Source organism: Scyliorhinus torazame, chromosome 20 (assembly GCF_047496885.1).
Source record: "Scyliorhinus torazame isolate Kashiwa2021f chromosome 20, sScyTor2.1, whole genome shotgun sequence".
Lineage (NCBI taxonomy): Eukaryota > Metazoa > Chordata > Chondrichthyes > Carcharhiniformes > Scyliorhinidae > Scyliorhinus > Scyliorhinus torazame.
Genome location: NC_092726.1, coordinates 27949523 through 28183010, shown reverse-complemented (window position 1 = coordinate 28183010; position 233488 = coordinate 27949523). Strand labels below are relative to the sequence as shown.

The window sequence follows — 233488 nt, the reverse complement described above, 5'->3', positions numbered from 1 at the left end:
AGCTGGCGGGGCGGAAATCAGTCCGGCGCGGGCCTAGCCCCTCAAGGTGAGGGCTCGGCCACTCAAGATGCGGAGAATTCCGTACCTTTGGGGCGGCGCGATGCCGGACTGATTTGCGCCGTTTTTGGCGCCGGTCGGCGGACATCGCGCCGATTGCGGAGAATCCCGCCCCAAGATCAGCATTAAACATTTTCAGTCAGAGTTTAAAATCAGAGAGTCGCTCACACTCAGATTTACACAACTTCAATGGTGATAGTCACTTACCAGGAACACCAACAATAGCAAGGATTGGGTAGAATCTTTTCTCAGCAATATTAATTGGAAGAAATATGTTTAGTGTGAAGTGATGTGTCCCTTTGTGCTGATGGCACCGGTCTTAAACTCTGAGATGGGCACCCACAATAGACCACATCGAGGAAGCAGGACAGGGGTCACAGAGCCTATCGCTGACACATGCTCGGTGGCACTCGTTGAAGGGGACGGGTGCAGAGCAGACGGTAACATGTCGGGGGGCCAGCTGAGGGGTGGGGGGTGGGATTGTGGTGAAGTGCAACTCAGGGTCACCATGCACAGGAGGCCCCTGCTTGAAGAGCAGAGGCCTGCTGGTGAGGCTCGAGTGCCGGCATCCAACAGGCCGAGGAGGAGGGGTGAAGGAGGCGCCGCAATGAGGGCATGTGTCACCTGTTGGCACTCGTCCTTCGAGGAGCCGCTGGATCACATTTGCCAGCGCGTGTGCCCCACCTGTGTCGGGTAGTGGCACACATGGCACCGCGGGACGGTTGGTGGATGATAACTGTTCCCAGCGGACGTCAGGGTGACAGTTACTCTGAACGTTTGTGCCAAGTCTGGGATCTCGCAAACGTCCGCCCACTGGTGAATCCGTGCTGTGATGGATGCCCGGACAGTGGACTATATCACCGTCAGTCTGGACCGGGCACACCAGGATGCGCGGGGCAGCAGAATATGCCACCATTGCTGTCGCGACTCAGGTACAGGGGGTAATCAATGATGTTTCCCTCCAAACACCGGCTCATCAGGGGCCGCCTGATGCACTAAGCGTCAAGAACCACAAAGACATGTGAGACTTTAACCAAGGCTTTAATATACTACATAGGAAGCTTACCCGACACAGACGACCCCAGACAAAATGGGTCAGGTCTCAGCAGCTGGGTCTTATACCTAACTCCCGGGGGAGTGGCCAAGGCGGAGGTCTCCGTGGCCAGGTCAGGTTACATACAGGTGACCGAACCTCTACAGAGCTGCAGTACAATACACAGTACCATACACAGGATTACAGGGCCACGTTACACACAACTATTATATACTATGTACAATGGTAGGGAAGTACAGTGGTGTATTACCACACCGCCCTTCATCAATTGAAAGGGCTTCCACCCCCTGAATGCGCAGTTGTGTGCGACCACCAGATGCAAACCCAGGCTTACGTCCTGTCACACTCGTTGGTTCTCAGCACCTTCGAAGCGCTCCCCCGAGCGAGGGGTTGTCTCTCGGGCGACAAGGGTTGCCCGCTGAGGTCTTGGCTAAGTCCCCAGCCCTCCTGACTGGTCAACTGGCCCGTCACCTCCGGTGGTGGGGGAGGGGGGGATTAAATTCCGCCACAGAACTTTTGTTTTTCTCTCTCTACTGAGAGAAATGCCAGACCTGCTGCGTATTCCCAATACTTTCTTCTTTTGTTTTAGCCTCATTGTAGAGCTTCTTTTATTTTCTAATACATAGAACATAGAACATTACAGCGCAGTACAGGCCCTTCGGCCCTCGATGTTGCACCGACCTGTGAAACCACTCTCAAGCCCATCTACACTATTCCCTTCCCGTCCATATGTCTATCCAATGGCCATTTGAATGCCCTTAGTGTTGGCGAGTCCACTACTGTTGCAGGCAGGGCATTCCACACCCTTACTACTCTCTGAGTAAAGAACCTACATCTGGGGCGTCATTCTCCGACCCCCCGCCGGGTTGGAGAATCGCCGGGGCTGCCGTGAATCCCGCCCCCGCCGGTTGCCGAAGTCTCCGGCACCGGATATTCGGCGGGGGCGGGAATCGGGCCGCGCCGGTTGGCGGCCCCCCCCCCGCTCGATTCTCCGGCCCGGATGGGCCGAAGTCCCGCCGATAAATTGCCTGTCCCGCCGGCGTGGACTAAACCACCTTTTGAACGGCGGGACAAGGCGGCGTGGGCGGGCTCCGGGGTCCTGGGGGGGGGGGGGGGCGCGGGGCGATCTGGCCCCGGGGGGTGCCCCCACGGTGGCCTGGCCCGCGATCGGGGCCCACCGATCCGCGTGCGGGCCTGTGCCGAGGGGGCACTCTTTCCCTTCCGCCTCCGCCACGGTCTCCACCATGGCGGAGGCGGAAGAGACTCCCTCCACTGCGCATGCGTGGGAAACTGTCAGCGGCCGCTGACGCTCCCGCGCATGCGCCGCCCCGACATGTCATTTCCACGCCAGCTGGCGGGGCGGAAATCCCTCCGGCGCCAGCCTAGCCCCTCAATGTTGGGGCTCGGCCCCCAAAGATGCGGAGCATTCCGCACCTTTGGGGCGGCGCGATGCCCGTCTGATTGGCGCCGTTTTGGGCGCCAGTCAGCAGACATCGCGCCGTTTCCGGAGAATGTTGCCCCTGACATCTGTCTTATATTTTTCACCCCTCAATTTAAAGCTATGTCCCCTCGAGCTAGACATCACCATCCGAGGAAAAAGGCTCTCTCTGTCCACCCTATCCAATCCTCTGATCATCTTGTATGCCTCAATTAAGTCACCTCTTAACCTTCTTCTCTCTAACGAAAACAGCCTCAAGTCCCTCAGCCTTCCCTCATAAGATCCCCTTGGAATTACATGGGAATAGTGGGATTTCCAGTGACTAACCAATGCCTCGAATGCAAAGCTGTACTTTCTGCAAAGTTGACTACACAGAGCAATAAATGTCCTGCTACGCTCTCAAATGCACCAAACGTCTAAAATTGATTGGTACACAAAGGAAGCTGCAGTACTCAAAATGACCTCCTCCAAAGCAAGATTCACGTCAGGGATTTTGTTCTTCAGCTTATACCCCCAATTATATGGTGGCAGTAATCATTTGTGATTAAAATTGTGGACAAAGAGTCACTGGAATATAATAGCCCCTTCTTGGGCATTTAAATGCAGCTGGGTGACCTACCCAGGAACATTAAACTGGAAGTTTGCTTAGCGAGGATAACGCGGTTGCTGTATTTTAACTGAGGATTCAGACAATAGTCGTAGCTGCCCAATATATGTTGAGCATTAAATTGAAAGAAAGGCCATGGTATGAGACCTCAATACATCATTATCATGGCTTCACCTCAACTAGTGGGCAGCACGGTAGCACGGAGGTTAGCACAATTGCTTCACAGCTCCAGGGTCCCGGGTTCGATTCCCGGCTTGGGTCACTGTCTGTGCGGAGTCTGCACGTTGTCTGCGTGGGTTTCCTCCGGGTGCTCCGGTTTCCTCCCACAGTCCAAAAATGTGCAGGTTAGGTGGATTGGCCGTGATAAATTGCCCTTTAGTGGCCAAAATTGCCCTTAGAGTTGGGTCGGGTTACTGGGTTGTGGGGATAGGGTGGAGGTGTGGACCTTGGGTGGGGTGCTCTTTCCAAGAGCCGGTGCAGACTCGATGGGCCGAATGGCCTCCTTCTGCACTGTAAATCCTATGATTCAATAGTTGGCTTGTAAAACAGACCAAGGAGAAAGACCTCTAACTTACCTACAATTAGAGTGGGATATGTGTTCTGTAGGTTGGAGTAGGTTGAGGGGCTGGTTTAGCACAGGGCTAAATAGCTGGCTTTGAAAGCAGACCAAGACAGGCCAGCAGCACGGTTCAATTCCTGTACCGGCCTCCCCGAACAGGCTCCGGAATGTGGCGACGAGGGGCTTTTCACAGTAACTTCATTTGAAGCCTACTTGTGACAATAAGCCATTTTCATTTTCATTGCATTTCGTTCTTCCACCTCTCTCAGTTCCTGGGGAATTTCAGGAGATGCTGAAAATTGACATAGGATTACCAGATCCACATTGAATTTCAAATTTGGCGCAGTCTGCAGCACTTGAGATGTTTTGGTCGTAAGTGGGCATAAACAACATCGACTTACTGATGTTCTGAAGAAGGGCCATATGAGCTCGAATCGTTTGTCATACCTTTCCGGTATTTTTTCCTCAATATGTTGTCTTGGGTGGGAAAAGCAGCATCCAGCTGCACTGCCGGACTTAACCGCTGAATTTTTATACACTTCAGAAAAATAAAAGCTGGAGGTAGGCCCCACAATGTCGTAGGGTCGGGGTAGGCCCTGAATGAGCCCCATCCGCCAGTAACCTCAGCTTTCAAGAGATGAGGATTAACACCCCCTGACTGGCGCTGCTCCCTGGGCACTGTCCCCCCCCCCCCCACAGGGTAGTGCCAGGGGGGCTATTCCAGGGTTCTGTCTAGTCACGGCCCTCTCTGCCCCGGGGCCTGTACTTACCGGTGTGCCCCCGGCCGGGACCACTTGCCAGGTTCCCGTTTTACAAAAGCTGTTGTAAACCGGGGAGAGGGAATCCCTTTATGGGATTGGCAGGGGAGTGGGCAATTGGGTGAGGAGATTCTGCCAGCGTGACGGCCATTTTGGGACTTGGCTGGGCCTCCAACTGCCATTCCCGCTCGCCGAAAGTGGGGTCAGAAAATCCCAGCTGTTAACTCTGCTTCTCCCTTCACAGATGTCGCCGGGCCTGCTGAGGTTTCCCCGCATTTTGGGTGGGACTCTCTCAGCCCTGGGCCCGGCTGGAGAATCCCAGCGACCGGGCCACGCCGCCCCGAGGGCGGCACGCGATTCCCCACAGATGACGTTGTTGTTAATGGCGTGCCCAGTCAGGCTCCCTGAAAATTCTTGAACGGCCATTTTGTTTGGATTAATGGGCAGCTTTGAATGTCAGCGTAGTTGATGTACCACTTCGCTCAGGATTGAACCTCTTCGCAATCCTTGTGGCGATTCTCTTGCCAAGTGCCACACTTGTACGAACAGAATTCTGAAACTATGGCTGTTAGCTTTCATAGAATTCCTACACTGTTGAAGGAGGTCATTTGGCCAGTCAAGTCTGCAGCTACCCTCTGAAAGAGCATCCCACCTCGGCCTGCTACCCTCACAACCCCATGACCGTTTATTTTTATAAATTTAGAGTGCCCAATTCATTTTTTCCAATTAAGGGTCAATTTAGCGCGGCCAATCCACCTACCCTGCACATCTTTGGGTTGTGGGGGCGAAACCCATGCAGACACGGGGAGAATGTGCAAACTCCACACGGACAGTGACACGGGGCCGGGATCGAACCTGGGACGTTGGCGCCCTGTGGCAACAGGGCTAACCCACTGTGCCACCGTGCTACCAGGCCCATGGCCTTACCTAACCTGAACACCCTTGGACACTGAGGGACAATTTATCATGGGCAATCCGCTTAATCTGCATGTCTTTGGACTGCGGGAGGAAGCTGGAACACCCGGAGGAAATCTACGTAGACCCGGGGAGAACGTTGATGCACGATCAATTAGACTAGAAGACGAGGTTGTATCATAACTGAAGGCTTTAATAGACTAGGGGCAAAATTCTCCCCCAACGGCGCGATGTCCGCCGACTGGCGCCAAAAACGGCGCTAATCAGACGGGCATCGTGCCGGCCCAAAGGTGCGGAATGCTCCGCATCTCAATGTTGGGGCTAGGCCGACGCCGGAGGGATTTCCGCCCCGCCAGCTGGCGGAAATGGCGTTTGTTGCCCCGCCAGCTGGCGCGGAAATGCGGCGCATGCGCGGGAGAGTCAGCGGCCGCTGTCAGTTTCCCGCGCATGCGCAGTGGGGAGAGTCTCTTCCGCCTCCGCCATGGTGGAGGCCGTGGCGGAGGCGGAAGGGAAAGAGTGCCCCCACGGCAGAGGCCCGCCCGCGGATCGGTGGACCCCGATCGCGGGCCAGGCCACCGTGGGGGCACCCCCCAGGGTCAGATCGCCCCGCGCCCCCCCCCCCAGGACCCCGGAGCCCGCCCACGCCGCCTGGTCCTGCCGGTAAATACCAGGTTTGATTTACGCCGGCGGGACAGGCCAATCTGGACGGGACTTCGGCCCGTCCGGGCCGGAGAATCCTGCGGGGGGTTCCGCCAACCGGCGCGGCCCAATTCCCGCCTCCGCCCAATCTCCGGTACCGGAGACTTTGCCGGGGGCGGGATTCACGGCGGCCAACGGCCACTCTCCGACCCGGAGAGTTCCCCAGCAGCTTCGGTACAGAATGAGGGCTGCTGGGACGGCACCTGTTCTTATACCCCGCCTGTCAGGGCGGAGCCACATACCAACAGCCAATGGTAAGCTGCTAGGCTTACCCAATGGTCTACATCCTCTCGGGTACCGCAATGCCCGATACTACCACAAACGTGAATCACAATCACCCAAGGCTGGAATTGAACCTGGTGCTGTGAGGCCATGCAACCTATAGCCTTACTATGTAAGTGCAAAAGCTCAGAGATGGGAATCCAACATTGTCAGTATCAATACCATTTTCTGACCAGCAAATCCAGTTGGAGATGCTGACCTATCACACGTTGCTTGCAAGATAGCATGGACCCTTTAAAAGCATTTTCAAAGTACAACCCCTTTTCATTGTCTTTCACCCATACTGTTCGTGATCTGGTTACAATTTTACAGAACGCTTTGTGAAAGAAAACATGTTTACGTGGCAATGCGTCGTAAATTAAATCTCGTCCAAAAACTTTCAATCTTCAACCCAGGGGCACAGTCAAAGACCTCTCAAATGCAACTTGTCCATTAGAAATTGACTCTCGTGTGTGAACTGTACTTTGTCTGTTAATTCAACAGCAACTGGGTTGATCCTTTATTTCAATCCACAACTAGTGAAACTAAAGTACTTCAGAATCAGCATCCATAAATTGCAATCATACAGCATCTTTAATGTGGAAAAATGCTTCCCACAAGCGTCATTAGAAATAAAGGGTAGAATTGTACCCTAACGCAGGATTTATGGTGGGTGGGGGTGGAAGATATGTTGCGATGTGAAAAATAGGGACATTGGGAAATGAGGGTGGGTTCTTGCGTACCTAACCTTCATGGTGGGTTATCGGCTCGACCTTCCTGCAGAGTGCTCTGTTGCCCTGTATCTCTGGTTATAAATATGGCGGTCAATATGGTCGCCTTTCTTAATCCTAATTACGTTTGCTTTAGAGTCGCCAGGTATCTCTCGATACCGCCACAAGGTTCAAACCCGCATACCGATCTAAGAGCCAATACACCAGTTAGTTAATTCAAAGTCAATACTATTTATTTACACACAGTAATATCTACTCATGCACAACAGTACTACAGACTAAACTATCTCTAACGCTAAAGCCTATACTTAACTTCGGGCGCCCACTCAGTCAGAGGAACAATGGCCGTTGTTCGGATCTGAGGTTATTGGGTTCGAAGTGGTACAGGAGAACAGCAAAGGTCGTCCGTCTGGTAGCGAGCGTTGACCTTGGACTTGCTTGCTTCAGGTGTAGCTGGTGGACGGGTCTCTCCGTTTTGAGAGCCAAATCCAAGAGAGCGATTCTCTCTCGGGGCCTTCTTCTTATACCCAAAGGGGATTTCGCGCGCTTTTGGGCGGGCCTTGGACTTGGCCCCGATCAATTGGGCTGTATCTTGATCACTCGTATTGATCTTGACCAATAAAGGGGTGGGTGCCCTGATGGCTGGGCGTGTCCTAGGTGGCCATTGGCCTTGCTTTGTTTGTGCTTTCGGTTTGGGGAACTGGCGCCGTGAGGTCTGGAGCCAGATCGGTCACTTGAGTATCTCCCTTTGTTCCCGGAGATGGGCCATCCATATGTTAATTGACCTCTCGTTTCAGCTCCGTCTGGGAGCTGCGGTTCCAATACGCATACAGGCTCTGTGCCTGCTTGCTTTCCAAACATGGTCCACAGTTCCATGTCTTTGCGAGCGGCCATTTTGTATTCTGGAAGTGGCCATCCCAGATGGCTACAGCTCATTGGGGACCTACTTCGCACCTCATGCATGCTCAAAGCCACAACGGGGAGATGGTCCGGGCGAAACAAAGGGGTGTAGGGTGGGTGGAAGACACAAAGAAGCGGCGAATGGGGTGGCTGGTGTGAGGAGGAAAAGAGGAGGAGTGCATGGAGGGGAATGTGGAAAGTGAGTGGGAAGGGGCGATTGGGGCAGAGTGGTTTAGAGGGATGCGTCTGTTGTGTCAATGTTGAGGGTGCTGATGGTAGGAACTGATGGTTACTGCGAGGGGGAAGTGAGATGTCTTGTGTGATGTTTTTGGGAATAACACAAGCTGCCACTTGATGCAGTTTTGAGTAAAAGATGCTCCAGACTTTGAGCAGAGGGCAGCACTGTGGATGGCACAATTGCTTCACAGCTCCAGGGTCCCAGGTTCGATTCCTGCTTGGGTCACTGTCTGTGCGGAGTCTGCACGTTCTCCCCGTGTGTGCGTGGGTTTCCTCCGGGTGCTCCGGTTTCCTCCCACAGTCCAAAGATGTGCAGGTTAGGTGGATTGGCCACGATAAATTGCCCTTCATGTCCAAAAGGTTAGGTGGGGGTTATTGGGTTACGGGGATAGGGTGGAGGCGTGGGCTTAAGTAGGGTGCTCCTTCCAAGAGCCGGTGCAGACTCGATGGGCCGAATGGCCTCCTTCTGCACTGTAAATTCTATGATCTATGATAAGACCATATGACATCGGACCAGAATTAGCTAGTCTAACTTTCATGTGCAGATTTCTGAGTTAGCTGAGGCGCTGGATAAATCTCCTTCATAAGACCATAACATAGATTATCATAGAATTTACAGTGTAGAATTAGGCCATTCGGCCCATCGAGTCTGCTCCGCCATTCAATCATGGCTGATATTTTCTCTTCCCATTCTCCTGCCTTCTCCCTATAACCCCCGATCCCCTTATCAATCAAGAACCTATCTATCTCTGTCTTAAAGACACTCAGTGATTTGGCCTCCACAGCCTTCTGCGGCAAAGAGTTCCACGGATTCACCACCCTCTGGCTGAAGAAATTCCTCCTCATCTCTGTTTTAAAGGATCGTCCCTTCAGTCTGAGGCTGTGTCCTCTGGTTCTAGTTTTTCCTACGAGTGGAAACATCCTCTCCACGTCCACTCTATCCAGGCCCCGCAGTATCCTGTAAGTTTCAATAAGATCCCCCCTCATCCTTCTAAACTCCAACGAGTACAGACCCAGAGTCTTCAACCGTTCCTCATACGACAAGCTCTTCATTCCAGCGATCATTCTTGTGAACCTCCTCTGGACCCTTTCCAAGGCCAGCACATCCTTCCTTAGATACGGGGCCCAAAACTGCTCACCGTACTCCAAATGGGGTCTGCCCAGAGCCTTATACAGCCTCAGATGTACATCCATGGTCATTATCTTGGAGATTCGGGTAAGTGCTGTTCAGTCCTGGCCTTCGCAAATGGGGACCAGATGGAGCGGCACTTTTTGGGGGTCTCCCAGGACCTTGGAGGCCCCCAGGTGCATGCCCTCTGGGCAGGGTGGTACCCTGGCACTGCCGGTGCCACCTGGGCACCCAGGCAGTTCCACCTGAGTGCCAGGCTGACGCAGCCCAGGTGGCACTGCATGGGTGCTAGGTTGGCATTTTTTGTGCAGGTGCCCTGCACGGGTCAGGGCGGGGCCATGCCATGATTGACTGGGACATGATGTCGAAGCCCTCAGCCATGGTCATCACAGACGGAGCCGGCTTAGACACCACCACTCAAGACAGGGACGTCGTGCTCCAGTCTTTCCACTGCGGTCGCCACGCTAACAACAATAATAATCTTTATTGTCACAAGTAGGCTTACATTAACGTTGCAATGAAGTTACTGTGAAAATCCCCTCGTCGCCACATTCCGGCGCCTGTTCGGGTACACGGAGAATTCAGAATGTCCAATTCACCTAACAGCACGTCTTTCGGGACTTGTGGGAGGAAACGGGAGCACCCGGAGGAAACCCACGCAGACACGGGGAAAACGTGCAGACTCCTCACAGTGACCCATGCCGGGAATCGAACCTGGGACCCTGGCGCTGTGAAGCCACAGTGCTAACCACTGTGCTAGCAGTGTTGGCCTCAGTGCCAGGCACCATCCCCTGCGCCTGAGGATTTGGGATTCCTTCAAACAGCCTTGCAGTCGCTGACACCCCTCTGTCACAGTCGTGGGCTATCTGCATAACTCATGGAGAACCTTGACCAGAGAGGCTCAACATCTGGGAAGGACACAGATGTGTCCTCTGACTGAGGTTACGACGCTAGATGGGGCCGGCCTCATCAGATGGTGATCCTGCAAGACAATGGACAGTGCAGTCAGTGAAAAGGAAAGGTTAGTTTTGTGGGGCATCAACAACTCACTTGAGACAGGTCAGCTGGATGCAGGGTCAGTGGATCCTCACCTCTCTGGCACAGACCAGCCTCGCTGTCTCGCACTGTACTCTCCTCAGGCAATCCCGCCACCCTGAGAATCACACAGCGAGGGAGCCAGAAATGGCGTCATTCATATGAACCGTTTTTTGGATCTAAGTGCCGTTGAATACGATCTCGCCAATGCGGCCGCCAAGAAACGCCCTGCCAAACGCTCCCCAAAGCGGACTTTAGCGTTTGTCCGCTGAATCGCGCCCTTAAAAAAAGTAGTTTACTCATAACTTCCTGTGTTAAAAGTTTCTCTTAGGCAATAAAAGTGTCAAATATCCTTTAAAGTATCAATAACTAAAACTAGAAACTCTTAAAACCACTTAACATATGTAAACAAACATGTTGAAATTGGCAGCAGAGATTAGGGGCTGGATTACCCAGTCCCCCAGTTCTGTGCCTTTCACTGGCAGTGGGGTTGTCTCTTCCCATCTATTGACAATGGGACTTCCCATTCCATGCCGCCAGGAAACCACTACCAGCGGGAAAAGAGAATCCCAACGGACGGAGAATTCCGGCCTAGAAAATCTGAACTGTTTATCAAATAATGTTTTCTCTGGCGTCAACTGTTTCAGCAAGCATAATCAATGTCTCATCTCTCAACCAAACTTCATGTAGCACACTGGGCTGAATAGCTGGCTTGTAATGCAGAACAAGGCCAGCAGCGCGGGTTCAATTCCTGTACCGGCCTCCCCGAACAGGCGCCGGAATGTGGTGACTAAGAGCTTTTCACAGTAACTTCAATGAAGCCGACTTGTGACAATAAGTGATTATTATTATGTATACTTGTTACTTTTGCTAACTTCGAAGTGAAATTAGTTTCTTTTAACATACTCAGAAGTTACAAGTGATTTGCTATTTTTGTCACGATGGGGTTTATTGGTTCTGTACAAAAAACAAACAGAAGTACCACACAGGCACAGGCCCTTTGGCCCTCCAAGCCCGAGCCGACCATGCAGCCCGACTAAACTACAATCTTCTACACTTCCTGGGTCCGTATCCCTCTATTCCCATCCTATTCATGTATTTGTCAAGATGCCCCTTAAATGTCACTATCGTCCCTGCTTCCACCACCTCCTCCGGTAGCGAGTTCCAGGCACCCACTACCCTCTGTGTAAAACACTTGCCTCATACATCTACTCTAAACCTTGCCCCTCTCACCTTAAACCTATGCCCCCTAGTAATTGACCCCTCTACCCCGGGGAAAAGCCTCTGACTATCCACTCTGTCTATGCCCCTCATAATTTTGTAGACCTCTATCAGGTCTCCCCTCAACCTCCTTCGTTCCAGTGAGAACAAACCGAGTTTATTCAACCGCTCCTCATAACTAATCCCCTCCATACCAGGCAACATTCTGGTAAACCTCCTCTGCACCCTCTGCAAAGCCTCCAATCCTTTTGGTAGTGTGACGACCAGAATTGAACACTATACTCCAAGTGTGGCCTAACTAAGGTTCTATACAGCTGCAGCATAACTTGCCAATTTTATACTCAATGACCTGTCCGATGAAGGCAAGCATGCCGTATGCCTTCTTGACTACCTTCTCCACCGGTGTTGCCCCTTTCAGTGACCTGTGGATCTGTATACCTAGATCTCTCTGACTTTCAATACTCTTGAGGGTTCTACCATTCACTGTATATTCCCTACCTGCATTAGACCTTCCAAAACGCATTACCTCACATTTGTCCGGATTAAACTCCATCTGCCATCTCTCCGCCCAAGTCTCCAAACAATCTAAATCCTGCTGTATCCTCTGACAGTCCTCATCGCTATCCGCAATTCCACCAACCTTTGTGTCATCTGCAAACTTACGAATCAGACCAGTTACATTTTCCTCCAAATCATTTATATATACTACAAAGAGCAAAGGTCCCAGCACTGATCCCTGCGGAACACCATTGGTCACAGCCCTTCAATCAGAAAAGCATCCTTCCATTGCTACTCTCTGCCTTCTATGACCTAGCCAGTTCTGTATCCACCTTGCCAGCTCACCCCTGATCCAATGTGACTTCACCTTCTGTACCAGACTGCCATGAGGGACCTTGTCAAAGGCTTACTGAATGAAGTCCATGTAGACAACATCCATTACCCTACCCTCATCAATCATCTTCGTCACTTCCTCGAAGATCCCAATCAAGTTAGTGAGGCACGACCACCCCTTCACGAAACCGTGCTGCCTCTCGCTAATACGTCCACTTGCTTCCAAATGGGAGTAAATCCTGTCTCGAAGAATCTTCTCCAATAATTTCCCTACCACTGACGTAAGGCTTACTGGCCTTAATTTCCTGGATTAGCTCTGCTGCCCTTCTTAAACAAAGTAACAACAATGGCTATTCTCCAGTCCTCTGCGACTCACCTGTCGCCAATGAGGATACAAAGATTTCTGTCAAGACCGCAGCAATTTACTCCCTTGCCTCTCTCAGTATTCTGGGGTATATCCCATCAGGTCCTGGGGACTTGCCTACCTTAATATTTTTCAAAACGCCCAACACATCCTCCTTTTTGATCTCACTGTGACCCAGACTATCTACACACCCTTCCCCAGACTCATCACCCACCAAGTCCTTCTCTTTGGTGAATACTGATGCAAAGTACGCATTCAGTACCTCACTCATTTCCTCTGGCTGCACGCATAGGTGGATTGGCCATGCTAAATTGCCCTTCGTGTTCAAAATTGCCCTTCGTGTTGGGTGGGGTTACTGGGTTATGGGGATAGGGTGGAGGTGTGGGCTTGGGTAGGGTGTTCTTTCCAAGAGCCGGTGCAGACTCGATGGGCCGAATGGCCTCCTTCTGCACTGTAAATTCTATGACATAGTTTTCCTCCCCTTTCCTTGAGTGGGCCAATCCTTTCCCTGGCTACCCTCTTGCTCTTTATGTATGTATAAAAAGCCGTGGGATTTTCCTTAATCCTCTTTGCCAATTACTTTTCTTGACATCGCGGTGTTTCCGGAGAATTTCGCCCGAGGTGTTGGGCGTCTTGAAAAGTATTAAGGTAGATAAGTCCCCAGGGCCTGATGGGATCTACCCCAGAATACTGAAGGAGGCTGGAGAGGAAATTGCTGAGGCCTTGACAGAAATCTTTGGATCCTCACTGTCTTCAGGGGATGTCCCGGAGGACTGGACTTAGCCAATGTTTGTTCCTCTGTTTAAGAAGGGTAGCAAGGATAATCCCGGGAACTACAGGCCGGTGAGCCTTACGTCAGTGGTAGGGAAATTACTGGAGAGAATTCTTCGAGACAGGATCTACTCCCATTTGGAAGCAAATGGAAGTATTAGCGAGAGGCAGCACGGTTTTGTGAAGGGGAGGTCGTGTCTCACTCACTTGATAGAGTTTTTCGAAGAGGTCACATAGAACATAGAACATAGAACATAGAAAATACAGCACAGAACAGGCCCTTCGGCCCACGATGTTGTGCCGAACCTTTGTCCTAGATTAATCATAGATTATCATTGAATTTACAGTGCAGAAGGAGGCCATTCGGCCCTTTGAGTCTGCACCGGCTCTTGGAAAGAGCACCCTACCCAAACTCAACACCTCCACCCAACACCAAGGGCAATTTGGACATTAAGGGCAATTTATCATTGGCCAATTCACCTAACCCGCACATCTTTGGACTGTGGGAGGAAACCGGAGCACCCGGAGGAATCCCACGCAGACACGGGGAGGACGTGCAGACTCCGCACAGACAATGACCCAAGCCGGAATCGAACCTGGGACCATGGAGCTGTGAAGCAATTGCGCTATCCACAATGCTGCCGTGCTGCCCTTAAGAACAAATAAATCTACACTATATCATTTTACCGTCATACCGCCAATCACAAAGATGATTGATGCAGGTAGGGCAGTGGATGTTGTCTATATGGACTTCAATCAGGCCTTTGACAAGGTCCCTCATGGCAGACTGGTACAAAAGGTGAAGTCACACGGGAGGTTTTTTCCCAGGGTAGAGGGGTCAATTACTAGGGGGCATAGGTTTAAGGTGCGAGGGGAAAGGTTTAGAGGAGATGTACGAGGCAGGTATTTTACACAGAGGGTAGTGGGTGCCTGGAAGTGGGTGAACTTCTTTGTTCTTTGTTCTTTGTATTGAGCTGGATAGGAAACTAGTTGGCAGACAGTAAACAAAGAGTAGGAATTAACGAGTCGTTTTCACATTGGCAGGCAGTGACTAGTGAGGTATCGCAGGAATCGGTGCTGGGACCCCAGCTATTCACAATATACATTAATGATTTGGATGAGGGAACTAAATATAAGGGGCATCATTCTCCGACCCCCCCAGCGGGTCGGAGAATGGCCGTTGGCCGCCGTGAATCCTGCCCCCGCTGGTTGCCGAAGTCTCCGGTTGTGGCCGCTGACGCTCCCGCGCATGCGCCGCCCCGACATGTCATTTCCACGCCAGCTGGCGGGGCAACAAACGCCGTTTCCGCCAGCTGGCGGGGCGGAAATCCCCCCGGCGTCGGCCTAGGCCCTCAATGTTGGGGCTCGGCCCCCAAAGATGCGGAGCATTCCGCACTTTTGGGGCGGCATGATGCCCGTCTGATTGGCGCCGTTTTGGGTGCCAGTCGGCGGACATCGCGCCGTTTGGGGAGAATTTCGCCCCAGATCTCCAAATTTGCGGATGACACCAAGCTGGGTGGGAGGGTGAGCTGTGAGGAGGCTGCAGAGAATCTTCAGTGTGATTTAGACAAGTTGAGCGAGTGGGCAAATAAATGGCAAATGCAGTTTAATTTGGATAAATGCGAGTTATCCACTTTGGTGGCAAAAAAAGGAAGGCAGGCTATTATCTGAATGGCCATAATTTAGGAGGTAGGAATGTGCAACGAGACCTGGGTGTCCTCGTACACCAGTCACTGAAGGTAAGCATGCAGGTACAGCAGGCGAGAAAGAAGCAAACGGTTTGTTGGCCTTCATTACGAGAGGATTGGACCACAGGAGCAGAGATCTCTTACTGCAGTAATGCGAGGCCTTGGTGAGATTGATATTCCAATATTGCGTGCAGTTTTGGTCTCCTGATCTGAGGAAGGATGTTCTTGCTACAGCGGGAGTTCAGCAAAGACTAATTCCTCGCATGGCGAGATTGACGCATGAGGAGAGATTGAGTCACTGGAGTTTAGAAGAATGAGGGGGGAATCTCATAGAAAGCTATGAAATTCTAACAGGACTAGATGCATGTGATGAACGGTTAATGTATTACTGTACCCTCATCATCATGTAAGGTGATGTCCCCTTTAAGACCGGGCGTGGAACCCTGGGGAACTCCGCCTTCGGGTCCGCTCACCTGGGAGCCATATATAAGGGGCCCCCTTGTGGGCGGCACCCAGTAAGCACCCGTCTCGGCACCAGGCTAGGTCTTAGTTTATTAAAGCCTTCTTTACCGTTTACTCTCTGAGCATCGTTATTGAGGGTACAACGATGCAGGAAGGATGTTCCTGATGATGAGGGTGTCCAGAACCAGGGGGGAAATTCTCCGGAAACGGCGCGATGTCCGCCGACTGGCGCCCAAAACGGCGCAAATCAGACGGGCATCGCGCCGCCCCAAAGGTGCGGAATGCTCCGCATCTTTGGGGGCCGAGCCCCAACATTGAGGGGCTAGGTCGGCGCCGGACGAATTTCCGCCCCGCCAGCTGGCGGAAAAGGCCTTTGGTGCCCCGCCAGCTGGCGCGGAAATGACATCTCCGGGCGGCGCACGCGCGGGAGCGTCAGCGGCCGCTGACAGCTTCCCACGCATGCGCAGTGGAGGGAGTCGCTTCATGGCGTCTCTTCCACCATGGCGGAGGCGGAAGGGAAAGACTGCCCCCACGGCACAGGCCCGCCCGCGATCGGTGGGCCCCGATCGCGGGCCAGGCCACCGTGGGGGCACCCCCCGGGGCCAGATCGCCCCGCGCCCCCCCCCAGGACCCCGGAGCCCGCCCGCGCCGCCTTGTCCCGCCGGTAAGGTAGGCGATTTAATTTACGCCGGCGGGACAGGCATTTTAGCGGCGGGACTTCGGCCCACCCGGGCCGGAGAATCGAGCGGGGGGGCCCGCCAACCGGCGCGGCGCGATTCCCGCCCCTGCCGAATCTCCAGTGCCGGAGACATTGGCAACCGGCGGGGGCGGGATTCACGCCAGCCCCCGGCAATTCTCCGACCCGGCGGGGGGTCGGAGAATCTCGCCCCATGGGTCACAGACTGAGGATACGGGGTAGACCCCTTAGGACAGAGATGGGAAGACATTTCTTCACCCTGAGAATGGTCGGCCTGTGGAATTTGTTACACAGGAAGTAGCTCAAAACCTTGTGTGTCTTCAAGAAGCAGTTAGACATAGTACTTGGGGACAGCACGGTGGCGCAGTGGTTAGCACTGCTGCCTCACGGCGCCGAGGGCCCGGGTTCGATCCCGGCCCCGGGTCACTGTCCGTGTGGAGTTTGCACATTCTCCCCGTGTCTGGGTGGGTCTCACCCCCACAACCCAAAGATGTGCAGGGTAGGAGGATTGGCCGCGCTAAATTGCCCCTTCATTGGACAAAAAATGATTCGGGACTCGGAATTTTTAAAACAAGAAAAAAAAAGAAATTGCACTGGGGGCAAAGGGGATCAAAGGGTATGGGGGGGGGGGGGAGGCTGGATTAGGCTATTGTGTTGGATGATCAGCCATGATGATAAATAGTGGCGGAAGAGCTGAGTGCTCCTATTTTCTATATTTCTATCATCTTGCCCTTCCAGATGGCCATGGATATGGAAGGTGCTGCCGAAGGAGCCTTGGTGAGTTGCTGCAGTGCATCTTGTAGACGGTACACACGGCTGCCACTGGGCGTCGGTGGGGGAGGGAGTGAATGTTTGTGGAAGAATTGCTCATCAAGTGGGTTGCTTTGTCTTTGAGCTTGTTGAGTGGTTTTGGAATTCCACTCATCAATGCAAGTGGAGAGTAGTCCATCACACTCCTGACTTAGAACATACAGTGCAGAAGGAGGCCATTCGGCCCATCGAGTCTACACCGACCCACTTAAGCCCTCACTTCCACCCTATCCCCGTAACCCCTCCTAACCTTTTCGGACACTAAGGACAATTTAGCACGGCCAATCCACCTCACCTGCACGTCTCTGGACTGTGGGAGGAAACCGGAGCGCCCGGAGGAAACCCACGCACACACGGGGGAGAAAGTGCAGACTCCGCGCAGGGAGCGGCCCAGCGGGGAATCGAACCTGGGACCCTGGCGCTGTGAAACCGCAGTGCTAACCACTGTGCCGCCCCGTGCTACTTGTGCCTTTTAGGTGGTGGACAGGCCTTCTGGAGTCAGGACTATTGCCGGAATGTTGTCAGCTTTTGCAGGATCCAGTGGCTTGAGGCGTTTCTTGGTATCAGTGATTCGAATTGGCCAAAGACTGGCATCCGTGATGCTGAGGACCTCCGGAGGAGACCAAGGTCGATCATCCCCTCGGCAGTTCTGGTTGAAGATTATTGTGAATGCTTCAGACTTACGTCGCTTCAGGAATTGCGACAAAGCGGGATTCTCCCGAATCTCCCAATGACCCGACACCGGCCTAAAAAAATGGCGGGAACCACTCTGCCGTCGGGACAACCGGAAGTTGCGGAATCCTCCGCACTTCCCGGGGGGCTAGACTGGTGCCAGAGGGGTTGGCGGCCCGCCAACCGGCGCCGAAGGGCCGGCGCGAGTTAGCGCCTGCGCAGACCGGCCGCCGTATTCTTGCGCACGCGCAGGGGATTGTCGTCTCCGCGCCGGCCGTGGCGGAGCCCTACCGAGGCCGGCGCGGAAGGAAGGAGTGCCCCCACGGCACAGGCCCTCCCGCAGATAGGTGGGCCCCGATGGCGGGCCAGGCCGTCGTGGCCCCCTGGGGCTGGATCCCCCCCCCCCCGCCCCCCCCCCCCCCCACGAGGACCGCGCCAGCCCGCCTACCTGCCACGACCCGCCGTGTGGGACCATGTCCATTTCACGCCGGCGGGACTGGCCAGGAACCGACGGCCGCTCGTCCCCCCATCGGGGCCCGGGGAATTGCCGGGGCTGCCAACGCCCCCCGGCCGGCGCGGCGTGATTCCCCGGCCCCCGCCCGAAAATCGCGCCGGAGAATACGGCAGCCAGCGTCGGAGCGGAGGGGCGGGATTCACGCGGCCCCCCCCCCCGGCGATTCTCCGACCCGGCGGGGGGGGGGTCGGACAATCCCGCAGCACATGTATAGTGGGAGTCACACTGATGGAGCTAGATTTGATTGGCTGTCATCATATGGTATTCTCAGTAAAGACTAGTTTGGTGGACAGGGTTGAAGCTGAGTGGAAGTTGGGTGACTGGAGGCAGGGGAAGGATAGTCTAACCAAAATTGACATTGGTTAATGGCTCATAAAAATTAAGTTATTTCATACGAGTCGAGACTTTAGTATCTCTGAAGCTTACCTGAGATTTAGTGCTCTTCCCAATGTTGATTCCCTCGATCTAAGGCACCACTTAAAATAAGTGCCTTTGATGGAGGGACGAGCTCTCCACATATCTCCCTACTCACCCTCGATGGCAAGCTGGCTGTACACGCTGCGTAACAACAGGTCTCCTTGTTGCTGAGTTAACAGCAGTCGTGGCAGGATGGGGCCTTGAAACTCAAATACATATAAACAAGAGGTTAAGATATTGATCTGGCCCTGACGTTCAGAAGAATGGCCAAAACTATTGGATAGTAACACCGGAGCAATGGTTGTCACAGTGCAGTTCGAGGCTCAGCAGTGGTCAGAGCCAGGGACTGCCATGATGATTAACCCCACTGCAATCCTGTTGTGTGCTCAGTAAGGGTGTTACTTTGGGCGGGATTCTCCGATTGCCAACTCCGAAATCGCATACTCCGATTGAGCGGAGAATCCCTTTAAACGCCGGAATCGAGGTTTCCGGATGCTCCTCCCCCCACCTCCCCATCCAAAACGGTGTCATCGCTGAGTAGGCCGCACGCTGTTGGGACAGCCTCAGGGCGTCACCTGAAGGCCCTCCCCCCGATGCTCCGATCCCGATAGGCCCACTCCCCGACGGCGGGGATCACTTGTGGTCTGCGGTTTCGTCAACCCCGCGTGGAGGCTGCGGGCTGTGTCTAGCGCCGCCACAGTTGGGGGTGGGGCTATTCTGCTGGCCGGGAGGGGGGCTTCGGCGGGGGTTGGGGGGGGGACTGGTGCGGTGTTGCGAGGGGGGTTGCCGGGGCAGGCCGAATCTCCGCCCGGCTAGCGCCATGTTATATGGCGCGACCGCTATAGGTCTCCGCCCTGCGCTTGCGCTGTCACGGACCCAGCAATTCTCCGGCCGTTTCTGTCGGGGGCTTTACGTGGGGCGGCTGGTCGCCCCTCACCGGGCGGAGTATCGGTGCGGGGTCCCGCCAACTTTTTTGTCGGAAGACTAGACACTTCCTCTGGAAATTTGGCCAATTGGATAAGTAACTGGCTATCACATAGAAGGCAGAGAGAGGGTGGTGGTGGATGGAAAATTTTCAGACTGGAGACCAGTTACCAGCGGTGTACCACAGGGATCAGTGCTGGGTCCTCTGCTATTTGTGATTTTTATCAATGACTTGGAGGAGGGGGCTGAAGGGTGGGTCAGTAAATTTGCTGATGACACCAAGATTGGCGGAGTAGTGGATGAGGTGGACGGCTGTTGTAGGCTGCAAAGAGACATTGATAGGATGCAGAGCTGGGCCGAAAAATGGCAGATGGAGCTTAACCCTGATAAGTGCGAGGTGAATCATTTTGGTAGGAAATATTTGAATGCGGATTACTGGGTCAACGGCAGGGTTCTGAGGAATGTGGAGGATCAGAGACATCGTGGGGTTCATGTCCACAGATCTCTGAAGGTTGCCACTCAAGTGGATAGAGTCGTGAAGAAGGCTTATAGTGTGTTAGCGTTTATTAACAGGGGGCTTGAGTTAAGAGCCGTGGGGATATGCTGCAACTATACATGACCCTGGTGAGACCATATTTGGAGTATTGTGTGCAGTTCTGGTCACCTCATTATAGGAAGGATGTGGAAGCATTGGAAAGGGTGCAAAGGAGATTTACCAGGATGCTGCCTGGTTTGGAGGGTAGGTCTTATGAGGAAAGGCTGAGCGAGCTAGGGCTTTTCTCTTTGGAGCGGAGGAGGATGAGAGGCGACTTAATAGAGGTTTATAAGATAATGAGGGGGATAGATAGAGTGGACGTTCAGAGACTATTTCCTCGGGTGGATGTAGCTGTTACAAGGGGGCATAACTATAAGATTCAGGGTGGGAGATATCGGAGGGATGTCCGAGGTAGGTTCTTTACTCAGAGAGTGGTTAGGGTGTGGAATGGACTGCCTGCTGTGATAGTGGAGTCGGACACTTTAGGAACTTTCAAGTGGTTATTGGATAGGCACATGGAGCACACCAGAATGACAGGGAGTGGGATAGCTTGATCTTGGTTTCGGACAATGCTCGGCACAACATCGAGGGCCGAAGGGCCTGTTCTGTGCTGTACTCTTCTATGTTCTATGTTCTGTAGCCTGAAAATGGAAGAATCCAGCCCAATAAGCTCACCTCCAGCAGGAACACAACAAAATAAATTCTCAATTTTAATTTTTACAGTCAACAAATTTTATTTCCAATATTTAAAATCATGCTACACTGGAATTAAAATATTTTTTCTTTGTGATAGTTTCATAGTTTACATACATACATAGCAAAGGAATAGTCCTGGGCCTTTGTGTCTCAGTGTGGCCCTCCAAAATGAGTGAGCTGTCGTAAAACAAGACAAAGATAGTGGTCTTGCACATGGATTGCTGCAGGTCCTTCAAAGCTGTGAGCTGTCAGTCTTGGTAGCTGAAAGTTCCATTTCCTCATGAATCCAAAACCACTTCCCACAGTTTGTCATTCCATGTGGTAAATGTGCTTGATGCAATCAGCCCATTAAAATATCAAAGAATTAAAAAAGATTTATCTTATATATGTTACACATTGACAAACTAATTGTGATGCATTTATTGATTTATCTTTCGTTCATTCTGATACTTTGCTGCTTGTGAAAAGTCAGATTCGAGCAGAATGGGCAACTCCATACTGAGCAGAAAAATCAAAGGTTCCGCAGGACCAAGTTCGAATGCGAGCTGAATTTTCAGGACGAAATTTCGAAATGTGTTCTTTTCTCTTAATATCAGGGTCTCTAAACTATTCGCAAAATCTAGAAGAGTGGCGGAGATGGTGAGAAGTCGCCTCAGCCCAGTGAAGACTTTTCATGAAGAGTGTGTTGAAATGCCTGATTCTTCATCGCGGTTTCGTGTTAAGTGGCAGAGGTGAATTGATGCCTCTCCGATGCACTGTGTTCCTCGCTCAGTCTACACTGAAGATTGCCAGTCTGTCTCTCGAGAAAGTGGGTTTCTGTAAGATTCAGAAGTTCCATCCCTCGTCTGCGAAGCCATGCACGATAGCATTCAGCTATTGCTAATTGTGCTTCCGTCTTTAACTAGGGATGGATCCCCCTTCACATTATTATTTCAACTCATCACATTCATAATTAAAGTCACGTAATGAGCCTATTAGAGCCTTGTATACAAATATTGTTTGTGCCCATACTGAGCGTAATATGCAGAATCCATGTATAATTTACAATACTAATAGTGCATTTGCATTCTTTATTGTCCAAAAGCAATTTCTATCTAGCCATGGCCTATGGCTTTTTGTTCTTGAGAATTATCTGTAGGTCCAGATCGGGAAAGAGGAGACAATCCCCTGCTGAACTGATTGTAGAATCCTGTCTGGCATGTTACGGAAATATCCGGGGGTGAAATTATTGCCCGTCCGTCATATTTCATTCATAAATAGAGTTTTGCACATTTCTTTGTGCTCAAATCAATTAGGCTGACAGAACATGAAACCCCAGAGCATCGCTCGGCATAGTTCCCCGGTTGCTGTGGAAACTACAGGTGGTCATAGGCAGCTGCAGCAGCGGGAGGTGCGCTGGTCCTTGGTGTGGAACTATAATAATAAGGGGAGCCTGAAAGTTAACGGACAAGAAGAAAAGACGGTTGGAAGAACATAACAATGAAAAAAAAACCAAAGGTCTTATCATTCCAATCTTGCGCCAAAGCTGAAATTCCGTCAACTATTTTTTAAACCGTTAAACTGTAGCAAATGAGGTCCCTTAACCGGTGTGAAGAGCTGGAACTCACTAGGCTCTTTCTCTTATCATCACTGTAGCAAGGAAAAGGGGCGCGATTCTCTGACCCCCCCCCGGCCGGGTCGGAGAATCGCCGGGGGCTGGCGTGAATCCCGCCCCCGCCGGTTGCCGAATTCTCCACTTCCGGATATTCGGCGGGGGCGGGATTCGCGCCGCGATTCCCCGGCCCAGATGGGCCGAAGTCCCGCCGCCAAAATGCCTGTCCCGCCGGCGTAAATTAAACCGGCGGGACAAGGCAGCGCGGGCGGGCTCCGGGGTCCTGGGGGGGGTGCGCGGGGCGATCTGGCCCCGGGGGGTGCCCCCACGGTGGCCTGGCCCGCGATCGGGGCCCACCTGTGCCGAGGGGGCACTCTTTCCCTTCCGCCTTCGCCACGGTCTCCACCATGGCGGAGGCGGAAGAGACTCCCTCCACTGCGCATGCGCGGGAAACTGTCGGCGGCCGCTGACGCTCCCGCGCATGCGCCGCCCGGAGATGTCATTTCCGCGCCAGCTGGCGGGGCACCAAAGGCCTTTTCCGCCAGCTGGCGGGGCGGAAATTCGCCGGCGCCGACCTAGCCCCTTAAGGTTGGGGCTCGCCCCCCAAAGCTGCGGAGCATTCCGCACCTTTGGGGCAGCGCGATGCCCGTCTGATTTGCGCCGTTTTGGGCACCAGTCGGCGGACATCGCGCCGTTTCAGGAGAATTTCGCCCAAGCTTTGTAGCTATAAAGATGCTTTTTCTAACATACAACATAGAACACACAGTGCAGAAGGAGGCCATTCGGCCCATCGAGTCTGCACCGACCCACTTAATCCCTCACTTCCATCCTATCCCCCGCAACCCAATAACCCCTCCTAACCTTTCGGGTCACGAAGGGCAATTTAGCGCGGCCAATCCACCTAACCTGCACATCTTTGGACTGCGGGAGGAAACCGGAGCACCCGGAGGAAACCCACGCAGACGCGGGGAGAACGTGCAGACTCCGCGCAGACAGTGACGCAGCGGGGAATCGAACCTGGGACCCTGGTGCTGTGAAGCCACAGTGCTAACCACTGTGCTACCACGCTGCCCGTACTTTGGGGTACTTTTCCACAGCTTTCATTCATTCTCCGGTACCCAGTCAGATGGCAATTTTCACTCACCTCAATGGTGAATAATGCCAGACTATGCTATAAACGGCCACCTTATTGAGCCCAATTCAGTCTATGACTACGAACCACATGTATTTTCCAGTGGAACCAACCAAACAGCAACTTAAATTTGCACTTTTACCGTAATGGAACATCCTAAGGTGTTTCACAGCAGCTTTAGAAGATCAAATGTGACACTGAACCATGGGCGTCATTCTCCGACCCCCCGCCGGGTCGGAGAATGGCCGTTGGCCGCCGTGAATCCCGCCCCCGCCCCCGCCGAAGTCTCCGCTCCCGGAGATTGGGCGGGGGCGGGAATCGGGCCGCGCCGGTTGGCGGGACCCCCCGCTGGATTCTCCGGCCCGGATGGGCCGAAGTCCCGCCCAGGAATTGCCTGTCCCGCCGACGTAAATCAAAGCTGGTATTTACCGGCGGGGCCAGGCGTCGTGGGCGGGCTCCGGGGTCCTGGGGGTGGGCGCGGGGCGATCTGACCCCGGGGGGTGCCCCCACGGTGGCCTGGCCCGCGATCGGGGCCCACCGATCCGCGGGCGGGCCTGTGCCGTGGGGGCACTCTTTCCCTTCTGCCTCCGCCACGGCCTCCACCATGGCGGAGGCGGAAGAGACTCTCCCCACTGCGCATGCGCGGGAAACTGACAGCGGCCGCTGACGACCCCGCGCATGCGCCGCATTTCCGCGCCAGCTGGCGGGGCAACAAACGCCATTTCCGCCAGCTGGCGGGGCGGAAATTCCACCAGCGCCGGCCTAGCCCCTCAATGTTGGGGCTAGGCCGCCAAAGATGCGGAGCATTCCGCACCTTTGGGCCGGCGCGATGCCCGTCTGATTGGCGCCGGCTTTGGCGCCAGTCGGCGGGCATCCCGCCGTTGGGGGAGAATTTCGCCCCATATTAGGGAAATATTAGGTCAAAAGCTTGGTCAAGGCTTTAAGCTGTGTCTTTAAAGGAAGGGAGATAGAGAGTTATACGGCCTATACGGCAAGTGAAGACATGATCATCAATGGTAGAGTTACTGAAATTAGGGATGCTCAAGAAACCAGGGGCGGGATTCTCCGACCCCCCCCCCGCCGGGTCGGAGAATCGCCGGGGTCTGGCGTGGATTCCGCCCCCGCCGGTTGCCGAATTCTCCGGCACCGGATATTCGGCGGGGGCGGGAATCGCACCGCGCGGGTCGGCGAGCACCACCCCCCCCCCCCGCCCCCGCCCCGGGGCCCACCGATCCGTGGGCGGGCCTGTGCCATGGGGGCACTCTTCTCCCTCCGCCTCGGCCACAGTCTTCACCGCGGCCAATGCGGAAGAGACCCCCACGCCTGCGCATGCGCGGGGCTGACGTCAGCAGCCGCTGACGCTCCCGCGCATGCAAGGACTTCCGCCGCCCGCCGAGGTCCCTTCGGCCCCGGCTGGCGTAGCGCCAAGCGCGCCAACCACTCCGGCGCAGGGCTAGCCCCTCAAGGTGAGGGCTTGGCCCCTAAAGGTGCGGAGACCCCCCGCCAGCACTGGGGTGATAGGGAGTGGGACTTGGTGCAAGTTAAGACATGGGACAGCAGAGTTTTGAATGACCCCAATTTCACAGAGGTGGGAGCTCTCGATGGCGATGTGTACATGGAGGTCGCATGTTGGGTGGCTCCCACCAGAGTCCTTGTTTTTTTAATCCCTTCTCAGCCAGTTTTGGGGGATCTTTCATGTGAACTGTCTTCAATAAAGTCATGGGAATAGGAGGGTGTCGAAATCCCAACGGAAGAACGATAAGGAATGAGCGCTACTCTGCCTGCAGGCGTGAGTTCGGTGCGGAGTTCTGTGGCGGGCGAGGTGGCGGAAGAAGTTCGCTAGGTGGGGCCGCACCCATTACGATGGGCACACTGGCCATGGGGACGGCAGAGGAGTTTGAGCGGCAGTTTCCCAAGCATTTAGAACGGCACGGGAAGGAGGTGATGGGAATGCTCAAACAATTGGTGGAAGATATGTTGGGCCCCGATCAAGGAGGCTCTTGGTAAGATGTTGGAGGCGGTGTCGGAGCATGGCGAGGTGTTGGAAGGGAGTGGAGGAGGCATTGCCGTGGCACAGCGGCAAGCTCGCCTCGCTGGGAGAGGAGTTGCTGAAGGTGGAGGGCCTGGAGAACAGGTCACGGTGGCAGAATCATTGGATTGCGGGACTGCCTGAGAGGCTGGAGGAGCCGAGGCCGGCTTTTCGGGGACGTCCGTCAAATTGGTTGCGGAGGAGAACAGCTCCTCTTGAGCTGGATAGGGCTCATTGGGTCGCGCTGGGCCGAAGGCAGAGGCAAACGATCCACCAAGAGCTGTGAGTCTGTTGTCACAGCGATCAGGCGAAGGAGAAGGCCTTAGGCCGAACAGAATCGGGTGGGAAGGCAGTGGGCTACATACATCCCAGAACGTCACGGTGGAGCTGGTAAGAAGGCAGATGGCCTTCAACAGCGCTTTACAAGAGCGATGTGTTGCTGCAGGAGACCCATCTGAGGGTGGAGGACCAGGTAAGGCTTCAGAAAAGGTTGAATGAGTCAGGTGTTTGACTCGGGCCTTGACAGGAGGGCCCGTGGGGTGGTGGTACTGTTGGATAAGGTTTCAGATGGAGAAGGTGGTGGCAGATCGGGGGGGACAGATACATTATAGTAATGGAGGGTTGGCGGTGTTGGTTAGCGTGTATGCCCGAATTGGGATGATGTAGGATTTATGAAGAGGATGGTGGCGGCCTGGGCATGCATCACTTAAATTTGGGTGGAGATTTAAACATAGTGTTGCATCCGAAGGTGGATCGATCTAAGCCTCGCTCTTTGACCCCTTGGGGGGGGGGGGTAACGGGCGGTTCCTACATCCAGGGGGTAGCAGTGCATAATGTCTATGCCAGGACTGATTTCTTTATTATCACGGAATTTACAGTGCAGAAGGAGGCCATTCGGCCCATCGAGTCTGCACCGGCTCTTGGAAAGAGCACCCCACCCAAGGTCAACACCTCCACCCTATCCCCATAACCCAGTAACCCCACCCAACACTAAGGGCAATTTTGGACACTAAGGGCAATTTATCATGGCCAATCCACCTAACCTGCGCATCTTTGGACTGTGGGAGGAAACCGGAGCACCCGGAGGAAACCCACGCAGATACGGGGGAGGAGGTGCAGACTCCGCACAGACAGTGACCCAAGCCGGGAATCGAACCTGGGACCCTGGAGCTGTGAAGCAATTGCGCTATCCACAATGCTACCGTGCTGCCCCAATTGGGGAGTGTGAGGAGGTCATTGTTGTTGAGGGTGAGGGAAGCGGAATACTCGGCGATCATTATTTCAGATCACGCTCCGCACTCGGTGGATGTGGTCTTGGAGGAGGGGGCATACACAGAGTCCGGAGTGGAGGATGGATGAGCGACTGCTTGTCCATCCGGACTTTTGTGTGCAGATGACAAAGGTCATTGACGATTATGTGGGGTTCAACAGAAATGGGAAGGCCTCACCGTCAGTTGGATGGGAGGCGCTGGTGGAGGTGGTCAGGGGTGAGGAGGCTGGTGACTGCACCGGGAGCTGGTGAATCGGGCATTGGAGGAGTTTTACGAGGTTGTGTAGGTCGGAACCCCGGGGAATGAGTCGGAAATGAGGGAGTTTGTGAAGGGGCTGGAGTGTCCCACAGTGGAAGAGGAGGACGGGGCGGGGTTGGAGGAGGCAGGAGGGATTGAGGAGGTTCAGTCGGCGATGGGGAAAACGGGTAAAGCACCGGGGCCGGATGGGTTCCGGTGGAATGTTAATAATAATACTCCTTTTTATTGGCACAAGTCAGCTTACATTAACACTGCATTGAAGTTACTGTGAAAATCTCCTCGTCGCCACATTTCGGAGCCTGTTCGGGTACACAGAGGGAGAAATCCGAATTCTCAGCTGGTACGGGAATTGAACCCGCACTGCTGGCCTTGTTCTGCATCACAGAGCAGCTGTCTAGCCCACTGAGCTAAACCAGTCTTATAAAGAATTTCCGAACAGGCTGGCGCAGCTGTTGCTGGAGATGTTTGCGGATGCAGTCGCGTGGGGATAGGGGGCGCGTCCTGGGACGATGGGACAGACATCTATTTCGCTTTTGTTAAAAAAAGATAAGGATAAGGGGCAGGATTCTCCGACCGCCCCCTCCCTCTGCCGGGTCGGAGAATCGCCGGGGGGGGGGGCGGCGCGGATCCCGCCCCACCGCCACGACGCCGGCTGCCGTATTCTCCGGCGCCGTTTTTCGGGCGGGGGCGGGATTCCCGCCACCCTGGTCGGGGGCCATTGGCAGCGGCTCCCCCTGGCGTGAATCCCGCCCCCGCCGTGTCCCGAATTGTCCGCCACCGGAGAATCGCCGGGGGTGGGAATCGCGCCGCGCCGGTCGGCGGGCCCACCCCCGGCGATTCTCCGGTCCGCGATGGGCCGAAGTCCCGCCGCTGTCAACCCACGCAGCCGGCGTGGATTGAACCACCTTTTGAACGGCGGGACAAGGCGGCGCGGGCGGGCTCCGGGGTCCTGGGGGGGTCCTGGGGGGTGCCCCCACGGTGGCCTGGCCCGCGATCGGGGCCCACCGATCGGCGGGCGGGCCTGTGCCGTGGTGGCACTCTTTTTCTTCTGCCTTCGCCACGGTCTCCACTATAGCGGAGGCGGAAGAAACTCCCTCCACTGTGCATGCGCGGGGATGCCGTGAGCGGCCGCTGACGCTCCCACGCATGCGCCGCACGGCAAAGTCAGTTTTGCGCCAGCTGGCGGGGCACCAAAGGCCTTTCCCACCAGCTGGCGGGGCGGAAATCAGTCCGGCGCGGGCCTAGCCCCTCAAGGTTAGGGCTCGGCCGGTCAAGGGGCGGAGAATTCCGCACCTTTGGGGCGGCGCGATGCCCGTCTGATTGGCGCCGTTTTTGGCGCCGGTCGGCGGACATCGCGCCGATTGCGGAGAGTCCCGCCCCACATGTTTCTGGGTGAGGGAGATGAAGGACTTATTCCTGGAAGGGCGGTTTGTGAGCTTGATGGGGAAGTTTGGAATTCCACGGGAGGGAGGCCTCCTTTAGGTATATGCAGGTGTGGGACTTCGCAAGGATGGTTTCCCCGACCTTTCTGGCGACACCATGTTCGATGTTCGAAGGGGTGTTGTCGGTCATGGGGTTGGAAGGTTGGTGGGGGGGGGGGCGTCATCTTGCCGATGTCTGGGAGGATTCTGGAGGAGGTGACAGCGTCGTTGGAGTGGGGGGTTAAGGCCAAGTGGGAGGAGGAGCAGGAGGAGAGATTGTGGTTTGAGGGGTTGTGGAGGGTGAATGCCTCAACTTTGTGTGCGGGGCTGGGGTTTGTACAATTAAAGATGGCGCACAGGACGCACCAGACAAGGTCAAGGGTGAGCTGGTCGTTTGAGGGGATGGGGAACACTTGCAAGCGGTGTGGGAGAGGCTCAGCCAAGCACGTACATATATTCTGATCCTGTCTGAAGGTGGAGAAATGTTGCCGTTCTTTTTTCAGCACCATGTAGCCAACCTTGCATTTGGACTTGGAGCCCAGTCCACTGGGGGCGCTATGTGGGGTGTCTGAACTACTGGAGCTGCATATGGAGGTGGGGCGGATGTTCAAGCCTTAGCCTCGCTGATTGTTCGCAGGCTGGTCATTTTGGGGTTAAATGTTAAAAACCGAAGAGAAATATTTCACAAAAAAAGTTGACAGAGGTAGAATTTGGGAGACCGGCTTTGGAATAGTCGAGTCTTGAGGGAACAAAACCACGATTGGAGGTTTCCAGCATCAGATGAGGTAGAGACAGGGGTGAGGTTGAACGATGAGACAGAGGTGGAAATGGGTGGTCTTCTGCAAAGTGCAAGAATGTGGTTGGAAGTTCTTCTCGGTGTCAAATGTGACCTCAAAGTTGCCAACAAACTGGTTCAGTCCCTGACTGGCACCAGGAAAGGCATTGGGTTCGTCGCAAGAGAATGGAATTTGAAGCGGGGCCAAAATGGCTTGGCTTTTCGAGAAGGCCCACTTCTGGAATCTTCCGGTTCTGGCAACAGTCAGTGGACTTCTGCTGGCACACTGCTACCCCCGCTACCGGCCCTGCCACAGCGGGACTGGAGAATCCAAGACATTGGCTTCAATCTTCCTGATATATAATCAGAGGAACCTCCTTCTCATCTCCCTACCGACCAGGTAATGATCAGAAGTGGGAGCCCAGGCTGATTTCCCCCACTCTATCTTCAGGGCAATGAGGTCACTTAAAGTACCCATACTATCATCCAGCTGACACCGCCTCGCTCAGTGGGGGCGATTCTCCGAGCCTTGCGCCGGGCCGGAGAATTGCCGCAACCGCGCCCCGACGCGCGATTCTCCGAGGTGCGGAGAGCCGCCGCCATTTGCGCCGGCGAGTTTGGCGCGCCGCCGTCCGCGGGCCGCGGACAGAGTCCCGCCGGCGCCGTTCACCTCTGGTCGCTGCCGGCGGGAATTCTGCGGGAACGGTCGGGGTGGGGGGGGGGGTGCGGCCTGTGGTGGAGGGGGGGGGCGGCTCCTTCACCCGGCGGGCGGGGGGGCCTCCGATGGAGTCTGGCCCGCAATCGGGGCCCACCGATCGGCAGTCCGGCCTCTCCCACCGCTCCGGGCCTACTTCCTGGCACGGCCGGCCCCTGAACACCGACCCCATGGCGGTCGTTGGCGCGGCTCCCATTTGGCGTGAGGAGGATAGAGCGGCATTAACCACTCAAGCGCCGTGCTGGCCCCCTGTGGGGGCCAGTATCTGTCGGACCCGGGCCTAGTTCGCGTCATCGTGAAACGCAAACACTTGGGCCCAATATTGGAGAATCGCCCCCAATATATTTAACTAGTATAATTGGCTCTCAGTGCAATACTACACACATAAACCTCAACCTACTGGAACAAACAATCAACTTGAAAGGTTACCAGAAAAGTGATTGTTTCGAAAGCCATAAAAGGACTGGAATACAGAAAAGGCGACGCAAGAATCCGAAAAACAAGCGATAGTAATCAGACTGTTTGTTAAAAAAGAAATCAAAATTTAACAGGTAAGTTCCAGGCTTGCTTACTTATTAATCCAGAATTGGTAAACCGCCAGGCATCATTATAAGATGTGTAGTGGGAGTGAGTGTAAGGGCTTCCTGAATATTCACTTCCTGGAATCAGAATAAGAAATAAAGTTCTTTTAATCGCCACAAGAACTGAGCAAAAAAAAAAAGTGGTTCAGTTTATTGAGTGACTAATAGGATTGTCCACCCTGGGATGTTTTTCTTTGTCTCTTTCTGATGTTCAAGCTGGCCCTCTCACTTCATGGCTGAGGGAGCCATATTGTGTTACCATAGCAACGCGTCAACAATTCAGGTCAGCGGGAACGAGGGGAACATCTTCTGCCCTGTACGTGCATGTTTCATCTTGTCTCATTGCAAAAAAAACTTAACCGCATCAAAACAAAAAAATGAACAGGTCAGTAAAAGGCCTGTGCAATCATTAACTGCCTGCTGTGGAGCAGAAGCTCTGATTAATGAAAATTATTACCGGGAGTTGGAGAAAAATGCATTAATGATCAATTTTAAACTGAATTTCTTCAAAATTGTTTAATTGCCTAAAGTTGTGTGCAATCTCTAAATCATTCCTACCCATTTCAATAAAGATGCTCTTTTGATTTTGTGAGTGTTTTTACCTGGCCCCTTAAAGGGCCTCGTAGCGTTAGCCACCAAGTGGAAATTAGTCACCGAGATTAGACAATGAACTTTGGCAGATAGTCATCCATGCAGGACGCTTAACTAAGTGTGTTCCTGATTTGCACCTATCCAAAACCTCGCAAGTAATAATCAGGAACCGGAATTCTGACTCACTGGGGCAATTTATGTAGCCTAACAGTTCTCCTGCTGGGGAGTAACTCAGCACTAACTAAAAGTTGAGCATGGGGTCTCCTGACCAGTTTGGCTCAATTCCACACCTTCTAACAATGACTACGCTTCAATGGTCATTCAATACATGACGTAAATGTAAGCGTTTTACGATCCCTTGGAAATATTTGAAATGAAAATGAAATGAAAATGAAATGAAATGAAATATTTTGCCCATTCTTAAAGGTAAACATGTCTTTTGGACAATTAGAGGTCCACTACGGAAGGCCCCAGAAGTAGTTTAGTATCAGTGTTTAAAATCGAGGCAATGAGTTGTGTCAAATGCATTTTATTCATCCAGATGAAGAACCTCTTATTCCTTCAGAAAACTAACCAGTCTTGGGCCACCGAAGAAAGCTACTTTCTGAACCGCCTTTGATTCTATCCTTTGAGATTACCAGCGTGTCAACCTTTACAATTTTTGAGCCAACTATTTGCTGGGTGAGGTGCAAGATGCCATCTTATACTTCAGGCACTGCATGTGAGTATCACGCAGTATAAGCCAATGAGTGAGTGGACTGGCATTTATCTCGCACCTTCTAGAACCTTCACATGTTCTGAAGTGCCGTATGACCAATGAAGTACTTTGGAAAAGTTACTGTTGCAATGTAGAGAAACATGGCAGTCAATTTATGTTTCTCAAACAGCAATGTTAGAATGACCGGATAATCTATCTTTTGTGATGTTGATTGACGGATTAACACTGGCCAGGACACTAAGGAGAACTCTTTGAACAAAGCCCCTCTTTGCCCTGGGATTGTTTATGTCTAACAGAGAAGGCCAATTGAGCATTTTAATCTGAAAGACAGCAGTGCTGCATCTCAGTACCGGGTTACAAATTGAACCCGATGCCACTGTCATGGCTGACACCCAGTAAGCCAGTTCAGTTAGCTGCAGAGTAAGACTCCCTCGACGCTGCCCCCTCAAACACGCACAGGGCAGGTCCCACACTGGTTAGGTGCAGGGTAAAACTTCTACACGATTGCGCTAACAACGTCAAGGACAGGTACAGTCTTGGGCCAAAAATAGAGGAGAGCACCCATTGTGGATCTCATTAAAATGCTCCTGGTCAAGTATACGAGTTAATTGCAGACTACATAGAACATAGTGCAGAAGGAGACCCATCGAGTCTGCACTTAAGCCCTCACTTAAGACCATAACACATAAGAGCAGGAGTAGGTCATTTGGGCCACTGAGTCAGCTCTGCCATTCAATGAGATTATGACTGACCGATATCCCATGATTCCCTGAGCGATACAATGGGCGTGATGTCGGGCGCGTTTAGCCGGTTGTCTCTTGGCGGTTTCGCAGCAAGAAGCACACTGCTATTCAATGCACTTTGCCATTTTATCTTGGCCTCGGGTCCCTCCACACTTAGAATTGATTTGCGGCTGGCGAGCGATCTCACCAGCAGGAAAGGCTGTCCACAGATCAGGGCGCCATTTTGACTGGCTCTTCACTGGCTGAAGTCAGACCGAGCACAAAGGAGGCTGTTTGTATTTGTTGGAGGCCAATTAGCTCGGAACCAGGGCAGGGCTGCAGTAGTTCTTCAGGGCATAGATCATAGAAGATCATAGAATTTACAGTGCAGAAGGAGGCCATTCGGCCCATCGAGTCTGCACCGGCTCTTGGAAAGAGCACCCCACCCAAGCCCACACCTCCACCCTGTCCCCATAACCCAGCAACCCCACCCAACACTAAGGGCAATTTTGGTCACTAAGGGGCAATTTAGCACGGCCAATCCACCTAACCCGCACATCTTTGGACTGTGGGAGGAAACCGGAGCACCCAGAGGAAACCCACGCGGACACGGGGAGGACGTGCAGACTCCGCACTGACAGTGACCCAAGCCGGGAATCGAACCTGGGACCCTGGAGCTGTGAAGTAATTGTGCTAACCACTGTGCTACCGTGCTGCCCAAGGGCAGTTCCCTTGGACCAACTACCTCATCACTGGCCTTTCCTCCGTCATAAGGTCAAAAAATTTGGAATGTTCACTGGCGATGGCGTTCAACGCTGAGATTGCGCCCCCACATGTAGCCAGATCTGACAAACATTTAGAATTAGAAAACGTAGCAAGTAACATACAAGTGGCAGGCACTGACAATCTCCAACAAGAGACACTAATCACCTCTCATGACATTTATTTGCATTACCATCGTAGAATCTTCCACTATCAACGTCCAGGGGGGTTACCGTTGATCAGAGATTAACTGGATTACCCACATAAATACTCTGGCTACAAGAAAACGTTAGTGGTTGGGATTCTGTCGTGGGTAACTCACCTCCTATCTCCCCAAAATCTGATACCATCTACAAGGCTCATGTCAAGAGTGTGATGGAATACTCTGCATTTTCCGGACTGAGTGAGGCTCGAATACACTCAGGAAGCTTGGTGTCACCCAGGAGAAAGAGCCCGCTTTATTGGGCCTCACCTACCTGTGGTGAATGTATAATTACTGATAATTCACCAGTGCACTGTGTTATGTTATTAACCCTGTGGACTCTACCTATGGGCCATTGTGTGGCTTCACCCACAGGGGATATGTTGGGGCATGTACAGGCTCCTCCCATGGCTCCACCCCCTTTACAGGAAGTATAAGAGCTGCCGACCTGCGGGGCCGCCTTCAGTGTTGTACCGGGCGCAGGCAGGCTCAGTTCTAAGCTGATTAAAACCACGGTTTACTTCTCCACGTGTCTTCGAGTGGATTGATGGTCACATCACTCCCAACTTAACATTCACTCTTGCCACCCTTAACAAACCGTGACTGAAATGTGTACCATCTAGAACATAGAACGTACAGTGCAGAAGGAGGCCGTTCGGCCCATCGAGTCTGCACCGACCCACTTAAGCCCTCACTTCCACCCTATCCCTGTAACCCAATAACCCCTCCTCACTTTTGTTGGTCACTAAGGGCAATTTAGCACGGCCAATCCACCTAACCTGCACATCTTTGGACTGTGGGAGGAAACCGGAGCACCCGGAGGAAACCCACGCAGACACGGGGAGAACGTGCAGACACCTCCAAGCCACACACCATCCTGACTTGGAAATCCTTCAAGGTTACAGGGTCAAAATCCTGAAACTCTCTACCTAACAGCACTGCACTTGCACAATACATCTGCAGCAGTTCCAGATGTTGCCACCACCAGCTTTTTAAGGCTAATTGGGGATGGGCGATAAATGCTGGCCATGCCAGCAACACAAACATTCCATCAATAAACTTTTTAAAAGTCCACAAGTTCTCTGACGATTGACATCTTCATGGTCGCATTGTCCCGTGCCTGAAGTGGAACAGCCAAATGAAGAATATGCATCAGAGGGACTCGGAGAGTTGAAGAAGATCTTCCACAATCCAAGAAACATTAAAACAAAACATTTTTACTCGCAATGGCAATGGGGGTATTAGAGCTGGACGTGAATGAAGGGTGGTTGGCAAATAAATCGAGTAAAGGGTCCTTCACAGTTGATTACCACTGCCACAGTTTCTAGGGTGAACGTGGGACTGTCCATGGCTATGGACGGGAGGTATTGAAGTCACTGCGAAACTGGAAGAGAGAACGGAATTTAGACGTTGAGTCACCAAGGACAGGCCGTTGCTCAGTACAAAGAGTGAGGTGAGGAAATTAGGGAGACTTCAATGGGCTTTGAGGCTGGTCAACCTGGAGAACTAGAAAACTGAAAGGTGATTCAGATGGGAGTCAGAGTAAAAGGTGAGAGTGAAACCAGGGAGTGAGAGCCATGGCAGTCTGGTTGGAATATGCGGCGAAATATATGTCACCTGCTGGCAGGGAAAATAGACACCAGCAATGAAGTAGCTTTCAGATTATTTCTGGTTTCGTTTTAAAACACATACAGAACGCGGGTTTTGTGGTTAAACATTAGAAAGAATATGAGGATTCATTTGTGATGAATTTTGGCACATGGTAGAAGGAGGAGCCATATAGACTTAATAGCACCTTCTAAAGAGCGTGTAGAGGCAGAGAGAGACCGAGGGCAGCACGGTAGCACAGTGGTTAGCACAATTGCTTCACAGCTCCAGGGTCCCAGGTTCGATTCCCGGCTTGGGTCACTGTCTGTGCGGAGTCTGCGCGTCCTCTCCGTGTGTGTGCGTGGGTTTCCTCTGGGTGCTCCGGTTTCCTCCCACAGTCCAAAGGTGTGCAGGTTAGGTGGATTGGCCGTGAGAAATTGCCCTTAGTGTCCAAAATTGCCCTTAGTGTCGGGTGGGGTTACTGGGTTATGGGGATAGGGTGGAGGTGTTGACCTTGGGTAGGGTGCTCTTTCCAAGAGACGGTGCAGACTCGATGGGCCGAATGGCCTCCTTCTGCACTGTAAATTCTATGATAAATTCTATGAGGGGTTCATGTGCATGTGTTATTGAAAGTGACATTTTGAGAGAATGGTAAGCAAAGCATAAGGGATCTTGGACTTCATAAATAGAGGCATTGACTACAAAAGTGGGGCAGTTATGCTAAACCCTTACAAAGCTCTTGATAGGCCACAACTGGAATATTGCATTTATTTCTGGTCACCGCACTTTAAGAAGGATGTGAGGGGAGCTTGACTGAGTGTAGTGATTTACCAGAATGTTTCCTGGGATTAGAAATTCAGCTACAATGTTAAGTTGGAGAAGCTGGGGTTATTCTGCTTGGAGCAAAGGAGATCGAGGGGAGATTTGATAGAGGTGTACAAAGTTATAACAGAATTGGATAAGGTAGAAAGGAAGAAGCTATTCCAATTAGCTCATGCTACAAGGGCTCGAGGAACATAAACTTAAAGCTTTTTGCAAGAGATGCAGGGGGAATGTGAGGAAGAGCCTTTTTATGTATCGAGTCCTAATGACCAAGAATTTGTTGCATGCAAGGGTGGTGAATCAGAACTGACGATCAAATTCAAAAGGAAGTTGGGTGGACGATGAAAGGATATGAAGGACGGAATCTAACGGCCACGTCACATCCCACTTGGGACGTAAATCTCGTGGGAGACCGACCGGTGTCTCGTGAGACGTGACGGTCTAGATCCGGCATTGTCAAACTCGGTGGGTCGCGGGCGGGTGTCGGGATGGGTCGCGGAGCCGTCCGTGGCGGCGCTCCCGATCGCGCACGCAACAGCCGGCTGTCAATAACGGCGGCTGCAAGCGGCCTTCAAAATGGCCGCGAACATGTCAAATAAAATGCGTCCGCGCTGCGCATGCGCGCCGATAATCGGGCACGCAGGCGCAGAGCGGACGCTTTTATTTAAACAGTTGCAGCTTTTTGTTTTACAAGTTCGGAGGGGGGTTTATTCATTTTATTCCTTTATTATATTCATTTAATTTTTTTTTCATTTATTTTATTCATTTTTTTTTTACAAGTTCGGCGGGGGGCGGGGGGGGTTTTACAGGAACGAAAAGCAGAACTTTGGGCAGAAGGAGCCACCATACTTTCTGACACCGGAAGGCTTCACCTTCATCCAACAGGTTCCATTGGAGGAGCGTGTACGAGGGCCAAAGGGACCCAAAACCATTTCCTCCATTTTTGTCAGCAGCAAACAAGGTAAGAGAAAATGGTGGGCCGCGCAGGTCGGCCGGGGTGGGCCGCAAAGGTCGGCCGGCGTGGGCCGCAAAGGTCTGCAGGCGTGGGTCGCGAAGGTCGGCCGGGGTGGGTCGCGAAGGTTGGCCGGATGATAAAAATGGGTCCCCGGAAAAAACGTTTGAAGAACACTGGTCTAGATCCCACCCACAATGGGCGGGGCTTATATTTGCATACTTAATTGTGCATTTAGGCACAGTGGAATATGTACTCGCTGGGTCTAACCAACGCCCGCGATCAAATCCCCTTGTTGAGGCCCCAACCAGGCGTCGCTTAGCACTGGTCTTCACAGCTGGGGGCCAGGCGGAATGGGACTGGGAGCGGCAGGGAGGCGTCTGACATGTTGGCATACCACCTGAGCACCCTGGCAGTGTCACCTGGGTGCATCCTGGCACTGCCAGGGTGCATCCTGGGTGGCATTGCCACGGTGGCAGGGGTGGTGGCCAGGCTGGTAGTGCCATGGTCGCATTTTGTCTGTGCTGGGAATCGGGCCTTTATGAGGTGGGGTGCGGGAAGGCTCTCGAGGACCCCCCCCCCCCCAACAGGTAAGTTGGGTCGGGTCTGGCGGTGGCTTTGGCAGATTGAGAGATTGGGCCGCCAATTCTTTCTGCACAGGCGATAGGATACCTCAGTGCAGGAAATATACAGAGTCCCGTTCGATAGCGGGGTCGTTCCTGGCTGAACATGCCCGCAACGTGACTCTTTTCCGGTAGAATGCGCCAAAGTTACAGGGCTACGGTGGTTAAGTGGTGTAACGAGATTGACTATAATTCAAGGAAAGCCAGCATAGAATCGATGGGCTGAATGGCCTTCTTCCATGCCGTAAATGACTGCCTGTGTTTGTTATTTGGAACAACAGGGAATGTACTTGAAATGAAAAATTTCAATATATCCTGAAAGTTTTGTATCAACGCAAATTTTTCCTTTGTCAGTGCTGTAGAAAAATTTCTGTGCAATCATTTACCTGGATGCAGGATACAGGAATAGGCCACAATGTACTAACGTCAGGTGAATAATTGGATATAAGCCGAGACAGTGTGCTTACCGGATACCATTCCAGCAATGGCAGATGACGTGTAACTGCCCTGGCTATTTACAGGAATGTGAGGTGGGTACCCTGGCATTGTTGAGCTTACCATCTCACGCCCTAGAAAACATAATGTAAATTTCTACTTTATTTGTTCAATCAATCCAACTTCAATGAGTTACATGCTTACATGTATTTTCATTTCACCCTTTACCCACTAACTTTCAGCCCTGGAGTCTTACTGGATGTTGCTCCAGGAGTGCCAACTGCCCATCAGGACCTTCTGTGACTATATTTTGGTGAAATTAGATACAGGTTGAGCGACCCTTATCCGAAATGCTTGGGGCCCCGAGTGTGTGTCGGATTTCGGAACTTTTAAGGTTTTCGAAATATAATCTGCGGCGTGTTGGGGGCTGCTCATCTGCGGCGCGTTGGGACTTGCGCACCGCCCGGGAACCTTCCCAGAGCCTTGTGGGAACTCCCACTCTCACATCGGTGCTCGAAATAAAGTGCGCATTTTGGAATTTTTCGGAATTTCAAAGTTGCTCAACTGTTGGGACTTCTATTCAATGCCTACGCAGATTAATTTACAAAATGGTCATTGGATAGACATATGGATGATAAGGGAATAGTGTAGATGGGCTTTAGAGTGGTTTCACAGGTCGGCGCAACATCGAGGGCCGAAGGGCCTGTACTGCGCTGTAATGTTCTATGTTCTATATTCTAAGAGGGGTCACTGATTAACGATCAGGAGCCAAACCTTTAGCCGGGTTGTCCATTTCAAGCCCAGGACACTGAAGCCAATTGCAGGACATTTCAACTCCCACCATCGGTTGACCAGTAATCAAACCTGAGATCTCAAAAAGGGTATCGATAGGCCTGGAGCAGCCCCTGACACCACAAAGTCAGCATCTTCAGGGGGAAAAGAAAACTGACGTAACCATGCAAAACATTACCATAGGGAAGTCTAAAGTCTAACACAACAGGGGTTCTCAAACAATGTTCCCGTTAAAATTTGGCACAGCCAGATTTCAATGCCCGGTGATTTTAAATTTTTTTTGCACGTCCTCGCGAAAGCACAACTCAGTGGGAACAATGTTTTAGAAGCTCCACTGCAGGTTCTGAAAGTTTGAGTCGTTCTTTTTGTATAAAGAACATTTGTTATACAGTAAAACATATATTTATTATTCCTGTCCTTTTACTTACTTTATCGTCTTGGATTTCCTCGGAGTCGGGATGATTTGGGAGTCCTTTAAAATTGGCGACCGGGGACCCGATTCCAGGTTTCCCAAATCCATTTGGGTTTCCAATTTTCAGGAGTGGCTAGTTCCGAGTTGAAACCCTCACTCCAAAGCTGGCTAGCTCCACCGCGGGGTCCGTGCATGTCCTCTCCAATTAGCATGGAGTTAGGCCAGGGTTTTAAAGAATCTTATTCACTCAGGTCCCCTCAGAGGTGTTGTGTGATCCATAGTCGGCATAAGCTAACCTTTTAAAACGTAAATTCGAAAGATCCTCCATATGCCCCCCCCCCCCCCTCCGGGTCAAGGCATGCCAAACAAACCCATGGCTCCTCATGCCTGCTATCCAAAGGTATGTGCGTCCCCCTAAATAACCCCTATAGACCCTCATGATTCCGATACCAACCTATGTCCTACCACCGACCCCCATGACGGCAGAGTCAGGAATGCATGAGATTGTTAATACCCCTGAGCCTCAGAGGTAACATTGAGAGTTCTCGCTCTTTGGTATCGTTTGTCAGTGACACTACTTTTATTTGCATAAGGCGGAGAGGTTGATGATCGACACTTTTATTGCACTGTTGTAATGGGCAGCACGGTAGCACAGTGGGCAGCACGGTAGCACATTGGATAGCACTGTTGCTTTACAGTCCCAGGGTCCCAGGTTCGATTCCCGGCTTGGGTCACTGTCTGTGCGGAGTCTGCACGTTCTCCCTGTGTCTGCGTGGGTTTCCTCCGGGTGCTCCGGTTTCCTCCCACAATCCAAAGATGTGCAGGTTAGGTGGATTGGCCATGATCAATTGCTCTTAGTGTCCAAAATTGCCTTTAGTGTTACAAAGAACAAAGAACAAAGAAATGTACAGCACAGGAACAGGCCCTTTGGCCCTCCAAGCCCGTGCCGACCATGCTGCCTGACTAAACTAAAATCTTCTACACTTCCTGGGTCCGTATGCCTCTATTCCCATCCTATTCATGTATTTGTCAAGATGCCCCTTAAATGTCACTATCGTCCCTGCTTCCACCACCTCCTCCGGTAGCGAGTTCCAGGCACCCACTACCCTCTGTGTAAAAAACTTGCCTCGTACATCTACTCTAAACCTTGCCCCTCTCACCTTAAACCTATGCCCCCTAGTAATTGACCCCTCTACCCCGGGGAAAAGCCTCTGACTATCCACTCTGTCTATGCCCCTCATAATTTTGTAGACCTCTAACAGGTCACCCCTCAACCTCCTTCGTTCCAGTGAGAACAAACCGAGTTTATTCAACCGCTCCTCATAGCTAATGCCCTCCATAGCAGGCAACATTCTGGTATATCTCTTCTGCACCCTCTCTAAAGCCTCCACATCCTTCTGGTAGTGTGGCGACCAGAATTGAACACTATACTCCAAGTGTGGCCTAACTAAGGTTCGAGACAGCTGCAACATGACTTGCCAATTCTTCGACTCAATGCCCCGGCCAATGAAGGCAAGCATTCCGTATGCCTTCTTGACTACCTTCTCCACCTGTGTTGCCCCTTTCAGTGACCTGTGGACCTGTACTCCTAGATCTCTCTGACTTTCAATTAGGTGGGTGGGGTTACTGGGTTATGGGGATAGGGTGGAGGTGTGGGTTGGGTAGGGTGCTCTTTCCAAGAGCCGGTGCAGACTCGATGGGCTGAATGGCCTCCTTCTGCCCTGTCAATTCTATGAAAGGGGCTTTCTAACAAAGTAGAAAGTAATGATTGAATGACCCCTTTTTAAAGCAGCCTGATGCCCCGGTGCTGTCTCCGATAGTTTTCTTGGCTCTGCTTGCCCGACTCCAGCCCAAACCCACTTCCCAAAATTAAAATCCAGTTCTTCATCCTGAATTCTCCCTCCGTGTACCCGAACAGGCGCCAGAATGTGGCGACGAGGGGATTTTCTCACTGCGCCGAGCTCCCAGGTTCGATCCCGGCTCTGGGTCACTGTCCGTGTGGAGTTTGCACATTCTCCCCGTGTTTGCGTGGGTTTCGCCCCCACAACCCAAAAAAGACATGCAGGGTAGGTGGATTGGCCGCGCTAAATTGGCCCTTAATTGGAAAAATGAATTGGGTACCCTAAATTAAAAAAGAACAAAACAAAGTAGGGGTTGTTCACAGTAACATCATTGCAGTGTTAATGTAAGCCTACTTGTGACAATAATAAAGATTATTATTATTGCGGGCACTTTCTCCCAAGGCGGGCGAGCCAAGCAGGCAATTCTCCTAATTCTTTCTACCTGCATTAAGAATGAAAACCCAAGCTGTATTCTTGAGTACAGTACTGATGCACTATCAATTAGCACAAAGACGAGAGTAGTGGAATAATCAAGGCTTTATAGAGCTAAGGTGTTGTGCCTCCTGTAGCTGGAACTAGAATGGCTGCAGCACCGGTGAGCACGCACTATTATACACCGCCTACTGGGCGGAGCCAGCAGGCAGGGATTTAACCATGTACCTCTACAATACGGGCAGTGCCACAATACATATAATACTGCGAGTGGTGACTACCACAAGTGCTAATGAAGCACTGTTTTGAGTGCAGTTGGAAAGTAGAGGTAAGAAGTGAACCCCTGTCGAAAGGGTGCACGAGGTCTTAAAAGAAGGTTTCCTTAAGATGCACTGTTAGACACACTGATGTTAAAGAATTAAGAGATTTGTGTCTGCTGTGACTCAGTTTATAGCAGTCTAGTCTCTGAGTCAGAAGGTGAAAGTCCTACTTCAGGACATAAGCACAAAAATCAATACTGACACTGATGTCCTGAAGATGAGGGGCTGTATTTTCCAAAGTCCCAGCTCCGTGTTTCTCAGTGGCAGGCCATTCGCTGGCGGATAACACCACTTGCCAATGGGATATCCCATTGAAGCCACCCCTCGCAGCCGGGAAACCCATGGGTGGAGTTCCGCTTCCAGAAGGAACAGAGACTCCCAAAGGCTGGAAAATTCCGGCTGAGATATTAAACTGAAGACTGCATCGCACTACTTCAAAAGGGGTAAGGGTGTCGAGGTGGGCTGTTTAAAAGGTTCGCCTCAATGCTGCGAGACTTTGTCTCGGTTCAAATAACAATAGAAACAGAGAAAATAGGAGCAGGAGGAGGCCATTCGGCCCTTCGAGCCTGCTCCGCCATTCATTGTGATCATGGCTGATCATCCAACTCAATAGCCTAATCCTGCTTTCTCCCCATTGCCTTTGATCCCCTTCACCCCAAGTGCGATATCTCACCACTTTTTGAATGCATACAATGTTTTAGCATCAACTACTTCCTGTGGTACCAAATTCCACAGGCCGACCACTCTCAGGGTGAAGACATTTCTCCCCATCTCTGTCCGAAATGGTCTCCCCCGTATCCTCAGACTGTGACCCCTGGGGCGAGATTCTCCGACCCCCCCCCGCCGGGTCGGAGAATCGGCGGGGGCTGGCGTGAATCCCGCCCCCGCCGGTTGCCGAATTCTCCGGCACCGGAGATTCGGCGGGGGCGGGAATCGCGCCGCGCCGGTTGGCGCCCCCCCCCCCCCCCAGCGATTCTCCGGCCCGGATGGGCCGAAGTCCCGCTGCTAGAATGCCTGTCCCGCCGGCGTGGATTAAACCACCTCTCTTACCGGCTGGACAAGGCAGCGCGGGCGGGCTCCGGGGTCCTGGGGGGGGGGGGGGGCGCGGGGCGATCTGGCCCGCGATCGGGGCCCACCTGTGCCGTGGGGGGCATTCTTTTCCTTCCGCCTTCGCCACGGTCCCCACCATGGCGGAGGCGGAAGAGACCCCTTCGACAGCGCATGCGCGGGGATGCCGTGAGCGACCGCTAACGCTCCCGCGCGTGCGCCGCCCGGAGATGTCATTTCCGCGCCAGCTGGCGGGGCACCAAAGGCCTCTTCCGCCAGCTGGCGGGGCGGAAATCAGTCCGGCGCAGGCCTAGCCCCTCAAGGTTAGGGCTCGACCCCCCCAAGATGCGGAGGATTCCGCACCTTTGGGGCGGCGCGATGCCGGACTGATTAGCGCCGTTTTGGGCGCCGGTCGGCGGACATCGCGCCGATACTGGAGAATTTCGCCCCTGGTTCAGGACACACCCACCATCGGGAACATCCTTCCTGCATCTACCCTGTCCAGTCCTGTTAGAATTTGATAGGTTTCTATGAGATCCCCCCTCATTCCTCTGAACTCCATTGATTCAATCTCTCCAGATACATCAGTATCTCCATCCCAGGTATCATTCTGATAAACCTTCACTGCACTCCCTCGACAGCAAGAACATCCTTTCTCAGATAAGACTGTACACAGTATTCCAGCTGTGGCCTCACCAAGGTCCTGTTTAATTGCAGCAAGACATCCCAGCTCCTGGTACTCCTCTCGGTGCTTACCACCTGCTGAACCTGCATGTTTACCGTCAGTGACTGGTGTTCGAGGACCCAAAGGTCTCGTTGCACATTCTCCTCTCCTAATTTATGGCCACTCAGGTAATCGTCCGCCTTCTCGTTTTTGTGATGCAAATGGATAATGGGCAAAAGGAATAACCTCAATCCAACCACATTGGGTTTGATCTCGAATAACGACGAGTCCGAATACAGGAGGGAGATAGAGAACCTAGTGGAGTGGTGTAGCGACAACAATCTCTCCCTCAATGTCAGCAGAACTAAAGAGCTGGTCACTGACTTCAGGAAGCAAAATATCGTACACACCCCTGTCAGCATCAACGGGGCCGAGGTGGAGATGGTTAGCAGTTTCAAATTCCTCGGGGTGCACATCTCCAAAAATCTGTCCTGGTCCACCCACGTCGACGCTACCACCAAGAAAGCACAACAGCGCCTATACTTCCTCAGGAAACTAAGGAAATTCGGCATGTCCACATTGACTCTTAGCAACTTTTACAGATGCACCATAGAAAGCATCCTATCAGGCTGCATCACAGCCTGGTATGGCAACTGCTCGGCCCAGGACCGCAAGAAACTTCAGAGAGTCGTGAACACAGCCCAGTCCATCAAACGAACCTGCCTCCCATCCATTGACTCCATCTACACCCCCCGCTGCCTGGGGAAAGCGGGCAGTATAATCAAAGATCCCTCCCACCCGGCTTACTCACTCTTCCAACTTCTTCCATCGGGCAGGAGATACAGACGTCTGAGAACACGCACGAACATATTAAAAACAGCTTCTTCCCCGCTGTTACCAGACTCCTAAACGACCCTCTTATGGACTGAACTGATCTCTCTACACATCTTCTGTACTCAGTGGTATTACACTCATGTATGCTTCACTCAATGCCTGTGTATTTGCATTGTGTATTTATGTTTGCTCTGTGTCTTTTCTTTTCGTGTACGGAATTATCTGTACGTAGATAAATACTTTTTACTGAATCTTGGTACATGTGACATTAAACAAATCCAATTCAATTTCTCCACATTAAACTGCACCCGCCATTCATTTGCTCACTCACGCAACTTGTCCAAATCACAGGGCGGCAGGCTGGCACAGTGGTCCTCACGGCGCCGAGGACCCGGGTTCGATCCCAGCCCTGGGTCACTGTCCGTGCGGACTTTGCACATTCTCCCCCGTGTCTGCGTGGGTCTCACCTCCACAACCCAAAGATGTGCAGGCTAGGTGGATTGGCCAATTAGGTACTTGAATTTTTTTTCCAAATCACACTGCACCCTCCCACAATTTGGTGTCATCTGCAAATCTGGAGATACTGCATTTTGCTGCCTCATCTAAATAATCAATATATATTGTGAATAGCCAGGATCCCAGCACCGATCCTTGGATAGCCCACTCGTCACTGCCTCCCAGTTTGAAAAAGACACGGTAATTCCTATTCTTTTTTTTCATAGAATTCATAGAATTTACAGTGCAGAAGGAGGCCATTCGGCCCATCGAGTTTGCACCGGCTCTTGGAAAGGACACCCCACCCAAGGTCAACACCTCCACCCTATCCCCATGACCCAGCAACCCCACCCAACACTAAGGGCAATTTTGGACACTAAGGGCAATTTATCACGGCCGACCCACCTAACCTGCACATCTTTGGACTGTGGGAGGAAACCGGAGCACCCGGAGGAAACCCACGCAGACACGGGGAGGACGTGCAGACTCCGCACAGACAGTGACCCAAGCCGGGAATCGAACCCGGGACCCTGGAGCTGTGAAGTGATTGTGCTAACCACAATGCTACCGTGCTGCCCTTTGTTTTCTGCCTGCCAACCAGTTTTCTATCCAGCTCAATACTCTGCCCCTAATCCCATGCGCTAATTTTACACACTCATCTCTTATACGGGACTTTGTCAAAAGCCTTCTGGTAAACATTCGCTGCACTCCTCTGGAGCAAGAACATCCTTCCTCAGAGAAGGAGACCAAAACTGCACACAATAATAACAATATTAGGCGGGAACTATTATAACAATATTAGGCGGGAACTATTATAACAATATTAGGCGGGAACTATTATAACAATATTAGGCGGGAACTGAAGAGCATAGATTGGGGGCGGATGTTTGAGGGCAAATCAACATCTGACATGTGGGAGGCTTTCAAGTGTCAGTTGATAGGAATACAGGACAGGCATGTTCCTGTGAGGAAGAAAGACAAATACGGCAATTTTCGGGAACCTTGGATGACGAATGATATTGTAGGCCTCGTCAAAAAGAAAAAGGAGGCATTTGTCAGGGCTAAAAGGCTGGGAACAGACGAAGCCTGTGTGGCATATAAGGAAAGTAGGAAGGAACTTAAGCAGGGAGTCAGGAGGGCTAGAAGGGGTCATGAAAAGTCATTGGCAAATAGGGTTAAGGAAAATCCCAAGGCTTTTTACACTTACATAAAAAGCAAGAGGGTAGCCAGGGAAAGGGTTGGCCCACTGAAGGATAGGCAAGGGAATCTATGTGTGGAGCCAGAGGAAATGGGCGAGGTACTAAATGAATACTTTGCATCAGTATTCACCAAAGAGAAGGAATTGGTAGATGTTGAGTCTGGAGAAGGGGGTGTAGATAGCCTGGGTCACATTGTGATCCAAAAAGACGAGGTGTTGGGTGTCTTAAAAAATATTAAGGTAGATAAGTCCCCAGGGCCGGATGGGATCTACCCCAGAATACTGAAGGAGGCTGGAGAGGAAATTGCTGAGGCCTTGACAGAAATCTTTGGATCCTCGCTGTCTTCAGGGGATGTCCCGGAGGACTGGAGAATAGCCAATGTTGTTCCTCTGTTTAAGAAGGGTGGCAGGGATAATCCCGGGAACTACAGGCCGGTGAGCCTTACTTCAGTGGTAGGGAAATTACTGGAGAGAATTCTTCGAGACAGGATCTACTCCCATTTGGAAGCAAATGGACGTATTAGTGAGAGGCAGCACGGTTTTGTGAAGGGGAGGTCGTGTCTCACTAACTTGATAGAGTTTTTCGAGGAGGTCACTAAGATGATTGATGCAGGTAGGGCAGTAGATGTTGTCTATATGGACTTCAGTAAGGCCTTTGACAAGGTCCCTCATGGTAGACTAGTACAAAAGGTGAAGTCACACGGGATCAGGGGTGAACTGGCAAGGTGGATACAGAACTGGCTAGGCCATAGAAGGCTGAGGGTAGCAATGGAGGGATGCTTTTCTAATTGGAGGGCTGTGACCAGTGGTGTTCCACAGGGATCAGTGCTGGGACCTTTGCTCTTTGTAGTATATATAAATGATTTGGAGGAAAATGTAACTGGTCTGATTAGTAAGTTTGCAGACGACACAAAGGTTGGTGGAATTGCGGATAGCGATGAGGACTGTCTGAGGATACAGCAGGATTTAGATTGTCTGGAGACTTGGGCGGAGAGATGGCAGATGGAGTTTAACCTGGACAAATGTGAGGTAATGCATTTTGGAAGGGCTAATGCAGGTAGGGAATATACAGTGAATGGTAGAACCCTCAAGAGTATTGAAAGTCAAAGAGATCTAGGAGTACAGGTCCACAGATCACTGAAAGGGGCTACACAGGTGGAGAAGGTAGTCAAGAAGGCATACGGCATGCTTGCCTTCATTGGCCGGGGCATTGAGTATAAGAATTGGCAAGTCATGTTGCAGCTGTATAGAACCTTAGTTAGGCCACACTTGGAGTATAGTGTTCAATTCTGGTCGCCACACTACCAGAAGGATGTGGAGGCTTTAGAGAGGGTGCAGAAGAGATTTACCAGAATGTTGCCTGGTATGGAGGGCATAAGCTATGAGGAGCGATTGAATAAACTCGGTTTGTTCTCACTGGAACGAAGGAGGTTGAGGGGCGACCTGATAGAGGTATACAAAATTATGAGGGGCATAGACAGAGTGGATAGTCAGAGGCTTTTCCCCAGGGTAGAGGGGTCAATTACTAGGGGGCATAGGTTTAAGGTGAGAGGGGCAAAGTTTAGAGTAGATGTACGAGGCAAGTTTTTTACGCAGAGGGTAGTGGGTGCCTGGAACTCACTACCGGAGGAGGTAGTGGAGGCAGGGACGATAGGGACATTTAAGGGGCATCTTGACAAATATATGAATAGGATGGGAATAGAAGGATACGGACCCAGGAAGTGTAGAAGATTGTAGTTTAGTCGGGCAGTATGGTCGGCACGGGCTTGGAGGGCCGAAGGGCCTGTTCCTGTGCTGTACATTTCTTTGTTCTTTGTTCTTTGTAATACTCCAGGTGAGGCCTCACCAAGGCCCTGTACAATTGCAGCAACGATCCCTGCTTCTACACTCTTAACAATAAGAGTTAACGTGGCGCCGCGTACGGAGGCTGGAGCAGCGTGAACCTCTCCAGCGCTGTGCTGGCGCCCAGAATAGGTCGTGCCCGGGCCCTGTTCGCGCCGTCATGAAACTTGGCCGCCATATCGGGAATCGCCCCCAATACTTGAATAAAGATATGGTGGATACATTGATGATTTAAAACTAAATCACAGTCCCTCAATCCCACATATTCTCCAGCCTCATCCATGTCTCTCCAAGCCATCTAATCCCGAAGGCATCTCTTGCTATCCCCCCCTCCCCTTGCCAAGCTATGTCTACCAAGCAACCCCAAATGCCCCCATGCCAAGACAAGGCACTGCCATGCCCAGTTACCATACACTGTATGGAAGCAAATGTTCAACATTACTTGTTGGCGAGACCAGAAATATATTCGTCTGTTGAAACACCTAAGTCTCGGGGGAAACAGTTTGATTGACAGCTGTGGCTCTATGATCTATGCTGTCAATTTGACAATGTTTATTGACAGGAGGTAAAGAGGTTTCAAGTCTGCAGTTCAAGCTGTTGCTAATTTAAAGAATCTGGTGAATTATGGGGATAGACAGGGAAATTGAGTTAAGATCATAATTAGCTGTCGTACAACTTGAGTGTGATTGCCAATTTAGTGCTTAAATAGGGGCAGTTTTGGCCTCGAGTCCATGCATGGATTAATGTCATTTTGGTGTTAAATTGGTCCCTTTCTACCTTGATTTGAACCCAAAATTCAGGTGCAATGACGACTACTTTTTTGATAACAGTTAAATATACTTTAGAACTAGTCAGAGGCCCTGGGCAGGGTTAATTCCTCATCATGTGCCAGGCTCAGTCTAATTCAATTTAAGGTGGTCCACCGGGCAGCGAGAATGAGCAAGTTTTTTTGGGGTTGAAGACAGTTGTATGAGGTGCAAGGGCAGCCCTGCAAACCATGTCCACGTGTTTTAGGCATGCCTGGAGCTTAGAGGGTTCTGGCAAGGGTTCGCGAGGGCAATGTCCAAGGTGCTTAACACACGGGTGGTGCCGAGTCCAGAGATAGCGATCTTTGGGGTGTCAGAAGACCCGGGAGTTCAGGGGGCGAAAGAGGCCGACGTTTTGGCCTTTGCCTCCTTAGTAGCCCGGAGATGGATTCATGTGGGGGGACTCGAAGCCCCCGAGTGTAGAGATTTGGGTTAACGACATGGCTGGGCTTCTCAGCCTCGAGAAAATAAAGTTTGCCTAAAGAGGGTCTACGCTAGGGTTCTCTCGGAGGTGGCAGCCGCTCGTCAACGCGGGGAAAATTAAAATGTCAGCAGAGGCAGCAATCCGTAGGGGGTGTGGAGGGGGGAGTGAGTACTTCATTGGCATGGTGTGGGAAGACTGAGTCACGTGGGGTAATGTCTATTTATATGTTATTGTATATTCTCTTTCTGCACTAGTTTGTTTTGTTATTATTGTTACTACTGTTTTATTATGAAAATTCGGCAAAACCTTCATAAAAATATTTTTTAAAAAAAGATTCTTTAGAATTCATCCCGAGGTTGTAGTAGAATTTGTTACGAGCCTGAGCCTTTTATGAATGATGGTTTCATGGTCGTAAAGTTGAATAAAATCATAATGATAATCTTTATTAGTGTCACAAGTAGGCTTACATTAACGCTGCAATGAAGTGACTGTGAAAATCCCCTCGTCGCCACATTCCGGCGCCTGTTCGGGTACATATAAAGAACAAAGAAAATTACAGCACAGGAACAAGCCCTTCGGCCCTCCCAGCCTGCGCCGATCCAGATCCTTTATCTAAACCTGTTGCCTATTTTCCAAGGATCTACTTCCCTCTGTTCCCCGTCCGTTCATATATCTGTCTAGATGCATCTTAAATGAGGCTATCGTGCCCGCCTCTACCACCTCCGCTGGCAAAGCGTTCCAGGCACCCACCACCCTCTGCGTAAAAAACTTTCCACGCACATCTCCCTTAAACTTTCCCCCTCTCACCTTGAAATCGTGACCCCTTGTAATTGACACCCCCACACTTGAAAAAAATTTGTTGCTATCCCCCCTGTCCATACCTCTCATAATTTTGTAGACCTCAATGAGGTCCCCCCTCAACCTCCGTCTTTCCAACAAAAACAATCCTAATCTACTCAACCTTCCTTCATAGCTAGCCCCCTCCATACCAGGCAACATCTTGGTGAACCTCCTCTGCACCCTCTCTAAAGCATCCACATCCTTCTGGTATGTGGCGACCAGAACTGCACGCAGTATTCCAAATGTGGTCTAACCAAAGTCCTATACAGCTGAAACATGACCTGCCGACTCTTGTACTCATGGAGGGAGAATTCAGAATGCCCAAATTACCTAAAAAGCACGTCTGGCGGAAACCGGAACACCCGGAGGCAACCCACGCAGACACGGGAGGGAACGTGCAAACTCCACACGCATTGCCACCCAAGGTGAGACTCGATCCCGGGTCCCTGACGCCGTGAGGCAGCAGTGCTAACCACTGTGTCACCGTGCTGCTCTTGGCACCCAGAAAGTTGGTGCAGATTCAATGGGCCGAATGGCCTCCTTCTGCACTGTTGGGATTCTTTCTATGACTTGTATGATTACTTGAGATAGTACCTGTGATGACTGGTTACTGTACCCTTAACACCATGTAGGTGATGCCCCTTTAAGACCGGGTTTGGAACCTTGGGGGACTCCGCCTCCGGCTCCGCCCACCAGGGAGCCGTATATAAGGTGGTGCCCTGTAGGCGGCACTCAGTAAGCACACGTCTCGGTAACTGGCTAGTCCTCTGCTTATTAAAGCCTTCATTTACCATTCCACACTCTCATGTCGTTATTGAGTGTACGACAATACCTATAATGAGCGACTTGAAAGTAAAATTAAGAGCTATTCACTTGTAAGGTGAATAGCTATGAATAAACCTAAAGGAGGGTGGTGAACATCTGGAACGGGCTGCCAGAGGCAGTGGCAGAGGCGGGTACAATTTTGTTCTTTATAAAGCAGCTAGACAGTTACATGGGCAGGGCGGGTATAGAGGGAAATGGGCCAAATTTGGGCAAGTGGGGCTAGCTAAGTGATAGAAACTGGGCGGCATGAATAAGCCGGGCCGAAGGGCCAGTTCCATGCTGTAAACATCTCTGACACTCTGACTGTATAAGAGTACAGATTGGCCTCTGGTCTCCTTCTTCATCACCTAGCTATCAAGAATTTAACCTGGTCGCAAAGAATAGTTGCCTAAATTCTGGGAACCACCTCAAACAAAATGGGATAGCAGATTACAATCTGATTAGCTTTTGCAAAAGGGAGGCCAAGGTGCATGTAGATTGTCAGGGTATAATTACCCATCTATGTTCTCGGAGTCTGAACCTTATGGCTAGAGGAAGATAAGTGGACACATTCCGTGTTTCTACCAAGGGGAAAACTATGGCCTCCCCACCATCACTTCCTAACAGTAAAATCAGAAACAAAATAATTTCTAAGCTGGATGAGCATTAGTTGGATAGGGATGAGGTTTGGCTCCTCTTCTGTTTCTATGAGGCGCGGTCAAAGTGATTGGTTTTGAAACGTGGGCATTCCCGTACCAGCCTTCCCGAACAGACGCCGGAATGTGGCGACTAGGGGCTTTTCACAGTAGCTTCATTTGAAGCCCACTTGTGACAATAAGCGATTTTCATTTCCTTTCATTTTCAGTTCATTCCACGGCAGAATATATCATGGACTTGAACAGATTGTACGACGTGAAAAAATGAAATTTGGAGATTCCTGTTGGGTGCTTGAATTTGAATTGCTGGTTCGTGCTGAGGTGTCACGTATGGACAGGCAGGAGCCTGGGTTTCAGTTCTTGGGAAGAAACTTCTTTTTAGATCGGGGCTGGATTCTCCCTTTTTTGGGACTTAATCCCCACACCGTCGTGAAAACTGTGGTCTTTTAGATTCACCGTTTTGCTGGGGGCTAGCTGGCAGCCGTCGGCGTGCTCGCAGCCTGAGCTGCTGATATGGTCCCCAGCACTTCCGGGTCAGAGGCCGCGCAGGGCGGTGGCCCGGACGCCATGCCCCGTGGCGGACTCAGCCCGCGGACCTGGACCGCCAATGGGGCGTCCCCCATCGGTCGCTTGCACACATTGCCCCCAGCCCCGAATGAAGCCCCCGCTGCCCATCAATCGTCCCCCCCCCCCCCCCCCACCCACCCACTGTGGGACTGAATCCCCAGACACCACGCGAGCGTCCCGGACGGGGTGAGCACATGTGAGCCACGCCCTCGGGAATTCGGCAACGGAGCATCGCGGGTGGGCATCGGGCGACGGCCTGAGGCGGCGGATAGAACATAGAACATAGAACATAGAACGATACAGTGCAGTACAGGCCCTTCGGCCCACAATGTTGCACCGACATGGGAAGTCAAAAAACAAAAGCCATCTAACCTACACTATGCCATTATCATCCATATGCTTATCCAATAAACTTTTAAATGCCCTCAATGTTGGCGAGTTCACTACTGTAGCAGGTGGGGCATTCCACGGCCTCACTACTCTTTGCGTAAAGAACCTACCTCTGACCTCTGTCCTATATCTATTACCCCTCAGTTTAAAGCTATGTCCCCTCGTGCCAGCCATTTCCATCCGCGGGAGAAGGCTCTCACTGTCCACCCTATCCAACCCCCTGATCATTTTGTATGCCTCTATTAAGTCTCCTCTTAACCTTCTTCTCTCCAACGAAAACAACCTCAAGTCCATCAGCCTTTCCTCATAAGATTTTCCCTCCATACCAGGCAACATCCTGGTAAATCTCCTCTGCACCCGCTCCAAAGCTTCCACGTCCTTCCTATAATGCGGTGACCAGAACTGTACGCAATACTCCAAATGCGGCCGTACCAGAGTTTTGTACAGCTGCAACATGACCTCCTGACTCCGGAACTCAATCCCTCTATCAATAAAGGCCAATACTCCATAGGCCTTCTTCACAACCCTATCAACCTGGGTGGCAACTTTCAGGGATCTATGTACATGGACACCTAGATCCCTCTGCTCATCCACACTTCCAAGAACTTTACCATTAGCCAAATATTCCGCAATCCTGTTATTCCTTCCAAAGTGAATCACCTCACACTTCTCTACATTAAACTCCATTTGCCACCTCTCAGCCCAGCTCTGCAGCTTATCTATGTCCCTCTGTAACCTGCTACATCCTTCCACACTGTCGACAACACCACCGACTTTAGTGTCGTCTGCAAATTTACTCACCCACCCTTCTGCGCCCTCCTCTAGGTCATTGATAAATATGACAAACAGCAACGGCCCCAGAACAGATCCTTGTGGTACTCCACTTGTAACTGAACTCCATTCTGAACATTTCCCATCAACCACCACCCTCTGTCTTCTTTCAGCTAGCCAATTTCTGATCCACATCTCTAAATCACCCTCAATCCCCAGCCTCCGTATTTTCTGCAATAGCCTACCGTGGGGAACCTTATCAAACGCTTTGCTGAAATCCATATACACCACATCAACTGCTCTACCCTCGTCTACCTGTTCAGTCACCTTCTCAAAGAACTCAATAAGGTTTGTGAGGCATGACCTACCCTTCACAAAGCCATGCTGACTATCCCTAATCATATTATTCCTATCTAGATGATTATAAATCTTGTCTCTTATAATCCCCTCCAAGACTTTACCCACAACGGACGTGAGGCTCACCGGTCCATAGTTGCTGATAATGGGCGCGGCGTGCTCCAGCTTTTCAGGGGGCGGAGAGTTAAGAAAACAGCGGACTCCCGGATTTCGGCGCCAAAACGGATTCTTCGCCCCGTCGCCGAACGTGATTCCGGCGTCGGGGAGCGGAGAATCCAGCCCCTGGATGTCTGCGGCGTTGACAATTTCCTGGGACAGCAGTCAGTTCCTGCAGCCTTGTTGGCAAGAAAGACATTCCTCAGTGTCACAAAGGATGAACTTGACGCCTGAGGTCATCCGAGATTGTCCAGATACCGGACACAGGCAGCAGTACAATGGAAAACACGGGGACAGAAGGAATGCGGATCAAAGCACTTCGAGAAGATCTGGACACCATAACAGATGACAGGATAGGAGCAGCAATAGTAGGTGAATAGCCCCCGGAGTGCTCAGGGAACAGTTAACAGGTGCCTCAGGTGAGCCTCAAAATATCATGATGGGATGATCTGTTCAAGTAGAACAGCAGGGTCATTGACGTGACCCATTACCACTGAGAATTTGTGGGTTGAGATGTTGCTAATGATTGGTCTGACAAAATTGTATTAGCCACAAGAAGCTTGGGCGGGATTCTCCGACCCCCCTCCGGGTCGGAGAATCGCCGGGTGGCGGCGTGTATCCCGCCTCCCCCCCCCCGCCCCGCCGGCTGCCGAATCCGCACGGTGGCCTGGCCGGCGATCGGGGCCGACCGATCCGCGGGGCGGGCCGACGCAGGGGGGGCACTCTATTCCTCCGCGTCGGCTGCCGTGGACCTCCGCGATGGCCGACGCGGAGATGAATCCCCCCCCCCCTGGGCATTCGCCAGCACACGCTGGCGCTCCCGCGCGTGCGCCAACTCGCTGGCGGAGGCCCTTCGGCACCGGTTGGCGTGGCGCCAAGCCCCTTTCGCGCCGGCCTAGCCCCTGAAGGTGCGGGGGATTCCGCCCCCTCGGGGCGGCCTGACGTCGGAGTGGTTCACGCCACCCCTCGCCGCCGGAGTGGCCCGCTCCGCCAGTTCGCGGAGAATCCCGCCCTTTTAGTCTGGTGATAGAAACATAGAAAATGGCAGCAGAAGTATGTCATGGCCCTGCCATTTAATATGATCATGGTTGCTATCTATCTCAATACCATTCTCCTTCACTCTTCCCGTACTTGAGTCTCGAAATCCTTTTCCTTGCCAGAATTTTACACGTTTCAATTCGATCGTCTCTCATCCTTCGACATGCCCAGTCGACCCAATCTCTCCTCATATGACAATCCTACCATCCCAGGAATTAGTCCGGTGGGCCTGGCATGAGAATGTCGCTTTAAGAAATTCTTGGCTGCCCATATTACTGCAGTGAAGTCAGAGAGTGGGTGGAGCTGGGCTGTCTGTCAGCTTTTTACTTTTGTTTTTGAGCAGGCCGCAGGGTGTGTTTTAGTTTCATTTTCAGTGTTGGAGCTGAAGCCAGACAGAGCAGGTGTACTGCTGTTCTCTCTGCCATGAAAAGACTATCTCTTGATCATTTGGTGAATTCAGAATTATAAATGTTCTCAGTAGTGAATGTAAACCTAATGTGCTTCTGTTAAAAGGTGTTTTAAGTCTTATGGATGTTGTTTGGGTAGTTATTAAGGATTACTTAGTGTTGTATTATTTGGGGGTTGTATTTGAATTGATGGTTGCTAAGATGTTCACTGTATGTTTTAAAAAGGTTACCTTGAGTTCATAGAATAAACATTGTTTTGCTTTAAAAAATACTTTTCCATTTCTGCTGTCCCACACCTGTAGAGTGGGCCGTGTGCTCCCCATACCACAATCTAGTAAAAGTTGTGGGTCAGGTGACCTCCATGATACACTTTGGGGTTCTCTAAACCCTGGCCCTTTGTTGCACTCCCTCTGTGGCAAGTATATACTTTTTTCGGTCAGGACACCAAATCTGTACACAATACTTAGCAAGATTTCCAACTGCATTAAAACTCCTTGCTCCTACACTCAAGTCCTCTTGCAATGAAGGCCAACACCATTTGCCTTCTTAACAGCTTGTTGCAGCTGCATGCTGGCTTTCAGTAACTGGCGTACAAGGGAACCCGACCGAACATCATTTTAAAAATACTCTGCCATTCTGCTTTCCCTACCAAAGTGGGACTGCGCCTGCAATCATAGAATCGCTACAGTGCAAAAGGAGGCCTTTTGGCCTATTGACCCTCTGAAGGAACACCCTACCCACTCCCGCACCTTATCCCCGAAACCCCGCCAACCGGTGGACACTGCGGGGCAATTTACCGACACGCCTTTGGACTCTGGGAGGAAACCGGAGCGCCCGGAGGAAACCCACGCACACACGGGGGAGAACGTGCAGACTCCCGCACAGGCAGTGACCCAAGCCGGGAATCGGACCTGGGAACCTGGAGCTGCGAAGCGATTGTGCGAACCACCGTGCTACCGTGCTGCCCTCGACTCCTGCACTTTCCTGCTGCTGGTGTGAGGCTAACCTGTCCGTAATTCCCTGTTTTCTCCAGAAGACCTGGGGGCAGAGGTGGGCCATTCGGCCCGCCAGTCAATGGAGATCACTGCTGATCTGATAGAATCCTCAACTCCACTTTCCCGCCTTATCTCCGTTACCACTGATTCCCTTACTGATTAATAATCTGCATCTCTCTCGGCCTTGAACATTCTTAACAGCCCAGCCTCTGCAGCTCTCTGCGGTAAATAATTCCACTCCCCTCTGAGAGAAGAAATTCCTCCTCATCTCTGTCTCAAATGGACGACCCCTTACTCTGAGATTCTGCCCTCTGGTCCTAGACTCTCCCACATGAGGAAACAGCCTCTCAGCATCGACCCTGTCAATCCCTCCCAGAATCCTCTATGTCTCAATAAGGTCGCCTCTCAGTCTTCTAAACTCCATTGGGAACAGGCCCGGCCTACTCAACCTCGCCTCATAAAATCCCTCCCTACCCGGGAACAACCGAGTGAACCTTCTCCACACTGCCTCCAATGCCCGTCTATCTTTCCTTAGATAGGGAGGGGGCTAAAACTGTTCAGGGTATTCCAGGTGTGGTCTAACTAGCGCCTTGTATAATATTAGCACAACTTCCCTATTTTTAGACTCCATTCCCTTTGAAATAAAGGCCGACATTCCATTTGCCTTCCCAATGACCTGCTGAACTTGCATGCTAACCTTTTGTGACTTATGCCCGAGACCCCGAAATGCCCCCGTGCTGCAGCTTTCTGCAGTCTCTCTCCATCCAGCACGGTAGCACAAGTGGCTAGCACTGTGGCTTCACAGCGCCAGGGTCCCACGTTCGATTCCCCGCTGGGTCACTGTCTGTGTAGAGTCTGCACGTTCTCCCCGTGTCTGCGTGGGTTTCCTCCGGGTGCTCCAGTTCCCTCCCACAGTCCAAAGACGTGCAGGTTAGGTGGATAAATTGCCCTTAGTGACCAAAATGGTTAGGAGGGGTATTGGGTTACGGGGATAGGGTGGAAGTGAGGGCTTAAGTGGGTCGGTGCAGACTCGATGGGCCGAATGGCCTCCTTCTGCACTGTATGTTCTATTTGCACGGTAGCACAGTGGTTAGCACTGTTGCTTCACAAACCTGCAGGGTCACACGTTCGATTCGCGGCTTGGGTGATTGTGCGGAGTCTGCACGTTCTCCCCGTGTCTGCGTGGGTTTCCTCCGGGTGCTCCGGTTTCCTCCCACAAGTCCCGAAAGACGTGCTTGTTAGGTGAATTGGACATTCTGAATTCTCCCTCCGTGTACCCGAACAGGCGCCGGAATGTGGCGACTAGGGGCTTTTCACAGTAACTTCATTGCAATGTAAGCCTACTTGTGACAATAAAGATTATTATTATTAATAATAATCAGTTCCTTTTTACCAAAGTGCATAACTTCACCTTTTCAACCGTTGGCTGTCGATCTGCCAAGTTTTTGCCCACTTACCAAACCTGTTTATATTCCTCTTTGTGTCATCCTCACTACTTGCCTTCCCAACTATTTTTGTGTCACCTCCAAACTTGACAATAGTGCATTCACTTCTGTTGTCGAAGTCATTAATATATATTGTAAATAATTGTAGCCTGACCATGGAATCTTGTGGCACTCAACTTGTTGCTATCCTGAAAATGTCCTTCTTATTCCAATCTGTCTCCTAGCAGTTAGCCAATCCTCTGTCCATGCTCATATATTACCCCCAACACCATGAACTCATCTTATTTTTTAAAAATAAACTTAGAGCACCCAATTATTTTTTTCCAATTAAGGGGCAATTTAGCGCGGCCAATCCACCTAACCTGCACATCTTTGGGTTGTGGGGGCGAAACCCACGCAGACACGGGGAGAATGTGCGAACTCCACACGGACGGTGACCCAGGGCCGGGATTCGAACCCGGGTCCTCAGCGCCACAGTCCCAGTGCTATCCACTGCGCCACAAGCCGCCCAACTCTTATCTTATTAAGTAACCTTTCGTGCGGTCGCTTATCGAATGCGTTTTGAAAAGTCATAGTATATTATATCTACTGGGTCTCCATCATTTACCCTGCTCATTTCCACCTGGAAGAATTCTAATAAACTTGTCAGGCATGGTTTCCTCTTCAGAAGCTATGCTGGATCTGCCATAATATCTGCTGGATATTATGCATTTCTAAATGCTCTGCTATGACATGTTTTGTAATGGACTCGAACATTTTCCCAATGTCAAACGTTAAGCTAACTGGCCTATAGTTATTTAGTTTTGTCTCCCTTCTTTCTTGAATAGAATTGTTACCGTGGCAGTTTTCCAATCCTTTGGGACTTTTCCTGAATTTTAAGATTCTTGGAAGATTACTGTCAGTGCATCCACTATTGCTGTAGCTGCTTCCTGTAATATCCTGGGATGTACTAGTGGACTTATTGGCATTTAGTTCCATTAGCTTCCCTGGTACTTTTTCTCTGGTGATAGTTATTGTATTTATTTCCTCCCAGCTCACCTCCCCCCTTTCTAATTTAATATTTTTGAAATATTATGAGTGTCTTCCACCGTGAACATGACGCAAAGGATTTGTTTAACTCCTCTGCCACTTCCTGGCTCCCTGTTATTAGGGGCTGGTTTAGCACAGGGCTAAATCGCTGGCTTGGAAGGCAGGCCAGCAGCACGGTTCAATTCCCGTACCGGCCTCCCCGAACAGGCGCCAGAATGTGGCGACGAGGGGCTTTTCACAGTAACTTAATTTGAAGCCTACTTGTGACAATAAGCCATTTTCATTTCATTATTTCCGCAGTTTCATTCTATATAGTGGCCAATGTTCACTTTGGCCTTATTCTTCCTACTTGTACGTTTAAAGAAGCTCTTGCTGTCCGTTTTTAGATTATTGCGAATTTACCCTTACAATTTATCTTTTTGGTCATCTTCTTTTGGTTTTTAATTTTTCCCTGTCCTTCCTCTATCTTATGTCGCGCTACAGGCACGATTATCCGGCCTTGTTGCTCTCGCTCGAGCGCAACGGGGTCGTTGAATTGCGGGAAAGGCCGAAAACGAGAACAGCACCGGCGCCAAACAGTTTGTGATGCAACTGGCCTGTTCCCGTAGGCGAAATCGGGAGTCCGCTGTAGCGCGGCGCCAAACCGCCTATCACCACTTAAGCCCTTTTCCATACAATTAACGGGAGTGACCCCATATCCAACGGCCTCCCATCATTCAGCGGCCTCCCCAGCAAGTGGTCACGCTAGCGCCAATTAGTACTCCTTTTTAAAAATGTGAACCTGGCGGAAGGGCTTCTCCTGGGAGCCAAAGAGGTAAGTGGCCATCTTTGCTCACAGGAAAAGAGCCCGAGGACGCTCGGCTTGTCACCCCAGTGCTCTGAGGGGGGGGGGTGGGGGACCCTCTGCCGGGATGGGCCGCCATGGGAGAGTGAGGGGGGGAGGCGCTGGAGGGGGGATGCCAAACCCGAGATTTGTCTACTCGTTCCGGGGGGGGGGGGCGGGGGGCAACCCTTGTGTGCAATCGTCTGCCCCACGGACCACCCATAACCCCCACTGACTGCCGAGACTGGAGGCTATCGCTCATAGGGAACTGGCAATCATGTCTAAGTGAGCACTTCACATCGCACAAGTGGATCCCCGTGGGTGAGGGGGCTATGTATGTCCGAATGGTATGTTGCCTCCCGGATGCACGGGTCAGGGATGTCTCAGATCGGCTGCAGGACATACTGAAGGGGGAGGGTGAACAGCCAGTTGTCATGGTGCATTTATGCACCAACAATATAGGTAAAAAACAGGATGAGGTTCCACAATCAGAATTTAGGGAGTTAGGAGATAAGTTAAAAAGTAGGACCTCAAAGATAGTAATCTCAGGATTGCTACCAGTGCCACGAGACAGTCAGAGTAGAAATTCAAGAATAGTCAGAATGAATACGTGGCCTGAGAGATGATGCAGGAGGGGAGGGGTTCAGATTTTTGGGACATTGGAACCGGTTCTGGGGGCGGTGGGACCATTACAAATTGGATGGTCTACACCTGGGCAGGACTGGAACCAATGTCCGAGGGGGTGCTTTTGCTGACACTGTTGGGGAGGTTTTAAACTAATGTGGCAGGGGGATGGGAACCAGATTAGGAAGTTAGAGGTCAGTAAAGAGGCAGCAACTAAAGCCAGTAAGATACTAGATAATCAACTCAGTGTGACTAACGGGAAGGGTAGACAGGAAAGAGATGATGAACACAAAGGGACAGATGGTCTAAGGTGCATTTGTTTTAATGCGAGAAGCGTAGCAGGTAAGGCAGATTAATTTAGGGCTTGGATTAGTACCTGGGAATATGATTATCATAGAATTTACAGTGCAGAAGGAGGCCATTCGGCCCATCAAGTCTGCACCGGCTCTTGGAAAGAGCACCCTACCCAAGGTCAACACCTCCACCCTATCCCCATAACCCAGTAACCCCACCCAACACTAAGGGCAATTTTGGACACTGAGGGCAATTTAGCAAGGCCAATCTACCTAACCTGCACATCTTTGGACTGTGGGAGGAAACAGGAGCACCCGGAGGAAACCCACGCACACACGGGGAGGATGTGCAGACTCCGCACAGACAGTGACCCAAGCTGGAATCGAACCGGGGACCCTGGAGCTCTGAAGCAATTGTGCTATCCACAATGCTACCGTGCTGCCCCCAGGATGTTATTGGTATTACTGAGACTTGGTTGAGGGAAGGGCAAGACTGGGAACTAAATATCCCAGGGTATGGATGCTTCAGGAGGGATAGAGAGGGAGGTAAAAGGGGTGGAGGAGTTGGATTACTGGTCAGAGATGATATCACAGCTGTGATTAAGGAGGGCACGATGGAGGATTCGAGCACTGAGGCAATATGGGTAGAGCTAAGAAATAGGAAGGGTGCAGTAACATTATTGGGACTTTACTACAGGCCTCCCAAAAGCGAGCGTGAAGTAGAGGTACAAATATGTGGACAGATTATAGAAAAATGTACGAGCAATAGGGTGGTCGTGATGGGAGATTTTAACTTCCCCAACGTTGAATGGGACTCATGTAGTGTTGGAGGCATAGATGGAGCAGAATTTGTAAGGAGCATCCAGGAAAGTTTTTTAGAGCAGTATGTAAATAGTCCAACTCGCGAAGGGGCCATACTGGACCTGGTATTGGGGAATGATCCCGGCCAGGTGGCTGAAGTTTCAGTCGGTGATTACTTTGGGAATAGCGATCACAATTCCGTAAGTTTTAGAATACTCATGGACAAAGACGAGAGTGGCCCTAAAGGAAGAGTGCTAAATTGGGGAAAGGCCAAGTATAACAAAATTCGGCAGGAGCTTGGGAATGTAGATTGGGAGCAGCTGTTTAAGGGTAAATCCACATTTGAAATGTGGGAATCTTTTAAGGAAAGGTTGATTAGAGTGCAGGACAGACATGTCCCTGTGAAAATGAAGGCTAGAAATGGCAAGATTAGGGAACCATGGATGACGGGTGGAATTGTGAGACTAGCTAAGATGAAAAAGCAAACATACATAAGATCTTGGTGACTTAAAACTGATGAAGCTTTGGAGGAATATCCGACAAATCTCAAACGCGCAATTAAAGAGGGCTAAAAGGGGTCATGAAATATCTTTGACTAACAGGGTTAAGGAAAATCCCAAAGCCTTTTATTCGTATAAAAGGAGCAAGAGGGTAACTAGAGTAAGGATTGGCCCACTCAAAGACAAAAGAGGAAATTTATGCGTGGAGTCAGAGGAAATGGGTGAGATTCTTAATGAGTACTTTGCATCGGTATTCACCAAGGAGAGGGACATGATGGATGTTGAGGCTAAGGATGGATGTTTAAATACTCTAGGTCAAGTCGGCATAAGGAAGGGGGAAGTTTTGGGTATTCTAAAAGCATTAAGGTGGACAAGTCCCCAGGTCCGGATGGGATCTATCCCAGGTTACTGAGGGAAGCGGGGGACAAAATAGCTGGGGCCTTAACGGATATCTTTGCAGCATCCTTGAGCACGGGTGAGGTCCCGGAGGACTGGAGAATTGCTAATGTTGTTCCTTTGTTTAAGAAGGGTAGCAGGGATAACCCAGGGAATTATAGACCTGTGAGCTTGATGTCAGTGGTAGGCAAACTGTTGGGGAAGATACTGAGGGATAGGATCTATTCACATTTGGAAGAAAATAGACTTATCAGTGATAGGCAGCATGGTTTTGTGCAGGGAACGTCATGTCTTACAAACCTAATAGAATTCTTTGAGGAAGTGACAAAGTTAATTGATGAGGGAAGGGCTGTAGATGTCATATACATGGACTTCAGTAAGGCGTTTGATAAAGGTTCCCATGGCAGGTTGATGGAAAAGTGAAGTCGCATGGGGTTCAGGGTGTACTAGCTAGATGGATAACGAACTGGCTGGGCAACAGGAGACAGAGAGTCGGTGGAAGGGAGTGTCTCAAAATGGAGAAAGGTGACTAGTGGTGTTCCACAGGGATCCGTGCTCGGACCACTGTTGTTTGTGATATACATAAATGATCTGGACGAAGGTATAGGTGGTCTGATTAGCAAGTTTGCAGATAGCGAGGAGGACTGTCAGAGAATACAGCAGAATATAGATAGATTGGAGAGTTGGGCAGAGAAATGGCAGATGGAGTTCAATCCAGGCAAATGCGAGGTGATGCATTTTGGAAGATCTAATTCAAGAGCGGACTATACGGTCAATGGAAGAGTCCTGCGGTAAATTGATGTACAGAGAGATCTGGGAGTTCAGGTCCATTGTACCCTGAAGGTGGCAACGCAGGTCGATAGAGTGGTCAAGAAGGCATACAGCATGCTTGCCTTCATCGGACAGGGTATTGAGTACAAGAGTCGGCAGGTCATGTTACAGTTGTATGGGACTTTGGTTAAGCCACATTTGGAATACTGCGTGCAGTTCTGGTCGCCACATTACCAGACGGATGTGGATGCTTTAGAGAGGGTGCAGAGGAGGTTCACCAGGATGTTGCCTGGTATGGAGGGTGCTAGCTGTGAAGAAAGGTTGAGTAGATTAGGATTGTTTTCGTTGGAAAGACGGAGGTTGAGGGGGGACCTGATTGAGGTCTACAAAATTATGAGAGGTATGGACAGGGTGGATAGCAACAAGCTTTTTCCAAGAGTGGGGGTGTCAATTACAAGGGGTCATGATTTCAAGGTGAGAGGAGAAAGGTTTAAGGGAGATGTGCGTGGAAAGTTTTTTACGCAGAGGGTGGTGGGTGCCTGGAACGCTTTGCCAGCGGAGGTGGTAGAGGCGGGCACGATAGCATCATTTAAGATGCATCTGGACAGATATATGAACGGGCGGGGAACGGAGGGAAGTAGATCCTTGGAAAATAGGCGACAGGTTTAGATAAAGGATCTGGATCGGCGCAGGCTGGGAGGGCCGAAGGGCTTGTTCCTGTGCTGTAATTTTCTTCGTTCGTTGTTCTTATGCAGCATGTGGGAATTATTACCTGGCATCCCAATCAGACCTGGACACTGAACACTGTGCTTGGACACTGCGGGAGGCAACATCACACACGCAACAGCCAACATCTGAACACCCAAGAGGAGGCACATCTCCGAGTCCAGGTAATGTTATGTGCAGGTGTCTGGGGTGCAGGATCTGGGGCCTGGTGAGGAGGCTCGCTGTGGCTGGAAGCGCTTAGGCTTGGCGTTGTGGGCAAGGGGAGAGAAAGGGGGGAATGGAGGGTCCCGGGGTGGGAGCCACTGTTGTTTGTCAGTCTAACACCCACTCCCAATTCCTATAGATTTTGAACGGTATGGACAGTATTTTGGACCCCGCCGAACTAGCCCTAATGGTGCTGCTGGCCGGCCAGGTAGCCAGACGGCGGAGACGCCAGCAGCTGCAGCGTTGACAGATGCTCGAGGTGGCGGCCCACGTGCCGGACCCCGCCCCACGCCCTGAGGACAAGGCCGTCCATCAGGCCAGGGAGGGACGCAGAGTGGGAGGCACGCGGCCTGAAAGGTTATGCAGGCAAGGTCTAATGTAGAGAAGTGTGAGGTGATTCACTTTGGAAGGAATAACAGGATTGCGGAATATTCGGCTAATGGTAAAGTTCTTGGAAGTGTGGATGAGCAGAGGGATCTAGGTGTCCATGTACATAGATCCCTGAAAGTTGCCACCCAGGTTGAGAGGGTTGTGAAGAAGGCCTATGGAGTGTTGGCCTTTATTGGTAGAGGGATTGAGTTCCGGAGTCGGGAGGTCATGTTGCAGCTGTACAGAACTCTGGTACGGCCGCATTTGGAGTATTGCGTACAGTTCTGGTCACCGCATTATAGGAAGGACGTGGAGGCTTTGGAGCGGGTGCAGAGGAGATTTACCAGGATGTTGCCTGGTATGGAGGGAAAATCTTATGAGGAAAGGCTGATGGACTTGAGGTTGTTTTCGTTGGAGAGAAGAAGGTTAAGAGGAGACTTAATAGAGGCATACAAAATGATCAGGGGGTTAGATAGGGTGGACAGTGAGAGCCTTCTCCCGCGGATGGAAATGGCTGGCACGAGGGGACATAGCTTTAAACTGAGGGGTAAGAGATATAGGACAGAGGTCAGAGGTAGGTTCTTTACGCAAAGAGTAGTGAGGCCGTGGGATGCCCTACCTGCTACAGTAGTGAACTCGCCAACATTGAGGGCATTTAAAAGTTTATTGGATAAACATATGGATGATAATGGCATAGTGTAGGTTAGATGGCTTTTGTTTTGTGGGCCGAAGGGCCTGTACTGCGCTGTATCATTCTATGTTCTATATAAGGTCACCGCAGCCCTGAACGTTTAGGCCTTGGGGTCATTCCAGGGCTCGAGCGGGGGCCTGTGTGGCACCTCGTATGCCACCGCCCACAGGTCTGTTTACCGCCCACAGGTCTGTTTACCGCCCACTGGTCTGTTTGCCCGGGCGGTAAACGAGACAAACCTTGACATGGACCAAGCCGAACAAGATGCCCGAGCGGCAGGATTCTCCACCATCGTCAGGTGGCCCCAGGTCCAGGGGCCGATGGGTGGCACGCATGTCCCCTTGCGTTCACCAGGTCAGCTGGGAGTGCTCTACGCTAACAGGAAATGGGGTTCCACTCCCTGAACATACAATTCCTGCGTGAGGCTCATGCACGCTTCCTAGAGAGTGTGCACGGCAGCCTCATGCTGGGGCAGTCAGACATCCCCTGCCTCTTCGAGGACCACCCCAGGATGGACGGCTCGCTCTTGGCGGACAAGGGCACATTAGGAGCTGGCCAATGACGCCAGTCCCGAGATCGGACACCGAAGCAGCGACCCAATATCGCGAGGCCCCCGGGCTGTATTGAGCGGTGCATCGGACTTCTCCAATGCCTCGACTGTTCTGGTGGTGACCTGCATTCCCCCCCCCCCCCCACCCCTCCAGAGGGCCACCCGCCTTGAGGTGGTCTGCTGTGCCCTCCACAACCTTGCACAGCAGTGGGGCGACGTGCTGGGGGTTGGAGGCAAGGAACGTGTGCCCACCGAGGCGGTAGGACGAGAGCGGCAGGGGGGCCTGGAGGATGATCCCGTGGAGGAATTGGAGGAGCAAGCCGGAGGCTGCGGGGCAGGCAGCGGCGGCGAGGGCTCGGCAAGCCCGGAGGAGCAGCGAGGCCCCTCATCCTCGCCCACTTCACGTAGGCCGAGGCCCGTCATCGATACCGTACCCAGCCCCCGGCGCCACTTGCCACCCAGCCAGGTTGGCGTGACTGTGTTTACATCGTCAGTCGGTCACTGTCGAGGGCCGGGAATGGTGGTGAGAATCCGCAGAGAGCTGAGCGCCAGTTCCCCTACTCCGATGCCATTCAGAGTTCTGCCTGTCTGCCAGGAGCTCGCTCACACCCATCACCTGCTCACGGTGTGCCCGGGGAGATGCCTGGAGGGATGGGCCAAGGATTCGGAGCGCGGGCCGCATTGCCGAGGTGAGTGATAGCGACGGCATATTGCTTGTGGGCAAGGGCTTTTCAATGTGTCATAGGCGTCCAACAATTCGCCACTCTCCCAATGGTGCCACCCTACGCACCCTACCACCCCCCAGCCCCCTGCCCTCAGTGCTCCTTCCCTGCGCAACCACTTCGTCTGGGTGTGTCCCAGGATGCACTTCTGAGGTGCTTGACACTTCCCGAGGCCTTCGATGCCCCCTGCTGGAAGTGCTCTGGGGGCCCTGGGGGCTGGAAGGCCCCGGCGCACTTGACGGCATACGCACAGCCCTGCCCCCCTGCCACCTCAGGACGCAGCCTCATCAGAGGGGTGGAATTTGGGGAACTGGTTGCCACTGCCCCCACTCGGGGGCACCCAGCGCCCTCTCCTCCTGCCCGTTCCCCCCCCTCCCCCCCGTAGGGCCCTGGAGCGCACCTCGGGGCAAGGGGCAGTTGGCTCGAGCCCCCGCCTGTCCCTGCGTCCTCTGGTACTGCCAACCCTGGCAGTCTGCGCCATCGTGTCGATGCCCTCGCCGATGCCCCTCAGTGATTGTGCCCATGCTCTGCAGCGCCTCAGCAATACCCTTCTGAGAGTGGCATACGTCCCACGGAGCCTCATCAAGGTCAGCCTAGTGCCCCTACTCATCCCCCAGCGGATCGTACATTCGACCGAGACCCTCACCCTCACCGACTGGGCGACACCGTGGACATCGTGAGGAATGGTGCCAACGCCGTGCGTCAGAGGCCTTCCACCGCGGTCGCCACCCACGCATTGCCAGCACCATCTCCTGCGCACGTAGCCTCCGCGGTTCCTCCAATCGGCCTGCTGGGGTGTCACTGACATCTCCCTCCGAATGTCCCGCATCAGGCTGGGACCCAGCAGCCCTCCGACTCCTGCCTCGCCTGGGGGGGGGTCCCTGCCTCCTCCAGATGTGCGGCAACAACTGTCACCAGGTTGTGCCCCAGACGTCTGTCCGCTAACGTTTCCCACTGAGGTGCGCGTGTCTGCTCTGGTGGGGGGTCTGGATGAGAGCTGTGGCCCGCGATCACAGTCGGTATGACAACTCATGGAGACAGACCCTCCAGGCGGATCCCGGGGGGTCACCGCTGTGACCTGCGCCAACCTCCGCGTTGGGGGCAGCTCTGCCCTCGGCCACCCCAGGGCGCATTCCTCGGGGGGCGGTGAGGGTTTCTGTGTCCGGCACACTCCCGCCAGTCTCGGCCGCCTCCCAGCGATTGTGGAAGAGCTGACCTGGCGGAGACCCAAAGAGGGCATCGGTAGCCGCACGCGTGGTTCACGGGGGTGGGGGAGGGCAGGGTGGTGAAGGATGGGTTGGTGGGGGGGGGGTAAAGGGAGGATTGGGGGCCGCATGGAGGGTTGGGGGGGGTAAAGGATGCTCACGTGGGGGCGGAAAGGTCTTAGGGTCTTTGGGGTAGGGGGCGCTGTTGGTGCCAACGCACCCGTGTTGCCCGTTTTAGGTTGTTGGCCTTCTTTCGACATTGGTGGTCAGCCTTCCATTGTCACGCCCCCACAGCTCTTAGCCACCGCCACTTCATCCCAGGCGGCAGTGACTGCCCTGTGGCTCACCCTCCGGGTCACTCAGGACACCTCTCCTGTTCTCCACCGCGTTGGGGTGCATCCCCGAACCGTGGGCCGGGCCGCCTCGGCGCCATGGCTGCGAGCTGAGAGGGGTGGCTGTGTAACGCTTGCTCTAGTTAGTGGGGGCGCTGGCGCGCGCAGTCCCGGCGAATTGGCTGGCGAGCCTTCATTTGCGGCAAGAAGCCTTGTGGGCCCTCGTTAAGTGGACTCAGCAACGTTGACTCGCATTCCCAGCCTCGTCAGGCCGAACAGAAGGAAGCGCGCGGCAGTTCCCGCTTGCTACCACACTGAGAAAGCGTTCCGGAGAATCGTGCCTTTTTCCTGTAAGTTTAATACTCTCCTTCGCTTCCTTTGTTCACCATGATTGATGAATCCCCTTCCGAGAATCCTTCTTCCTCACTGGGATATATCTGTGTTTGTGAATCATGGACTATTTTCATAACATCTGCCAATGTTGGTCCTGTGGTCGTCGCCACTGTTTGTGTGGTACGTATATGAGAGGTAATACGGTAAGGCTCCTGTACTACAGGTACGGGGGTAGATCCCTGCCTGCTGGCTCCGCCCAGTAGGCGGAGTATAAATGTGTGTGCTCACCGAGCTGCAGCCATTTCGGTAGCAGCTACAGGAGGCAACACATCTCTGCTTAATAAAGCCTCGATTACTCTCTACTCTCATCTCGTCGTGATTGATAGAGCGTCACGTCTTCACTGCTAAACTCATTTCCGAGTCCACTCCAGCCAACTTTACCCACCGTTCTTTTGCAATTGCCCTTATTTAAGTGTAGCACAGTTGGTTCTGAGTCCGGTTTCACACACTCAAATTGAATGCTGAATTCTACCATGTTATGGTTACTGCTTACTAGGGGACCTTTTACTCTGAGATTATTTATCAAACGTGCCTCGTTACACACTACCCAATCCAAAATAGCCTGATCCCTGATTAGACCCACAACATATTGTTCTAGGAAATTGCCCTGGATGGACACTGTGAATTCTTCCTGATCTACCTCTGCCAATTTGTTTGTCCCAATCTAAAGCCACCCCCGATTAAAATAACGCTGGTGTTTCACTCCAGACTTTCCTGAAAAGAAATGAAGGGCCATTCACTTACCTTCAGGGGCTGGTAGGGACTCAGGGAGCTTCACACAGTCTTCGCTTCGGCTATGGGCCCCCGCACTTCCGTTGCCGAGTCCGCGTTGGACCGAAGAATCACGGGAGCAGCTCTGGGCCAGATTTGGGCGTAAACCTCAATTCTCCGCTCCCGCGCCAAACCCGATTTTGACGGGGGACTGCGGAGATTGTCTTTTTACATGCCTTTATCATCTCCTGATTTATTCCCTGACCGTCCTTATTTATATAGTTGGGTCATATCCCACACTCCAATCTTCCAGGACTGTTGCAGAGTGGACAGAATTTGGGACGGTGAATGTATAAGTCACGGATTCATTGAACTGTACAGAGTTAGATAATAGTTGCAAAGCGACACTCTGTGGAACAGATTGGCTAAAATATATTTCGATTCATAGAATTTACAGTGCAGAAGGAGGCCATTCGGCCCATCGAATCTGCACCGGCCCTTACAAAGAGCACCCTACTGAAGCCCTCATATGTACCCTATCCCCATAACCCCCACTTAATATTTTTGGGGACACTAAGGGCAATTTAGCACGGCCAATCCACCTCACCCGCACATCTTTGGACTGTGGGAGGAAACCGGAGCACCCGGAGGAAACCCACGCACACACGGGGAGGACGTGCAGACTCCGCACAGACAAGTGACCCAGCCGGGAATCGAACCTGGGACCCAGGAGCTGTGAAGCAACGGTGCTAACCACTATGCTACCGTGCTGCCCTTCACTTCGTACTGAGGATCAATGTAAGGTTCGAGGGTATGAAAGTTTAACTTATGTCGGCTAAGGGATGACAAGACATTGAGGTCACGAAAGTGAAATGTCTGCCCTGACGCAATCTCTATTGAAGATACGTTTGCTGTTATGTCGGCATAACTCAAACTGTATGTACGTGGAGCACGATGAAGCAATGAGTTTTGCAAAGTCAGTGAATCTGCAGTTTATCCAATTGTATCCTCATAGAATTAGAGAGAAAAAAAGTAAATTGTCTTCAAGCTGCACAGACAATTGGCTCACCCGTGAAAAAGATTTAAATCCTTAAAAGGTTGCAGGCGTGGTTCGAGCGTAATACGCACAGATCATCGAAGAGATCAGTACAGAATGAGAAAAGTATTGAAGGCCATTGACACATTGATTGCAGCCCATCGAATTTAATAAGGGAGTTTGCTATGAATCTTAAGGTATGGGACAAAAGGGCAGCATGGTGTCACAGTGGTTAACACTGCAGTCTCGCGGCACCGAGGTCCCAGGTTCGATCCCCGCTCTGGGTCACTGTCCGTGTGGAGTTTGCACATTCTCCCCGTGTCTGCGTGGGTTTCGCCCCCACAACCCAAAGATGTGCATGTTAGGTGGATTGGCTGCGCTAAATTGCCCCTTAATTGGGAAAACTGAATTGGGTACTCTAAAAAAATTTTTTTAAGTAATGGGACAAAGACAGAAATATTTTTATTTTATACTTAATAGGTATGGCAATCAGACTTAGGATTCTTCTACTCCAAGATCGTCACGGGTGGGGCGCGGACAATATAAAGGTCTGTTGACCTCGGGTGGGAACCTTCCGGGCGACGGCAGGCGTGCCAGATGGAGAACCCCGCCCTTAGTCTTTCCGCGAAAGTACATGGCAAGGACAAAAGCGTGATTGTAGATAAAGTCATGGAGTAATGGATATGAACCAGACTTGGAGCACCGGCTAACGTTCTGACTGATAACTCAGGGGTATTTGCGAATAACAAGTTGAGAACCAGATGTGAAGACTTGACCATTTTAACAGTGGACTCTGACAGACATCATTTGGTGATCAGTGAAATACTGCACAAAGGGGGCTGGTTTAGTACAGGGCTGAATCGCTGGCTTTGAAAGCAGACCAAGGCAGGCCAGCAGCACGGTTCAATTCCCGTACCAGCCTCCCCGAACAGGTGCCAGAATGTGGCGACTAGGGGCTTTTCACAGTAACTTCATTTGAAGCCTACGTGTGACAATAAGCCATTTTCGTTTCATTTCAAAATATTAGTAGATCAACCAAATTGTAAGTGGATAATTGCATTGGTAGGGGCGGTGAATGCAAATAATCTGATGGCTCGAGGGTTTGGTCTTGAGCAACTGGCCAATGGGAGGAATCCCAAATTGCCTTCTGTCGCAGTCTCCGAAGCATTGCTGGCTCCACAATTAATTGTCTTTTTTCTGCACGTTTGAATGCCTTACATGCAGGGAGGTATTTCATCAAGGCTAAAATCTCAGGAAATATTTGGCGAGCTGAAGGTAACATAATAAAAATAATCTTTATTGTCACAAGTGGGCTTACATTAACACTGCAATGAAGTTACTGTGAAAATCCCCTCGTCGCCACATTCCGGCGCCTGTTCGGGTCACAGAGGGAGTATTCAGAATGTCCAATTCACCCAACAAGCACGTCTTTCGGGACTTGTGGGAGGAAACCGGAGCACCCGGAGGAAACCCACGCAGACACGGGGGAGGACGTGCAGACTCCGCACAGACAGTGACCCAAGCCGGGAATCGAACCCGGGACCCTGGAGCTGTGAAGCAACAGTGCTATCCGCTTGTGCTGCCCCCAACCAGTCATCTGAAGTTGCAGAAGGCCATGTCCCAGTGAACCATTGTGCCATCCCTCTGTATGTTGGAATGAAGAGTAATGCAAACATACGTACAACGATAGACAAGTAAAGGTCTTCTGATCCAGCCAGCCTTTCCCACACAATTGTGACACATTTTCAAAGATCATGTGAAACTGTGTGAGATTGACTTTAATTCTGGGGATTTGGTGCATTAGAGAGAGGACAATAAGGAATGACAAGTTTCTAGTAAGGTAAATAGGTGTGATGTTCGGACAGTAGTTATCCAACAGTGTAATAAAACTATTATTCAGGAATAATAGTTCATGCATATTCCCGAATATATGAATGGGTGGGAACGGAAGGATACGGACTCCGTAAGTGCTCACGGTTTTAGTTGAGGCAGGTACCATGGTCGGCACGGGCTTGGAGGGCCGAAGGGCCTGTTCCTGTGCTGTAATGTTCTTTGTTCGTTGTTCATGAACCTTCTCAAACTTGCCCCCCGCCTGAGGTGTGGTGATCCTCAGGTTAAATCCCCACCTGTCAGCCCTCCCCCCTCAAAGTGGAAGGCAGCCTATTGTCATCTGGGAGTTTGGCGACTTTAAATCTATTAAGGTTCAATCGCACATTTAATCGGGATTAATTGCAAACTCAAAGGGCTGGATTCTCCGACCCCCCACCGGGTCGGAGGATCGCCAGGGGGCGGCGTGAATCCCGCCCCACCGACGGGGTCTGCTGAATTCTCCGGCGCCGGTTTTCGGGGGGGGGCCGGCAATTCTCTGGGCCCTGATGGGCCGAGCGGCCGCCCGTTTTCGGCTAGTCTCGTCGGCGTGGATTATGACAGGCGGGACCTGACTTAGAGGGCGGCTAGCGGACTCCTCGCGGAGGGGGGAGGGGCGCGGGGGGATCTGGCTCCGGGGGGGGGGGGGGGGGCCCACGGTGGCCTGGCCCGCGATCGGGGAAGTAGACTGTGCAAATAATTAATGTTAACAAGTAAAATGGAAGTCTTGGGGTGTGTAAAAATCTCGGCTAAATAGTTAATAGCTATTCTGCTAATAGCTCGTACAAATATCAGCACGTCAGGTCACAAGAACTAGGAGCTGGAGTAGGCCATCAGGCCCCTCGAGCCTGCTCCACCATTCAATGAGATCATGGCTGATCTTTTGTGGACTCAGCTCCACTTTCTGGCCCGAACACCATAACCCTTAATCCCTTTAATCTTCAAAAAACTATCTTTCTTTATCTTGAAAACATTTAATGAAGGAGCCTCTACTGCTTCACTGGGCAAGGAATTCCATAGATTCACAACCCTTTGGGTGAAGAAGTTCCTCCTAAACTCAGTCCTAAATCTACTTCCCCTTATTTTGAAGCTCTGCCCCCTAGTTCTGCTTTCACCCGCCAGTGGAAACAACCTGCCCGCATCTATCCTATCTATTCCCTTCATAATTTTATGTTTCTATAAGATCCCCCCTCATCCTTCTAAATTCCAACGAGTACAGTCCCAGTCTACTCAACCTCTCCTCATAATCTAACCCCCTCAGCTCTGGGCTTAACCCAGTGAATCTCCCCTGCACACCCTCCAGCGCCAGTACGTCCTTTCTCAAGTAAGGAGACCAAAACTGAACACAATACTCCAGGTGTGGCCTCACTAACACCTTATACAATTGCAGCATAATCTCCCTCGTCTTAAACTCCATTCCTGTAGCAATGAAGGGCACGTGTCTCTAGAACTCAGAGAGAGATGTCCATGGAAAGAATCTGGTGCTTATGTGTCTCGCCAATCGTTGTAAATAGTTAATACATTTTTCCGTGTCCCTGGATGGGGGGCTCTTTCGGAGGGTCGGTGCAGACTTGATGGGCCGAATGGCCTCCTGCTGTACTGTAGGGATTCTCTGATAAGGGTCCACAGAATTGAGCAACGCAACTACTGTGGGACATGTGGGAAATGCTACCGGCAAATTTAAATAATGGTTAGATGTCCAAGATGATCGTCAAGGCGAGAGGTCTATGGACTGGAAGAATGGGGTAAAAGAATGGAGAGTAAAAAAGCACAGTGCAAGTTCTAATAGTGGGCCTCTTCCATTATGTTATGGGCCAGGGTTTAGAGAACCCCAAAGTGTATCATAGAATTCCCCTGACGCACAACTTTTACTAGATTGTGGTATGGGGAGCACACGGCCCACTCTACAGGTGTGGGACAGCAGAAATGGAAAAGTATTTTTTAAAGCAAAACAATGTTTATTCTCTGAACTCAAGTTAACCTTTTTAAAACATATAGTGAACATCTTAGCAACCATCAATTCAAATACAACCCCCAAAGAATACAACACAAAGTAATCCTTTAAGCTTTCCTCTTTAACATCCATACGACTTAAAAACAAAACCTTTATCAGAAGCACAGCAGGTTAAAGTCACGACTGAAAACATTTATAATTCTGAATTCACCAAATGATCAAGAGATAGTCTTTTGATGGCAGAGAGAACAGCAGTACACCTGCTCTGTCTGGCTTCAGCTCCAACACTGAACATGAAACTAAAACACACCCTGCAGCCTGCTCAAAAACGAAAGTAAAAAGCTGACAGGCAGCCCAGCTCCACCCACTCTCTGACATCACTGCAGTAGTAAACACCCATTTCTTAAAGGTACTCTCACTACAGATATTTATATACACACCCATTTATAAACACCCATTTCTTAAAGGTACTCTCACTGCAGATATTTATATACACACCCATTTATAAACACCCATTTCTTAAAGGTACTCTCACTACAGCTATTTATATACACACCCATTTATAAACACCCATTTCTTAAAGGTACTCTCACTACAGCTATTTATATACACACCCATTTATAAGCACCCATTTCTTAAAGGTACTCTCACTACAGCTATTTATATACACATCCATTTATAAGCACCCATTTCTTAAAGGTACTCTCACTACAGCTATTTATATACACACCTATTTATAAGCACCCATTTCTTAAAGGTACTCTCACTACAGCTATTTATATACACACCCATTTATAAGCACCCATTTCTTAAAGGTACTCTCACTACAGCTATTTATATACACACCCATTTATAAACACCCATTTCTTAAAGGTACTCTCACTACAGCTATTTATATACACACCCATTTATAAGCACCCATTTATTAAAGGTACTCTCACTACAGCTATTTATATACACACCCATTTATAAGCACCCATTTCTTAAAGGTACTCTCACTACAGCTATTTATATACACACCTATTTATAAGCACCCATTTCTTAAAGGTACTCTCACATGACAATTAGAAAATGATTATTCACCAGTGAAAGAGCCACTGATCATGCATGAGAGAGATCTTTCAGTTGTTGCCTTAAACGACAGTGACGTTCATGTGGTTGGGAAGGCAATGTGCAATAACTGCGTGACGTGGGAACTGGTTGATCCCATTACGAGCTGCAGTTTAACACATCTACAGCAAGTGTTTGTTGCGCGAGGAATTTCGGCTCAAGAATTGATGAGCTGGAGTCTGAGCCTCCTGGCTGTTTTGTTTCACGAGGCCGTTACGCCGCCTAGATTGAGTATCTCAAATTTGGCCAGAGGTCAGGGGCAGCAGGGTGCGACTGCAAGTGAGGCAGGTGGAGGGATTCTGAATTCAGAAATGGGGGAGCCTCAGTTCTTGACCTTGTCCGACTGGTACGAGGTTCCTGCTTCCTGTGTGGACGAGGAAAGGTATTGTAGGCAGGCTGAGTTAGCTGGCCATTGCACCATGGTACAGGAGACTATTCAAGCAGAGGGGAGCAAGAAGACAAGTGTTAGTGGTAGGGGATTCAATAATTAGAGGCCCTGATAGCATCCTTTGCAGGCAGGGCCAGGCGGGGTGTGGTCCATGTTGGGACAAGCAACATAGGTAAGACTAGAAAAGAGGAACTGTTTGGGAAAAATCAGGATCTAGGAACAAGAACAGGTTCTTAAGGGTTGTACCCTCTGCATTATTACCCAAGCCACGTGCAAATTGGCATGGGGCTGAGAAAAACGACAACAATCTCTCCCTCAATGCCAGCAAAATTAAAGAGCTGGTCATTGACTTCAGGAAGCAAAGTACTGTACACACCCCTGTCAGCATCAACGGGGCCGAGGTGGAGATGGTTGACAGCTTCTAATTCCTGGAGGTGCACATCACCAACAATCTGTCCTGGGCCACCCACGTCGACGCTACCACCAAGAAAGCACAACAGCGCCTATACTTCCTCAGGAAACTCAGGAAATTCGGCATGTCCACATTAACTCTGACCAACTTTTACAGATGCACCACAGAAAGCATCCTATCTGGCTGCATCACAGCCTGGTATGGCTACTGCTCGGCCCAGGACCGCAAGAAACTTCAGAGAGTCGTGAAAGCCCAGTCCATCACACGAACCTGCCTCCCATCCATTGACTCCATCTACACCTCCCGCTGCCTGGGGGAAGCGGGCAGCATAATCAAAGATCCCTCCCACCCGGCTTACTCACTCTTCCAACTTCTTCCATCGGGCAGGAGATACAGACGTCTGAGAACACGAACGAACAGACTCAAAAACAACTTCTTCCCCGCTGTTACCAGCCTTCTAAACGACCCTCTTATGGACTGAACTGATCTCTCCACACATCTTCTCTACTGAGTATTACTGCACTCCGTATGAACAAAGAACAAAGAACAATACAGCACAAGAACAGGCCCTTCGGCCCTCCAAGCCTGTACCAATTATGATACCAACCTTGGCCAAAATCCTCATCGCTTCCGCGCGCCATATCCCTCTATACCCATCCCATCCATGTATTTGTCAAGGTGCCTCTCAATCCCGCCCTCTCAATTTTCTGGTTTTCCAGTGGTTAGCACTGTTGCCTCACGGCGTGGAGGACCCGGGTTCGAAACCGGCCCCGGGTCACTGTCCGTGTGGAGTTTGCACATTGTCCCCGTGTCTGCGTGGGTCTCACCCCCACAACCCAAAGATGGATAGGTGGATTGGCCACGCTAAATTGCCCCTTCATTGGAAAAAAAGAATTGGGCCTTTTAAATTTCTAAAAAAGCAGCAGTCCCCCACTAGTCATAGCCTGCCAAGCTGAGAATTAACCTTCTGTCCATTAACCTACTTTGAATCCGTACCAGTGCGTCCCCCAATTTTATGTTCCCTAATTCTATTTACAAACCTCCTGTGTGGAACCTTGGGCGAAATTCTCTGTAATCGGCGCGATGTCCGCCGACCTACGCCAAAAACGGCGCAAATCAGTCCGGTATCGCGCCGCCCCAAAGGTGCGGAATTCTCCGCACCTTGAGCGGCCGAGCCCTAACCTTGAGGGGCTAGGCCTGCGCCGGACTGATTTCCGCCCCGCCAGCTGGCGGGAAAGGCCTTTGGTGCCCCGCCAGCTGGCACGGAAATGACATTGCCGGGGGGGCGCAGCCGCTCACGGCATCCCCGCGCATGCGCAGTGGAGGGGGTCTCTTCCACCTCCGCCATGGTGGAGACCATGGCGAAGGCGGAAGGAAAAGAGTGCCCCCACGGCACAGGCCCGCCCGCGGATCGGTGGGCCCCGATCGCGGGCCAGGCCACCGTGGGGGCACCCCCCCGGGGCCAGAGCGCCCCACGCCCCCCCCCCCACAGGACCCCAGAGCCCGCCCGCGCCGCCTTGTCCCGCCGGTAAGAGAGGTAGTTTAATTTACGCCGGCGGGACAGGCATTTTAGCGGCGGGACTTCGGCCCATCTGGGCCGGAGAATCGCGCGGGGGGGCCCGCCAACCGGCGCGGCGCGATTCCCGCCCCCGCCGAATCTCCGGTGCCGGAGAATTCGGCAACCGGAGGGGTCGGGATTCACGCCAGCCCCCGCCGATTCTCTGACCCGACGGGGGGTCGGAGAATCCCGCCCCTTAACTGAAAATACAAATACACCTCATCCACTGGTTACCCCTTATTTATTCTGCTGGTTAAATTATCAAAAAACACAAGCTGGTTTGTCAAGCATAATTTTCCTTTTTATGAAGCCATGTTGGGCGGAATTTAATGGAAACATTTCTGTTCATTTGTGCCAGGTTTTTACGTGGAGTTTTCCATCGGCTTTGCGATCAAACAACACTTTTTTGGGTCCTGGGTGTTTCTCACCGGTTTAGCCCACACTTAGTGTACGATCCAATGGCCACGCTGCCTCTGAAAAGCAGTCCGCGTACGCGCAGCATGGCTGATAAAAGCTGGGAGACTATGCTCCCGGGGTGGACCCGCCTTGCGCGCTCCAACGTGAGCTGAGATCCCGCCCATTGTGGGTGCGGTCGCTTCCTCACAAATCTGCGGCCACGCTAGTCTCGCTCCAGCGTGCAGATTCCCAAGGTACCCGAATCTTTGGGATTCAGCCTCTTCGCATTTGAGACCTCGAGTGAGCGCTGATCAAGGCCTTTCAAACCCCCTTGAAGGGCAAACCCCCGGCCCAGGCGCAGAAAACGCCAACTTGGCACCTCCCCAATCTCTAAGTGAGCTCGTTGGTCCTCGACACTCACCACCCATTGGCAACGTCACCCCCTGCCCACCCTTCCCTCCCCCAACACATTGGGTAGCACAAGTGGATAGCACTGTTGCTTCACAGCGCCAGGGTCCCAGGTTCGATTCCCCGCTGGGTCACTGTCTGTGCGGAGTCTGCGCGTTCTCTCCCGTGTGTGCGTGGGTTTCCTCCGGGTGCTCCGGTTTCCTCCCACAGTCCAAAGACGTGCAGGTTAGGTGGTCTGGCCGTGATCAATTGCCCTTAGTGACCAAAAGGTTAGGATGGGTTATTGGGTTACAGGGATAGGGTGGAAGTGAGGGCTTAAGTGGGTCGGTGCAGACTCGATGGGCCGAATGGCCTCCTTCTGCACTGCATGTTCTAAAAAAAAGACATATGGTCACTACCCCGCACCCTCTCTACCCTCCACCCCTCAATGTGGATGCCCCACTATGGGGTTCTTGGAGGTTCTCCCTCCCTTTGAGGCCCACCCCATGCCCCCTTACAGCTCCCCACACCCTTCCTCCTATCTCCTTTCCTGGGACCCTTGGCAATGCCACCAGGCACCCGGACCGTGCTCCTGCCAGCTTGACAGTGCCACCCGGGCACCTTGGCACCGTTCGAGGGCGAGGGAGCCACTCTGCACGAACCCTGACCCCCCAATTTTGAGGCGCAAAACCGCGCCTGTTGTCTCGGCCCAACCCTCCCATTATTTTCCAAGTATGCACTTCCCACACCCCTCGTAATTAGATTGTAGAATTTCCCTGTTCCTGATTTAAGTCCGCCGTTTCCCATTTGCTCCCCTCCAATTTGTGGGATCAGCTCCCGAGTCTCGAGAATTTTGGGAGGTTGCCACCAATGCATCCACTATTTGCAATCGAATTTTAGAAGGAGTCGGAGACAGTCTGAATGGAAAGCCCTGAAGGTTGACATTGTGTGGTGTACAGTGGACCCCGCAATGTAAATATTCTCTGTCCTGTAGCAATTTACTACCTGCCACAGAGATGTCTTTAGCCATCGTTTAGCATGCTCTCATTTCCATATCTTTCCGTCCAGTTGCATCGCGGAGCTCTTTACAAAAAGTACTCACCCGTCAGCACTGAGTATGTCTGTGATCCAGTGATATTTCTGCCAATTGGAGCGCCCGAAGAGGCCAAGCTTGACTTCCCTTCATTGATTCCATTGTTTAAGGATGAAAGTGAATACAGAGGGGTCTGTAACATGAATAGTAATACAACAAGATTTAAGATACTTGCTGCCAAGGGAGACCATCAGCTTACAGCTGCATTTTACCTGTGCTATAAACTCAGATTACTACGTTCATGGTTTTGAACTTGCCTGCTCTCAATAACAGGTCTAACTGACGACTCATGGGGCCTCCTTGTTCGATGGCTCTGTGTTACCAATGAGCCAACTACTATCCTGGGAGCAGAAAACATTGGTAAAGCCACTGCCCGCATAGGTCACAGAACATACGGTGCAGAAGGAGGCCATTTGGCCCATCGAGTCTGCACCGACCCACTTAAGCCCTCACTTCCACCCCATCCCCGTAACCCCTCCTAACCTTTTTTTTGTGGACACTCAGGGCAATTTAGCGCGGCCAATCCACCTAACCTGCACGTCTTTGCACTGCGGGAGGAAGCCGGAGCACCCGGAGGAAACCCACGCAGACACGGGGGAGAACGTGCGGACTCCGCACGGGCAGTGACCCAGCGGGGAATCGAACCTGGGACCCAGGCGCTGTGAGGCCACAGTGCTGTCCACTTGTGCAACCATGTCGCCCAGGGTGCTATCGTGCCGGCCCTAATTGTCTAACCAAATAGTGTGTGTCTGCAGATTATTCCGGTATAACGGTGCTACCGTGCTGTCCATCTTCCATGGAAAGTCAAAAGAAATCTTACAGATAAGAACCCGAGACTCTCACACCACCGAAGGCGGCCATTTTCCCTGGTTGTTTGGGAGAACAATTTCGGCTCAAATCAAAGCTGTTTCTCCATTCTCTCTTTAATTCGCCTTTCGCGTATTCCTATGGAATCTGATCCTGCCGTGTTTTCAAACAGAAGGCCAAAACGCCACCTTTTTATAGAAATCAAGCTCATTGCAACCCCTTACCACACGAACCTCAATCCAACGCGATAATCAACAGAGTGGAGTTTTCTACCCCCACTCTCCTTGCTCAAGTGACAATAAGTGACACGTGAGTGCTTAAATTGTATCAAGCTTTCGGAAGCTGGGTCACCTGAGGTGGTCTTCACCTTAACTCACTTAGTCACTAACCCCTTTTTGAGCCAATACTTTCTGTACTGGGCGAGCAAGTCACATGAGTCCAGTCCTTGATCAAATGAGTCTCTTTGATTGGTGCTTCAGCAGATTATTGGAGTGTAGCACCGCCAAAATGACGCGAGGCAGGTTGAGGTAATGTCAATTGAAGGCTTTATTAAGCAGAACCTTATCCCCAGCAGCGTGGTTACAGAATGCAGCTGCTGAGGGAAATGGAGGGAAAAACTGGGTTCTTATACCGGCATTTCTGGGTGGAGTCCAGTAGGTGGCAGATCCTATCAGGACCTGGCATCCCTCCACCAATAGCCTGTCAACACGTGGTGTACCCCTAATACATACCACCACATGGAGGGAATGTTATTACCAGGGAGCTGGTTTGCAGGTCTGAGGACATATCTGCTACCAGATCTCTGATCATTTTTTAAATATAAATTTAGAGTACCCAATTCATTTTTTCCAACTAAGGGGCAATTTAGCGCGGCCAATCCACCGAGCCTGCACATCGTTGGGTTATGGAGGCGAGACCCACGCAGATGCGGGGAGAAGGTGCATACTCCACACGGACAGTGACCCAGAGCCGGGATCGAACCCGGGACCTCGGCGCCGTGAGGCAGCAGTGCTCATGATCTCGATCATTATAAGACAGGGAGGTGGCAATTATTCGCTCCCTGTTTCGTACTGGGCCCCATTGGCACCGTGCTCCACCGGCTGTCAAGGCCCGATTTATTTTAGGGGCACCATCTTAACGGACAGGCCGCGATCCACTCTGAGTCCGAGAAGCAGCTCTCCGCGGCGCGGCGTGGCCGATAAAAGCCGGGAGACTGCTCCCGGGATCCGCCGCGTGAGATCTAACGCGATCTCGTGAAACGTTGAGTTGTAAATCCCGCCCATTGTGGACGGGATAATTTTGGGGGGCAAATCTCCACATGGGAACGAGACAGTCGCACTCCAATGTGCCAATTCCTGAGGCTTTGGGATTAATCCCCATCGCCTCGGGGCGAGCTTTGGGCGAGCGCATTTCAGCACTGGTCCTTGCAAACGGGGCCCAGACAGAGTGGCACACGTGGAGGTCTCCCCGGGGATCGGAGGCCCCCAGCTGCATCCTGGCACTGCTGGTGGGGGGGTGGCGGGGAGAGGGTCAGGGATCACTTTGGGGGCCTCGGAGAATGGGGCGCCATTTCTCTCACGACACTGGGGAATTCTGGCGAGCCGTGCTCCCTACTGGACAAAATGGTGCAGTGTGCGTCCCGGACCACACTTTCTCCGCTGAGACCCTCGATATAACGCGAGTCACGTTGAATCGCCATGTTTATCGGCGTCGCGAGTGCTGGGAAACACAGGGCTAAACACTCTCGCTAATTGTTCCCATTGAGTTGAATCGAGCCCAATGTGTCTGGCAAAGATATCTTGTACCGATTGTTTTTTGTATGTCAGTTGTGGGTAACCATATGAAAGTGCAGGGCACTGGGGTGTTTCTTGAGCATATTGTAGCGCACAAAGACTCCGTGAGACGAATAGAGTGAAGTCGATGAGGCTTTATTAAGCGTGTCTGTTCCCCCGCAGCTCAATAGTAGAATGGCCTGCGGGGGAGGACTCCGGCTTCTTATACTCCGCCTTCAGGGCGGAGCTAGAGGCCAACGGCCAACCAGGACCCGGGATCTGTCAGCCAATGACATTAGGGCTTCCAGTCCCACATGACCCCTAATACATACTACCACACATATATACAGTGGTATCAAGGATTATTTGTAATATTTCACTCTATGAAACAATCTAAATCTAAATTGAAATTGGCTCTGGTTTCATCATTTACCAATAGGATTTTACCAGCAGTAAATTCAGTTATCTACTCACTATAATTCATTTTTTTTAATCTCGTCATGTCTGTAGACTTGGTCAATTCAAGGCAACATCTGGTGACAGGTCAACACCAAGTTATTAGGATCTTCATTGCAAAGAACAAAGAAAAGTACAGCCCAGGAACAGGCCCTTCGGCCCTCCAAGCCCGTGCCGACCATGCTGCCCGTCTAAACTAAAATCTTCTACACTTCCGGTGTCCGTATCCCTCCATTCCCATCCTATTCATGTATTTGTCAAGATGCCCCTTAAATGTCACTATCGTCCCTGCCCCCCCACCTCCTCCGGCAGCGAGTTCCAGGCACCCACTACCCTCTGTGTAAAATACCTGCCTCGTACATCTACTCTAAACCTTGCCCCTCGCACCTTAAACCTATGCCCCCTAGTAATTGACCCCTCTACCCTGGGGGAAAAGCCTCTGACTATCCACTCTGTCTATGCCCCTCATAGTTTTGTAGACCTCTATCAGGTCGCCCCTCAACCTCCGTCGTTCCAGTGAGAACAAACCGAGTTTATTCAACCGCTCCTCATAGCTAATGCCCTCCATACCAGGCAACATCCTGGTAAATCTCTTCTGCACCCTCTCTAAAGCCTCCACATCCTTCTGGTAGTGTGGCGACCAGAATTGAACACTATACTCCAAGTGTGGCCTAACTATTCTAGTTTTGCTGAATAATTCAAAGCAATGTTGCATGAGGGAAAATAGTGGGCAGCCATTTCATCAACCAGAGCAAAGTTTACAAATTTGTTTGGATGAATGCTTGTTTTCCAAAGCATGCAAGTGTCAAATGACTTGCGTCGTGGCCAGCCAATTCAGCTGAGTTCACACAGGACATACATCCTGGTGGAATAAACTTCAACACAATGGCATCTTTTGACTTTCAATGAGTAACCATTCCTTCAGTGACTGTGCCAGTGCTGCTGGCTGCTCTTCACTCACCTGCTCTCCTTTGGTGTGGTTGGCAGTTGCAAAGACCTCTGCGTAGTGCTGCCGTTCAAAGGCACAGTCCAGGGCGTCGAGTTGCTGTGCAAAGGCTTCAGTGCGGAGCTGCTTCCGAGGGCCTCCACTGCTGCCCTGGGACTCGGCGCTGATCACACAATTATCTTGCTCACCTGGAAAGGGAAACAATCTCTGATGTTTATCGACACCATTTGCGTTTGTGGTTGTTGCTTTTACGCCAACAGAACCGTAAAAAATGTGCTTTGAACTTCCTCTCAATGTGATTCACATGTTAATCCTGGAATCCAAATGTAAATATTCTGTGTCCACTTCATCATCTGTGCAGGCTGTGGTGTTATCAAAATGTCACATGCATTCTCTAACAGTGTTGTTCCTGGGCTTATTTACAGTCTCCTTTTCAATGCACCATATCACAAAATCTCAGACAAAATCCACTACACTTTAATGTTGTGCCAATATACTTCTTATTTACTGCTCTTATTTAATCGTTTCAAACTGCTCCCCGTAGCAGATCTGTAATCAACAGTACTTTTCCCCAGTTCTATGTTGCACACAATTATGTCCAAAAGGTTCGGTGGGGTTACTGGGTTGCGGCCTAGCATGGGAGCATGGACCTAGGTTGGGTGCGAGGATCGGTGCAGACCCGATCGGCTGAAAGGCCTACTTCTATTATTCTTTGAAAATGCTTCTTCCAGAAACAACTCTCGTTCAGAAGAGTATAATCTCTAACGACCTTATTGTTCATGAGAATTCAAGTATGCAGAATTCACTTCTCCTGCTGCTCTCAAATCCCATTTAGTCTATCTCATTCCGTTCACATACTTAAGAGTTATGGTCACCAAATTACGGTTGTTCTCTGATCCCAGTTGCTGGATTGATCACACCTGCCAGCTCTCTCCAAACGTAACCTGCCAGAGTCGGCAGGATTAGGCGGAAGGCACTTCACTTGCCAGCCAGCGGAAGTGTCAAGTGGAGCCATTTGATATTCACTTGGTCCACGGATCCAGGAGCTGGGTTGGCCTTCTGTCCGTGAAGGGAGGTGGGGAAATTTCCCAGCTTTCGTCCAAATCCTCAGTTAGCTTCGAAGCAAGGAGGCCGCCCCAAAGATGTGCTGAAGTGCTTGACGGCGAATGAATTCCTTTTGAATTTTAATCACTGTTGCAACGTAGAAAACATGACAGGCAAATTGCACAAGGGACACTCCACGAAAAAGAATGTACTCATGACCAGACAATCTAGCAGTGGTTAGCACTGCTGCCTCACAGTGCCAAGGACCCAGGTTCAATTCCCACTTAGAACATTACAGCGCAGTACAGGCCCTTCGGCCCTCGATGTTGCGCCGACCTGTGAAACCACTCTAAAGCCCATCTACACTATTCCCTTATCGTCCATATGTCTATCCAATGACCATTTGAATGTCCTTAGTGTTGGCGAGTCCACTACTGTTGCAGGCAGGGCATTCCACACCCTTACTACTCTCTGAGTAAAGAACCTACCTCTGACATCTGTCCTATATCTATCTCCCCTCAATTTAAAGCTATGTCCCCTCGTGCTAGACATCACCATCCGAGGAAAAAGGCTCTCACTGTCAACCCTATCCAATCCTCTGATCATCTTGTATGCCTCAATTAAGTCACCTCTTAACCTTCTTCTCTCTAACGAAAACAGCCTCAAGTCCCTCAGCCTTTCCTCATAAGATCTTCCCTCCATACCAGGCAACATTCTGGTAAATCTCCTCTGCACCCTTTCCAATGCTTCCACATCCTTCCTATAATGCGGCGACCAGAATTGCACGCAATACTCCAAATGCGGCCGCACCAGAGTCTTGTACAGCTGCAACATGACCTCGTGGCTCCGAAACTCAATCCCTCTACCAATAAAAGCTAAATGATGTGGAGATGCCGGCGTTGGACTGGGGTGAACACATGAGGAAGGAGCAGCGCTCCGAAAGCTAGTGACATCGAAACAAACCTGTTGGACTTTAACCTGGTGTTGTAAGACTTCGTACAATAAAAGCTAACACACCGTACGCCTTCTTAACAACCCTCTCAACCTGAGTGGCAACTTTCAGGGATCTATGTACATGGACACTGAGATCTCTCTGCTCATCCACACTGCCAAGAATCTTACCATTAGCCCAGTTCTCAATCTTCCTGTTATTCCTTCCAAAATGAATCACCTCACACTTTTCTGCATTAAACTCCATTTGCCACCTCTCAGCCCAGCGCTGCAGCTTATCTATGTCCCTCTGTAACTTGTAACATCCTTCCGCACTGTCCACAACTCCACCGATTTTAGTGTCATCTGCAAATTTACTCACCCATCCTTCTACGCCCTCCTCCAGGTCATTTATAAAAATGACAAACAGCAGTGGCCCCAAAACAGATCCTTGTGGTACACCACTAGTAACTGGACTCCAGTCTGAACATTTCCCATCAACCACCATCCTTTGTCTTCTTCCAGCTAGCCAATTTCTGATCCAAACTGCTAAATCACCCTGAATCCCATGCCTCCGTATTTTCTGCAGTAGCCTACCATGGGGAACCTTATCAAACGCTTTACTGAAATCCATATACACCACATCAACTGCTTTACCCTCATCCACCTGTTTGGTCACCTTCTCAAAGAACTCTACAAGGTTTGTGAGGCACGACCTACCCTTCACAAAACCGTGTTGACTATCTCTAATCAAATTATTCCTTTCCAGATGAGTGACTGTGTGACGTTTGGACATTCTCCTCGTGCCCGCGTGTGTTTCCTCCGGTTTTCTGCCACGTTCAAAGATGTTCAGGAGGAAATCCACGCAGACACGGGAAGAACATGCAAACTCCACACTGACAGTCACCCAAGGCCGGAATTGAACCCGGGCCCCTGGCACTGTGAGGCAGCAGTGTTGAACACTACGCTGTAGTGCTACAATGCCCGGTCACTGTATCGAGACTTCCCTCCTTTTTCGCCATCCCAACCTCAACAAAAAACATTTCATCTACCTCCTTGCTGTACCTACATGCTAACCTTTTGAGATTCACATACAAGCACACATAGATCCCTTTGTGCAGTAGCAATCTAGGGGCTGGTTTAGCACAGGGCTAAATAGCTGGCTTTTAAAGCAGACCAAGGCAGGTCAGCAGCACGGTTCAATTCCCGTACCGGCCCCCCCCCCAAACAGGCACCGGAATGTGGCGACGAGGGGCTTTTCACAGGAACTTCATTTGAAGCCTACTTGTGACAAGAAGCGATTTTCATTTCATTTCATCTGTGGTCACACCATTTAAATAATGTTTTTCTATTCTTCCTACCAAAGTGGCCAATGTCCCGTTTTCTCACATTATCCTTCAGTCTTCGCAGTTTTATACAAATAAGAATCTTTATTAGTGTCACAAGTAGGCTTACATTAACACTGCAATGAGGTTACTGTGATAATCCCCTCGTCGCCACATTCCGGCGCCTGTTCGGGGACACTGAGGGAGAATTCAGAATGTCCAATTCACCTAAGGGCACGTCTTTCGGGACTTGTGGGAGGAAACCGGAGCACCCGGAGGAAACAGACACGGGGAGAACGTGCAGACTCCGCACAGACAGTGACCCAAGCCGGCAATCGAACTTGGGACCCTGGCGCTGTGAAGCAACAGTGCTAACCACTGTGCTACCGTGCTTAGCGCAAAGTAACATGGCGTGTGGCGAATTGATAATAGATGCAGCGAAAGAGTCCAGTGGTGGAGAAGTAAAGTTGGGTTTTGTCAGTCTCCGTGTGGAACCTGACCCTTTGAGGGGAGGTGCCGCCACTTTGGAGATTACTATCCTTCCTCGTAGTGAGACCAAAAATGTAGTCATTCGAATAAAAATGGCTGCAGTTAAAATGGAAACTTCCTGGATGTCAGAATGCAGAATGTGATTTAAACCAGGTTGATAGATCTGTAAATTAGTCACGATGCAAGGGATTTGTTGTAGGCTGCAAAGTTAATCATTCATTATTAAGATGTTAGGTATTTGAAACTAAGACAATGCCATGAACATTCAAGGCACTACTAAATCTTTGAACTCGGCCGATTGGCAACAGTTTTTCTAAACTCTTGAATCTTGAATAAAAACTTTCCGGTGATTTTTAGTTCTGATTCTGCCAGTGAAACAGGGAATTGGCCTCAACAAGAAGAATAACTTGAATTTATTTAACACCTTTTAAATCATAAAACATCAAGGTGCTCCACGAGGGCATAATCAGACACAGTCATAGAGGCAAACATAGGGCAGCACGGTAGCACACTGGCTAGCACCGTTGCGTCACAGCTCCAGGGTCCCAGGTTCGATTCCCCGCTGGGTCACTGTCTGTGCGGAGTCTGTACATTCTCCCCGTGTCTGCGTGGGTTTCCTCCGGGTGCTCCGGTTTCCTCCCACAGTCCAAAGATGTGCAGGTTAGGTGGTTGGCCACGCTAAATTGCCCTTAGGTTAGGTGGGTTACAGGGACAGGGTGGTGATGTGGGTTTAAATAGGATGTGTGGTAAACCACTATTCGTGTATTATATGTATTGTGGTAAACTGTTACTGTACGACATGTATTGTGGTAAACCACTGCCTGATGGCTCCCCCTTCCCTCGGGCTCGGTATAAAGGTGGCTGACCTCTGGCCCTGCCCCACTTTGGGATCAGTGACCAGGAGGCTTTCTGTTTAGCTTATTAAAGCCACAGTTTTGTTCATTACTCATCTTGCGTTCATTGATGGCACATCAGGGTGCTCTTTGCAAGAGCCGATGGCCTCTTCTGCAGGCACGCCCGGTCGCTAATGGTGAGACCAAGAAAAGCAGGGATGCTCAAGAGGCCCGAATTGCATCCAGATTGGAGGTTTGTGGAAGTTTATCCAGGGTGACATGTTGACGCAGTGATTAGTGATTCTGCCTCGCAGCACCGAGGACCTGGGTTCGATCTCTGCCGTGGATCACTCTCTGTGTGGAGATTGCACCCTCTCCTCGAGCCTTACACCCACGACCGAAAGATGAGCCGGGTAGGTGGGTTGTCCCATAATGGATGAAAAAAAAAGAACGTTTATCTAGAAACTTGATGCTTATCTGACTTGGTGAGGAAATATTAACTGCTGGCGAACTGATTCAAATGTTATTGTTTTTAAGTTGTGTTGTTGCTTTGTCATTTGTGCTCTGCACAATATTATTATCAGTATATGCGCTGCGGTATCCAGAACTAAGTACAATTCTAATCACTGAACTACAGCAAAGCTTTCCCAGCAGTTTTTAAAAAAATGCACCCAAGCTAATATTTAAGATATGTACAGTAAAAATGTAGTCGCAGGAAAAATGGGGCCATTTAAAGATCAAAAATGATTAACGCGATTTAGCCGGAAAAGGTCTATGTCGAGTTATGGCCGCATTTAGCGGGGTGTTTCTTGGTGGCTACAGTGCCGCGAAACATCTCGCTATTTAACAGCACTGCGCCGTTTCTTTTGACCTCAAGGAATGTTCTCCTCAACTGATGCGCAAGCATCCTTCTCCCCATATTTGTACACTGCCCTCCGAGCACTCTGCAGCTGTCCACCAACTCCCACCGATACTCGTGTCATGAGAATGTCACTTTAAGAAATGGCAGTGTTGGAGCTGAAGCCAGCCAGAGAAGGTGTACTGTTGATCTCTCTGCCATGTAAAGACTATCTCTTGCTCATTTTGTGAATTCAGAGTGATAACTGTTCTCAGTAGTGAATGTAAACCTGATGTGCTTCTGATAAAAGGTTCTTTTTTTATGTCTTATGGATGTTAAAAGGAAAGTAAGGATTACTTAGTGTTGTATTCTTTGGGGGTTGTATTTGAATTGATGGTTGCTAAGATGTTCACTGTATGTTTTAAAAAGGTTAACTTGAGTTCATAGTTTGCTATGTTTTGCTTTAAAAAATACTTTTCCATTTCTGCTGTCCCACACCTGTAGAGTGGGCCGTGTGCTCCACATACCACAATCTAGTAAAAGTTGTGGGTCAGGTGAACTCCATGATACACTTTGGGGTTCTCTAAACCCTGGCCCATAACACTAGCACAAACCCCATTTGGAGCTTCTGCCTCCAATTCAGTAGTACCTCCTAATCGACCTGTCCAACCTCGGATCCAGCATCCGTTAAACCCAACCCGCGCTTCGCCAAGTCTGCACCCAAATCCTGGTAGATCCGAATCACATTCCCTTCTGAGATACATTTCTTTGCAGAATCTTCTCCGTGTCTAAATATATGTGCGGTCGTACCACCATCACCTTCGCTACTGACCCGCCTTTGGGCTCCTCCCCAGCGACCTGTGAGCTCGATTCACCTCGGGGCTCGGTTAAAGACCACTCCCTCACCAGCTCCCCAAGCACGTTAGCCACATACTTCGTGGCCTGCGTTCCCTCAATGCTTTCAGGCAATCCCACAATCTGGAGATTCTGCCTCCTCGACTGAAAGGGGCAACGCAGGTGGAGAAGGTAGTCAAGAAGGCATACGTCATGCTTGCCTTCATTGGCCGGGGCATTGAGTATAAGAATTGGCAAGTCATGTTGCAGCTGTATAGAACCTTAGTTCGGCCACACTTGGAGTATAGTGTCCAATTCTGGTCGCCACACTACCAGAAGGATGTGGAGGCTTTAGAGAGGGTGCAGAAGAGATTTACCAGGATGTTGCCTGGTATGGAGGACATTAACTATGAGGAGCGGTTGAATAAACTCGGTTTGTTCTCACTGGAACGAAGGAGGTTGAGGGGAGACCTGATAGAGGTCTACAAAATTATGAGGGGCATAGACAGAGTGGATAGTCAGAGACTTTTTCCCAGGGTAGAGGGGTCAATTACTAGAGGGCATAGGTTTAAGGTGCGAGGGGCAAGGTTTAGAGTAGATGTACGAGGCAAGTTTTTTACACAGAGGGTAGTGGGTGCCTGGAACTCGCTACCGGAGGAGGTGGTGGAAGCAGGGACGATAGTGACGTTTAAGGGGCATCTTGACCAATACATGACTAGGGTGGGAATAGAGGGATACGGACCCCGGAAGTGTAGAAGATTTTAGTTTAGACGCGCAGAACCCGCGAATAGTGGGCCTGCCTGAAGGAGGGGAAGGTGTGAGCGCCACGGGGTCCGTCTCGAGGATGCTGGCGGGACTGGTGGCGGAAGGGGTGCGAGATACGGCGCCCGAGGTGCTCCGAGCGCACAGGCCCCTGAGGCGGAAGCCGAGAGCTGGGGAGCCGCCGGGGGCGGTGATGGTGAGACTCCATAAAGTTGTGGAGAAAGAGAAAATTCCACCGAGGGCCAGGGAGAAACGTAGCTGCGACTGGGAGGGAAATAACGTCCGGATTTATCAGGACATCGGAGACGAGGTGGCAAAGCAGCGGGCATGCTTCAACAAGGCCAAGGCGGTGCTGTACCGGCGGCAGATCAGGCTTGGGGGGCTCTACCCGGCAAAATTATGGGTGACGTTCGGAGGCCGGGAGTATTATTTCGAGACCCCCAGAAGCGGCCATTAAGGGGCATAAACTGGGGGAGAACTGAACGGACAATGCTTGGGAACCGGGGTGCTGGCACTATGTAATGGTCGGGAGCATGTTTGAAGTGGGTGTGGGGATTAGGGTGTGCCTTTGGGCAGGGGCAGCCGCGCTCGCAGGTTATGCTGGTGGACGGAAGTGAGGTGGTGGGGGGAGATGGCCTTGGCCGGGGGGGGGGGGGGGGGGAGGGGGGAAAGGGGAATTGGGGGGGGGGGGAGAAGGGGAAGCGGAAAAGCGGGGGGGGGGGGGCGGTTTCTGCGTCGCGGCAGGAGGTCAGAGATGTCATGGTCAAGGGCGAAGAAAGGGGCCATCTTGGATGGGCTAGGTACAGAGGTGAATTAAAGGGGCAGGAGTTAAGTGGGGAAGATGACTGACGGTAGAGGGGATTGGAGGCGCAAGCCTCCGGTAAGGTTGGTATCGTGGAACGTCAAGGGACTGAATGGGCCGGTTAAAAGGTCGCGGGTGTTTGCACACCTCAGGCGGGGGTTGTATTTTTGCAGGAGGCACACCTCCGTGTGAAGGACCAGGTTAGGTTCAGGAAGGGGTGGGTCGGGCAGGTTTGAAATCGGGGTTCGATTTGAAATCGAGGGGTGTGGCGATTTTAATGAGCAAAAAAATGGGATTCGTGAGTGCGAAGAAGGTGAGGGATCCAGGTGGGAGATATGTGATTGTGAGTGGGGTATTGGAAGGGACACCGGTCATGTTGGTAAACGTGTATGTCCCAAATTGGGATGATGTGGGTTTTATGAGGGGGTTGCTGGCAGCAGTCCCGGATTTGGGCACGCACCAGTTGATCATGGGAGGAGATTTTAACTGTGTCCTGGAGCTGAGGGTGGATAGATCGAGGCCCAGGTCGATGGGTAGGGTACGAATGGCAAGGGAGCTGGGGAGGTTTATGGAGAGGATGGGTATCGTGTATCCATGGCGCTTTCAGAACTCAGGGGGAAGGGAGTATTCCTTCTTTTCACACGTCTATAAAGTGTATTCAAGGATTGATTACTTTGTAGTGAGTCAGGAGATTTTGGTTGGGGTGGAGGGGGACAGAGGGGCTGTTTAGCACAGGGCTAAATCGCTGGCTTTGGAAGCAGACCAAGGCAAGCACGGTTCGATTCCCGTAACAGCCTCCCCGAACAGGCGCCGGAATGTGGCGACTAGGGGCTTTACACAGTGACTTCATTTGAAGCTGACTTGTGACAATAAGCGATTTTCGTTTCATTTCATGCGGGGATAGTTATCTCGGACCATGCACCCCACTGGTTGGGTATTCGGTTCAGTACGGGACGAGAGCAGAGGCCGCGGTGGAGGTTTGACTCGGGGTTGTTGGCGGATGGAGGTTTTTGTGATGAGGTGCGGCTGGCGATTAGGGATTATGTGGAGTTCAATCAGAATGGGGAGGTGTCGGCGGGCATTTTTTGGGAAGCACTGAAGGCAGTGGTCCAGGGAGAAATGATCTCATTTACGGTTCGTGCGAATGAGGAAAGGAGGGCGGAACATGACCGTCTAGTGAGCGAGGTAGTGGAGGTGGACAGGGAACATTCGAGGGTGCCCACCGTGGAGGGATTGGCGAGGAGGAAAAAGTTGGTGGGGCAATTTGACAGGCTGACAACGGGGAGGGTGGTAGGGCAACTGCGTAGGGCAAGAGGGGCGCAATACGAGCATGGGGAGAAGGCGAGCCGCATGCTGGCACACCAGCTGCGGAGGCAGGCTGCGTCCAGGGAAATATTAAAGATCCGGACTGGGGCTGGGGATGTGGTGTCGGTGCCAGGGAGGATAAATGAGGCATTTCGAGAGTATTACCAGGGACTTTATGAGGCGGATGTGGGGGGAGAGGAGGGGGACATAGTGTGGTTTCTGGACGAGCTGGAATTTCCCCAGGTGGAGGAAGCAAAGAGGCAGGCGTTGGAGGAGCCCCTGGGGCTGAGGGAGGTGCTGGATAGTATCAGGGGTATGAAGTCGGGGAAGGCCCCTGGACCGGATGGGTACCCGGCAGAATTTTATAACGAATTTGCGGCGGACCTGGCACCACATCTGTTGGGGGCGTTTAATGAAGCGCTGGAGAAGGGGGGAGTTCCTGGAGACACGTTGTTGGCGGGGAGGATGGAGGATTGTGTCCCGGGGGTGGTTGCAGAAGATCAAACAGGCTTTGTGAAGGGCAGGCAGATCGCGAGTAATAAAAGACGGCTGTTGAATGTGGTGATGAATCCGTCGAGAGCTCTGGTACCGGAGGTGGTGGTGTCCATGGACGCGGAGAAAGTATTTGATCGGGTGGAGTGGCGGTACTTGTTCGAAGTTTTGGGAAGGTTTGGGTTTGGGCCGAGGTTTGAGGCATGGGTGCGGTTGCTGTATGTGGCACCAAGGGCGAGGGTGAGGATGAATGATATGAGCTCACAAAGCTTTGACTTACACAGGGGTACGAGGCAGGGGCGCCTGATGTCGCCGTTGCTGTTTGCGCTGGCCATAGAGCCATTGGCGATGGCTCTCAGGGGGTCGGCAGAGTGGCAGGGGATAATGAGGGGACAGAGGGAGCATCGGGTGTCGCTCTATGCCGATGACCTCTTGCTGTATGTTTCGGATCCGTTGGAGAGTATGGGAAGGATTATGGGCCTGTTGGGGAGGTTTGGAGGGTTCGCGGGATACAAGTTGAATGTAGGAAAAAGCGAGGTATTCCCGGTGGATGAGCTGGCACAGCGGGCTAATTTAGGGGGGATGCCATTTACGGTAGCGAGGGATAGGTTTAGGTATTTGAGGATTCAGGTAGCGAGGGAATGGACGGAGCTCCATAAGTGGAACTTAACGAAGCTGGTCGAGGAGGCAGGGGAGGATCTTCAGAGGTGGGATACACTGCACTTAACGTTGGCGGGGAGGGTCCAGGTGGTGAAAATGAATATTCTGCCGAGGTTCTTGTTTATCTTTCAGACTCTCCCGATATTTATACCAAAGGCCTTTTTTCGGCAAGTGGACACAATCATCTCTGACTTGGTGTGGGCGGGGAAGGTGCCGAGGGTGGGGAGGACCCTGCTACAGAGGCAGAGGCAGCAGAGGGGGGGTTGGCGTTGCCAAACGTGCTTCATTATTATTGGGCAGCGAATGTGGACAAGGTACGGTGGTGGTGGGAAGGAGAAGGGGTAGAGTGGGTTAGGATGGAGGAGGAATCTTGTAAATTGTCTAGTTTGAGGGCTATGGTGACGGCAGCATTGCCAATAGCCCCGAGTAGGTATTCAGGGAGCCCAGTGGTGCAGCCCACGGTGAAGGTATGGAATCAGCTGAAGAGGCATTTTAGGGTGGAAGGGATGTCGGTGCTGACGCCGCTGTGCGAGAATCATGGGTTTGAGCTGGGGGGGGATGGATAGTGTGTACAGGAGGTGGAGGGAAGTGGGGCTGGTCAAGGTGAGGGATTTGTATTTGGAGGAAGGGTTCGCCAGTCTGGAGGAGCTAAGGGAGAGGGTAGAGCTGCCGAGGGGGAGTGAGTTCAGGTATCTGCAGGTTAGGGACTTTGCACGAAAGGTCTGGAAGGGGTTCCCTAGATTGCCGGGATACACCCTGCTGGAGCGACTGCTGCTTCCGGATGTGGAAGGGGGGGGGAAGAATTGGGGATATATACAAGTGGCTGAGGGAGCAGGGAGGCAAGCGGGTGGTGAAGATCAAGGAGAAATGGGAAGCGGAGTTGGGAATGGAGATCAATTGGGGAGTATGGAGTGAGGCACTGCGAAGGGTAAACGGGACCTCCTCTTGTGCAGGGATGTGCCTGATACAGTTTAAGGTGGTGCACAGGGTGCATATGACCCGGGCGAGGATGAGTGGGTTCTTTCAGGGGGTAGCAGATGAGTGGGAGAGGTGTGGGCGGGGGCCAGCGAATCACGCGCACACGTTTTGGGGTTGCGAAAAATTGGGACGATTCTGGGCGGGAGTGCTCGCAGTCTTAGCCAGGGCAGTGGAGGAGGGAGTGGACCCGGACCCTTTGGTGGCGATATTTGGGGTCTCAGAGAAGCCGGAGCTCATGGAGAGGAGGAAGGCCGATGTTGTGGCCTTCGCCGCTCTGATTGCACGGCGGCGGATTTTGCTGGAGTGGCGGTCGGCATCGCCACCAGGGGTAGAGGTTGGTTGGGTGAGCTGTACCATGCCCTGCGGTTGGAGAAGATAAAGACCTCCTCCATCTTTTCTTCTACCGCAATCCTTGAAAGCTCCTAGTCTGACTGATGTGCCTCTACAGTTGTCCTCCTTGTTTGTCAGGGCTGAGACATGCCCACCCTGAGGAGAATTCTTCGCTCTATCTGTTCCTGTACTTCATACCAGCCAACACCATCGTGAATGGGGTCCTCGTGAAGGACCAAATAATTCCACTTCAAGCAGGAACCACCAAATGTGCGGCCATTCACTTCATGGCAGTGCTCCGAATGCTGGTGATTCGAAACAAACCTGTTGGACTTTAACCTGGTGTTGGAAGACTTCTTACTTTATAAAACCAGTTCGAATTTTAGCCTTCAGCTGGAGAATTGTATTCAATACTGGACACACACTCTTGAAGGAGACTGTCAAGGCCTTGGGGAGGGTGGAAAAAAGATTTGCGAGAACCTTGCGTGAATGAGGGACATCATTTGCTTGGAAGGGTTGGGGAAGCTGGGATTGTTCTTACAGAAGAGCAGGTGAAGGGGAGATTTGATAGAGGTGCTCAGAATCATGACAGGCTTTGAAAAAGTAACTAAGGGGAAATTATTTCCAGTGGCAGAAAAGTTAGTAACGTGATCTAGAACCCGCTGTGTGAAAGGATAGAACATACAGTGCAGAAGGAGGCCATTCGGCCCATTGAGTCTGCACCGGCTCTTGGAAAGAGCACCCCACCCACACCTCCACTCTATCCCCATAACCCAGTAACCTTACCCAACACGAAGGGCAATTTTGGACACTAAGGGCACTTTAGCACGGCCAATCCACCTACCCTGCACATCTTTGGACTGTGGGAGGAAACCGGAGCACCCGGAGGGAACCCACGCACACACGGGGAGAACGTGCAGACTCCGCACAGACAGTGACCCAAGCCGGGAATCGAACCTGGGACTCTGGAGCTGTGAAGCAATTGTGCTATCCACAATGCTACCGTGCTGCCCTAATGGCAATATGTCTGTTTCAATTATGTTTCTGGTCAATGTTAACTCCCAGGATGTTGATGATAGGGATTCAGCGATGATAATGTCAATGAATGTCAATGAGAGATGGTTAGATTCTGTCTTGTTGGAGATGACAATCGTCAGCCATTCGTGTGAAACAAATGTTTTTTGCCCATGTCTTGTGAGAGCACCTTTAAGAAATGGGTGTTTATAAATGTGGGTGTATATAAATATCTGTAGTGAGAGTACCTTTAAGAAATGGGTGTTTATGAATGAGTGTGTATATAAATATCTGTAGTGAGAGTACCTTTAAGAAATGGGTGTTTATAAATGGGTGTGTATATAAATATCTGTAGTGAGAGTACCTTTAAGAAATGGGTGTTTATAAATGGGTGTGTATTTAAATATCTGTAGTGAGAGTACCTTTAAGAAATGGGTGTTTATAAATGGGGGTGTATATAAATATCTGTAGTGAGAGTACCTTTAAGAAATGGGTGTTTATGAATGGGTGTGTATATAAATATCTGCAGTAAGAGTACCTTTAAGAAATGGGTGTTTATAAATGGGTGTGTATATAAATATCTGCAGTGAGAGTACCTTTAAGAAATGGGGGTTTATAAATGGGTGTGTATATAAATATCTGTAGTGAGAGTACTTTAAGAAATGGGTATTTATAAATGGGTGTGTATATAAATATCTGTGGCGGGATTCTCCGCAATCGGCGCGATGTCCGCCGACGGGCGCCAAAAATGGCGTGAATCAGAGCGGCATCGTGCCGCCCCAAAGGTGCGGAATCCTCCGCCCCTTGAGCGGCCGAGCCCTAACCTTGAGGGGCTAGGCCCGCGCCGGACTGATTTCCGCCCCGCCAGGTGGCGGGAAAGGCCTTTGGTGCCCCGCCAGCTGGCGCGGAAATGACATTGCCGGGCAGCGCATGCGCGGGAGCGTCAGCGGCCGCTCACGGCATCCCCGCGCAAGCGCAGTGGAGGGGGTCTCTTCCGCCTCCGCCATGGTGGAGACCGTGGCGAAGGCGGAAGGAAAAGAGTGCCCCCACGGCACTGGCCCGCCCGCGGATCGGTGGGCCCCGATTGCGGGCCAGGCCACCGTGGGAGCCCTAACCCTAACCCTAACCCCCCCAGGACCCCGGAGCCCGCCCGCGCCGCCTTGTCCCGCCGGTAAGAGAGGTAGTTTAATCCACGCCGGCGGGACAGGCATTCTAGCAGCGGGACTTCGGCCCATCCGGGCCGGAGAATCGCCGGGGGGGGGGGGGGGGGCCCGCCAACCGGCGCAGCGTGATTCCCGCCCCCGCCGAATATCCGGTGCCGGGGAATTCGGCAACCTACGGGAGCGGGATTCACGCCAGCCCCCGGCGATTCTCCGACCCGGTGGGGGGTCGGAGAATCGCGCCCCTGTAGTGAGAGTACCTTTAAGAAATGGGTGTTTATTACTGCAGTGATGTCAGAGAGTATGTGGAGTTGTGCAATCTGTCAGCTTTTTACTTTTGTTTTAGGCTGTTTGCTGCAGGGTGTGTTTGAGTTTCGTTTTCAGTGTTGGAGCTGAAGCCAGACAGAGCAGGTGTACTGTTGATCTCTCTGCCATCAAAAGACTATCTCTTGATCATTTGGTGAATTCAGAATTATAAATGTTCTCAGTAGTGGATGTAAACCTAATGTGCTTCTGGTAAAAGGTGTTTTAAGTCTTATGGATGTTAAAAGGAAAGCTTAGAGGATTACTTAGTCTTGTATTCTTTGGGGGTTGTATAGGAATTAATGGTTGCTAAGATGTTCCCTGTTTTAAAAAGGTTAACTTGAGTTTATAGAATAAACATTGTTTTGCTTTAAAAAATACTTTTCCATTTCTGCTGTCCCACACCTGGAGAGTGGGCCGTGTGCTCCCCATACCACAATCTAGTAAAAGTTGTGGGTCAGGTGAACTCCATGATACACTTTGGGGTTCTCTAAACCCTGGCCCATAACAACCATTTCATCTCAGCTTCAATGTAGTCCAGGTACTGCTGCATGCAGGCACTAAATACTTCATTAACCAACGAGTTGCGAATGTTATTGAATGAACACTCTGCAAACAACAGAGAACATCCCTACTTCTGACAGTATGGTGGAAGGAAGGTGACTGATGAAGCAACTGGTATAATCTCGCACGGTGTTCTCAACTCTCTGAGAGGAAAGGCTTGATCTAGTCCCACGCACCAGCCAATAACGTCACAAACTATACACATGAGTTGACTCAACACAGCAACATCTGGAAATGTAAGACATCACTCCAACTTTACGTCTGAGGCCGCAAAACAACAATTTACCATAGTCATTTTACATTGTCATCAAAACATACATACAAGAGCAGGCAATGAATTATTTCACTAGGTTAATAGGAAAGGCAAAAGCAAATTACAGCGGACACTGGAATCTGAAACCAAAACAGAAAATACTGGACAATTGCAGCTGATCTGATTGCATCTGTGAAGGGAACATACAGCTAATGTTTCGAGTCTGGATGGCTCTCTGTCAAACCCTGCTTTGGTGTCCTTCATATCACTGTTCCAATACACTGTGTCGCAAGTTTGGAGGGACTGCTACCCTCATTCCCCCACAACAGGCACCTGCCCTGCACTGTCAACTCGAGTTTTCTGGAAAGATACAACTTTGATTTGGGATGCGTTCCCACGACCAGCCCTTTCGACACCATTTCCAATACCTGCCCGTCACAAAATGTCGTGGGACAGCCTGGAGTGGGACCCCCCCCCTCGCCCCCCCCACCCCCACCAGGGCGCCCGGATGCATGCACACCGAGGTCCCGCCGGGTCAGAGCACACGTGGACGGCGCCGGCGGGACATCCGCTCGGCCCATCCCGGGCGGAGAATCGCGTAGCGCGCGGCCCCCGACCACGCCGACGGCGCCGCTTCTCCGCTCGCCGGACCAGCGTCGCGCGACTCGTGCCCGTCCCGCCAATTCTCTGGCCCGGCCTGGGCTGAGAGAATCCCGCCCGATATTTGACCTTGTAGGGATCTGCAGATAACAATCGTTGAAGTCTGCTTTTTGCGAATGAAGGATTACCCTTCTGTGACCCGAAAATGGTAGCCAAGGGCCTATGGTCTGTCAACAACGTGAAGTGATGGCCGCAGAGATATTGGTGAAATGTTCCCACTTCAAAATTAATACTCAGTGCCTCCTTCTTTAACTGGGCATAATTTGATTCAGCATTTGTCAAGGTACGTGACGCAAATCTACTGATCTTTCTTCCCCAAACAATGTGTGACACCACCGTCTCAACTCCATATGACGAGGCATCACAAGCAAGTTGCAATGAGAACTTTGGGTTAAAATGTATCAACATCTTTGACTTCTTCAGTGCTTCTTTAACCGACTGATCCACTTTTTCACATTCCTGTGTCCATTGTCATGCTTGTTTTGTGCACAACATTTTAGGTCACGGTTGTCGGATTCGAAACAGATTTCCAGAATAGTTAAATTAACCCTCGGAATGGAAATGATCTTAACAATGTTACATGCATTGATCGTGGGACCTCCATGATTGCGTAAGGCCTTGCTATCACTCACATGGTCTAATATTGTATTGACATTTGGACGAAGTCACAATTTATCTTTCCTGACAAGAAGATGTCTTAAGGCATTTCAGTGTGGCTTCTAGGTTACGCAGGTGTTCCTGTGCGTTGATACCAGTGATCAGTATGTCGTCAAGGTAACATTGTACCCCCTTCAGAACGCTTATGATCTGATCCATGGACCGTGCAAACAATGCAAGTGCTGACCGTTACAGCAGGTTAGGCCTTCATATGTTACAATGGCGTTGAGATTCAGCTGCAATATTAATTTGCAGGTAGGCCTGCGATACATCAATCTTGCTGAACTTCTGTCCTCCTGCTAGACCAGCGAACAAATCCTCAATCAACAATAGAGGGCATTGATCCGCGTCTAAAACCGGATTGATGGATGTTTTGGAAATCTCTGCAAATGTGTATCGTCCAATCCTGCTTCATTACAGGCACATTAGGGATTGCCCAGTCACTAGCGGTTCTAAGACTCCTGCAGCCACAAGTCTCATGAGTTCAGATTCTACCTTTGGAGTAGGGTACTGCCTTGAGACTCTTTGGTTGGCTGTTTTGTTTGATCTTCAGTGTCACCCGTACTTCTTTCATGGACTCCAATGAGTCCTCAAACACACTCCTGTATTTCTCGAAGATGCTCTGTCGATTTGTTTTAAATTCAGCTAATCTATTCACAGCACCTCAGTTCAACGTTATCTTTTCCAGCCAAAAGTGGCCAAAGAGAGCCACACGGAGGGATAACTCTGCAGTTTATATTCCAGTATTTCAGTCATTGTCATTTGTAATTCTGAGCCAGTGCTATTAACACGAAGGATTAGGTCAAACATGTCTTATAAACCTGCAATTAATCATCAGAATAATCCCCCTTGAATCATCGATAGTCGCCGTCGTTGAAAATGAAACCAGGCTCGGCCCTTTCCCATACAAAACTGTGCCATGTTTCTAATGACATCTGAATTACAGGCTGCACTTTAAGGGTTGCCCTTCGATGTTGTCCCATTCAGTATGTTGGGCCAGACCAACTGGCTCAGCCTGACCCTTGGTCCTTGTCGATGTTGAGTTTGCTGATCTTAGCCAAACTGGCAGCCTTCGTATGATGTTTGGACTCAACTACAGAAGGGAAAATCATCCAGGGTTCATGCACCCTAGCAAAGAGTCAACATAGTCAAGAAAGGGGGTTAATTGAGAATATTCATAAGTATGAACATATAAAGCAATAGATTGTACACCACAGTTGAAGGCTATTTGGCCATTGAATCTGGACTGGCGCTTTCAAAGAGCGTTCTAATTATTTCCACATCCCTGGCTCTTTCCCCATATCTCATCTACATTGTTCCCTTCAATTGTTTCTACCCAGCTCCCTTTTGGAAGCTGCCATTGAATCTGTACATCAATCGGACAGTGTATTACAAATCCTAACCACTTGTTGCATCTGCAATATTTTGTTTTTGAAATGCCTCAATCCATTTCCTCTGTTCCGTCTACGCGTCACGACATGAAGACACCAGACGTAAAAAGTTGCGCAGAATTTTTGTAAGAGCTTGAGACGTCGCACCTTCCTCTCGCCGTCTGCTCCTGGTCGGCCCACTATCCAGCTCTGCGATTTGAGACATGGTGGCCAGCGGGCTCACAACTATCTGGGGTTCGAATCCACACCTTGTACAGTAATCATTTACCAACTTCCATGACAGCACAACACTCCATTAGGGCAATCGCCATATTAACAGCACCAGTTTTGCGAGAGGTTTGAATAAATCCACAGGAAAACCAGAACAGCAGCAGTCCGTAACCTGACTGAGAAACCACAGTATAAGAGTGCATTATTGCTGCACTTCACTTGAGCTCCTTACCATCAGCCAGCTTCCTCTTCGTTTCGTTGCTCGATTGTACAATCCCAAGAAGACCATTAATGGAATAGGATGAGCCTAGGGAGTCGCTGGTTGGAGGAGATTCAGGCGGTGTAACCGTTGAGTTGGGAACTGAAAAGAAAGCCAAGAGTTAAAAGATTCAAATTTATTTTATTCACAGTTACCCAAGGCCCAGGCGTTATAAATTGGGAGCGCACAGCCCCTAAGCACCAACTAAGAAAGTATCAGAAGGTCCGCCAAAATGTTCGACTCACACTGCCCACCGTTGAGCAATCCCTATTATCACTGATTGGTCGTGATGGCCATTGCGCCATTATTTCTTGTAGCAGGATGGAACTGTGAAGCCCGCGGCTCATCAGAAGTTGGGAGAGTTTTCTGCCAACTGCAGTGTTGTTACTTTGCCAGCGAACAGAGCCTTAGCTCGGCGAGTTGGCATAGCAGCTGGAATGTTGTGTGAGCGGTCGGAAATATCACGCTGACTGAGATAGTTGACACAGTCACATGTGACAACGCGTACACAGCTGTGTCGGTTAAAGTGTTGACCCTGACCCCAAAGAACTGAGTGCAGCTGACACAGGAACCCGTCACAGAGCCTGGGGTATAAAACTAGAGGGAAAAAGAGCACAGTTACTTAATTTGCCTGTAAAGTACAACTTTTGGATTGTTTTGTGAGGGCCACGAAGAATCCAGCACGAGTTTCAAGGATACAAAGAAATAACATTTATTTACGATAACATATATATACAACAGCAGCAACTTCCCTTGCTGCTCACTCCTTCCTGCTGGTTCCTAAACTGGCCAGCTTTATTTATACTAGGAGTTTACTAATGGTTTCTCTGCCCCCCTCATTGGGGAAGCTCATACTCCCACAGGATTGTGGGATTGTCATTAGTCCCCAGCCAATGGTAAGCAGGCAGGTTATAACAGATTGTTTTTATTAAAACTGGATTTCTGGATTTCTAATTAATAACGGTTTGAAAGGAGACTAAATAAAAATACAAAGATTTACTTCAGTGACTAATAGAAGTTGTATTTATTGTGATGTGCTATAGCTTGTTGTCACATGATCTCACCTGACTGTCGGACACAAACTCCCCCCCCCCCCCCCCCCCCAGGCCTGCTTTCCTACGGAGCCGGCCCCTGAACGCCGACGCCATGTTGAGTCGGGGCCGGCGCGCGGAAGATGTCCCCCGCGCATGCGCAGGCTGGCGCCGCGAAGGGAGGCTGGAGCGGCGCGAACCGCTCCAGCGCTGTGCTGTGGCCCCCTGTGGGGGACAGAATCGGTCGTCCCCGGGCCCGGTTCGCGCCGTCGTGAAACGCGACGGCGTTCACGACGGCGCGAGCACTTGGGCTCCATTTGGGAGAATCGCCCCCCCCCCCCCCCCCAGTTGTTCATACCTTTCTCATGAAATGCACAGAAAATACCTCAGGATATTTTGCTGCGCCATCACAGAAATGTCGTTGTCAGCGTCATTGGTGTTTCTTCAAAGCATGTCCATTAAATGGTCTGGACTATTGCTTACAAGTCTGACTAAACGTGACCCGCATGCCTCGCCCCAAAATCATTTTAATGACAGCAGAGGTCGACCAGCCGCCCAACTTAATTCAATCATCCAAGTGTCGCTTCAAATAAGGAAAATAAAATGAAGAAATATATATATGTGTTTGATTGTATAAAGTAACTACTTCCTGTACCGGAAAGTGAAGTTGCGCTGATGGTACAAATTAGAAGCAGGAGTCGGCCATTTTGCTCCTTAAGCCTGCCCCGCCATGTAATGTCATGTCCGATCTGATTGCAACCTCAACGTTACATTCCCATAAACTTCACCCCCTTGCGTTTTAAGAATTTATCTACCTGTGCTAAATGGCTGACCCCCTCGGGCGAGATTCTCCGACCCCCCCCCGCCGGGTCGGAGAATGGCCGGGGGCTGGCGTGAATCCCGCCCCCGCCGGTTGCCGAATTCTCCGGCACCGGATATTCGGCGGGGGGGGGGCCCAGCGATTCTCCGGCCCGCGATGGCGGAGGCGGAAGAGACTCCCTCCACTGCGCATGCGCGGGGATGCCGTGAGCGGCCGCTGACGCTCCCAAGCATGCGCCGTCCGGCAAAGTCAGTTTCGCGCCAGCTGGCGGGGCAGCAAAGGCCTTTTCCGCCAGCTGGCGGGGCGGAAATCAGTCCGGCGCAGGCCTAGCCCCTCAAGGTGAGGGCTCGGCACCTCACGATGCGGAGAATTCCGCACCTTTGGGCCGGCGCGATGCCCGTCTGATTGGCGCCGTTTTTGACGCCGGTCGGTGGACATCGCGCCGATATCGGAGAATCCCGCCCCTTATTCTTAAACATTGACCCCCAGATTCTCCCACAAGAGGAAACATTCTCTTCACCTCCACCCTGTCAAGACCCTTCAGGATCTTGGCCGGGATTCTCCCATCCGGGGACTAAGGGCGGGATTCTCCCCTACCCGGCGGGGCGGGGGGTCCAGGCGGGACGGAGTGGCGTCGGGCCGCCCCGAAGGTGTGGAATCCTCCGCAGCTTCAGGGGCTAGGCCGGCCCCGGAGTGGTTTGCACGGGAAAGGGGCCTGGCGCCACGCCAACCGGCGCAAGTCAGCGCATGCATGGGAGTGCCAGGGTGTGCTGGCGTCATCCCCGCGCATGCGCAGAGGGCTTCGTATCCGCACCGGGAATGGCGGACCGCTACAGCCGCAGGGCGGAAGGATTGAGTGCCCCCACGGCACAGGCCCGCCCGCGGATCGGTGGGCCCCGATCGCGGGCCAGGCCACCGTGGGAGCACCTCCCGGGGCCAGATCCCCCCCCCCGCGCCTCCCCAAGGACCCCGGAGGCCGCCCGCGCCGCCAGGTCCCGCCAGTAAGGACCTACTCCAATTTACGCCGGCGGGACAGGCAAAGAACGGGCGCGACTTCGGCCCATCGCGGGCCGGAGAATTCGGTCAGCCCCGGGGGCCCATTGAGTCGAGCTGGTCCCCGCCATTCTCCGAGGCGGGCGGCGCGACTCACGCCGGGGCGATTTTTATGCGGGTGGGAGAATTTGGAGGACGGCGGGGACGGGATTCACGCCGACTCCCGACGATTCACCGACCCGGCGGGGGGTCGGAGAATCCGGCCCCAAGTCCCCACGCTGGCGGGAAAACTGGGGCCAACGACTCCGGCATCAACGGGCCCCCAAGGTGAGGAATTCTCACCTGTCTCGGGGGCTAGGTGGACGTCGAAGGGGTTGGCGCCACTCCAGCCGTGCCGAAGGGACAGCGTGAGTTCGCGCATGCGCAGAATGGCCATCATGATCTCGCGCATGCGCGGAACCGCCGGTGTATTGTGGTGCATGCGGGGGGGGGGTTCTGTTCTCCGCACCGGCCATGGTGGAGCCCGACAGGGGCCGGCGCACAAGGAAGAAATGCCCCCACGGAACAAGCCCGCCCGCAGATCAGTGGGCCTCGATTCATGTTAGAGCTCTGGGGTGAAATTCTCCCAAAACGGCGCGATGTCCGCCGACTGGCGCCCAAAACGGCGCCAATCAGACCACCCCGCCAGCTGGCGCGGAAATGACATCTCGGGGCGGCGCATGCGCGGGAGCGTCAGCGGCCGCCGACAGTTTCCCGCACATGCGCAGTGGGGAGAGTCTCTTCCGCCTCCGCCATGGTGGAGGCCGTGGCGGAGGCGGAAGGGAAAGAGTGCCCCCACGGCACAGGCCCGCCCGCGGATCGGTGGGCCCCGATCGCGGGCCAGGCCACCTTGGGGGCACCCCCCGGAGTCAGATCGCCCCGCGCCCCCCCCCCCAGGACCCCGGAGCCCGCCCACGCCGCCTTGTCCCGCCGTTCAAAAGGTGGTTGAATCCACGCCGGCGGGACAGGCAATTTATCGGCGGGACTTCGGCCCATCCGGGCCGGAGAATCGGCGGGGGGGGGGGGGCGCCAACCTGCGCGGCGCGATTCCCGCCCCCGCCGAATCTCCGGTGCCGGAGACTTCGGCAACCGGCAGGGGCGGGATTCACGCCAGCCCCCGGCGATTCTCCGACCCGCTGGGGGTCGGAGAATCCCGCCCCTGAAGTCTCTCAACATTTAAACATGGTACTTGTTTTTATTTTACCCGCCAAAATGGACAATTGAATTTTATATTTTCCTCACAATATACTCCATTTGCCAGACCTTTACCCACTCACTTAACCTATCAATATTCCATTGTAGCCTTCCTTTCCTATATATCTTTATGTCACCAGCAAATTTAGCAACCATATCATCCAAGTCATTTCCATAAATTGTAAACATTTGAGGGAGGCCCCAGCACTTGTTACATCGTGGCAACTATAAACCATAGAATTCCTCCAGTGCAGGAGGAGGGCATTCGGCCCATCGAGTCTGCACCGCCTCTTGGAAAGAGCACCCCACTTAAGCCCACACCTCCACCCTATTCCCCCTAACCCAGTAACCCCCCCCTTAACCTTTTTTTGGACACTAGGGGCGATTTAGCGTGACCAATCCACTAACCTGCACATCTTTGGACTGTGGGAGGAAACCGGAGCGCCCGGAGGAAACCCACGCAGACACGGGGAGGATGTGCAAACTCCACACAGACAGTGACCCAGCGGGGAATCGAACCTGGGGCACTGGCGCTGTGAAGCTACAATGTTAACCACTGTGCTACCCAAACTTCTATCCATGCCAACATGCTTTCAACATGTCGACACCATTATTTTTATTTTTTGCAATTACGTTTGATGTGGCACCTTATGAAATGCCTTCTGCAAATGTAAGTGCAGTCCTCCATTTTGGTTCCCATTTATTCACAGCATATGTTACTTCTCCAGCTCCAGTAACCCCCACATGCGTTCTGAGCCAGAGGGAGCATAAAATTATAGGGAAGGGATTCACTCTGGGGTCCCCCCATCCTCACCCAGGCATAATTTCACAGTAGTGCGGATCGGGCCTTTTAAGGGCTTTTTTCCAGCCCAGCCTCAATTTTAAGGCCCGTTGGTCTCAAGGGGGGGAACGCGGCGCGGTCTGAGGCCCCTTCCTTTGGCCGCCCTTCCCTCGGGGATCTGGGAGATCCGGTCCCACCCTTTGACGGCCAAATTGTCCCTCTGGACTCCAGGACATCTCCAACCCTCTTGTCCACTGGACCCCTGGTACTTACCTGTATTGCAGTCCTGGGACTCAGGCACAGTGCTCAGTGCTGCTGTGCCTCTTCCGGTCATGCAATGCTGTCCTAGAGCCAATCTGATTGGTGGCAGCTCTCCAAGGTGGGACTTCCCCCCCTGCTGCCAGTCACTGCTCAGTTGAGTGCGAGATGGCAGTGGGTCTGTCAGAGTTGGGGGGCGATACATTGTACCCCCTGTATGTTCAGGCCGCGATTTCCCTTTTAGAAATCTAAGTTGATATTGTCTGATTACCGTTAATTTTCCAAATGCACTGCGCTAAAACATCTTTAATATTTCTAATATTTTGTTAAGTTAACTTAACAACTTAACAAAGGCAGTAGTGGTGTCGTCGTTAAACTAGTGTTTCTCTCTCTTTTTGAATAAAGGAACTGCATTTTCCATTTTCCAAACAAAAGAATGGTCTTTATTGTCACAAGTGGGCTTACATTAACACTGCAATGAAGTCACTGTGAAAAGCCCCTCGTCGAACAGCACCCGTTCGGGTACACAGAGGGAGAATTCAGAAAGTCCAAATTAACCAACGCACGTCTTTCGGGACTTGCGGGAGGAAACCGGAGCACCCGGAGGGAACGCACGCAGACACGGGGAGAACGTGCAGACTCCGCACAGACAGTGACCCAAGCCGGGAATCGAACCCGGGACCCGGGAGCTGTGAAGCAACAGTGCTAACCACTTGAACGGTCCATAATTTCAGGAATTTTAATACTCAGGGCGGAATTCTCTGATCCTGAGGCTAAGCGCTGACGCGTTTTGCGACGGCGTCAACAGGCCCCCAGGAGCAGCGATTCTGAGCCCTACAGGAGGCCAGCACGGCACTGGAGCGAACCGCACAGCTCCAGCTGCCGAGACTGGAGTCAACTGAGCGCCGCGGGTCTGCGCTTGCGCGCTGCGGCCAGCGCGAACTCGCGCACGCGAACTGGCATCCTCCTCCGCGCCGGCCCCGACGCAACATGGCGTAGGGCTACAGGGGCTGGCGCAATGTGAAAGTGAGAGGCCACGATAGGCCACGATCGTGGGCCAGGTCACGTTGGAGGCCCCCCCCCCGCCCCCCGGGGGTCAGATCTCTCCCCCCCGCAACCAGGCTGCCCCCCGCAGGATGGACGGCGATCCCGCTGTGTAAGACCACATTTCTTGGCGGCCACTCGGCCCATCCCGGGCGGAGAATCGGCGGGGGGGGGAGGCCGCGTAGAGCGGCCCCCGACCCACGCCGCGCCGGGGCGCCAATCCCGCTGATTCTCCGGTCGCTGGAGAATCGGCAGACCAGCGTCGGGGCGGCGGCGCGCCCGGCCCGGCGATTCTTCGACCCCCGCCCCGGGGTCAGAGAATCCCGCCCACCTTCTCTCTCGCCGTCTCTTTTAAGGCGCGAGGATGAAGTCTACCACTTATCAAGCTACACCTCCAGCAGTGTCACATTCCTGGGGATTGTAATTTCCTTGCGTTCCTTCCTCCCTCCCGTTTCCTGGCTCACAGCTGTTTCTGGGACATTTCCCGCCTCCTCCTGAGTGAAGATCAGCGTAAAACATCTGTTCAAATCATCTGCCATCTCTTTTCCATTCTTAATTCCCCAAACTCACTTTCTATTGGACCATTGCGCACTTTATGGGTGCAATTATCTGGCCATGGAGCGCCAGAAAGACAGCTCGCCGTGGCCGATAGAAGCTGTGAGGGCCCGCTCCCCGGATCTACCCGGCTCGCCAAGCCTTGTAAGATCGAACGCAATCAGGAGAGCGGCATATGGCGCAGGGGTTAGCACTGGGTTTGCGGCGCCGAGGACCCGGGTTCGAATCCCGGCCCTGGGTCACTGTCCGTGTGGAGTTTGCACATTCTCCCCCGTGTCTGTGTGGGTCTCACCCCCACAACCCAAAGATGTGCAGGGTAGGTGGATTGGCCACGCTAAATTGCCCCTTAATTGGAAATTAAAAATTGGGTACTCTAAATTTATGGGCGGCACGTGGTTAGCACTGTTGCTTCACAGCTCCAGGGTCCCGGGTTCGATTCCCGGCTTGGGTCGCTGTCTGTGCGGAGTCTGCACGTCCTCCCCGTGTCTGCGTGGGTTTCCTCCGGGTGCTCCGGTTTCCTCCCACAGTCCAAAGATGTGCAGGTTAATGGATTGGTCACGCTAAATCGCCCCTAGTGTCCAAAAAAAGGTTGACGGGGGGGCTACTGGGTTACGGGGATAGGGTAGATACATGGGCTTCAGTAGGGTGCTTTTCGTAAGGGCCGGTGCAGACTCGATGGGCCGAATGGCCTCCTTCTGCACTGTAAATTCTATGATTCTATGATCTCGAGAGACCTTGCGATGTAAATGGTCGGGATTACGTTTTAGCAAATCTGAATTTGAAAGCAAGACAGCTGGTCTCACTTTCATGTGCACCCTGGCACTATGAGCCTGGCACCTTAGTACTGCCAGCCTCACACCCTGGCAGTGCCACCTGGGTGCCAGCCTAGCACTGCTAAGGTGCCTAGGTGACACTACCGGGGGGGGGGGGGGTGGGCACTTGGGAGGAGAGGTAGCCGGTGACTCAGGTGGCTTCGTGGCAGGGTTTCGGTGAGCATGGAGAGGCCGGCCATTTTGGCAGGCCCGGGAGCGTCTTGTTAGGTTGGGATGGCGGACCTTAATAGAGGGGTAGTAGGGGGTTCAGCAGTGCCCGGCGGGGTTGGCGAGGGTGTTAGAAAAATCCCAAATTACCTTACTTTGGGACTAATTAAATTGTTTCTCAATCCCACCCTCATCTTCCTTTGTCTGAAGAGCTTGCCGCTCATTCAGTAATTGCTCCTTTAAACTTGGATCAGAACATTTGGAATTTGCGGGGGCTGGATGGCCTAGTTAAATGATGCGGGGTGTTTGCCCATTTGAAAAGTTTAAAGGCAGATGTGATTTTCCTGCAGGAGACGCATCTCAGGGTGAAGCTCCAGACAAGGTTAAGGAAGGGATGGGTGGCCAGACGTTCCAACAAAGAACAAAGAACAATGCAGCACAGGAACAGGCCCTTCGGCCCTCCAAGCCTGTACCGGTCATGATACCAGCCTTGGCCCAAACCCTCAGCACTTCCTTGTGCCGTCTCCCTCTGTACCCGTCCTATCCATGTGTTTGTCAAGATGCCTTTTGAACGCCGTTAATGTATCTGCTCCCACAGTCTCCCCTGGCAACGCGTTCCAGGCACTCACCACCCTCTGCGTAAAAAACTCTCGCACATCTCCTCTAAACTTTGTCCCACGGACCTTAAACCTATGCCCCCTGGTGTCTGACCCCTCCACCCTGGGAAAGAGTGCCTGCCCATCCACTCTATCCATGCCCCTCATAATCTTGTAGACCTCTATCAGGTCACCCCTCAACCTCCGTCTTTCTAATGAAAACAGTCCGAGTCTATTCAGCCTCTCCACGTAGCTAACACCCTCCAGACCAGGCAACATCCTGGTAAACCTCCTCTGCACCCTCTCCAAAGCCTCCACATCCTTCTGGTGGTGTGGCGACCAGAATTGTGCGCAATATTCCAAGTGCGGCCTTACCAAGGTTCTACACAACTGCAGCATGACTTGCCAGTTTTTATACTCGCTGCCCCGTCCAATGAAGGTGAGCATTCCGTGTGCTTTCTTGACTACCTTGTCCACTTGTGTTGCCACCTTCAAAGATCTGTGGACCTGCACGCCCAGATCTCTCTGACTTTCTATATTCCTGAGAGTTTTACCATTTACGGTACATTTCCCTCTATGTTAGACCTACGAAAATGCATTACCTCACTGTCTGGATTAAACTGCATTTGCCATTTCTCTGCCCAAGTCTCCAACCTATCTATGTCCCGCTGTATCCTCTGACAATCCTCAGCACTATCTCCCACTCCACCAACCTTGGTGTCATCCACGAACTTACTAACCAGACCGGGTACATATTCCTCCAAATCGTTTATGTACACTACAAACAACAGAGGCCCCAGCACTGATCCCTGTGGGACACCACTAGCCACAACCTTCCATTCAGAAAAGCACCCTTCCACTGCGACCCTCTGCCTTCTGTGACCGAGCCAGTTCTGTATCCATCTTACCACCTCACCTCTGATCCTGTGTGACTTCACCTTTTGTAGCAGTCTGCCATGAGGCACCTTGTCAAAGGCCTTACTAAGTCCATATAAACAACATCCACTGCCCTCCCCTCATCAATCATCTTTGTCACCTCCTCAAAAAACTCGATCAAGTTAGCGAGGCACACTTCACAAAACCATGCTGCCTATCGCTAATGATTCTGTTTGTTTCCAAATTGGTATAAATCCTGTCTCTGAGAATCCGCAATAATTTACCTACCACCGGCCAAAGTTTCCAGGATTATCCCTGCTACCTTTTTTAAACAGCGGTACCGCATTATCTATTCTCCAGTCCTCTGGGATCTGTAGCCAAAGAGGATACAAAGATAGGGGTCGCTATTGTGTTCAGTAAGATGGCGGTATTTGTAGCGGTTAACGAGATGCTGGACTCGGGAGGCCAGTACGTGATGGTGAGCGGGATCTTGGCTGGGACATCGGTCATCTTCATTAATATTTATACGCCCAATTGGGATAATATGGAATTAAGGATATTATTAAACTAGAAAGAGTGCAGAAAAGATTTACTAGGATGTTGCCGGGACTTGATGGTTTGAGTTATAAGGAGAGGCTGGATAGACTGGGACTTTTTTCCCTGGAGCGTAGGAGGCTTAGGGGTGATCTTATAGAGGTCTATAAAATAATGAGGGGCATAGATAAGGTAGATAGTCAACATCTTTTCCCAAAGGTAGGGGAGTCTAAAACTAGAGGGCATAGGTTTAAGGTGAGAGGGGAGAGATTCAGAAGGGCCCAGAGGGGCAATTTCTTCACTCAGAGGGTAGTGAGTGTCTGGAATGGGCTGCCAGAGGTAGTAGTAGAGGCGGGTACAATTGTGTCTTTCAAAACGCATTTAGATGGTTACATGGGTAAGATGGGTATAGAGGGTTATGGGCCAAGTGCGGGCAACTGGGACTAGCGTAATGGTAAAAACTGGGCGGCATGGACTGGTTGGGCCGAAGGGCCTGTTTCCATGCTGTAAACTTCTATGATTCTATGATTCTATGTCAGTGAAGGCCCGAGTAATTTCCTCCCTTGCTTCCCTCAGTATTCTGGGGTAAATCCCAACCGGCCCAGGAGACTTATCTACATTAATATCTTTTAAAAGGCCCTGGGCGGGATTCTCCCATTCGGCGGGAGTCTGTCCACGCCGTCGGAAATGCCGCCGCGTTTCACGATGGTGTGAACGGACTGCTGGGAGTACCGATTCTGGCCACCACAGGGGACCAGCACAGCGCTGGAGCGGTACACGCCCTCCAGCCTCCCATCCCGGGGGAGCGAGAGGCCGGCCCGCCGATCGGTGGGCCCCGAACGAGGGCCAGGCCCCATCGGAGGCCCGCCCCGGGGTCGGAGCCCCCCCCCACCCCCCATAGGCCGCCACCCGTCCCTGCACGCAGAGTTCCCGCCGGCTGAGAGCAGGTGTGGGCGGGGCATGCGGGACTCCGCCTTTTTAGAGCCGCCGCTCGGCTCCTCCGGGCCGGAGAAACGCGCGCCGGCATCGGGTGGGGGGGGGGCGTGGCACGTTTGCAGGGTTTCCCCCCCCCAATACCTCCTTTTCGATGTTAACATGATCCGGACTGTCCACACACCCGACCCAAGAATCATCTCCCACAAAATCCCTTTCGTTGGTGAACACTGATGTAAATCATAGAATTGACAGTGCAGAAGGAGGCCATTCGGCCCATCGAGTCTGCACCGGCTCTTGGAAAGAGCACCCTACCCAAGGTCCACACCTCCACCCTATCCCCATAACCCAGTAACCTCACCCAACACTAAGGGCAATTTTGGACACTAAGGGCAATTTATCACGGCCAATCCACCCAACCTGCACATCTTTGGACTGTGGGAGGAAACCGGAGCACCCGGAGGAAACCCACGCACACACGGGGAGAAGGTGCAGACTCCGCACAGACAGTGACCCAGCGGGGAATCGAACCTGGGACCCTGGAGCTGTGAAGCAACTGTGCTATCCACAATGCTACCGTGCTGCCCTAAAGTACTTTGTACGTCTCCCATTCCCTCGGGCTCAACACACAGATTCCCCCCACTGTCCTTAACTGGTCCAATCCTTTCCCTAGCCACTCGGGGGTTGACTCTGAAGTTCAGAGGGGTCGCTATTGTGTTCAGTAAAATGGCGGTATTTGTAGCGGTTAACGAGATGCCGGACTCGGGAGGCCAGTACGTGATGGTGAGCGGGATCTTGGCGGGGACATCGGTCATCTTCATTAATATTTATACGCCCAATTGGGATAATATGGAATTCATTAAGAAGACCTTGGCGACCATTCCTGAGTTCGACTTGCACCAATTGATTTTCGGTTTCAATTGCATTTTAGATCCCAGGACGGATAGGTTGAGTCATTGGCAACGTCAGGAATGGTGAAAGACCTGGGGGTATTCATGGATCAGATGGTCTCACAGAACATACAGTGCAGAAGGAGGCCATTCGGCCCATCGAGTCTGCACCGACCCACTTAAGCCCCCACTTCCACCCTATCCCCGTAACCCAATAACCCCTCCTAACCTTTTTGGACACTAAGGGGCAATTTTGGACACTAAGGGCAATTTAACACGGCCAATCCACCTAACCTGCACATCTTTGGACTGTGGGAGGAAACCGGAGCACCCGGAGGAAACCCACGCAGGCACGGGGAGGACGTGCAGACTCCGCACAGACAGTGACCCAGCGGGGAATCAAACCTGGGACCCTGGAGCTGTGAAGCCACAGTGCTAGCCACTTGTACAAAGAACAAAGAACAAAGAAATGTACAGCACAGGAACAGGCCCTTCGGCCCTCCAAGCCCGTGCCGACCATACTGCCCGACTAAACTACAATCTTCTACACTTCCTGGGTCCGTATCCTTCTATTCCCATCCTATTCATATATTTGTCAAGATGCCCCTTAAATGTCCCTATCGTCCCTGCTTCCACTACCTCCTCCGGAAGCGAGTTCCAGGCACCCACTACCCTCTGCGTAAAAAACTTGCCTCGTACATCTACTCTAAACCTTGCCCCTCTCACCTTAAACCTATGCCCCCTAGTAATTGACCCCTCTACCCTGGGGAAAAGCCTCTGACTATCCACTCTGTCTATGCCCCTCATAATTTTGTATACCTCTATCAGGTCGCCCCTCAACCTCCGTCGTTCCAGTGAGAACAAACCGAGTTTATTCAATCGCTCCTCATAGCTTATGCCCTCCATACCAGGCAACATTCTGGTAAATCTCTTCTGCACCCTCTCTAAAGCCTCCACATCCTTCTGGTAGTGTGGCGACCAGAATTGAACACTATACTCCAAGTGTGGCCTAACTAAGGTTCTATACAGCTGCAACATGACTTGCCAATTCTTATACTCAATGCCCCGGCCAATGAAGGCAAGCATGCCGTATGCCTTCTTGACTACCTTCTCCACCTGTGTTGCCCCTTTCAATGACCTGTGGACCTGTACTCCTAGATCTCTTTGACTTTCAATACTCTTGAGGGTTCTACCATTCACTGTATATTCCCTACCTGCATTAGCCCTTCCAAAATGCATTACCTCACATTTGTCCGGATTAAACTCCACCTGCCATCTCTCCGCCCAAGTCTCCAGACAATCTAAATCCTGCTGTATCCTCAGACAGTCCTCATCGCTATCCGCAATTCCACCAACCTTTGTGTCGTCTGCAAACTTACTAATCAGACCAGTTACATTTTCCTCCAAATCATTTATATATACTACAAACAGCAAAGGTCCCAACACTGATCCCTGTGGAACACCACTGGTCACAGCCCTCCAATTAGAAAAGCATCCCTCCATTGCTACCCTCTGCCTTCTATGGCCTAGCCAGTTCTGTATCCACCTTGCCAGTTCACCCCTGATCCCGTGTGACTTCACCTTTTGTACTAGTCTACCATGAGGGACCTTGTCAAAGGCCTTACTGAAGTCCATATAGACAACATCTACTGCCCTACCTGCATCAATCATCTTAGTGACCTCCTCGAAAAACTCTATCAAGTTAGTGAGACACGACCTCCCCTTCACAAAACCGTGCTGCCTCTCACTAATACGTCCATTTGCTTCCAAATGGGAGTAGATCCTGTCTCGAAGAATTCTCTCCAGTAATTTCCCTACCACTGAAGTAAGGCTCACCGGGCTGTAGTTGTACTACTGTGCTGCTCCATGTACATTGGGATACTTCCGAATAGACTTCTTGGTGGTGGGAAAATCTGTACTCCCAGGGATTGTGACTGCATTGCGATTATAAAATCAGGCCCCGCTATGTGGATGTAATTGTGCGAAACAGGCTGAGCCCAGAGACCCCGTGGAGGTTCTCCTGGTGACAAGACGTTCTGAGACAAGGTGGCCTCGGTGATAAAGGAATATTCGAGCTGAACCAAAACCGGGAGGTCTCCCACTCCCTGGGCGGGATTCTGTGATCTTGAGGCAAAGAGTTGACGCCGTAGGGAACGCTGTCGCGTTTCTCGACGGCGTCAACGCGGCCTCAGGATCAGCGATTCTGGCCCCTACAGGGGGCCAGCACGGCGCTGGAGCGGTTCCCGCCGCTCCAGCTGCTGATCCCGGCGTCAACTGGGCGCCACGGGGTCCGCGCACGCGCAGTGGCTCCCTTCTCCGCGCCGTCCCCGATGCACCATGGCGCAGGGCTACAGGGGCCGGCGCGGAAGAAAGGAGGCCCCCAGCCAGATTCTCCGCTCTGCGGTCGAGGGGATTCTCCTGCCCGGCCCCGGGCTGAGGGAATCCCGCCCCATGTTTTGGGAAGCGTTGAAGGCAGTTGTTCGGGGGTTGGGAATATCTTAGAAGGCCCAGGGACAAGGGCGAGGAAGTGGAGAGACAGAGGCTGGCGGAGGCCTTCGGACAAGTGGCCCCGACTAGAGATTTGTTCGCGGAGCGGAAGAGGCAGCAGGCGGCGTTGGTTCTGATGTCGACAGGGAAGGCACTGAGCCAGCTTTGTCGCTCAAGGGAATGACAGAAGACCAGTCGGCTGCGAGCTCATCAGCTGAGCCGACAGGTGGCCACGCGGGAGATCGCGCGGGTGAAAGATGGCGGCGCGCTGGTCACGGCTACGGAAAAGATTAACAAGGTATTTGAGGACTTTGACAAGGCGGTGTATAGGTCGGAGTTCCGGGGGGAGGCCGTGGAGATGGGCTGCTTTCTAGATGGGTTGGAGTTCCCGGAGGTGGAGAGGGCGAAGGGATAGGAGGAGACTGATAAAATCGGGGAAGACACTGGTGCCAGGTGGCTTTCTGGTAGAATTTCATAAAGAATTCACGGCGGCGCTTGTCACCAATGATTCATCGGCACGAGGGGAGCGGCCGGCCACGCAGGCATCGATCTCTTTGTACCAAAAAAAGGATACGGGCCCAGTGGAGTGCGGCTTGTATTGGCCGCGTACCTTTTGAATGCTGATGTTAAGGTGTTGGCATGGCGACTGGGAGGATGCGTGCCGGGGGTGGTGTCTGAAGATTAGGTGGGTTTCGTCAGAGGGCGACAACTGCCTAGCAACAGCAGGCGGCTGTTGAACGTGGTGTTGAATAAATCTAGGGGCAAGATCATAGAATTTACAGTGCAGCAGGAGGCCATTCGGCCCATCGAGTCTGCACCGGATCTTGGAAAGAGCACCCTACCCAAGGTCAACACCTCCACCCTATCCCCATAACCCAGTAACCCCACCCAACACTAAGGCCAATTTTGGACACTAAGGGCAATTTATCACGGCCAATCCACCTAACCTGCACATCTTTGGACTGTGGGAGGAAACCGGAGCACCCGGAGGAAACCCACGCACACACGGGGAGGATGTGCAGACTCCGCACAGATAGTGACCCAATCTGGGAATCGAACCTGGGACCCTGGAGTGTGAAGCAATTGTGCTAACCACAATGCTACCGTGTTGCCAGAAGTCATCGTCTCAATGGACGCGGAGAAGGCTTTTGACGGGGTAGAAAGGAGGTACTCGTTTGGGCTCCTGGGGCAGTTCAGGCCCGTGTTCATCTCTTGAGTGAGATTGCTGTATGCAGCCCCCAAGGCGAGTAAGAATGAATGTGCTGAGCTCGGGATATTCCCAGCTGCATAGGGGCACGAGACAGGGACGCCCATAAGCCTGCTGTATTTTGCGCTGACTACTGAGTCTCAAACTATCGCATTGTGGGCATCAAAGGACTGGAAGGGTATTGAAAAGTGAGGTCGGGAGCACATTGGCCCTCTATGTGGATGACCTGTTGCTGTATATTTTAGACCCGCTGGCATGCATGGAGAAGATAATGGGCCTGTTCGTAGTTTGGTGCCTTTTAAGGGTACAAACTCAATGTGCGAAAGAGTAAGATAGTTCGCAGTGAACGCCCAGGTGGGAAGCGCCCAGGGGAAACTGGCCAAAGATTAGGTGCTTGGTGATTCCTGATTGAGCGACAATGCACAAATGGAACCTGGCCTGTTTGATAGAGAGCGCGAGAGGGGATCTAAAGAGGTGGGAAGCCCTTCCGTTGTCCTTGATGGGGAGACTGCAGGCCATAAAGCTGAACATTCTCCCCAGGTTTGTATTTGTGTTTTAGTCCCTCCTGGTATTCCTCCCCAAGACATCTTTTCGGAGGGTAAATAAGCTCATCTCGGCCTTCGTGTCGTCAGGCAAGATACCCTGGATTCAGAGAGGCTTCTTGCGAAGGGGACAGCATGCGGGGGGTGCTGGCGCTTCCAAATTTGTTATTATTGAGCGGCGCGGAAGAAGGTAGACACCGCCCCCCTCCTCCCCCCCCCCCCCCCCCCCCCCCCCCGGAGACTGATCCCCCCCCCCCCCCCGCCGGGTGAAACCATACGGGAACCACGCAGGCGGGACTCGGCGGGAACTCGGCTGGTCGACCGCGGAGAACCGCCGCGGGGGAGGGGGGGGGTCTCGATCAACAGACCCCGAGCGGCGCCGCGCCGACCGCGTGCACGCGACTGCCGCCGATTCCCCGCTCGCCGGAGAGTCGCGTCTCGGCGCCGGGCTCGACCGTGGCCCGTTCTCCGCCCCCTGCGTTGATCGCGATTCTGCCGCTGAGGCCCGTGAATCCTGCCCCCTGGACTTTCCGTCACTTGCTCCCTGGCCGTGTCCAGAAGAAGTAGTCGTTTTGACGGCGATGGATTTAAAAAGAAGTTAAATTATATTTAAAACAAAACAATGGTATAAGCTAAAGCTGGGTTTTTGGAAATGTTATTTTCTTTGAACGTCTGGTCCATTGGTAGTGAGGCCTGACCTACCCGAGATACAGTGGGATTCTGTCAAAGTGGAAAAAACTCACAAATCTGTCATTAAATAAACTCACTGCCATCAAACGGAATGTTAATAAATTCTTCTCTTTTGCTATTTAGTACAGGCTGTTTTTGTTAAGGAACTGTATGGCCTGACTAGAGGGATCAATTTGTAGTGTCTTGGTCACAGGTAATTCCAGCTCCAGGTCTTTCTGGCAGTCATTCAGTAATCATGATCCAAGACCCAAAAGAATCACTGCTAGCTCTCGAGCCTCCATGTTTGGTAGCCTCTGATATAAATCTTTGTCTTTCAATAAATTTACTCTGCCCCTGTCAGGCACAAATCTGTATCATCAAAAGTCGAAGCTGCTCTTATATTGGAGCCAGTTCACATCTACAAAATTGATTTCAGTCATACATCAGGAAAACAGGAACAAGGGCAGGGATTGTCCGACTCGGCGCCGGGACCCGGAAGGTGAGTGTGCGGGGGCCGTCCTGGAGAGGGGGGGGGATTGGACCCCGGGGGGGGGGGGGTCCCCACGGTGGCCTGGCCCGCTATCGGGGCCTATCGATCGGCGGGCGGGATGGATCACCTCACCCGCACATCTTTGGACTTTGGGAGGAAACGGGAGCACCCGGAGGAAACCCACGCAGACACGGGGGAGGACGGTGACCCAAGCCGGGAATCGAACCTGGGACCCTGGCTGCTGTGAAGCAACCGTGCTAACCACTGTGCTACCTTAAATGGTACCAGTCTCAACCTTAAATGCTGCAAGCTGAAGGGCTGTGGGCTGGATGCAGGAAGGTGGGATTGGAAAGGGCATCTGGAGTGTCCTTGGGCTGGCATGGAGAAGATGGGCCAAGTGGCCTGCTTGTGCTGTAACGGTTCAATGATTCTCTCCAAAAGATCGTAGGAGAGCTGGCCGAAGGACTATCCAAACGAGAGGTTTTGAGGAGGCTTTTAGTGACAGGGAGACCGGAGTATGGGAGAAGTATCCGGAAGCCAGTTGAAGGGATTGGAGCCTCGACTGCTGGAAGTTCTGCTACCGTTGAGCAAGTCACTGGGGCAGCACGTTGGCACAGTGGTTAGCATGGCTGCTTCACCGCTCCAGGATCCCAGGGTCGATGCTCCCTCCGTGCCTGCGTGGGTTTCCTCCGGGTGCTCCGGTTTGCTCCCACAGCCCGAAGATGTGCAGGCCAGGTTTGATTGGCCGTGGTAAAATTGGCCCTCGTTGTCCAAAAAAGGCGAGTTGGGGGTTACGGGGATCGGGTGGAGGTGTGGGCTTGGGTAGGGTGCCCTTTCCAAGGGCCGGTGCAGACTCGATGGGCCGAATGGCCTCCTTCTGCACTGTAAATTCTATGATTCGATGAAAATCAGGACCAGGAAATATCAGGATGCTGGTGGGATGCAGGACTTGGGTCAGTTACCCTTTAAGAGTAGGCGGAGTTAGTGCAGTCTTGTTTTGGAGTTTGGGACGAATTAGAATTTGCGTAGGTGAAACTCCGACGAGCATTTGTGAAACTACGTCTTGAGGCAAAAAAAACGTTTCATGAGAGTGAAGCGAAAAAGGTTTGTTTTGTGAAATTAGTTGTATGTGTTCTTGGTTGGGGGGGGTGACAGACCACGACACCAAGGTTCCTCATTTCGTTCGACCTGAGCGATTGGTTGAAGAGAATAATCGTCAGGAAAAATGGGATGGAGTTGGGGGCGGCGTCCTCAGGCTCTCGTTCATCCATGGTTCAATGTCAGCCTGACAACACAGAGATGGCTGTGTAGAACTGGATGTCCGCCGCAAACTCGTAAAAACTGACCTTGGATCTGTAAATAATATCTCCAAGGGCTGCATGTAAGCGAAGGGCCAAGATTAGAAACTTAGTTTCTCTGGAATAGGTTCCGGAAACATTGCCATGAGGTCATGTTGCAGCTGTACAAAACTCTGGTGCGGCCGCATTTGGAGTATTGCGTGCAATTCTGGTCGCCGCATTATAGGACGGATGTGGAAGCATTGGAAAGGGTGCAGAGGAGATTTACCAGGATATTGCCTGGTATGGAGGGAAGATCTTATGAGGGAAGGCTGAGGGACTTGAGGCTGTTTTTGTTAGAGAGAAGAGGGTTAAGAGGTGACTGAATTGAGGCATACAAAATGATCAGAGGATTGGACAGGGTGGACAGAGAGAGCCTTTTTCCTCGGATGGTGATGTCTAGCACGAGGGGACATAGCTTTAAATTGAGGGGAGATAGATATAGGACAGATGTCAGAGGTAGGTACTTTACTCAGAGAGTAGTAAGGGCGTGGAATGCCCTGCCTGCAACAGTAGTGGACTCGCCAACACTAAGGGCATTCAAATGGTCATTGGATAGACATATGGACGATAAGGGAATAGTGTAGATGGGCTTTAGAGTGGTTTCACAGGTCGGCGCAACATCGAGGGCCGAAGGGCCTGTACTGCGCTGTAATGTTCTATTCTATTAATCACCAGCAAAGCTTCTCTGGTTCTCTGATGATTTATTCTCGCAATGGAAACCCCACTGAATGCTTAGAGTTTTTTCTCTCACAACCGAGAAACAGCACTCCAATTCAGTCTGGGTTTCCGTAGAATCCTTGGGCGAAATTCTCCGACCCCCGCCAGGTCGGAGAATCGCCGGGGGCTGGCGTGAATCTCGCCCCCGCCGGTTGCCGAAGTCTCCGGCACCGGATATTCGGCGGGGACGGGAAGCGCGCCGCGCCGGTTGGCGGGCCCCCCCCCCCGGCGATTCTCCGGCCCGTATGGGCCGAAGTCCCGCCGCTAAAATGCCTGTCCCGCCGGCGTAAATTAAACCACCTACCTTACCGGCGGGACAAAGCAGCGCGGGCGGTCTCCGGGGTCCTGGGGGGGGAGCGCGGTGCGATGTGGCCCCGGGGGGTGCCCCCACGGTTGCCTGGCCCGCGATCGGGGCCCACCGATCCGCGGGCGGGCCTGTGCCGTGGGGCACTCTGTCCCTTCCGCCTCCGCCAAGGTCTCCACCATGGCGGAGGCGGAAGAGACTCCCTCCACTGCGCAGGCGTGGGAAACTGTCAGCGGCCGCTGACGCTCCCGCGCATGCGCCGCCCGGAGATGTCATTTCCGCGCCAGCTGGCGGGGCACCAAAGGCCTTTTCCGCCAGCTGGCGGGGCGGAAATTCCTCCGGCGCATTCCGCACCTTTGGGGCGGCGCAATGCCCGTCTGATTGGCGCCGTTTTGGGCGCCAGTCGGCGGACATCGCGCCATCTCCGGAGAATTCCGCCCCCTATAGTGCAGAAAGAGGCCATTCGGCCCACAGAGTCTGCAACGGCCCCTCCGAAAGAGCACTCGACATCAGCCCACTCCCCCGCCCAATGCCTGTATTCCCACAATCCCCCAACCTGCACATCTTTGGACACTAAGGGACAATTTGTCACGGCCAATCCACCCAACCTGCACATCTTCGTGCTCTGGGAGCAAATTGGAGGGCCCGGAGGAAACCCACGCAGACACGGGGAGAACGGTAGCATAGTGGTTAGCACTGTGGCTTCACAGCTCCAGGGTCCCAGGTTCGATTCCCTGCTGGGTCACTGTCTGTGCGGAGTCTGCACGTTCTCCCCATGTCTGCGTGGGTTTCTTCCGGGTGCTCCAGTTTCCTCCCACAGTCCAAAGACGTGCAGGTTAGGTGGATTGGCCGTGATAAATTGCCCTTAGTGTCCAAAAAGGTCAGGTAGGGTTATTGGATTACGGGGATAGGGTGGAAGTGAGGGCTTAAGTGGGTCGGTGCAGTGGTTATCATAGAATTTACAGTGCAGAAGGAGGCCATTCGGCCCATCGAGTCTGCATCGGCTCTTGGAAAGAGCACCCGACTCAATGTCAACACCTCCACCCTATCTCCATAACCCAGTAACCCCACCCAACACTAAGGGCAATTTTGGACACTAAGGGCAATTGATCATGGCCAATCCACCCAACCTGCACATCTTTGGACTGTGGGAGGAAACCGGAGCACCCGGAGGAAACCCACGCACACACTGGGAGAACGTGCAGACTCCGCACAGACAGTGACCCAAGCCGGAATCGAACCTGGGACCCTGGAGCTGTGAAGCAATTGTGCTATCCACAATGCTACCGTGCTGCCCCCTACTAATAATGTTCTACTAATAAAGTGCAAGTTCCACACTGACAGTCACCCGAGGCTGGAATTGAACCCGGGTCCCTGGCGCTGTGAGGCAGCAGTGCTAACCACTGCTCCACCATGCCCCCAATTCTTAGTAAATATTGGAGAAGGCGAAACATCGTAGAAATTGTAACGTTTTGATATTTTAAGACTCTACGGCGGTAAAACATAATCTTTTGTCACACTCGCTTTTACAAAAATATCAAAAACACTGCTGGTGGCGGGATTTTATCTACCTGCCGTTTGGGATTTCCCATTGTAACCAACCCTCACCCCCGGGTGTGCGCTACCTCAGGTAAAGTCAATCGCAACGCCTGGAGCATTCTGGTCATTGCCCCCTGCGCCCAAAGGCACCGGAAAATCGCTGCACCTCATGCACAATATCACACGACGACAACCTGACCAATGTCAAAGAAAGAACACTCTACCAGGCCCAAATTGTCGGGAAAACTCCGCACCTTGTGCACGATTTCAAAGGAAAAAACACGACACTACACGCACGTCATCAGAAAACATTGTGCCATGTCCTTAGAAACCTCCACATTGCATGCATTTTTCAGCTAAAGTACTGCACCACTTGCACACCGTATGCACACCGCACAGCAAACACTCAACTATAAGCATCACAAAAGGTAACAATTTATCATGATTTGTAGAGGACGCAAAACATCATAATCTGTGCTGGCTATACCCGTGATTTAAAAATCTTGGCCTTTACTTACCCAGCGTGTGTCCAGGACTGAGCCTCGTCCCAGAATGGTCTTCGAGAGGCAGATGAAATGGTTGCTGCACTTTGGTCCTTATAATTCTGGCAATAAGAAAGGAATTTTTAGGTCTCCAATTTTAAATGTTCTTCTGATTAAGTTGCTGTTCCTATTCTTTGTTTGTTCCACTCACTTTTCTCCACCTCTGTCGTGCATTCTCTCGCACTTAAGCCAACAAGATACATGAACAGATCATAGATTTTACAGTGCAGAAGGAGGCCATTCGGCCCATCCAGTCTGCACCGGCTCTTGGAAAGAGCACCCTACCCAAAGTCAACACCTCCACCCTATCCCCATAACCCAGTAACCCCACCCAACACTAAGGGCAATTTTGGACACTAAGGGCAATTTAGCATGGCCAACCCACCTCACCTGCACATCTCTGGACTGTGGGAGGAAACCGGAGCACCCGGAGGAAACCCACGCACACACGGGGAGGATGTGCAGACTCCGCACAGACAGTGACCCAAGCCGGAATCGAACCTGGGACCCTGGAGCTGTGAAGCAATTGTGCTATCCACAATGCTACCGTGCTGCCAACAATTGGAAATTGTTAGCTTAAGACTTCTAATTCTTTTTATTGAATTCAAATTTCGCCATCTGCCATGGTAGGATTCGAACCCCGGTCCTCAGAGTCTGGGTCTCTGGGCTACTAGTCCAGCGACAATACCAGTACACCATTGTCTCCCTCTGCTCCCCACTCATCATTAATCCTGTACTATTGTCATGTGAGAGTACCTTTAAGAAATGGGTGTTTATAAATGGGGGTGTATATAAATATCTGTAGTGAGAGTACCTTTGAGAAATGGGTGTTTATAAATGGGGGTGTATATAAATATCTGTAGTGAGAGTACCTTTGAGAAATGGGTGTTTATAAATGGGTGTGTATATAAATATCTGCAGTGAGGGTACCTTTAAGAAATGGGTGTTTATAAATGGGTGTGTATATAAATATCTGTAGTGAGAGTACCTTTGAGAAATGGGTGTTTATAAATGGGTGTGTATATAAATATCTGTAGTGAGAGTACCTTTAAGAAATGGGTGTTTATAAATGGGTGTGTATATAAATATCTGTAGTGAGAGTACCTTTAAGAAATGGGTGTTTATTACTGCAGTGATGTCAGAGAGTGGGTGGAGCTGGGCTGTCTGTCAGCTTTTTACTTTCGCTTTAGGCTTTTTTGCTGCAGGGCGGGTTTGGTTTCAGTTTAGTTTTGGAGAAGCTGCAATCACAGCAGGATGTGTGTGAAGCTCTGCAAGCTGCAGAGTGTCCATTTGCTGATTTCAACGTGGTAACTGTTCTCAGTCGTGAAGTTAAGCCTGAGGTGCTTCTGTTGAAGGTTTTGTTTTTAAGTCTTATGGATGTTAAAAGGACAGCTTAAGGATTACGTAGTGTTGTATTCTTTAGGGGTTGTATTTGAATTGATGGTTGCTAAGATGTTCACTGTATGTTTTAAAAAGGTAACTTGAGTTCATAGAATAAACATTGTTTTGCTTTTAAAAAATACTTTTCCATTTCTGCTGTCCCACAAGTTTTGACCATTTCAGCCATTGGGTTTGCAGATTGCCAGCTGATTTCATTTTCAATAGAGGTCTCTGACTCTTGTGCTCACACTGCACAGGACCTGCAACACGTTAAATCTACCCAACTGAAAATTGTGATCGTGTGCAGAGTAATAACAAAACACAGCAAAGAAAACTGGCAGTGAGCAGTTGAAATGTTCCTTCCAACAACCTGACAGTTATTCTGCAACTCAATTATTCTTGTTGTTAGGCCGACACATCAGAAGAATACTTGAGAAAGGACGTACTAGCGCTGGAGGGTGTGCAGAGGAGATTCACTAGGTTAATCCCAGAGCTGAGGGGGTTGGATTACGAGAAGTTGAGTAGACTGGGACTGTACTCGCTGGAATTTAGAAGGATGAGGGGGGATCTTATAGAAACATAAAATTATGAAGGGGATAGATAGGATAGATGCGGGCAGGTTGTTTCCACTGGCGGGTGAAAGCAGAACTAGGGGGCAGAGCCTCAAAATAAGGGGAAGTAGATTTAGGACTGAGTTTAGAAGGAACTTCTTCACTCAAAGGGTTGTGAATCTATGGAATTCCCTGCCCAGTGAAGCAGTTGAGGCTCCTTCATTCAATGTTGTTTAAGATAAAGATAGATAGTTCTTTGAAGATTAAAGGGATTAAGGGTTATGGTGTTCGGGCCGGAAAGTGGAGCTGAGTCCACAAAAGATCAGCCATGATCTCATTGAATGGTGGAGCAGGCTCGAGGGGCCAGATGGCCGACTCCTGCTCCTAGTTCTTATGTTCTTATGAATATCGCAAAACAGCCTTTTTGCGATGTTTATAATCATGGCGGGTCCAAACAGGGTCGATAGAGAAAGGTTTACCCATTGGCAGGAATGGCAAGAACCAGAGGTCACCGATTTTGTGAGATTGCAAAAGAAAGTGAATCCCCGAAAAACGTTTTAACACAGCGAGTGCTTAGGATCTTGAATGCCTGAGAGCGTCGTGGAGGCAGAAAACATCATGGCTTTCAGACGGGCATTGTCGCGAAAAAGATGCGGGGAAAGAGTGGGACTAGCTAAATTGCTCGGGCAGAATGCCTGCACAGTGAAGATTTTCATAGATTTCATAGAAATCGGGCAGAACGGCCTCATTCTATGCTGTAAATATTCTTTGGGCAGATTTTCTATGCCCCACCGTGGTGGGGTTGGGCTGTATAATACGGTAAGTCATTCAAAGCTCCACTGACTGGGCGGGAGGGACTGTCAAAGGCCACTCTGTGATTCAGAAATTTAGCCTTTCTAGCGAACGTCTCATTAATTACAATTTTTTTTAAGTACAGCGATAATACTGTGGGGATTTGGGTCCCATGAGCACTGGCAATAACTTGTCCAAGGTGCCACTTTTGTGTAAATCGCAGCTTGGTGGCGCAGTGGTTAGCACTGCTGCCTCGCGGCGCCGAGGACCCGGGTTCGATCCCGGCTCTGGGTCACTGTCCGTGTGGAGTTTGCACATTCTCCCCGTGCTTGCGCGGGTCTCACCCCCACAACTTAAAGATGTGCAGGGTAGTTGGACATGCAAAATTGCCCCTTAATTGATTAAATAAAAGAATTGGGTGGCTCGATTTTTATGAAATCTTGGGAGTGAGGAATAGGAGCTTATTCTATGCAACTAAGAGCAACTCAGTTGAGATCCACATGTGGAGGGGAGGGGCAGGTCATTGGATTGTGACCAGGAGCAAGAGGCTTTGCAATTTTGCACTGGAGAGGGATCTTTATTTTGTTACTGAGCTCGCAGTGTTTGGTGAGCAAATGTGGAGAGAGCTTTCCTCTGTGTCTAATCCCTGACCTGGGAATGTTTTTGACAGGCTCGAGTGGAAAACGTTCCATTCCTCAGCCTTCACCTTTCTGAGCTCAAATTTCAAGGTTTTAAGAAAAAAAGAGACAATGCACTTAGATGTAGCAATCTACTAGGTCTCACCTGTTAATGGAGCTGACACTGGGCACTGTGTCATTATTGCATACTCCCTCGGCAAGCAGCCTATCGCGGATCTCCCAGGCGAACATTGTAGGGTTCTGCCGCTTGTATTCTGCGATCTTCTCCACGACTGTCGGTGTGGCAACCTTGGGCTTCGAGCCACCGATCACTCCTGGCATGATGCTGCCTGTTTCATAATACCTGTGGCACATTTCACAGTCAAAGGATAAGACAGCATGTGGCTGGGTCTCCCACTCACTTCCTCCAGGTCTCCAGAGTTCGGAACCATAGTCACAGTGGGGTTGGACTATTGTCTATAGGTTTATCAAAACTTCTTACTTTTTGTTCTGGATACCTCCAATTGCAAAGCCATTGGAAGCTCAGGTTTCAGTGGGATACACTTCACAACCACAACTTTGTTGGACAACGACACATGTTGTTCAACGAGCTCCACTTCGTTGAACCTGTCTCTATGCAATATCGAACAATAACATCCAAAAGACTTGTACCTCACAAGCACCACGAACAACAATCCCATGTACAAGTGAGAATATCTCGAACAAACTGTGACATAGAATTTACAGTGCAGAAGGAGTCCATTCAGCCCATCGAGTCTGCACCGGCCCTTGGAAAGAGCACCCTACCTAAGTCCACAGCTCCACCCAGGAACCCAGGAACCCCACCTAACCTTTTTGGACACTAAGGGCAATTTAGCACGGCCAATCCCCCTAACCTGCACATCTTTGGACTGTGGGAGGAAACCGGAGCGCCCGGAGGAAACCCACGCAGACACGGGGAGGACGTGCAGACGCCACACAGACAGTGACCCAGCGGGGAATCGAACCCGGGACCCTGGAGCTGTGAGGCAACAGTGCTAGCCATATTCTATTGCTGCATGTGGTTTCACTTGCAAGTTTAAAAAGAGCAAAACCTTCCAGTAAATTAGCACCAAGCAATTCACGTGCAATAATGTGCTGTTCCAATCCACACAAGTGGGCTTCGTCAACATAATAATTGCACTTTGCATTGATAACTATTTTCTCATTTAAAAATTGAAACTAGCCACACGTACAAATACCCAGCATGGAACGTAGAATAGGCGAGCAAAGTACTGTAGATGCTGAAAATGCTGAAAATACTCAGCAAGCCAGGCAGCGTCTTTGGAGAGTGGAAACGGTCAATTCTTCAGGCTTCTGGGGCGGAATTCGACGACCCTCAGCCGGGTCAGAGAATCGCCGGCGGGCCCCGTGAATTGCACCACGCCGATTCTCCGCAGAGCGGCGCCTGTGGCGGATAGGGGGAGGGGGGGTCCGAACCCGGGGGGGGGGCCCGTAATGGCCTGGCCCGCGATCAGGGCCCACCGATCGGCGGGCCGGCCTCTCTGTCGGGGGGGGGCCTCCTTTCCTCCGCGCCGGCTCCTGTAACCCTGCGCCATTTGGCGTCGGGGCCGGCGCGGGGACGAAGGCCGCTGCGCATGCCCGGACCCCGCAGCGCCGGGTTCAGGCCGTGGTCGGCAGCGGGAGTGGCGGAGGCCGCTCGAGCGCCGTCCTAGCCTCCAGTGGGCCGCAGAATGGGATCCCGGAACAGGTGCCGAAGCCGGAGTAAAACACTCCCGTTTTTATCCGGGGTCGGCACGTAGGCGCCCGTTGGGAGAAATCCGCCCATGATCTGCACTCGTTCTGACAAAGGGGGTGGAATTCTCCGCAACCGGCGCGATGTCCGCCGACCTACGCCAAAAACGGCGCAAATCAGTCCGGCATCGCGCCGCCCCAAAGGTGCGGAATTCTCCGCATCTTGACCGGCCGAGCCCTCACCTTGAGGGGCTAGGCCCACGCCGGACTGATTTCCGCCCTGCCAGCTGGCGCGGAAATGACTTTGCCGGGCGACGTATGCGCGGGAGCGTCAGCGGCCGCTCACGGCATCCCCACGCATGCGCAGTGGAGGGGGTCTCTTCCGCCTCCGCCATGGTGGAGACCGTGGCGAAGGCGGAAGGAAAAGAGCGCCCCCACGGCACAGGCCCGCCCGCGGATCGGTGGGCCCCGATCGCGGGCCAGGCCACCGTGGGGGCACCCCCCGGGGCCTGATCGGCCCGCGCCCCCTCCCCTCCCATCGAACTGTCTATTACTCATGGATGAGGTCGGAACATCAAATTTGACAAAGGAATCGGCACAACCAAGCCCATTGTCAATGCTCACAAATCCAGCAGCCCTGGCCATAGATTTTGGCGACTCCAGGGGCAATTTCTGCTGACTTTTATCCTATCCTATCAGGGCAGCACAAGCGGTTAGCACTGAGCCTTCACAGCGCCAGGGTCCCACGTTCGATTCCCCGCTGGGTCACTGTCTGTGCGGAGTCTGCGCGTTCCCCCCGTGTCTGCGTGGGTTTCCTCCGGGTGCTCCGGTTTCCTCCCAGAATCCAAAGACGTGCAGGTGAGGTGGATTGGCCATGATAAATTGCCCTTCGTGACCAAAAAAAAAAGGTTAGGAGGGGTTATTGGGTTACGGGGATAGGGTGGAAGTGAGGGCCTAAGTGGGCCGGTGCCGACTCGACGGGCCGAATGGCCTCCTTCTGCACTGTGCGTTCGATGTTCGATCCCACAAGTTGTGGCATTCTTACTGCTAACCCTACCTGAGATCGGCTTGGCACAGACTGGGACTGAATCCTGGGCCTGTCATGAATACTTCTTTACCAGGCTGGCCTTTACCGTCATATATGGCGTTCCGTCCAGATTTTCGCAGCAATACCTTGGACCTTCTTGTCCTGCCCCAGCATTCATCACCAAAAGAATATTAATTTCACTGGAGGTTCATTTCTATCCAAATGTTGGCTCTCACCTTCCGAGTATTTTGCTGACACACCCGTGGCTCACCCTTAGTTGCCGGGAGATGTCACAAGGCCGCACTCCCTGATGTGCGAGATCGACAATCCGTTGGCGCACCACGTCAGGTAGCGGTCTTCCATTCACAAACATTCCTCCTAGTTGATTTATTCCACCGTGTCCTGAAAGCAAAGGGCACAGTCCATTTAGACCTGATTTGGTTGGATCTCTTTAGCTGTTTTTCCACAAGATTTACAGATGTATAGTTAGGCCACGCTTGGAGTATAGTGTTCAATTCTGGTCGCCACACTACCAGAAGGATGTGGAGGCTTTAGAGAGGGTGCAGAAGAGATTGACCAGGATGTTGCCTGGTATGGAGGGCATTAGCTATGAGGAGCGGTTGAATAAACTCGGTTTGTTCTCACTGGAACGACGGAGGTTGAGGGACGACCTGATAGAGGCCTACAAAATTATGAGGGGCATAGACAGAGTGGATAGTCAGAGGCTTTTCCCCGGGGTCAATTACTAGGGGGCATAGGTTTAAGGTGCGAGGGGCAAGGTTTAGAGGAGATGTACGAGGCAAGTTTTTTACGCAGAGGGTAGAGGGTGCCTGGAACTCGCTGACGGAGGAGGTGGTGGAAGCAGGGACGATAGTGACATTTAAGGGGCATCTTGACAAATACATGAATAGGATGGGAATAGAGGGATACGGACCCAGGAAGTGTAGACGATTTTAGTTTACACGGGCAGCATGGTCGGCACGGGCTTGGAGGGCCGAAGGGCCTGTTCCTGTGCTGCACCTTTCTTTGTCCTTTGTTTGTGGTGTATTTTCTTTTTAAATTACACGGTGAGAAGCATTTTCTGATTAGTTTGTACTTTACATGCAGACAGTTGTTGTGGCATTTTGCTTTACATCTTTCAGATTCTGTCCTGATCACATCTACGTTTAGTACATCATTGTGGTAGTATGCATTAGGGGTCATGTGGGACTGTGAAGCCGTGATGTCATTGGCTGACAGATCCCGGGTCCTGGTTGGCTGTTGACCTCTAGCTCCGCCCTGAAGGCGGAGTATAAGAACCAGGAGTTCTCCCCCGCAGGCCAGTCTGTTGCTGAACTGCGGGGAACAAGTCACGCTTAATAAAGCCTCATCGACTTCACCTCTATTCGTCTCTCGTGAGTGCGCTCCAAGCATATCCATTACTCTCCCATTTATTTTCTCCCTTTGCAGTTTGCCAACTGCTGAACATGTTTCTGGCCTATTAAAGGGGTACGTTGGAAATAGGGACAGGAGTAGGCTATTTGGTCCCTGCTCCAATATTCACTGAGATTATGGCTGATCTGGGGCGTCATTCTCCGACCCCCCAGCGGGTCGGAGAATGGCCGTTGGCCGCCGTGAATCCCGCCCCCGCCGGTTGCCGAAGTCTCCGGCACCGGATATTCGGCGGGGGCGGGAATCGGGCCGCGCCGTTTGGCGGGCCCGCCCCCGCTGGATTCTCCACCCGGATGGGCCGAAGTCCCGCCGATAAATTGCCTGTCCCGCCGGCGTAAATTAGAGTACCTATTTACCGACGGGACAAGGCGGCGCGGGCGGGCTCCGGGGTCCTGGGGGGGGGGGCGCGGGGCGATCTGACCCCGGGGGGTGCCCCCACGGTGGCCTGGCCCGCGATCGGGGCCCACCGATCCGCGGGCGGGCCTGTGCCGTGGGGGCACTCTTTCCCTTCCGCCTCCGCCACGGTCTCCACCATGGCGGAGGCGGAAGAGACTCTCCTCACTGCGCATGCGCGGGAAACTGTCGGCGGCCGCTGACGCTCCCGCGCATGCGCCGCCCGGAGATGTCATTTCCGCGCCAGCTGGCGGGGCAGCAAAGGCCGTTTCCGCCAGCTGGCGGGGCGGAAATCCCTCCGGCGTCGGCCTAGCCCCTCAATGTTGGGGCTCGGCCCCCAAAGATGCGGAGCATTCCGCACCTTTGGGGCGGCGCGATGCCCGTTTGATTGGCGCCGTTCTGCGCGCCAGTCAGCGGACATCGTGCCGTTTGGGGAGAATTTCGCCCCTGATTGTAGCCCTCATTCAACTTTCCTGTCCCCCCCCCTACCATAACCTTTGACCTCCCTGTCGAAATCTGTCTCACTCAGTCTTGATTAACGTCAATGATACAGCCTCTTCTGTTCCCTCGGGAGTGAATCCCAAAGATTAACAGCACGTAGAAGAAATTCCTCATCTTTTTCTTAAATGGTAGACACCTTGGGCTGGATTCTCCGTTTCAGGGGCTCAGGGCGGGATTCTCCCAGGCCTAGGCCGGGCCGGAGAATCCCCGCCAACCGGCCACGCCGCCCCGACGCCGGCAAGCGATTTCCCCGCAGAGCGGAGAATCGGCGCCATTGGCGTGGTCGGCACGCCGATTTTCCGGCCCGAGTGGGCCGGGCGGCCGTAGGAAAAGAGCCGAGTCCTGCCGCCGCCGTTCTAACCTGCTCTGGCCCGGTGGGACCTGGGCGTGTAAGGGTCGGGAGGCAGCCTGTGGGGAGGGAGGGGGGGGGGGGGTCCGACCTCCGATGTGGCCTGACCCGCGATCGGGGCCCACCAATCGGCGGGACAGCCTCTCTGGCTGGGGGCCTCCTTTCCTACGCGCCGGCCCCTGCAGCCCTGCGCCATGGTGCGTCAGGGCCGCTGCGGAGAAGGGAGCCACTGCGCACGCGTGCCTTGGCGCCGGCGCAACTGTGCACGGCCCCAATAGTCCCCCCAGACTCCGCCGAAGGCCCCCGGCCAGCGGAGCGGCTCCCCCGACTACGGCAGACGTTGACGAAACCTCAGACCACAAGCGATCCCCGCCGTCCGGAGGTGGGCCCATTGTGGGCAGAGCATCGGGGGGGGGGGAGGGCCTTCGGGTGACGAGCTGAGGCCGTCCCAATGGCGTGCGGCCTACTCAGCGATGGCACCGTTTTGGAGGGGAGGGGGAGGAGCATCCGGAAACAGGCGCCGACCCCGGCGTCAAAAGGGACGCTCCAACCAATCGGCGAATGCGATTTCGCCGTGTTGACGCCAGGACACAAGCGGTGGACTTCTACGGCAACCAAATTGCCACCTGTCCCGGAGTAACTCATGATCCGTTGACGGGCATCGGTGCCACGTACAACAGGAGAGCTTCCAATGCAAAATGGCGTCCGATTCAACAGGGTCGGGATTGCCACTTGAGAGGCTGACAAGCATTTCGCTCTCCTCACCCCACACACACGCTCAAAGTGTGTTTGCGGACACCGAGCTCGTGCCCTGATGGGCGCCGTGGAGGCGAGGTGGGACACCCTGTTCCCTGGGGTGGGAAGGAAGCTGCCACCCACCGCCGGGCACCGGACCTGGGCGCAGGCGGCAGTGGCCGTGAGCACCGTGGGCCCCACCGTCAGGACCGGACATCAGTGACGGAAGAAGCTGGATGACCCCCTCAGGACCTTACCCCTGGCACCAAACCCGTAACCCAGCCCCCCCCCCCCGCAACCACCTAGAGGGCGCCTGAACCCCATTGCCAGCAGTGGGCGTGCACCCCACCCTACACCACATGCCAGCGCATAACCCTCTCGCCATGGCTTGGCCACAAAGCCCACCAGCTGCCCAACCCTTGTGCTTCACGCGTGCCCGACTTGTGTGCTTTCTGTCACCCCCCCCTCCCCCCGGAGAAGGTGGCGCATAACCGCAGAGAGAGACCAGAGGGTGACCGCCAGACCTGTGGCCTCTCACCCGTCGCGGAGTGGCGGGCACTGGACATGGTCAGTGCGCCCGGAGAGAGGGCAGTCGCCGAGGCGGAGGTCAGCACCGGGGAACAAAGTGTGCCCCTCCCCCACACCAAACCCTCACCTCACCTCCCCCGCCTCACCCACCTGCCCCACACCGCCCACACACTACCCACCCACCCCGAACCACGCACCACCATGATCCAATCGTGCCTCATGTCTTGCCTCTTGCAGGATCACCTGGCAACGAGGGTCCTTCTGGTGGCCCCCAGCCCCAAGCAGATTCCAGCGAGGAGACGGCAACAGATAGCGGAGATAGAGCCCCCCTCACTTCCCACGCCAACTCGGGATATCCCCAGAGCACCAGTCCGGGGAATGACACCGGTTTGCGGATGACTGTCCCTGGCTCATCCCATGGGCAGCGGGTAGAACAGGTTGGCACCACACCACCTGGGATACCTGACAGGCCACCGGGCCTATCCAGGCCTGGTCGGTCCAGCGGATGGCCGCCAAAGGGGACCAAATCGCAGGAGGCTGCCCCCATTTCTGAATGCTGTCTGGGTACCTAGACGGAGCGCTAGGGCCAGGAAAAGGTGGACACCAGTTAAGCTGGCACGGGCGCAGCACACAGGACAGTGCCAGGGGTGAAGGCACCGAGATGTTCACTGGCATATTCAAAATAAACACCAGTGCACAAAGGTTCGAACCTGTCTCGAAGTCCACGGTGCTCTTTCAGCAAAGGGTGAGGTATGGGCTGAGCTGAATGGGGAGGTGGCGCTGGGGGTGAGGAGGGGTGGTGTAAGGAGGGGGGTGGGGGGGGATGTTGGAGATGTGCACAGCCCACGGCCCCCGGTTCGAACACCGCACATCGCCCCACCGGGCCCCGCCCCCCCCCCCAACCTCTGCCACCTCAAGGGTTCGATGGGGACCCCGTGACGAATTGGCCATGCAGGGGTCACCCACGTGGACAGTGCTATGTTGGCGAACGACACGGAGCGCCAGAGCACTCCGCGGATCAGGTCGTCACCGTCCCATAGACCAGACCGGCTGTTACTGCCAATCGGGGGCCCACATTCCGTAGTGAGGCTGGTCGGAACCTGGAGGTGATTAGAACGTCCCGTGCACGTTGTGATGCCTCCTGAGCCTGCTCAGGCCCCATGTCCTGCCCGTCCCAGCCCTCCCCTGCATTCTCCTCGTCGGTCGATGTCTGGCAGTCAGCCCCCTCCCCCCTCCAGCACTCCTAGGGCTATACTGGAGGGCCCCTCCAAAGCGGTCCAGGCACCTGAACTACATTTCCAGGACACCAATGCACTGTTCGATCACTGCCCTGGTCCCTGCATGGGCATCGTTGCAGCAAGCCTCTGTGTTGGCCTCGTGCCTCAAGGTAGGCGTCTTCAGCCACGAACGCAGCAGATAACCCCCGTCACCCAGGAGCCGACCCCTCACCCGGGGATGCACCGCGAAGGTGTCAGCAGCCGTCGATTGTGCTAGGATGAAGGCGTCGTGCCCGCTGCCGGGGTATCGGACGCAGGCGTGCACGATGTGCAGCTAGTGGTCCCACATTCATCGAGTGGAACCCCTTTCGGTTTGTGAACACCGGCTTGTCACCTGCAGGGGGGGGCATGTATACTGCCCAGGCAGGCACAGATCTAGCTGATTAAAACCACTATCCACTTCAACTCTCCGTCTCGTGTGAATTGATGGTCGCATCAGGGGGACGGCCAGGCGATCGATCGGGGGCCACCGATCCGCGGACACGCGCGATCTGGAGGGGGCCTATCTTCTTGGTGGTGGTCCGCGGTACGGGTCAGCCACGTCGCGCGGAGCGTCTGACTTAGGCCGCCGTGCGCGGACCCCCGACCGGTATCGGCAGCCGGGACTGCGAGGAGCACTCCGGGGCCCTGCTCGCCCGCTGCGAGTCGCAGAATCAACCTGGACTTACGCCGGATAACTCCAGTGTGATTCGGACGCATTTCCCTGCCGGCATGGAGACATAGCCCCATTATTGGAGAATCCTGCCCCTGATATCTGTTGCTCTCTGGAAAAAGGAGAGAGGAGAAAGTCGCCACTTTCGGCAGCTACCTTGTCGATACAGTTCAATAATAGCCATGATGTGGAGATGCCGGCGTTGGACTGGGGTGAGCACGGTAAGAAGTCTTACAACACCAGGTTAAAGTCCAACAGGTTTGTTTCGAATCACTAGCTTTCGGAGCGCTGCTCCTTCCTTTATCAACTGCCATTTGCAGTCTGAATATGTCAGTAACAAATACAACTTGCCAACTATTCAGTCCAATGCCTCTTGCAGGAAAGCTGATTTTATGGATACATAGATATGTAGAAGATAGGAGCAGGAGGAGGCCTTTTGGCCCTTCGAGCCTGCTCCGCCATTCATCACCATCATGGCTGATCATCCAACTCAATAGCCTAATCCTGCTCCCCCCCCATAGCCTTTGATCCCATTCTCCCCAAGTGCTATTTCCAGCCGCCTCTTGAATATATTTAATGTTTTAGCATCAACTACTTCCTGTGGTAATGAATTCCACAGGCTCACCACTCTTTGGGTGAAGAAATGTCTCCTTATCTCTGTCCGAAATGTCCCTGAATCCTTAGGCTGTGACCCCTGGTTCTGGACACACTCATCATTGGTAACATCTTCCCTGCATCTACCCTGTCTAGTCCTGTTAGAATTTTATAAGTCTCTATGAGATCCCCCCTCATTCTTCTGAACTCCAGCGAGAACAATCCCAACCTAGTCAATCTCTCCTCATATGACAGTCCCGCCATCCCTGGAATCAGTCTGGTAAACCTTCGCGGGACTCCCTCGAGAGCAAGAACATCCTTCCTCAGAGACGGAGACCAAAACTGCACACAATACTCCAGGTGTGGCCTCACCAAGGCCCTGTACAATTGCAGCAACACATCCCTGCTTCTATACTCGAAACCTCTCGCAATGAAGGCCAACGTACCATTAGCCTTCTTTCCCGCCTGCTGCACCTCATGCTTACCTTCAGCGACTGGTGCACAAGGACACCCAGGTCCCGCTGCACACTCCCCTCTCCCAATTTACAACCATTCAGGTAGTAATCTGCCTTCCTGTTTTTGCTTCCAAAATGAATAACCTCACACTTATCCAAATTATACTGCATCTGCCATTGGCTTGCCCATTCCCCCAGCCTGTCCAGATCTGCAAACTTTGAGATGTTACATTTTGTTCCCTCATCCAAATCATTAATATATATTGTGAAGAGTTGGGGTCCCAGCACCGATCCCTGTGGTACCCACTGGTTACTGCCTGCCAATTTGAAAAGGACCTATCAATCCCTACTCTTTGTTTCCTTTCCGCCAACCAGTTTTCTATCCACCTCAATACATTTCCCCCAATCACATGCGCTTTAATTTTGCACAATAATCTCTTATGCGGGACTTTGTCAAACGCCTAATGAAAGTCCAAATATACCACATCGACTGGCTCCCCCTTGTCGACTGTACTGGTTACCTCTCCAAAGAATTCTAACAGATTTGTCAAGCATGATTTTCCCTTCATAAATCCATGCTGACCCTGACTGATCCTGCCACTGCTTTCTAAATGTTCCACTATAAAGTCCTTGATAATGGATTCAAGCATTTTCCCCACTACCGATGTTAGGCTTACTGGTCTGTAATTCCCTGCTTTCTCTCTACTTCCCTTTTTGAATATCGGTGTGACGTGAGCGACCCACCAATCTGCAGGGACAGTTCCAGAGTCTGCAGAATCCCGGAAGATGACCACCAATACATCCACTATTTCCAGAGCCACTTCCTTAAGCACTCTGGGATCCAGATTCTCAGGCCCTGGGGATTTACCCGCCTTCAATCCCATCAGTTTTCCCTGCACCATTTCTCTACGAATGTTGATCTCCCTCAGTTCTTCCCTCTCACTAAACCTTTCATTCTCCAACATTTCTGGGATCTGATTTGTGTCCTCATTTGTGAAGACAGAACCAAAGTGTGTATTCAATTGCTCAGCCATTTCTTTGTCCCTTATTATACAATCCCCTGTTTCTGTCTGCAGTGGGCCTACATTTCACTTTACCAATCTCTGTCTCTTCACATATCTGTAGAAACGCTTAGTGTCAGTCTTTATGTTCCCTGCAAGCTTCCTTTAGTACTGTACTTTCCCCTTCTTAATCAATCCCTTCGTTCTTTGCTGAATTCTCAACTGCTCCCAATCCTAAGACCTATTATTTTTCTTGGCCAATCTGTATGCTTCTTCCTTGGATCGGATACGATTTCTAATTTCTTTTGTAAGCCATGGATTGGCCCTCTTACCCCCTTTGCTTTTGTGCCAGGCGGGAATGAACAGTTGCGGTAGTTCCTCCATGCGTTCCTTCGACTGTTTACCATTGACTATCCACTGTCATCCCTTTAAGTGACTCTCCCCAATCTATCAAGGCCAACTCACGCCTCATATCCTCATACCCTTTGTTAAGATTCAGCACCCTCGTCTCCGAATCAACTACTTTACTTTCCACCTTGATAAAAAATTCCATCATGTTATGGTCGCTCATCCCCAAGGGGTCTCGTACAGCCAGATTGGCAATGATGCCCTTCTCAGTACACAGTACCCAGTCTAAGATGGCCTGCTCTCTAGTTGGTTCCTCCACATATTGGTCAAGAAAACCATCCCGTATACGCTCCAGGAATTCCTCCTCTACGGCATTGTGGCTAATTTGATTGGCCCAATCTCTGTGAAGATTAAAATCACCCATGGGCGCCGATATTCCCTTATTTCATGCATCACTAATTTCCTGTTTAATGCCACTCTCAACCTCACCAGTGCAATTTGGGGGTCTATATATGACACCCACTAATGTTTTTTGCCCCTTGGTATTTCTCAACTCGACCCAAACAGATTCCACATTGTCAGAGCTAACGTCCTTTCTCACTATTGTGTTAATTTCCTCTTTAACCAGCAGTGCCACGCCACCACCTTATCTTTTATGCCGGTCCTTCCTGAATACCGAGAACCCTGGGACATTCAGTTCCCATCCCTGGTCACCCTGCAGCCATGTCTCCATAATCCCAATTATATTGTCCCCATTATTATCTATCTGCGCGATTATTTCATCCACTTTATTGCAAACGCTCCGTGCATTAAAGCACAAAGCCCTTACGTTTGTCTTTTTCACAATGCTTGGCTTGCTCCCAGTATGTTTCTCCACTGCCCCGTTTGAATTTTGTCCTTGGTTTCGCCACCTATCACTTTTCTCGTTCACTTATACTGACCTCTTTGCTAGGGAGCTGTAAACATATCTATCCGAGAGGTGGGACAAGAAAATGACGGTCAAGAGTAAACATGCAGCAGCGAAGTAGTCGGAGGCAAATGGAGATATATTAACCAAAGCTGGGGTTTTGGAACATTAATGACGAGGTCACAAAGTTAATTGGCTGTCCATTGTGATGCTCATCATTAATCGGTCAGACATTATTTGAACAGACAGCATGATAATTTGCTGAAGGTGATATCATTATGGATGCACTCGATAATGATCAAGCCTCACTCGTCCAGTTTTTTATCAGTTTATCAACAGAGATTTAGTCGTCTGTGTGCAATTTTGAGACTTTTCATTCCCCTCATTTTTATCCACTCCTGAGAAGGTGCTAAACTCCTTGCTGGGAGATGGTTCCACAATGTTGGAGGTTTTGCAGGTCAATATTGTTCATTTGTGATTGGAGACAGTGGGTGTTGGTAGATCAAAGAACAATACAGCACAGGAACAGGCCCTTCGGCCCTCCAAGCCTGTACCGGTCATGATACCACCCTTGGCCAAAACCCTCAGCACTTCCTAGTGCCGTATCCCTCTATACCCGTCCTCTCCATGTGTTTGTCAAGATGCCTTTTGAACACCGTTAATGTATCTGCTTCCACAACCTCCCCTGGCAACGCGTTCCAGGCACTCACCACCCTCTGCGTAAAAAACCTGCCTCGCACATCTCCTCTAAACTTTGTCCCATGGGCCTTAAACCTATGCCCCCTGGTGCCTGACCCCTCCACCCTGGGAAAGAGTGCCTGCCCATCCACTCTATCCATGCCCCTCATAATCTTGTAGATCTCTATCAGGTTGCCCCTCAACCTCCGTCTTTCTAATGAAAACAGTCCGAGTCTATTCAGCCTCTCCACATAGCTGACACCCTCCAGACCAGGCAACATCCTGGTAAACCTCCTCTGCACCCTGTCCAAAGCCTCCACATCCTCCTGGTAGTGTGGCGACCAGAATTGTGCGCGATATTCCAAGTGCGGCCTTACCAAGGTTCTACACAACTGCAGCACGACTTGCCAGTTTTTATACTCGCTGCCCCGTCCAATGAAGGCGAGCATTCCGTGTGCTTTCTTGACAACCTTGTCCACTTGTGTTGCCACCTTCAAAGATCTGTGGACCTGCAGGCCCAGATCTCTCTCTGACTTTCTATATTCCTAAGAGTTTTGCCATTTCCGCCATATTTCCCCTCTATGTTAGACCTACCAAAATGCATTACCTCACTGTCTGGATTAAACTCCATTTGCCATTTCTCTGCCCAAGTCTCCAACCTATCGATGTCCCGCTGTATCTCCTGACAATCCTCAGCACTACCTGCCACTCCACCAACCTTGGTGTCATCCGTGAATTTACTAATCAGACCAGCTACATTTTCCTCCAAATCGTTTATGTACACCACAAACAACAGAGGCCCCAGCGTAGATCCCTGTGGAACACCACTAGTCACAACCTCCCATTCAGAAAAGCACCCTTCCACTGCCTTCTGTGACCGAGCCAGTTCTGTATCCATCTTACCACCTCACCTCTGATCCCGTGAGACTTTACCTTTTGTACCAGTCTGCCATGTCTGCCTTGTCAAAGGCTTTACTGAAGTCCATGTAAACAACATCCAACACCCTCCCCTCATCAATCATCCTTGTCACCTCCTCAAAAAAACTCAATCAAGTTAGTGAGGCACGACTTCCCCTGCACAAAACCATGCTGTCTTTCACTTATGAGTCCATTTGTTTCCAAGTGGGATTAAATCCTGTCCCTGAGAATTCTCTCCAATAATTTAGCTACTACCGGCATGAGGCTCTCCGGCCTATAGTTTACAGGATTATCCCTGCTACCTTTCTTAAAAAGCGGAACCACATTAGCTATTCTCCAGTCCTCTGGGATCTGTAGCCAATGAGGATTCAAAGATGTCAGTCAAGGCCCCAGCAATTCCTTCCCTTGCTTCCCTCAGTAATCTGGGGTAAATCCCATCTAGCCCAGGAGGCTGATCTACCTTAATATCTTTTAAAAGGCCCAATGCCTCCTCCTTTTCGATGTTAACATTATCCAGACTATCCACACACCCTACCCAAGAATCATCTTCCACAAAGTCCCTGTCTTTGCTGAACACTGATGCAAAGTATTTATTTAGTACCGCGCCCATTTCCCCCCGCTGTCCTTGAGTGGTCCAATCCATTCCCTGGCCACCATCTTGCTTTTTACATATGAATAAAAAGCTTTGGGATTCACCTTAATCCTATTTGCCAAGGACTTTTCATGAGGACTCCTAGCCCTCCTAATTTCCCGCTTCCTATTTTCTTTATACTCCTTTCGACTGTTCCCACTCTTTTAGACGGTACAAACGCCTCCTTTTTCTTTTTGACGACGTCCACAATATCCCTCGTTATCCAAGGCTCCCTAAACTTCTCATACTTATCCTCCGTTCTCTTGACGAATGTGATATAAAATAGTTAGTTTAAATATTAGTTACAGTAATGTAGATGTAGGCCAGTTTAATTCTAGTGAGTTCACAAAGGACAAAGGATTTCAACAAGCGTGGCAAGGAAGGGGGGAGGGGTGTCTGGTAGAGGAGGGGAAAAGGATGCTGGGTAACAAGAGGCCCAGGGTTAAGGAATGAGAAGTGAGCCAATCAGGATGTATGGCCAGGTCAGGTGGGGTATAGGATGACCTATGGGAATCAGTGTGAAACTTGAAGCCATTTGAATGTATTTGCAGAGATCCCTTTGTTTCGGACCTCATTCGTTTCCAAGGGGTCCAGGAGGCTGGTTCTGGGTTCTGTGTCCCTGAGAAGCGAGTCAGACTTGCAAGTTGGTTAAAAATAAATAATACTACGCCTACAAATCCATCTCGAGTTTTATTGAGGCCAGACTGACGGGTAAAGAATTCAACATGTGTCACTCTCTGGAACGTGACTTTACTGAATCCTAATCAACTGTCGCTTGAAATACTCCCACATGTCCGATGTTGATTTAGAGCATAGTGAACAGTCTTCAACATTCGGGCTTCACATTATCTCGATCTAGCCAATCCTGTTGTAAAGTGTGTGCACATCAGGTGAAGCGGGTATTGGGTTCAAACATGACATTCCCTCATCGAAATACTCTTTTTTGTGGACTCTCCATCTGCTGATATTCACTGTTCCCTCCGGCAGTGCATCCCACCCTCGAGTTTCTCGCTGGCGTGGTGTTGCTTCAGCAGGAAAAGGGAAAGCTGGGATTGGGTTCAATCAAGACACTCCCTCATTGAAAAACTTGCCAATCCTGACTGGAGACTGCACATAGTCAGAATGAGCACAGATAAAGTACTGGATAGGCTTGTGGGACAACTAACAGCCAGTGGCTAGTAGAGGAGAGGCGGAAATTGGCAAATAATCATTAATCAAATCGCCATCAATAATTTAAGCACTAAAAATTAGACAACTAAAGTATGAGGCAGGGAGCTATAGTTTCATTCTGAGGTGAATTTTACAGGGAGCGTTACTTTGCTCTTCTTTCCCAGCAGAAAATTTGGTCGGCCGCATGTCAATTTGTCGCTGCAATAATACATCGGAGGAGCCATAACAGGGTGGGCATGGGACTTCCGCTCTTCAAGCAATGGAAGTCCCACCCTTGAGATTGGTTTTGGGGGAGGGGAGGGTAGGAGCACAAAGAGGAAGCACCCCCACCCCCAAAAAAAACCCAATGTGGGCAGACCTCATTTGCACGCATTATTGCAGTGGAGGTGAAAGGTCACTTAAGGGTCTCAATTGGGCTAGCTGACGCTTTACTGGCCCACTGCGATATGGGGGACAGCTCAAGGGTGTGTGGGAAGGCGATGGGCCAATTTCCTTCCACGTGCCCCCCGCCCCCACACAGATGCGTCATAAAGTTCTCTCCCCCGTCTGGTCACATTGTTGAGCAATGATTTGTGATGTCGATAGATTACAGCTAAGTAACTCAATCCCAAGTATCCATTATTCTCAGTTTAAACTCCACATTCTGATTCCAGATTTCAGCATTGGAAGTAACAACACCTAACCCACATTTTGTTAAACAATGTCGATGGATTACTCTTCTGATCTCTAGAGGCTATGTTTACCAGAAGTCAGCAAATGTAGACAGTCGGTAGAGCGAATGTACCAGAGAGTACACTGCCAATAACAAAGTTAAAAATTAACTCTGGTTTCTGCATAGTTGCTGTGAATTTTAAGACACATTAAAATGAATCAAAATGGATTAATCATTCTCAGTAAATTCTAAAGTCTACATAAGGGCTTAAAGTGTTACAAAGCATTTAATTGAGGCTACAAATTTCCATTGTGGATTGAAACTGAGTTTTTTCCAATAGGTATTTTTATACAATTCCAGACATACGCTCCTTCACCGGGGGGGGGGGGGGGGTCTGGCCCGCGATCGGGGCCCACCGATCGGCGGGGCCGGCCTCCGCCCCCCCCCCCCCCCCGCCCCCGGCCTACTTTCTTCCGCTTCCGGCCCCAGAACGCCCGCGTCATGTTGCGTCGGGGCCGGAGCGTTGAAGAAGTCCCCCGCGCATGCGCGGGTTGGCGCGGCGCCCATCTGCCGCCGGGAAGGGAGGCTGGAGAGGCGTGAACCACCCCAGCGCCATGCTGGCCCCCTGTGGGGGACGGAATCGGTCGTCCCCGTGCCCGTTTCGCGCGGTCGTGAAATGCGACGGCGTTCACGACGACGCAAACACATGTGTCTCCATTTTGGAGAATCGCCCCCTATATGGTCAAAAAGTCTGGTGAAAGAGATCTAGCTCTTATGGAATATTTCAAAGGATTTTAGAGAGAGAGAGAGAGAGAGACAGCGAGGTTGAGGAAAGAAATTCCAGTTTGGGGCCCAAAGGTCCTCGACAGCTCAAGGCATGGCCATCAATAGAGGAGCGATTAAAATGAGGGATGGTGAAGAGGTCAGAATTGGAGGAGTGAAAATATCTCGGAGCATCGTAGGGTTGGAGGAGTTACAGAGAAAGGGAAGGGCAAGGCGATGGAGGGATTTGAAAACGTGGATGGGAATTTTTAATTGAGGTTTGCTTAACAGGGAGCCAGTGTGGATCAGCAGCACAGGGGTTGATGGATGAACGGGATTTGGGGCAAGTTGGAATATGGGTAGCAGAACCTTTCCATGAGCTTGAATTTATGGAGGGTGTAATTTATGGAGACTGGCCAGGAGAGTTGGAATCGTCAAGTCTCGTGGCATGGATGAGGCTTACAGCAGCAAATCAGCTACGACTCTCTCGTCATTTTAAATGAAGTGAGGTTACAGATAGGCAGTGTTAGTGTTAGTGCTGATATGTCGCCAAAAGGTAATCTCTGGGTTAGATAGGACACCAACACAATCTGCAGCATCGGATAATTCCCAGGTATAGACGTGGAGTTGGTGTCCAGAGAAATGAGTTTGTGTCAGGGACGGAAGAATATTTAATTGGAAGGAATTTTCCCTTGTCCAGCACTGAATGTTGGACAAGCAGTCTGACAATTTAGAGTGGTGGTTGTGTGAGATAAAGCTGGATATTGTCAGTGCACATGTGGAAAGTGGAGTTTTGTTTGGATGATATCACCAAGGGGCAGGGAGAAGATGAAAAACAGCAGGGAGAACAACACGAGAGATAACATTGCCAGCGTGGAAACCATTGCAAAGATGTTTGCTGCAGGTAGGGCAGTGGATGTTGTCTATATGGACTTCAGTAAGGCCTTTGACAAGGTCCCTCATGGCAGACTGGTACAAAAGGTGAAGTCACACGGGATCAGGGGTGAGCTGGCAAGGTGGATACAGAACTGGCTAGGTCATAGAAGGCAGAGAGTAGCAATGGAAGGATGCTTTTCTGATTGGAGGGCTGTGACCAGTGGTGTTCCGCAGGGATCAGTGCTGGGACCTTTGCTGTTCGTAGTATATATAAATGATTTGGAGGAAAATGTAAATGGTCTGATTAGTAAATTTGCAGACGACACAAAGGTTGGTGGAGTTGCAGATAGCGATGAGGACTGTCAGAGGATACAGCAGGATTTAGATTGTTTGGAGACTTGGGCGGAGAGATGGCAGATGGAGTTCAATCCGGACAAATGTGAGGTAATGCATTTTGGAAGGTCTAATGCAGGTAGGGAATATACAGTGAATGGTAGAACCCTCAAGAATATTGACAGTCAGAGAGATCTAGGTGTACAGGTCCACAGGTCACTGAAAGGGGCAACACAGGTGGAGAAGGTAGTCAAGAAGGCATACGGCATGCTTGCCTTCATTGGCCGGAGCATTGAGTATAAGAATTGGCAAGTCATGTTGCAGCTGTATAGAACCTTAGTTAGGCCACACTTGGAGTATAGTGTTCAATTCTGGTCGCCACACTACCAGAAGGATGTGGAGGCTTTAGAGAGGGTGCAGAAGAGATTTACCAGAATGTTGCCTGGTATGGAGGGCACTAGCTATGAGGAGAGGTTGAATAAACTCGGTTTGTTCTCACTGGAATGAAGGAGGTTGAGGGGGTGACCTGATAGAGGTCTACAAAATTATGAGGGGCATAGACAGAGTGGATAGTCAGAGGCTTTTCCCCAGGGTAGAGGGGTCAATTACTAGGGGGCATAGGTTTAAGGTGCGAGGGGCAAGGTTTAGAGGAGATGTACGAGGCAAGTATTTTTACACAGAGGGTAGTGGGTGCCTGGAACTCGCTGCCGTAGGAGGTGGTGGAAGCAGGCACGATAGTGATGTCTAAGGGGCATCTTGACAAATTCATGAATAGGATGGGAATAGAGGGATACGGACACCGGAAGGGTAGGGATTTTAGTTTAGACGGGCAGCATGGTCGGCGCAGGCTTGGAGGGCCGAAGGGCCTGTTCCTGTGCTGTACTTTGTCCTTTGTTCTTTGTAAATGATTCTCTGGTTATGATTAGATAGTTAAGAATGGAACCAGGTGATTTCAGTCCCACCTAGCTGGACGACAGTGCAGTAAGGAAGATGGCGTGGTCAACCATGTCAAAGACTACAGACTAGGTCAAGAAGGGTGAGGAGGAGTAGTTTATCTTTCTCAGTCACATAAGATGTCATTTGTTGCTTTGATAAGAGCTGCTTGGTACCATATTAATGCAAGGGAACTCTTTCAAATGTAGGTGTCCAGTCTCAGCATCAAGCACTCTGACAGCAAGTACACTATAGGTCAGATGGAGTAACACTCTCTCGACTATTATCCACAATTGTGTCTCATCTCCAATCTCAGAAGAATGCTCCTTACTATCAGAGATATTTTTCCATTTCCCACATGGTTATCCTATAGCCTATTTGTCAGATTACCAATTAGTCTCAGAGCGACATAATTTTACATTACGACAGTACTCTGAGCAGCACGTGGCCTATACAGACATTGCTGTGAATACCAATGTTGAAAACCATCTTCTGCGTCTTCAGTCGACTACCTGTTGCCATATTAGTTGACATTGAAAACAGTTCTCTCTCTTCAGTACATTATAGAGAAACCTGTTTTGGGGAGTGAACAGGAGAGATCTGGGAACTATTTGGGAGGCATCAACATGTTCAAAGAATCATAGAATTTACAGGGCAGAAGGAGGCCATTCGGCCCTTCGACTCTGCACCGGCCCTTGGAAAGAGCACCCTACTTAAGCCCACACATCCACCCTACCCCCGTAACCCAGTAACCACATATAACCTAAGGGCAATTGTCATGAGAATGTCACCTTAAGAAGTGTTTGGCTGCTCATATTACTGCAGTGATGTCAGAGAGTGGGTGGAGCTGGGCCGTCTGTCAGCTTTTTACTTTCATTTTAGGCTGGTTGCTGCAGGGTGTGCTTTAGTTTTGTTTTCAGTGTTGGAGCTGAAGCCAGACAGAGCAGGTGTACTGTTGACCTCTCTGCCATGAAAAGACTATCTCTTGATCATTTGGTGAATTCAGAATTATAAATGTTCTCAGTAGTGAATGTAAACCTAATGTGCTTCTGTTGAAAGGTGTTTCTTCTGCCTTCTGGATGTTGTTTGGGAAGTTATTAAGGATTACTTAGTGTTGTATTCTTTGGGGGTTGCATTTGAATTGATGGTTGCTAAGATGTTCACTGTATGTTTTAAAAAGGTTAACTTGAGTTCATATAATAAACATTGTTTTGCTTTAAAAAATACTTTTCCATTTCTGCTGTCCCACACCTGTAGAGTGGGCCGTGTGCTCCCCATACCACAATCTATTAAAAGTTGTGGGTCAGGTGAACTCCATGATACACTTTGGGGTTCTCTAAACCCTGGCCCATAACACAATTTAGCGCGGCCAATCCATCTAACCTGCAGATCTTTGGACTGTGGGGGGAAACCGGAGCACCCGGAGGAAACCCACGCGATATCCGCACACCTCACACTACATTATCCTGGAAACTGCTTTCCCCATATTTTTGCTGCAATCGCTCTCCCAAGTCATTTTCTTCAGAGCGTACGTCTGCACAAAAAAAAACGACTCCTTTTTCCAGACAAGCCCCATTCTTTCACACTAGAAAATAAATGCTTCAGCAGTAGTGGAGCAAACTTCTTGGCCATTTGAATAGGGGTGAACATGGCAGATGGAGTTTAATCCGGACAAATGAGAGGTAATGCATTTTGGAAGGTCTAATGCAGGTAGGGAATATACAGTGAATGGTAGAACCCCCAATAGTATTGAAAGTCAGAGAGATCTAGGAGTACAGGTCCACAGGTCACTGAAAGGGGCAACACAGGTGGAGAAGGTAGTCAAGAAGGCAGACGGCATGCTTGCCTTCATTGGCCGGGGCATTGAGTATAAGAATTGGCAAGTCATGTTGCAGCTGTATAGAACCTTAGTTAGGCCACACTTGGAGTATAGTGTTCAATTCTGGTCGCCACACTACCAGAAGGATGTGGAGGCTTCAGAGAGGGTGCAGAAGAGATTTACCAGAATGTTGCCTGGTATGGAGGGCATTAGCTATGAGGAGCGGTTGAATAAACTCAGTTTGTTCTCACTGGAACGAAGGAGGTGGAGGGGCGACCTGATAGAGGTCTACAAAATGATGAGGGGCATAGACAGAGTGGATAGTCAGAGGCTTTTCCCCAGGGTAGAGGGGTCAATTACTAGGGGGCATAGGTTTAAGGTGCGAGGGGCAAGGTTTAGAGTAGATGTACGAGGCAGGTTTTTGACACAGAGGGTAGAGGGTGCCTGGAACTCGCTGCCGGAGGAGGTGGTGGAAGCAGGGACATAGTGACATTTAAGGGGCATCTTGACAAATACATGAATAAGTTGGGAATAGAGGGAATACTGACCCAGGAAGTGTAGAAGCTTGTAGTTTAGACGGGCAGCATGGTCGGCACGGGCTTGGAGGGCCGAAGGGCCTGTTCCTGTGCTGTACATTTCTTTGTTCTTTGTTCTTTGAGGAGGGAAAGTGACTGAGATAAGGACACCAGGCCTTTACTGCAACATCTGAAAGGGGTAGCAAACTGCTTGCTGACTGGCAAACATTCCTAAAATGGAACTGTCAGCCAAAATAAAGTGATAATTTCATCAGCGGTAATACTTACAAGAAACTTTCATGGCAAAGTGTTTTTTTTCCCTGGACTTGCTTTATTTGACTGAAGTCACTGATCTGACAGATTGTTGATATAGTAAATGCACTCGTGAAATTAGTGTTTAAAGTGTTACACTTCATTCTACCTCCCAGAAACCATTACTCTCATAACAGGATGTGCTTCACTGTACAAAGAAAATTCAAACTGGAGATCGGGCCACTGGCTTCCACTGGCTCTCGAGACTGGTCTCATACGGGGCAGCACGGTTGCACAAGTGGCTAGCACTGTGGCTTCACAGCGCCAGGGTCCCAGGTTCGATTCCCCGCTGGGTCACTGTCTGTGCGGAGTCTGCACGTCCTCCCCGTGTGTGCGTGGGTTTCCTCCGGGTGCTCCGGTTTCCTCCCACAGTTCAACGACGTGCAAGTGAGGTGGGTTGGCCATGATCAATTGCCCTTAGTGGCCAAAAAGGTTAGGAGGGGTTACGGGGATAGGGTGGAAGTGGGGGCTTAAGTGGGTCGGTGCAGACTCGATGGGCCGAATGGCCTCCTTCTGCACTGTATGTTCTATGTTCTAAACCCCTACAGTACACAAGGAGACCACTTGGCCCATCGAGTCTACACCGAGCCTCTGAAAGAGCACCTAGGCCCACCCCCGCCCTATTCCTGTAACCTTATAACCCCAGCAAACCTTTGGACACACTGAAGGGCAATTTAACACGGCCAATCCACCTAACTTGCACATCTTTATACTGTGGGAGGAAGCAGGAGCACCCGGAGGAATCCCAAGCGGGCAGGGGGAGAACGTGCAAACTCCACACAGTTACCCAAGGCCGGAATTGAACCTGGGTCCCTGGTGCTGTCAGGCAGCAGTGCTAACCACTGTGCCGCCATTGACTGCCATCGCTAGTCACAGGGGGCTCCACATGTGGTACTACACCTGCATCTGGTTATTGGTCAATTTCCTGCTGGTGTTGCAACTTACTAATGGTTCCTGACCAAGCATGAAGCAATAATTGGCTCCCATAGTCCTGACGCACTTTATCAAGTACCAAACAAATTAATTTTAGGGGAGAAATCAATGTAAAGCTTTCACCCCCACAGGACTGGACACCAGCAAAGCTGGAAGAAACAGGAGGAAAATGAAGTGGAGATGGTGGTGTCACTGGGATAGTCGTAGTGACATAGGTTAATTCTCTGGGGACATGGGTTCAAATCCTACCATGGCAACTGGGGGAATTTTAATTCAATAAGAAATCTGGAATATAGCTAGAATCATGTAACAGAATTATCAGCAGCCAGCATCGATTAGGAAAGGATCTGATCCACTTTATAGAACCTAGAACAGTAGAGCACAGAACAGGCCCTTCGGCCCTCGATGTTGTACCGAGCATTGTCCGAAACCAAGATCAAGCTATCCCACTCCCTGTCATTCTGGTGTGCTCCATGTGCCTATCCAATAACCGCTTGAAAATTCCTAAAGTGTCCGACTCCACTATCACAGCAGGCAGTCCATTCCACACCCTAACCACTCTCTGAGTAAAGAACCTACCTCGGACATCCCTCCTATATCTCCCACCCTGAATCTTATAGTTATGCCCCCTTGTAACAGCGACATCCACCCGAGGAAATAGTCTCGGAACGTCCATTCTATCTATCCCCCTCATTATCTTATAAACCTCTATTAAGTCGCCTCTCATCCTCCTCCGCTCCAAAGAGAAAAGCCCTAGCTCCCTCAACCTTTCCTCATAAGACCTACCCTCCAATCCAGGCAGCATCCTGGTAAATTTCCTTTGCACCCTTTCCAATGCTTCCACATCCTTCCTATAGTGAGGTGCCCAGAACTGCAATATTTTGAGAAAGTGACATTCGAAATAGTCTGTGGAATGTGCCATGAGGCATCGTATCCTAACTTCCAAAATGCTGTGAGAAGTGCCATGTGAAAAACATTAATTAAACTCAAAGATGTAGGCCTTGGAAATGGATAAGAAATGTGTTGGTGTGTGATGTCAGAGTGGGTATAGAGGAGGTAGGCTGCTTTAAGGTTCTGTGCTGAGACCATGCTGTCGATGCGGATTCACAAGATGACCTGAATTAAATTAAAGTTGGTGAAGGTTGTAGAGGATATTAAGGTAGGAGGGCTAGTGATATTGGAAGATGCAAGTTAAAAACTACAGAGTGAGTTGGACCGAATGTCTAAATGGGGCTGTTTAGCACAGGGCTAAATCGCTGGCTTTGAAAGCAGACCAAGGCAGGTCAGCAGCACGGTTCAATTCCCGTACCAGCCTCCCCGAACAGGCGCCGGAATGTGGCGACTAGGGGCGTTTCACAGGAACTTCATTTGAAGCCTACTTGTGACAATAAGCCATTTTCATTTCATGGAATTCCATTTATGGCGCTCTATCTCTCTACCCCGCTTTCGTCCCATCAAAAAGGGAGAGTGACTGGCATATTTGGCCAGTGAGCTTAACATCTTTCATTTAAAAAATGTTAGGGTCCATGTAAAGGATGTAATTGCAAACAATTTTAAAGTACGTAATATAATCGAGCAGAGTCGGCATGGCTTCACGAAAGAGAAAACATGCTTGCCAAATTTATTCGAATTCTTTAAGATAGTAACAGGAGGCGTGATTCCCCAGCCCCGCGCTGGGCCAGAGAATCGCCGTAACCGGCGCCACGCCGCCCGGACGCCGGCGCGCGACTCTCCGAGGTGGGGAGAATCGGCGCATTTGCGTTGGCGCGGCGCCGGTCGCGGGCATCTGTCCGTGGCCGGGCCGCTGATTCTCCGGCCCGGATGGGCCGAACGGCCGCGCGGAAACGACTGCGTCCCGTCGGCGCCGTTCACCCCTGGTCGCTGCTGGTGGGAATTCTACGCGAAGGGTCGGGGGCCGCCCTGTGGGGCGGGGGAAAGCGCTCCTTCACCAGGGGACCTCCGATGGGGCCTGGCCCGCGATCGGGGCTCACCGATCGGCGGGCCAACCTCTCCCCGGCGCTACTTTGTTCCGCTTCCGGCCCCAGAACCCTCGCGCCATGTTGCGTCGGGGGCGGAGTGTTCCGTGAGTCTACCGCGCATGCGTCGGTTGGCGCTTCGCTACTGCGCATGCGCGGGTTGGCGCCGCCCCCAGTCCGCGCCAGGATGTAAGGTTGGAGCGACGTGAATCGCTCCAGCGCCGTGCTGGCCCCCTGTGAGGGCCAGAATCTCTACTGCCCGCGCCCGTTTCGCGACGTCGTGAAACGCGACGGCGTTCACGACGGCGCGGACACTTAGTCCCGCGATCGGTGAATCGCGCCCAGGGTAGATAAAGGATAACCAGTAGGTGTAATATACTTGGAATTCCAAAAAAGTGCTCGAAAGACGACTTAATAAGATAAGAGCCCATCGTGTTGGGGGTAATATATTTGCATGGATAAAGAATTTACTAAAAAAAAGAGGACAGAGTTGGGATAAGAGGGGCTTTTCCAGGATGGCAACTTGCAACTAATGAAGTGCTCAGGCCACAATTATTTACAATGTGTATGAATTACTTGAACGAGGGAAGTGATGGAACTCTTGCCAATTTTGCAGATGACGCAAAAATAGGGAAGGCAAAAGGTGTGGATGACACAAAGAGTCGACAGAGGGATATAGACAGGTGAGGTGAGGGGGCAAAAACTTGGCAGATGGAATGTAATGTCGGAAAATGTGAAGTTCTGCACTTTGATAGGAAGCATAAAGGAGCTGAATATTGTCTACATGGAGTAAGACTGCAGCACAGAGGTATTTGGGGGGTCTTGAGTCACAGAATAACTACAGTGCTGAAGGAGGCCGTTCAGCCCATCAAGTCTGCAACGACCCTCTGTAGGAGCATCCTTCCCAGGCCCACTCCCTTGCCCCTATTCCTGTAACAGCAAATAATCTTTGGACACACGAATAGGATGGGAATGGAGGAATACGGACCCAGGAAGTGTAGAAGATTGTAGTTTAGTCAGGCAGCATGGTCGGCGCGGGCTTGGAGGGCCGAAGGGCCTGTTCCTGTGCTGTACTTTTCTTTGTTCTTTGTTCTACCTCCCTTCAGCTCTAACGAGGTTATACGGTCTGAATATGTTAATTCTGGGGTGAATTCTCCGCTGGCAGGATTCTCCGTTCCGCCAGCAGCGCACCCCCGCCGTGTAAGTCTCCCGGGAGCGTGGTGTGCCCGCAATGAGGGAGTCCATTGCCCGCAGCAGGAACAGGGGGCTGGATTCGCCGATTCTGCGGCGTGGGAACGGTGGCGTTTTGCGCCAGGAGAAATGGCGTGAAGATGGCCACCGATTCCCCGTTTCGCTGGGGGCGAGCAGCAAGGCGGCGTAGAGCGCCCAGCACTGGCTGCCGAAACAGTCCGGAGAACTGCCGGGAACGTGACAGCGCCTGCGCATGGCGGTGGCCTGCGCCAGGCGTGCCACGCTGCATGGCGGAGGGCGCTCGCGGACTCGGCCCGCGAAATAGCGCCCCGTCTTTGGCCGGCTCGCACGCCCCCCCCCCCCCCGCAGTGCCCCCAGCCCTGAATAAAGTCTCCCCCTGCCCGCGGATCGGACCCCCCCCCCTCCATCTGTGGCGGCGTTGGACTACGTCCGCAGTCTTGAACCCGCGCTGTTGGCTTTGAGGTGCAGGACAAGGCCAGCAGCGCGGGTTCAATTCCCGTACCAGCTGAGAATTCGGAATTCTCCCTCCGTGACCCGGAATGTGGCGACGAGGAGATTTTCACAGTCACTTCAATGCAGTGTTAATGTAAGCCTACTTGTGACAATAAAGATTATTTACATTTACAGTCGCCACGCCGAGTTTCCGACGGTTGAGACCACGCGCGCGCGACCGACCGCCGTCGGGAGCTCAGCCTGTTGGGGGCGGAGCATTGGGGGCGGGCAACATCCTGAGGCCGTCGATATGTGGCACTGCTACCCCGCTTTGGAAGAGGGGGAGCAACGTGAAAGTGGCACTGCCCCCGATTTGGTCAAGAACGAGGATTGTCCGGCCGATCGCCGAACGCAATTTCAGCGTCAGCGACTGTAGAATCCAGCCCACTGAAGGACCCCAGTGCCATTGACAGTGCGCCCCTGAGGAAAAAACAGGCTGGGGAGGCTGAGACCTCACCCCTTTGTATCTGACCCCACAGGTACTGCCAGACCTGTGGAGCTTTTCCAGCATTTTATGTTTGTATTTCAAATTAAAGAATGGTGTTTTCGGATAAATAACAGGAAGAATTTCTTATCAGAAGGAGAGATCGACAAACAGTATGAGGCTCCTGCTAAAGCACTGTGGATCCTGTAAATTGGATTGGATTTGTTTATTGTCACGTGTACCGAGGTCCAGTGAAAAGTATTTTTCTGCGAGCAGCTCAACAGATCATTAAGTACATGAGAAGAAAAGATAATACATAATAGGGCAACACAACATACACAATGTAACTACATAAGCACTGGCATCGGATGAAGCATACAGGGTGTAGTGTTAATGAGGTCAGTCCATAAGAGGGTCATTTAGGAGTCTGGTAACAGCAGGGAAGAAGCTGTTTTTGAGTCTGTTCGTGCATGTTCTCAGACTTCTGCATCTCCTGCCCGATGGAAGAAGTTGGAAGAGTGAGTAAGCCGGGTGGGAGGGGTCTTTGATTATGCTGCCTGCTTTCCCCAGGCAGCGGGAGGTGTAGATGGAGTCAGTGGATGGGAGGCAGGTTTGTGTGACGGACTGGGCGGTGTTCGCGACTCTCTGGAGTTTCTTGCGGTCCTGGGCCGAGCAGTTGCCATAGCAGGCTGTGATGCAGCCCGATAGGATGCTTTCTATGGTGCATCTGTAAAAGTTGGTAAGGGTTATTGTGGACTTGCCGAATTTCCTTAGTTTCCCTTTAGGAGGTAGCAACAAATTAACGTGGATGCAGGAATCTGAAACTAAAACAGAAAACACTGGACAATCTCAGCAGGTCTGACAGCATCTGTGGAGAGAGAAGAGAGCTCACCTTTCCAGTCTCCATGACTCTTTGTCAAAACTCCCTTGAGGAAGCAGAGCCTAGCCTCAAGTGCTGCCATCCACTCATGATATTAGGCCTCTGCTGATATGTCCAGCTGGTTAGAGATGAATGGATTTCCTCTTAAATACATCTATATTATTCACTTATCATTCCTGTGGTAGTGAGTTCTACATCCTTCCCAATCTCTGAGTGAAGAATTGTCTTCTTAATTTTGCTTTGGATTTCGCGGTGACCGAAACATTCTGTCTACATTCGCTCCATCAAAGTTTTCGAATTTTAAAGCTCTCCATTAGGTTCCCCCCTCAGCTGTCTCAGAATAAAGACCATCCAACTGGTCAATCCTTTCCTGATATGTAAACCCACACGTTTCTGGGATTGTCCTTGTCGATATTCTCTTTCCCCACTCCAATGCCTCTTTTTAATATTGTGATGACCAGAACTGTAGGTCCATAGAAACGTAGAAAATAGGTGCAGGAATAGGCCATTTGGTCCTTCGAGCCTGTATCGTCATTCAATAAGATCATGGCCGACGGTGCAAATTCAATATCCCCACTCCCGCTTTCTCTCCGTACCCCTTGATCCCTTTAGCCACAAGGGCCACGTCCAGCTCCCTCTGGAATATATCCAGCGAGCCGGCCCCAACAGCTGTCTGTGATGGAGTATTCCACACAAGTCCACAACTCTCTGAGAGAAGACGTCCTTCCTCGTCTCAGTCCTGAATGGCTGACCCCTTAGTCTTGGGCTGTGACCCCTCGTTCAAGATGTCCCCAACATTGGGAACATTCTTCCTGCTTTTAGCCTGTCCAGTTCCATCAGGATTCTATATGTTTCTGTGACCTCCCCTCTCATTCTTCTTCTAAACTCCAGTGAGTACAAGCCCAGTCAATCCCGTTTTTCTTCGTATGCCAGCCCTTCCATGCCGGGAATTAGTCTGGTGAACCTTCGCTGGACACCCTCAATACCAAGAATGTCCTTCCTCAAACTGGGAGACCAAAACTGCACGTGATACTCAAGGTGTGGCGTCACCAAGGCCCTGTATAACTGCAGCAAGAGATATTGGGATTATAAACAATCCTTTACACATCGTCCAGATGTAGATTTATGACCAGAGTCAAGAATATCCCAGAAAGCAGAGAAAAGATAGCAGATATGCAGAGCAGTAAGATATCAATTAACCTTTGAGGAGTGGGCTCAATTAACTGGTCTCAGAATGTTTGAAAAGGTCGAGGGTCGCAATTAGTTGGGGCGTGGGAATCTGGAGTTGATCACTTGTCCAGGACACGGTTAAGCTTTATCGTATGAATTTGTGTAGAATAGTCATTTGACAAGTTAAGGGAGGCTGCAATGTACTAGAATGTAGACAACTTCAGGAGATGAGGGAATCAGGATAAATCAAAGGGCAAATTAAAGAACTTAAATGTATTTGCAACATTATGAAAAGGTGTTCGGCAGCAAGGTGAGTTGATTTCTCTTGAGATCCAACACAAGATTCGTGAAACGGTGTCAGCCAACGTCACCTGAAGCCATTCCTGGCTGTGTATAAGGTTTGGCTCCAGGACATCACGCAATTTGTTAAATTGTTTGAGATTAAGCGTGGAGCCACAAAGTGTTGCTGCACAGAAAGAGGCAATTTGGCCCATCGTCTCTGCGGCAGCCATCAAACAGCAATCTATTCTCACCCCATTTCCAGCACTCGGTCCATTGAGAAACCTCTGTCATGTCAGAGTACCTTTAAGAAATGGGTGTTTATAAATGGGTGTGTATATAAATATCTGTAGAGAGAGTACCTTTAAGAAATGGGTGTTTATAAATGGGTGTGTATATAAATATCTGTAGTGAGAGTACCTTTAAGAAATGGGTGTTTATAAATGGGTGTGTATATAAATATCTGTAGTGAGAGTACCTTTAAGAAATGGGTGTTTATAAATGGGTGTGTATATAAATATCTGTAGTGAGAGTACCTTTAAGAAATGGGTGTTTATAAATGGGTGTGTATATAAATATCTGTAGTGAGAGTACCTTTAAAAAATGGGTGTTTATAAATGGGTGTGTATATAAATATCTGCAGTGAGAGTACCTTTAACAATTGGGTGTTTATAAATGGGTGTGTATATAAATATCTGTAGTGAGAGTACCTTTAAGAAATGGGTGTTTATAAATGGGGGTGTATGTAAATATCTGTAGTGGGAGTACCTTTAAGAAATGGGTGTTTATAAATGGGTGTGTATATAAATATCTGTAGTGAGAGTACCTTTAAGAAATGGGTGTTTATAAATGGGGGTGTATGTAAATATCTGTAGTGGGAGTACCTTTAAGAAATGGGTGTTTATAAATGGGTGTGTATATAAATATCTGTAGTGAGAGTACCTTTAAGAAATGGGTGTTTATAAATGGGTGTGTATATAAATATCTGTAGTGAGAGTACCTTTAAGAAATGGGTGTTAATAAATGGGTGTGTATATAAATATCTGTAGTGAGAGTACCTTTAAGAAATGGGTGTTTATAAATGGGTGTGCATATAAATATCTGCAGTGAGAGTACCTTTAATAAATGGGTGTTTATAAATGGGTGTGTATATAAATATCTGTAGTGAGAGTACCTTTAAGAAATGGGTGTTTATAAATGGGTGTGTATATAAATATCTGTAATGAGAGTACCTTTCAGAAATGGATGTTTACTACTGCAGTGATGTCAGAGAGTGGGTGGAGCTGGGCTGTCTGTCAGCTTTTTACTTTCGTTTTAGGCTGTTTGCTGCAGGGTGTGTTTTAGTTTTGTTTTCAGAGCTGGATAGCTGCAGTCACAGCCAGAAGGTGTATGAATCTCTCTCTGTAATCTAAAGACTGTAAATCGATCCTGGTGATTTAAAACTAATAACAGTAGTGACTTTAACCTGATGTGCTTCTGGTAAAAGGTGTTTTAAGTTGTATGGATGTTAAAAGAAAAGCTTAAAGGATTACTTAGTGTTGTATTCTTTGGGGGTTGTATTTGAATTGATGGTTGCTAAGATGTTCACTGTATGTTTTAAAAACTTGAGTTCATAGAATAAACATTGTTTTGCTTTAAAAAATACTTTTCCATTTCTGCTGTCCCGCACTTGTAGAGTGGGCCGTGTGCTCCCCATACCACAATCTAGGAAAAGTTGTGGGTCAGGTGAACTCCATGATACACTTTGGGGTTCTCTAAACCCTGGCCCATAACACCTGAATGGGATTACAGCTTCTTCCGAAAAAGGAGACAAGTAATGTGGGAAATGCGAGTTTCAAAATTGAAGTTGGAATGCAGCAATGATTGGCACTGCAGGGGCGGGTTTAGCACAGGGCTAAACAGCTGGCTTTTAAAGTCGACCAAGGCAGGCCAGCAGGATGGTTCAATTCCCGTCCCAGCCTCCCCGAACAGGTGCCGGAGTGTGGCGACTAGGGGCTTTTCACAGTGACTTCATTTGAAGCCTACTTGTGACAGTAAGCGAGTTTCATTTCATTTATCACTGCACCCCTTCCTCATCCTGATTGTCGTGGATATTCTAACTGAGACAGTGAGATAGAAAAGGCCGTTGTCAATCATGCTTTCAGCCAACTTGGAGCGATGACTAGAAAGACATGACTGAGTATATGGAGGACTGGAGCAAACTGCTGGAAGATAGAGATGTGAAGATCAGGAGACCATAATATGGCCAGTCGGGTTTGAGCCCGGGGGTGAGCGTTGGAGTGGAATTGGAAAGATTATTGGTGAAGACTTGGAGAGATTCAAGCACTGGGGGCCAGTGGTGGGAGAAGCGAGACGTATGGGAGTGGAAAGTAAGCAATGGATTAGCTCTGGTTGGAGTAATTTGGAAGAGGTGCAGTGGGGTGTTCGGTGATAGAAAACTGAAAGCAAGAATCAGCAAACCTGTTGCAAGACCAGCCATGTGATAGAGTGCAGAAACTTGGACAGCATCAGGAAGTGAAGAGCAAAGACTGGACAGTAACGAGATGTAGGTACTGAGATGGGAATGTGTGGAGTTACAAGGAATCACAAGGAACCCTGGGCGCGATTCTCCACTCCCGCGGCGGTTGGGAGAATCGCCTGGGCCGCCAAGATGTCCCGCGACGCCGGTCCGACACCCTCCCGCGATTCTCCCAAGCGGCAGGAACGGCCCCGTCGAGTTCCGCGGGGCGCAGGCCGGGGAATCGCCCGAGACACCCAAGATGGCGATTCTCCGGCACCCCCGCTATTCTCAGGCCCGGATGGGCCGAGCGGCCTGCCCAAAGCGGCGGGTTCCCCCCGGCGGCGTCCACACCTGGTCGCTGCCGTCGGGAACAGCGCGGGAACGCTGGGGGGGGCGGCCTGCGGGGGGGGGGGGGGAGTACCTCAAATGTGGGGTGGCCCGCGATCGGTACCCACCGATCGTCGGGCCGTCCTCTCTGAAGGAGGACCTCCTTCCGCGGCCCCGCAAGATCCGTCTGCCATCTTCTTGCGGGGCGGACTCGGAGAGGACGGCAACCACGCATGCGCGGGTGACGCCAGTTATGCAGCGCCGGCCGCGTCATCTATGCGGCGCCGCCTTTACGCGGCGACAAGGCCTGGCGCGTGTAGATTACGCGGCCCCGATCCTAGCCCATTGTCGGGGCCTGAATCGGTCGGGATAGGGGCCGTTTTGCGCCATCGTGAAACTCGACGCGTTCACGACGGCGTGGGCACTTCGGCGCGGGAGTGGAGAATCCCGCCCCCTATATCAGCAAATCAAGATTGTGGGAGCATCTGCATGACAGTGGCGCAGTGGTTAGCACTGCTGCCTCGCGGCGCCGAGGACCCGGGTTCGATCCCGGCTCTGGGTCACTGTCCGTGTGGAGTTTGCACATTCTCCCCGTGTCTGCATGGGTCTCACCCCCACAACCCAAAGATGTGCAGCGTAGGTGGATTGGCCACGCCAAATTGCCCCTGAATTAGATACTCTAAATTTATGAGAAAAATGATTGTGGGAGCATTGAAGAAAGTGGCTGGGAGGATTGATGAGGTTAGTGCAGTGGATGTTGTCTACATAGATTTCAGTGAGGTATTTCACAAGGTAGACTAGTCAGGAAAGTGAGATCTTATGGGATACAGTGGAAGATAGTAGGTTTGATCCAAATTGGTTCAGTGACAGGAAACAAGCATCGTAGTTGATGGATGTTTTCGCAAATTAAAAGTGGTTTCCAGTGGTGTTCCAGTGTTGGGGGCCTTGCGTTTTTTTAAATAATTTAATTTTAATATCACTTATTGTCACAAGTAGGCGTCAATGAAGTTACTGTGTAAAGCCTCTAGTCGCCACATTCCGGCGCCTGTTTGAGGAGGCCGGTATGGGAATTGAACCCGCGCTGCTGGCATTGTTCTGCATTATAAGCCAGCTGTTTAGCCCACTGTGCTAAACCAGCCCCTACCATTTTGACGCATAGATTACTGATTTAGAAATAAATATGGGATCATGGTTGAGAACTTTGCAAATGACACAAAAATTGGCCATGTCGTTGATAGTGAGGTGGATAGCTGGTTTAGTGGCTGGTTTAGCACAGGGCTAAATCACTGGCTTTGAAAGCAGACCAAGGCAGGCCCGCAGCATGGTTTAGTTCACGGACCAGCCTCCCCGAACAGGTGCTGGAATGTATTCGAAGCCTACTTGTGACAATAAGCGATTTTCATTTTTTTTTCATTTTCCTCGCTGCCGACTCCAGAATGAGATCGGGGGGTTTGGATGAGTGGGCAGAGAAGCGGCAAATGCAATTTAATCTGGAAAAGTGTGAGGTGATGCAAGGGAATAGTCAATAAATGGGAAGATATTGAGAGAGGTTGAGGAATTGAGAGACCTTGGAGTGTATGTTCATAGGTACTTGAAGGTGACAGAACAGGCGCTGAAGCTGGGGAAGTATGGGGGCGAGATTTTCCGGAACCCCTGAAGTGTGTTTTGCAGAGGCAGCCCTCAATTGGTGGTGGTGGGATATTCTGGGGTTCCTGTCTTATGCACCACTGCAACCCAGCGGCGCAGTTGCTGTCAGCGGGACGGGAAACCCCTGCCAGCGGGAACGGCTGGAAAAGTTCCCGCCAGAAACGTTTTCCGTTATTGGCCGAGATATTGAAACCAAAAGCAGGGATGTAATGATGGAAGTGTATAAAATGCTGGTTGGGCTGCAGATGGAATGTTGTGTACAGTTTTGATCACCAGATTACAGCAAGGACATTATTGCGCCGGCCACTTACAAGAATGCTTGAAAGCTGCAGCTATGAGGCAAGATTGGATCGGCTGGAGTTGTTTTCCTCAAAGCAGAAGAGGCTGAGGGATAACCTAAGTGAGGTGTACAAAATTATGAGGGGCCTCGACAGTGTTTCCTCTAGCAGTGGGGTCAGGTTACCAGAGGGCAGAGATTTAAGGTGATTGGGAGAAGGATTAGAGGGAATATGAGGGAAAACTTTTTTTACTCAGAGAGTGGTGAGCCCACGAGGCTGAAGCTCTCAACTCTTTGAAAATCTTCCTGGATCTGCATCTGAAGTACTATAACCTTCAAGGCTACGGACCAAGTACCGGAAAGTGGGATTAAGGTGAGAGGCTAATTTCTTCTTTCTCTCTTTTGGCCAGCATCGACACAATGGGGAGAATGGCCAGTTTCTGCGTTGTGACTTTGCTATGGTTTTAAGAGTTTGCAGTGGTCATCATTGTGGAGCGAGAGAGAGAGGGGAAATGTGATGAGGTCAGTGATAGCGATGGAATTGCCAATAGGAGAAGAAGATAGAAGACCAGATGGAAAGATAACGTGACGAGAGAGAGGAAACACAACAGGATTGGAAGAGGAATGGGGCGGGGAGCGGAGGGGTTAATGATAGGAGGAGATAACAGAACTACCAACCGACATTAAGGTGACACCAAATAATATGGAAGATGCTGAAAGTTTAGGATGCAAATGATCTACTGGAATAATAATATATGTTTTTAAAGAATCTGCTGTAATTACTACATCAGGGCAGCACGGTAGCATTGTGGATAGCACAATTGCTTCACAGTTCCAGGGTCCTGGGTTCTATTCCGGCTTGGGTCACTGTCTGTGCGGAGTCTGCACGTTCTCCCCGTGTCTGCGTGGGTTTCCTCCGGGTGCTCCGGTTTACTCCCACAGTCCAAAGATGTGCGGGTTAGGTGGATTAGCCATGATAAATTGTCCCTTACTGTCCAAAAAGGTTACGTGGGGGTTACACGAATCGGATAGATATGTGGGCTTGAGTAGGGTGCTCTTTGCAAGAGCCAGTGCAGACTCGATGGGCCGAATGGCCTCCTTCTGCACTGTAAATTCTATGTCAAATGAATACTTTAAATGGAAGATTCTCTGGTCTCTACTCGGGTTTTGATCAAATAATTCAGGAGAAACTGTTTCCGATGACAAAGCCTCGATAACCAGAGGAGGTAGATTTAAGATTATTGGCATAAGAGCTAAAGGAAGATAAAGGAAGCACGTGTACCTGGTGAGTTGTGCTTTGCCGATAGGGAGGTTTCAACAATTACTCTCAAAGGCGAAATGGATGAAGGGAGAAATATTGGAAACAGAGCTAGTACAGGCACGGTAGACTGAATGGCCTACTCAGAAGGGCTGGTTTAGCACAGTGGGCTAAATCGCTGGCTTGTAATGCAGAACATAGCCAGCAGCGCGGGTTCATATTCCTGTACCAGCCTCCCCGAGCAGGCGCCAGAATGTGGCGACTAGGGGATTTTCACAGTAACTTCACTGAAGCCTACTTGTGACAATAAGTTATTATTATTAGAACCATAGAGACGTTACAGCACAGAAGAAGGCGATTTGGTCCATTGTGCCAATGCCAGCCCACGGCACCCATTTGCCCTTTCTAATCCCACCTTCTTGCACCCGGCCCACTGCCCTTAAGGTACTTTTTATAAGGGGTGATGGTCTTTGCTTCCACCACCATCTCGAGCAGCGAATTCCAGGCTCTCACTACCCTTGGCGTAAAAAAAAATTCTTCCTCACATCCCCTCTACACCTTCTGCCTCTTATCGTCGATCGATATCCCCCAGTTCTAGAATTCTCCACCAAGGGAAACAATTTGATCCTATATACATTAACCCTTACCAACTTTTACAGATGCACCATAGAAAGCATCCTATCGGGCTGCATCACAGCCTGGTATGGCAACTGCTCGGCCCAGGACCACAAGAAACTTCAGAGAGTCGTGAACACAGCCCAGTCCATCCCACGAACCCGCCTCCCATCCATTGACTCCATCTACACCTCCCCCTGCCTGGGGAAAGCGGGCAGCATAATCAAAGACCCCTCCCACCCGGCTTACTCACTCTTCCAACTTCTTCCATCGGGCAGGAGATACAGAAGTCTGAGAACACGCACGAACAGACTCAAAAACAGCTTCTTCCCCGCTGTCACCAGACTCCTAAATGCCCCTCTTATGGACTGACCTCATTAACACTACACCCTGTATGCTTCACCCGATGCCAGTGCTTATGTAGTTACATTGTGGATCTTGTGTTGCCCTATTATGTATTTTCTTTTATTCCCTTTTCTTCTCATGTACTTAATGATCTGTTGAGCTGCTCGTCGAAAAATACTTTTCACTGTACCTCGGTGCAAGTGACAATAAACAAATCCAATCCAATCCACTCTATCTCTTCCCCTCATCACTTTGCACACCTCAATTCAGTAACCCCCTCAACCTTCTAGGTTCCAAGGAAAAGAACCCCAATTTACCCAATCTCTCTGGTAGCCACACTTTTCCAGCCCTGCCCACTGCTGGCTGAATCCATGGTGAGTTGATCTAGGATTTTATTTTCCATGTGCACATATGTTTCCATCTTCAATTTTCTTCCACTAGTTTGCCTTTATCTGACATTTTTATCGGTCCAATTCTCTCTGAGTTTTGTTTGTTTTCTATTGCTTTATCCATTCCTCTATGTCCCTTCTTCCCTCCAAATCTATAGGTTCCTCTCTGCTCACAACCCCCACACCCCAGTGCTTTTTTTCCTCTAATTACTCTCACTTTGATAGATTTGCTTCCTGTCTGCTTCGCTGGACGCCTCGTTAACCCATTCTTGGACAGCTCGCCCTGATTTCCATTTCAATCGCCCGGCGGAAATTAAACGAAAATAAAAGGCTTGACGTACTTCTAGTCATTCGTCCCAATGCAAGGTCGAGAAATCAGAGGGCTCCCGAAGAAACCAGAGGACAGAGAGGTGGGGCGGGGGGGGGGGGGGGGGGGGGGGGCAAACACAGCAGGAGGCAGTCTGAATAAAGAGAGTCTCCCCTGGGTTTAACATTGAATCAGCCATCAGCACTGAACAAGCTTCCAGCCCACTCCATACACCTACCATCTCTTTGTCTCAACCCATACTTTCCCTTGCTGCATGTGTGGTTCTCCAATAAGCTCAACATAGAGGATACAGGGACTCTACGTGGCTTTACTGCTCATGCTATCTATTTGAATTTGAATTGCCCAGAATAAACCTTTGACAGAATCATGCGTTAGCTGCCTTCTCTCTCCACAGATGCTGTCAGACCTGCTGAGATTGCCCACTGCCTCAGAATAAACATACGTGCAGATAGCTACATATATAATAGGCAACTAAGATTGTTCCTCGTACCAAACTCAAACCCACATTTTAATTCCGTTTCAGTGAGCTTGCAAGTGTTGTATGTCCTGCAGGCAGAAGTACTTCTTTTGGCCAATGTAAATACACGTAGAAATAACCTTTTTTCCCCCAAAAACTTTACTGCGTTGCAAATGAAAATGGGAAAAGCGGGGGTAGGGCTTCTTTCTGCTAAGGGATTCTTAGAAAAGCTGGAGTCACATACTCGGTTGCAGCCTCCGAGGTGCGGGCATTTAGACTGGGCGTTTGAAATGAGTTTACACATACGGACGTCTCCCAAAATCCTGCATGCGTCCTTGTCTTCCATAGAGAGTATCGCAGTGAGGGAGGGAGGGCAGCATATCATAATGTTTATTGTCACAAGTAGGCTCACGTTAACTGCAATGAAGTTACACATATGTAGTGGAGGTTAGCACTGACATTGTGAGAGAGTACAGTAAGAAGTCTTACAACAACAAGTTAAAGGGTGGCACATCGAGGGTACTGTGCGAGAGAACAGGGCAAGGAATGGGCAGAGATTGGGATCAAATTTTGGGATTTGCTTTCACGTGCACAACCAAAGCTTCCCAAAAGCCTCTCTCCACCTCCAGCAAACGGCGCGCTCTTTATATGAGAAGACAACTCTGACAAATTCAAGAGACTCAATGATTTATTCACAGATCGTTTGCACCAAGTTCTCACTCGCTTGTTCACGAGAGCTAACCCAACACGTTCTCTAAACGCGAGATGACAATATTCAACATAATATTGTACACTAATCCCGTTTGACAATCCATCACTGTTCTATAGTGATACACCCCACAATCCACGAATATTTATTGCAACCAGTTACAGGTTAACGTTGTACGGTAATTTCCACCTTAATAATAATTTTAATAATCTTTATTGTCACAGGTATCAACACTGCAGTGAAGTTACTGTAGATTGGTAGAAAGAAGGGTGCATTATTAGATACTATATATTTTCAGCGTCCAATATTAGTGGTAGATTAGCCATTGTAGTAGATGCAGCGTTTATGCTTTCCTACAATGGTAGGAAACATCATTTTCAACACGATCTCTTGGAATATTTCATAATTGGCCCGGGTTCTAACGAATATACACCAAGTACCCCCGTTCACAGCTAGAGAATCTCGAAAAGTTAAGCTATCAGCTCGCCTGCTTCAGTAGCACCTCCTCGTTTATTTCCCATTTCTAACATTAATTTGAATTCTTGTTTTGCTTCGGTGACATGCCGCCTTTTAAATGTAGCTCACTTCCACCGAGATTGGAATTGAATGAAGGACGAGTCAGTAAATTAACAGTTTCTTTTTCTGAACAATATATATAGTTAATGTCTTCCGCGTTAGTTAGAAGTTCCGCGGGGGCAAGCAATTTGCGAGGGGCTAACACACACCACACACCAAAACCACAGTTTGCACCTGTAGCTTTCGGAGTCTTACAGGGACAGAACAGTGCAAACTCACTGGGACCGTCAACAGGGCACATTTGTACTCAAACCCCAAATGCAATTGGGAAAAAAATGAGCATTAATTACATCTAAAGGGATAATTCTAGCCCTACTTCCAGCTAAGTTCCGAATAAGCAGAATTGGTGTACGAACTGCAAAACATGCTCAGTGAATCCAGACAATTGATGCTCTGAACTGCATTTCAAATACTCCTCCTTTTGCCCCTGTCTACATTTTATATCGTGTTTGGAACGGGCATTTTTACCCCAACTGGAATCTTCCTCCCAACATTCACACAGATTTCAAATTCCACAAAATAAGGAAATTGATAAATGATATGCACGGAGTCCGCCTCATTCAGAGCCAGTCTGAAAACATTGCACTCCCGTCCCTGAGAATGAGACGCAGAATTTGAAACGATCCTTTCGACTGGACTGTGATACAGCGGGGTTCAAACTGGACACACAATCTGCCCATCCACTACCATTTGGTTTTACTTTGAACATTTGCACATTGGAACCCGAGATATCGTTGCCTGATCACACATTTTCATTGCAAGCTCACATTCAAAATAATAAAGTGTCAATGCCCGCCAGCAAATGAATATTTCTGTTGACAATTCGGTAAAAAGAAAATCAGACAACTTTTAGCACGATTTAAGACTGTTGAAATGCAAAATCGTTGATTAATTTTCATGTACCCAATGTAACAGTGTTTAATTCAACCTGGGGCAATGTTAACCTGGCATTGTGCGAATATAATAAATCAGCATGTATTTAAAATCGACATATGATTCATGATGTTTCTATTAATGCGGACACATCAGGGTCATAGTTCCCCCCTCTTTTTATTTACAGGCACTGATCATTTATTCTGTCCCACATATGAACTGCTTTTATGGCCACCTCTGCTTTGACGAAACAATGCCATTTAATAGTTTAAATATGAGGAGACGGGGCTGGTTCACAGAAGTAACCTGTGCCACCCGTTGGAAGATGGGCTTGAGGTCTTATTTCCCCTACAGGTCCACTTTTATTTTAATCCATTATGGATTTGCGAACAAACCGCTGTGTAGAACGGAACACATCCCGGATGGCTTCTGAAGCATCAATTTATAACGTTAACTCCAATTACAACAGAACTCCTAACTCATACAGAGCCAAATGGATCCAGTTTGGACCTGTTAACCTGCAAATGTTAGCGGTGGCAATTGCAAGAGGAGGAAACTTTTCCTGGAGTCAAATAATGATTAAGTTTCTTGATTGCCCTCAAATGAAATTCTTTGCCGCCGCGAATAAAATGTCAGGGAAATCTTACAAATCCTTTCAGACCTGCAGATGTGTTGAAATGAACATGCAATTTCAATCCTGGCTAAATTCACACGATTACAGACGCCAGTTGCAAGACTTTTGCCGTGGAAATTGACACATGCAGTGAGATGTTACTGTTGCACATTTTTAAAATGTCACTGATATCCACAAGACTATCAAATCAATCAAAGGTCAAACGTGAAGGGGTGGCGCTAAATCATTGTTTACTCTATATTTTTCCATAATTTAAGCAATGTTACATCTGCATACATCTTAACAAGAACTAAACAGAGTTCAACCTGTTTCCCAATGAGACATAGATTTTGTTCAAGTTGTTCTCGAAGCAAGGGCACATATTACACAGATAGTGGGATATTACACAGCAAGTGGGAAAAAAGCAGCTCCCGAACGCAAGGGATTTTTTTTTAAAACTTCATTTAATGTCATTGGTTCATTCAAAGGACCCCCACCCTCTCCCCTTTCTCGGCACACAGACATACACCGGGCCCAGGCTGAAATTCAGCACAATTTTCGCTAACTGAAAACCACTTGCTGTGCTGAACATTACATTCAACTGCATTTCTGCCCTCGGACCCGTGATTTTCCATTTCAGCAACGATTTATGAGAAAATGTAAAATTCACCAACCACGACACGAACTCAACAAAGCCCTTGCTGTTAGGAACGATACCACATGACTGTAAAATGTAGATGCTGAGCATACAGGTGCAATTCTGCTGAACTCGATTGGACATCAGGGGCAATCTCTGTATCTAACTAATAAAAACATGACATACTTCTCCCAGTCAATCTCACTCTCCAGCTGTACACACTTGCACTACTCTGAACGCCTGCAATAAAATTATTACTAATTTGTACTGGTAAATCTGACCCTGTATCTGCCTGAAATAAAATTATTACACTTGCACTAGAGTATCAAAACTTTACACACTTGTACCAGAGTCAATCTCACCCTGCAGCTTCCTGTAATAAAATTAATACAAACGTGTACTAGAGTCAATCTAACTCTGTACCTGCTTTGATATAAAAGAGTGACAAGATATATATGACTGCAATAAAACTATTACTGACTGGGCATCATTTAAGGTACGACACATTGTTTTTAAGAGACAAACTGTCCCTGTATCTCAATCTCAATAATAATTATATATTTGAATCAGAGTCAATCTTACCCCGTACACACAGGATATCAAATTCTGCCGGACATTAGACATCAGATACAATCACACACTGGACATCAGATACAATCACACACTGGACACCAGATACAATCACACACTGGACGTCAGATACAATCACACACTGGACACCAGATACCATCACACACTGGACATCAGATACAATCACACACTGGACACCAGATACAATCACACACTGACATCAGATACAATCACACACTGGACATCAGATACAATCACACACAGGACACCAGATACAATTACACACTGGACACCAGATACAATCACACACTGGACATCAGATACAATCACACACTGGACATCAGATACAATCACACGCTGGACATCAGATACAATCACACACAGGACATCAGATACAATCATACACTGGACACCAGATACAATCACACACTGGACTTCCTGTAAACAATCACACACTGGACATCAGATACAATCACACACAGGACACCAGATACAATTACACACTGGACATCAGATACAATCACACACAGGACATCAGATACAATCACACACTGGACACCAGATACAATCACACACTGGACATCAGATACAATCACAAACTGGACATCAGATACAATCACACACTGAACACCAGATACAATCACACACTGAACATCAGATACAATCACACACTGGACACCAGATACAATCACACACTGAACATCAGATACAATCACAGACTGGACATCAGATACAATCACACACTGGACATCAGGTACAATCACACACTGGACATCAGGTACAATCACACACTGGACATCAGGTACAATCACACACTGGACATCAGGTACAATCACACACTGGACATCAGATACAATCACACACTGGACATCAGGTACAATCACACACTGGACATCAGATACAATCACACACAGGGCATCAGATACAATCACACACTGGACATCAGATACAATCACACACTGGACATCAGGTACAATCACACACTGGACATCAGATACAATCACACACTGGACATCAGATACAATCACACACTGGACATCAGATACAATCACACACTGGACACCAGATACAATCACACACTGGACATCAGATACAATCACACACTGGACACCAGATACAATCACACACTGGACATCAGATACGGACATCAGATACAATCACACACTGGACATCTGATATAATCGTAGCCGACTCAATCTGTCCTCATACGTCAGTCCCGCCATCTCAGGAATCAGCCGAGTAACCCTTCGCTGCACTCCCTCGAGAGCAAGAACATCCTTCCTCAGAGAAGGAGACCAAAACTGCACACAATACTCCAGGTGTGGCCTCACCAAGGCCCTGTACAATTGCAGCAACACATCCCTGCTTCTATACTCGAAACCTCTCGCAATGAAGGCCAACATACCATTAGCCTTCTTTGCTACACACTGGACAGCAGATTAATGTGATCCTGCACTTTACCTAAAACAATCTAACTTTCTCAATTCCACTGATTTAACACAGGAATTAAACATCACTGCTGTCATTCCACATCGCTCCATACAAGTCACCAATAAAGAAATCTAACAGCAGTCACTGATTACTTTTTTGAGCAGGACTGGGTTTATTTTTGTTTTTGGGGGGAAATCTCATTTAAATCACATCATTTGCACACGCCGTAAAGAATGCGTTTTCCGTTCTGCACTGTTGGATGCTCATTTGCAAACCGTTTTAAATCACAGCTCTGTGGTAGTTAAGGTAGGGCCGCCACGTCAAGGAGATTGGGGAACAGTTTCTGCTGAATGTAAAATTGCGATTGAAGGAAGAGGGTTGATGTACCTGATCGTCTTGTGCTATGGGACATTCCTTGCTGCTCTTTGAAGGTAAAGATGTCCCAGGCGTCCACCACAGATATCACACAGAGAGACGTGGCTATTGAACAGGGATCTGAGGCACACTTTAGATCCAGGGACCCAGTGGGGGCGTTTTAACAACACTGTGCGGGCACACTGTATAAATCTGTAGATGGAATATAAATTAGCGGGTATGCAAGTGAATCGACCGGTCCTTTTGAACTTAGGGTTATGATTTACCTGAGGCCTGTTCGAATCCACTCATATCTGTAAATCCAGTTCAGGCCCACGTCTCTTTGCCTACTGCTGCAACAGTGGGTGTGAAATCGGTCCCCCTTTCTTCTCCAAAGGGGTTCAAATCAGACCCAGCGCCCAATTGCAAACTTCCGCCTGCTTTTTATCCGCGGGACGAGATGCAGAGGCACAGAGAGAGCTGCGATTGGTCGCCTTGCTTTTGGGGTTTCGGAAGAGGAGCGGTGATTCGCTTCAGCCAACTGTGTGAGGTTTCAAGACACGTTGAAGCCTTCCTTCGGGACGGCCAGTGCAAACGAATTGGGCGCAACATCGCAGGGGAAGGAGGCGTTTGGAGAAGGAGCCCCCCCCCCCCCCCCCCCTGAATTACAGGATAATGCAGCTTTGAAAGCCACACCAACCACTGAGAGTGTTCGGAGGCTGAATCACCAGCTTTTAATAAACTGGGGGCGAGAATTGGAATTGGAGAAACATTATTATCGATTGCAAATTAAAAAGCTTACTGGAATAATTCCTGAAACCACACAGGCCCGCAATTCGTAAATCCTAAATGCATTCAGACCTCAGAAACAATCCCAAATTAGCTTGAAGGATCACACGGAAAAGAGAGGGGCATTGAACAGTGGACGTCTTGTTTCTTAAAAATATATACATTGTCGTTGGCAAGACACGAGGTAATTAACACTCGAGGTTTAAATAGGAGGTGCACCGACATTGGGCAACATTGCAGAAGGAATTAGTTGCACACTTGTTGAATTTATCACACCAGACCCGGCGCTGAACACAAAATGAGGCTAAAATATTGGCAATATTTGTAAAAGTGAGAGGGCGCAGCTACAACAGAAACGGAAAACAGAACTGCTCAAAGTGTAAAATAAATTAGACAGTGATTAAAGTAAGTTTTATTTCTGCTTTACTTAGTCCTGTCCCTCACAAACCCGCTTGACAGATAAAGGATTTTTATAGAGAATTAATTTTATGGGCTCCAATTATCCCCTGTCTTATAGTGTCAGTGAGACTAGTTTGTAGTGAGAGTATTTGGGGAACTGTCTGGAATTTATGTATGCATGTTTCTATAAAACTTAGATATATCAGAACTATGATCCAGAATTGCACAGTAGATTCGCAAGACAGCCAACGTGCATCAAAGCAAAGGGCGCCAGCGATATGTTGTGTCGATTCTTTGAGCTTTACCCCATTCTCTGCTGCACTCCGCTACTCAAAGTGGACAATCTGGGGTTCTGTCATTTACGGTGTGAAGTTGCGTGACCAGGTTGGTACTGGTGTGTCGTGAAACGCCAAGGTTCACACCCAGTACTAATACTTCAGCAAACATCTGTGGAATCTTGTACGCTGTCGACTGCCTTCTTCAAGGTCTAAGTTAATAATAATAATCCCTTATTGTCACAAGTAGGCTTCAAATGAAGTTACTGTTAAAGCCCCTAGACGCCACATTCCGGCGCCTGTTCGGGGAGGCAGGTACAGGAATTGAACCAGCATTACAAGCCAGCTATTTAGCCCAGAGTGCTAAACCAACCCCTGGTAGTGGCAATGAGGGAAAATTGAAGTGTTCAAAGCGTGCCAAGTACTTTGTTGATGCACACGGACCTGCTAATAAATTGCAAACTCTGATCAATTCTTGATTCTACTCTAAATGCCGGCTGTGCTAAACTGAACATCCCAGTGGCTACAAGAAGTGGACAGGAGGTGCATGGGAGAGAAAATAGATTGGAGGCCCGAGCTAGACCATTTACAGAGTAGACCTTTAAGTTGCTCAAATTACAAGAGGGACGCAGCCATTCGAATGGCCAAGAGGAGAAAGAAAGCTAAGGAGACCCAGAAGTGTTAGTAAGAAAATGCCAGAATGTAGGGCCTCAGCAACTGAAGGCACAGTGGTTGAGTGATTGAAATTGGAGGTGTGCAAAAAGGCAGAATTGAAGGCGTGTTCAAATATCTGAGGGATGGAGGTGGCATGGAGGGGCGAAGCTGTGGAAGGACCTGAATGAGAATTTTAAACCTTAGGCATTGCTAAACCAGAGGTGGGAGCAGTGGAAGTAATGGGGGCATTTTCAAAATCAAGAAATTATCACAGATACATACGAATTAGGATCAGGGATAGGTCTTACTGCCCTTCAAAACTGCTCCACCATTCAATAAAATCACGGCTGATCCAATTGTAACCTCCGCATTCCTACCTATCCCGATAAGCTTTTACCTTGTTATCAAGAATCTACCTTTGAAAAATGTAGAACATAGAAAAATATAGCACAGAACAGGTCCTTTGGCCCACGATGTTGTGCCAAACTTTTGTCCTAGATTAAGAACAAATTAATCTACATCCCATTGTCATGTGAGAGTGCCTTTAAGAAATGAACGTTTAAGCAATGTACCTTTAAGAAATACAGTGATGTCAGAGTGTGGGTGGAGCTGGGCTTTAGATCAGCCATTTTGCAGCTTTTTAGTTTCAGTTTGAAAAGAGCTTGGGTGTGTCTGTGTTTTGCAGTGAGCTGGGTCTGCTGTCATCTCTGCCATGAAAGACTATCTCTGGATCAATTAGGTGATTTAAACTCATAATAGTAAAGCCTTTAACCTGATGTGTTTCTGTTTAAAGGTGTTAAGTCTCTTGGCTGTTGAAAGGAATAACTGAAGGATTATTTAGTGCTGTAATATTTTCAGGGTTATCTTTGAAGTAAGGAGTGTTAAGATATTCAATGTTTGTTATTAAAAGGTTAAGTTGAGTTCATGGAATAAACATTGTTTTGTGTTTAAAAACCCGCAAGTCCATAATTGCATTACCACACCGTGTGCTTCAAAATCAACAAAACATGAAAGGGGGATGTTGGTTGAACTTCATGATACATTTTGGGGTTCTGAAAATGCCTCTCCCATAACAATTGGGGGCTCGTCCGGGATAAAAATCTATCTATTGGATTGGCGTTTGTGAACTTAAAGACAGTGAAGGAGTGTTGCTTTTCCGGTGTGGTATTTTAGTTTAAGTGAGGCGTGTGTTGTGGATGTTATAGGTGGGGCGTTTCCAGAACCCCAAAATGTATCATGGAGTTCAACCAACCTCTCCCTTTAATGGATTTGTTGCTTTTCCGAGCGCATGGCTTTTTCCCTAGGTGTGGGATTACAATTATGGACATGTGGGTTTTTAAACACAAAACACTGTTTATTTCATGAACTCAACTTAACATCTTAAATAAACATTGGATCTCTTAACACCCCTTACTTCAAAGATAACTCAGAAAATATTACAACAGTAAATAATTCCTTAAAATGTTCCTTCAAACTTCCAAGAGACTTAACACCTTTAAACAAAGTCACATCAGGTTAAAGGATATATATTTTTTCTGTAGAATGGCAGAGATATATTAGCTTGGTTGATTTCGGCTCCAGCACCTTGCTTTCTTCTTGCAGCTCTCTGGACACACACAGACACCCACCCACTGCTTTTTAAACTGAAACTAAAAACCTGCAAAACCAAACTGCAAAATGGCTGAACTGAGCTGAGCTCCACCCACTCTATGACATCGCTGTTTTCTTAAAGATACATTGCTTAAACATCCAGGTCTTAAAGGCATCTCCCCCCAAGAAAAAAAAAAAACCATCAACTTCAAGATGGTTTCATTTTTCACTTTTGCACCATCCACTAAGAAATGTACACAGTAAATATACCTTTTCGTTTTTAAAAAAAATACAACACGTGCAAACAGGTTTAATAATATAGTCCATTTTTCTTTGTTCTTCTTCCTCCAACCGAAATCCTTCTCAATTGACAGTCTCTTTGAACAAAGTCTCTGCACGATCCATCCATTCCTCTACTCCTTGGCATTTCTCTTTAGAATCAGATACTTTAGTTCAATCTGACCTCAGAGTCCCTTGCAATTCTCCAATACAGGAACATTGGCTACCACAGCTTTCAGGCAGTCAAATGCCTGTTGAAAGTCCGCTGTCCCTTGAAATTTTTGACGTTTCTTTAGCAAGTCCATCAGTGGAGTAATCACACCACAAAACCTTTGCACAGACGTTCGATGAAATCCACTCATGCTAAGAAATCACCTTATTTCCCTTTGTCTTGAGGATAACGGAAACTCCGCAAGGAAAGTGATTCGGGCTTCTCCAAATTCACTTTCGGCTAGGTTCATCACCAAACCCGCCACCTGAAGTCGATCGAAGATCTCCATAACAGCCTCCCCGAACATGCGCCGGAATGTGGCGACGAGGGGCTTTTCACAGTAACTTAATTTGAAGCCTACTTGTGACAATAACCGATTTGCATTTCATTTCATTCAGTAAATGTTCTTTCCATGTCTGGAAGTTGGAAATAAAAGCAGATTGTCCCACTTTCTCCATGCAATCCTTCAATGGTGGGACAGGATGAGTCCGTTCTTGTAACTGCATTCACCTTTCTATAGTCCACACACAACCATTGGGTACCATCTGGTTTAGGTGCCATCACTATGGGTGAGCTCCATTGGCTGCAACCCACTTCGATTATGCCATTTTTCAGCATACTCTCAATCTCTTTGTTAATCTGTGCCAATTTTAAAGGGTTATGTCTTTTTGGATGTAGTTTGATAGGAACAGCATTTCTCACATCTACATCATGTATAGCCATTTTAGTACTTCCCAATTTATCTCTTCAAACTTGCCCATGTGATATCAATAACTCTTTCAGGTCAGTTTGTTTTTCCTCTGGCAGGTAACTTAACAATTTAGCCCAATTTTTAGGAACATCCTCATTTTCCAATTTAATTTGAGGTATGTCAAATTCACAGTCATCTGGATTTGGTTCGTCACTTTGAGTTAGAATTATTGAAACCTCATTTTTCTCTCCTTCCCTTTCAAAGTACCTTTTAAGCATATTCACATGACACACTCGGTGAGTTTCCCTTCTATCCGGCGTTCTTACCACATAATTCACCTCACTTAATTTCCTTTCAATCTGATACGGTCCACAAAAACCTAGCTTTTAAAGGCTCACCTACCACTGGTAACAACACTAAAACTTTATCCCCACTGGCAAAACTACGAACTTTGGATTTCTTGTCCTCTACCCGTTTCATCACATTTTGTGCAACTTTCAAATGTTGTCTAGCCAATTCACCTGCTCTATTTAATAGTTCCCTAAAATTTGACACGTAATCCAATAGTATAATTTCTCACTCACCAATTTTTCCTTCATTAATTTAAGTGGTCCTCTTACCTCAAGACCAAAAATTAGTTCAAAAGGACTAAACTTGGTTGACTCATTAGGTGCATCCCTAATTGCAAACAATATGAATGGGATTCCTTTATCCCAATCCTCTGGATAATCTTGGCAATACGCCCTCAACATTGTCTTTAACGTCTGATGCCACCTTTCTAACACTACCTGCGATTCTGGATGGTACGCAGTTGAATTAAATTGTTTTACTCCTAAGCTATCCATAACATCTTTGAATAACTTTGAAATAAAATTTGTTCCTTGGTCCGATTGAATTTCTGTGTGTAGTCCATATCTAGTAAAGAATTTAAGTAACTCCTCCACAATCCTTTTAGCTGTAATATTACGTACTGGAATGGCCTCTGGAAACCAAGTAGACACATCCATTACAGTCAAAAGATATTGATTCCCACTTTTTGTTTTAGGAAGCGGTCCTACACAATCGATTAAGATCCTTGTAAAAGGTTCCTCAAATGTTGGAATGGGTATTAAGGGCGCTGGTTTTATCACTGCTTGAGGTTTCCCTATCACTTTACATGTGTGACGTGACATGATTGACAAAATTTAACTGCATCTTTATGTAGTCCAGGCCAATAAAATGTTTCTGGATTTTAGCTTGAGTTTTCCTTATTCCCAAATGGCCTCCCACTGGTACCTCATGTGCAACACACAACACCTCTTTTCTATACCCTACCAGCAGTATTACTTGATGAACTACTGCCCACTTTTCATCTGCCTGCATATGTACAGGTCTCCATTTTCTCATCAAAGCATCATTTTTTTGGTAATAACACTCTGGTATACTCTCAGATTCCTCTTCCGTATATGCTTTCTGATATAGCCGTTTTATTTCTACATCTTTCTGTTGTAACTCCGCCAATTTTCCTGAACTAAAAATATCCGCCTCATCCTCCACCTGTTCTTGTTCTTTTTCAACCATCTGACTAAAAATCGATTCTGATAATTGCACTTCAACTTCATCTTCACTCTTTGATTTCTCCTCTTGTCTTAACCTGTGACTTTGCGACCTTGTTACTACACAATCCGGAAAAATCCCAGGATATTCGTCCTTCAACACTTCAGTTGACTGATTTTCCACTGGCTAATCAACCACAGTAGGCATCAGTCCCTCCTGCGATCCAGCTATATCATTACCCAAGATAAACTGTATTCCTGGACAAGATAGTTTATCTATTACTCCTACTATCACTTCAGCACTCTTCACTGGACTTTCCAACCTTACCTTATATAATGGAACGCGACTCCTCTCACCCTGAATCATCACCTTTTCTGGCAATGTTCTTCCCAAACTACATAATTCCTCATCTCTTACCATTAAAGATTGACTAACCCCTGTATCTCTTAAAAATGACTTCTTTACCTGCTCCGCCTGATACACATGAGTAAACTTTACCCACACAAGTAAATTCTTTAAAGACATCTGGCACCTTAACAATTACTTCTTGAACAGGCTTTACAATCGTTTGCACCTCCTTCACTTCTTTCTCACTATCCTCATCACTATCATCCAACTGTACCTTTCCCTTTATGTCTGCCAATTTTAACTGGTTGTCATGTTTCATGGCCATTTTCTGAAGTTCAAACTCCCTCCCTTTATCTTTTTCCCTGATCTGTATCTCCCTTTCTCTTTCTTTTTGTTCTGCTAGGGCTATTCTTTCTTTTCTCCTTTCTTCTCTCTCCTTTTCATTTTCCTTATTACAGCTAAAAGGATTGTGGAGGCGTTACTTAAATGCTTTACTAGATATGGACGACCCACAGAAATTCAATCGGATCAAGGATCAAATTTTACCTCAAAGTTATTCAAAGAAGTTAAGGATAGCTTAGGAATAAAACAATTTAAATCAACTGCGTACCATCCAGAATTGCAGGGAGCGTTAGAAAGATGGCATCAGACATGAAAGATAATGTTGAGGGCGAATTGTCAAGATTATCCAGAGGATTGGGATAAAGGAATTCCATTTGTATTGTTTGCAAATAGGGATGCACCTAACGTGTCAACCAAATTTAGTCCCTTTGAACGAATTTTTGGTCATGATGTAAGAGGACCACTTAAATTGATTAAGGAAAAATTGGTGGGTGAGAAATCAGAAGTTACACTATTGGATTACATGTCAAATTTTAGGGAACGATTAAATAGAGCAGGTGAATTGGCGAGACAACATTTGAAAGTTGCACAAAATGTGATGAAACGGGTCGCGGACAAGAAATCCAAAGTTCGTAGTTTTGCCAGTGGGGATAAAGTTTTAGTGTTGTTACCAGTGGTAGGTGAGCCTTTAAAAGCTAGGTTTTGTGGACCTTATCAGATTGAAAGGAAATTAAGTGAGGTGAATTATGTGGTGAGAACGCCGGATAGAAGGAAAACTCACCGAGTATGTCATGTGAATATGCTTAAAAGGTACTTTGAAAGGGAAGGAGAGAAAAATGAGGTTTTAATGATTCTAACTCAAAGTGACGAACCAAATCCAGATGACTGTGAATTTGACATGCCTCAAATTAAATTGGAAAATGAGGATGTTCCTAAAAATTGGGCTAAATTGTTAAGTTACCTGCCAGAGGAAAAACAAACTGACCTGAAAGAGTTATTGATATCACACGGGCAAGTTTGTAGAGATAAATTGGGAAGTACTAAAATGGCTATACATGATGTAGATGTGGGAAATGCTGTTCCTATCAAACAACATCCATATAGACTTAATCCTTTAAAATTGGCACAGATTAACAAAGAGATTGAGAGTATGCTGAAAAATGGCATAATTGAAATGGGTTGCAGCCAATGGAGTTCACCCATAGTGATGGTACCTAAACCAGATGGTACCCAATGGTTGTGTGTGGACTATTGAAATGTGAATGCAGTTAAAAGAACAGACTCTTATTCTATCCCGCGTTTGAAGGATTGCATTGAGAAATTGGGACAATCTGCTTTTATTTTCAACTTCCAGACATGGAAAGAACATTTAAAACATTGTATGGAGTTCTTCGATCGACTTCAGGCGGCGTGTTTGGTGATGAACCTAGCCGAAAGTGAATTTGGAGAAGCCCGAATCACTTTCATTGCGGAGTTTCCGATACCCTCAAGAAGAGAAATAATGCGATTTCTTAGCATAAGTGGATTTGATCAAACAGTTGTGCAAAGGTTTTGTGGCGTGGTTACTCCTCCACTGATGGAATTGCTGAAGAAACGTAAAAAAATTCAATGGACAGCGGACTTTCAACAGGCATTTGACTGCCTGAAAGCTGTGATCACCAATGCTCCTGTATTGGAGAATTGCAAGGGACTCTGAGGTCAGATTGAACTAAAGTATCTGATTCTAAAGAGAAATGCTGAGGAGTCGAGGAATGGATGGATTGTGCAGAGACTTTGTTCAAAGAGACTGTCAATCGAGAAGGATTTCGGTTGGAGGAAGAAGAACAAAGAAAAATGGACTATATTATTAGACATGTTTGCGTGTGTTATTTTGTTTTTAAATTGTAAAGGTATATTTACTGTGTTCATTTCTTAGTGGATGGTGCAAAAGTGAAAAATGAAACCATCTTGAAGTTGATGGTTTTTTTTTCTTGGGGGGAGGTGTCATGTGAGAGTGCCTTTAAGAAATGGATGTTTAAGCAATGTACCTTTCAGGAATACAGTGATGTCAGAGTGTGGGTGGAGCTGGGCCTTAGATCAGCCATTTTGCAGTTTTTTAGTTTCAGTTTGAAAAGAGCTTGGGTGTGTCTGTGTTTGCAGTGAGCTGGATCTGCTGTCATTTACATAGAATTTACATAGAATTTACAGTGCAGAAGGAGGCCATTCGGCCCATCGAGTCTGCACCGGCTCGTGGAAAGAGCACCCTACCCAAGCCCACACCTCCACCCTATCCCCATAACCCAGTAACCCCACCCAACACTAAGGGCAATTTTGGACACTAAGGACAATTTAACATGGCCAATCCACCTAACCTGCACATCTTTGGACTGTGGGAGGAAACCGGAGCACCCGGAGGAAACCCACGCACACACGGGGAGGACGTGCAGACTCCGCACAGGCAGTGACCCAAGCCGGGAATCGAACTTGGGACCCTGGAGCTGTGAAGCAATTGTGCTATCCACCATGCTACCGTGCTGCCTCATCTCTGCCATGAAAGACTATCTCTGGATCATTTGGGTGATTTAAACTCATAATAGTAAAGCCTTTAACCTGATGTGTTTCTGTTTAAAGGTCTTAAGTCTGTTGGATGTTGAAAGGAATAACTGAAGGATTATTTAGTGTTGTAATATTTTCAGGGTTACCTTTGAAGTAAGGGGTGTTAAGATATTCAATGTTTGTTTTTAAAAAGTTAAGTTGAGTTCATGGAATAAACATTGTTTTGTGTTTAAAAAACCACGTGTCCATAATTGCATTACCACACCGTGTGCATCGAAAGCAACAAAACATTAAAGGGGGAGATTGGTTGAACTTCATGATACATTTTGAGGTTCTGAAAACACCTCTCCCATAACACCACCACTCTACCGTAATCCCTGTACCTATCCAATAGCCGCTTGAAGGTCCCTAATGTTTCTGACTCAACTACTTCCACAGGCAGTGCATTCCATGCCCCCCACTATTCTCTGGGTAAAGATCCTACCTCTGACATCCCCCCTGTATCTTCCACCATTCGCCTTAAATTGATGTCCCCTTGTAATGGTTTGTTCCACCCGGGGGAAAAGTCTCTGCCTTAAAAATATCCATGATGTGGAAATGCCGGCGTTGGACTGGGGTGGGCACAGCAAGAAATCTTACAACACCAGGTTAAAGTCCAACAGGTTTGTTTCGAATCACTAGCTTTCGGAGCGCAGCTCCTTCACCTGGTGCAGGAGCAGCGCTCCGAAAGCTAGTGATTCAAAACAAACCCTGTTGGACTTTAACCTGGTGTCGTAAGACTTCTTAAAAATATTGAAAGACTGTCTTTGATGGAGAAAGTTTCAGAGAATCACAACCCTCTGGGAGAGAAAACAACTCTTCTCATTTCCGTCTTAAGTGAGTAACCCCTTACTTTCAGACGGTGACCCCTCGTTCTAGATTCTCTGACAAGAGGAAACATTCTCTCCACATCCACCCTGCCAATACCACTTAGGATCTTAACGGTTTCGATCAAGTCATCTCTTACGCTTATAAACTCTGGTGGATAGAAACCTTGCCTGGCCAACCTTTTCTCATAAGACAATCCATCCATTCCTGGTATTAGCCAGGTAAACCTTCTCTGAACTGCTTCCAACACATTTACATCTTTCCTTAAACAAGGGACCAATGCTGTCCACAATACTCCAGATGTGGTCTCACCAATATCCTGTACAACTGAAGCATAACCTCCCTACTTTTGTAGTCAATTTCCCCTCACAATAAAGGATAACGTTCAATTAGCTTTCCTAATGACTTGCTATATCTGCACACTAACATTTTGTGATTCATGCACTAGGACGCCCAGATCCCTCTGCCCCTCATAGCTCTGCAATCTCTTGACAGTTTCTTTTTTATTCTTTCTGCCAAAATGAACAAATTAGCATTTGCCCACATTATCCTCCATTCTGCCTGATTTTTTCCCCCGCTCACCGAACCTACCTATATTCATTTGTAGCTACTTTACGTCTTCTTCACAATTTACTTTCCCACCTTTGTGTCATCAGCAAATTTAGCAACCATACCTTGAGTCCCTTCATTCAAGTCATTTATATAAATTGTGAAGAAGTTGTGGCCTCCGCCTCCCTGATTGCTTGGGGGCAAATTCTGCTAGGATGTAGGGGTCAATGGCCCCACCGAGGGCATCAGGGTGGCTGGGGGATATGGGGGGATTTCTACGATTGGAGAAAATTAAGTTTGCTCTCAGAAGGTCAGAGGAGGAATTTCACGAGAGATGGAGGCTGTTCATATCTGTAAGAGGGGGAGATTTTACTTGTTTTTCTTCCGGTTCGGAAGGGTTAAGTTAATCAAGGTTTAACAAAGGTGTAAAATGACAAACAGCTCGCACTTTGACTGTGTTTTTGGATGGTGGTGATTTGTTATTGTGCTTGGAATAAAATTAATTTAAAAAAAATAAAGTGGTTAGCAAAACATGCTGTGAACAAAGAACAAAGAAAAATTACAGCACAGGAACAGGCCCTTCGGCCCTCCAAGCCTGCGCCGATCCAGATCCTCTATCTAAAACTGTTGCCTATTTTCTAAAGATCTGTATCCCTCTGCTCCCTGCCCATTCATGTATCTGTCCAGATACATCTTAAATGATGCTATCGTGCCCGCCTCTACCACCTCTGCCGGCAATGCGTTCCAGGCACTCACCACCCTCTGCGTAAAAAGCTTTCCGCGCATATCTCCCTTAAACTTTTCCCCTCTCACCTTGAACGAGTGACCCCTCGTAATTGAGTCCCCCACTCTGGGAAAAAGCTTCTTGCTATCCGCCCTGTCTATACCTCTCATGATTTTGTAGACCTCAATGAGGTCCCCCCCTCAACCTCCGTCTTTCTAATGAAATTAATCCTACTCTACTCAACCTCTCTTCATAGCTAGCGCCCTCCATACCAGGCAACATACTGGTGAACCTCCTCTGCACCTTCTCTAAAGCATCCACATCCTTCTGGTAATGTGGCGACCAGAACTGCACGCAGTATTCCAAATGTGGCCTAACCAAAGTCCTATACAACTGTGACATGACCTGCCGACTCTTGTACTCAATACCCCTTCCGATGAAGGAAAGCATGCCATAGGCCTTCTTGACCACTCTGTCCTTCAGCTGCTGGCCGCCGCAGGACAATGTGAAATGGGTTTTAGCATTCCCAGTCCAGTTTCTAATGAGCATTGGACAAAAACGCAAAATTGTCTCTCATTCAGCACTGAGTAATTTTACCCAGAGAGACCAGAGAATGTGTGGACCAATTATGGAAAAATAACACAGCAGTGCTGCACACGCTATCTTCTGTGATTGGGGCTAAGAGCAGTGTGTCCAAGTGGTATAGCATAGAAGGTGAACATTTGGCCCATCAAATCCTTCAAAGAGCAGTCCAGTTAGTTCCACTCCCCTGCTCTTTACCCATACTCCTGCAACCTTTGCTCCGTCAGATTATTATTGAATCTGTGTCAAGTAACCTACAGGCCAGTGCATTCCAAATTTGAACCAATCATTCAGAAAGATTTTTTTTTGCTCTCATGAAACCTCTGCTGTTTGTTGCTAGAAAGGGGCTGGTTCAGCACACTGGGCTAAATAGCTGGCTTTGAAAGCAGGCCAGCAGCGTGGGTTCAATTCCCGTACCAGCCTCCCCGAACAGGCGCCGGAATGTGGTGACTAGGGGCTTTTCACAGTAACTTCATTGAAGCCTACTTGTGACAATAAGTATAAGAATTGGCAAGTCATGTTGCAGCTGTATGGAATCTTAGTGAGGCCACACTTGGAGTATAGTGTTCAATTCTGGTCGCCACACTACCAGAAGGATTTAGAGAGGGTGCAGAAGAGATTTACCAGGATGTTGCCTGGTATGGAGGGCATTAGCTATGAGGAGAGGTTGAACAAACTCGGTTTGTTCTCACTGGAACGACGGAGGTTGACGGGTGACCTGATAGAGGTCTACAAAATTATGAGGAGCATAGACAGAGTGGATAGTCAGAGACTTTTTCCCAGGGTAGAGGGGTCAATTACTAGGGGGCATAGGTTTAAGATGCGAGGGGCAAGGTTTAGAGGAGATGTACGAGGCAGGTATTTTACACAGAGGGTAGTGGGTGCCTGGAACTCGTTGCCGGAGGAGGTGGTGGAAGCAGGGACGATCGTGACATTTAAGGGGCATCTTGACAAATACATGAATAGGATGGGAATAGAGGGATACGGACCCAGGAAGTGTAGAAGATTGTAGTTTAGTCGGGCAGCATGGTCGGCACGGGCTTGGAGGGCCGAAGGGCCTGTTCCTGTGCTGTACATTTCTTTGTTCTTTGTTCTTTGTAACAAGCGATTTTCATTTCATTTCATTTACGTTAAATCTGTGTCAACTGGTTATTCAGTCATGGTAAATAGTTGCTCATTCCTGACTCTCTATGTACCCTTCATGATTTTAGACACATGTCAAATCGCAGGGGCTTGTTTAGCACACTGGGCTAAATAGCTGGCTTTTAAAGCAGACCAAGGCAGGCCAGCAGCACGGTTCAATTCCTGTACCAGCCTCCCCGAACAGGCGCCGGAATGTGGCGACTAGGGGCTTTTCACAGTAACTTCATTTGAAGCCTACTTGTGACAATAAGCGATTTTTATTTCATTCATCTCCTCTTCATCTTCTCAAAGCAGAACATTTCTCGTTTCTTCAATGCATTCATGTTAACTGTAATTCTACATCCTTAGAACTATTCTGGACCCTCGTCAAAACTTGCACATCCTTCCAAAAGTGTTTCTTTGAGTGCCCAGAATTGAACACAATGCTCTAACTGCGACCAAAGAAGCGAATTATATAGCTTTAAACATCACCTCCTGGCTTTTGTAGTCTATTTCAAAATTCAGAGGAATCCGTGTACTTTATAGCTGCTTTGTTAACCTGTCCTGCAGCCTCCAAGCTTCCCTAAGTCCCTTGTTTTTCGCATTCTCTTTAAATTTGTACCACTTAGCATGCATTGCCTTTCCTTGCTACTCTTACTCAAACATATCACCTCATACTTCTCTGCATTGAATTTTATATACCATTACTCCACCCATATTATTGGCCTGCCTGTGACCTCTTGTTGTCTGTTACTATCTTCCACAGTCTTTACTACTCTACCAAGTGTCATGTGAGAGTACCTTAAAGAAATGGGCGTTTAAGCAATGTACCTTTAAGAAATGGAGCTGATCATATTATTGAAGTGATGTCAGAGGGTGGGGGGAGCTGAGCTCACTTCTGCTTTTGGTTTCAGTTTGAGGAGGCAGCTGGGAGTGTCTGTGTGTTTTGCTGTGAGCTGCAGGAAGAAACACAGAGCTGGTCTGTTGATTTCTGCAATCCAAAGACTATAAATATATTGAATGTAACCTAATGTGTTCTTATTTTTGAAGGTCTGAAGTCTTTTGGATGTTTAAAGGAACAGTTTGAAGGATTATTTAGTGTTGTAGTCTTTTGGGGTTATTTTTGAAGTAATGGGTGTTAGGATATTCAATGTTTGTTTTTAAAAGGTTAAATTGAGTTCATAGAATAAACATTGTTTTGTTATAAAAACCACTTGTCCATTTCTGCTGTGTCACACCTGGAGAATACGCCGTGTGCTTCCCACACCACAATCTATTAAAAGTTGTGGGTCAGTTGAACTCCATGAAACACTTTGGGGTTCTGTAAACCCAGACCCATAACACAATAGAACCACAGAATAGAACCATGGAACTTCTATAGTACAGAAAGCGGCCATTCGACCCATTCGACTCATCAAAAGCAGCAGTGATCCTAGCACTGACTCTTGGGGTTCTCCACTTTACCCCTCCCTCCAGTCCAAAAAAAGCATATCTTTTTCGAATTGTTTATGGGCTGTCGGCATCACTACCAAGGTCAACGTTTATTGCCCATCTCTAACTCCCCTTGAGAACAGTACGAAGTTTTACAACACCAGGTTAAAGTCCAACAGGTTTGTTTCGATGTCACAAGCTTTCGGAGCGCTGCTCCTTCCTCAGGTGAATGAAGAGGTATGTTCCAGAAACATATATATAGACAGATTCAAAGATGACAGACAATGCTTGGAATGCGAGCATTAGCAGGTGATTAAATCTTTACAGATCCAGAGATGGGGTAACCCCAGGTTAAAGAGGTGTGAATTGTGTCAAGCCAGGACAGTTGGTAGGATTCCGCAGGCCAGATGATGGGGGATGAATGTAATGCGACATGAATCCCAGGTCCCGGTTGAGGCCGCACTCATGTGTGCGGAACGTGGCTATAAGTTTCTGCTCGCCGATTCTGCGTTGTCGCGCGTCCTGAAGGCCGCCTTGGAGAACGCTTACCCGGAGATCAGAGGCTGAATGTCCTTGACTGCTGAAGTGTTCCCCGACTGGAAGGGAACATTCCTGCCTGGTGATTGTCGCGCGATGTCCGTTCATTCGTTGTTGCAGCGTCTGCATGGTCTCGCCAATGTACCACGCTTCGGGACATCCTTTCCTGCAGCGTATGAGGTAGACAACGTTGGCCGAGTCGCACGAGTATGTACCGCGTACCTGGTGGGTGGTGTTCTCATGTGTAATGGTGGTATCCATGTCGATGATCTGACACGTCTTGCAGAAGATCCCCTTGAGAAGATAGCGGTGAGCCACCTTCTTGTACCATTACAGTCCATATGGCGCAAGTATGTTTGTAGTGCTGTTAGAGATGGCTTTGCAAGATATTGATTCAGTGGCACTGCAGGAATGGCAATGTTCCAAATAAGAATGGTGTGTGTCTTCGAGAACAGCTTGTAGGTTTTGATCTTGTTCTGTTCGGGTGGAATGAACTCGCTCCCATTTATTGAGCCTCTTCGATTGGTTGCATAGAACATACAGTGCAGAAGGAGGCCATTCGGCCCATCGAGTCTGCACGGACCCACTTAAGCCCTCACTTCCACCCTATCCCCGTAACCCAATAACCTATCCTAACCTTCCGGGTCACTGAGGGCAATTTAACGCGGCCAACCCACCTAACCGGCACGTCTTTGGACTGTGGGAGGAAACCGGAGCACCCGGAGGAAACCCACGCAGGCACGGGGAGGACGCGCAGACTCCGCACAGACCGTGACCCAGCGGGGAATCAAACCTGGGACCCTGGAGCTGTGAAGCCACAGTGCTAACCACTTGTGGTACCGTGGAACAGAGGTATTAAAAAATTTATTTTATCCTCAATGTCTATTCCAATCCAAATGTATTTACTTCTAATAAGGAGCCAATCAAATCAAACAGCGAAAGAGTTAATGACTAAACCCGAGAAAAAATAAAAGACTCAACAACAGATACATACAAATCTCAGAAGTAAGAAAAATGAGAATCAAAATAAAAGTTAATGGAATATACATAATCTTTTGCTTATCCTTGAGGCCTAAGTTGTTGATTGATGAGGACATTTTAAGTTATTTTCATAGAATTTACAGTGCAGAAGGAGGCCATTCGGCCCATCGAGTCTGCACCGACCCTTACAAAGAGCACTCGACTGAAACCCACGTATCCACCCTATCCCCGTAACCCCATAACCCCCACTTAACATTTGTCTGGGCCCTAAGGGCAATTTACCACAGCCAATCCACCTAACCCGCACATCTTTGAACACTAAGGGACAATGTAGCATGGCCAATCCACCTAACCTGCACATCTTTGGACTGTGGGAGGAAACCGGAGCACCCGGAGGAAACCCACGCACACACGGGGAGGACGTGCAGACTCCGCACAGACAGTGACACCGCTGGGAATCGAACCTGGGACCCTGGCGGTGTGAAGCAACTGTGCTAACCACTATGCTACCATGCTGCCCATTTTATTTCCTTTGATATCCAGCAGTTTGCAGGTGGAACTCATAGCTCTAGATAAAGAGAGAGATTTCTGATTGTTTCCTTCAGCAGTTTTTCCAATTACTTTGATTATTTTCTGTCTGTTTGGCTTGGCAAAACTAATTCTTAAGTCTAGTGTTGGTATATTCCAAGAAAAGGGTTTGATTAACATGTCCTGTAGTCATTGTTGTTGAACAAGTAATCATTTGGTCTTTCATCTCAGAAAGGTTTGACATATTTCAAGGTGGTGGGATCCAACACAAGGTGGGTTATTGCCTCTTCCACAGGGGGCTTTGGGTTTTGTTGGGTGTATCTGTAACAGCTCCCATTGTCTTGACAGAATTACCATTGATTAAAGTCCAGAACTTTGCATTTTAATAGCGTTCTATCAAGAGTCACTTTTTGAAGTGGACTTTGTCATGCACCCAATCCCCTCCCCTAACGCCCCTGCCCCCAACCAGGTCCGAAATTTCATGCAACACATCAAGGCAGTCCATAAAGGAAAAGTGAAAAGTAAGCAACTTACAATCCAGACATCAGGTGACTAGCGGTAGCCATCTTTTGTCTGTGTCTTTCCTTTTTTTTTTAAAACAGGTCCTCTTTAAATAGTTCAATATGTTTTTGGTTAGCTGGTGACTTTATGGGTAGCTCTTACTCCGTCACAATTTCCCATCATTGTGACAGTGTTCCCATTCATCTGCTGCGCTTTACTGTCTAGGCGGTAGAGGTTGGGGGTTTGGAAGGTGCTATCAGCTCGGTGAATTGCTGAAGTGCATCTTGTAGGTGGTACACATTTCCACCACTGTCCACATGTAATGAAGGAAGTGGATGTGTAAGTTGTGGATGGGGTGTCGATCGAGCGGGGCTGCTTTGTCCTGGATGGTGTCGAGCTTCTTGGGTGTTGTGGGAGCTGCACTCATCCAGGCAAGAGGAGAGTATTCCATCACACTCCTGACTTGTGCCTTTTTTGGCGGATAGGCTTTGGGGAGCCAAGAGGTGAGTTATTCCCCACAAAGTTCCAAGCCTCTGAACTTTTCATTGAGCTGTAATATCCAAAATACCTGGTCAATTGTGACAGCCTAGAATGTTGATGATAAGTGATTTAGTGATAGCTAATGCCATTGGATATTATCCATCATTAGGGGAGGCAGCAGCGTAGTGGTATCGTTGTTGGATTAGTCATTCAGATAATGCTGTGGGGACGCAGGTTCAAATCCCATCATGGTAGATGGTGAAATTTGAATCAGATAAAAATATAATTTGGAGCTAAAAGTCTAATTATGACCATGAAACCATTGCTGGCTGTCGCAAAAAAAAAAAACCATGGTTCTTTAGGGAAGGTGTAGCCATCTGGGATGGCCATTTACAACAAGAAACACGGACGTTCGCAAAGCCTAACGGGAAATATGGACAATGTAAGGTTCAGGCAGGCCCAGAGCCTGAATGTATATTTGTGAGCAAAGAATCCAGACAGCATCGAAACCCCCAACCGATTAGCATTTGATGGCCCATCTCCGTAAGACAAAGGACTGATACTCGGGTGACTGATACAATCCCAGACATTTCGGCGCCACTCCCTGTACTCAGGAAGCACCAACAACAGGATCAGTGACCGCTTAGGACGCGCCCGACCATCAAGGCACCCGCCCCCTTTATTGGCTCAAATCGAAGGCAGTGATCGAGAATTACCCAATTAATGGGGTCCAAACTGAAGGCCCGCCCAAAAGAGCGCGAAACCCCCCAAGGGTAACGAGAGACACCGCCGTGCGTTCGGCCTCTCTTAGACCTGGCTCTCCGGCAACGTCCACCTCCAATCGCAGCCCCACCAGAAGCAAGTTCAAGTTCAACGCCCGCTAACCAGACGGATGAGACCAGCTGAGCAGCAGTTACTTCTCCAGACCCGATAGGCCCAGAATCGGACAGCGGCCACTGTTCCTCTGACCTAAGCCGGGTGCCTGAAGTTAAGTACAGGTTGTCATAGTTGTTAGGTGTAGTTTAACTAGTAGTGTCTATGCTGCATGATTAATTGTGTGTAAATAAAGTCCCCTTGACCTTGAACTAACTAACTGGTTGTTTGGCTCTTTGACCGGTTGAACCTTGTGGTGGTATCATTTGATACCTGATGATTCTGAAAGACAATCATATTCATATAAAGGAAGGGCAACCTCATTGAGGGCCATATTTACAGCAGATAAAAAGGACAACAAAGGAAATCTACCACCGTTACCCGGCCTGGCCTACATGTGACTCCAGTTCCACAGTGGTTGACTCTCAAATGCCCTCAGGGATGGGCAACAACGCACCAGCGACGCCCACATCCCATCAACAAATTAAAACTAGTAATTTTACCCTCTGTATAACAACCATTTAAAGAGGGAAGGATAGCCAAGTAATTGCAGGCTGATCAGTCTAGCAACAGTGGTGGACAAACTGTTAAAATTCTGACGGAGTATTTATTATTTGGATAATCTCTGGTTGTCTCTGACGGAAAAAGCTTTCATTGCTATCGCTATTCATAACTCCAGACAATGACGCGCCTGTCAGAAAGCACGTTGCCACAGCAACGTGGCCTGCCCTAAGTGAACGGCAGCACGTCGCCACAACTTGGATTTTCAGGAGGCCTTTGAGAAGAAACCAAGTGGCCTAGCCAGAAAAGTAGGTCAGTGGGGCCCAAGCGACACGGGCAAGTCCGGGCCTAAATTGGCTCAGTGGCCGAAAAGTGGGATGATGCTGACTTGCTTGTTTGCTCTTGTCAGTGACATGGGAGTAACGCGTCAGACATGACATTTATTACTCTCAGTTATGTAGACTAACCTCTATTCTTAAAAATGTCTCACAGAAATGGAAGTCCGGAACCTTCTGGTTCAGGGTCCAGAGCGTTTTGAAAACGGTCAACCTCACGCACTTAACCGTCCCAATGCCAGTCGCCGAATTCAGGCCCAGTCATTCACACCAACGGCTCCGACCCATTCCTCTCCATGCTGGTGGCGCATAAACAGGACGGCCAGAATTGTACGCTGCTCGGTGGGGCCCAGCTCGGAAGCAAGTGAAATTGCGTGAGAGGGCGTTGTCAGGCATTCAAATGCCAGTGTGCACACGGGCATTCTGTCAGTTGGCAGGCGCACACGAGAGTCAAAAGCATGCCCCCATTGAGAATCAGGCAACAACGTAGCCCATGAACGAACTTTGCATCGTTTTACCTGCTCTGCAGCTCCCTGAGACAGCGTCACAGCGGCTGGCCCTCTGAGGGAGCAAGTTAGAAACGCCAGCTGACACCCTCTTCAGCGCCATCCTTTTCCCAGCCTCCCCGGTGGAACAGAGCGAGCCCAATGTAGATGTCAGTCTAGCTGTTTGTTAATCGGCCACCCAGTGTGAGCTCACATTCCAGGGCCAATTGCAGCCGGACCCACCAACTGCATGTACCCAATGGGCCAAAAACTCAAACCAGAAGAATGTTCTCAACTTAAACAGTCGATAAAGGTGATATTAAACTTGTATAGAACACTGGTTTACCCTCGACTGAAGTATTGGGCGGGATTCTTAGATCTTTGAAAGTTGCCACTCAAGTGGATAGAGCTGTGAAGAAGGCCTATGGTGTGCTAGCGCCCATTAGCAGAGGGATTGAATTTAAGAGCTGTGGTAATCACCGCTGTTGTATATATTGGGGAGATGTGTGGTAAGGCCCTGTACTACAGGTACGGGGGTAGTCCCTGCCTGCTGGCTCCGCCCAGTAGGCGGAGTATAAATATGTGTGCTCCCCGTACAGCAGCCATTTCGCCAGCTGCTGTAGGAGGCCACACACCTTAGTGTAATAAAGCCTCAGTTGTATTCAACTCTCGTCTTTGTGCACTTAATCGTGCATCAAGAGCCGTGAGGTGATGATGCAGCTGTACAAAACCTTGGTAAGGCCACATTTGGAGTACTGTGTGCAGTTCTGGTCGCCTCATTTCAGGAAGGATGTGGAAGCTTTGGAAAAGGTGCAAAGGAGATTTACCAGGATGTTGCCTGGAATGGAGAGTAGGTCTTACGAGGAAAGGTTGAGGGTGCTAGGCCTTTTCTCATTAGAACGGAGAAGGATGAGGGGCGACTTGATAGAGGTTAATAAGATGATCAGAGGAATAGATAGAGTAGACAGTCAGAGACTTTTTCCCCGGGTGGAACAAACCATTACAAGGGGACATAAATTTAAGGTGAATGGTGGAAGATATAGGGGGGATGTCAGAGGTAGGTTCTTTACCCAGTGGGTAGTAGGGGCATGGAATGCACTGCCTGTGGAAGTAGTTGAGTCGGAAACATTAGGGACCTCCAAGCGGCTATTGGATAGGTACATGGATTACGGTAGAATGATGGGGTGTAGATTTATTTGTTCTTAATCGAGGACAAAAGTTCGGCACAACATCGTGGGCCGAAGGGCCTGTTCTGTGCTGTATTTTTCTATGTTCTATTCTCCGATCGGCAATGCCAAAATCGCATTCGCCAATCGGCCTGCGACTCCCCGTCTGCGTCACGATCGTGGGCGGCGCTGCTTTTGCAATCCTCCCCCCCCCCCCCTCGAAAACGGCGTACTCGGCATTAAAGAGCGCGCTGAAAAGATTCATGAGAATGGTTTCTGGGTGAGGATTTTCAGTTACATCGATAAGAGTGGAAAGTCGGCACTGTTTTCTTGAAGAGGGGAAGGTTGAGAGGAGAATTGAAAGAATATACAAAATCTGAGGGGTCTGGAGCGACGAGATAAGGAAAAACTATTCCTATCGTTCGAAGGGTCAAGAATGAGAGAGCACATATTGAAGGTAATTGGCAAAAGACGGAATACTGACGCGAGGGGCTGGATCCTGTGCTTCGCTGGCAATGCACTCATTCCTGCGGATTTCCCGACTGCCTGTGGTTGGTTACAATGCAAAGCCCCAGCTTAAATCTAGTGCATTAAATTGATGTGCAATCAATAACTCTCGAGACAAAGGTAATCAGTAACTGAGGCTTTAATGCACTAGAACCTTACCCCAGCAGCTTTGGTACAGAAAGTGAAGGCTGCTGGGAGGGCACCATCTCTTATACCCCACCTTCAGGGCGGAGCTATGTCATACATTCAATGGTAGGCTCCAGGGTCTTAACCAATGGCGTCGGCCTCTCAGGTACGGCAATACCTGGTACTACCACAGCCCCATTGGCCGACTGCTGGGACGGAGGACCCCGTGCCACTGTGGCGTATCCCACACCCATTTTTGGAGAATCCCGCCCCAAGTATTTTACATGCAGTAAGGATGGTTAGGATCTGAAATCCACTGCCTGAGGGTGGAGGCAAGGTTCAGTTGAGATTTTTAATAAATTTAGAGTGCCCAATTCTTTTTTTGTTCCAATTAAGGGGCAATTTAGCGCGGCCAATCCACCTACCCTGCACATCTTTGGGTTGTGGGGGCGAAACCCACGCAGACACGGGGAGAATGTGCAAACTCCACACGGATGGTGACCCAGAGCCGGGATCGAACCCGGGTCCTCCGCGCCGTGAGGCTGCAGTGCGCAATTGAAACAGTTAAGGGGCACCGGATTTTATCTGAAAAGGAAGAATGTGCAGGACTACGAGAGAAGACCAGGAAGCGACTTTAGGTAAATTGCTGCAAAGCTTAGACACAACAGGGATGCAATGGCCTCCTTCTGTGCGATAATCATTCTGTGATTTTTGTGCTTCAGGGTGTTGCAAAAGGCTAACATGCACGGCTTTTCACCTCTGCAAGTTGAACAAGGTTACATAGAGCATACAGTGCAGAAGGAGGCCATTCGGCCCATCGAGTCTGCACCGACCCACTTAAGCCCCCACTTCCACCCTATCCCCGTAACACAATAACCCCTCCTTACCATTTTGGACACTAAGGGCAATTGATCATGGCCAATCCACCTAACCTGCACGTCTTTGGACTGTGGGAGGAAACCGGAGCACCCGGAGGAAACCCACGCAGACACGGGGAGAACGTGCAGACTCCGCACAGACAGTGTCCCAGCGGGGAATCGAACCTGGGCCCCTGGAGCTGTGAGGCCACAGTGCTAGCCACTTGTTTTAAAAAATTGGCATTTCCCATATTTATAAGTAGATGTGTATAGATATACACACATCACATTTTCCTCGCCCACGTCACATTTTCCTCGCCCACGCTAATTTCCTTCATTATACAGAGAGGTTTAGTTTGTCCTTCGCTTAACTGACCCTACGTGCATTGCATTGCCCCCTGGATCGGTCTATGGTTCCTCACCCTTCCCCGTTGACCCCCCCTCCCCCCCCTGCACCCCCCCCCCCCCCCCCCCCGGAACAGACCGACAAACTGACCCTTCCTCTGACCCTCGGCTGGCGTACTTAATCTTCTCCAGGTGGAGAAATTCCGAGAGGTCAGCGAGCCAGTCTGTAGCTTCGGATGGTGCTGCCGGTCGCCATCCGAGCAGGATTCTCCGGTGTGCGATTCGGGAAGCGAAAGCGAGGGCGTTGGCCCCCTTCCCCATGTGTCACTCTGGCTGCTCCGATACCCCGAAGATTGCCACTATTGGGCATGGCTTCACCCTCACCCCCACAACCTTGGACATTGCCTCGGGGAAGGCTGTCCAGAACCCAGCAAGCTTGGGGCAAGCCCAAAACATGTGGGTGTGGTTGGGCCGGGCCCCTCTGGCAAAGTTTCACATTTGTCCCCCACCTCCGGGAAGAACCTCCTCATTCGGGTTCTGGTCGGGTGCGCTCTGTGCACCACTTTGAGCTGCATTAGGCTGAGCCTTGCGCAGGAGGAAGTGGAGTTCACCCTGCTCAGTGCTTCGCTCCAGAGTCCCCATCCTACCTCTGTCCCCAGTTCGTCCTCCCATTTTTGTCTGATCTCGTCCAGTGGAGTCCGGGCTCTGTCCAATAGCTGTCCGTATATTTTCCCACATAGCCCCCCCTTCTCGTTGCTTGTGCCTATCAGGTCCTCTCGTAGTGTGCTTTCTGGGGCCCCAGGGTACCCCACTATCTCTGTGCGGAGGAGGTGTTTTATTTGGAGGTGACTCATTTCCTGTCCTTTTGCTGGCCTCCACTTCCTCGTCAGTTCGTCCTAGTGTCATCCACTTGTGCTACTGAGCTGCCCACACGATTGAGGACTGAGTCAATTAATGCTCTGCGTTAAGAAATGCTCCATTTGAAATCTTTCCTCAGTTCCATATTCTTTGTTGAACGAAAAGAGCCCCAAGTGCCCTTCCTAAGTGGCTCAGTGAGTTGTCTCATTGTCCAGCTGAGACATGTAGACCAGGAATAATTGTTCCTGGGTCCACCCCGAGTTATGAGACAGCTGCAATTTGCCATTGTGTAAGGGTTGGGGGGCATCGTGTAGAATCCTTAATGGAATTCTGTTCCGTTTGCAGAGGGCAAATGACCCTCCATGATAGTCAGAGAACAGTAGGAAGCCATATCGTGTCAGGTTGGCGCTCTCTCGAGGAGCAATGTAACTAGTTCCACTCCCCTGTTCTTTCCCTAGGGTCTGATTTTTTTTTCCGTGAAGGTGCGTATCTAATTCCATTTGAAAACGCTGATTGACTCTTCCTCCAGCACACTCTGAGGAAGTGCATTCTAGATCCAAGCGAGTTGGCGCATGCACGGGAGCGCCAGCTTGTGCTGCGTCATCCCAGCGCATGCGCGGGGGGCTCACCTCTGCGTCGGCCATGGCGGAGGTCCACAGCAGCCGACACGGAGGAATAGAGAGCCCCCACGGCACAGGTCTGCCCGCGGATCGGTGGGCCCCGATCGCGGGCCAGGCCACTGTGCAGCACCTCACGGGGCCAGATCCCCCGGTGCCCCCCCCCCCGAGGACCCCGGAGGCCGCCCGCGCAGCCACGTCCCGCCGGTAAGCACCTACTCTAATTTACGCCGGCGGGACCTGGCCGAGAACGAGCGGCCACTCGGCCCATCGCGGGCTGGAGAATTCGGCAGGGGCGGGATTCACGTCGCTCCCCGGCGATTCTCCAACCCGGCGGGGGGGGGGGGTCGGAGAATCCCGCCCCTTATGTCACCTCTGGGTCAACCAAACACCATCAATCTGTGTCTTCTGAATCCTATGCCCGCCACCAATATCAGAACAACTATTTGTTTTCATATTTGTTAGACCACCCTGGAGAAAGTGTCCGGCCAATTCCAGCCCCACTTGTCCCGGAGTCACAACACAAGTGCATTAATCAATAACTCTTCGACAAACTCTTCAAGTCTTTGGCGATCCAATAATTACAGTCACTAGGTTTAAAAGTTTAAACACAGTTATTGTTTATTTATAATAAGAACTACAATGAAATATGCAGTAAATATAACTGGATGACAACAAGCTAGTACCTACTACCCACTGTAATTGTCCCACCCTCTATCCACACACACATACAGACAAGACAGACAAACACAGAGGGGGTGCAAAGGGGTAAAAAATAATAAGGATGAAGGTCAGACGATAGTCGCTGTTTCAGATGGTGGTTCGTCAGCACACATTCTCCACAGCACGCTAGCTGATTAAAGTCTCTGGTTTACAGCCAGCCTTCTTTGCAGAGTCATCCATTCATTCAGGGGCCCTGTAGGTTAGAAAATGCAGGGCTCACAGGCTTTCCGGAGAGACCAGCTAATCTCTCATTAAACTGGGCTTTCAGTTCGAGGTTCAAAGGGCGGGATTCTCCGTGAATCCTGCCCCCCGCCGGCTGCCGAATTCTCCGGCGGCGGGGATTTGGGGGGGGGCAGGAATCGCGCCGGTCGGCGGCCGCTGGCACCGCCCCCCCCCCCGGCGATTCTCCAGCCGGTGTGGCAGCCCGTTTTCGGCCGGTCCCGCCGGCGTATGTTACGACAGGTACGTACCGGAGGGACCTGGCTCCGCGGGCGGCCTCCGGGGTCCTCGGGGGGGGGGGATCTGGCCCCAGGGGGGTGCCCCCATGGTGGCCTGGCCCGTGATCGGAGCCCACCGATCCGCGGGCGGGTCAGTGCCGTGGGGGGCACTCTATTCCTCCGCGCCGGCCGCGGAGATGAACTCCCCCTCCGCATGCGCTGGGATGATGCCAGCACACGCTGGCACCCTCGCGCCTGCGCCAACCGGCGGTGGCCGGCTGATGCCCTTCGCCGCCGGTTGGCATGGCGCCAAGCCCCTTCTGCACCGGCTGGCAGGTCCTTTCCTGGGCTGCGTCGATCTAAACTGAAACCAAACTCAACCCTTACAGTGGAAACAGGCCCAATCACCATCTGTAACCAGGCAGAGCACAGCCTTTTGCTACAATTCACCGTCACCAGCCAAACAATCAAAGCGAATCCCAGCCGACCTCTGTCAGTCTACAGCCAGCACAGAGTAGTGCAGCGATCTCTCCTGCTGCTTAAAGGCACAGGCCACTTGCCTCAAAGACGCATGTACAGTAATCATCCATGAATCAAAAATGTAACGTCTAAAGTAAAAGAAAGGGGAAATAGGGAACAGGAAGGACCCTTTAATGTAACAATGCGTCCCAAGGTCTTTCGCAGAGGCGTTACAAAATAGAAATTGACACTGAGCAACCTATTTAAGGTGATATTAAGGCAAATGAACAAAAGCTTTGTCAAAGGTTCAGAGGAAGTGAAATGAAAATGGCTTATTGTCACAAGTAGGCTTCAAATTAAGTTACTGTGAAAAGCCCCTAGTCGCCACATTCCGGCGCCTGTTCGGGGAGGCTGTTACGGGAATCGAACCGTGCTGCTGGCCTGCCTTGGTCTGCTTTAGAAGCCAGCGATTAAGGTGGAGACATGGCCCTCTGGTGGTCGTCTTCCTCCACAAGACAAAGCTACACTTTTGAAACCAATTTCATCCTCCCAAGGCCTCCAAGCGAAGGAAAATAACAGGCTACTGCCCACAGTACAAGGCATGGCTTGGCGGTGTACATTCTCGAATAAAGGAGCCAATCAACAAAGGATACTTACACCACGCCAAGACTCCCCACACAACAGACTTCACTCCTCTCCAGCCACGTTAGAGGCATCCCTCAATGCCCGCCCACACTGGAAGACTTAAGCTATCCTCCACCCAGTAAACCCCGCCAATCAGGAGAAGAGTCAGCAAGGCACCCATCAACCTGGAGGACAAGCGTGACCAGTGTTCTCAGAGGCCGACTGATCACATTCACGTGTTCTGCTCGAGTCGCGAGTTGTCAAGCTCCTGGGTCTCCTTCTTTGTCACCATGTCAGTGATTCTTAACCTCAAACAGGAGCCTTGTCCGTTGGTGCCCCCTTTCGAAGTAGCTGACTCTCCAGGCTGCGGATGGGGGGTGATGATTGATGTTCTCGCCTTCGTCTTATTAATAGCCTGGAGGTGATTCTGCTTATGGGGACGTCGCCTAGTCCGCCAACTGCCTCGGCCTAGCTGGGTGACCTCATTTGCATTTAGAGAGGTCAAATACACCACCACAGGGTCGGTTAAGATTGCGATCTGAGCTGGCAGCTATTCATGACCTTTTTTAAGGGGTTAGCCACCGTTGTGGGGGGGGGGGGCAGTTTAGTTTTTTTCCTCCTACTGTTGGGAGGGTGGGTTTTTGTTTGATTTTGGTTCTGTATTGTTGGTTGTGTTTCTTTTATATTGTAACCTGCGACATCCTTTTTTACATTGTTAATAATGTTCAATAAAAATATTTGTTTTAAAAGACACATATGAAAATGAAAGAAAATCGCTTATTGTCACAAGTAGGCTTCAAATGAAGTTACTGTGAAAAGCCCCTAGTCGCCACATTCCGGCGCCTGTTCGGGGAGGCTGGTACGGGAATTGAACCGCGCTGCTGGCCTGCCTTCAAAGCCAGCGATTTAGCCCTGTGCTAAACCATGCCCGGTATCGACCTACATATCGACCTACCCAGATAAAGAAAGGAAATTCTAGCGAGGGGGGAATACCAGGATTCACCACGAAACGTCAGAAAGGCTCTAACAAAGTCCACCTTCGCAAAAAGGGATACCACAGACAAAACAGCCTCGCCTCTTAATCAGGGCAGTGTGCCCCCCCCCCTCCCTCCCCCGGAGGGGAGCCCAAGCCTCAAAGAGGACAGTAGTCTGGAAGTCCCTGCAGAAGACCATTTGGAGGAGGGTGCCCAACTGCTTAGCCAACCTGACCCCCAACCAAAGACGCTAAAACCAACCCAAGAGAGGCCAGATATCGGAGGATTAACTGACCAGACCTGGTCGTATACCAATACACATTTCCCCTCACTCCAACAACACTAGAGATGTCAACCACAAAAGAAGAAAAAAAAGGAATCCAGTTTTCTCCGAGATATATAGTGTGAGCATACCGTCCTAGGAGACAGACAAAATACAGAGGAAAAACACAATGCTAACAGTTCTAAAGGGGCATGAGGAGGTCTTTCCTCACCCACAGTGAGGACTTACAAGGCCATACCAACCACCTCTACACCAACCATCTACCCGCCACCCTTTCACCTGGAGTATTGTGCTCAGTTTTGGTCTCCTTACCTGAGAAAGGACGTACTGGCTCTGGAGGGTGTGCAGAGGAGATTCACTAGGTTAATCCCAGAGCTGAAGGGGTTGGATTACGAGGAGAGGTTGAGTAGACTGGGACTGTACTCGTTGGAATTTAGAAGGATGCGGGGGGGATCTTATAGAAACATATAAAATTATGAAAGATAGGATAGATGCGGGCAGGTTGTTTCCACTGGCGGGTGAAAGCAGAACTAGGGGGCACAGCCTCAAAATAAGGGGAAGTATTTAGGACCAAGTTTCGGCGGAACTTCTTCACCCAAAGGGTTGTGAATCTATGGAATTCCTTGCCCGGTAAAGCAGTAGAGGCTCCTTCATTAAATGTTTTTAAGATAAAGATAAATAGTTTTTTGAAGAATAAAGGGATTAAGGGTTATGGTGTTCGGGCCGGAAAGTGGAGCTGAGTCCACAAAAGATCAGCCATGGTCTCATTGAATGGTGGAGCAGGCTCGAGGGGCCAGATGGCCTACTCCTGCTCCTAGTTCTTGTGTTCTTATGTTCTGTGGCACTACTCGTCAACTCTGGAAACACAATGACGGGTACCTAAACAAAAAGTGTACTCCCTCATGGTAAAAGCAAGGATCACAACACATATATAAAAACAAAATTAGGGAAGTACTGTACGACCCTTAGGATTTGAAATGATTTGGAGGAAAATGTCGCAGGTCTGATTAGTAAGTTCACAGACGACACAAAAATTGGTGGAGTTACGGATAGCGAAGAGGATTGTCAGAGGATACAGCAGGAGACAAACTGGTTGGAGTCTCGGGCGGAGAAATGGCAGATGGAGTTTATTCCGGACAAGTGTGAGGTAATGCACTTTGGAAGGTCCAATGCATACAGGAATTACACAATAAATGGTAGAACTCTTGCGAGTACCGACAGGCAGAGAGATCTGGGCATGCATGTCCACCGATCACTGAAAGTGGCAACAGGTGGATAAGGTGGTCAAGAAGGCAGACGGCATGCTGGCCTTCATCGGTCAGGGCATTGAATATAAAAATGGGCAAGTCATGTTGCAGCTGTACAGGACCTTAGTTAGGCCTCATTTGGAATATTGCGCACAATTCTGCTCGCCACACTTCCAGAAGGATGTAGATGCTTTGGAGGGGGTACAGAAGCGGTTTGCTAGGATGTTGCCTGGTGTGGAGGGCATTAGGAATGAGGAGAGGTTCGATAAACTCGGTCTGTTCTCACTGGAACGACGGAGGTGGAGAGGCGACCTGATCGAGGTCTACAAGATTATGAGCGGAAGGGGCAGAGTGGATCGTCAGATGCTCTTTCCTAGGGTGGGAGAGTCACGTACTTGGGGAAATTGGGTTAAAGTGAGTGGGGAAAAGTTTAGAACAGATGTGCGAGGCTAGTTTTTTTACACAGAGGGTGGTGGGACGTGGTACCAAAGCAGCATTTAAGGGACATCTAGACAGATATATGAATAGGGTGGGAACGGAAGGAAACGGACTCCGTAAGTGCAGACGGTCTTACTATAGGCAGGTACCATGGTCGGCACAGGCTTGGAGGGCCGAAGGGCCTGTTCCTGTGCTGTATTGTTCTTTGTTCTTTGATAATATAACCCTCCACTGAGCTGGGAAAGGTCAAAGCCAAGAGGAGGAAGGAGTAACATCGCACAGGAATAAAGTTTAGGATTAATGATGAATTTCAGGATAATATAACCATCCGTGGAACTTGGAAAGGTCACAGCCATGTTAGGATTGTTGAGCAATATCCAGGATCCACCCAGAGTTTCATCAGTGCCATTGCAGCTGTGCGATGTCCCGGTAAAAAGACACCTAGGTCCCAACGGGTGGCCAAAAACCCGCCGTGTCTGGCCGCCTTCGACCCTTCCCGATGAACACCAAGGGCGAGACAAAGTGGTCGGGGTTGACGATCTCTCCAAAGCCTCCACATCCTTCTGGTAGTGTGGCGACCAGAATTGAACACTATAAATTGTAGCACAAGTGGATAGCACTGTGACTTCACAACGCCAGGGTCCCAGGTTTGATTCCCGGCTTGGGTCACTGTCTGTGCGGAGTCTGCACGTCCTCCCCATGTATGCGTGGGTTTCCTCCGGGCGCTCCGGTTTCCTCCCACAGTCCAAAGATGTGCAGGTTAGGTGGATTGACTGTGCTAAATTGCCCTTAGTGTCCAAAGGTTAGGTGAGGAGGGGTTACGGAGATAGGGTGGAAGTGAGGGCTTAAGTGGGTCGATGAAGACTCGATGGGCCGAATGGCCTCCTTCTGCACTGTATGTTCTGTGTTAATTTGGCCGGGTACTGGAGAGTAATTTATGTATTGGAATCGTTGGAAGCAGAGTGACAATAAAAGTCTGATTTTCAACTACACTGCCCCTTTAAACAAACTGGAAGAAAAATGCTCGAAGATGCTCTGGTTCCAGTCAGCGTATCTATTAATTACTAATTGCACCACACTTGATATTCGAAAGAAACAGCTGGCACTGAACGGTATCTCTTCATTTGCGCCTTTATTTAATCAGGTTGGTGTGTGTGAATGATACATTGCCCGATCAGCTCACTGGCTCTCTCCTGTCACTCAAGCGCTGTGGGAAGATAAATGGCAGTATGTTAAATTCCACTTAATGACAAATGTTACAAATTTCCTTCAACACAGATTTGCTGTGGTTAGTGAGTCGAGTGGAATCAGATAATTACATAATGATAACAGAGGAATCGCGGATCGTAATGACACTATTTGTCTTTCCAGAAGTTTCTCTCTCAAAGTTTGTGGTGGATTGAATTTGATGAACTCGCCATGGTGGGTGGGCATGTGGGATTGAACGGGCAATTCAATGTGTTCGAAGCTCCAAGGAGCAGTAAGATCCCAGAGTACACCCTTGTATCTTCTGAGGTTGCGAATTCCGTTTTTGTGGTGAATGTACTCACCTAAGTATGAACGGTCTGTGACCTATGACCTGGAAATGATAATACGGTCTACTTCCAGGTACTGTACTGGAACCCCGGTGGGCTCCGCCTCTGGCTCCACCCTCACCGGGGCGATATACAGACCGGCCACCTGTGGGTGGCACTCATTTGTACAACGGACACTGGCAGGCGAGTTCCTGGATAATAAAGCCTTATATTCACTCGTTCTCACGGCCTCGCAGTGAATTGACGGTATAACACTATCACTGAATCAACCTGATCACACCCTCAGATCCTACCCATTCACTGCATGAAATAAAATCCTCCCGTCACCTTTGATTCTCCCGCCCATCACTTTAAGCCTGTCTCCTCTGGATCTTCTGCAAATGGGAACAGCTTATTCCCCATCTACTCTGGCCAGGCATCTCACGGTTTTAATCTAATCTCCTCTCAAAATTCTCCTCTTCGGCCCAACCTCTCAACCGAAGCCTCACTCCTCGAATCATTCTTGTGAATCTTTCTGCGCCCTCTGCAAAGCCCCCAGCCATCTTCAAGTGTGGTCCCGCGAATTGGACACTCTAGCAGTGATTTATAAAAGTTCATCACACCTTTCGCTCTCTCTGCCTCTATTTTTGAAGTGCAGGACCTCACAGATTCTATTAACAACTTCCTCAAACGTGTTCTGCCACCTTCAACAATTTGAACACTTCTAATCCCAGGTCTCTCTGTTCCTGAGCCCCTTTAGAATTACATCCTTGCTTTTATATTGGCTATTCTCATTCTTCCGATCAAATGAATCACTTCCCGTTTTTGCATTAAAATCTATCGCTCAGATTTTCGCTCATTCATCAGCCCATTGATCGTTTCTTAAAGTCTATAACTCCTCACTGATCATCATTTTTGTGTGTTCTGCAGATTTTGAAATTGTGCCAAGCCGAAGGCATGGATGACCCTCATGTGTATTTTATCATATTACGACACCAGGTTAAAGTCCAACAGGTTTGTTTCGAATCACTAGCTTTCGGAGCGCAGCTCCTTCCTCAGGTGAATGAAGAGGTGGGTTCCAGAAACATATATATATCGACAAAATCAAAGATGCAAGATGATGTTTTGAATGCGAGCATTTGCAGGTAATTACAGGTCCAGAGATGGGGTAACCCCAGGTTAAAGAGGTGTGAATTGTCTCAAGCCAGGACAGTTGGTAGGATTTCGCAGGCCAGATGGTGGGGGATGAATGTAATGCGACATGAATCCCAGGTCCCGGTTGAGGCCGCACTCATGTGTGCGGAACGTGGCTATAAGTTTCTGCTCGGCTATTCTGCGTTGTCGCGCGTCCTGAAGGCCGCCTTGGAGAACGCTTACCCGGAGATCAGAGGCTGAATGCCCTTGACTGCTGAAGTGTTCCCCGACTGGGAGGGAACATTCCTGCCTGGTGACTGTTGCACGATGTCCGTTCATTCGTTGTCGCAGCGTCTGCATGGTCTCGCCAATGTACCACGCTTCGGGACATCCTTTCCTGCAGCGTATGAGGGAGACAACGTTGGCCGAGTCGCACGAGTATGTACCGCGTACCTGGTGGGTGGTGTTCTCATGGTGGGTGGGATTTTATCATGGCTCCGCCCATTGGTCAGCGGCAGTCACACTGAAGTCTATGCTGTTTTTGCCTGGTGGTCGTCTAGCAGGAGAGCAGAAGCAAGAGAATCCTGCCCTCAGTCATTAATATCGGTCAAGGAAAACAGTGGTCCTACGACCACCATTTACAAATTTAGATGTGGAAGAAAGAAAACTTGCATTTGTATAGCACCTCTCATGATATCGGAACATCCTTAAACATTTTATAGTTTTAATTTGAGAGATGTAGCAGCTATAATTGCTCGCAGCAAGCTGCCATAAACAGCAATGTGTTAATGACAAGATAATTTACGTTCTGTGAAGTTGGTCAAGGGATAAATATTGGCCAGATCAAAGGGGAACATTCACACGCTCTTCAGATATTTCAAGGCCATTTATATTTGCATGGACAGTCAGAATGTGATTTGGGTGAAAAGTTAATCTGAAAGCGATCGCAGCTGCCAGTGCAGTGGCCCCTTATAAATACACTGAGGACAAGATCAGTTTCACCTGGGATGTCCCAATAGGCGAGGAAGGGTGAAGGTTCTATCACAATGTACTGTCTTTCATTTGCGGACTGCGTGTCTCTATTCACCAGATAAAAGGTGGTGCACAGTTGGGAACTAGAAGCTTTTGTAAAATAAATAATTTAACAATGGCATGTGAGAGTAGCTTTAAGAAATGGGTGTTTATCAGTGATGTCAGAATGTGGGTGGAGCTGGGCTGTCTGTCAGCTTTTTACTTTCGTTTTAGGCTGTTTGCTGCAGGGTGTGTTTTAGTTTCGTTTTCAGAGCTGGATAGCTGCAGTCACAGCCAGAAGGTGTATTAGAGTCTCTCTCTGTAATCTAAAAACTGTAAATCGATTCTTTGGTGATTTAAAACTAATAATTGCTCTCAGTAGTGACTTTAACCTGATGTGCTTCTGTTAAGAGTTTCTTTTGGGGCAGCACGGTGGCGCAGTGGTTAACACTGCAGTCTTACGGCGCCAAGGTCCCAGGTTCGATCCCGGCTCTGGGTCACTGTCCGTGTGGAGTTTGCACATTCTCCCTGTGTTTGTGTGGGTTCTGCTCCCACAACCCAAAGAGGTGCAAAGTAGGTGGATTGAACATACTAAATTGCCCCTTAATTGGAAAAAATTAATTGGGTACTCTAAATTTATAAACAAAAAAATAAAGAGTTTGTTTAAAGTCTTATGGATAGGACAGCTTAAGGATTACTTAGTGTTGCAGTCTTTGGGGGTTGTATTGGAATTCATGGTTGCTAAGAGGTTCCCTGTTTCAAAAAGGTTAACTTGAGTTCATAGAATAAACATTGTTTTGCTTTAAAAAATACTTTTCCATTTCTGCTGTCCCACACCTGTAGAGTGGGCCGTGTGCTCCCCATACCACAATCTAGTAAAAGGTTTGGTCAGGTGAACTCCATGATACACTTTGGGGTTCTCTAAACCCTGGCCCATAACAAATAATAATAATCTTTATTGTCACAAGGAGGCTTTAGATTCACATTGCAATGGAGTTACTGTGAAAATCCCCTCGTCGCCACATTCCGGCGCCTGTTCAGGTCACAGAGGGAGAATTCAGAATGGCCAATTCACCTAACAAGCACAAGTCTTTTGGGACTTGTGGGAGGAAACCGGAGCACCCAGAGGAATCCCACGCAGACACGGGAGAATGTGTCGACTGCGCACAGCCAGTGGCCCAAGCCAGGAATCGAACCTGGGACCCTGGCGCTGTGAAGCCACTGTGCTAACCACTGTGCTAATGTGAGAGATGATCTTTGCCGGTTTTGCGTAAAAACAGTTTACATCAAAGCAGTGATGTGAAATTTTAAAATTCAGCCGAATTAGACAGTGAGCCTCATTCGGGAGAATTATTTATCACTGGGGTTAGGAAGCTGGTCACTTTGCAGTTCAATGCTCATCCAGTCGAAGACAGGTTTGATTGTTGCCTGCCTTCATACCCAGCATATCTAGCCCTGTCTGGTAAGACCCAAACAAGGATTACTCCCCTCCATTCTTGGCCTAGCCCTGCAGTCTGTAACAGCCAGGGCTGGAATAATAATAATCGCTTTTTGCAACAAGTCGGCTTCAATGAAGTTATTGTGACAAGCCCCTCGTCGCCTAATTCCGCCGCCTGTTGGGGGAGGCCGGTACGGCAATTGAACCCGCGCAGCTGGCATTATTCTGCATTGCAAGCCAGCTATTTGGCCCACTGTGCTAAGCCAACCCCTTGTGTTGCAACACAATTGGAAGTGGAAAGTTCAATTTCAACATCTGCGACGAGCTCTGACCTCAGGATAGCACCGTTCTCATTATTTCTTCTTTCTGGGAGTCACTAATTCATGCGGTATCTATGAACATTCGAGTTTCCTGTCTTCTCTCGATGTTTATTAGCGAACAAAACAGAACTCTGAGTTAGTAGACCTTATGCTGTCATCCAGGCTACGCTCCATAAACAGTTTTGGAAATGAACGTTCCCACAATTTTTGAGAAACTGGTTCATTTTACTTAGTTTCGAAGTGGGGGCCGAGTTCAATTAAAGAGGCTATTGCTATGGTTCAGACAAATCAACTCACTCAGGTAAGGGGAAGAGTGATTTTGAGAGCTTTCTGTTGTCTAAGTCTTCCCCAATTTGAGCTGTGCTAATTGATGAATTTAGTATGAGCTAAACTGCATCCAGTGTTTTATGTGGGGGGCAGTTGTTACAACAGCGACAGTAGTCACTGCTCCAGGGTCTTGGGAGTGGACTGAACGTGGTGTTTATAATCTGAACCAGGTTTCCACAAAGGGAGATAATGATTCCCACTGGAATATCTTCATTCAACTGTTCTTTATGTTCCCTCCTCTCTACGCGCCCCCCAAAAACCCCCACCACTCCAGCCTCCTCTCCCATCCACAGTCATCCCACAATCAGCAGCTCCTCTCATGCATTCTCCCTGCAGCTGGGAAGGGGCTGCATGCACCTCAGGGAGAGGGGGGGGGGAATGTACGATCGGCTTTCCCGTGTCTGCCAAGGTGACAAGAGATGATAGTCAGGCATGAGCAACCGTTTCTGCTGAAAGCACTTTTGGTAGCATCATTTCCTTAAACACTATTAGCAGAATATTTCCCCTCATTAAAAAAAAAATCATGTTTTTTTCCACTGCCTTATGGCAGCTTTTTCACACCTTCCATTCTCTTTTCATCCAAATTTAAAAGTTGATTGCACAGGGATTCTAGAAGAGGGCGATTCTCTTTTCCCTGCCGGACTTCCCAGAACCAGATGGGCAGCACATTAGCATAGTGGTTAGCACAATTGCTTCACAGCTCCAGGGTCCCAGGTTCGATTCCCGGCTTGGGTCACTGTCTGTGCGGAGTCTGCACATCCTCCCCGTGTCTGCGTGGGTTTCCTCCGGGTGCTCCGGTTTCCTCCCACAGTCCAAAGATGTGCAGGTTAGGTGGATTGGCCACGCTAAATTGCCCTTAGTGTCCAAAAATTGCCCTTAGTGTTGGGTGGGGTTACTGGGTTATGGGGATAGGGTGGGGGTATGGGCTTGGGTAGGGTGCTCTTTCCAGGAGCCGGTGCAGACTCGATGGGCCAAATGGCCTCCTTCTGCACTGTAAATTCTATGATTCTATGAACTGCCCCTTCTGTCACTCCCTCTCCAGCTGAATTGTGACATTTCACAAATTTCTTTTTTGCTATTCATAGAATTTACAATGCAGAAGGAGGCCATTCGGCCCATCGAGTCTGCACCGGCTCTTGGAAAGAGCACCCCACCCAAGGTCAACACCTCCACCCTATCCCCAGAACCCAGTAACCCCACCCAACACTAAGGGCAATTTTGGACACTAAGGGACATTTTTCATGGCCAATCCACCTAACCCGCACATCTTTGGACTGTGGGAGGAAACCGGAGCATCCGGAGGAAACCCACGCAGACACGGGGAGGATGTGCAGACTCCGCACAGACAGTGACCCAAGCCGGGAATCGAACCTGGGACCCTGGAGCTGTGAAGCAATTGTGCTATCCACAATGCTACCGTGATGCTATCTGTGAACAGAATTGAAGAATTGGAGTGTAATAGAATGCTGGGATTCTTCGAGCCTCCGTGCCGAAATCGCGATCGACGCAGTGCGGAGAATGGGCGTTGACGCCGAAATCTGGCGCGACGCCGCTCCCGCGATTCTCCGGTCCCTGGAGAACCGGCACGAACCGCGCGCGCACGGGCTACGTGGCGCGGCTAGGAGGGCCATTGACAGGGGCCTCCGCGGCGATTCTCCGGGGACAACTGGCCTTGTTCCCGATGCTGTGGCGGCTGCGGGCTCAGTCCGCGGCTGCCCTTGTGGGGTGCGGGGGGGGGGGATCCTTCACCGGTGGGGGGGGGCTCACAGACGGTCAGGTAAACAATCAGACGTCATCGCGCTGTGGGCGCGCGCTATCTCAGGGGGACCTACATTCCTGGCGGCGCTCCGCGGGCTGAGTCCGCCATGTTGCACCTGCTGGCCAGGGTTCCCAGAGTGAAACGCCCGTGTTTTGGCGCTAGCGTGAAAACATAGCCCCATTATTGGAGAAACCCGCCCATGTTTCCGAAATCGGTGTCTGCTGCCGTCACTGCAACGCGAGCTTCTTTGAACTGAGCAATCATGTGAATGTCCTCAAAACAGGATAACAGCAAGATTGGAAAGAGTAAGAGAGCTGATGAAGGAAATCGAGAAGTAGTTGTTAGAAGATGGTCACCTCCGGTTTGAAAAGAAAAATATGTGTAATCGTGGTTTTCATGGGGATGTGCTTCCAAAGGAAACATTTCAGGTGTAATGTATCATTCCAAAGTTGTTTTAAATGCCTTTTTTTTCCCTACTCACTCCACCTCTCTAACAAAGCTATTCTTGTTGGCGTCTCATAATAATCGCTTATTGTCACAAGTCGGCTTCAAATGAAGTTACTGTGAAGAGCCCCTAGTCGCCACATTCCGGCGCCTGTTCGGGGAGGCCGGCACGGGAATTGAACCCGCACTGCTGGCATTGTTCTGCATTGCAAGCCCAGTGTGCTAAACCCGCCCCATAGGTACGGCTTTCCGTCTGTTCCCTCGTTCAAAGAGCCAGTGTGTGTGTGACCTTAAACAATATCATAGAATTTACAGTGCCGAAGGAGGCCATTCGGCCCATCGAGCCTGCACCGGCTCTTGGAAAGAGCACCCGACCCAAGGTCAACACCTCCACCCGATCCCCATAACCCAGTAACCCCACCCAACACTAAGGGCAATTTTGGACACTAAGGGCAATTTATCATGGCCAATCCACCTAACCTGCACATCTTTGGACTGTGGGAGGAAACCGGAGCATCCGGAGGAAACCCACGCAGACATGGGGAGGACGTGCAGACTCCGCACAGACAGTGACCCAAGCCGGAATCGAACCCGGGACCCTGGAGCTGTGAAGCAATTGTGCTATCCACAATGCTACCGTGCTGCCCTTTTTTTTTCCTTTACCTGCCGCCCCCCCCTCCCCCCGGGAGCAGGGACCTGCCGCCCCCCCCCCCCCCCGAGATCAGGGGCCTGACCACCCCCCCCCCCCCGAGATCAGTGACCTGACCGCCCCCCCAACACCCCCCGAGATCAGGGACCTGACCACCCCCCCCCCTCCGAGATCAGGGGCCTGACCCCCCCCCCCCCCCGAGATCAGGGACCTGACCCCCCCCCCCCCCCCCCCAAGATCAGGGCCCTGACCCCCCCCCCCCCCCCCGAGATCAGGAACCTGACCCCCACAATATTCACAAAGGGCTTTATATTCCAGCCTACCCCTGCCCTAATCCACATCTACTTTCCAGCAGATACCATGAGATCTTTTCACCTCTTCACCCAGGGAGTGGCATCCAAACTGATGCACTGCTGGGGGCAGCTAAGTTGGCGCAGACTGCATGAAAACTGGCACTTCCTCGAATTCCTGTTTCAGCTGCCTGCAATTTGTGCCAATTGAGTCGCTTGGAGGACTTAACAGCCGATTTGCTAACCGATAAATTTGTGTTACCATGTCCAGTCTTGGTGTTTTTTTCCTCTTCGCTCTTCAGTTGGTCTCAGAACCATCTGCTTCTTGGGCACCTTCGAGGAGCTTTGCTCTGCCTATTGGTCTGTCCCTGTCTTGATTCATCCCCCTTGTTTGTCTCCTCGCCTTCCATTTCCACTCTCCCTTCTGCCCTGCTCACCTTTTACCCCGAACCACCATGCTCCTCAAAGCTTATTTCCGACTTGTGCTATTCAGCGGCCCCTCTCCACCCCCTCCCCCTGTCCTGCGAGCTGATAATTGAGCCTGACAGTGTGACAGAAAGCAAGTGGGTAATGCTTTGCGCCCCTGACAGCGGCGAATAGCTTTAACAGTACGAGAGCCTGAGCACTGCCTGGTGAAGGAACGAGGGGAAGGAGAGTGCACAGGGCAGCACGGTAGCATTGTGGATAGCACAATTGCTTCACAGCTCCAGGGTCCCGGGTTCGATTCCCGGCTTGGGTCACTGTCTGTGCGGAGTCTGCACATCCTCCCCGTGTCTGCGTGGGTTTCCTCCGGGTGCTCCGGTTTCCTCCCACAGTCCAAAGATGTGCAGGTTAGGTGGATTGGCCGTGATAAATTGCCCTTAGTGTCCAAAATTGCCCTTAGTGTTGGGTGGGGTTACTGGGTTATAGGGATAGGGTGGAGGTGTGGGCTTGGGTAGGGTGCTCTTTCCAAGAGCCGGTGCAGACTCGATGGGCCGAATGGCCTCCTTCTGCACTGTAAATTCTATGATTCTATGTTGGGGCAGGGGTCAACACCTCCCACCTCACGCTTTTCGTCATTGTTTTCTCAATGGAATGATAATAATCTTTATTTTCACAAGTCGGCTTACATGAACACCGCAATGAAGTTACTGTGAAAATCCCCTCGTCGCCACATTCCAGGTACACGGAGGGAGAATTCAGAATGTCCAATTCACCTTTCGCGTCTTTCGGGAGGAAACCGGAGCACCCGGAGGAAACCCGCGCGGACACGGGGGAGAACGTGCAGACTCCGCACAGACAGTGACCCAAGCCGGGAATCGAACCTGGGACCCTGGAGCTGTGAAGCAACTGTGCTAACCACTGTGCTACCCTGCCGCCCGAATTAAGTTTGGCGATAGCAAGATACCTTTTCTAACACCCTGCTCTACAAGTGTTTCTGTGTATCTGTTTCAAGTGCAGAGAAATATTTTAATTACTTCATCCATTATCTGCGTCTTTGGAAAGAACTAACACACAAGTCGAGGTTTAGTGGCCGTGTCAACAGTTCCTGCAATGGTCACGAAATCTTGCAGGATGCTGGAAACGCGATGACAACATTTTGGTTTGCGATCTTCCCAGCCCCCCCCTCCGATAATGCGATCAGGTTTCCACCCTGGAAGGACGCACGTCTGATTTGCATGTATTACCATCTCATTAGCGGGCATCATCATGCATCGTCCGCCCTCATTCAGCTGACGTGAGTTACCATCGCTCTTTAATACGGAAAGCTGGCACCGTGACCCCCGAGCGGGAGGTTGGAAGTGAGCGTATATATCACCACAATCCACCAGGGAGTCCAAGGAGAGCCCAGAGACAGCTCTGGGGGCGGGAGGTGTAGGGAGAAGAGGTTGACTGCTGGGGGGTTGGCAAGTTCCTTCGTGGGGGTCTGTGAGTTGAGGGGGGGGGGGGGGCGGGGGGTCTTGTTCTGTGCTGTGCAGCCTAGTCAGCTGGGAGGGGAGTGGGTGAGGTGGTGTGTGCATGCCCACATGACAATGCTTGTTGGGAGTGGGGGGGGGAGAGGAAGGTGCTGGCAGCATGGCAGCACAGGGGTTAGCACTGTTGCTTCACCGCTCCAGGGTCCCGGGTTCGATTCCCGGCTTGGGACACTGTCTGTGCGGAGTCTGCACGTTCTCCCCGTGTCTGCGCGGGTTTCCTCCGGGTGCTCCGGTTTCCTCCCACAAGTCCCGAAAGACGTGCTTGTTAGGTGAATTGAACATTCTGAATTCTCCCTCTGTGTACCCGAACAGGCGCCGGAATGTGGCGACGAGGGGATTTTCACTGTAACTTCATTGCAGTATTAATGTAAGCCTACTTGTGACAATAAAGATTATTACTATTTACTATCCAGTGACTTTAATTATGGAGCGATAACAGCAATAGCTGCTGCTTCAGTTGCCAGGGTTCCTATTAACATAGCCTCGCACTGAGAGGGGAACTAATTATGCCCAGTTAGTGAGCTAAGATTTATGTTTGTGATATTAATTGACCCTCAGGATTTAACCCTTTGCACCATCAGCTCCCCACAGCGCCCCATCTCAGGCTGCACCACCGCGATTGGTGAGAGGGCCTTGGAAACACCTCTCTTTAGGCCCCCCAGCTCCTGCATTCGTGGTCCCATTGGATTCCCCCCTTTCCCAACGCCCACCTCGCCATCCGCAGGTGCATGTCCAGGAGCAACCAGGAAACCCCTCCTGAAAGAGCCTCAGTGCTCCCACGCGCATGGGCAGCTGGAAACGTCCTCAACACAACATGGTACCAGGAGGCCCAGGTGTAGGGAGGACTCTTGGGCAACCCTTCTGGACATGGCCCCTCCTATGCGTCTGGGGGACTTACTCACAACTAAGGGAGTCCCCAAGTGCTAGCTGTCTGTTCAATTCAGGAGGGTTATGATGGCTTGCAGTGAGGAAAGGACTGTGATGCTCCTCTGAAAGATTCCCTTATATTGTTTGAAGAAGAGCAGGGGAGTTCTCCAAATATCTTGACCAATATCTATCCCTCTTCCAACATCTCTAAAACCATAAATTGGCAATTTATCTCATGGCTATTTGAAGGATTGAGATACATGAAAACTAGTTGCCATGTTTGTAGGCGGCAGCGACCTTTTTTCAAAGGTAATTCATTCGCTGTGAAGCGCTTTAAGACATCCTGGTGTGCAAGATATAGCATCGATGAAAATGCATCGGAAGACCTGTAGATTTAGCCATCTGGAAGTCCCAATTTCCTAATACAGAATGATACAGTGTCACAGAGCAGAAGACAGCTTTTCAACCTATTCTGTTTGTGTTGCATCTCTGAAAGAGCTGTCCAAAGTATCAAAATGTGTTTTAAAATGGTCTCAATCCATGTGTTAATCACCCTGTGTGATGTAGAACCTGAGATACCTAAAAGTGCCTGTCACTACTTTTCAATCAGTGTCCCCGTGACCCCCTTGATCTGTGTATCAGCGGTGGCTCAGTTGGTAGCACCCTTGCTTCTGAATCACAAGGTTCTGGCTCACTCCAGGGCCTGAGCACTAAAACCAAAGCTGGTTCTGCAGTGTGGTACTGAGGAAATGCAGCACTGTCAACGATAGAATCTTTCAGGGGAGGTTGAATGAGGCCCCAAATGCCTGCTTGAACAGTCCCAAGATGCCATGTCAAAGAAGAGCATGGTGTCGTGTTGGGTGTTCCGATACACAAACGGACCAACACGGTACAACTCTGTTTTATTATTCTGTACAATAATAACTGTTAACATCTGGCTGTGGTTCGTACTTCACCAGCTAACCTGTGGACCCAGCCCTATCACTATCTTAGAGAGGCACTCAGCACATGGTGTATGTCTGAGAGGTGCGCTGTGAGCTCCGTGCTCTGAGCTAGCTCCTGGTAGAATGAGCAGGAACTGTGGTGTTCCCTGTTTTATAGTGCGTGTGCTCTCACTGGTGATTGGCTGCGATGTTGTGTGTGTGCTGGTTGGTCCAACTACCTGTCCATCAGTGTGTGTGTGATTGCACCATGGTATGTTAATGTGGATATCATGACACATGGAAGTCCTCACACTTAAGGAGTGGCTTGTCTCGACAAACGCCTGGCAAAGTTTGGATTTTAAAAGGCCACAGGTTTTGTGAGAAATGGAAAACTGTCAGAGAATACAGCAAAATATAGATAGATCGGAGAGTTGGGCAGAGAAATGGCAGATGGAGTTCAATCCAGGCAAATGCGAGGTGATGCATTTTGGAAGATTCAAGAGCGGACTGTACGGTCAATGGAAGAGTCCTGGGGAAAATTGATGTACAGAGAGATCTGGGAGTTCAGGTCCATTGTACCCTGAAGGTGGCAACGCAGGTCGATAGAGTGGTCAAGAAGGCATACAGCATGCTTGCCTTCATCGGACAGGGTATTGAGTACAAGAGTCGGCAGGTCATGTTCCAGTTGTATCGGACTTTGGTTAGGCCACATTTGGAATACTGCGTGCAGTTCTGGTCGCCACATTACCAGACGGATGTGGATGCTTTAGAGAGGGAGCAGAGGAGGTTCACCAGGATGTTGCCTGGTATGGAGGGTGCTAGCTGTGAAGAAAGGTTGAGTAGATTAGGATTGTTTTCGTTGGAAAGACGGAGGTTGAGGGGGGACCTGATTGAGGTCTACAAAATTATGAGAGGTATGGACAGGGTGGATAGCAACAAGCTTTTTCCAAGAGTGGGGGTGTCAATTACAAGGGGTCACGATTTCAAGGTGAGAGGGGGAAAGTTTAAGGGCGATGTGTGTGGAAAGTTTTTTACGCAGAGGGTGGTGGGTGCCTGGAACGCTTTGCCAGCGGAGGTGGTAGAGGCGGGCACGATAGCCTCATTTAAGATGCATCTAGACAGATATATGAACGGGCGGGGAACGGAGGGAAGTAGATCCTTGGAAAATAGGCGACAGGTTTAGATAAAGGATCTGGATCGGCGCAGGCTGGGAGGGCTGAAGGGCCTGTTCCTGTGCTGTAATTTTCTTTGTTCTTTGTTCTTTGAGAGTATTCGAGGAGTCTAAATAGTTTTATGGCCCTGGGAAAAAAAGCCTCGAAGGATGAAATGGGGCAAAGATTTTGATTTCAATGCCAGGGAGGGAAGAGAGATTTATTTGCCATTAGATGAAGAGAGGAATGAGAAAAGACCCTCAGCTCACCTATCCAGGACCCAGCATCCCACTTGCTGGTATTACCAATTAGGAGAGGTGAAAAGGTAAGGCGGAACATATTGTTGCTAAGTAGTCAGGGAGCTTCACAGACTGAAGTGTGGACCGTCAAATGTTTATTCTGATGGTGAATTACAGGCGATGAAGATGGGGGACGTAGCTCGAGCAGGGTGAAGGGAACAGGGTAAGTGTACATGACATGAATTGCCACTCGCACCAAGAGGAATGGGACAAAAGAAACAGCTTTCATCACAGAGAGAGGAAAAAGGGCCTTGTGATGTGACCTTTTAACCCACAGGGCTAAAGGTTTAAATGCCAGTGTCTAATAAAGCTTTTATATGCTTGAGCTGCACAATTGTATAAATCAATTGGATAATGAAAAGCACCGAGTAAACATTGACACTACATTCAAGTTGTTTTGTAGCTTCCTCTGGGCCGCTCGCTCTCCTGCTCGACATGTTCCTGAGATGGTTATTGATTCTAGTCCGTGGTACACGGTCTTACATATTTCAAGTAAGAAATGGGAATTCGCAGGGCCAATTCATCACCATGTGCTTCGGAGTGACCCTCTTCGCTGTGTTACCACTTCACAACAAATCCCTTTTGGAAGCTGTTATTAATCTGTGTGGAAAACTTAGTCACACTTGAACTGTACTGCTCTCGTTCTCCCTCTGGTGACAGGCTGCTTCCTGACTCGACGCTGATAATTTATGGCTTCGCCTGGGCCCACTGACAAACTATTTACAGCAAAATTAGTTTTTTTTTTTTTGCTGGCGATTTCTCCTGCGGGAATCAGGGCAGGTAGAGCCCCTCACGCAAGGTCCCCTCGCGAGGTCTCCATTATTTATAGAGGCGCTGAAGAGAAATGAGCTGAATTGATAAGAGTCAGTGGAGGGAGGACGGGGATGCGAGGCACCCGTTCAGGACAGGAGGGCGGTATCAGCAACACCTTTCATTCTCACATTCTACGCCTTCAGAAAGAGTGGCAAACGTACCGGCCTCCCCGAACAGGCGCCGGAATGTGGCGACTAGGGGCTTTTCACAGGAGCTTCATTTGAAGCCCATTCGTGACAATAAGCCATTTTCATTTCCTTTCATTGTCAAACAGGGTTTGTCCCCCCGCCCCAGCTATGTGAAACAATGCTCCCCAGGCTTCAAGCAGAAGTATAACACTCTGTTTTCTTAGAATAATTCCCTCCCTGCATATTTGACAGTCCTGGTTAACGCCAATTTTCTCCATTCAGTGTTTATTAGAATTGGGCAGAATTTACGTTCAAGTCGCGACAGAGGCGGGTCCGGAAAATGCTGCAGGCCACTCAAGACTTAATTAACTTTGGTGGGTATCACAAATCCTGCCAATGGAACATCCGTCCATGGAGTAAATGCTGCTGGGGAATAAGAGCAGCACGGTAGCACAACGGGATAGCACTGTGGCTTCACAGCGCCAGGGTCCCTGGTTCGATTCCCCGCTGGGTCACTGTCTGTGCGGAGTCTGCACGTTCTCCCCCGTGTGTGCGTGGGTTTCCTCCGGGTGCTCCGGTTTCCCCCCACAGTCCAAAGACGTGCAGGTTAGGCCATGATAAATTGCCCTCAGTGACCAAAAAAGGTTAGGAGGGGTTATTGGGTTACGGGGATAGGGTGGAAGTGAGGGCTTCAGTGGGTCGGTGCAGGCTCGATGGGCTGAATGGCCTCCTTCTGCACTGTATGTTCTATGTTCCAAGAACATGGGCGGGATTCTCCCAGCCCTGGGCCGGCCTATCTGTCCCACGGCCTCTTTTCCTACACGCCGGCCCCTGTAGCCCTGCGCCATGTTGCGCCGGGGACGCGCGTTGAAGGAGGCCACCGTGCATGTGCGCCTTGGAGCCGGCGCCACTGCGCACGCGTGGATCCCGCGGCGGACAGTTCGCGCCGGGATCGGTGTGAACCGCTCCGGCGCCGTGCTGGACCCCTATAGGGGCCAGAATTACTCCTGGCAGCGGTTCGTTCACGCGGTCGTGAACCGCAACGGCGTTTACAACGGCGTGGATACTCTGCCGCGGGGCGGGAGAATCCCGCCCCCTGTGTTTTCAAGTATCTGCAAGAAAAATGCAAATATGGGGGAGGGGTGGGAGTTGGGGAACAGGAATTAGGAAGGGGAACAGGAGCCTGGAGAGAGGAGGAAGCTAGGGAGAGCAAGTGCACAGAGTGGAGGACAAAGAGAGATGGAGGACAGAGGGAGATGGAGGACAGAGAGAGAGCAGGGCCATAGACACAGCAGGAACACTGGGCGAGCAGGAATATCGACTCAGCTGGAGTATGATGTACGCAGGAGCACAGGGAGAACAGGAGCAAGGGGAGAGCAGGAGCACGGGGAGAACAGGAGCACGGGGAGAGCAGGAGCACGGGGAGAGCAGGAGCACAGGGAGAACAGGAGCACAGGGAGAGCAGGAGTACGGGGAGAGGAGCAGCACGGGGAGAGCAGGAGCACAGGGAGAGCTGGAGCACGGGGAGAGTAGGAGACGGGGAGACGAGGAGCATAGAGAGAGCAGGAGCACCGGGAGAGCAGGAGCACGGGGAGAGCAGGAGCACCGGATGAGCAGGAGCACGGGGAGAGCAGGAGCATGGGGAGAGGAGGAGCACGGGGAGAGCAGGAGCACGGGGAGAGCAGGAATACGGGGAGAGAAGAAGCACGGGGCGAGCAGGAGCACGGGGAGAGCAGGAGCACGGAGAGAGCAGGAACATCGAGAGGGCAGGAACACAGAGAGAGAGAGCAGGAGCACAGGGAGAGGAGGAGCACGGGGAGAGCAGGAGCACGGGCAGAGCAGGAGTACGGAGAGAGGAGGAGCAACGGGTAGAGCAGGTGCAAGGGGAGAGCAGGAGCACGGGGAGAGCAGGAGCACGGGGAGCGCAGGAGCACGGAGAGCGGAGGAGCACGGGGAGAGCAGGAGCACGGGGAGAGCAGGAGCACGGGGAGAGCAGGAGCACGGGGAGAGGAGGAGCACGGGTAGAGCAGGAGCACGGGCAGAGCAGGAGCACGGGGAGAGCAGGAGCACGGGGAGAGCAGGAGCACGGGGAGAGCAGGAGCACGGGGAGAGGAGGAGCACGGGGAGAGCAGGAGCACAGGGAGAGCAGGAGCACGGGGTGAGCAGGAGCATGGGGAGATCAGGAACATAGAGATGGCAGGAGCACGGAGAGAGCAGGAGCACGGAGAGAGCAGGAGCATGGGGAGAGCAGGAGCACGGGGAGAGAAGGAGCATGGGGAGAGCAGGACTACGGAGAGAGCAGGAGCATGGGGAGAGCAGGACTACGGAGAGAGCAGGAGCATGGGGAGAGCAGGAGCACGGGGAGAGCAGGAGCACGGGGAGAGAAGGAGCATGGGGAGAGCAGGACTACGGAGAGAGCAGGAGCATGGGGAGAGCAGGAGCACGGGGAGAGCAGGAGCACGGGTCGAGCAGAAGCACGGGGAGAGCAGGAGCACGGGGAGAGCAGAAGCACGGGGAGAGCAGGAGCACGGGGAGAGCAGGAGCACGGGGAGAGCAGAAGCACGGGGAGAGCAGGAGCACGGGGAGAGCAGGAGCACGGGTACAGCAGGAGCACGGGGAGAGCAGGAGCATGGGGAGAGCAGGAGCACGGGGAGAGCAGGAGCACCGGGAGAGCAGGAGCACGGGGAGCACAGGAGCACGGAGAGAGCAGGAGCACCGGAAGAGCAGGAGCACGGGGAGAGCAGGAGCACGGGGAGAACAGGAGCACGGGGAGAGCAGGAGCAAGGGGAGAGGAGGACCACGGGGAGAGCAGGAGCACGGGGAGAGCAGAATCACGGGGAGAGCAGGAGCACGGGGAGAGCAGGAGCACAGAGAGAGCAGGAACATCGAGAGGGCAGGAACACAGAGAGAGAGAGAGCAGGAGCACGGGGAGAGCAGGAGCATGGGGAGAGCAGGAGCACGGGGAGAGCAGGAGCACGGGGAGAGCAGAAGCACGGGGAGAGCAGGAGCACGGGGAGAGCAGGAGCACGGGTACAGCAGGAGCACGGGGAGAGCAGGAGCATGGGGAGAGCAGGAGCACGGGGAGAGCAGGAGCACCGGGAGAGCAGGAGCACGGGGAGCACAGGAGCACGGAGAGAGCAGGAGCACCGGAAGAACAGGAGCACGGGGAGAGCAGGAGCACGGGGAGAACACGAGCACGGGGAGAGCAGGAGCAAGGGGAGAGGAGGACCACGGGGAGAGCAGGAGCACGGGGAGGGCAGAATCACGGGGAGAGCAGGAGCACGGGGAGAGCAGGAGCACAGAGAGAGCAGGAACATCGAGAGGGCAGGAACACAGAGAGAGAGAGAGCAGGAGCACGGGGAGAGCAGGAGCACCGGGAGAGCAGGAGCATGGGGAGAGCAGGAGCACAAGGAGAGGAGGAGCACGGGGAGAGGAGGAGCACGGGTAGAGCAGGAGCACGGGGAGAGCAGGAGCACGGGGAGAGCAGGAGCACGGAGAGAGCAGGAGCACAAGGAGAGGAGGAGCACGGGGAGAGGAGGAGCACGGGGAGAGCAGGAGCATAGGGAGATCAGGAACATAGAGAGGGCAGGAGCACGGAGAGAGCAGGAGCACGGAGAGAGGAGGAGCACGGGTAGAGCAGGAGCACGGGGAGAGCAGGAGCACGGGGAGAGCAGGAGCATAGGGAGATCAGGAACATAGAGAGGGCAGGAGCACGGAGAGAGCAGGAGCACGGAGACAGCAGGAGCACGGAGAGAGCAGGAGCACGGGGAGAGCAGGAGCACGGGGAGAGCAGGAGCATGGGGAGAGCAGGAGCACGGAGAGAGCAGGAGCACAGGGAGAGGAGGAGCACGAGGAGAGCAGGACTACGGGGAGAGCAGGAGCATGGGTAGAGCAGGAGCATGGGGAGAGCAGGAGCACGGGGAGAGCAGGAGCACGGAGAGAGCAGGAGCACAGGGAGAGGAGGAGCACGAGGAGAGCAGGACTACGGGGAGAGCAGGAGCATGGGTAGACCAGGAGCATGGGGAGAGCAGGAGCACGGGGAGAGAAGGAGCAAGGTGAGAGCAGGAGCATGGGGAGAGCAGGAGCACGGGGAGAGAAGGAGCACGGGGAGAGCAGGACTACGGGGAGAGCAGGAGCATGGGGAGAGCAGGAGCATGAGGAGAGGAGGAGCACGGGGAGAGCAGGAGCACGGGGAGAGCAGGAGCACGGGTCGAGCAGAAGCACGGGGAGAGCAGGAGCACGGGGAGAGCAGAAGCACGGGGAGAGCAGGAGCACGGGGAGAGCAGGAGCACGGGTACAGCAGGAGCACGGGGAGAGCAGGAGCATGGGGAGAGCAGGAGCACGGGGAGAGCAGGAGCACCGGGAGAGCAGGAGCACGGGGAGCACAGGAGCACGGAGAGAGCAGGAGCACCGGAAGAGCAGGAGCACGGGGAGAGCAGGAGCATGGGGAGAGCAGGAGCACGGGGAGAGGAGGAGCACGGGGAGAGCAGGAGTACGGGGAGAGGAGGAGCATGGGGAGAGCAGGAGCATGGGGAGAGCAGGAGCACGGGGAGAGCAGGACCACGGGGAGAGCAGGAGCACGGGGAGAGCAGGACCACGGGGAGAGCAGGAGCACGGGGAGAGGAGGAACATGGGGAGAGCAGGGGCACGTGGAGAGCAGGAGCACGGGGAGAGCAGGAGCATGGGGAGAGCAGGACTACGGGGAGAGCAGGAGCATGGGGAGAGCAGGAGCACGGGGAGAGCTGGACTACGGGGACAGCAGGAGCATGGGGAGCGCAGGAGCACGGGGAGAGCAGAAGCATGGGGAGAGCAGGAGCACGGGGAGAGCAGGAGCACGGGGTGAGCAGGAGCACGTGGAGATCAGGAACATAGAGAGGGCAGGAGCACGGAGAGAGCAGGAGCACGGAGAGAGCAGGAGCACGGGGAGAGCAGGACTACGGGGAGAGCAGGAGCATGGGGAGAGCAGGAGCAAGGGGAGAGCAGGAGCAGGGGGAGAGCAGGAGCACGGGGAGAGAAGGAGCTCGGGGAGAGCAGGACTACGGAGAGAGCAGGAGCATGGGGAGAGCAGTAGCACCGGGAGAGCAGGACCACGGGGAGAGCAGGAGCACGGGGAGAGCAGGAGCACGGAGAGAGCTGGAACATCGAGAGGGCAGGAACACAGAGAGAGAGAGCAGGAGCACGGGAAAGGAGGAGCACCGGGAGAGCAGGAGCACGGGGAGAGCAGGAGCACGGGGTGAGCAGGAGCACGGGGAGAGCAGGAGCACGGGGTGAGCAGGAGCACGGGGAGAGCAGGAGCACGGGGTGAGCAGGAGCACGGGGAGAGCAGGAGCACGGGGTGAGCAGGAGCACGGGGAAATCAGGAACATAGAGAGGGCAGGAGCACGGAGAGAGCAGGAGCACGGGGAGAGCAGGACTACGGGGAGAGCAGGAGCATGGGGAGAGCAGGACTACGGGGAGAGCAGGAGCACGGGGTGAGCAGGAGCACGGGGAAATCAGGAACATAGAGAGGGCAGGAGCACGGAGAGAGCAGGAGCACGGGGTGAGCAGGAGCACGGGGAGAGTAGGAGCACGGGGTGAGCAGGAGCACGGGGAAATCAGGAACATAGAGAGGGCAGGAGCACGGAGAGAGCAGGAGCACGGGGAGAGCAGGACTACGGGGAGAGCAGGAGCATGGGGAGAGCAGGACTACGGGGAGAGCAGGAGCACGGGGTGAGCAGGAGCACGGGGAAATCAGGAACATAGAGAGGGCAGGAGCACGGAGAGAGCAGGAGCACGGGGTGAGCAGGAGCACCGGGAGAGCAGGAGCACGGGGAGAGCAGGAGCACGGGGTGAGCAGGAGCACGGGGAAATCAGGAACATAGAGAGGGCAGGAGCACGGAGAGAGCAGGAGCACGGAGAGAGCAGGAGCACGGAGAGAGCAGGAGCACGGGGAGAGCAGGAGCACGGGCAGAGCAGGACTACGGGGAGAGCAGGAGCATGGGGAGAGAAGGAGAAAGGGGAGAGCAGGAGCATGGGGAGAGCAGGAGCACGGGGAGAGAAGGAGCACGGGAAGAGAAGGACTACGGAGAGAGCAGGAGCATGGGGAGAGCAGGAGCACGGGGAGAGCAGGACCACGGGGAGAGCAGGAGCATGGGGAGTGCAGGAGCACGGGGAGAGGAGGAGCACGGGGAGAGCAATAGCACGTGGAGAGCAGGAGCACGGGGAGAGCAGGAGCATGGGGAGAGCAGGAGCACGGGGAGAGCAGGACCACGGGGAGAGCAGGAGCATGGGGAGTGCAGGAGCACGGGGAGAGGAGGAGCACGGGGAGAGCAGGAGCACGGGGAGAGCAGGAGCACGGGGAGAGCAGGACCACGGGGAGAGGAGGAGCAAGGGGAGAGCAGGAGCATGGGGAGAGCAGGAGCACGGGGCGAGCAGGACCACGGGGAGAGCAGGAGCACGAGGAGAGGAGGAACACGGGGGGAGCAGGGGCACGTGGAGAGCAGGAGCACGGAGAGAGCAGGCGCACGGGGAGAGCAGGAGCACGGGGAGAGCAGGACTACGGGGAGAGCAGGAGCCTGGGGAGATCAGGAGCATAGAGAAGGCAGGAGCACGGAGAGAGCAGGAGCACAGAGAGAGCAGGAGCACAGGGAGAGGAGGAGCACGGAGAGAGCAGGACTACGGGGTGAGCAGGAGCATGGGGAGAGCAGGAGCACAGAGAGAGCAGGAGCACAGGGAGAGGAGGAGCACGGAGAGAGCAGGACTACGGGGTGAGCAGGAGCACGGGCAGATCAGGAGCATAGAGAGGGCAGGAGCATGGAGAGAGCAGGAGCACGAAGAGAGCAGGAGCACAGGGAGAGGAGGACTACGGGGAGAGCAGGAGCATGTGGAGAGCAGGAGCAAGGGGAGAGCAGGAGCAGGAGGAGAGCAGGAGCACGGGGAGAGCAGGAGCTCGGGGAGAGAAGGAGCCTTGGGAGAGCAGGACTACGGAGAGAGCAGGAGCATGGGGAGAGAAGGAGCCTTGGGAGAGCAGGACTACGGAGAGAGCAGGAGCATGGGGAGAGCAGGAGCACGAGGAGAGGAGGAGCACGGGGAGAGCAGGAGCACGGGGAGAGCAGGAGCATGGGGAGAGCAGGAGCACGTGCAGAGCAGGACAACGGGGAGAGCAGGAGCATGGGGAGAGCAGGAGCACGGGGAGAGCAGGGGCACGGGGAGAGCAGAAGCACGGGGAGAACAGGAGCACGGGGAGAGCAGGAGCACGGGGAGAACAGGAGCACGGGGAGAGGAGGAGCATGGGGAGAGCAGGAGCATGGGGAGAGCAGGAGCACGGGGAGAGCAGAAGCACGGGGAGAGCAGGAGCACGGGGAGAGCAGGAGCACGGAGAGAGCAGGAACATCGAGAGGGCAGGAACACAGAGAGAGAGAACAGGAGCACGGGGAGAGGAGGAGCACCGGGAGAGCAGGAGCACGGGGAGAGGAGGAGCAGCGGGAGAGCAGGAGCACGGGGAGAGCAGGAGCACGGGGTGAGCAGGAGCACGGGGAAATCAGGAACATAGAGAGGGCAGGAGCACGGAGAGAGCAGGAGCACGGAGAGAGCAGGAGCACAGGGAGAGGAGGAGCACGGGCAGAGCAGGACTACGGGGAGAGCAGGAGCATGGGGAGAGCAGGAGAAAGGGGAGAGCAGGAGCATGGGGAGAGCAGGAGCACGGGGAGAGAAGGAGCACGGGAAGAGAAGGACTACGGAGAGAGCAGGAGCATGGGGAGAGCAGGAGCACGGGGAGAGCAGGACCACGGGGAGAGCAGGACCACGGGGAGAGCAGGAGCATGGGGAGTGCAGGAGCACGGGGAGAGGAGGAGCACGGGGAGAGCAGGAGCACGGGGAGAGCAGGAGCACGGGGAGAGCAGGACCACGGGGAGAGCAGGAGCAAGGGGAGAGCAGGAGCATGGGGAGAGCAGGAGCACGGGGCGAGCAGGACCACGGGGAGAGCAGGAGCACGAGGAGAGGAGGAACACGGGGGGAGCAGGGGCACGTGGAGAGCAGGCGCACGGGGAGAGCAGGAGCACGGGGAGAGCAGGACTACGGGGAGAGCAGGAGCCTGGGGAGATCAGGAGCATAGAGAAGGCAGGAGCACGGAGAGAGCAGGAGCACAGAGAGAGCAGGAGCACAGGGAGAGCAGGAGCACGGGGAGAGCAGGACTACGGGGAGAGCAGGAGCATGTGGAGAGCAGGAGCAAGGGGAGAGCAGGAGCATGGGGAGAGCAGGAGCACGGGGAGAGAAGGAGCCTTGGGAGAGCAGGACTACGGAGAGAGCAGGAGCATGGGGAGAGCAGGAGCACGAGGAGAGGAGGAGCACGGGGAGAGCAGGAGCACGGGGAGAGCAGGAGCATGGGGAGAGCAGGAGCACGTGGAGAGCAGGACAACGGGGAGAGCAGGAGCATGGGGAGAGCAGGAGCACGGGGAGAGCAGGGGCACGGGGAGAGCAGAAGCACGGGGAGAACAGGAGCACGGGGAGAGCAGGAGCACGGGGAGAACAGGAGCACGGGGAGAGGAGGAGCATGGGGAGAGCAGGAGCATGGGGAGAGCAGGAGCACGGGGAGAGCAGAAGCACGGGGAGAGCAGGAGCACGGGGAGAGCAGGAGCACGGAGAGAGCAGGAACATCGAGAGGGCAGGAACACAGAGAGAGAGAACAGGAGCACGGGGAGAGGAGGAGCACCGGGAGAGCAGGAGCACGGGGAGAGGAGGAGCACCGGGAGAGCAGGAGCACGGGGAGAGCAGGAGCACGGAGAGAGCAGGAGCACAGGGAGAGCAGGAGCACGGGGTGAGCAGGAGCACGGGGAGATCAGGAACATAGAGAGGGCAGGAGCATGGAGAGAGCAGGAGCACGGAGAGAGCAGGAGCACAGGGAGAGGAGGAGCACGGGGAGAGCAGGAGCACGTGGAGAGCAGGAGCACGGGGAGAGCAGGACCACGGGGAGAGCAGGAGCATGGGGAGAGCAGGAGCATGGGGAGAGCAGGAGCACGGGGAGAGCAGGACCATAGGGAGAGCAGGAGCACGGGGAGAGCAGGACCACGGGGAGAGCAGGAGCACGGGGAGAGCAGGCGCACGGGGAGAGCAGGAGCACGGGGAGAGCAGGAGCACGGGGAGAGCAGGAGCACGGGGAGAGCAGGAGGCACGGGGAGAGCAGGAGCATGGGGAGAGGAGGAGCACAGGGAGCGCAGGAGCACCGAGAGGGCAGGAGCACCGGAAGAGCAGGAGCACGGGGAGAGCAGGTGCACGGGGAGAGCAGGAGCACGGGGAGAGCAGGAGCACGGCGTGAGCAGGAGCACGGGGAGATCAGGAACATAGAGAGGGCAGGAGCACGGAGAGAGCAGGAGCACGGAGAGAGCAGGAGCACAGGGAGAGGAGGAGCACGGGGAGAGCAGGACTACGGGGAGAGCAGGAGCATGGGGAGAGCAGGAGCAAGGGGAGAGCAGGAGCATGGGGAGAGCAGGAGCACGGGGAGAGAAGGAGCATGGGGAGAGCAGGACCACGGGGAGAGCAGGAGCACGGGGAGAGCAGGACCACGGGTAGAGCAGAAGCACGGGGAGAGCAGAAGCACGGGGAGAGCAGGGGAGAGCAGAAGCATGGGGAGAGCAGGAGCACGGGGAGAGCAGGAGCACGGGGAGAGGAGGAGCACAGGGAGAGCAGAAGCACGGGGAGAGCAGGAGCATGGGGAGAGCAGGAGCATGGGGAGGGCAGGAGCACGGGGAGAGCAGGAGCACGGGGAGCGCAGGAGCACGGAGAGAGCAGGAGCACCGGAAGAGCAGGAGCACGGGGAGAGCAGGAGCACGGGGAGAACAGGAGCACGGGGAGAGCATGTGCACGGGGAGAGCAGGACTACGGAGAGAGAGCAGGAGCATGGGGAGAGCAGGAGCACGGGGAGAGCAGGACCACGGGGAGAGCAGGAGCACGGAGAGAGCATGAGCACGGGGAGAGCAGGAGCTCGGGGAGAGCAGAACTACGGGGAGACCAGGAGCATGGTGAGAGCAGGAGCACGGGGAGAGCCGGAGCACGGGGAGAGCAGGAACACGGGGAGAGCAGGAGCACGGGGAGAGCAGGAGCACGGGGAGAGCAGGAGGCACGGGGAGAGCAGGAGCAAGGGGAGAGCAGGAGCAAGGGGAGAGCAGGAGCACGGGGAGCGCAGGAGCACGGAGAGAGCAGGAGCACCGGAAGAGCAGGAGCACGGGGAGAGCAGGAGCACGGGGAGAACAGGAGCACGGGGAGAGCATGTGCACGGGGAGAGCAGGACTACGGAGAGAGCAGGAGCATGGGGAGAGCAGGAGCACGGGGAGAGCAGGACCACGGGGAGAGCAGGAGCACGGAGAGAGCATGAGCACGGGGAGAGCAGGAGCCCGGGGAGAGCAGAACTACGGGGAGACCAGGAGCATGGGGAGAGCAGGAGCACGGGGAGAGCCGGAGCACAGGGAGAGCAGGAGCACGGGGAGAGCAGGAGCACGGGGAGAGCAGAACTACGGGAAGAGCAGGAGCATGGGGAGAGCAGGAGCACAGGGAGAGCCGGAGCACGGGGAGAGCAGGAGCACGGGGAGAGCAGTAGCATGGGGACATCCACAACAAAATTTGTTTATGGGATGTGAGAATCCCCAGCAGTTGTTTTCCATCCTAATTGCTTTAAAGAGGGGGTGCATTACTCTCTTTAACTGCTGGGGATCACGTGTACTAGACCCACAGGAGTTAGGACAGGGGTTTGCAGGATTTCCTTCCAGTGACACCAAAGGAAAGGCAAGTTTCAAGTTAGGGCAGTATGTGTCCTGGAGTGGAATATGCACTTGTTCGTGTTCCCAGCTGTCCTTGTTCTTGTCGGACTGGCGGTTGCTGTTGGAGGCGCCTATGTAAGGAGTTACTACAGTGCATCTTGTGGCTGGCTCACACACTGTCACTATTCTCCAGTGTTAGAGGGAGTCAATCTTTTAAGGTGCAGAATCAAACAGCTGGCTTTGGATTGAATAACGCTGAGTGTTATTGGAGCTGCTTAATCCTGCACTCGACAAATGGAGAGTATTCTAGCACTCTCCTCACAGGTGCTAGTTGATGGACAGGAGTCAGGGGTTGAAAGGGGCAACACAGGTGGAGAAGGTAGTCAAGAAGGCCTACGGCATGCTTGACTTCATTGGCCGGGGCATTGAGTATAAGAATTGGCAAGTCATGTTGCAGCTGTATAGAGCCTTAGTTAGGCCACACTTGGAGTATAGTGTCCAATTCTGGTCGCCACACTACCAGAAGGATGTGGAGGCTTTAGAGAGGGTGCAGAAGAGATTCACCAGAATGTTGCCTGGTATGGAGGGCATTAGCTATGAGGAGCGGTTGAATAAACTCGGTTTGTTCTCACTGGAACGAAGGAGGTTGAGGGGAGACCTGATAGAGGTCTACAAAATTATGAGGGGCATAGACAGAGTGGATAGTCAGAGGCTTTTCCCCGGGGTAGAGGGGTCAATTACTAGGGGGCATAGGTTTAAGGTGCGAGGTGAAAGGTTTAGAGTAGATGTACGAGGCAAGTTTTTTACGCAGAGGGTAGTGGGTACCTGGAACTCGCTACCGGAGGAGGTAGTGGAAGCAGGGACGATAGGGACATTTAAGGGGCATCTTGACAAATACATGAATTGGATGGGAATAGAGGGATACGGACCCAGGAAGTGTAGAAGATTGTAGTTTAGTCGGGCAGCATGGTCGACACGGGCTTGGAGGGCCGAAGGGCCTGTTCCTGTGCTGTACATTTCTTTGTTCTGAATAGGATGGGAATAGAGGGATACGGACCCAGGACGAGTAGAAGATTGTAGTTTAGTCGGGCAGCATGGTCGACACGGGCTTGGAGGGCCGAAGGGCCTGTTCCTGTGCTGTACATTTCTTTGTTCTTTGTTCTTTGTATTTCCAGCCTCTGACCTACTCTTGCGACCGCAGTATTCACCTGCTGCCCCCCCCCCGTCGGCACATGTGAGCCCGGTGAACGACCTTGCATTGTATCAGGCTGGGCCTGGCACATGTTGTGGTCACGTTGACCCCGTGTCCACCCAGAGGCCCTGCTCTATCTCTCCCCCCCCCAGCTCCTCCTCCCACTTTCGCTTCAGCTCCTCGAAAATGGCGTCAAGTAGAATCGCTCTCACCTTGCCTCTTAAATTCAGCTCTTTTTAAAAAATGTTTTGACCGAGGCTGCAGTGAGGTGAGGGCCGAGCGGACCTGGTGATACCCATACTGAGAATCAGTGACCAGGTAATTGCAGAGTAAGTGCCACTTGTTAGTTTCAATGACACGTTTGATCACTTTGCTGATTGGCTAGGTTGGATTTAACCTTTTTGTGGCGGGACATAACTTGACCTTTTTTACGCATTGGCGAACAGATGCCAGTGTTGTAGCTGTCCTGGAACAGCTTGACAAGGGTGCAGCTAGTATTGGAGCACAAGTCTTAAATCTTTAACACTACCGCTGCGATGTTGTCAAGGACCATGGCTTTTGCTGTATTCAGTCCTCTCAGCTGTTACATAGAACTTACAGGGCAGAAGGAGGCCATTCGGCCCATCGAGTCTGCGCCGGTCCTTGGAAAGAGCGCCCTACCTAAGCCCACCCCTCCACCCTATCCCCGCAACCCCACCTGACCTTTTTTGGACACGAAGGGCAATTTCGCGCGGCCAATCCACCTCACCCGCGCATCTTTGGGCTGGGGGAGGAAACCGGAGCGCCCGGAGGAAACCCACGCAGACGCGGGGGGAGGACGGGCAGACTCCGCACAGGCCGGGAATCGAACCTGGGACCCTGGAGCTGTGAAGCAACTGTGCTAACCGCTGCGCTACCGCGCCGCCCCCAAATTTGATACATGACAGCGTGTGGCGTGAATCAATCTGCCGAAGGCTGGAGATTGGAGTCCGTGATGGATCATTGGCCCGGCACTTCTACAAATGCTTCAGACACATCCTTTGCATTGTGGTGCTGGGTTCCTCCATCACTGAGGACGGAGATATTTATGGGCCCTCGTCCTCCAGTTAGTTGGTTCATTGTGCACCACTGTTCACACACGCTGGGTGTAGCACGAGTGCATGGCTTTGATTTGAGCTGTTAGTTGTGGGATTGTCTATTGCATTCTGCTGTCTGACATGCAGGTAGCCCTGTGTTGCAGCGATGTACAATCGCAACATCCTGTGCTAGAACAAAGAAATGTACAGCACAGGAACAGGCCCTTCGGCCCTCCAAGCCCGTGCTGACCATGCTGCCCGACTAAACTACAATCTTCTACACTTCCTGGGTCCGTATCCTTCTATTCCCATCCTATTCATGTATTTGTCAAGATGCCCCTTAAATGTCCCTATCGTCCCTGCTTCCACCACCTCCTCCGGCAGCGAGTTCCAGGCACCCACTACCCTCTGTGTAAAAAACTTGCCTCGTACATCTACTCTAAACCTTGCCCCTCGCACCTTAAACCTATGCCCCCTAGTAATTGACCCCTCTACCCCGGGGAAAAGCCTCTGACTATCCACTCTGTCTATGCCCCTCATAATTTTGTATACCTCTATCAGGTCTCCCCTCAACCACCTTCGTTCCAGTGAGAACAAACCGAGTTTATTCAACCGCTCCTCATAGCTAATGCCCTCCATACCAGGCAACATTCTGGTAAATCTCTTCTGCACCCTCTCTAAAGCCTCCACATCCTTCTGGTAGTGTGGCGACCAGAATTGAACACTATACTCCAAGTGTGGCCTAACTAAGGTTCTATACAGCTGCAACATGACTTGCCAATTCTTATACTCAATGCCCCGGCCAATGAAGGCCAGCATGCCGTATGCCTTCTTGACTACCTTCTCCACCTGTGTTGCCCCTTTCAATGACCTGTGGACCTGTACTCCTAGATCTCTTTGACTTTCAATACTCTTGAGGGTTCTACCATTCACTGTATATTCCCTACCTGCATTAGACCTTCCAAAATGCATTACCTCACATTTGTCCGGATTAAACTCCATCTGCCATCTCTCCGCCCAAGTCTCCAGACAATCTAAATCCTGCTGTATCCTCCGACAGTCCTCATCGCTATCCGCAATTCCACCAACCTTTGTGTCGTCTGCAATTCCACCAACCTTTGTGTCGTCTGCTGTTTGTCTGTGAGAGCCCTGTGTTGTAGCTTCAACACGAGACCTCATTGTTACGTATGTGTTGCTCCGGGCATGCTCCCTTGCACTCTTCATCGAATCTGGGTTGATCCCTTGGCTTGATATCAATAGTCGAGTGAGGAAATGCTGGACCATGAAGTTATAGATTGCGGTTGAATATAATTCTGCTGCTGCCTCATGGTTGTCCAGATTTGAGCAACTGGATCAGTTCCAACTCGATCCGATTTAGCACAATGGTGGGGTTGCACAGCACGATAGGGCTGTTCCTCAGACAGATCCGCATGGTCGGATCCTCGGGCGCACGGCCAATTGGGGGGGGGGTCTACATTTTTAATCTGCCTCTGAGTCCGCCATGGTGACCCTCCGCGTGCGTGCGTGGACTCAAAACCGGAAGTGCGAGGGCCCGTATCCGCAGCTAGAGCCGCGTGAATCATTCTAGGTCCCTGCGAGCTCCCTGCCGGCTACTGAATCGGCTGCTCTTTTCTCCAGGAAACTCGAGAGTAAAACCCCAGCGTTTTTATGCCGGCATGGCGATATAGTCCTTTTAGGTCCTTCATCACTTGCCCCAGGCCCAATCGGGTCCTTCAGGACATGGCCAGCCCGATCAGTAGTGCTACTGAGTTACTGTTGGTGATGGACACGCTTCTTGCCAACGTCAGCACCTTTTCCAAATAATCTTCAACATGGAGGAATACTGAGAGATGGCAATAGATGGCAACCAGGTGGTTTCCTTGCCCACATGGGATCTGGAGTCAATATTGAGGACTCCTAGGATACGCCCTCCTGACCGTATGCTACTATAATGCCATAGCTAGTGTGTCTGGCCTGCCACTGGGACACGACATTTCCAGGAAAGGTGAAGTAGAAAACTGGGACATTGACTGTAGGGTATGATTTAATTAGTGTCACTATGCCAAGTTGTTCCTTTCCCAAGTCTCAACTCACCCAATTTTGGCACAAGTCCTCATGTGTTCATGGGGAGCGATGGGGAGGGTGGGTCTTTGCAGAGTTGATTAGGTCAACTGGTAAGTACCTGTTAGATTCTTATTCAACTTTTATTTGTGTTAAAATAACTAGAGAAACAGGAGACGAGGGAGCACAAGAAGGATAGAGCATGCTTAAAACATGGAGAGACAAATAATGAAAATGAAAATGGCTTATTGTCACAAGTAGGCTTCGAATGAAGTTCCTGTGAAACGCCCCTAGTCGCCACATTCCGGCGCCTGTTCGGGGAGGCTGGTACGGGAATTGAACCGTGCTGCTGGCCTGCCTTGGTTTCAAAGCCAGCGATTTAGCCCCTGTGCTAAACCAGCTCCTCAATGGTGAGGAAATACGTGTCTGTTCGTTCGTGTCTGTGCATGCGTCTGTGTGCATATGTGTGTGTGTCTGACTTCATGTGTGTTTGAGTATGTGTCTACGTGTGTGTATTTCTGTACCTTTCTTAACAAGACCCATGAGTTGGAGAACCCTTCCATCCTCCCCCTAACTCAAACTTTATTGTCTCGAGCATTAAGAGCTGATTCCCCCGCCAGGTTGGGGTACAGGGTGACGAAGCTGACCTCCACCCCAACAGAATCCGCCCTCGTGCGATCAGCGAGGCGAAGGCCAAGACATCTTCCAACCCTGGCCGATCCGACACCCCGAGTATGGCTTCCCGGGGGGCCCGGTTCAAGTCTCACGCGCACCATCTTTGAGATTGCCTTAAAGACCTCCCTCCAATACCCCTCCAGTTTTGGACAGGACCAAAACATCGAAACGTATTTAGTGAGGATCCCCTGAAGGGGGGGGTTCAGCGATGATACCTCTTAACACTAAATAGTTAGCATGCCACTTTCATACATGTTACTTTATTAAGGATTGAGGTGAATTATAGGAAGAGTACCGAGTAATCATTATTAATCATTAAACATGTACTTTTGGGACATCGCAGTAATAAGTAATCAATAGTGAAACAATCCAGGGTGCTGGTTCTGTTGTTCTGTTTCTCACAAACAAACAGCACAGGATGTTGCGATTGTACATAGCTGTCAGGATGAGGATCCTGGCATCAATCATGGGTTGCTTGCGATTCTACTGGGTGAAGTTTAAACATTGCTTGCAATTCTATTGGGTGAAGGTGAAACATTGCTTGCAATTCAATTGGGTGAGTTTAAACGTAGCAGCTTGCAGGGATTGGCTCACATTCAAATGGGGCGGGCTATCGATTTTTGAATGTTGTTCATGTGCTGAGTTCGTGCCTTTGTTCTGTAGAAGGACCTTGGCAGCTTTCCAGGCCTTACCTCTCATGTACATGAAAGCAAGCTTGTAGAATATTAAACCGTCTTCAGATTGTTGATGTGTCTGCTGCTCTTTTGTACTGAGTTGAGCCACAGGATAAAAGCCCACGTGGAAGCCGACTCAATACACAGGCCTCGAAACGGCACCTACCCCTCCACCCCACCCCCCCCCCCACCCCACACCCACACCACTCACAAACGTCTTCCAGCCCCTCAGAATGTCGGCTCATCCTCACGCTTGTGAGGTGCGCCCTATACAACACCTTCAACTGCATCAGCCCCAATCTCGCGCACAAGATTGACGCATTCACCCTCCGGAGCATTCACACCATGACCTCAATATCCTCCCCCAACTCTTCCTCCCGCTTTGCCTTGATCCTTTCCAGCAAAACATAGAACATACGGTGCAGAAGGAGGCCATTCGGCCCATTGGGTCGGCACCGACCCACTTAAGCCCTCACTTCCACCCTATCCCCTTAACCCGATAGCCCCTCCTCACCTTTGTGGTCACTAAGGGCAATTGATCATGGCCAATCCAACTAACCTGCACGTCTTTGGACTGTGGGAGGAAACCGGGGCACCCGGAGGAAACCCACGCACACACGGGGGAGAACGTGCAGACTCCGCACAGACAGTGACCCAGCGGGGAATCGAACCTGGGACCCTGGCGCTGTGAAGCAACAGTGCTAACCATTGCGCTGCCGTGCTGCCCTTATTGTATTTCTGTATCAATGGGTCTGTGTATGTTTTCGTTTCTTTGCGTGTCTTTTGTCTGTTTCTGTGTGTATTTTTGTGTATGTTTGTGTGTGAAGCATGTCTGAGCCAATGTGTACGGTTGTGCGCCTGTGCAGCCATTGGGCAATCCTGTACCCGGCTGGCTGACTCCACTCTATAAATAATCTGCTTAATCAAAGTCATGTTGAACCCAGACAATGAGCTGCTTCATTGAAACCACGGCTGGGGAAGAATCAGAACAAGCAGGCAACAAAGGGCCCGAGGAGTGAAACATCGTGATTCCTGACCGCTCCATCCACAAACAGGGGCCTTGTTCTCCAGGGTACAGGCGGACGGGCTTTCTCCAGTTCCCAATTTTCGGCTCCCCTTTTCCCGAAAGCGCTGATTCCGCCGTTGGCATGTGTGGCACCAATCCAGGCATGGTGCTCACCTGTCAGAGCCTCGTAGCTGAACCTGATGCTGAATAAACAGCCCCACAAAACGACAAGGTGCTGAAGCCAGGTCAGGCCAACAAACTTAGCATTGGCTGTGCACTGGTGAGTGACTTCTTGGGCCACATCCAAAGGCATTTGTGAATCAACCACGTCGGTATGGGATTAGAGTCAGATTTAGGCCCGACCGGATAAGGACGATAGATTTCCACCTCAAAAAGTACATTAGAGAACGGATAGGGTTTCAGGGCCGCGATTTACTGAGACCAATTTTTTATTTCCACATTTTGTTTCCACTGAATTCAAAAGACAAAGCTGTCATGGTGGGATTTCTGAATTCATGTCCTCTGCATTGTAGCATTGTGGGTAGCACAATTGCGTCACAGCTCCAGGGTCCCGGGCTCGATTCCCGGCTTGGGTCACTGTCTGTGCGGAGTCTGCACGTCCTCCCCCGTGTGTGCGTGGGTTTCCCCCGGGTGCTCCGGTTTCCTCCCACAGTCCAAAGATGTGCAGGTTAGGTGGATTGGCCATGATAAATGCCCTTAGTGTCCAAAATTGCCCTTAGTGTTGGGTGGGGTTACTGGGTTATGGGGATAGGGTGGAGGTGTGGACCTTGGGTAGGGTGCTCTTTCCAAGAGCCGGTGCAGACTCGATGGGCCGAATGGTCTCCTTCTGCACTGTAAATTCTATGATAATCTATGATTGCTACGACTACAGATATTTCTATAGCGCCTGTAAAGTACTAAAACATAGGGGTATTCAAAAACATTTTTTTTCCTTTTTTAAAATAAATTTAGGGTACCCAATCCACCTACCCTGCACATCTTTGGGTTGTGGGGCGAAACCCACGCAAACACGGGGAGAATGTGCAAACTCCACACGGCTGGTCGATAGAGTGGTCAAGAAGTGGTCCTTCATCGGAAGGAGTATTGAGTACAAGAGTTGGCAGGTCATGTTCCAGTTGTATAGGACTTTAGTTAGGCCACATATGGAATACTGCGTGCAGTTCTGGTCGCCACATTACCAGAAGGATGTGGATGCTTTAGAGAGGGTGCAGAGGAGGTTCACCAGGATGTTGCCTGGTTTGGAGGGTGCTAGCTATGAAGAGAGGTTGAGTAGATTAGGATTATTTTCATTAGAAAGACAGAGGTTGAGGGGGGACCTGATTGAGGTCTACAAAATCATGAGAGGTATGGACAGGGTGGATAGCAATAAGCTTTTTCCCAGAGTGGGGGACTCAATTACGAGGGGTCACTCGTTCAAGGTGAGAGGGGGAAAGTTTAAGAGAGATATGCGTGGAAAGTTCTTTACGCAGAGGGTGGTGAGTGCCTGGAACGCATTGCCGGCGGAGGTGGTAGAGGCGGGCACGATAGCGTCATTTAAGATGTATCTAGACAGATACATGAATGGGCAGGGAGCAGAGGGATACAGATCCTTAGAAAATAGGTGACAGTTTTAGATAGAAGATCTGGATCGGCGCAGGCTTGGAGGGCCGAAGGGCCTGCTCCTGTGCTGTAATTTTTCTTTGTTCTTTGAACAGTGACCCAGAGCCGGGATCGAATCTGGGACCTCGCTCCCATGAGGCAGCAGTGCTCACCATTGCTGCCCCGACCTCGAAAACATTTGAACATCGCTAATTGTCACAAGTCGGCTTCAAATGAAGTTACTGTGAAAAGGCACCGAGCCACATGAGGAGATATCAGGTCGGTGACCAAACGTTAGGTCAAAGAGGTAGATTTTAAGGAATGTCTTAAAGGAGGTAGGCGAGGTAGTCAGGCGGAGAGGTGTAGGGCGGGTATTCCAGAACTTGGGAAGTAGGCAAATGACGATGTAGCCATCAGTGATGATGCGTTAAAATTAAGGATGCACAAGAGTCCAGAGTTAGAGGAGGTTAGTGGAGCTGGAGGAGAATTATAGAGACAGGGATGTTGCCTTTTTTACCTGCTATAAATATGGCAGTCAGTGAGGTTGCCGTCCTTTCTTTAGATATCGATATTATATTGCTGAGAGTCGCCAGGTATCAAATGATACCACCACAAGGTTCAACCGGCGATCGATCAAAGAGTCAAACACCAGTTAGTTAGTTCAAGGTCAAGGGGACTTTATTCACACACAATTAATCATGCAGCATAAACACTACTAGTTAAACTACACCTAACAACTATGACAACCTGTACTTAACTTCAGGCACCCGGCTTAGGTCAGAGGAACAGTGGCCGCTGTCCGATTCTGGGCCTATCGGGTCTGGAGAAGTAACTGCTGCTCAGCTGGGCTCATCCGTCTGGTTAGCGGGCGTTGAACTTGAACTTGCTTCTGGTGGGGCTGCGATTGGAGGTGGACGTTGCCGGAGAGCCAGGTCCACGAGAGGCCGAACGCACGGCGGTCTCTCTTTATCCTTGGGGAGTTTCGCGCTCTTTTGGGCGGGCCTTCAGTTTGGACCCCACTAATTGGGTAACTCTCGATCACTGTGTT

At 50.8% G+C, this 233488-nt stretch overlaps 1 protein-coding gene across 11 annotated transcripts; it reads right to left on the bottom strand.

Annotated features, from left to right (window-relative positions):
* Positions 1–20994: 20994 nt before the first annotated feature.
* Positions 20995–170136, bottom strand: LOC140397021 (paired box protein Pax-8-like). Of its 11 annotated transcripts, none has more exons than XM_072486054.1 (11): positions 168908–169245; positions 168654–168833; positions 128815–128980; positions 125984–126181; positions 122454–122539; positions 101090–101218; positions 83039–83211; positions 79052–79175; positions 38202–38303; positions 30747–30833; positions 20995–22395 (listed from the first exon to the last, which is right to left on the bottom strand). In XM_072486054.1, the coding sequence occupies exons 2-11, from the start codon at positions 168676–168678 to the stop codon at positions 22274–22276; spliced, it is 1212 nt and encodes a 403-aa protein (XP_072342155.1). In that variant the 5' UTR covers positions 168679–168833; positions 168908–169245; the 3' UTR covers positions 20995–22273. The 11 variants fall into 11 exon arrangements, with proteins under 11 accessions (XP_072342155.1, XP_072342158.1, XP_072342160.1 ...); XM_072486057.1 differs by having other exon boundaries at positions 20995–22414; positions 168908–169237; XM_072486059.1 differs by lacking the exons at positions 168654–168833; positions 168908–169245 and adding an exon at positions 170114–170136.
* Positions 170137–233488: the final 63352 nt, after the last annotated feature.

What these genes read in the sequence shown, in the direction of transcription:
- LOC140397021 (XM_072486056.1), bottom strand. Translation starts at nt 168,932, where the DNA reads ATGAGTGGATTCGAACAGGCCTCAG. An exon ending in GTCAGCAAAATACTCGGAAG is followed by an intron (nt 126,182 to 128,814) that starts GTGAGAGCCAAC and finishes AATGTGCCACAG; the next exon opens with GTATTATGAAACAGGCAGCA. An exon ending in GACATACTCAGTGCTGACGG is followed by an intron (nt 38,304 to 79,051) that starts GTGAGTACTTTT and finishes TATGTTTTCTAG; the next exon opens with GGCGTGAGATGGTAAGCTCA.